A 288,358-nucleotide genomic window follows, 5' to 3' on the forward strand; every position below is an offset into this window, starting at 1 on the left:
AGTAAGCCAAAATCCCCCTTTTATAAAAAATCCACTCCCATGTTGATGGACCTACACCCTCGACAACAACGTTAATCCATTCACTCTGCCCTCATGGCCTAATCGCCTCTTGTTAGGCCCCACCTCACAATACTGTTGTGCTGGGGATCAAGTTTCTAATACATGCTTTTTGGGAGACACATTCAAATCATAGCAGGTGGGTTCTCACTATCTGCACCTGAAAGAAGAGGGCACTAGGATTAGGTCTGCATTTCCTCCCTCCTTTCCTCAACCAGCCTTTTGAACCTGGCTCTTGAGCTTGGCTCACAAACAGCCGCAGAAAGAGAGCAAGGGGAGGGCGTGCTGCAGAGCCCGGTCAGGCCCTGAGCTCAGGGTGTACATCACTTTCACTAGGCTACTGCTGCTCTGGCTGCAGCAGGCGCCCCCAACACTGCCACCAAAGGGCCAGAGCAGCAAACCAGCAGGAAATAGAATGGGAGGCAGAAGGGCTAAAAAAGAAACCTATCCCTTCTCAGCCAGGAGCTTTATTTCCACCCTGGTCCACAGCTTCACAGGGCAACAGCCTCACAGAGAGAGCGTCTGACCAAATCCGGTTTGCATGTTTGAAATAAGAAGCATATTTCTTGCTTTCTGCAACTGAGTGCTAGAAGGCACCATTCTCAACAGACTTCATATCTCCCTGTCCCCTCCTGCTCTGACAGTCCAGGTTATTCCTGCTGCCTTGACTGACCCTCCAGGAAGGGAGGTATATCCAAGAAACCCCAAGCCCATCCTCTATTCGGACAATTTTGCAAAGCTTTACATAAGAACAGATTGCACAAGGCGGCATGCGTGAGGTTGAGGGAAGAAAAAGGGAAGAGGTTTTCTGCTTATGACTGGGACCCTGTTATTCATTGGCTGGGGTGTTTCAGCTGAGTTTTGTGGATTAGAGGGCCAAGTCATGTCAGCACTAGCAACCTCCCTGATCTCAGTCACACGTGCTAACCCACCTCTTCCCCGCGACCCTCCCTGTTTCGCGCTCTGGCAGAGTGAGGTTGTTCTGAGTGGTACCTCAGGCCACACCCAGTCACACTGCCCAGCAGAATCTGACGAGGTCTGGGCAGTGCTCTGTGGCCTCCATCTTCTGCCTGCCCTTGCTCCCTGAGGTGGGCAGGAAGCAGCACTCGCCATGAGAGCTGGGCTCTGGCATCTGTCCTGCCCCAGTGGTTCAGGGAAGGAATGTTGGTAGCATGAAATCCAGGGGTGGCTGTGAAATGTGGGAGACGGCAAGTACCAAGTTCCCACACTGTAAGTCATGATGACACTGTTAAAATGACTGGTGGGTGGGGGAAAGTGAAAGAAAAAGAATAAGGGGGAACAGAAACCAAAGTGAGACCTACAGAAGGATCAAGCAAGAGAAATGGCCAAGGCATGAAGAGAGGCCGGGGAAGGGGTGGCCTGGAAGGGAACCAGGGAAAGGCAGACAAATGAGGCTGTGGGTAGGAGGAAAGAAATTAGACCAAGGAAAACACGAGATGTGAAGAAGAGGTGATCATTTGTTTGAGAAACTATCTGCCAACCCATTCACCAACAGAGGGTGGTGGAGGCCAGGTCCAAGAATGCCCCAGGGTGCATCACCTTCAGAGCCCCAAATACAGGACAGAGCAGCCACTGACCATGAAATCTGTGCCTCTGCTTGCTGAAGGCCTAACTAAATTCAGGCAGAAAGGGCCTGTGAGACTCTTCGGAGAAAAGAAAAGGGATCTAAGCAGAAGGAAAAGACCAGAGGGACCCACTATGCAGTCACAGCCCTTTCATGAGTTGAGCCCCAAGCAGGCTCTGCCCATGGCCCTGAGGATGACAGAGATATAGAAGCTATGGTTTTTGGCCTCAAGAAATTCACAACCTAGGAGAGGGGATAAGATGTACATACACAAAGCACTAGATAGCAGCAATATTATTAGGACTGCTCAGATGAACAGAGAGAGTGTTTGACCAAAAGAATATTGGTTGAAAGAAAGAATAAATTAATGAAAATCAAAGAAATGGAATGAAGAAAGGTTTTCTTGATGATGTCATTTATGGAAATAAAAGAATACAGGAATTAAGTTAAACAATGTTGATCAAATTGGATGAAAAATTTAAAACTGGACCAAGAAGGTTCAGTATCTGGGCTTGACAACAGCACAGCTCAGGCTCTGAATCAAGCACAGAAGAGGAGGCAGAACTGTCAAATCTAGTCTTCCGGGTGAGGTGGATCCACCTAGACATGATATTCAACACTTTATTTTAATTTGTTCCCCTAGGAGTCATATTTAGGCCAGGTGGGAGAGGAGATTGGGGGTGTCTGTGTGTGTGTGTGTGTGTGTGTGTGTGTGTGTGTGTGTGTGTGTGTGTGTGTGTGTGTGTGTGTGTGTGTGTGTGCAAGGACATTCAGCATGCAACTGAGAAAAATTGGTACTGCAGATGACGATAATTACAGCAACTAACATTTACTGAGTGCAAACTGTGGGCCAGGTGCTGCTCTAAGCGCTTTACATACATTAGTTTATACAGTCTTCACTACTATCCCATGAGGTATTTATTACTATTATTATTTGCATTTTATACACAAGGAAACCCAGACACAGAGAGATCAAGCAGTGACACAGAAGTTAGCCCAGGACTCTAATTAAATTCTACAACATGCTCTCTTTGAAGCCATGGAAAATTCGTCTGTTTTTTCATTTGTAAATATTCGTTATTTAAGCTGCTTATGGAGACACTGTACATGATAAAGGCCTTTGTAAAGAGACCGCCCGTGTTGTCATTATGAGAGTATCAGCAGTATTATTAAGGCAATGCTTTTTCCAGGAAAACTAAATATATGCTCACATTCTCATGCGATACCACAGGCCCTTTAAGAAGTTTAGAGGCTCATCAAATAAAGAACCCTCCTCTGTGTTCACAATAAACAATAATGACAAGGGAAACTTCTCAAGAGAAGAAAAGTCTCTCTCTGACACCCCCTTGCAATTCTCACAAGGTTTGGGAGGTTGCATTCTCCTTTCTTATAAAAAATTTCCCCACTGAGAAGAATAGCCAGGTTTTTGTCCTCGTGTGAGCCTCACTCACAAGGACCAAACCAGAGGGCCAAGCCATATCAGAAATAGGGTTTTGAATCCTATTTCAGATAGAGAAATAGATAGCAAATACATCTGTTTTTACAAAAGCCTGTTGTTCTCTGTACTAACTGCTATAAAAATGACATGAAACTAGCCACACATTAGTTTTGGTTCTCATGACTAAATCAAGGAATGGCATGATGGTGCTGTGTCATTAGAAATGAAACCAGTTCTTAAACAAGAGAATAGGCCTGACATTTTAATAACCTGAACGATTTCATAGAAAAATCAAAGCTGAAACTTGAACACCCCGGCCCTGAACACCTGCTTCTTAAGGTTGGTTCTGAACCAGTGAAACTTCTTTCTTGTGATGAAGACATGGGATAAGCCCTGACTTGCCCGACACTCACAGTGGCCAGGGAAGTCTTCCTTCCACCTGTTGTCCTGCTGGGTGGAAAAGTGGGCTCAGTCTTGGCTTCCACAGGACTGACTACATTTGGCACTTTAAGAAAATACATCAAATAGTACCTCATATTTTATTTTTATTTTTTTTGAATATACAACCTTATATTTTTGGCATTTATGACCTATATTTTAATATATGAATTTGACTTTCCCTGAGGTATCAGATAAAGAAATTGAGACTTGAAGAGGTAAGTGACTTAGCTAGAAGCAGGAAGAGCTAGAGCTCTGCACAAAAGTTTTCTTATCTATATTTGCATTGCCTCCAGTTTGGCCTTTATTACAATAATACTGATGTTGATGTAGGAAATATTCATGGGCTGCCTCCCCAGCCCGTTTTCCCCTTCTCTTGCCACAGCACCCAGATTTTGCTTTAAGGGAACTACATCCTCCCACTTCTTTCCCTTTTTCTAGCAGGTGGATGTAGCCAGCTCCTAGGGATGCACCTTAATGTGCTTACGCCAATCAGAGCACTCATCATCTGGCCAGGTGATTGGCTCAGGATTAGGCATATGGCCCTATTCAGACCAATGAGGTTTGATGAAACATTTGCTAGAGCTTCTGGGGAAAAGCTTCCCCAGTCCTTTGTTGTAACATCAGAGAGGACAATCCCTTTTTTCCTAGATGGTGTATTAGAAAATACAAAGTTCAAAATTCCCTCAGCCATTTGTGCCACCAAGAGAAGTGCCAGCCTGAGGATGAAGCCAGCACACAGAAAAGGCAGTACTTAAGAACAAAATAGACATGGAGCTGGTATCATCAAGAGGGTATAAATTCCAGGTCAAGCTCCAGAGTTTTCAGGAGACAATGCAATCCCTCGGTTTGCTTAAGCCAGTTGGAGTTTGATTTTCTGTCACATCAAAATTCTTAACCAATTAAAACACTGCTGATGCCACTTCCAGCAACATTTGCTTGTTGCTTTGGCTTCTCAATAACATAAACCCATTTGACCAAAATGACTAATCCTTCAAAATCCATCAGTATTTCTGGAGCACACCCATCCCTGGTGCCCATCTGAATTTCCAGAAAGGACTCACATTTTTCTACTCCTGAGGTCTGGCTTCTTCAGTTTTCTGCTCCATCTTGGCTCACTCTAAGATGCTCCTCTCCCACATCCAACCACAGTGACAAGAGATAGTTGCACCCTGCTTGAGGAAACCAGCAGGGGAGCAAGCAGCCAGCTGCAGATCTCAGGCACCAGCAGTGTACAAGAAAAGAAGCATCAACAAAGGATTTTACCACTATTTATTCTTAATATAATGTAAAACCAGGAAGGAGTAGGTTCTCGGGAACCCAGTTAGCCACATACATGATTACCTCACCAGCTCCCTGTCAGAATGTTGAATCCCAAGGAGTTTAGGGACCACTGAGGATCTATATTAGCTGGTGGTTGACTCTCACAGAAGTTCAGAGATTTGGCATCAAAGATTATAAAGTCATATGGGTTTGAAAATCTGTGATAAAAACTGGCTTTTGCAATTCAATTCAATCTCAGTTTCTCTTAAAAAATTCTGTTATTTCCACTTCTGGCCAATATGACTAAGCACAGAGGTAGAAACACAGTCTAAACAGTTAAAAGAACCCTATAACTACCCTCTGTAGTCCAACAGTGTGAAAGAAAGCATGAACGAGTACAGCGGATTAGACGTGTAAGGGAGGGGTCCCTCTTTCCCTCTCCATTTCCCCCACACCCAATCTATCAGTAAGACTTGTTGTTTTCCAAATATGTCTTAACTCATTCATTTCTCTCCATTCTTACTGCAATTGTGTAAGTTATTCATTCAACAAATGTATGTTGAAGGTCTGCAGTGTTCCAGGCATTGTTCCAGCAGCTGGGAGAATCAGACAATGGAATGTGAACCGCTCATTCTAGGGACTCTTCTTGCTTGGGCCACCACGAGAGCTCCCCTGCTTTCTCTTTTGCTCTCTCCTTCTATTCTTCACATAGTAACCTAAAAGATCTTTTCCAAACCTCAATCCTTCACTGTTTAACACCTTCCAATGGCTTCCTATCACTCCTTAATTTAAGTCCCTCGGGGCCTCCTAGGGCCTGCAGGGTAGCTGCGTGCCTCCTCCCATCTTTTGGCTGCTTCTCATATCCCGTGTTCGTCCCTCACAAGTGCACTTGCCTCTTTTCAGATCCTCAAGCATGTTAAAGCCTTTTCTCTTTTTAGATATTTTAATCTGCTCTTATTTCTGCTTTAAACAGTGGCTTTCAAATTTTTTTGACCATAATCCCAGTTAATAAATAAATGTTATATCAGGAACCAGTAAATATATCAACACATGCCTACCCATATAGGGAACAAATGTTTTATGAGATAATACTTCTGGTATTTTCTACTCCTTTTTTAAGAAAGCTAGTCATGATACACTAACCTGCAGTTTGAAAATACTCTTTCCTCTGCTCTTTAAAAGTCTGGCTCTTTCTCATCTTTCAGCTTTCTATCTGAATGTCAGCCACTCATAGGGGCTTTCTCCAACCACCTGATCTAAACCAGGCCCCTGACTTGGGTGATTTTTAATTGAAGCCCCTTGTCCCTTCCCTTCAGAGAAGATAACAGAGTTGTAATTATATATTCCTTTGTTAAGACTAGCTCATTGTCTATCTCGCAAGCCACACTGTTAGCTTTTGAAGGCAGGGACTTTGCTTTGTTCCCCACTGTACATCCAGCATCTGGTTTAGTGATTAGCATCAGAGTAGAATTAAATAAATATTCACTGAGTGAGTGTGTAAGCAGGTGAGTATGTGATGCTGGGGCCAGGATTTAGAAATAAGCCTCCTCAATAAAAGCAATCAGGGTTCCTTGGAGAAAAGGCTGATTCTACGGCCAGGGTGAGGAATATGAGGGTATTTCAGAAAGTTCATGGAAAGATTCATATTATCTTTTAATTCTATTTTTCTGCAAACTTTTTGAAGGACCCTCATACAAGTAGTGCCAGAAATTAAAATGTACTCAAAAAACAAAAGGATGGGGGCATGTCAAAGGGACACAGGAGCCAACCTGAAAACTCCCAATGGCCAAGGCAGGAACAATTCGAACAATGAAAAAACAACCTACTATCAGATTATAACCCAAAGCATTAAATATCTGTAAGACTCCATACTGATATAAATAAGTGGCTTTCTAAATAAATAAATGGGGAAGAGGAAATAAATCTTCCTTACAGAAGAATTTCAAATAATTTATATAAATACTATCCTCAAGGAGGTGGAGTTTAATTCTCCCTATCCCACCCCAGACCCTTCGAGAGGAGGAAGTGGTGCATTTCGTGATTGCTTCCAAACAATAGAGCAGGAAAATGAGAAAAAAGTAACTTCACCGTTGGGAAACTTGGCAAACAGTACCCTGGCCAGGTGTTCAAAGTTGACCTTGCCAGTGATGCCATGTGGATAGCATGTACCCCCTGCTATGATGTAATAAGAAGGGTGCTTCACCTCTATGATCTTCCTCCTAACAACTCATAATCCCAGTGTAACACGAAACAAGCATCAAACTCGAATAAAGGGATATTCTACAAACACCTGCCTAGTGCTCCTCAAATCTGTCAAAATGTCATGAAAAAACAACTAGAAATTGTCACAGAACACTGAAGATTAAGGAGACTCATGCAACATGGCGGAACAGAAGGAAACTAGTAGAAAAACTAAAGATATCAGAATAAAATATGGACTTTAGTTAATAATAATTTGTCAATATTGGCTCACTAATTGTGACAAATGGACCATAGTAATATAAAATGCTAGCAATAGGGGGAACTGGATAAGAAGTGTATAGGAACTCTCTGTACTATCTTTGCAACTTTTCTGTGAATATAAAACTGCTCTAAAAAAGTTTACTTTAAAAAAGTTTAGTCTTATTGCCAAGAGCAGGGCCTTAATTCAATTGGTTTTATGGATCACCCACAAAGCACTTCAAATCCTACTGGGCACAAAGACACTTAAGAACATTTGGAAAATGAACAGGTGAATATAGACAAGGGCAGGCATTCAGCATGGTAAAAACCCTGAGCAAAGCATGGAGATTTACAGGTTGATAAGAGAAAGAGAGAGAGAATGAGAAAGGGAGAAAGGGGAGGGGTATGACAGAAAGTGACGACAAGCATGAAAAAGACAAGGACTGGTTGGTTTTGTCTCTAGAACTTAGAACTGTGCCTGGAACATTAGTAAATGTTTAAAAACGTGTTGAATAGATGAGTGGCTGGATAAATGGAAAAGAGGTGCCTGCTTGAACCCCTACTTTGAACCCTAGAACCATTTTGGTTATGTTGGATTTCCCAGATGCCCACTGGATTTGCATTTTTATACATGGTGATTATCTTTGCATCATTAGAAATCTTCTGGAAAGTATGCAGATATCAGCATTGGTTTTGAATGGCCCTAATGTACATCCACAGGCAAGGAAGTGTTAGAATATAAATTTAGTTCCTTGAAGCATTTCTTGATGATGTTAATGGGTAGATCTGCTGACAATGAGTAGTGAATGGTATCTTCTCCTAGCTCTGTTATACTGTCCTGTGAAACCCAGCAGGGGCTCATAGGACTGTGGGACTGGACAAAGTTAGCAGGGTCTTCAAAGCTTTCCATATGATCTCTGGAAGTGTAAGAAGACAGTTGAGAGGACTGTTGAATTGCACCGTAGGCATCCACAGATACTCCTCCTCCTTAATGGTCCTAAATGCTAAACATATTTATTTGCATGTAACTTTGTGAAAAAAATTTAAATTTTGGAAAAATTATGGAAAACCATAGCCAATTATGCAGCTATCAACAAGAACAGAGTATGTGTATTAATATGAAATAATCTCCAAAATATATAAAGTGAAAAAAGGAATTACAGAACAGTGAGTATATCACTATCTGAGTGGTGTTTGTGTGTGCACTTGTACACACGCACACACACACGTGTTATAAATACCTAGAAGCTCTCTGAAATATACACAAGAAAATGGTTAACAGAGGGGAGTTCCGTAAAGGAGGCACAGGAGGGAGGAGAAGGAGAGAGAGAGCAAGAGAGAGAGAGAGAGCGAGAGAGAGCAAGAGAGAGCGAGAGAGAGAGAGAGAGAGAGAGAGAGAGAGAGGGAGGGAGAGAGAGAGGGAGGGAGGGAGAGAGAGAGGGAGAGAGAGAGGGAGAGAGAGGGAGAGAGAGGAAGAGAGAGGGAGAGAGAGGGAGAGAGAGAGAGGGAGAGAAGGAGAGAGGGAGAGAGGGAGAGAGAGAGAGAGAGACTTTCACTGTTCACTCTTGGAAACTTTAGAATTTGGTACATGTACTACCTATTTGAAACTAAAAAGCAAATTAAAAAGAATAATTCCAAAGGAAGAAAATTTTTACCTTTGGCTACAGGTTACAATAAACTTTTTCAAAATTTTTGCTTTGGACTCTCTTTGAGCCTTTTGCTTTCTGTAGGATCTACCACATGGTCAAATGATAGACAGGCAGGCCATTCAGCCTGTGAATTCTCACTTTAACAGCGTCTTCAAATGTGATTTTACATGAATTGAAAAATAAACTGATGAGATTGAAAAAGGAAGACATTCATCATGGTTTATATATTTTAAATTAGGAATTAATTTTAAAAACATCCTACAGTTATTTTGTAAATAGCACACTTGTATTAAATTGTGGTTTTCTGTTAAAAAGTGTAAGTGTAAACATTTTATTTTATTTGAGCAATAATGAGTTTTACTCAGGGGTTCTTTTTAAAAAAATTGTTTTTACATTCTAAGATGTTGCAGAGGAGGGGGAGGGGAGGGAGAGAGAGGTGGGGGGGCTGAGGCTGGTGGAGCCCCCCCAACTCTGGCTCAGGAGCCTGGGGTGTTTCTGGCAATGGCTTGGTTGTCTGGGGGTGTGGCTGAGGCCCTCAGCCATGTCCCTCCTTGGCATGAGGGCCTGGGGGATTCCAGAGGCAGGTCAGTCATTACCAGGCTAGATGTGGACATTGGGGTTGGGGGGCATGGCTGAGGCTCTTGGACCCCACTCATCCCAGCTCAAGAGCCCAGGGGCTTCTGCCAGCAGCTCAGTCATCGCTGGCCTGGATGCAGATGTTGTGGGGGCATGGCTGAGGCCCTCAGGCTCCCCTCCCCCAGCTCAGGAGCCTAGGGGGCTTCTGGCTCTTTTAGGTTTTATAGGTGTTCTTTGGTGGTGGTAGACCTTTACTGGTTAATACCAGAACTTTGTCTCTTATCTGTGGGGTTTTTGTGCTTTAAGTTCTGTGTTGGACTATTACCTACCCCCACCACTTGAACTCTGCACTGGAACTAATTTGTTGTCCTTTGCTTACTTCTAAAATGGGGAAACTTCTTGTGAGGACCAGCACCTGAGCCCTGCAGTTGAGCTAAATTGCTGCTTTGCTTCTGGGAAAGGCTTTTTGTGCAGCTCAGGTTTTAATTGTTTACCTCATAAGCACTTCCCGGTCTTGTGAGGTCCAATACCCCTCAGTTGTGTAGAAACTCTGGTCTGGGCCTGAGTCTTTTCCGCAAACTGCTCCCTCTGCAGTTCTATATTTCTGACTAGTCTCCACTGAGTTGTCCTGTGCTGATTGGAGGGCAGATCAGCTGTCCATGCTGTGCCCCAATGTTCACCCAGTGGCCCATTTCCCCCAGCCCCTACACTCCAAACACTTCCCATGGGATGGGCCATGTGTTGGTCCTCTGTGATGACTCACTAACCTTTGGAGGCTCCTTTTTTCAGTTGTCTGTGGCCTCTCATTCCTATGTGGGTCCACGTGAACGCTGTTAGTGGTCTTGCTGTCCCAGGGGCCACCAAGGCCCTCCTCTCCCCTGCAGTCTCCAAGTAACTTCACACAAAGGGCACAGATGTGGCTTTTGCCAGCTCTTGTTCCATGTGCTCACCAGGGCCAGCCTTGAAGTGGTTGGGGCTTGAAATGGTCAGAATGGTCCCTTCTTTCTCTCATCGTAGCTTCTCCTGCCTTCATGCACTCCATAGTCTCTCCTCCTCTTCCCCTGAGCTCTAGCAGCCCCAGCTTTGCAGTCTTTGCTTTTTAATAGTTGTAAATTGGTTGATTGTGGGAGAGAACGATGCTGGGGACCATCTATTCTGCCCTCTTGATTCTCCAAGTATAAACATTTTTAAAGCATCCTAAACCATTAATAATGAATCATAATAATACCCACAAAATATTTTAAGATTTTTCAGGTCCCTTTGAATCAACAATGGATCCCTCAAATAAATAACTGATCAATTTACCACAGAAGTATTTCATCAAAATCACATTCTGCTTGTAAGCAGTTTTCTATTTTCTCACATTCCAAAGCAACAGAGTTTCAAATTCAAAAGATAATTCCAAAAGATAACTCATTGCTTATTACTGAGATACACATAAGCATTTTGAGTTACCGCAAACTAGAATGCATATGTGAGATGTATTTCAATCACATTTTTGCTAACTTCAGGAGAAAGAATGTTCAATTTTTCTTACATAGATTTCACTACAATGTTAAGCCAAATGTAAAACATTTACACTCAGCTACCATTTAAAAAAGAAGGGGGCAATAAAGCTTCATGTAAGCAAGAAGGGAAGATCTAAGACCAGCAGTAACAGTATCACCTGGGTGTGTGTGTCAGAAATGCAGAATTTCAGGTTCTTCCCTACCTAATTCATCAAAATCTGCAAGAGCGACATGGTCATTCCTGTACCTGTTAAAATTTGAGAAGTTCTGAGCTAAGAAACCTTAACAATGTTCCAATTCAAGTTATACTCTTGTGTGAACACTGTATATAATGTTTAGTAATAAGAACGATGTGACTTTTTTTTTGAGACCATCCAGAGAGTCACTCTTATCAGAAGTGACTGTAATAATCATTGTTCACATCCTCCTCCTTACTCATGAAACCTTCTTCTGCTTTTCTTAATCCAGCCCCACAACTTCTTCCCAAACTATTACCCTTTCCCCTGGGACAATCACTCTTTTTCCACTGGTCCTTTCCCTTTCACCAGTGAACACATTGAGGCAGGTCTCCCTGACACATAAATGTGTACATACACATTTTCTCTCCACCATGCTAAAGGCTTGGCTATAATCTTACCTTTTTTTTTTTTTTTTTCCCATCACTAAATTTCTCAAGAGTCATCAGCAACCTGACAGTTATCAGACACAAAACAGTTCTCTTGAAGGCCCGAAGTATTTCATTACCAAATCCAAAAGGCCTGGTCTGTGTTATTTCTCTAGATTTCTGAGTACTTTGAATTCTTTCTTTAGCACTATTGTCTCCAGCATCTGCTCTTCCTCTTTTTGCCACCCAAGCATGCACAGTCCCCTCAGGCAGGTTAGTCCAAGATTTTCTTTTCTTTTTTTTTTTTTTTTTTGTCGTTTTTTCGTGACCGGCACTCAGCCAGTGAGTGCACTGGTCAGTCCTATATAGGATCCGAACCCGCGGCGGGAGCGTCGCCGCGCTCCCAGCGCAGCACTCTACCAAGTGAGCCACGGGCTCGGCCCTAGTCCAAGATTTTCTCTTTTCACTCTATACCTTTGCTATGTGCCCATCTCCCACCCCCTTCAAAAGTCACCTCCATGCAGAAAACTTCCCAGAAAATATCTTCAGCCCTGGTCTCTCCCTGGAATTCCAACAGTCTCGTATTGTTTTCACCCATTTAATAAATATTTATTGAGGGCTTATGCATTGAGTTAGGCATCGGTGAACAAAGCAGACTGAGTCCCTGCTCTCGCAGAACTTAAACCTCACCAGGAAACATAGATATGGAGCAATTAACACAAATGGGAATGAGCTAGGGGAGGGTATAACCAAATCTAGTTAAGTATTTAGTTTTCCAGATAAAATATAGAACATCCAGTTAAAGTTGAATTTCAGACAAATGACAAATTCTTTTTAGTTGAGTATACCCCAAATATATGGGATATACTTATACTAAAAAATTATTTCTTGTTTATCTGACAATCAACTTCAACTGGGTGTCCTGTATTTTTATCCATTACATCTGGCAACCCCACCAGGAAGGGGATGCCCAGTTGGAAATTCCTGAGCTGAGAGAAAAGATGAGTAGGAATTAGCAAACAAAAGCAAGTGATAGGAGAGAGGAGATATTCCAGGGACAAGAAATAGTAGAGGCAAGAGTATGTAATAAAAGAAAGCTTCATGCTTTTGAGAAGCTGAAAGTGGTAATAGTATGCTGGATCATGAAGAAGAGGAAGAGAACTGGAGAAAAAATACAGAGGAGAGAAGCCAGTGAGGATGGAGGGAGGTGGACAGATGTGAAAACTATTGGCACAACGACTGATTTGATTCCACGCCAGACTCTTGGTTCCAACTCATGCCTTCAGGTGGATGACTACCACACTATTTCCAGCCCTGAAATCTCTCAGGAGCTGCAGCCTCACATTTTCAACACTCACTGATGGTTCTATACCAAAGACCTTTTGGTAGTGAATCAACTGGGGATGCAAATCAGAATCACTTGTGGAATGTTAAACAAATTTCCATACCTGGTACCTGCCCAAACTGATAGAACCAACTGCAGAGGGTGGAGTGGGGTACAGGAATATGAAAACAACTCCACTGGTGATCAGGATGTGCAGGCACCATTGAGAACCAGTGCCTGTCTTAATGCCTCAAGTCTGAGTACTTAATCTTGGATGAAAACTAAACACATCATCTGTTTTCCCCAACTAAATTATTTGGGTAACTATTTTCCCAATTTCATAGATTTTTCATCACCTTTGACTTCTTCCTTCCAAGTCTCCCATATTGTTCAGTTGATTCTTCCTTTATTTTCTCTTCAATGTCCCTTTCCACTCTCAACACTATCTTGCTATTGGTTTGAAATTCATCAAACTTTATTACCAACAGGTCCAGGCTGGAGGTGTTTTGTTAGCTGAGGAACACAGAGCTCCAGAGCAGGGTCCTGAAGGGCTGGTGTAGCAGACAGGGGGAGACAATGGCATGTCAGCTTTTGAGCCAGCCACCCTGCTTCAACCAAAGAAGCTCTGCTTTGACCTGTTTTACTGGATGTTTGAATAAGTTTTTATTAAAGAAAGCATTCTGCTGCTAAAAAAGGTTGGAAAACCACTGGCTCAGCCAATTATGGTAGCTTTCTTATTGGTATCCCAGACAAAGTCTGTTCTATAACTTCTCTACACACTGTTGCCAGAGTCAGCATCTTACAAGTTTGATCTGAACATATGATCTAACTACTAAAAATATTTAGTGGCTCTTATTGCATATCAAATAAAATCTCATATCCTTAGCCTAGTACTCAAGGCTTTCTACAATCTTGTCAGAATATACCTTTCCTGTCTTTTCTTTCCTTCTCTCCTACAGGTGACTTAGGTACCAAGCCAATTGGACAACCTTCCCTCTGAGCTTTTGTTCATGTGGCTCTGACTAGGTTACTGTTGCTCACTTTTCTTCTCTTTCCCCAATTTTACCCTTTCTTCAAGCTCCAGCTCAAGAGCCACTTCTTCAGCGAAGCTTTTCCTAACCTACTCAGAAGTTATGAAAACTTATTCATTCAACAAATATTTAAAATGTCCCTGTGATGTACCAGGCATGATTTGAGGTATGAGGATAAAGAAAAGAATGTTCTTGCCCTCACGGAACTTATAGTCTATTGTTAAACCAAAAATAAGCCAAGGTAGCTGCAGGAAGTGGGTAAGAGTATAGATTCCGGACACATTCTGCCTGGGTTTAAGTCCTGGCTCTTATCACTTACCTCATGATGCTGGAATAGTTACTTAATTGTCCTCTGCCTCAGTTTCTTCATGGGGGTAATACTAGTAACTATTAACTTAAAAAATTAATATTTGAAAAGCATTTAGAACAGTGCCTGAGACACTGTAAACATTCAATAACTGTTAGTCATACAGCCATAAACAAATACATACTTTCAAGGAGTGAGATGTACTGTGAACAGGAGGTAGAATGCGATGAAGGGACTAGAAGAGTGATAGAGTCAGATGGGGCTGGGGGTAGGATTGGAGTATGATTTTAGATCTGGTGGTCAGGAAATGCCTCTATGAAAGGGTGACATATAAGCAGATTACTGGATAAAGGAAATGAGCCAGGCAAACAAAGTTCCAGGGAAAGATGGTATTGAGTGCAGGCCCCCTGGAGGGAGGACGATCTCAACCTATTCAAGGGATAAGATGGGCAAGGCCAGTGTAGGTATAATAAAGTAGCTGAGGTAGAGAGTGATAGATGTCAGACACAGGGACCAGATGAAACAGAACATGGTAAGGAGTTTACACCATTTTAAGTGGGATGGAAAGACACTCCGGAATGTTTTGATCAAGGAACTGCCGTGATGTCATTTATGCTTTAGGAAACACACTGTACTTTGAAGACTGAAGGGGAACAAGAATAGAAGCAGAGACCAGATAAGAGGCTACTGTAGTAGTCCAGGCAAAAGACAATTGTTTGTTTAGACTTTAGTGGTAACAGTGAAGGCAGTAAGTAGTAGCTATATTTGGGATATTTTTTAAGGTAGATTCATCAGGGCTTGCTGATGGATATGGTATAGGTGAGAAGGGAAGACAGGAATTAAAGATGACTCCTAGGTTTTGGGACTGTGTAACATTTATTAAGATGGGACAGAAAGGGAGAGGTACAGGTCTGGGGGGAAGTCGAGTTCTGCTTCGATCAAAAAAAACCTTGAATGATTACACTCTGAGAGGGATGTCAAGTAGGTGGCTGGGTATAGTTTAGGGTCCATGGGAGAAGTTAATATTGGAGATAACACATAAATGGTATTAAAAACCATGGAATGAGCTCATGTACTAAGCATAGCTAGAGAAAGAGGACCAAAGCCTGAGCCCTGGGACATTTCAACATTTAAAAGTCAAGAAGAGAATAATCAAAGGAAACTGAGAAAGGGACTGAGGTAGGAGGGTGTGGTGTCCAGGGAAGAAAGTGCTTCAAAAATGAAACAAGGTGTGATCAACTGTCAAATGCTGCTAGGAGGTCCAGTAAGATATCATCTAAGTTAGCTCAAAGTAAATCATTCTCTCATTTCTATTTTCTCAGTGCTTTATTTGTACCTTTCTCATTGCAAGTTCCAGTATTACAATGTAGAGTTATTTTTGTGTCTTCTCTCCTCTTATAGAGGTTCCTTAAGGTCAGAGACCATGTTTTGTTCTTCCCAGAACATCCATTACCTTATTTGCTCAATATATGATTAATCAGATAAATGAATCACATGGAATTCTACAAAATCTAGGAGAATATGCCTAACACAGAATTAGCAATTAGAGGTGGTTTTACTGAGATGTTCTAAATGTTCTCCTTTAAGACTAATGTTTGGGTTTTGTTCTGCCTAGAATGAAAGATTTCCACCATATATGAGTTGGACTATTGCTAATCACAACCTATCTGGCATTTCTATTTTTTTTACTCCAATGTCTTGTACACTGTCCAGTCCAAAAAGTACTTAGCTTTTACCCGACTTGCTCCGTCACCTTTTAAAGTTGGCTCTGTGACCCAATGATAACCTTCAGAGGTCATCGATAACTTCCTCTGTCACACTGAATATCAGTGTCATTACAGTACATCAGGGGCATCAGGATAAGCTGACATTTCATATTGCATGATAATGAATTTCAAAACAATGACAAAAGGAGCTACAGAAATATAAGCACTGGGAATGACTGAATTCTCAAGGGAGATGTGGTTGAGTTGGCATACTCAGAACAAGGCTGGCAGCCAGTGGATGAAATTTTTCCCTAAACCTGCACAAAATTGTAGGGATCAGATACAGTTTGTGGGACAATGACTTATCATCTCTGTAAAAGAAAGCTAAAAGCCAACAGTTTTGAGTAATAATATCAAAACCCAACTTATGGATTATAAGCTTTTAGTCACATAACTTATTGAAAAATATGCACAAAAAGAATCATATCCCAAACAATGACAGTATCCAGCTAGAGATCTGAAATATTTGCTGCATGTGCCAGTGCCACAGAAAACCATCAATCCGTGAAGTCAGCCCCTTTGCTTGACCCTGACCCCCCATTTGGGGTTCTTGGTGATTATTTTTGTAGAATGCCACATTTTAGCTCTGTGGCTCTCCTGGCTAGTTTTATACTGTCACCTTGAGAGCAAATATTCAACTTTGAGTCCTACTTCCTCTCATACATAAAGATGGAGGAGGTTTTCTCCAATCCATTGGCCATTTGCCTTAGTTTTCATACTGGGATGGATGTTTTGTAAAGAGAACTGTGGTTAACTCCCAGCCCGTTCATGAAATTTTACTCTGGATGTGCTCCATCAGATATACAGCATTTCTGAACAGCCAGTCGGACTGTGCATCCAGTACTGGCATTATCAAAGTCTAAGCTACTGCATCCCCTGCACATAGCACATTACTTGGCATGTTTCAGATACTCACTATACACTTGGTGAATGAATTTCAAGAGTGACACTGACAAAATAGGACATATCTGGAGGATGGAATGAACAACTAAAGATATTTTGTTTGGAGATGAGTCAGAAGTTTAAGAGTTTCTTTCAAACAGCCAGAGTTGTCAGAAAGGGAGAAATAAGATTTACGCTATAAACTTTAGGCTGTTAGGATCTAATGATTTAATGTAGCATTTCCTAAGCTAGAGTTCAATAGGATGTTGTGATAATACAGGAAAAAAAAAAAATTCTACAGTCAAGGAAGGTTGGGAAATGCTGGATTACATAGCTCTCATTTTCAGAAGTCAAGTCTTAAAGGAAAAGCAAGACACAAACCACTCATTTACGAAAAGGTCAGAATTAATAAATACCTCCAGATGCTTGGCGAGAATAGCTCCAACTTTAGGGGCTTCTTAAATTAGAGTGATGGTGAAACAGAAGATATGTGCTGCGGTCTACACTACAACTAAAATGAATGTGGACTGACGCAAGGATCTAGTCTACAGTGGTTCCTACTGAAAGTAGCTGAATTGAGTAAGCAAGTCTTCATCAGTAATGCCAATCTGAACCAACTGCACTTTGTATATTGATTTCTAAATGACGAGGTTCTTCCTATTTTTATAGCTGGTATTTTTAACAGAAAAATGGAACTGATGAATGTCCTTAACTAATCCTTAATTTTTTAAAAAATATGTATTTGCTAAGCATCAATTATGTGTTAAGACACTCTGCTAAGAACTGGGGAAAACAAAGGGAAAAGCCTGATTGTACTTCGTCCTTGTGATGCAGAGATGGGGAAGCTACAGAGGGAAAGCCAAACTAATCAATTTCAGAGAAGTCAAGTGATAATGTCAAATCACACTGACATCCCTAAATTTTCAGATTTATCTTTATCTCATTGTTTATCATTCTAACACATCCTCAGCTAACAGAAATGGTTAAATATTTAAAAACCTAAATACTTTACGAATTACTAAAATTATCTATAATTGAGTCTTTAATTCTAGGGCTACTTACTATATTGTGCCTATGAGGTTCCCTAGTAGTACTACATTTGCTAATAAGTGTGGAGAATCAAATTTATAATTCACATTTGAGAGAATTTAAAGGATACTTTTGTCAAATGAAGCTAGACAGTAAATGAATTTTTATAATTACACAGTACCATTTAATCTCAAATGATTGAAAAGAGGCCTGCCTATTCCTCTCTCTTCCCTACCACTCCTGTAATTTTTAATACTTTCAGATCAGGAGGTGAATATATTTAGGAAACACTTGAGATGACTGAATTCAAAAGAGACAAGTAGGTGCTATGACTGACTCCATCCCAGTTATTGACTAAGAATAGGTCCAAACATTCCTAAACATGGCCACACTTGATTTTTTCCTATCATACCCCAATATTCTATTTGTATTTCAACTATGTTAGCACATGTAACAGGAAACCCAACTTACCTCAGACCTGAATATCAATAGTATGACAAATAAAAAGTGAGACTGTCATTCTCTGGCACGACCCACATAAACCAAATTTCTGAAAATTGAAAGGAAGAAATGGTTACCTCAAGTACTCTATAAAAAAAAAATAACATACCCTAGAAAGTTAACCATTAAAAGTTACTGCCACTCAATGTCAAATCTTATGTTTTCTTAGAAAATGATAATTTCCTATCTAGTTTCCAGTAAATAGGATAAACATAAGACTAGTCCACTAAATGGATTCACCTTACACTCAGACTGGAATATAGTCTATACATCATCATCCTATGGAGGTTGATAGGTCAGGTCAACTTTCTTAAGTTATCAACAGGTTACTCTGGATCTCTAGATACATGAGGAAATCACGGTGCTTACCAATTCCACTTTATCCACAGTCAGAACTTGGATCATCCAGTTGAAAATCAACATTATGAAGGACAAGCAATGATTTACTTCATTTAGTCTGAATTTATTCCTTCTTAGTTGACATGCCAATAATTTTAAAACATATTTTTATTTTCCTAGAGGGTCATTATTTACTAAGGATGAGTTAAGTATATTGAGATTTCTGGTCCTCCAATTTTTTTCACATACTCTCCTTTATCCCTCACCCTTTTCATTTCTCAGAAAACTTTAATGACAGATTTAAAACAAAGGAAATTTTAATGATTTTCCCAATAGGTAACTTGTTTTATATAAATTTCATTTCCAACTTATAGCAATAAAGACAGACAACATTTATTTAATTTTTTAATAAACCATAAAATTTAAATATTCAAATAAAAAGAAACAAAAATAGATGTTTAAGCCAGCATTAATTTCTGATTTTATTCTTCCTCTGCGGCATGGACTTCCCTGGGATTATAGCAGAGCAATAAAATTATGATCCTGGTGTAATAAAGAACAAAGAAGTAAAAGTGGGAAATGGCTTGATAAAACTTACTTTCAAATCTGGAAGTAATGATCTACTAGCTTGCTCAAGCTCACTGCGAAGATGTTACACAGTTTCATCTGTGGAAAACTACCATGGCTTACCATTCTTAACACACTTGCTACATCACAGCTTACATGGCTTACCATTCTTAACACACTTGCTACATCACAGCTTAGCACTCCCTGGCATTTTGATCCTTTTGCTTACTGAAGCTCACTTCAGTCTGTCAAAACATCAAGGGGGAAAATCCCCAAACCGAATAGACGAATAAACACTTTTAATGTGAACAATCATAATCAGACCAACTTCGTTTGCAAAACTACAAGTCAGTGGATTTTTTATCCTTACATAACTCAAATATTGCTATTTTTTCCTGCCTTTACTAAAATGGCACTTTTCATTTTGTTTACATCAGCCAACTTTTTTCTACTTGCTTCTATTTTTCTGTGATTGCTACCCTATTATTCTTTTTGAGGCTTACAATTTCCATTCCAGAATATTTGATCTTTGACCAACTTTACCTCATTCTGTGAATAAGTTTGCTATTAATCAGTAAAAATCACAAGAGGAAAAAGAAAAACAATGAGCACTAGCAGGATCTCGCTTCAATATTTGTGTATTTTTTTATATGAAAAACATTCATTTTTTATTATGTAATCTAAAACCATTATTGTGTGATACGGTATGTCTTTTAGCATACTCAAATGGGTCGACATTCAATGTGAACAGCAAGCTAGCTCACAAGAAACCAACTGCAATGCACAAATGTGTTCAACTGGTATGATCCCAGCAGCTTGGTAATAAACTGCAGCAAGCTTTCCTTAAATTGAATAAGAACTCCAGTAACCTCTGGATATTTTTGGTAAAGTTAAGGAAAGTTACTGCAGTCAAGAGATAGGTAATCTTTAGATTTCAAAGACTGGCTGCCAGGGAACCACAGTGAAATATTAACCTGGAGCCAACGAAAAACACTAGCTTGGAAAGAAATGGGTTTTTCCAAAAATGCAAAATTATCTTATACAGATGCATAGCATACTATGATTCGACAGGATTACAGTGATAAACAAAACAGCAAAGATAAACAGTCACACTATTTATATCTTTAGTGTGTAAAGAACATAGATTTTAAAACTGGCAGCAAGAAACTCTATGACAGTTCCTGAGACAAGTTACCTATGCCCTGTATCCACCCCATGACAATAATGACAAGTCAAAGTGGTAACAGTAAAAATCATCTATCGTATATGAGTCAGAAAGTACTTGAAAAGTGACAAAATTGTATGCTATTAAATGACAAAACATATTTAGAGGCTTTATTTAAAAATCTCTCACTGTTCATTATCAAAGTTACAAGATTGTTTGCATACCAATAGACAGACTGTAAACATAGGAAATTTTCATTAAGGAAGGATGGGTTTACTGTAATTTGATCTTTTACAAAAAATTACTGCAAGTTATTGATAACAGAATTTCTCTTTTACTTTCTTAAGTCTAATTCTCTTGAAAATTAAACCAATGTTTCCACTCTCTTGAGCTAAAGTTCAACCACGGTCACCTTAGGAAATACCCCTGTTTATTTGTTAATCAGAAATACAAATCAAGTGGCACATATTTCCATTTTCTTCTTAGGCCAAAGGTTTCGGCTTCATTATATTTTACAAGAAAACAAAAGACTTGCAGTGGTCCTGTAAAGTCTTTCATATCGCAGCTGAGGTTTAATGACAGCAGTAGAGGAAAGCAGTGGTGATACAAAGTAAGACCAGCCAATTGCCTTATCTGACAAGGAATCTTTTTCCTGTTTGGCTTGCAGCAGCGAAGTGTTTCTGGTCAGGTTGTCTCCACCAAACCTGACTGAAGCAGAAGGGTGACATGCTCTGATAAATCCTGTTAAAGGGTGATTCTGTTCAGGCTAACAGTTGATCCTTCAATCGGTTGGTTGTGGGATGATACTAATATGAAGAAAATTATCTGGGTAGCTCAGATGTTCACTCAGCCACTGCAGAGGTGTTTCTAACATTGGCTCAATTCCATGAATCATCACTTGATTCTTTTTCTCCCCATCTACTCCAAGAAAGAAATCCAACAATAAATAAAGAGCCAAAACAATTAAACAACAACAAAATAATAATAATTTGTTGCCTTTCAAGAATCCTTAGTGAATTAAATGGATTTTAAACCTGTTTTGTCCCCTGAACAGGAAATGTGGACATGGAGAAAGTTCAAATGCTGCAATATGTATCACCCAAAACAGAAACCTGAGGGTTACAATGAATTCTGATAAAAATTCTGTTGCTATATGTGAAAGTATTCATTCTTTCTTAATTACTGTGCTTACCTAAGATTGACGTTAATGAAACTCTAGTGGAGAAAACAGCCCATTGTACCCACTGACCAAAATTTACTTTATACATGAAAAACTGTGTGGCTATTAAACCTATATGGCTATTAAAAATAACAAGTGTTTAAAGTAGGTCCACACATATTAAAGAAATCTAAAACAGAAATGTGACTAGAAACCATCAAGAATGAGATAAGCATTTGAGAAGATGTTTAATAAAACAGATGAGAGCTTTGGATGATATTCAGTAAAGTGTTCAAGTATATATTTAAAAGGTTTTGAGACACTATTAGAATAACAGTTAAAGTTTCAATCAGAGAGAACTAAGTCTGACTCAGGGATTACTGATTTAGAGTTATGAAACCTGATTGATTTTTGTCAACACCCATTCAAGAATTAAAAGGGTGCCACAATTCACATTTTTCTTTTAAATTCAAGTTTTATTCCAAATTAATTTTAAGATTAATTTTGTGTTTTTCATAATTTTGGTATGATGTATTGACAACTTTTAAAGTAAACAGAAACACTTTTGATTGCTATAGAAAAAACAAAGAAAGCAAAACTCCTCTAATGAAAAAGGAAAAAGAAAAAAAAAAACAATAAAAAAGAACCATCAGGAATCTTTGTGTTACTCCTTACACACAATTCTTGGTTTGTCTCCTTTATAGTCTCTTCAAAATACAATGTCTAAACCTCTCAGCTTCCTGGAGATAGAAGGCAACAAGGAAACAGGGAATTCATGGAAATCTTTGAGGTGGAAATACACTACTTTCTCCTTTCTGCTCTGTCCAAAATGACTTTAAAATCCCTAGTGCTCTATGTCTGGGCAAAATGGGCCGATGATGCACGGTGATAAGGGCTTGGTTGGCACCTGAAACAAGAGATATTTAGACTTCCTGTTCAAGAGTCAGCACAGTCCTAGGAAGTGACAGTCAACAGAGGACACAAAAACACTACAGAGTAGATAAAAGAATGTCAAAAATAAAAACCTGACAAACATAGTACCAATTCTAAAGACAACCAAATAAGATGTCCCAAACAAGCCCACAAGTCACTGTGTCACAGTTTAAAACAATTTTGGAAAAAGATATCACCTCATAACACTAACATAAAAAATGCTCTCATTGTTTTGATTTTTCTGACAATCTTTTTGCATCTAGACATACTTTTTTTACATAGTTGTAATCACAATGTTAACACAATGGTTGGTTTTCATAATAATGGTATTAATCATCTATAAATAAAAGATTAAGCTATATATAGAATACTCTGGAAAGCATAGTATTAGTACTTTGGGAAGATTTTTTTAATGTTGGTATTCAAGGGGATAAACCCTTAGCTACCTGGAATGATTCATGCTTTGTAAGCTCTAGGTTGCCAAGGTCTTAACTGTATTAAATCTTTCTTAGAATATCTGAAAACATTTCCAGTGTAGTTCTCTTCATACTCTTATTATATATTTATATTTCTTTGAAATAATTTAATATTTTCAGAATCTTCTTCCTACTTAGCACTGAGTCAACAAATGAAAGAATAGTGGTGTAAGAGTAAATGTTCTTTATCTGCAAAGTTTTTCCTTTAGCCAGAGTCATGTTTGGATACTCTGAAACAGTGGAAGAAACAAGTCACAACTCAATATCCAAAATACTGTGGCTAAAGCAATATTTAAATGTGGGAGAGAATACAATACGGCATACAATCCATGGATGCATAGTGTATCTGAAAGGCAAAAAACCAACCCTGTTAACAATAAAAGGATAGTTGCAGTTTATGAGTTGTGCTACAGAAATTTGAGAACATAGTACTATTTAAACACTTTGTGAAACAAATCTAATAAATCATGGTATCAGAGCCCTGAAGAGGTAGCACTGATTCTCTGGTTTAGAAGCTAGAGTCACTTTTAAGCTATAACATAAAAGTATCACTAACTAAATTTAGACTACAAAAAAAGGAAGATCTAGGACTGTCACATCCCTCAACTGAAAACTTTAAGGCTTTTAAATATATTATTCTGTAACTGCCTACATTTGTCCAAATATTTCACCTATATTTATTTATCCTTTTTGTTTTCTGACTTCCTCCAACAACACAATTGTAACCAGATGGATTCTATAATTCCCTGAGAATTATAACTAAAAGTTTCTCTCTTCAGAGCCTAGCATGGTATCTGACATATAATTAGTCAATGAATGTTTTCATAGCTTGGATAATTTTGTTGCTCACAGAATATACTGCTAAAATTAATGTTTTCAGAATAGTTTCTGATGGCTGGCCCTACTATACACAAGAGCTCTACCTATATAGAGTGCTTTGGTTATTAAAACAACAAAATGTCAAAAATGTTTCCAGATGAGCCAAGAAGTACATATGCTATCACCTTAACTCATGCTACCACAAATAACAATAAATCATGACTGAACATTTGGGTAATATCAGGACAAACAAAAGAGAACAGTGGGGCCGGCCCCGTGGCGCACTCGGGAGAGTGCAGCGCTTGGGAGCACAGTGGCGCTCCCACCGCGGGTTCGGATCCTATATAGGGATGGCCGGTGCGCTCACTGGCTGAGCGTGGTGCGCGCGACACCAAGCCAAGGGTTGCAATCCCCTTACCGGTTACATAAAGGACAAAAAAAAAAAAAAAAAGAGAACAGTGAAAAACCAGTAGATGTTTCTTTTTTTCTAACAGTAGAAAAGAAACACTTGATAATGCTAAAGTAAACAATGTTTTCAGTAAATGCATCTTTGTGTTTCAAAATGGGAATCTAGAACTTAATACTTGGAGTGAGAAATATGTCACTACAAAGCAAATGACTCAGGAGAAAAATGTTATTGCTTTATCTCTCCCACTCACATTTTTTTAAAAGTTAGTTTGAAGCTTTAAATTAGGTAAATATGTGGGACAGTAATTAAGTGAGCTAGTTCTATATGAACTTCTTTCATACAGGGCATTTTGGGGGGATAACTTAATTTTGATATAATTTCAAACTTATAGTGTACATTTTCTAATAAAGACATTCTTTTATATAACTACAGTATAGTTATCACAATAAAATTTTTAACATTCATATAACACTATTAAATAGTCTATATTCAAATTTATCAACTATCCCAATAATATTTTTTTCTCCAGTCTAGGATCCAGTCCAGAATTGCCTTAGTCCGTTTATGCTGCTATAACAGAATACCTTAGACTAGGTAATTTATAAAGAATAGAAATTTATTTCTCACAGTTCTGGAGGCTGAGGAGTCTAAGATCAAAGATGTTGGCAACTGGGGCAGGCATTCTACCTGCATCTTCATACGGTGGAGGGACAAGACAGAGCAAATCCACTCCCGCAAGCCTTTTTACATAGCATTAATCCATTTATAAGGACAGAGCACTCATGACATAAACACCTCTCAAAAGGCTCCATTTCCCCAACACTGTTGCACTGGGGATTAAGTTTCCAACATATGAATTTGGGGGAACACATTCAGACCATAGCAAGGATTTGTGCATTGCATCTGATTTTCACTATCTCTCTACTCTCCTTTAATTTGCAACAGTTTTTAGCCTTTCTTTGCATTTAACATTGGAAATTTTAAAGAGTACATGTTATTATTTTGTAGTCTGTCCATAATAGCCCCTTTAAAAAGCAGTGTCTACTTTAAAGTGAATGTTTTCAGAATTGTGTTATATTTTAAGAAAAATATATTCAGACAGATTTTGATTGCATGGGAATGGTAGAAACTGGATATAGAAAGGAAAACCAGAAAAAGAAAAATCACATAAGCTGCACAAGTCAGTAACGAAAATTACAAACTTAAAGGAATGATAACTTCCTACGTGTATATATACACCTATATATATGCATTTACCTATATAGGTATAATACACATATAGGTATACACACCTCTACATGTGTATATATAGGTAAATATACAATGAATGTAACTATATACAATAATATAAATGACACATAAAGGAGATAGGGCCAACCATGCACTGATAGTTAACAAGGTGTTATTGAAAGACAAGTTGAGAATTAGGCAACTTGAATTCCAATTCTGGTAATGAAGATCTTTGGACAGGTGTCAAATCTCTTTGAGGCTGTCTTCTTAAATATAAAATGAAGGTGTCTGTATAGATTCATGGCTTGCAAATCTGACTGTTAGAATCACATGGGATATTTAAAAAGAAATACATAAGCTGGGCTCCTCTCTAGACCTTCTGAATCAATTTCTGAGGTAAAACCTTTTTAAAAATATTCCCTGTAGTAAATCACATAATCATATAGGTGTAGAATTTTTTTTCAAACAAAATTTTACACAAAAACCTTATATATAACATAGGTGAAGGTAAGGTAGCTTTGGGTGATGTGGGATTGAGACTATCTCCCAAGTCCTTCTTGCTTCTGATACCATGGGTGCACCACAATAGTTTCTGATATATAACTCTGTGGGTCACACTTTTTAAACCTCTGGACTGTAGCAGAGGATCCCTAACATATCTTTCAGTTCTAGAATCTGAGTCTTTCATGCCTAACCAGCAAAACATGACTTTGAGAGTTCAAATCACCATCACTCACTAGTTTTGAATTCTTAGGCAAATCACATTTCTGAGTTTTCATTTCCTCATCTTATAGTGTGGATAAAGAATTCTGAGCTCCAGGGTTGCATGCCAAATTAAATGGGATATTCAAGCAAAGCACTCAGCAGAGCCTAGAATGGAGCTTGGACACAGTAAGTACTCAATAAAGTGAGTGACTCTCTTCTCCACTCCTCCCTTCAGCTCATTCTCTAAAATAAATAAAGGTGTCAAAAATATTACCTAGAAAGTAGATGAAGGCAGAAGACTAGTTTTAAAAAAGTCACGGTTTAGGGCCGAGCCCGTGGCGCACTCGGGAGAGTGCAGCGCTGGGAGCGCAGCGACACTCCCGCTGCGGGTTCGGATCCTATATAGGAATGGCCGGTGCACTCACTGGCTGAGAACTGGTCACGAAAAAGACAAAAAAAAAAAAAAAAAAAAAAGTCATGGTTTAGAAACAAAAAGTACAGAGTCACTGTAATTCTCTTCATACATACAGTTACAGGAATAAGTTAATTATTTTATTTTATTATTATTATTTTTTTGTCTTTTTTGTGACCGGACGCACCGCGCTCAGCCAGTGAGCGCACCAGCCATCCCTATATAGGATCCGAACCCGCGGCGGGAGCGCTGCTGCGCTCCCAGCGCTGCACTCTCCCGAGTGTGCCACGGGGTCGGCACAAGTTAATTCTTTTAGCACTAGATATAAAGACACATAAAAACCATGGATCCCATTATGTGATTGGCTTGCAAAGAGCTATAAAAATTTAACCTTATGTTAATATATACTCTAAATTATTCAGTTCCATTTTTACACAGAGTGGCATGTAACTTTTATGAATGTATCCCCCCCCCCCAAAAAAGACAAAAATAAAAACCCAGGCCCAATAATTATACAAATTAGATGACATTTTAAAAAATTCGTAAGCATTGTAAACCCTCTGGATTAATAGTGCTCAACATATATATTCAGTACAGCACATCATCTATAAGTCAAATGAATCCTACTGTATTATGATTACATTGTTTAACAGACTTTAGGTAAGATTCTTTACTAAAAAAAAAAAAAGATGACAACCTTCAGGTAGAAGAAAAAACTTTCAGAATCTTTATGTTATGTCTTTTATCATCATTTGAGAACTCACACTATGAAATGAATCTGCCTTTTAAAGATTTCTATTACTAATGACTCATAACATTCCCAATCCCAACCTTATTTTAGTCCTTATTTCTAAGCCAATTTCAACAGGGAATATGACCTAAATGTCTTTAAAAACAGGTTACTTGAGATTTTAGTGAGATGCCTGAGTTTCCTTGTTACTATTAATAAACATACTAAATATGTGAAATCTCTTAATTTAAAGGAGGTTAAAGAAATGGATGGTATATCTTCAAAGGAAATTCATACATGCTTATGAGAAAATGTCAGTTTAATTAATTTTTTAAAGCTCAAACTTGTAAATATGGAATAATAGAAATATAATGTCAAGTGGTGTAACCATTGTGTTTAGCTTCGTGGCTTCATATTACATTTTATAATTCAGCAGGAAACTACTTGATTTTCTATCATGGAACGTGAGATACTGAAGGTAAAACTTCTGAAAAATACTTGATACTTCTGAAAAACTTTTAAATAGATAAAGAGATGAGCTTTTAGATTACCATTAGAAAATCTGAACAATTTTCTTCTGTCTGACAAATTCTTTAACCTCTGAAATGTTCATTAGTAAAATGTCAACTAATTGAATCCATCGACATGAAAAACTACAGGCTGAAATCTGAAGTGCATACATCATGTTGAAGGATTTTGACTCAGCCACAGCGGTAATAGTCAGTAAGGTCAGGTCAAAGAGGGTTAAACCAAGCCAGGATATAGCCAAAGGAATACATCAAACGCTGATTTTAAAAGGGCAATTAATCTTAGACAGAAATGCTTCCTGGGGAAAGAGATCTCAATCTTAAGAGCACACTACATGATGTAGCAGTAAAAATGAACATATACAAGCTCACAGAGCTTTTATCCTATGATCACAAACAGAAGGAGAGTGCTGTTTATCATAGAAATACAAACCCATTTAAAAATACTTATATTAACTTCTTCCGAATCTACACTCACTTAGCAGTACAGGTCTTAATGAACATATAAATATCCCTTGTTAATATATACCATGTATCTCTTTCCAGGTATAAATTTTATATTTTATATATTTTTCATTATTTCTACCCCAAATATTTCCAGAGCCTTGACTCAACATTTTAAGCAACAATTTCAAAACATGCCTATGTTAATTCCTTCATCAACTTTTGTTCATAATCTTTATATTTCTTAGTAAGGAGGACATAAACCAAAATTTAAATGTAAAAAACCCCAAATAATTAGCTATAATTATTAAAAAATTACATTAAATGAAGTGATTGTAAGATCACTTAAATAAACAAATTAAAACCCTCCTGACAATAAGATTTTAAAAAGTGGTAAAAAAGTTCTACACCTGAAGAACTTTTTGAATTCCATTGTGAATGACGTTATATCATTCTTTCCATTAAATACATATCCAATAAGGAATAGAAAACAATGAAGAACAGACAGTGCTAGGATAAGAGAGAAAAGCAAGGATTACACTATAGCCAAGTGATCCAGTCCTACATGTTGGGCTCACAGTATCGAAAAAAGTTATAAATGGACCTTCCAGGGTTACATATGAATAGCTGCAACACCAAATTAATGTATGATCTGCTATTTACAGTCTTCCTCAATGAAAAACTTTCATCAGCAGCAACAACCTGTTGCAGTTTACTTTTGGAATTCTTGCCTTAAAGAGTATTAACATATTTTAACAAGTTTATGACAGTAATCAAACTGGCTGATGGAGATGTAGTGACTATGGAGATGCCTTGGTAAAATAAGCTTATATCTTCTTTACCAGAACCACACTTCTGGTATTTCTAATCATATCCAGAAGTTAATTTCTAAAAAAGTAAAAATTGATGGCATGGAACTCTTGCCATAATTTGTGCCATTTTATCTTTATAAGCAGTTACAATATCAGTTTATACTTAGAGTTCATCATACATTTAAACCTTCTGTGTATAGGCCAAACATCAACAAGTACATGTCTTTGTATAGTGGAATTATCAACAAACTATAAAAACAAAAACAAAACTGCTTCTTAATAACTTTACTTTGTAAATTTCTTATGAGTACAGTTCTTTTGCTTTCCAAAAAATATTAACAAAACTGCAAGAAACAAAACCTTGGAAAAATACAAAAGACTATGAAGGCTCACTTTTAAGAAACCTTTGGTTCATTTAAACTTTAAAATCATCCTATGAGGTGGGAGCAGGAAACATCCTTATTTTATAAAATAAGAAACCTGGATTCATTAAAAAAAACTAAACTATTGCCTAAATCAAAAAGCGTGAAGGTATACAGGAATACTAGTTCAAATTCTAATTCAAATTCTAAATGAGTGCATAAAGAATTCTTGAAATTGTAAAACCATTATTATCTTACTCCTAACTGTCAGTCTAATGAGGTTTGGGAGACTGTGGCATAAGCTTGCAACCTGAATTGCTGATTCTTCGGGAGCAGTATCATCATGCTGACAAATGTGCCGGTTCACACCTCAAATCACAAGGTAACAATGAACCAACTTAAATTCTGTCCAAATACCTGAAGACCTGCCTAGTATGGACAGCATGAGATTTAGATGTTTCTTTTTCCTAATTCCTTTATGTCTGGAAAAAAAATGTATCACATCAAACAGATAATTCACTATATTAACACAATCTAATCATATATAGCAAAGGAGAAAAAAATGTGAACACACCATCTTTTCTTACTTGTGACAACTAGACTGTGGTTTCTCTTAAAAGCATATTAAAAGTAAAGCAATATGATTTTTAGATTACGAAATGCCTTATTTGGATTTCCCAGCCTCAACTTGTTAACAGTATCTTTCAGTGTACTAATCATGCAAATAATAAATCAATCTTTGTCACTTGGTTCTTCAGCGCCTTTCCAGAACTTCTGACCTTAATGAAAACTTCAGGCACATACATGGGACACAGGTGCAAAAACAAGACTACTCCCTCAGCAAACAGAGTAGGGACATTTTAGGCCACACACTACCCTTAGCAACAAGCCCCTGGGCAGCTGGTGAGAGATTCTACAGTGGGCAAGTGGCAGATTTGATCTGATCCCTCCTTTTCATTTGTCTAATTTCTGCTCATCTAGCTTATGCCTTCATTCTCTCCTCCAGAATGTATATGATAGCAATTCTAGGTGCTTCCTAATATTTTTTGCTTATCTTCATTCTTGCATATACCACAACTGTACATTTTCTGTCCACTCCAACCGGATCAGAAGTTTCTTAAAAGCAGGAACTATGTCTTACACATCTTAGTACCCCCAGTGCCAGAAGACAGTATAAATGCAAAGAGAACAACTGATGAATAATGAAATCTACAACATCATATGGAAACCAGAAGTTAAGTGGTAAATGGGAAATTCTCAGGAAGCAGGGTGGAAATGGAAATGGGAAAAGGCAAGTGGCTACAGGATTCTACTTGCTGGTGGGAAATGCAGGAAACCTTTACTAATTTGCCATGGGATGTAAGCCTTTCCCTACCCTACCCATGTGCTTCATTTACAGTATCAAACAGGAATTCAGGATAAAAACAAACCAACTCTTAGAGGATTGACTCACAGGATCTTGAAATTTTATAAAAGTGAAATAAATTTATAAAAGCCTAGCTTACCAGGTTGTTATACATTACACTAGAAGATTGGGAAATGAAATATGATTGGGCAAAGCTTAAAGGTGTTTTGTAGTCTCTAAAGTAAAAAAGTTATGTTATGGTTTTTAATTTTTTTGTGGATATTTTTGTGCATGTTGTTTTTAATGAACAAAGAAAGAAATACTTCACTTCAGGACCAGTACAGAAGCTTAGACCTCTGAGTCATTTTAACTACAGCTGAAACCACAAGAACAATTTACCTGAGCTCACCTTTGGTTATTTCCTGTTACCTCTAACTTGGCTAACTCCTCTAACCACTTACAAAACAAAAAAGAAACACACAAAGTAGCTCATCATTAGTTACTTCACTAGAACAATGACCTAAAGCACGTCTTTATAAATATTAGTACATTCTACTTTCATATGATGAAATTAAAAATTCCTTCATGCCTGAGTCACCTGTTGTAGGGAGTAATAGACAATGGTGCCACATAACTTATATGAGGTACTTTCTCTTTTTATCATGTGATGACAGCTGGTTCTTATCCATACACACCCAAAGTCTTTCGCTTTCAACTTAAGTTGAGTGCAGATATGTTAAAATGCTTTACCTGACAATACTACAGGTGTACTAAATCAGACACTAAACAGTTCTTTACTTAAACAGTGACTTGATATCTTCAATACCCTCCACAGATTTTTAAATGACAGTTATTTTCCAATACAAGGTGACAAAAGAAAAGATATTAGTGTTAGAGGCCTCCTCCTGTTATGAAAGGTATCACCAAAAGTACCTCAACTGAGAATTTTCCCCAGTCAAGATCTCTGTAACCTGAATTAAAAAATAAAAAATTTACTTAACTCTTTCTGCAGATATACTGGAAAATGGCAACATTGGTTGTCTCTAGAAAGGGCAACTGGGTTAGAGTTTGGTGGACTGGAGTTGGGAGACAGACTTTTCATTGAATTTCTTTATATATGTTTTGATTTTGGAATTCTGTAAGTCTATCATCTACTAGAAATAAAATTTTTTTAATTACTTAACTGAACATAATCCATTTAAAAAACTTGATAAAGAGGACTTTACCAAAATTAAATATTTTTGCTCCTGAAAAGAAAATGAAAAGACAAGTCAGGCTAGGAGAAAATATCTGCAAATCATATAACTGATAAAGAACTTGTCTCCAGGGCTGGCCCCGTGGCTTACTCAGGAGAGTGCGGTGCTGATAGCGCAGACACCCGTGGGTTCGGATCCTATATAGGGATGGCCGGTGCACTCACTGGCTGAGCGCGGTGCATACCACACCGGGCTGAGGGTTGAGATCCGCTTACCAGTCAAAAAAAAAAAAAGAACTTGTCTCCAAAATATATTAAAAACTCTCAAAACTCAGTAATAAGAAAAATAATTCATGAAAAAATGAGCAAAGGATATGAATAGATATTTCATCAAAGATATTCACAAATTATAATAAGCACCTGAAAACTAGCTCAACACAATTAATCATTAGGGAAATACAAATTAAAACCACCATGAGATACTACTACATAACCATTAGGATGGCTATAATAAAAAAGACAAGCAATATGTGTTCTTGAGGATGTGAAGACACTGGAACCGCCATTCATTGCTCATGGGACTGTAAAATGGCACAGCCACTTCAGAAAAGTTTAGCAATTTCTTTAAAAATTAAACAAACATTCTATATGACTCAGTCATTCCACTCCCAGGAATCTACCCAGGAAAAATGAAAATACATGTCTACACAAAGATCTCCATGTGAATGCTCACAGCAGTATTGTTCATAAAAACAAAAAGCTGGAAACAATCCAAATGCTTGTTAACTGGTAAATGAATATGCAAAATGGGATATATCCATGTAATGGAATATTATTCACCAATAAAAAGGAAAAAAAATACTGATGCTACAACATGGATGAAACTCAAAAACATTACACTAAGTGAAAAAAATCAGTTGTAAAAGACTACATATTGTATGTTTCCACTTATGTGAAATATCCAAAAAAGGCAAATTATAGAGTCAGAAAGCAGACCAGTGATTGTTTATGGCTGGCAGTGGGAGTAGAGATTAGCTGCAAGTAAGTACAAGTGAGCACTCTGAGGTGAAGTGTTCTGCAAACAGATTGTGGTGATCATTACACAACTCCATAGACTGACTAAAAACCACTGAATTGTCAAAAAAATTATTTAACTAAAACTCTTAATGAAAATAAAAATTAAACAGCAGTCAAGGTGGATTAGGATTCTAAGACAGTATTATAACTAAAATGTTAATAACTCCATGATTTAATGATCATAAAAATGTTTCAGGGTAATAATGATAACAAAGAAAGAATTCAGTAATTGGAATGCTCAGCAAACTAGAGATAGGAGGATGGATGTGTGTGAGTCACCATCAGAAACCTTGACTGTACAGTCTGGTAAAGTTCAGTGAAGATAAATGATATATTAAGACTTTATAAAAATATATTTATAACCTCTTAAAATGAATGAATCCAGTATGATTTCAGTAATTTTGGGTAGTGATCAATGGTCAATGTCTGTTCTTTCAATCCCTTCTGGTACTAGTTCTGATAGCATTTTAGATGTCTCTCTTATCCCTTCCTATTGAGCCTTTACTCATTTTAGAAGGGCTAGATACACACAGGAATGTCAGTATAGGCAAGCATAACTTGACTAAAGAAAATTGTTACAGCCACAAATTGAATGACACATATTTTGAACTCCATGTTCTTTGTTTAATCAATTAGGCTGGCATATCAACATTCCTCCCCAATCTCACTGTTTCCAATTCTGATTCCTGGGCACACCATTTCATTAGATTCTACATACTTCTTGAACTGTGAGGTATAGTTACAAATTATGTAAGTAATCCTGCAATCCCCCAATTTAGAATATGTTCAAACAAACTAGCATTATTTATTAAAGTATTACCTTCATATTTACTAATGCCTTACCTCTTTCCTTCATGGATAAAGTAGAAAGTTTCAAAATTTTTTCTATACATAATAAATACAAGTCTATGCAATGTATCAATGAACACAGTAATATGCACTGAAAATTTTCTCTATAGATTAGTAACCCAGAATATAGAAACATAAACAAAATATATAAATATAAGGCTGGGATTACAAGTTATTCAATAATACAGCAATGATTAGGTGAAAGAAAGCAGCAGGATATTATATCTCCCTCAAGAATTCAAATATGTGTATGTGTGTGTGTGTGTGTGTGTGTGTGTGTGAACAGTGGTATTTGTGAACTAAGGGATTATAAGCACTTTTTTCTTTCATTGTTTTCTGCATTTTCTTAGGGTTCCTTATGTTACAATGAAGAACAATAGAATTCAGCAATTTTTGTATTTTTTCCTTTGTCTACAAGAAAACAACTTTAACCTAAGTTACAAAATGAGGACCATAAAACAGGACAAGTTCTTGATTGGACTTATGAAATATCAAGGTCTAAGAGACCAATGTTGAGTTAAAAATAGTAGAAAATTCAGATAAAATACTTATCCATTATTCAGTATTTTGAAATTTCAAATGTCAAAAATAAGATCTTTTTTTAAAAACATCTCTCACTTCATTATAATTAAGAAACAAAATGGGAGATTAAAAATAATATTTACCAGAACTGAATTCACAAATTAAAGACCCAGAGCAGCAGAGATGTGGTAAGTTTATTTTGCTAAAGAGAGTCAATTATTTATTTTGTTAGTATCACTAATTTATAAAATATTAAATATTAAGTACTTCTGTTTCAAAAGACTTTTCCCCATAGGATAATAAAAATATCTTCCTGAAATAACCAGTAATTATTATTTATAAATGCAGAATGCTTATTTTACCACAGTAAGAAAGGGTTTAGAACAGGAAACGAAAGAAATGTCTTAATGTTACTGATTATATTACCTTCAGGTGCAATTGCAGAAGGACAAATTTCTTTGAGGAGATCTCCTAGAGTATGCAACTGTCCTTCTGCAGCCACAGGACGAAACAGCTTCTGAATGAAAGGTCGTTCAGTAGTCGTCTATTTGAAAAATTAAAAAATAATTCAAGTAATTAAGTCTTTGTTCCTGCTAATTACAAATTAATAGATCATAAATTTTATGTTGGCATTAGGTGCCTTCTGATAAATTGTAATCAGAAGTACATAACATCAGAGATGTGGCATCATTGAGAAAAATGTTTAAAATGATAAATTCAGGTAAATCTAATCCTCAGGAAACAGACAACTACAGAATGTGGGACATTCTAAAGACAACTAGCCAGGACACTTCAAAAAAGCTAAAGGTATTAAAAAAAATGAAATAAAACAATACAAAATAAAAAGATACTGACAAAAGTATTTTGTCATTATCTCTAAAAGAGACTGACAAGACATAACCAAATACAAAAAATAAACCCTGACTAAATAGTGAACTGAAGAAGGAAAATTAAAAGAGAGTTTTGGGATAACTGGAAAAATATGAAATGGATATTTGATAATATTATTGAATTAATGTCAAATTTCTTAGATATGATAATGGTTCTAAGGACAATCCTTATTTTTAAGAAATTCATGCTCAAGTACTTAGGGATAAAGTGCCATGATGTCTAAAACTTACCTTCAAATGATTTTTTAAAAGTGTGTGAGTATGCGGAAAGAGAGTGCAAATATGGAAAAATATTAACTACTGGTGAATCTAAGTAGAGAGTATGGTCTTAGCAGTTTTATTATTTTAACTTTCCCGAAGGTTTGATAATTTCCAAAATACTAGTTGTAGCAATTTCCTCTGACAAAAATTGTTACTAGCATGTGTCAGTACGTGAGCTATTTTCCCAGCTCTATATTCTGTATTCAGTGGATGCATAATAAATGTTTAAAATGGTATTCCAATAATATCGTTGAGTGCCTTTGGCAAGTATGAAAATAAACTGTAGAAAAATATCTAAAATCTTGATCATTAATATGCAATGAATAGAATTCAATTCACTTTACTAATTGAACTCTTTAGGGATTTTTTTTTTCAATGATTGATATCTTTCAATTTAAGGTGCTCACATTTTTTCACACAAATTGAAACCAAGAACAATAATATGCACAATTAAGTGATTAACCATGCTATGCAAAGATAAAAAGGGTTAGGGGAGCTCAGAGAAGAAAGAAGTGAAAGGGGACCATAATAATAAATTAAAATACCTACCACCCGCTTAGTGCTTTCTATCTCCCAGACCTTCCAGAGGCTTTTAAGACTTTTTAGCAAAGGAAGTGACGTGATGAAAGAGGCTTTTTCTGAAGGCTAATGGAAAGCTGTGCTGTGTGTATGATGACTTGGTTAAGAGGTAAAATCACGATGACTGGTGAGAGGCAGACTGAATAAAGCAAGCCTATGTGATGACAACTGGGACTGAGGAAGTGCAAAAGGAGGGGCCGGACTGTACCCCCAACTTAAAGAAAAAAGTCAAAATGTACCTTCTGTGTCTGCCCTGAAATCAGCAAAGTCAAAGAAATCTTTTCAAGAAGTTGGAGATCTCATTCATACCCTAATTAGTGACAGAATTGTGAGGTAGCTTAGTTCTAAAAAAACTACCTGAAAACAACATGTCTAACAGAAAAGATCAAGTAGTATTAGTTACATATTAAAAAAGAGAAAATATCCTCTAACCTAACTATTGGGAAAACATCCTGTTATTTCTCTGTATCTCTCTTTTTTCCACTCTGCCTAAGCCTGAGAAATTATATTATAAATGTATAACCTTCAACAACCTTTTATAATGAAGTATTTGCTTAGTGGTGAGAAAGCCCCAGTACTATAAACATATTATAACTAAATTCTATAGAATGGTAAACGAGAAAACTCTCAGCAAAATGCTGTTTTTCATATAGTGAAAACCTTATTTTAAAAGACAAAGACCCAAAATACCCTGACCAAAAATCTGTTGAACATTTTCTGCTCAAAAATATGATCTTCTTGTTCTTAAAAATTTAGTATGCTAGCAAATAGCAATTTAAGTACCTGAGTAAGTCAACAAGGATTATAGAAAATACTCAATTTGGGGAGTTAGTTACTGCTATGGTCTGAATGTTTGTGTCCCTCCAAAATTCATGTTGAAACCTAATCCCCATCATGGTGGTATTAAGTGGGACCTTTGGGAGGCCATTAGGTCATGACTGCAGAGTCCTCACAAATGGGATTCAGGCCCTTACAAAAGAGGCCTGAGGGAGTTTATAAGCCCTTTTCCCATCCTCCCATGTTGAGGGTGCAGTGTTCGCCTTTTTGCCTTTTCTACCATGTGAGGACAAAGCAACAAGGTGCCAACTTTGAAGCAGAAAGCAAGGTCTCAACAGACACCGACTCTGGCAGTGCCTTGATCTTGGACTTCCCAGCTTCCAGAACTGTGAGAAATAAATTTCTGTTGCTCATAAATTACTCAGTCTAAAGTATTTTGTTATAGCATCTGGAAGGACTAAGACAATTACCCTTAAAGCAAAACCCCTCCACAGACAGAACATGCATTCAGGTACTCTACAGAGGTTCTAAACGGCAATGGGAATGCAGGGTAGATTCATGCAAATTTCTCAAAAGACCTCATTCTATGTTAGAGCTCAGCAGAAGACTGAATTATACTAAGTACATAAAAGCTATTTTCCTTTTGAACATACATAGCAAGAACTTAAAAAATATACAAAAAGCTCCAAAAATACGAATTCTGTAAACTTGATTTACTATATGTGAAACCAGACAACACTAATAATATCCAGGGCAATCTGAATCTTAGGTTGACAGGAAAGCCTACAACAGGAATATAGCACAATTCTTGATCTAGCTACATATTTGTAAACAAGCAAACTATTTCAGTAATTTCCAAGAAACAATATTACTCTCTCATGAGAAATAACATGACTTAGTAAAGTCATCTTTGAAACTGTCCTTGTTACATTTACAAATATATGTTACTCATTTCTTAAACACACCAAATGGCATATAAAATTGAGGTGCTACTGGCTGGCTGCTTCCCATCCCTCCTCTACTCATGCACCTTCACCAATACAACAATATCTTTTTACTATATGGAAAGGATATATTGTTGATTTACTTTGGCAATATAGTAAACAAAAGCAGAAGGACCAAATTTGTAAAAATTTAAGCTATATTATATTTGTAAAATTTTAATATGTCTTACATATTTTCTTAAACAGTTCAACAGCAAAACTTAAATTCTTATAAATGATGTGCGTTACAGGTATAGCGTAAATTGCTGGCTAAATATGATATTTCAAATTTACATTCAAGTAATAAAATGCGAAGAAAAAGTCTATTTCAAGTATAGCCATATAGGTTAACCAATATTAACAGTAATGTTGATAAAACAAGAAATGATACTATAAGTTGAAAAATCAGACAATGTACGGACTGACTTTATGAGTAATAGGACAACCATACCACAAACTAAGATCAAGTCTTATGAGTTATGTAAGATACATTCTGCAACAAAAAATGAAGGCAGTTATTACAGAATACAGGCTTTGAAGCCAGAAAGAACTCACTTCAAGTCCCGGTTCCATCATTTATTATGGGCACAATTACCTACCTTCCCTAAATCTCAGTTTCTTCAACTGTCAAATAGGAATAATTACATATATAGGTTCACACACACATGCATGTGTATAAATGAATATCTACACTGTAGTTTTTGAAATAAAACGCACAGCACAATCCTGATATATAGTAATCTGTAATTTAAAACACATACCACCACAGTTCTAAAACACTGTAATGTATACTTTAACTTAATACTATACAAATTTAGTAGACTCAAGGTTTTATTTCCTTTTAGTTTCAATCTATTTTCTCTAAGTTCACTTGTCTGGATGCCAAAAAGAAGCTTATGTTTTAATGGTTTTTATATGGCAAGGTGTGAAAAAGGCAAAATCATTTTAGGATATAACACCAAAGGCATGGCCCATAAAAGGAATACTGATAAACAGAACTTCATCAAAGTAAAAAACTTGCTCTGCCAAAGATCCTGTAAAGAGTATGAAAAGAAAAGCCACAGACTGGGAGAAAATATTTGCAAACATTTCTAATAAAGGTCTTATATGTCTAGTATGTATATAAAGAACTCTCAAAATTCAACAGAAAAAAAAAAACAAAAAAAACCCCCAACAACAACGACCAAAAAACCAAGAATCTAATTAGAAAACGGGCAAAAGACATGGACATTTTACCAAAGAAGACACACAGATGGCAAATAAGTACATGAAAAGATGTTCAACACATCATTAGCCATTAAGAAAATTCAAACTAAAACCACAATGTGATATCACTATACACCTACCAGAATGTCTAAAATAAAAGTTAGTGGTAACACCAAATGCTGATGAGCATGTGGAGAATTGCTGGTGCAAATATAAAATGGCATGGGGCTCTCAGGAAAAGAGCATGGCAGTTTCTTACAAAACTAAACATGTGTTTACCATATGACCCTGCAAATGTACTCTTCAGCAATCCCAGAGAAATTAAAACTTATGCTCTCACAGAAACCTGTACATTAATGTTCCATAGCTGCTTTATTGGTAATATCCCAAAAGTGGAAGCAATCTGATGTCACCTGTTGAAATGGGTGAATGGTTAAACTAACTGTGGAACATCCATACTATTGAATAATATTCAGCAATAAAAATGAACCAACTATTGGCACATGCAACAATTTGGACAGATCTCAAGGAAATTATCTTGAGTGAAAAAAGTCAATCTCAAAAGGTTACATACTGTATGATTCCACTTGTATAATATTAGTGAAATGACAAATTTTAGAAATAGAGAACAAATTAGCAGTTGTTAGAGGTTAGGGAGGAGAGGTGAGGTAGGTGGCTGTGGCTATAAAAGGGGAGCATGAGGGATCCTTGCATTGGAACTGGTCTACATCTTGACTGTGGTGATGGCCACATGAATCAACAAATGTGATAAAGACTGCACACAAACACAAAGTGTATGTAAAACTAATGTAATCTGAGTAATGTTTGCAACTTGTATTAATGTTGATTTCCAGCTTGTAATACTGTACAACGGCCATGCAAGATGGTAGCATTGGGGAAAACTGGGTGATGGGTATTAGGTCATATGAGAACCCTTTTGGCCGTGCCCCACCATGGCGCTGGCTACCCTTCTCTTCCGCCTTCTCCTTCCCGCCGGTGCCACAATACCTCCCCACCAGCGCGAATCGCACACCAATCAGCACAGGCTCCCTGCTCCTGGCCCCTTAGCAACGCAATCCATCCAATCCCCGAATGCCCCGTGTCCTCAGCAAGCCTATCAGCTCTCTTCTAACCCTATAAAAGCAGATGTGCCCGCTGAATAAAATAACCTTCTCCTGTGAGCTACCTTGCGTTTGTGTCTCATCCTTTAACTGGTGCTGAATTTTATTCCTTTCATTGGTGCCGAAACCTGGGATGGGATTGTCCGCTGTGGACCCCGTCTCCATCTCAACCAAGGGGCTCACCCTCGTCCACCTTTTCGGGCGCTGGCTCTTCGCACTCAACACCGCTTCCACCCTTAGGTAAGTCTCCCTTATAAGGCTGCCACCCTCCTCTGGGCTACAGCAGAGCAGTTATCAACCAACTAGACTCCGATGCCCTTAAGAGGTGTAAAGTTACACCCCATTAAGACCTTTACGGTTGTGAAGGACCCTCCGGCTATCCACTCCCTTCTCTCCAGGAGCCTTTGAGCGTGAGAGTTCAGGGTGGAGGCTCCTTTCTGCTTCTCTCTCTCTCTCTCTCTCTCTCTCTCCACGCTAAAACGGGTTCCAAAAATCCTAGTACTAGGTTCCTCGTGGCCTCTGGCACTGTGCCTCCTGGGAGCTTGAAGTGTGGGTGACGACCCTCACTCTCCTCCTAATCTGGTTCCTATAGAACCTCCGTGGCTCACAAACTCCTCGGGGGACGCCTCCTGTATTTTGCTGACCCACTTCCGGCCTGGGGATTCATTTCCTCATTTTCTCTTTTTCTCTTCCTCTTGATTTCCTTATCTCTGTCCATTTCACAATGGGAGCCTCCTCATCCCTTCCGGAGACCTCGCCCCTCAAATGCTTACTCAGAAACCTTACTGTACTCTCCCTTACACCAGATATTAAGCCAAAGCTCTTGATCAGATTTTGCACTCAAGATTGGCCCCAGTACCCCCTGGACAACAAAAACCATTGGCCTGTTAAGGGATCCCTAGACCCAGACCTCCTTCGTGACCTTTTTAACTACTGCCAGCGCCTCAAAAAGTGGAAGGAGATCCCCTATGTAGAGGCCTTTTGCCTCCTCAGACAAAATCCCCATCTTTGTTCTTCATGCTCTCCCTCCCAAGTCCCCTGGCCTGTAAGTCTCCACCCCTTCTTGACCCTCCTACTTTCGATCCTGTGGATGAACCACCCGCATATCGCCCACCTCCCTCCGCTCCCACTTCCCCCTCTGCCTCAGTTTTCTCTCTGCCATCTTCCATTTCAGCTTCTCCTTCCACTCCAATTCCACAGCTGCCCCCCGTTTCCCCTCCTCCCGCAACCTTTTAGTCCTCCATGGACTAGATCACAGGGGCTCCCTCCGGTCCCTCCCACTGTTGCACCGCTTTGAGAGGTGGCTGGCCCAGAAGGGGTAATCAGAGTTCATGTACCTTTTTCCATCTCTGATCTCAGACGATTAGAGGAGAAACTGGGCTCCTTTACCACTGACCCCACCACCTATGTTAGGGAGTTTCAGTGGATCCTGCAGGCTTACAGTCTCACACACCATGACATATACTGTTGATAGCTAACACTCTCCTTCCTGAGGAGCGAAGGCGTGTATGGGAATTGGCCTGAGCCCATGCAGACGAAACACACGGGACTAATCCTAACCACCCTACAGGTCCCAATGCAGTTCCAGAACAGGATCCCCAATGGGATTATAACACCCCTATTGGCATAAATTCCCGTGATGTTTTTGCTTCCTGCCTTGTAGCCGGCCTCAAATGAGCTGCTTGAAAAGTTGTAAATTTCCAAAAGGTGCAGGAAGTAATACAAAAAAAGGAAGAAACCCCTTCCGAATTTTTAGACAGGTTAACCAAGGCCCTTCAACAATATACCAATCTAGACCCAGAAATCCCAGATGGTTGTCATGTTTTAATGACCTATTTCCTAGCCCAGAGCTACCCCGACATTAGGGCTAAATTAAAAAAGCTAGAGCAGGGGCCCGCTACTCCTCAGACTGAAATTCTTACGGTGGCTTTTAAGGTTTTTCATAATAGAGAGGAGGAAAAGGAACGCCGCAAGCAGAGAGCTGATCAGGCAAATTTTCAGATGCTTGCACAAATAATCCAAGGACAGCCGCAACCCAGGCGCCCACAAACCCATAAGCCGCCCCCTGGAACCTGCTTTAAATGCGGAAAAGAGGGACATTGGGCAAAAGCCTGCCCCTCTCCTCGGCCTCCAACCACTCCCTGTCCCAAATGCCACAAAAGGGGCCATTGAGGATCTGATTGCCCTGCCACCCAAAGGGGAGAGGGGCCAATCACCCCACAATCTAAGCCCGACCTGTTGGGACTAGCAGGAGAAGATTGACGGGGCCCTGGGTCTCTGTTCCCGACCATGGCCATCACGACACAGGAACCCAGGGTGCAGCTTGTGGTAGATGGGTGCCCCGTTTCCTTCCTCTTAGACACCGGGGCCACTTTTTCGGTCCTGAGGGAGTTCTGGGGCTCAACTACACCTTCCACCTCTCCTATTGTCGGGGTAGGAGGTAAACAGATTTTCCCTCGTAAAACCCCCCTATTAACATGCACAATGCAAGATGTTTCCACACCCTTCTCATACTCCTTCCTTGTCATGCCCCAGTGTCCCATCCCTCTACTGGGAAGAGATATTCTCTCCCTTCTCAGGGTTACGATCAGCATCACCTCCCATGCCTCGCCTACCACACAGTTTTTTATAGCACTCCTGGCCGACGACTTGGACTCACAGCCTCCTTTTCCAACATTAACTGGGCCTGTCAACACAGTTGTCTGGGACACGTCAAGCCCCTCCACTGCAAAGTGTTCTCCAATACACATTAGGCTTAAGGACCCCACTAAGTTTATATGCCAGGTCCAGTATCCCCTGACTACCACAGCCCTTCTTGGCCTTTGCCCCATCATCCAGGATTTACAAAAAAAGGGCCATCTCCAGCCCACTCACTCGCCTTTCAACACCCCTATACTAGCTGTAAAAAAACCTAACGGGACCTATCGCTTGGTGCAGGATTTGTGCCTCATTAAGTCCTCATTCATCCCTATCCATTCCTTAGTGCCCAATGTCTATACCCTCCTTTCTAACATCCCAGCCACCACAACCCATTTTTTGGTTTTGGATTTAAAAGGATGCTTTCTTCTCTATACCTCTAGCGCCAAGCTCTCAAGATATTTTTGCTTTCACTTGGACTGATCCTCACACCCGACACTCCCGATAATTTACCTGGACTGTTCTCCCACAGGGATTTTGGGACAGTCCTCACATCTTTGGCCAGGTCTTAACCCAGGATCTCACTGATTTTTAAGCCAACCACCCCAATTCCATGCTTCTTCAGTATGTAGATGGCCTTCTCTGGTGCAGCCCCTCGTGGGAGCAATCTCAAACAGATACCGCTCACCTATTAAACCACTTAGCTAATAAAGGATATTGGGTCTCCCCACATAAAGCCCAAATTTCCCAGTCAACAGTAACCTACCTCGGCTTTCTCCTTTCCCCAGGGAAAAAGTCAATTACGCTTAACAGAAAACAACTTCTCATGGACCTTCCCATTCTCCAAACAAAGGCTGAAATATTGTCATTTTTGGGATTAGCTGGATACTTCAGAGCCTGGGTCCCAAATTATTCCCTCCTGGCCAGACTTCTGTATAACCTAACTAAGGGTCCCACTGATGAACCCCTACTCTCCTCCCCCCGCCATGCCTTTTTAAAATTGTGACAGACCCTTGTACAGGCACCGGCACTTCATCTCCCTGATCTCTCTAAACCTTTCTTCTTGTATGTCCATGAGAAGGGTGGACAGGCACTCGGGGTGTTGGGACAAAATTATGGACCCACCTTTGCTCCCGTAGCATACCTTTCTAAGCAGTTAGATCCCACCGTCCGTGGATGGGCACCCTGCATAAAGGCCCTAGCAGCCGGACAGCTCTTACAAAAGGAGGCATACAAATTAACTTTCGGGGCACCATTAACTATCCTTTCCCCCCACAACTTAAAGGATCTCCTGACATACAAGGGGCTTCAATCCCTCCCTCCATCCAGGGTTTTGTCCCTTCTCACCTCCTTCCTCGAAAACCCTGACATCACCTTTCTTCCATGCCCCCCCTTAAATCCTGCCACTTTACTTCCCATATCTTGTCCTTCAGGTATAGGCACCCCTTCCCATGATTGCCTGGAGGCCCTAGAAAACTTCCTGCCCTGTCACTCCTCTATTTAAGAAGGACCTCTCTCTCATCCCGATTACATTTGGTCTACGGACGGTAGTTCTTTCAGACAGGACTCTGCCCATTATGCAGGATATGCCGTAACCTCTCTCACTAAAATCATAGAAGCCAAACCCCTACCCCCAGGCACTACCAACCAACAGGCTGAGCTTATAGCAGTTACAAGAGCCTGTATTTTAGCCCACGGTAAATCCCTCACACTTTACACTGACTCCAAATATGTTTCCACATCCTGTTGTCCCATGCTGCTGTGTGGAGGGAACGGGGCCTACTCACCACAAAAGGAAACTCAATCACTAATTTATCCCTTATCACCAAACTTATACAGTCCTCTCGTCTGCCCGTCCGGCTAGGGGTAGTTCACTGCAAGTCTCATCAGAAAGACAACTCCCCTATCACACAGGGCAATTCCAGGGCCGACACGGCTGCACGAACAGCGGCCATGAATCCCGAACATAAACCTGCTCACCTTTTAGCCGCCCTCACTGACATACCCCCCCCGCGGACAATACGGCCCTGTTCCAGCTTCTACATGCTCTCTTCCACACTGGCCCCCAAACTTTAACAATCTTTTTACAAACTTTCTTTACGCTCACCCCTTTAGATAAAGCCCTCCTACAGGAAATTTCCCTTACTTGTAAAGTCTCCCAGCACACTAACCCAATACTCCTTTAAAACCTAAACTTTTCCCCTCCCACCAGGCCAGAGGTCACACACCTGCAGCTGGTTGGCAGGTGGATTTCACTAACATGCCGCCTGTACGACGCACCAGATATCTCCTAGTGTTCGTAGATACCTTCTCTGGATGGGTAGAGGCCTTCCCCACATCTAATAAAAGGGCTATTACAGTGGCGTCCATCCTTCTCTCTCAGATTACCCCTAGATTTGGAATGCCCACTTCATTACAGTCAGACAATGGTCCTGAGTTTATCTCTCAGATTACCCAGAAAGTTTCCCAAGCTCTCTCTTTTCAGTGGCACTTACACTGTCCCTATCGTCCCAGGCTTCCGGAAAGGTAGAGAGATCCAACAGAACTCTTAAAAATATTTTAACAAAATTATCCTTAGAACTACACCTGGACTGGGTTCAGCTACTCCCGTTGGCCTTACTCAGGATAAGGGCTCTTCCAAAAAAACCCTCTCTGTTGTCTCCTTTTGAAACAATGTATGGGCGTCCCCTCTTACCTCCAGGGCTCAGTCCCTTCACAGGGTCCAATACCGCCAGACCTCAATTTACCTCTCCTTTTCCATCTCCGCTCTGAACTTTGGAAATTTCAAGATTGGCTTCTTCCTGACCCTGCTTCCTCTCAAAACTTCTTGCCTCTCCACCCTGGACAACTAGTATATTACAACTCCCCGGAAGAAAAAGGACCTCTCATGCCCAAGTGGGAGGGCCCCTACCCAGTTATTCTTTACACCCCTACAGCCGCCAAACTCCCTTTACCTGGTAACCATTTTACTCCCTGGATTCACATTTCTAGATTCCCCACCGGCGTCCAGGATATCTCAGAAGAGTCCCAAGGCTCCCCTCCATCTACTCCTTCTCCCTCTTATTCTTGTACTCCGGACCCATCTAATCCCCTGAAATTGCAATTTTCCCGCATTCCTGCCCTTCCTCTCCTCAACCACAAGGATGCTCCCTTTTATTATTCTTAACACTTTTTATATCTTCCTCCTCTTTCTCTTTATACTTCCTCAAAGTTCCTCTCCTTCTCCATCTTACGTATGGAGATTTAAGGTGAGAGAGTCATACACACACAAAAAAAACACGGAAGTCACCCATTTGGTCGCTTCTGTGGGCTGCTCCATCAAAGATTGCTCTGAGGCTGTTACTATCACTCTTTCCAATTCCAAGTTAGTTAAACAAGCCAACCGCCCTTACCTTTGCCTCCTCTTTGATCAGACCCACGATTACTGCCGCTGGTGGCCTGACACCTATGGTGGCTGTCTGTATTGGTCATGTAAGATCCACTGAGGGTTAGGGTATATGGGACAGCCTACTGGTAGGAGACTTTTTCAGTGTGATGGCAAACGACACTGTTCTTTAACCATCCAGGACCCATGGGAGAGCCGATGGGCTACCAGGGTCCTTGCTTCTGTTTACTGTAATGGCTATGCTTCACACCCCTGTGGAACTTTTGAAATATCCCGTGAGTATGTTCCTCTTCACGACCCTATATCTCTTGTCTCTACAGACATAAAACATCATGAACAGAACATCATATCCTCTTTAGAAAATGCCCCTTCCCTTCATGCCCCAGGTTCCCCTACATATACTTGGTTACAGATCATCTCTGATACCCTGTCCTTTTAAAACCAGACTGTTCCATCCATTTTCCCCGGAAATTGCCTTTTGTGCACCTCCTTGGCTCGCCCCCTGCTTGCCGTTGTCCCAGTCAACAACACTGACTCACTCTTTCGTCCAAACCCTTCCCAGGCCCCACTGCCCTCTTCACCCCTACCCAATGTTCCTTTGTGGGAGCCTGAGGATGGCAACCACACCCTCCTCCCTAGAACATGCCTTTGTGGCCCCATTATTTCCAAATCTTTCAATGACCCCTTTTGCCAATACAGTCTTAACTTCACAAATACCACTCATGCATTGCTTGGAACCTTTTTTTGGTGCAATGGAACCCTTATCACCACTTTCCTCCCCAACATAACTTCTCCTTGCCTTCTTGTAACTATTGTTCACCAGCTCAGAAATGTTTCACCTTCTTAATCCCCCAGACCAACAGAAAAGAGCGGCTTTCCTCCCTATCTTGGTTGGTATGTCTTTAACCATTTCCGTCGCCAGTGCCGGCCTCTCAGGAGGAGCCCTGTGCCACTCTCTGTGGGCTGTCGAAGATATTAAATCCAGGTTAGAAAGGGCCCTCACATCCATGGCAGAATCTCTAACCTCCCTACAAAAACAAATAACTTCTTTGGCCCAAGTGACCCTCCAGAACAGGAGAGCCCTTGATCTGCTCACAGCAGAAAAAGGTGGCACCTGCCTCTTCCTAAGAGAAGAATGTTGTTATTATATTAATAAATCGGGTGTGGTAGAAAATAACATCATTAAACTCACTGAATTAGCTAGCAGCCTGCGTGCCCCACCCGACTCCAGCCCATTCTCCTCTCTAATGTCCAACCCTCTCCTAACCTGGGTTTGGCCCATCCTCCGCCTCTCTGTAATCCTTCTGGTATGCCTTTTTTTACCTTGTATACTCAAGTTTTTACAAACCCAAGTGGGCAAAATTTCTAACCAGACTTTTAACCAGCTTTTACTTAGAGGCTACCAGCTGCTAGCTACTGATGAACCATCCGCCTCTTCTCGGAAACTCCTCACCACATGCTGATGAAACATACAGGACGTGATGGATTGCCTTCCTAGATGCCCTTTCCTCCGACGCCTGGCTACTACACCCGGTTTTTACACATCAGGAATGGACTCAACAGATTATCGACTTATGGCTACAGGGAACTTTCATCCATTTCACCTCCCCAGGAGGTTCTTTTATATTCCACCATATTATGGGGTCTCCTAACCATATTCCTCCCTGACACTCCAACCCCTTCCCAAAGGACGCTCCCTACCAGCAGGAAGTAGCCAGAAAGAGAAACGTCACCCTTTTCCTAACAAAACAAAAAGGGAGAAATATTAGGTCGTATGAGAACTCTTTTGGCCGTGCCCCATCAAGGCACTGGCTACCCTTCTCTTCCGCCTTCTCCTTCCCGCCGGTGCCACAATACCTCCCCGCCGGCACGAATCGCACACCAATCAGCACAGGCTCCCTGCTCCTGGCCCCTTAGCAACGCAATCCATCCAATCCCCGAACGCCCTGTGTCCTCAGCAAACCTATCAGCTCTCTTTTAACCCTATAAAAGCAGATGTGCCCACTGAATAAAAAAACCTTCTCCGGTGACTTGCCTTGCATTTATGTCTCATCCTTTAACTGATGTTGAATTTTATTCCTTTCAAGGGGTATACAAATCTTTCTATATTATTTCTTACAACCTCATGTGAATCTATAATGATCTCAAAATAAAAAAGTTTAAAAAGCAACAACTAGTTTAGAACCTTGCTAATCAAAATGTGCTCGGAATACCTGCAGCATGTTGGATATTACCTGGATATTAATAAAGATGCAGATTCTCAGGCCACACCCCAGAATTGCTGAATCAGAATTGCATTTTAGTAAGATCCCCAAGTGATTCATATTCACACATTAAAATTTGAGAGGCACTCATTTTTAACCATTTTTCTACTCCAACACATATGAAGGCCATAAAAAATTCCCATCAAAGTCAGTTGGGCAGTGATTCTTAATTAAGAATAGTGGAGAAAAGTGGGGACCAAAGACTCAGGTAGAAAGAAAAGCCCTGTTAGGTGATTCTGATGAAGTGCCTTTCACCCAGCACACAGTCAAGGCTTGAAACAAAAGAAATGTTTATAATATCTGAGATCTTTAAAATTCAGACAACATATACTATAACAGAGCAAAACTAATTACTATTTTTAAATCTAATAAAAAATGCATCAGAATTAAAATCACTAAGTAAATAACTCAAATCCTTTAAAAGATCTAAAAGTAAGTACAGTCTATATAGTTACTAAAAATAGTATTGTGAGAAATCACTCTAGAGTCTTCTACCCTTGATATCAGATAGTCACAAACTTGGATTTCCAAAACTGACCTTTCATGTTTCAAATAATTTATAGCACGGCCCAGTGATAAGAGTATGAAATTTAAAGTTGGACCGAAGACATAGGCCCTAGGATTGGCACTTGATTAGTTAGATTCAGTTCAGGTTTCAAATCCCAGCTCTTTAGATTAGCACCTGTGTGACCCTAGGCAAGTACTTAAACCTCCTTGGGCCTTAGTTGTTTCATCTGTAAAAGGAGGACATTAACAGTATACCTCAAAGGTTTCTTGTGAAGATTATACATGTTAATTCACGTAAAGAATTTAGAACAATGCCTACTTAGCACAGAGTAAATGCTCACAGGTGCTGTTATTGTTCTTATAAATTTTCTGAAATGAGTGATTAAATATTCACTTAACAGAACTTTATTGAATACTAATATGTATTTTGTATTGAGTTGTAAAACAAAACAAAGATGGTTATAATAACATATACTAATTTAGTAGTCAACCTGTTACTATGTTAGCATTAATGCTAATTTTGTTGTTTTGGTAAAAATGACAATTTATAGCTAGAAGGATACATATCTGGCTCACTCACCATGGAGTTGATGACCATAAAGAGGAGGAAGAATCCGATTTAGAAACTAAAAGATTTTATTCACTAAAACAAAATGATAAAAAGTTATGAAAGAGAAAAACGTAAAAAATCAGAAATGGTGAAACTTAACAGATGCCCAGTAGATGGATGATACACTAGGTTGTAAAACTTACAAATGGCCTTAAATAAAAGGGGAGAGGGGATGAGGGTGTTGGGGGGCGGAGGTTTCCCACTGACACAGCAGGCAGAACCTAACGATTTTTTATTAAAACAAAGCTTGGACAGAATTGTCCTAGTAATAGTACCCAGGTTCAGGGTCTCCCAATGACCTGAATCACTGTAAACTGAATCCATAGTATCACTTGCTCCAGTGAGCCTTAGATGGACATTCTAGTCTCCTTATTTGCACTGAAGAAACAAATATTATATTGATAGTTTCCATAGGTTGTATTTTTCCAGGTGTAGCAAGTTTCGATATCATCAGGTACTTTTTGTGTGTATGCCTTAAGTTCTTTGAAATAGGATGACTGATTTACTACATGTATAAGTAAAATTTATTTCATTTACAAGTGTCATTTAAGTATATCAGAGAATTTCACTTGTTAGATTTGCAGGTGTGTGAAAAAAATCAGCTACAATAAATAACTGGAATTAGCAATGTCTATTTATTGATTAACCAAGAATGTAATTAGATTTGTCTAAATAACTGTATAAGTAGTACTACGTGTTAAGAATGAAGAATTAGATGCAGAAAAGGAATGGATTATGGAAGTACAAGTAAAAAAGAATGACCTTATTTTTATACTAAAATTATTATATTTACAAGCAGCATAAATTGAACTGGAAGGCACTAGAAAAACTGGGTTTTACAACTTACAACCCTAATAAAATACAAATAACTATGGCCATCCATGCACAAAAACTACCTTCCAAAATCGAAGCCCTCATCAACAATTACTAGGGCCATCGAATCGGTGTATTTTCACTGGACACACAATTTTAAAATAATGACCTAAATTTATTATTTTTGTGGGTTTTTTTGGTGCTGGCTGGTACAGGGATTGAACCCTGAACTTTGGCATTATCAGCATCATGCTCTAACCAACTGAGTAATGAGCCAGCTCCCAAATTTATTATTTTTGAGAAGCTTTACAGAATAGTGAAAGCCTCATTACTGAAATGGTGACAATGATGAATACCAATAAAACTTTTCTTATTGATCTTAAGTAAAGAAACCCCACAACTGAATACATAACTTTAATACTTGAGAGAATCATGTAGTTGCTTATATTCCATTAATAGTGGTAACAGGGACTACAATGATACAAAAGTAAATTGCAATGAAGAATACTGTATGTATTTCCTGCTTATCTTAAAAAAAAAAAAAAAAAAAAAAAGCTTTGAGATTGCTTTTAACAAAAGCATAGATATAACAACAACAAAAACTACTAACACACATAGCTTGGACAGAATTATCCTAACAGTAGGACCCAGGTCTAGGATCTCTGACTAATGACTGGAGGGCAGGGATAAACTATATTAGAAATTTTCATTAAGGGCCGAGCCCGTGGCGCACTCGGTAGCGTGCTGCGCTAGCAGCGCGGCGACGCGCCTGCCGCGGGTTCGGATCCTATATAGGAATGGCCGGTGCACTCACTGGCTGAGTGCCGGTCACGAAAAAGACAAAAAAAAAAAAAAAAAAAAAAGAAATTTTCATTAAGTACTATGCACTTACTACGGTATTACTATGCTAGTGGATACAAAGATGAGTAAATACACATGAACAAATAATTTTTTAAAATTTTATTTAATTTTAATTTATCAATTTACAATGTAGTCAATTTTTGTGTCCCTTACCAATTCCTCTTTCCCCTCTTCTTCTCCCTTCTCCCCCCATCAACATCATATCTGTTCACTTGTCTTATCAAGTTCAAGGATTCACATATGAACAAATAATTCCAATACAGAGTTAAGTAATAACAGAAGTATGTGCTAAGAAAGAAAATTCTGAAGTCTGAGCTCAAAATCCAACTCTGGACTTCTTTGCAGCTACAGCAAAAACAAAACAAAACAAAACAAATCATAACTGGTTTCATAATTTCATTTTCTAAGAGAGAAAGATATACCAGTAGGTATAAGTCGGATATGCTAATTATGGTAGAATGTAAAATATTAAAACAGTAGGGAGTTTCAAGAGGATGAAAACAAAGGAGAAAATATAGAAAGCCTTCATGCTTCCAACTTGAAATAGATAATATTTTTAAAAATAGACAAAGAGATAAGGTCATTTCAGTATTTAGATAGCAGCTAGAATATAATGGTACTTGTGAGAAATAATTGGGTAAGAAGAGAAAAGTGGACTAAGGGCCATAGCATACAGAACTTGGAAAGTCAAATGCAGAGGAATTAACAAAAAAGACTTGGTTAGAATCCCAACTCCCCACACAACTTACTGTGTTGTACCTAGGGCAAATTATATAACCTTTGGATGTCTGCTTCGAATCTGAAAAACGGAGAAATTTTATATCTTTGAACAATTGCTGTGATAACTACATGAGATGAGATATATAAAATATCTAATGCAACAGGTGCTTAACAATGACATTCTTTTCATTCCTCCCTTTTAAACCGTCGCCAAATGTGGAACCAAAGAGTAATAGTATTTAGTTGTTATAGAACCAATTACAGAGAGAATGAAAAATAATTGGTATTCAACCTTCATATTCCCTTGAAGTCTTGTTAATTAGAATATTATGTGGCACAAACAAAAAGAAAACAGGGGTTTACACAGGATATGCTGCTAGACTTTACCAACAATGACACATGATATACGCTTCAAACTGTCACATGCATATTTGGCTTAAGATATATTCATGCATGTCAAATTTTCCATCACATGCTTTTCAAAAGAAGACTCATACTAAAATTAGCTTAAGAATATACACAATTACAATACCTCATTAAATAAAAAGACCATTTTCAAATGAGTGCTTTTTGGTCTTTACAGTAAACAGTCTTTTGATGGTGGTAAGTGGGGAAACATGAGGGGAGTGGGTGGGAGACTGTGCCACTTAATCAAACTACTTTTATCCTTTATGTAGGGAAATAGGAGACTTGAAAATAAGCATGTTCTGTAGTTATGCTACAAGAGTCTGAAGCCCACTTTTAATATTCTTGACAACACTAAAAAATAATAATTAACATTTGGAAAGCTGTCATTATTATAGTCGGAGACACTTAATCCTCACAGCAGCAGCATCTTAATTGAGACTATGATTAAATGAAAGCACCCATCAGAATTATATCCACACATCTGGTTTGAAGTTTATGCTTTGTCTTATTTAAATTGTTATATTTATTATAATTCTGTCTAGACAATGCCAAATATATTTTGCCACACAAATAGTTAAGGCAAATTTTCATGAAATACAGGTAACAATTTGTGTCCACATATCCTTTCACTGAATAATACGTTACAGGAAAGCACTATTTCCCTATTTTTAAATTGGGATTAATTTGATGCTGTTTATGAGTCCATTTACACAACAAGTTCTATTGCTTTTAAATTTTTTATATGAAATTATCAGTAGAATGGCCAAAGGAGAAGTTTGATATAAAAGTGCCAAGATTGATGTTTTTAGTAAAAATTATGTTAATTCTTCTAAGATTTCTCCCAAAAGATTTCAAAATCATACTAAAGGAATCATAGTTTAAATTTCATTATATACTCATAAAATAGTTTTAAAATCTTTGCTAATTTTATCCAAAGTCACAGAAGAAAAATTAGACTAGTACAAGAATAATGTAATCAATAAACTATTTTTTTCTGGAGAATCAAAGGGTACTTTCATATGTGAACATTTTCTATCTTTATGGTATGCTTACATAAAATAATTAAGAAGCACTTTTAATTTGCACAAATAAAGAAATCAAAGTAGCAAGAATAAACATCTGAGTAAAAGCAGCTGTGCTGACCTCAGAAGTGAAATTCTGTTCTTTGGATGCTCAGTCAAGTGTCTTACCCAGGAGAAAAGTGATTCTGCACCTGGGCTAGGGACTAGTGAAGCTCTACAAAGAAACTCACGTACTCTCACCCCTCCGAGCACAGTCTATGGGTTTTACAGTAGATGCTAAAATTTATAACATGGGAAGGTTTATTACTTTGTTTCTGACACAAATAAGTTTTAAAAATGTATCCCACTGAAGTATCAATTATCAAAAGCAGATTTCATAAAAATTCTTGTAAAGTTTTTAGAACTAGCAAATAAAAGCAAGTAATAAATATTTTACAGATTTCACTACTGACAAAATCTGAGGATAAAGAAATTTTAAAAAATAGCACTTGACTACTATGAAAAATATATGAAAAATAGCAATGTAATAAAACTATGAAACTCTTAGAAGAAAACACAGAAAGCAATTTTTGTGATCTTGTATTAGGAAATGGTCTCTTAGATATGATAACCCCAAAGCACAAGCAACCAAAGAAAAAATAGATACACTGAACCTCATCAAAATAAAAAACTTCTGTTCTTCAGAGGACACCATCAAGATAGTGAGAAGAAAACCCATTGAATGAAAGAAAATATCTACAAATCACTTGTCTGACAAGGGACCACTGACCTAGAATATATGAAGAATTCTTAAATCTCAACAATAAAGAGACAACCCAATTTAAAATGCACAAAGAATTTGAAGACATTTCTCCTAAGAAGATATACAAATGGCTGTTTTAAGTACATGAAAAGATGCTTAGCATCATTAGTCATTAGGGAAATGTAAATCAAAACCAAAATGATATACCCCTTCATACTCACTAAGATCACTATAATTAAAATGATAAAAAATAAGTGTTGAAAAGGATGTGAACAAACTGGAACACTCATATGTTGATGGTAGGAATATAAAATGATATGGATGTTTTGTAAAACAATCTAACAATACCCCAAAAGGTTAAGCACAGAATAACCACAGAACCCAGCAATTCTCCTCCTAAGTATCTTCCCAAGAGGGTGGAAAATATATGTCCACCAAAAAACTTGTACATGAATGTTCACTGCAGCATTTACTCGTAATAGCCAAAAAGTGGAAACAATCCAAATGTCTATCAATGAGTGAATGAATAAACAAAACGTGATACTGTCACACAATGAAATATTATTGGGCCATAAAAAGGAATGTTATACCAATACATGCTACAACATGGACGAACCTTGAAAATATTATGCAAGTGAAAGAAGCCAGACACAAAAGGCCATATATTATATGATTCTAATTACAAAAAATATCTAGAATAGGCAAAAACATAGAAGAGAAAATAAATTAGTGGTTGTCAGGGCCTCGAGGAAGGGGGGAATGAGGAATGATTGCTAATGGGCATGGGGTTTCTTGGAGTGATAAAAATGTTCTGGAATTTTATAGTGGTGATGGTTGCACAACTCTGTGAATATTCTAAAAATCACCGAATAGTATGCCGTAAAAGGTGACCTTTATGGTATCAAAATTATGCTTCCATAAAGCTGTTATTTATCTATTTTTTTTTTTAAGTCATCATATGGGTAGTAGGAGGAGTCCTTCTGGGATGATGGTTCAGCTTCACCAGTGTTAGATTTATAGCTATTCATCATACTATGTTTGTTTTATGTGTGAACATTTACAAAAACAATAATTATATTACCCCCCAAAATTTTTTTTAATGTAAAGGAGGTCAAGAGTCCCCAAATAGCAAGGATCAGATAAATATTCCCATCCTCATCAACTCAGAAAAATTACAGGTTTTTTCTAAGAAAGTTGTATAGCATCATAGCAATTTTAAGTTATCTGTGGGAATTTAAGTAACTTTTCCTTAATTGTTTATCAAAACTCATTTAATACTCATGTTCTGATACTTAAATGAAGCTAAAAAGTTTTGAAATTACAAAACGCTAGTTAAGAAAGGAAGGTTTACTAAAATATATACATAATTTCATTATAAGAGGTAATATGAAAAAGAAGTACCAAATACAGTGTCTGGATCATGTCCTTACTGATAAACTGCTGCCCACACTATGTATTCGTTATATCTGTTTCTGAGCTTTCCCAGAATCCTCTCCATCAGCTACAGTAGCTAAGGAAATCCTCATCTTCTTCCTTCCTTCCTTACTAGCTTAGAACCTCTGGATTCCCATCTGTACTGCTGTGACCTCAACAAGTAGGAGAAACACAACAGTAAGAGCTAATCTTTCTCTTGCATATTTTTTAGAGTCTGGCATGAAAAAAGAACAATGCTATAAATGCAAGTTATAGTGTACAGAACTGACACTGTAGCTCAATTTCATTATTATTTAATGGCCTACACTAGGAACTTTATTGTTTACGATGTAAGCACCTTTCTCCACGAAAAAAATTCAAATTTTTGGAATACAAGTAAATTAAGAGGAGGATGATTTTATTTCGAGATAACAATCCAATACCACCAACTCAGGAAATCAAATTATAAGTTTCTTTTCTAAAATGGAAGTTTTAAAACAGTATACACATTTTGTTATGTAGTACACTGAAGTGGTGATTTTTAAATAGAGTTCTAAGAGAATCATATACATCAAAGATTAATATAATTCTTGCGTAATTTAAGTGACAATTTATCCATCTCAGTAATGGAAAAGAGACTGGTGAGGGGTGGAATAAGAGGCAATCTGCTTCAAAGAATTCACTAGCAAAAGAGGATACATTGTGGCTAAAAGCTATAATCACTACACTTATTTTAAAGCCCTCTTAGGAACCAAGTCTTAAAAGATAATAAACCTGGCCTCATGAATAATTATAAACCAAACTCTAGAATGAGTGGAAGAGTGTAGTATTCCAACTTAAAATATGGTGGTTTGTTCAAATAATTTTATTTAAGGCTCCAAAAATGACACCATCATTCCCCAGAATTAATCACAGTTAAAGAAAATCCTGTTACACAAAACTATGCTGTTACCCTAAGTGAATCATTGTGCAGAATATGCATATATGGAAACAACATACTGTACCCCACAAACACGTACAAATAAATGCTAGAATATTTTTAATTAAAAAAAAAAAAGAATTACCATAATACTCAATGTGAACATTGTTAAAACATTCCAAAGTAATAAAACTATTCAATTATATGTGATATGGCTGAAAGAGGCATAAATTCAAAAGTATTAAAACTTTAAAATGATAATGTGTTAGGGGGAAAAGCAAATTTGTCAGTTCTACTCCATTAAGCATTCCTCAAGCAATGTAAAAACCAGAGTTCAAGTTACACTTTGATGTGCAGATCCTTTTGAAAGCTACTCTACTCTGTTTTATATGAAGCATCTGTAGCTAAAATGAACACCTAGTGAAGAGTATGGATGCTGCATTACATAAGCAGACGTCAGAACTGTTCCAAGCTGATTCTAAGTTACTTTAAACATGTACACAGAGTCAGAAATTAGCTATGGCTTACTATTTAGAAGTAACAGATAATTACCCTTATTGTGATGAAAAGGATTTTAAATGTAAGCTAATAGAGGTATTTTTTCTTTAGCAAAGCTCTGCTTTTAAAAGTAAACTTCAAAACTTTAATTAAAATAGGAAATGCTCTACTACGTATTAAAAACACTTTTCAGAATAGTGAGGCAGAGAAAAGGAAGGATTCCCTGAGGGACGAAAGGTGAAGAAAAAGAAAAGAGAGAAAAGAAGGAAAGACCAAAAAGACAGAAAGCCCTATTGAAATGTATTATTTCTTTCAAATTTTAAACTAGCAGTATACATCTTTTCTTTTTATATATATGAAATAACCTATATTCTTATCTATGCTTTGAAAATTGTAGAAAAAAGGTTAAGTGCTACATGAGTGCTTCGAAAAGTTGGTGGAACAACAGAATTAAAAGATAATACAAATCTTTCCATGAACTTTTCGAAGTATCCTGATACTTTGGGTTTCTGAGTCTTTAGCTTTGAAAACATGCTATTTCTTAATATATGTTAATTTTCTACATTACAAATGTCATTTCTTTTTACAGTGATGTTAAGACAAGTATAATATGGTATAAAACATGGTTAAATAAAGTTCAATAATAAGTAACATTAGTTTGGTTTCTCAAAGTTTCACACATTAACTCAGCCACATATCTGATACACAAATCACTCATAAGTGAATTCAAAAATCATTTGAAACCTTCAGTTTACTAACTCATTTAATTCCGCAACTAGTACAATTTTAATTTGTTGTGCACATAATTGGCCACAACATACGTATGCAGGCAAGTGACTTTCATGAAAAGATCACACCCAAGGTAAACATATATGATTTCCAAATGTGTATCCAATCCTGAATGTTATTATAATCAGACTCATCATTTCATTGCAGACCCTTCTCCCCACCCCACTACTCCCTCTATGCTATACTCAAAACAGTGGCTCGTGAACCAGCATTAACCCTCCTTTAAATGGATAGCCTTTTTTAAGAAGACCATTAAGAAATGCATCCTGTTCCAGACAAAGTGTTCGGTAAAATGCTCCCAAGGCATGAAAGTCAGATGATACAACTGAATGTTTATACTAGACTATATTTCTTAAATGAGAATTAACATTTTAAAACACTGTATCAATCTGCAAAAGAAGCAATTTGCCTAAAGATTTGAGAGGTTTCACATATATATATGTCAATATCTGTATCTATATGTACTATCGATATAATCAATGCACACACATCAATATATCTGTACATGCATCTATACTTATATCATCTGCTTATATTATTATAAACAATCTACATGGATCACAAAGCAAAATCATCATACATAAGCCCATAAAAACTTGAAAAGTAAAAACAAAATAAAACAAAAAAACAGGTATCACCAAACAAATGAGGTATATACTTCATCAGAGGGTATGATAACCTTATGTGAAAGGTCAAAGAAAACTGTCCAGGTTCAGGTTAGAAATAAAGAACAGGATATTAGTCTTTATATTTTTAAATTGATTTTTCCTTCTAATATTCCTTAATGACCACCCTACATATTACGTACTTGAAATTATTAGCAAGTAGATATTTTACAGGTATGACTAATTAGACCAAAAGCAACTCTCACATTTACCCAGAAGAAGGAACCACTATTAAGAATCAAAGCCTAGTAATTCTGTTCTTAAAAGACAGGTGTTGTGTGTTCTGGCATGTTATATGAAAATCATTTATGAGAAGAACAAAAAAAAATTTGAAGCCAGTTTTCACTATTGGAATAGATAAGTGATTAGGCATATTTTCTTACACCATGAAATTGTCAATAGATTGAATGATCACCCCAAGGAACACCATACTGGATGTTGGCATTCTCTGTGATGGAAAGAAAAGGAACTAAAAGAAAAATGTAATAGTGACACAAACCAATTTGGGCCTTAGAGATATTTCTGAATAGTAGGGTTAAAGGAATGAACATCACAGAGTAAACTTAATTTTAAGATATTTTTCTTACAAGGGTATATGTCAAGATCTTATTTTGTCATATAAATATTACTGAATAATTGGCTATGGAACAGCTCTATTTTCAAGTTATAACAATTTAAGCAATCTTACATTTAACTTAAGCTTTTATCAAACTTCAAAACTGACCAATTGGAGTCTAACTTATTTTTATTATATCTACTCATATTCTCAAAGAGGTATTAAGAAGAGGTGAAATTATAAAAAGTTGTAAATGAGAAAGAAAATACATACCAAAAACTGAAAGGTTAATTTTTACATATGTTAGAATAGCACAATGAAAATATTAAGTATCTTGGTATAATCAAGAGTTTCTTTGTGGAGAGGGCTAATTTAAAAAAACAAAAACAAAACAACAAAAAACATTTTTAGTGAAATAATTAAAACCATCTCATTCACATTCTCTCTTCTAAAATGAGGTATTAACTATTTTGGCTTCTAAAATTACCCTACATACTACATATATAAGCATGGGGAATAAAGTTCATTCTATTCCTAAATTTGAGAGTTCATGTTTTAATGTGATCACTAAAAATCGCCTAATTGATAATTAGAAAAAGAGCTTTCTGTAAATATAAGAGAAAGAAGCCCCACAATATTAGCTATCTGTTTCAGTCTCTTCATCCTAAAGGGAAGATGCTATATTTTTACTTTCTGTCCATGCATTTTCTCTATTAAAAGAAAATGGACTGAAGGCAGGAAGCTACAAGAAGGGAGGAGTAATAAGAAGCCCAATGTGTGAAAACTGAAAAACAGTTTCAAATAGAAAGTTATGATAGAAAGATGGTAAGAAAATAAAAGTAATGAACTTAACAATATACGAGAGGAATGATTAAGAGAGTATGAGCTCTGGAGCCAGACTAGACTGCTGAGTTCAAATCCTGGCTGCTCTAATTACTAGGTGGATGACCCTGGGCAAGTTTCAATGATCAATCTTTATCTCATTTACCTCATCTATATAAAGGGGGCATAACAGCACATAACTCAGAGGACAATAGTAAGGATTAAATGAGTAAATACATGTAAAATACTTAAAACAGTATCTATCACTCAATAAAGTACTCAATAAATGGTAGCTATTATTACTGTTATTCATCTATAGTTTGTTTTAATTACCAGTAATATTTTTAATCTTGAAAATACAGAATGAGAACATGACCTGGTTTAGTGCAACAAATGAGTAATGAGAAAATGCTGACTTCCCTTAATAACAAGTTTAGAAATTTGGGATAACAAAAATTTACTTTGCATATTTTAATTTCTCCAGATATAAATTAGGGACATTTGCCATCAGATTACCTGTATTATTTCAAAATTAATAAATAAAACAAATTTTTTAAAAGCTCTAATAAATAACATTTGCTCTTATCTAATGCTTTGAAAACAAAATGGCAAATCATCTGCATCAAATAGTTCCCATTCCTATACATGATAATTGTTTTTAAATATACCTGCCAAATAAGCTGTTAATTAATAGCTGCTTTCAGTTTTCAAAAACCCACATAGGAAACAATTTAAGTCTAAAAAGATCTCAGAAAGTAGACAGTTTATTTAGCAAGGTCAATCAAAACTTGCTGTGTTGGGCTGCCCCCTACAGGCTTCAATTTACCTATTTCTTTTAAAAGGTGGATAAGTAGGCAATATGATTCAAGTTTTACATTAAGAATATTAATAATAAAGCAAATTATAATTATTTATTCATTATAAATAATAGGAAGGCAGGAAATAGTCTCTGAGAACCATCTGTAAAGATAAAGAAATGAAACAATCCTGGTCCTTGAAGAATTCATAGTTTATAGCTCACAGAGAAACTATATACACTTCAAAAGAACCATGATGAAATAATGAAAAATGGCTTCTGATACGTCTGTATTACAATACTTGGTATAGAAAAACAACTAGCCTGAAGATCCAAGACCCAAGTTCTACTCCTGGTTTTGCCATAAATATCCAGTTGACCATCAGACAGGTCAGTTTTGTGCAAACTGTCTTATTTCCAAAATTAGGGGGTTAACTTAGATGATTTTTCCAGTTTCTATTGCTCTAATGTTCCATAGTTACATCTGCCATGGCAGAAAGTAGAAGGAAATGTTTTAAAATAGAATTGAGAAAAATAACTTCTATATGGTATGAAGGGCTGGGGAACATGTGCAGAAATCAAGAAAGACTTCTTAAGAGAGGTGACATTTGAGGTGAGTGTAGAAGCACTCTGGGAATGCGGACTATTCCTAGAATTTAAGAGAGTAAGAAAATCAGAGATCAAAGAGGTTTTGGGGAACAGCATTTGGTGTTATCTGGTTGCAGATTAGCTATATTTTAGAAATATCAAAAAGTGTAAAACTCAACAGACTGGAGGGAGAGAAAGGAGGTAGAAAAATCTACTAAGATTAAGAACCACTATAATAGTTCAGTTAGCAGATAGGGAACATGAACTAAGTTAAAGTCAGCGCAAATAGCAAGAAGGGGATAAATGCAAATGGTTCTGGTACATAGAGTGCGCAATTCAAAAAAAGTGATCAAGCCATCATCATTGCTATTAAAATAATTCACAGTAAAACTGTAATAATCTAAGTCAATAACATCTAATAATCCCAGCTGTAATTTGCAAATTATTTACTATGTACCTACCATGCACAATAGTATATTAAAAGCACTACATTTAATTTCACAACAACCTTCTAAAATATTAACCTGTATTTTACAGATGATACTATGGAGGCACAGAGATGTGAGGTGAATGCTCCAAATTACACAGCTAGTTGGAATATTAATTCCACCTGCAATATTAATGCATATTAGAGGTTCAATTCTTTCAGATTTTTCAAGGTTCTTCATCAGGGAATCCATGTAAACAAAAATTTCCAAAATAATCAAGAATATGCAATTTTTTCTTTTCCCCAAATTTCTACAAAATCCAGTTATCTAAACGTGAAGGTTATGAATCAAGAGGTGATAACATCATCAGTAATGGCAGAGTGAGGACCTCAAACATACTCTCCTCCTTCATAAAAGCAACAAGAACACCAGCAAAAATGTTCAAAATAAATGTTTTCTAAACTCTAAAAATTAACCAAAAGCTTACAACAACCTGAGGGGCATTTACTCAAGGAAAATGGTTGAATACTGGAAATAAAGCAGACTTTGATATATTTTTAACCTGCCCTAATCCCATCTCCTTTTGCCAGATTCACATTGACCTTGAAAACCAAGAGCCTGCAATCCTGGCAGCCACTGGAGGGGTAAGAGTGGGGCCAGAGCTCTTTCAAATCACCATTCTGAGAAAACTGTCATTATATGACTGTCTGTTGGTTCCCCTAGAAAATCCTACTAGTAAGACTTTATTTGACCTGACTCAGAGCTCACTCAGTACTAAAACCTTATCCCCCAGGAGGTTGGTTGAAAAAAATCAGTGGCAATTGTCAAACATCACAGCCATCCCAAGACAGCAATAACAACTGGAGCAAACAACAAGCTAACCAAAAAATTAAAAGGAAAATCTGAGAAATGAGAAGTCCAAGGGGGCTCTGAAAAGTTCCAACATATTCATGGTAATCTAGAAGTCCACACATGTATACAGCTGTGCACATACTCAGAAATGACGTGTGAAAGTCCTAAACTCTCAGCTACAGCTAACCTTGAGGCTATGTGTGAGCTGAAATTAAAACCTAGTTATAAATTGTTAGCCTGAGCACTGAAGGCATGCCCCAACATGTACACATGGCCTCTAGTCAAACACTGGGAGACTACTGGTTCCAGGCATTTAAGGAAATCTCTTCTAATCATTCAATGATCACTAAGCTAACCAGGAAGAGACTTCAGGGGCCATGCATAACAAAGAATAAAAACCTGACATAATTAATTCAGGAAAGTAACTAAACAAACAACAGTAGCAAGAATAACAAAAACCAAACTTGGAAAGCATCTGATTTCCAGAGGTGTCATATTATATTATATAAAATGTCCAGTTTTCAACAAAAAAATTATAAGACCCGCAAAGAAACAAAAAAGCATGGCCATAGAGGAAAAAAGCAACAGAAACTGTCCCTAAGGAAGATGAGACTGGACTTACTAGACAAAGACTGTAACAGAGCTATTTTAAACATATACAAAGAACTAAAGAAAACTTTGTCTAAAGAACTAAAAGAAAGTATGAGAACAATGTTTCACCAAATAGAGATAACCAATATATACATAATGGGAAGCCCAGAAGAAGAGTGAAAGGGTGAGATAGAATCTTTGAAAGAATAATGGTTCAAAGCTTTCCAAATTTGATGAAAAACAATCCACACATCCAAGAAGCTAAACGAACTCCAAATAGGATAAACTCAAAGAGACCCACACCTAGACACATCATAATCAAACTGCTGAAATCCAAAGACAAAGAGAGACTCCTGAAAGAAGCAAGTGAGAAAGGGACTCGTCAGGTACAAAAGGTCTTCAGGTTATGAGTAGACTTCTCATTAGAAACAATGTAAGTCAACAGGCAGTGAGACAACAAAAACAAAGCACTCAAAGAAAAAAAAATCAATCAAAAACTATATTCAGAAAAAGTACACTTCAAGTTGGAACCAACTTAAATGTCCATTGTCACATGACTGGATAAGGAAAACAATGAGCTAACCAAAAAATTAAAAGAAAAATCTGAGAAATGAGAAGTCCAAGGTGGCTTTGAAAAGCTCCAACATATTCATGGTAATCTAGAAGGCTACACTTGTATACAGCTGTGCATGTGCATGTTTTCCTTATCCAGTCATGTAACATATTATACACAATGGAACACCACTCTGCAATAAAAAATATTTACACAATGGGACACTACTCTGCAATAAAAAAGAATGAAATCTTGCCATTTGCAGCAACATGGATGAATTCAGAGAAAATTACGTTAAGTGAAATAAGCCAGGTGCAGAAAGAGAAATACCACATGTCCTCACTCATAAGTGGGAGCTAAAAAAATAAATAAGTAAAAAAGGAGAGGAAAAAAGATACAACAATCACAATACATTGAACTTACAAAAGGAGAGAACAAAACTGAGATTACCAGAGGTGGGGAAGCGGGAGTGGGAGGAGGGGTAAAAGAGAAATTGATAAAGGGCCATGAAAAAATGATAACATTGTATAATACTGAATATACTAATTATCCTGATTTGAACATCACATATTGCACATAGGTATTGATATGCAAATCTGTACCCCAGAGACATGTACAATCAATTATATTTCAATAAAAAATAAAATATAAATTTGAAATATCCAAAAAAGAAAGAGAGAAAAACTACCCTTCAAAAATAAAGAAGAACCCCTCACCCCGCCGCCTTGGACCCAGGAAAGGGGGAAGCTCCAGGACCTGCACCCTGAACTGGCACTGCGCAGGTGAGCCTGCTAATGCCAGCCAGTGGAACCGTGGCTCCCTTGCCTGGCCGCCTTGGACCCAGGCGGGGGTGGGGGGGGTGGGGGTGGCTCCAGGCCCTGCCCCCACGCCCTGAAATGGCACCGCACAGGGGAGCCCACCAGAAGCAGCTGACAGCAGCACCAGACAGCAGAACCAGGCGGCTACATGCAGCCCCTCACCCTGCCACCTTGGACCCAGGTGTGGGGGAGCTCCAGGCCCCAACCCTGCACCCTGAACCAGCACCACTCAGGTGAGCCCACCAGGGGTGGCTGGCAGCAACACCAGCCAGCAGAACCATGAGGCTCCACGCAGCCCCTCATCCTGCCTCAGACCCAGGAGGGAGCACCAGCCTACGGTTCCGACCCTCTGAGTTGGGCCAGCAGAACTCCACGCGCTAGGGATTCCTTCTATGACCACAGAGTCTAGAACGGTAACCAAGGTGGTTTAACATAACCACCACCACACCTACTGTCGAGCAAAGACAATTCAGCCCCCACAGTAGCAACCAAGGCCACTTCACAGCCAACCTCAGTGTAATAGAAGAAGCAAATCCCTGACCAAATGACCAGGCATCAGCGAACAAAGACTAGAAGCACAAACAATCAAGAAGAAATGACACACCGAAAAGATGCAGTAATGCCCCAAAGTCAGACTCCATGGAACAGGGAATCCTTGAAATGTCTGAAAAAGAATTTCAAGCAATGATCTTAAGAAAACTTGAAGAAATAAAGGAAGACTCAATTAGAGAACACAATGAAACAAGAAAAAACATCCAGAATATGAAGGAGGAAATCTACAAAGAGATTAATACCATAAAAAAGAGTGTAGCAGAACTTCTAGAAATGACTCACTCCGTGAAATAAAAAACATGACTGAGTGCTTGAGCAGCAGGGTAGAGCAAGCAGAAGAAAGAATTTCAGAGCTTGAAGATGGTCTTTTTGAAATAAGTCAGGCAGACAAAACAAGGAAAAAAGAATTTAAAATAATGAGGAAAACCTATGAGAGATAGCAGAAAACCTCAAGCACTCTAACATCTGAATTGTGGGTATTCCTGAAGGGCAGGAGAAAGGAAAAGGTATCAAAAACCTACTCAAGGAAATAGTAACAGAAAACTTACCAGGTATAGGGCAAGATACAGACCTTAAGATCCAGGAAGCGCAAAGGTCCCCAAACAGATTCAACCCAAAAAGATCCTCACTGAGACATATTATAGTTAAATTTGCAAAGCTCAAAGACGAAGAGAGAATTCTACAAGCAGCAAGAGAAAAGCGTCAGGTCACTTATAGGGGAACCCCCATCAAACTAACAACAGACTTCTTAACCAAAACCCTACAGGCCAGCAGAAAGTGGAATGATATATTCAAAATAGTAAAAGAAAAAAACTGCCAGCCAAGAATTCTTTACCCAGCAAGGCTCTCCTTCAGAAATGAGGGAGAAATAGTGTATTTCCCAGATAAAAAAAAGTTGTGGGAGTTCACCACCACACAACCAGCCCTGCAAGAAATTCTCAAGGAAGTCATACATCTGGAATCTGAATAATGGTGACCATCATCACGAATACACAAGAAAGAGCAAAATCCACAGTTAAAACGAAAATGCCAGCAAGAAAGAGAAAGAGGATAAATCATTCTGCCTTAAATTCCCAGCTCACATTGAAGAAGAGAAATAAAAGGGGAAATAATGATCAAAGATATTTAAACCACCTAAACAAGTAGCAATTAAATGACAGGAATTAAACAACACTTCTCAATAACTACTCTGAATGTGAATGGACTAAACTCCTCATTCAAAAGACACAGACTAACTGAGTGGATTAAAAAGCTAGATCCAAGTATATGCTGTCTTCAAGAGACTCACCTCACCTGTAAAAACACTCACAGACTAAAATTGAAGGGATGGAGAAAGATATACCATGCAAATGGAAACCAAAAACAAGCAGGAGTAGCTTTCTTATATCGGACAAAATAGACTTTAAACCAAAAAGCATTAAAAAAGACAAAGAAAGCCATTATATAATGATAAAGGGAACTATCCAGCTAGAAGACATAACAATCATAAACACATAGGCACCCAATACCGGAGCACCCAAATATATTAAGCAAACACTCTTAGACCTAAAGGAGATAGGACCTAATACATTAACAGTGGGTGATCTGAACACCCCTCTCTCAGTATGGGACAGGACTTCCAGGAGACAAGTCAACAAAGAGACATAGGATTTAATCTACACCCTAGACCAACTGCACTCAGCAGATATATACAGAACATTTCACTCAACAGCTAAAGAATAAACTTTCTTCTCATCAGCCCACAGTACATTCTCCAGGATAGACCACATATTAGGTTACAAATCTAGTCTTGGCAAATTTTAAAAAATTGAAATCATTCCAACAATCTTTTCAGACCACAATGGACTAAAACTGGTGATAAACAATAAGCAAATTGCTGGAAGCAATACAAATACATGGAAAATAAGTAACAAGCTCCTGAATGACCTATGGGTCCAAGAAGAAATTAAAAAGAAAATCAAAAAATTTCTAGAAACTAATGAAAATAAAGATACATCATACCAAAACTTGTGGGATACTGCAAAAGCAGTACTAATAGGCAAATTTATTGCAGTAAATGCTTATATCAAAAAAAATGGAAAGACTCCAAATAAACGACCTAATGTTATGCCTCAAAGAACTTGAAAAACAACAATACAAACCTAAAGGCAGTAGAAAGAAAGAAATAATTAAGATCAGAGTAGAACTAAATGAAATAGAGACCCAAAACACAATAGAAAAGATCAACAAAACTAAAAGTTGGTTCTTCGAGAAGATAAAAAAGATACACCATTAGCTAGATTAACAAAAAAAAAAAAAAAAGGAGAGAGAAGACCTGAATAACAAAAATCAGAAATGAAAAGGGAGACATTACAACTGACACCACAGAAATACAAAGAATCATTAGTCATAAATAACTGTATGACAACAAATTTGAAAATCTGGAAGATATGGATAAGTTTTTAGACACATATAAATTGCCAAGACTGAACTAAGAAGAGACAGAAAACCTGAGAGACTAATAACAAGCAAGGAGATTGAAGTGGTAATTAGCAATCTTCCAACAAAAAAAAGTCCAGGTCTGGATGGATGGCTTTACAGCTGAATTCTATCAAACTTTTAAAGAGGAGTTAATACCAATTCTCATGAAACTGTTCCAAACAATTGAAACAGATGCTGTTCTCCCAAACTCATCCTATGAGGCCAACATGACTCTGATACCAAAACCAGAGAAAGACACAACAAAAAAAGAAAATAACAGGCCAATATCCTTGATGAACCTAGATGCTAAAATCCTCAACAAAACATTAGCAATTAGAATACAGCAACATATTAAAAAAATTATACACTATGATCAAGTGGGATTCATCCCAGGGATGCAAGGATGGTTCAACATACGAAAGTCATAAATGTGATACATCACATCCAACAACCTCAAGGACAAAGACCATATGATCATTTCAATAGATGCTGAAAAAGTGTTTGACAAAATTCAACATTCCTTTATGATAAAAACTCGCAACAAATTAGGTTTAGAAGGAAAATATCTTAACACAATAAATAAAAGCCATTTATGACAAGCCCACCACCAGTATTATTCTGAATGGGGAAAAACTGAAGGCCTTTCCCTTAAGGACAGGAACAAGACAAGGATGTCCACTCTCACCACTTCTATCCAACATAGTACTAGAGGTACTAGCTAGAGCAATCAGGCAAGAGAAAGAAGTAAAGGGAATCCAGATTGGAAAAGATGAAGTCAAACTTTCCCTATTTGCAGATGACATGATATTATATATAGAAAAACCTAAAGACTCTATCAAAAAACTCAGAGAGCTGGTTAATAACTTCAGTAATATTGCAGGATACAAAATAAATGCCCAGAAATCAACAGCATTTATATACTCAAATAATGAATTAACAGAAAGAGAAATAAAGAAAGTAAGCCCATTTACAACTGTCACCAAAAAAATACAATACCTAGGGATCAATTTAACCAAGGAGGTGAAAGACCTCTACAATGAGAATTACAAACCACCTCTGAAAGAAATTAAAGAAAACACAAAAAGATGGAAAGATATTCCATGCTCTTAGATTGGAAGAATTAACATTGTGAAAATGTCTATACTACCCAAAGCGATCTACAGATTCAATGCAATCCCCATTAAAATACCAATGACATTCTTCACAGAAATGGAAAAAACAATCTTACCTTTCATATGGAAAAACAAGAGACCCCAAACAGCCAAAGCAATCCTGAGCAAAAAAACAAAGCCAGAGGCATAACTCTGCCTGACTTCAAATTATATTACAAAGTTGTTGTAACCAAAACAGCATGGCACTGTTATAAAAATAGACATTCAGACCAGTGGAGTAGAATAGAGAACCCAGAAATCACTCCTCAGGCTTACAGCCATCTGATATTAGACAAAGGCAACAAAAATCTACATTGGGGAAAAAAATTGCCTCTTCAACAAGTGGTGCTGGGAAAACTGTATATCCATATGCAGAAGAATGAAATAAGATATGCATCTCTCACCATACACTACAATGAACTCAAAATGGATTAAAGACCTAGGTATAAGACCCAAAACTGTAAAATTACTAAGGGAAAATACAGGTGAAACACTTCAGCAGTTAGGTCTGGGCACAGGCTTTATGAACATAAGCCCAAAAGCACAAGCAGCAAAAGAAAAAATAAACAAATGGGACTATATCAAACTAAAAAGTTTCTGCACAGCAAAAGAAACAAGCAACAGAGTGAAAAGACAACCTACAGAGTGGGAGAAAATTTCTGCCAACTATGCATCCAACAAGGGACTAATATCCAGAATACACATAGAACTCCAGCAATTATATAGTAAAAAAATAAATGACCCAAATAAAAAATGGGCAAAGGAGCTGAAAGACATTTTTCAAAGGAAGACATAAAAATGGCCAACAGATACATGAAAAAAATGCTGCTCAACATCACTAGCCATCATGGAAATGCAAATTAAAACCACATCGAGATACCACCTCACTCCAGTTAGACTGGCTATAATCAAAAAGATGGTGAATAACAAATGCTGGCAAGGGTGTGGAGAGAAGGGAACACTACTGCACTGTTGGTGGGACTGTAAATTAGTACAACCACTTTAGAAAACAATTCGGAGGTTTCTCAAACAACTACAGATAGATCTTCCATATGATCCAGCAATCCCTCTTCTGGGGGAGAAGGAATCCAGAGGAAAGGAAATCATCATGTTGAAGAGATACCTGCACTCCCATGTTTATCGCAGCTCTGTGTACAATAGCCAAGATATGGAACCAACCTAAATATCCATCAATAGATGACTGGATAAGGAAACTGTGGTATATATACACTACGGAATACTACTCTGCCATAGAAAAGAATGAAATACTCCCATTTGTAACAACATGGATGAACCTGGAGAAACTTATGTTGAGTGAAACAAGCAAAACACAGAGGGATAAATACCTCATGTGCTCACTCATATGTGGGAGCTAAGAGAGAAAGGAAGGCAGGAAAGAAAGACCACAGTAGTCCCATGATCCAACACAGGGAAGGAACATTCCTAGGGCTACAAATTGGAGTTGAGGGGAGGGGGTGGGGGGAAGGGGTAGAAGGTTGGGGGATAATTGGGAGGGACAAAGGGTACTTACAGAATAGTACAAGAATATTTAAAGTGTTTTATATAGTTATTAGGCAAGCCTGTCTTAATTTTCTTGTATTCCTAGATACTAATTGTTTTCCACAGTGTTGATCGGTAATCTTAAGCACCTTCAGAGCCACAAAGTACTGGTCAGGAATTGAAGAGAAGTTATCATAGACAGCAAAAAATAACTAGAATGGCATAATGTAAGGTATGTGCTTAGAAATTTCTGAGGAAAAATATAAGATACTTGACAATAGAACAGAAAGAAGTGCTATATAATCTATGAAATTTACTCAGATATTCTAATAATTTTTTGAGGTATAAATCACATACCATAAAATTTACCCCTTTAAAGTATACGATTTTAGTACTCAGAAAGTTGTGCAACCACTCTAGATCATCACTATTAAAAACTTGTGCACAATCATATCACCACTCTCTAATTTCAGAACATTTTCGTAACCCCAAAAAGAAAGCCCATACCCATTAGCAGGCACCCTTATTCCCCCTCCCCCTGACCCCAGGCAACTACTAATCCACTTTCTGTCTCTGCGGATATGCTATTGTGTACTATTCTGATTATTGTCAAGATATGACCACAAATTGATGACTAAAATACAGAATAAGATATATTACCCTACCGAGTAATGTTAGGCAAGAAAGCAATTATTCGTAATTTACATTGAGGGGGAGGGGATAAGCAATCAACTCAAACCAGGAAGCAAAAGGTTGTAAAAAAGGTTAAGGTAAGAACAAAGAAATAAAAACAACAACAACAACAAAAAACTCAGAACCTAAGCATATCACACAAACCTAACTTAACAAGAAGAGAGGGCTTAAGATGATTAATTTACAATTTGGGTATAATTATCCCACAAGAAACTCCCAGGACATTCCCCAGGCCATAATCTAATTGACTATCTAATTTTAAAAAAAACAACCTTATTCAGGTATGAATTACACACAATAAAACAATAATAAATGAATACGTTTTAAGTATACAGTTCAAATTGTAAGAAAGTGTTACAGTTTCACAATCACTGCTCCAACAAGAAATTTCCATCATCCCCCAAAGTTCCTTCTTGCCTCTTACTGGTCACTGGTCACTGTTACTCTGCAGCGTCTCCTCTCTAGGTGGACATGAGTCTAAGGATCAGCAAGCATAAAGATCACCAAAAGCTGAAGAAAAGCTGAATAAGAGGCTGAATCCTTTCTACTTTTAAGGCAGAGAAAGAAAGAGAAGACAAGGGAACAGAGACGCTTCTTCCAAGATCCAGGTCAGGAAATGACACTTTGGATATCGACATACCATATGGCAGATGAAATATAAATGCTAAATAAGTATCCTTGAAACAGGAGATACAATCTGCAAAGGAAAATCTAGAATTAGCCTAGATTTGAAAATACAAAACTATTTTAGCCAAAACTAGGCCTTCGGGAGCCAAGAAGTTAAAGTGTTATAAAGATCTCTGCAAAGTGGAAGACTTGGAGGACCGTAGAAAAGGGAAAGTATTTTAAAGGTCTCATCTTATGGGGAGGAAATGATGTGAAAGAATAGAGTGTCTTGGTAAATAAAATGGGTAGTATCATATAACAACATAATTCTGAGGGTCAACATTAATGGAACGAAAACACTGAAGTACCAAATTTAAAAAGACAAAAAAACAAAAATAGTAATGTCATGAAACTACCAAAGAATTTAGCACCCATTTCTAATTAAAAACTCTAGAAGGAAACTGCTTAAATTCAGTAAAGACTATGCTATCATTCTAAATAACAAAACATTAAAACCATGCCAATTAATACCAGAAACCAAACAGAAATGTTTGCTAGGACCATCTTTATTCAATACAGTCTTGACAATAAAGAAAGAAAATGAAATGGTTGGTAAAACAGTGGAAAGAGGTTTTTTATTTGTTTGTTTTTATTTGCCATAAATAAATAACTAGAAATGGAAATAAAATAAAGAAAAAACCCCCAAATCTACAAAACACCTAGAAATAAATTTAAAAGAAAAAGCACAGGGCCTACTTGAAGAAAACCTTAAAATCTACCCAGAACATAAAACAAAATCTGAACAATAAAGACATATCATATTCTTTTCTCAGAAGATTTAATATGTTATACCAAAATTAAAATGAAAATTTAATATATTTCCACTTATAATCAAACAGGACACTATGGGGAATTTAATAACATAATTTTAAAAGTCATATGGAAAAATTAATAACCCCAGAAACTGTGAAAAAAAGGAAAAAAATGTATTGCTCTAGCAGATATCAGAACACTAAATTTAAATAAAAAATAATACTAGCATAAGAATAAACAAATATACTGATGGAATGAAATAGATAATCCAGGAATAAATCCCAGAAGTCAAACCACTTTAATGTGAAGCAGAGGTGGCATATTTATCTAGGCAGAATAGGATAGTTTACACAAGGAATCAACAAACTATGGATTATAAGTCAAATTGTGCTCCCCCTGTTTTTGTAAATAAAGTTTTACCAGGACACAGCCATGCCTATCATTTGCAAATTGTCTATGAATGCTTTCACGCTACAGAGACACACAGTTGCAACAGAGACCACCTGGTCTGCAAAGATGAAAATATTTTCTATCTGGCCCTTTAAAGAAAAAAATTGCTAACCCTTAGTTTATATAAGTAATCAGCTATCATCTAAAAGAAAATAAAGCTGGACCAGTATCTCACACAACAACGGGAAGAGGCCTTCTTAACAACGAAAAAAATCCGTAGACTACTAAGAAAAAGGGCATATTTGGTATATAATGATTTAAAAACTTTTCTTATATAAGGATACCATAAAAATTAAAACAAATTGTATAGGTGTGATTTTTTGCAATGTATTTGACAGAAAAAAAGTAAATATCTATAAAAAATAAATCTTTTATTAAATAACAAGATAAATGACAAAAGAAAAAGGGGCAAAACAAAATACAAGGCAATTTACAGAAAAACAAATCCAACTGGCCAAAGGAAAATAAACTTGTAAACTCACTAAGTGTAAGAGAAATATTAACTGATATAAAAATGATACATCTCTATACCTGTGATACTGCTAAAAGTCAGAGTTACAGTGTCCTATTGCTGGTGGAGATGTAAGTGGAAAAACATACTCTTATGTTATTGGTGGGAATTTAAATTGACACTTTTTAAAAAGTAACCTGGCAAATTTATTTTTAAAACACTCTACCTTTTGACCCCAAAACCCATTCCAGGGTATCTATTCCATACCTAAAAGAATACCTACATAATGCTATGTAATGCTGCACTATTTGTAGTGGCAAAAACTGGAAATGAAAAGAAAACTCATCAATAGAGAACACTGAACAGATTACAGCATACCCACAGATTGAATATAATGCAGCCATTAAAACTAATAAATTAGGTCCTATAACTCAACAACAACAACGACCCAATTAAAAATGGGCAAAGGACTAGAACAGACATTTCTCCAAAGAAGATATACAACAAGCAGATGAAAAGATGCTCAACACCATTAATTATTAGTGATTACACCCCACACTCATTACGATGGCTAATTAAAAACAAACAAAAACAAAACAGAAAATAACAAGTGTTGATTAAGACACGGAAACCCTGGTATATTGTTGGTAGGAATGTAAAGTAGTGCAGCTACTATGACAAAAAGTATGTCCATTAGTCAAAAAAAACAAAATTATCATATGATCCAGAAATTCTACTTCTGGGTAAATACTCAAAAGAATTGAAAGCAGGGTCTCAAAAGATTTGTATACCCACTGAGATGGTTAATTTTATGTGTCAACTTGGCTAGGCCACAGTTCCCAGATATTTGGTCACTTTTCTGGGTGTTTCTGTGTAACTGTTTTTTATATGAGATTAACATTTAAATTGGTGGACTCTGAGAAAAGCAGATTACTCTCCAAAATGTAAGTGAGCCTCATCTAATCAGCTGAAGGACTTAACACAACAAACATTGACCTCCCCTGAGCACAAGGGAATTCAGACAGTGACTGCCTTTGGACTCACTTGCACCTCTTCCTTGAGTCTCAAACCTGCCAGCCTACCCCATCGGATTTTGGACTCACCAAATCTCCACAGTCTTATGAGCCAATTCCTTCAAACAAATTACCTCTTTCTCTCTCTCTCTCTATACACACACATATGCAAAAAGTTCATGAAAAGCTTGCTATTATTCTTTAATTCTATTTCTACACGAACTTTTTGAAGTACCATCATACATAATCATGGACTGCACAATGACATTTCAGTCAACAATGACTGCGTATACTATGGTGGTCCCACAAGATTATAATAGAGGTGAAAAATTCCTATTGCCTAATGATGTCTTGGTTGTCGTAATGCAATGCTTTATTCACATAGAAGCAATAGGCTATACCACATAGCTTAGGTGTGTAGTAGCCTATACCATCTAGGTTTGGTTAAGCACACTTTACAATATTTATCCAATGACAAAATGGCCTAACGATGCACTTCTCTGAATATCCCCATTCTTAAGCAATGTTTAGCTGTATATACATATCCTCTTGGTTCTGTTTCTCTGTAGAATGCTGACTAATATACCCATATTCATAGCAGCATTATTCACAATAACCAAAATGTGGAAGCAACCCAAGTGGATAAATAGAAAAGCAAACTGGTATATACATATAATAGAATATTATTAAGCTTTAAAAAAGAAGGAAATTCTGACACATGATACGACATGGATGAATCTTGAGGTCATTATGTTAAGTGAAATAATCCAGTCACAAAAAGACAAATTGTGTATGATTCATCTTATATGAGGTACCCAGAGTAGTCGAATTCATAGAGACAAAGTAGAATGAGGGAACAGGGAGTAGCTATTTAATGGGTATAGTTTCGGTTTTGCAAGATGAAAAGAGTTTTGGAGAACAGATGTACAACAATGTGAATGTACTTAACACTATTGAATGGTACACTTAAAAATGGTTATGACGGCAAATTTGATGTTATGTGTATTCACATTTACAATTTAAAAAAATTTTTTTTAAAAAGGAAAGGTACTATAAATTTTAAAAGTAACGTACATTCACCTGTATAACAGGATATTTACATTCTATTTTGCTAAAGCTATAAAATCTCTGCACAGTTCAAAATGTATTACAAATTAGTTTATCTTTCTGAATGATCAAAAACCTACATTAAAAGCAATAACATTCAATTTACCAACCATTAAGTCCCTCCTCTTGGTCTCTGGCTTTACTACTAGATGTTACTGCAAGATATTGACTAAAATACAAAACAATGGAATACAATTATAAATTCTCACCACCATTGCCACAACCCCAGAGGAGGAATACTAACAAATAGGGCCATAATTTGCCACACATTTCTACTGTCCTCACTTTTCAAATTTCATAAATCAACCCTCCTGGAACCAAAACAGCCTAAAATTTGGCTCCTTCTTCAGTTTAGGAAGTGTCAAGTGAATCCCTGACATTCTATTTTCCATTTAAAAAATATACTCTTTCTCTCCCAAACTCCTAAGGAGCTAGATTCTTAAATATTTTTAGCAATTATTCTATTTATAATTGAAGTTAATAGATTTGCTTAAGTAAAATGGCTAACAAACATCACAATAAAATTAAAATATTAATATAGTTTTAATGTCACAAATGAACAATTTTACATTGAAATAATAAGCAGGAGAGGAGCAGAGTTCTGAGAATTATGAAAGGGAACAAAATTTAGTTCAAATTCTACTTTAAAATTTTACTGTTATATAACTGACAAACAACTTCTTCCAAAGACAAAAAAGAACCATTTTAACTTTATTAAAAAAGTGTTTATCAACTTCATGTTTTTGTTTAAAACTAAAAATAACGCTGTTAGGTTGTTCCTAAGATTCTCTAAATTTATTTATAACATCAAGAATAACACGTAGAACAAAGTAGGTGACTAAACGATCTTTGCTGAATAAATATGAATGGGCTGGCTGGTTAGAGTAGGGTGTTATAACATTAAGGTCAAGAATTTGGATCCCCATACTGGCCAGCTACCACCCCACCCCCCCAATTTTTTTTAATCAATCAACCAATAAATAAGAACAAATATTCAGATTATTAAAAATCCCTTAGGATTTCCTATTCTCTACAGAATGAAGAGTAAACTCCTTAATATGGTCTGACCCTTATCTCTGCAGCCTTATTTCTCCCTACTTTCTCTGCACAAGGCAAACAGGTTGTACTCAGGTTCATAATGTCCTTTTTGCCTACACAGTTCTTCTAATGACTCTTTCCCTACCTTAAGTCCACTCATCTCTAAGATCTCTGGGCGTGAAACAATTCCTCAAGGCATCCACTTCTGACCTCTCAAATTAGATCATATGTCCCTACTTCCTAGGGACATTAGGCTTTTACTGATTTCACAGCAATCACAGTTACAATTTCATGTTTGTATACCTAGTTGAATAGTTTGTTTTCACTTTCACAGTATAAGCTTGCAAAGGGGTGATGTATATTAATCACCACTTGTATCCCCTGTGCATAGCACAGAGCATGGCACACAAATATTTGTGAGGAAATGAATTTGTTGAATGGATGAATGAATAAATGAATGAACGAGAAACCTGTCTAACGCAAAGTATAATGGCTGGATAACATTTATGAATCTGTTGCTTCTTGAAAAACAGAAATGATAAGGCTAATTTTCATTCTACAACATAAATACCAATGCCTAAGGACTTCATAATCATTTCACAAATCTTTTTTGCAAATATCCTATTAATCACCATCTGTTTACATGTGCTATTCTAAATTACATTTCTGCCACTAATCTCATCTTTAGAATACTGGCTAATAAGAAGCACCTGGGCTTCAGGAACACAAACCTGAAACTCACACACCAACTAAACTGTTATGTAAATGACAGATATGACACATTTTGATCTGTAACACCTCTTGACAGCTTTTGGACCAATTTAACTTTTACCACTAAAATTCTGTCACTTGATTACAGTCATTTTGAGCCGATGATAAACGTATCACAAATGAAAAAGAAATAGTTTTCCAACAATCTTCACAAAAGTTGGTCTTTAAAGAACACCAAAAGTAACAGGTTTTGTACAGTCCTATCAACTTATATGACCAAGTGAACTTCATGTTTTGTGATAATTATGTTCTAAAATTTCTGTAACCTTAACTTTTATAAACAAAAATCAAATGCTATTCAGAAATTAGATCTAAGTCTGGATTCCAGTTCTTTCATTTTTCATTTATTTGACCCTGAGCAAGTGACTTAAAATCCCTGAAATTCAATTCCCTCAAATGTAAAATCAGATAACAATTCTTATATCCTAAGATGGTTTTAAGGTTTCTACAGATAAAATAAGCCTCACTTAAGCAGGCATAGTGCCCTTTCCTCTCCCCCCTTGCTATACAGGAATTTTATTAGGATTCTGCAGAGTAAAATAAATATTTTAATAAAAACTATGACCTTCATTTATCTATTAATAAACCTGGATTTTCAGGTTTTCTTTAAATTTACTTGCTAATTTAAGGTCTCAAATAGTACAGAGATTTACACCTACTGTGGTAAAGAAATGAAAAAAGGTGCTAATTAATCAAAATGCTGCATAAATAAAAGCTATACTTAATAAACAGACTATCACAGCCATGCAAACTAATCAGATGTAAAGAAGTCAGTAACAAAAATCTGATGTCACCCTTTGATCACATACTGTAATGAGGAAAATGGAAAGCAGAGCCCCATCCTCCTTTGGATGCAGCATCAATGAAGATTCAAAAATATAAAATAGGGAAACGGGGAAAGCCAGGAAATGACAAATTAGCAAAAACTAGAACTCCAATAATTTTAAATTCACTTACATATCTCATTTCTAAAATTTTAATCAAATTCAAATAAGAACCAAAATTGAAAGGGGGTAAAATAAAAAGAAATGTAGGTTAACTGAGAACCAATAAAGTCCTTGGGCTCTTTGTCGCTTTCTGTTTTAAGGAAAATCTGCTCAACTAAATTCCACAAATACAATACTTTGTTAGGCTGTGGGAATACCTTATGGTATGTTACACGGAGCTCATGGTACAGTAAAATGAATATAAATAATAAAAATAATATTAATGCATGATACATGATTTCATGGATTAACAAAAATTCACATGCCAGGCACTTTCAGATCATGCACATACTTTATGAACATAACAATAACCCTGCCTTCATAAAAAATATGAACCACTTGAAAATTATACCTGTGACACTAAATGAGAAATACTCCTCATTCTTCCAGTATATTAAGATTTTCATTTGCTTATTTTCAATTAGACAATTTGTTTTCTTCTTTGAACACTCAGTTATGTGATGGCTCTATAAAAGATCTAAAAATAACTATAGAAGTAACTATTAGTAAAAACTAATAGATAGTCACTTTGAGATACTAAAAGTGACTACAAAGGGAAGTTATGACAAAACCTCTTGGAGTTTTAAACAGAAGCCCTGCTAGATTTAGAGTCTATGCCTCTGAAAATAATGTTTCTAATTCCTGTTCTTAAATGCTTTTTCATAGCAGTGGGTAATTTGCTTACTGGAATCCATTCATTCAAAAAATATTTAATATTTGCTATACACCAAGCACACAGGATTTTTAACATACTCTACAGAAAAATGGAGTTTAACTTCATGCAAGTGAGCCTACTATCTATTTTGTTGTACAACACTAAAGATTCACCACCTAAAACAAATAGACACAGTCTAATTCATTATTTGCAGTAGTTATGTCCTATAAAGTCACTGCAAACACTGAATTAGCAAATACTGAACCATTGCTCCAAGGGGAAATAGAGGATTATGTTTCTGAGAGCCTTGGTCATAACATATTCATCAATACATAACCTTGTTTTATGTGTATTTCTGTTTAAAAAATAGCACTTCAGGGCCGAGCCCGTGGCGCACTCAGTAGAGTGCTGCGCTGGGAGCGCGGCGACGCTCCCGCCGCGGGTTCGGATCCTATATAGGAATGATCAGTGCACTCACTGGCTGAGTGCCGGTCACGAAAAAACGACAAAAAAAATAAAATAATAAAATAAAATAAAAAATAGCACTTCAGCAGTATGCTTGGGGTCTATTTAAAACAGCAAAATCACCAACAAAAAGCACAAAAATGTGAAAAACATGGCACAAAATAGACAGAAAAGGATGCTATTTATACTACTGAAATAAGAAGGCAGAGCATTGTGTTGTTAACCTCAGCTGGGAACATGCATGTCAGGCAAATGAAATTGTTCACCACTCTGCACATGTCTGTGAATGACGGCAAAAGTGCTCCAAGTATTGACTTTGGATTTACAAATAAATTTCAGCAAGTAGGTGAATCAGAATCTATGAATAAGGAGAATTAATTATATATGATCCAAATATTTCAGTGCAGTATCTTGTTTGATGGCCACCAAAAGATACAGATCTGAAAAACCCTAATAAATACTGTTCAGTTACTACACAAACTTAAGAGTTCTGGACTAGAATGCTTTAAGAAGCAAGATGTCTGAGGAAGAATGTTGCTTCCTACCTGATATATTCTAAACGGAATATAACGAAATCCATTTTCTTCTGCTGGATATTCCATGAGTTTCCGATTGATGGCCCAAAACTGGTCAAATCTGTCTGCAATAATATAAATTATTTGTTATTAAAAATGAACATTATAACAGATTACCTCACATACAGAGATGAAAATTTTAAACATCCTCCTAGAAGGATGAAAGTGTATCATTTATATTACTTTTTTCTTAAGTTATCTTTCCATAACTAAACATAAAGCAAGACATAAAACTAATATTTTCTACATTAGTGCTTCCTCTTCCTAGATATTGGCATAGACATTTTTTCTCAGAAACCCAAAACAGTTATGGGTACTACAAAAAGTTCATAGAAAAATAGATAATACGAATCTTTCCGTAAACTTTTTGAAGACCCTCTCATGTGACTACTTGTGTTATCAAAGCAAAAAACACTAGGTAGGGAATAGATGTCTTGACTCTCCTGGTCCTGTTCCTACTGCTAAACTATAAAGGCACAGCTTCAAGTAAACTAAATGTTAACCAGAACTGTGTAAAGAAATAGAGTAAAAATACTGAACACAGTAAATATTAAACATTAAAGAAAATAAAATTATAGGAAAGGTTTTGAAAGGAATGTGGAACTGACGTTTATGAACTGTCAATTGAAGCTTAATCTCAGATTCATTAAACTCCTTTAATTTTTCAGGTTCAATTTTTTTTTAAAAAAAACTACTGATATATAATTTGCAAATCATAAATTTCACCCTTTTAAGTTACATAATTCAGTGCTTTTAGTATATTCAGGGTTCAGAACATTTTTATCATCCCCCAAAATAAAACCTGTAGCTATTAATAGTCACTCCCATTCACCCCTTCCCTCAGCCCCTGGAAATCTCTAATCTACTTTCTATCTCTATAGTTTGCCTATTGCAGACATTTCACATAAGTGGAATTATACAAACATGAGGTCTTTTGCATCTGTTTTTTTTTTTTTTTCCACTTAGCATTATGTTTTCAAATTTCATTCACATTGTAGCATGTATCAGAATTTCATTTATATTTATGGCCAAATAACATTCCACTGGATGAACTTATCAGATTTTGTTTATCTATCAGTTGACACACATTTGAGTTGTTCACACTTTTTGGCTATAATGCTACTATGAGAACATTCGTGTACAAGTTTTTATATGGATATATGTTTTCAATACTCTTGGGTATGTACCTAGGAGTGAAAATGCTGGGTCATATGTTAACTCTGTTTAAGTGCTGTATGGTAACTATGTTTTGAGAAACTGCCATAACTATTTTCCAAAGTGACTGTACTTTACCTTTCTACCAGCAATGTATGAGGATTCTAATTTGTCCACATCCTTGCCAACAGTTATTATGGTTGGTTTTTTGATTATAGTCATTCTAGTGGATGTGAACTGATATCTCATTTTAGTTTGGGTGAAATGTCTATTAAATCCTTTGCCCCTTTTAAAATTGGGCTGTTTGTCTTTTTATTGCTGAGTTGTAAGAGTTCTTTATGAATTCTGGATACAAGCCCCTTACCTCATATGTCATTTACAAGTATTTTCTCCCATTCTGTACATTGCTTTTTTAAGCAAGTCCTTTTAAACTCACCCAGAATCCCATGATAAAATATTTTTTATACTCAGAATTTTTATCAAAATCAAATCTCTGTAAAGCAGATAAATAGTTCCACAATTTCAGTTCAGCTTGGTGTTAAAAACACATTCTGTTACTAGACTTGTCTCGATCCAATCTAGTAGCAAATTATTGATATGCTTATGCAATCATTAACTACACAAAAAAATAAAATTTATAGTTGTTCCTTCTCATACCCCTGTCATGGAAGACTGTAACAGGCTTTAGATATTCTCTACTCTCATCTTCAATTCCAATCTGGGGGAAGACGAATACTACATTAGAACTGGTTAGGATAGGAATTTTGAATCCAGTTAGTCCAGTATAATTTCACAGATGATAACTAAGGTGCAGGTTGTTACATGTTTAATTAAGAACTAAGACCAGAATCTCGGTCTTCTGATTCAAAGTCCACAACTGTTTCAACCACTGCAGCCACAGAACTGTATCTTACTGCTACAAAATTGTATCTTAATGCTTATTAGCAAAGCCAATGCAAAATCGTACCTTAATGCTAAGATACAAAATCATATTTTAATGCTTAATACTCTTAGCATAATCTGCCTTTGACACAGTCCTTTCATATATGAAGCAATTATTCTTCCAATGCTTTTAAAAAGTGTCTTTCTATCATCAAGTACCAAGAAAGAATGTGACCGCTAAATAATATAACTCTTCATGCATACCTGAAATTTTATTCACTGCCTCACCATTAAATTTCTAGCACCTAGCATGGTGCATGCATAACATATGCTCTTGAATCAGAGAATGAATATAATAGAACACTACAAACATATCATTTTAAAAAATTGGATCTAATTTTAGCTCTTCATCCAAATAGCAAGGTGCCTAGAAACAAAATCTATTGAAAATTCCAAATTCACATACAGACACAATAAAGAGTTTGATTAGCTTCTCATTCCTCTTCTGAAAATAAAATTTTATAATTCTTTAAAACTCCCTCTTTATCAAAATAGAACCTGTTAAAAAACACAAGCAACCCCTGATTAAAAGAGAGATTTATATAGGTTCTAACAGAAAAAAACACAGGCTAAAGGAATGGTTCTCAACCAGGGAAGATTTTGCTCCCTAGGGAACATTTAGTAATGTCTGACATTTTTGGTTGTCACAACTGTGTGTGTGTGTGTGTTACTAGCATCTAGTGGACACAGGCCAGGGATGCCGCTAAACATACTACAATGCATAGGACAGCTCCACAAAACAATTACCTGACTCAAAATTTCAACAGGGCTAAAGAAATGAAAACACAAATAAATAAAAAGTAAAGAAAGGTAATTAGTAAAAAGTAATTTTTACACACATATATGGAAAAAAAAAAAAAAAAAGCTGGAAAAAGGAACATTATTGTGTCAGTTATCAAATTATTGGCTCTCAGCCCCAAATTTACCCTTCGATATAAGCCATATGGACACAAATCCTTTAAGCATCTCTACTGTGAACAACCACTTTAAGATTTCTCAGCAGAGAGTGCGGAAAGGAGACTGCAGGAGAAAGGGCTCTTCTGCAGTTCCCAACTGCTGCATGGTGGCCAGTGGCATGGGGGTGAGGACATCAGGTGAAATGCCACCCCAGCCACAAGCCCAGAGGCACAGTGTCTCTGCAACCTTCAGTCTTGGCCTGGCCTAGGGATAACCTGCCCTCTCAACACAGAATATAGCCACTTTGAAGGCTTCTTGCCTTGACAGGCACACTGAAGGCCCCTTGGCCTAATCAGCACCCCAGTTTACCCTGGTGGCCCACATGGGCTGCTTGTCTGTGGTTTCACACTCAGCCACCACACCCTTTGCATACCCATGCCACCTGTTGCTGATCACCTGCACTTCAGACTGCTCTGATGGCCCTCAAACTACAGATCAGCTCCAGGCTGGGCAAAAGAAAAGACTTCTGTACTAATTCAGTGGACTGAACTATACCTTCTCCAAGGAGGTCTGGCCTCTTACAAGTTTGGTCTTCCTCCCTTAGCCCTAGGGTACCATACAGAGTTTTCTTATATATTAGTCACTCTTATCAGAGTTCAATAATTCTTTATATAAAACTTACCCTGTTTAACAAATTCTGTGGTTTCTAGCTCCTGACTGGACCCAGACAGATACAACTATGTTTAAAAGGAAGAAAGACACAATAAAGTATCTGTATTAATTAATATTAGTTTTTAGTCTTCTTATAAAAATGTCATATTCTTATATGAAATAGGCATTTTCTCAGCAATACTAAAAACAATCTAACCAAGAATAAACTAACTTTTATAGGTCAAAGTTATTAACAAGAAAGATACAAATACAAGAAAATAAAAGAAAATCAGTGCTGAGATTAAATGGATAACCAAGTGTCTTTCACACGGGATTTTGTAATATTAGAGCCTCTTCTATACTCCAGGAAGCTTTATTATCTTCCTAAATATTAATGAATCAAGAACATATTGACCTGTTTCCAAGCAATAGTTTAAATATTGGAGCTATGCTATTAGTTATTATAATTAAGTATAAAATTAGTTATCAGCCATCAAGAACAGTATTTACAAGTAGCAGAAGCATAATAATGACCTTTGGCTGTTCATTTTTTAAACTATAATTGTAAATAAATGTACATCAATTTCAACAACTTTCAAAGTTACTTAGTTCTGATTCTAAAACAAAACAAAACAAAAACTAAGTAGAAGGAAATTAAAACTAGCAGTCACTTAGCTTATTCATACAATGGGAGAAAGGAAAGTAGCATATATACTTCTTGCTGGAGCTATTAGCAATATAATTGATAAGTCAGTTTCTTTTTTTTTAAAAAAACTTAACATTTGTTTAAGAAGGCGACCAAATCAAGGACCACAAAATTGAAGGACTCTTCTATAGAAACATTCGATCTATTTTTTAAAAAAAGATTAAAAATAGAATTCCTCAAAATCCTGGTGGCCACCAATTTTTCCTCAGTCTCTACTGAATTAAGCTTTCATATTGGTCTTGGAAATTCAACAAAATCTGGAAAAAAATTTTAAAATTTCAGATCTAAGATGCATAAATATACAGTTGCTTAAATCTGTATTCTTGTTCCTCACATGGAAAAACAACAGGAAAAAAGTGGCAACTTTAAAGGATTCATTTATTCTTCCACTTAAGCTTTACGGGAGGTAAGAGCTCCAGGCCAGATAATTTTTAACATTCTTATGCCACAAATAATGTGTCTAAAATTCCCCACAGGAGACATGGAGAACATGTAGGGGGACTGCAGGGATTGCTATTCAGCTCAATTCAGCTGGCTGGGACCTGCAAATAGGAAAAGGGCGAAACGGCCTCCACGTGTATACTATCCATTTCCTGGTCTTTAACATCTACAGAATTACAGCACCGCAAATAAATGTCAAATTGTAACAGCACAATCTAGGCTTTTCTTTGAAGAGAAAAGCAAATGGCTGAAAATCACTACTGAAGGGAACCCATTCTTCACAAAATTTTGCATCTATCAACAGTATTATTCAAATCAGTATAAGTGGCCATTTAACCAGAGTGTTTTAACCAGAGGCTTTCAAGATATGTAACAGAAAACATATCCAGGTACAGACCTATTTGAATTAATTTCTTCATTACATAAATTTCTTCATTAAACATCTTCGTTATACAAAATAGGGGGAAAAAAGGAACAAACAGCAATTACTGGTAGGCTGCCAAAAGCAGGTGTTAAATAAGTGACCTATATCTTCAAACTCATTTGTCTTCTGAGTCAAGTCAAATTAAAAGAAACATGTTAATAGGGCAGTTGGGCTGAACTAAGGGCAGGGAGGATTCTCTTTTTCTCAGCATGTCCATTGGTGCTTGGATGCTGCTCAACAGAACTACACCCACACATTTATATAAGAGCCAGAAACTTACTGAGATGCAGTATATCTGATAGGAAGGTTCTAACCAAAGAAAAGTAGACTTGGAAAGGTTTCAAGGTCCCTGAAAATTCATCATGACAACAGAAACAGGCAGGACCAGTGGGCTGGCCTTTGCATCAAGGCTGAGGAGTGCCATTCATGGAGAAGGCTAATCCTTAATCCTGTATATAAACACACATCTTGACAGCAGGATTGTACCCCAGGGGAATTTGTGGTTTAAGTGAATCAAAACAGCAATAAAACCTGGATCCCAGGACAGTTCTGACCTGGACTCTTACTGTCTGAGAATAAACTGAGAAAAGACTCCTTTGCCCTGCAAAATAAGTGCTACAGTCTGGGAAAATTGGCTTCAAGGACAGTAATCAATATATATTTAGAGTGCACTTACTTCTGTTTGTTCACTGCTATTACTTTCATCTAAATCACTATCACCTGTCATTTGAAACACTGCAACAACCTCCTAAGTGGTCGTGATCCTTCCATGTTTATCCCCCCCCCACAGCATCCAGAATACTCTTTTTAAACGTAAATCAAATCATGTTATTAATGAATCACTTTTCAAACATTTCTCTAACAAACCATAAAGAATAATGCTTTATGATACACTTTAACAATATGGTTATTTTAAGTACTAGAATCATTATTTTTTTTAAAAAGCCCACTGTACCCACTTATCGCCTGCAACTGGGCAGACTATTCACTGCCCAAACTCTGCACACAGGCAATGATAAATAACGTCAGTAAAATAAAATACCTCTTCACCCAGAAGCAAACTCCTACCAGCCCTCCTCCTACCCCCTTGGAATGCTGTTGTTCTTGCATTCCCCTGAGACCTCACTGCTTACCTTACTACCTTGCTTAGTTACTAAGCTCCAAGTCACACTATTTTTCTTTTTTTTCAATTGAAAATACCAAACTTGTCCTCATCTCAGTTTTAGCAGCCTGGAATACCCACTTTTCTAATCTTCACATAGCCGCTACATTGTCAAAGTTCAACTCTCAACACAAGTGTCACCTCCTTAGAGAAGAGTTCCCTCATAATCTTAGCTAAAAAAGCTCCACTCTCCAATCATTCCCTATACAATTACTCTATTTTCTTCTAAGCACTTGTCAGTATCTGAAATTATCCTATTTACATATTTAATTATTTACTGACTCTCCCTCAACTAAAATATAAGTTCTATGAGGTCAAGGACTTTGCCTTCTATATCTTCAGTCCTACAAAACTCAAAGTACACAGTACATATTCAATGTATGTTTGTTAATGGCTAAATAATTACTAATTCAGGCAAATAGGAACAACAAAAAGAAAAAAATAGCAATGAAGCATGACGTAGTGGAAAAAGCAGGCACTGGAGCTATACCACCTGGGTTTGTTTACCAGGTTTGCCATTTAATAGCTGCCCAAATTTCAGCTAGACACTCTTAAAACTCCATGCTTCAATTTCTTCACTTATAAAGTGAAGATATTAATAGTACATATTCACAAAGTCACTGAAAGGAAGAAATGAGTTAATAGATGCAAAATGCTTACAACCATGCCCAACACAAAGTGCTACCTAAGTGTTTGCTATTATCTTTTAGGCTGCTTCAGATTCAACAAGAGAAGACACTGAGCTTCTAGATTTCATAACAGGGTAAATAAAGTATCAGGACCAGTATGGAAAAGTGGCCCTTCCAAAACCCCATCATCACAGGATTGATAGAGTGTTCAGTCTGGCTAAGGGCCAGGGAGTTTGCACTGCTCACATCAAATACTATGTGAAAGTTGCCTGCTGGAAGTATGCAATTGAGTGGCTTTTGCTAGCCATGGTGGGAAGAATAAGAGACTACAACATTTTACCACACCAAATGCCCATCCACTTTTGCTTCCTCCAACCCTTTCAATTGCCATATAAGGTCTCATTCCATGGGCACAATATCAACTCCATTAATCTCCAGCCATACCATGGAACAGTGTTGGGAACAGGAATGGTGATCCAAGAACATCTAGGCCAACATCTGAGGAGTCCTCCTTTCTTGTCAGGCTAGCCTGAGTTCCACCTACACCACCCTTAAGACTTAAATAACCATTCTTTCCCAATCCCTCCTGCTCCTAAATGTCTCCAAATATTAGGGGAGAGGAAACAAGCATGATGGGGAAAAAGAGGTTTCTTGTTAATCTGGGAAGATGAGAGGCTCACAGTTATTATATCTCATTTCAGCATAGGTCTATAAATGGAGCCAGTAAAAACTAGTTACCTATGAAAACTTTGTAAATGGTTAAAGACTAATGCTGGAAATTAAACAAAATCTAATTAATACTGAAAAAAGCAGACTGTAAACTTTAATTTCAACGTCACCAGTCAATGAACCATAATTGCAAGTTACATCTTTAAATGTATCCCAAGAGTCAATCCCAGTAACTGCCTTTATTTTTAAGTAGACAGGATTCAATTACTGTATTCTACCCAATGAAGATGAGTTCATTTCAAATTTATTTTTAAACTGGGCAACAATCTAAAAAATTTAAAATTCAAAAATTTCATGATGTAGAAAAACAACTTATTCTGATGTTCTATGTGCTTATGTTAAAAATTTTAAAAAGAAGAATGATCTTCAATTATACTCACATCTTCCTGTAATCCAAAAGACAACCTTTAAATAAAGTAGTTTATTTGCCAAAAAAGAGATTTACAGAGCTGTAGAACAATGGCAGGCCAGGACTAATTATCTAAATGTATTCCTGTTAAAATAATCTATAGATTTATAACCAATAATCTGTTTTATTACTTTTCAAAACTACTGTAAATTGAGAAAACGCATTTCCTCTTACACTATATTTATTTCTTTCCTAGATTCAGAGGGCAATAAACAAATTTAACAAGTAATCAAATTCACTTTCACTTCACGCTAGCACTCCAAAGTCATAAGAAAAAACCGAAAATCTATTTTAATTTTTGAAACAACTACCCAAAAAAAGATAACCCATTATGCTCACTGGTATCTTTGCAATATTTATTATACAAGATATTTTCTTTATTCTAATACAAATCCATCATGCTTCTGGTGAGAAAACGTAAATTGGAAAACACTAGTAATGATACCCACTGACAACAAAAGCTTCCAAACAAAGCGGTCACCAGTTGTCACTAGAAATGGAATATGTAATGCAACATTTCTTAACTTTAGCTCCTCCCTAGGATCACCCAACGAGCCTTTAAAAAATACTAATGTGCAGGAACCACCTCTGACCAATTACTTTATTCCCTGGCATCTGTACTTTTTGAAAGCTCTCAGATGATTATAAAATGTATCCAGAGTTAATAACCTCCAGATGTAATGAAAAATACATCACTTTAGAATCAGAGATCTAGGTTCAAATCCTGATCCCATTTCTCTCTCTCAACACCGCACTCTCCCGAGTGAGCCACTGGCTGGCCTCTGATCCCATTTCTAACTAGTTATATGAACCCATTTTCTCATTTGCAAACTTGATAATATTTATTTAATTCTTGTGATTCCTAACAGAGATAACGAAAGTAAAAGGTTTGAGATATTACAGGAATTTAGTAAATGTAATAAGCTCCAGGTAAATTCTATTCTATTTTAAATCTATCTAATCTGTCCATGGTGGCTACATGAAAGATTTCCCTTTAAAAGAAGTTCTCAATTTGCAAACAGTTGATTTTATGAAATCTGCAGTTTCATTCTAGGCAAAAAAGACTAAAGAAAGAATAAAAGAGTAGATAGAAGAAACAGCATGCTCGAACAAGTTTTTATTTTGTAGGATCTGTGTAGAGTGAAATCTATCAAACCATTTGCTCCTATCAGGCAACTAATTGAGTACTAGAAAATGTACAGAATTTAAACGCAAAACAAAAAATAAAACAAGTACACAACAAACTCTTTTCTTCACTTAATACGTAGCTGTGAAGCCAAACTGACACATAAAATTATCACAATTTCTAATAGTTCTGATAAGTCCTTTATCTTGCACCAGCAGTGCTTACTGGCTCAAGTCCTTCCCCTCAGCAACCCCATCTCCTCAAATGGCAGAGATGACTAAGCAATAGATACTTAAGAGTGAAGAGTAGATCAGAAGTTTAGGCTGGTCAAAGTGGTATTAAACAAAACACCAGTAAAGTGATGCTACAGTGAGAAATAGGAAAAACCTGTGGGTTTTCACAATAGTAAAACCAGAGTGATTGTTTTTAAGACCCAAGGGTTTTATATCATTTACTTTTCACAGAACTTACTGATGCAGCCCTAAAACCATGGCTCAAAGTGGTAAATGATTTGCCCCAGATCAGGCCAGTAGCTGCTCCCGGGTGCAATCACACCACAGAAAATTTTCAGTTACGTTTCTATAAATAAAACTGCTTGTTTGCTAAAACTCAATGCTCAGCCAATTCAATGACAACTTATCAGGAATCTGGGAATTATTAATGAATGGTATATTCATATTATCAGAAATTCCGTGGTTCTATGCTTCAAGATTCATTAGTGTCATGTACAGTAATTTAACAAATCTCATCTCCCCTAGTAGAGATGAAAAAATGAAACAGCTAGCAGTAGCTCTGCTGCAGAAGGAAATATTGCTTGTTTGAACATGTTCATTAAAGCATTATTCTTAAATGAATGCATAGAGAAGTGCACTGTGATAATCAATTAAAGATATTACTCAATTAGGAACTAGTCCTTAGAAGACAAGGACAATAATGAGTGAAACTGGAAATATCAATCATAGTTCAACTTTTAGCTAAGAGAATTGTTCACGTGGCATTTTCTACAAAATTAGATTTGTTATAACAACTCATTCATTAAAACTACATACGTATCTCAAAAAATAATAAAGCCCATTCAGAATTTTACAAATCCTACTTTATCACTTTCTATAATGAGCTTATTTTGGACTAAACAGTATTGTTTTAAACATATTCAGTAACTCTTAGTGATATGTGATATACATAATATATTCAATAAGGCACAAAAATTCAATCAGGATTTCCAAGGATCCTAACAGTAAAAATGAGAATAAAGTTACTAATTAGCCTACTGATGTTTCTCAAATCATTCATTTACAACTCAGATATCTGAATCTCATACTATATTCTTTTGAGGATAACACCTGAAAATAAATGATGATAAAAACATTGGGGAGAATAACCTCTGTCATAAATGTGAAGCCTTTCCCCTTTAATTCAACAAGCCTAGGAATTGTCTCCCTTCTCTTCCCACTTCCTATATTTCCACTCATCATCTTCTCTCTTCTGCTCCTTCCTTATATTCTAAATCAAATATTAATATTTCATCTTTCAAAAAATATGTAAAAGATATGTTTATAGGGTTTTAAAATCCTACATAAAAATAACAACTTTAAGATAAATGAAAAGTAAATACAGGTTAATATACTTGTAGAACAAAATCTAAGAACTAACAAAAATAAAAAGCTATTTTAAGAAAAATAGCCACAAAATCTTGATATTTTTAGTGAGGCTTATGGTGATTTAGAATTTAACAACAATTAGAATTATGGAAATTAACTCCAATAGAAACATTGTTTGAGATATTTTGATATTCTTCTGACAATGGGAAAGACAGAAAGAAACTAAATGTAAAAGAGCTCCAGGAACTCAAGGATAGTCTAGATCCTAAATGCTTCTTAAGTGGAAACCCACTTTGAAAATAATCAGGACTTGACTGAACACTTTGAATCTTAGATGAACAAACTTGTTTATTTTGTACTCTTTTTTTATTGGCTGTTTATCTTTATCCTTTCCAGTTTTCAAAGTGTTTGGGTAAAAATCTTGCCTATCTTGAATGCTAACTAAAATATTGGCATAGATACAGTCATGCACCACATAAGGATGGTTTTGATCAACAACGGACTGCATATATGATGGTGGTCCCATAAGATTATAATAGAGCTGAAAAATTCCTGTTGCCTAGTGATGTGATAGCTGTCACAATGTTGTAGCACAACTACTTTTTTTTTTTTTTAATAAATTTAATGTAGCCTACATGTATGGCATTTACAAAGTCTACAGAAGTGTACAGTCATGTCCTAGGGCTTCACATTCACTTATCACTCACTCACTGACTCAGAACAATTTTCAGTCCAGCAATCTCCATTCACGATAAGTGCGATATACAGGTGTACCACTTATTAAAATCTTTTATGCTATATTTTTACTGTACCTTTTCTATGTTTAGATGTATTTAGCTACACTAATACTTACTATCGTATTACAATTGCGTACAATATTCAGTACAGTAGGCATGCTGTACAGGTTTATATCCTAGGAGCAATAGGCTACACCATATAGTCAAGGTGTGTATTAGTTATACCATCTTGGTTTGTTTAAGTACATTCTGTGATGTTCGTGCAATGATGAAAACAACTAACAACACATTTCTAAGAAGATATTCCTATCATTAAGGGACATGTGATTTTAGTTTTACAATATTTAAATATGATTTTCACATAAAAGGATCTCTGAACCTTCTAGAGTTTCTAAAGTAGTAAAAGAGAAAAGGCATGCAATGAGTAACAAGAAACTAGCACAGCTATGGAACTGCAATGACTTCTCTGGTTCGGGAAACGACACCATAAATATACAATTCTGATAGCCAGAATTAATTATTACCACAGCCACTAATCAGGACTGGTCTACATAGGCAGAGATGGAGTAAACAGAATGTCACAGGGGTTGTGGGTGGAGACCTGAAATTCTCCATACAAGCAATTTCTAGGCCTTTGTTTAAAAGCATATGATGCCTGGGAAATTGGTAACACATTAAACCAGTATTAATTACTGGTTATCCAGACCCTAGAAAGATAACGAAGGAATGGGAGAGAGACGAGGTAAGTTTAAATGAAAGGTAAAAGAGTAGGAAAGAACTGCTGTTAAGACAAGCAAAACTAGATCAAGTGAGCTAGAGGAGGAGATGAAAGGGAGCAAAAGAAAATATGCTTGTATAGAAGACACGTTACTTCAAAAGTGTAAGTAGAATTAGTCTTACTGCAATGACAGCATACTGTTGCTTCATTTATCTTTAACAGTCACCTCAGAAAAAACAAAATAATTGCCATTATCCAGAAACAATTATGGTTAAGTTTACAATAAAAAGTTTACATGACTAAGTTTACACATCAGAGATAAATGGTTAAAATAACTGTTTAATTTGTTTATATGCCAAATTCCTTTTGTTTAAAAGAGAATACGGTGCCAAATACAGCCAAATACGTCATTACAACAACTAGACATACTAGTTCTCAAGTGCTAAGCTGGAATAGATGAGAAACTTCATAAACGGAATGGCCCAGGCTTTGGACTCTGAAACACATCTTGTATGGCTGTTGTGATGGCAGTGATAATTCATGTAAACTATAAAATACCCAGCACGGAACTTGGAATGAATTAAGCGTATTCAGTGAGTGGCCATTGATACTATAAATGAGAAGCAGTTTTATCTACGAACTCCACATCACCTCTCTCTAAAGTAGTGGTTCTTAACTGGGTGATTTTACCACTGAGGGGAATATTTGGCAATGCTTGGAGATATTTTTGATTGTCATCACTGGATGTGGTGTGTGGGGAAGAAGGTATCTAGTGGGTAGAGTCCAGGAGTGCTGCTAAACATTTTCCAATGCATACATAGCCCCCCACCCTCAAAGCCAAATCAAAGAATTATCAGGTCTAAAATGTCAATATGTAGTGCCAAGGTTGAGAAACCCTGCTCCAGGGCAGTGATTCTCAAACTTGTGTGTCACAGAGGGTTTGCTGAAACACAGACTTCTAGGACCTACCCCAGAGTTTCTGATTCAATTGATCTAAGGTACATTTCTAATCAGTTCCCAGTTAATGCTGATGCTTCTGGCCCATGATGTATACCTTGAGAAACACTACTCTAGAGAAAGGTGATGAAGAGCTAATGAACAAAACAAAAAAGGACTAGGAAAATAAGTACATCTAGGGTTTTTTGTTCTCTTAAAGAAAATCATAAAATTCAGTTTTACAGCAAAAAATTCATTAAAAAAATAAGTTAAGCTATATATACCTGTGTGTATGTATATGTGTATATGTGTGGGTGTGCATGCTGTAATTTTTTTAAGAGGAAAGAAGAATCATGCCATAAATTCAAATAGTAATTAGATAGGTCATGACTCCAAGAGTGAGAATCACTGGTCAGATGAATGTTTGCCTGCATTTCCTTTATACAGCATATCAACACTCATAAGGAAAAGTTTCTTGGACCTTCCCAAACTTAACGTATTTTTTTAAAAAAGACAGTATCTTAGACGGCATAAATTTTTAAAAATTCTTTAAACTAGACCAAATATAAAATAAAAGACATTATAAAGTAGTCTTTTACCCCAGCTGGTTTGAAAGTTTGTTTTAAAAGGACATTATAAAATTAAATCTTTGTATTCCTATAATACTGTGTTCACTAAAAATATTTCCAATTACTAAGAATGTTGACTGAAGTATCACCTTGCCATATAGATTTATATGTATATCAACTGAATTTCATATGCAAAAATGTATTCTCTCTCAGGGATATATGATCATTCACTGTTATTAATGGACTCCTTCCAACAAACTTATGTTAGTATAATCTGTAGTCTATTGTGATGTAATTGTCAAAATGTTTTAAGCAAGTTTTATAATCCATGATATTCACTGCCAAGTCTACCCAATGCATTGTAAGAGGCTATAATCCAAATTATTACAAAATTTATATCTTCATCTGAATCACATAATGTCATGAGCAATCATTCTCCAGAAGCCCGGCAAATTATGGCTTTACGTTAAAATGCAAAATGCATAAACTTTTTACATTTCCACCATTATTTCTAAGTAGAACACAAAAATGTATTTAAAACATGTAATATATATAGTAAAGCGATTGTTTGCTCCACAGTAAAACTTAACTGGAAGCATGTTACAAATGTGTTTTAAGCAACCTTTTCACCTAGTTGTAGATTCTTGAATGTCATCCAGCTCAGACTGAACTTATTCATATTCCTACAAAAAAATACTGCAGGCAAAAAATATAATGAAAATGACTAATTAGCTCAGCTGTATGTAGAAAGAAAAGCAGACAATGGTTAGTGGAAACAGAATTGCCAAACATCCAGAATAAATGGGATTGTTCCATATTTCATTGCCTTGTATCGCTAGATGGCACTTACTGAGAAAGTAAACAGAGTATGCAACTACAAGCTGCAGCATTAGATTCTAATCTATTAAGTCTTCTCCATCTACTATTACACACTCACAATCTTTAACTTTAGCAACACCTAACCAGTCATCTCAAATTTTCAGCCTCAAAAACAACTTCTCAAATAGGCTCTGTTCCCCATCCCATACCTCTTCTCTATCTAGTATTTTGTATCTCAGTATAAAGCACTAAAATCCAAATTCTGGTTCTTTCCCATCCCTTCAGACTCATCTCAGGCCACCCTTCTTCCTTGGTCACTACATCTAAGAAGTGCTGGTCTTACAATTTCTCATAACATAACTGTTATGGACTAAATATTTATATCCCCCAAATTCATGTTGAAATCCTAACGTCCAATGTGATGATGGCGGGGACTTTGTGAGGTAATTAGTTCGTAAGGGTGGAGTCCTCATGATGGGATTAGTGCCCTTATAAAAAAAAACCCAGAGTGCTCTCACTCCTTTCCACCATTTGAGGACACAGAGACAAGACAGCTATGAACCAGAAAGCAGGTGCTCATCAGACACCAAATCTGTCAGCACCTTGATCTTGGACTCCCTAACCTCCAGAAACTATAAACAATAAATGTTTAGATTTTAAGCCACTCAGTCTAGGGTATTTTTGCTACAGCAGTCCAAACAGACTAAGACTGAAATTGAACTCTTTTTTGCCTCGTGTTCTTAAAATATGCTATTCTCTAACATTGTTGGCTTCCTCTCATCCTTAAGATTTCAAGCTTAAATACCATCTCCTCAAAGAGGTCTTCCCTAACCACCTTAGTGTAAACAGGTATAATCCCTATTGGTCACTATTCTCTGTACCTTATTTACTGCTTTCAAAATAGTGTAAAACCAACTACAAAAAAAATGCTTTGTATTGCACAGATATATGAAAAGAACCAGATATAGACAAGTTCCATTTTTGCTACACAGAATAAAAAAAAAAAAATTGGCCTCGGCAGGTAGAGGAAAAATGACAAGTACTCTAGAAGAGTATCCTAGAAGAAAAACCTATATTATCTACACTTTTAAATGCTACACATAGTATTATGTTCTCTGAAACTGCATATTCCCACCTCAGTGCCTCTGCATAGGAAGCCCTTAACTCCAGATGCATGATACCCTAACAAATTCAGGTCTTCATTTAACATCATCTGATTGGTTAGGACTTTCCTGACCATCCTATTTAAAGTAGCAATGCTCTCTTTTAAAATATATCCTAACAGACAGATGAACATGGGCTCTCTGTGGCTACAAAGAGACATTCTAAAACTAATAGAACCAAACAGCCATAGCAGGATGAGGGGTTAGATACGTATTCCTACACTTACATTACACATGTTATTAATTGCCATGAAATTTCTCTTTCCTGTATTCAAGCAGAAACCAGCTTCTGGAAGATAACGTCAAATCAACTGCAGCTGGAAAAATTCTACATTGACCATCATCAAGTTCACCTGGCAAACCCCTCCCTCTCACTCTGGGGGATCCACCACTGCAGCTCCCACTGGACAGAAGGTTGGCTTCATGGGTGTTTTCTCCTGATAAGCCCTCCAACCCCCAATCCAGTTTTAGCCTGTCTGTTGAGTCTGCACACAGTGACCTTTGTGCCCTATACTGACCTTTTGACACAGGAGCCAAATTCCACCTCATTTTAAATCTCCATCCCAAAATGAACATGGGACATATGCTCTATGTATGTCTGCTCACTGTGCACGTGCATGATTTCCCTCATAAATATTCACAGCATTCCTCCAAGCCTGCTGAATATATATGTAAAACTGATCCCACCAGGCATAAATGCTGGCCTCTTCCCTCTCCTTGGCGAAGCACATACTTCCTGTTTGCCCAGAGGTTGCATTTTCCCAGTCTGCAGATTGTTTCTTTCCTGGAAAATACAGTCTCCCTTTTCTCTCTAGTGGATCCTGTGGTCCTTTTTGTTAACATCTCTCCCAACACAGTCCATTCTCATTCTCTGCTTTTTCTCCCATGGCATTCATTGTCACATGACACATAATGTATTTTACTTTTATATATGCTTCTTTATCTGTCTCCCCCACTGGAATTTAAACTGAATAAGGACAGGAATTTGTGCCTGTTTTGTTCACTGCTGTGTCTCCAGTACCTAAAACACAAATCACAAAGCACACATTTCATAACTACTTGTTCAACTAATTAAAATTAAAGTAACATCCATAAAAGAAGAACCAAGTTACAGCAGGAACATGTGTGAGAAGTGTGGCAAGAATGCCTTCACCAAACATGAGGCTTGTAAAAAACAGTAAAAAAAAAAACAAAATGAGATTTATAAACTATGTTTGGCAAAGAAAGAAGGACCACATAGAGAATATTATTGGGGAAGATAGAAAACTCAACTATTCAACTTCCGTTTAAACTTCTGTTTAGCTTCCATTTTCTCTATTAACAAAATGGTCTTCTAAGAGGAGAGGGTGAAAGTATACAGTTAAAGTGAAAATAATTCTTAAATTATTAAGAATTATATAAATTCTTAAAGTAGGTACTCTGCTTTGGTAGATATGCTGGCTTTAAATTAATTCAAATCTTCAGATAACAGAATTACTTTAGAGGACTCTAAAGATAGGATTACAAATACAATGTCAATAACTTTGTTAAACAATGAGAGAGGTGCCTGAGGTCAGGAGACCAGCAAATGTTTCAGCTTAAAAATATGAATGGATTTTATCAACTGGTAGGACTGACTTCAATCTCTAGCAAAATTTTAGAACACGTTTTTGAGCATTTAGAAAGTAAAACAGTAATTAATAGGAATCAGCATATATTTTAAAATACATGGCATCAAAAACCTATGCTCCTTTTCATTATATTATAAAGTTATTGGGTATCAAAAGTGATCTATCTTAAATGTATCAATGTAACCAAGATTTCTTGACAACACATATCCTGGATGAGAGTACAAAAATACACAATAGCTTCTCAAATATTTGGGAATCAACATCAATAGTTCTCATTGTATTACCCACCATATTCAACAAACACTGTTTTAGCAATTCTACATCTCAAATATTTCTCAAATCTGTCCACTTCTTTCTACCCAAGGCCACCATTTACAGTCTGAACAGTTACCATCTCTCATTTGACCACTGGTATAGACTCCTACCTGGCCTTTTAAGCCATATGTCGTCCATTCTAATTCATTAAACACATCGCAGCCAAAGGGATGACTTAAAAAGGAAAAATCTGATTCTGTTATAGCCCTGCCAAAAATCTTTCATTGGTGCCCTACCATCCTACCCAACTCCCCACAAATTAAGTTCAATATTATTAAAATGGCCTGTAAGGCCCTCAATAGAGTCTCAGCCTAACTTCTGGTGTTACTTTCTTGCCACCCTCATTCTTGATCACCATGCTCCATGCAGAATGGCCTTCTTTCTGCTCCCAGAATTTGGTAAGCTCATTACTTCTGAGTCTAGTCCACATCATTCCCTCAGCCTGTAACACTTTCATCACAGCCACCCTGCTCTCTATTCCTTCCTTGTTCCTCTACAAGTCATTATAAACGTAATAATTATTTAAAGGCTATCTATTTAATGTCTGCCTCTCCCACTAGACTGTAAATTCTGAGGGAAGCGATCATGCCTGTCATATTCACTGCAGTGTTCCTTGTGCCTAGAGCAGTGCCTAGCACCTGGTAGGTTTTTGTGATTGGCTAGCTAATCCACATTACTACGGCCTGGGTATGACTCTCTTATAAAAGATTGGATTCATGGCCATGAAGACTGGAAACAATAAATGTTGTTTCAAAAACATGATTAAACACCAGAGTATAAAATCTGTGAAGACTAAAAATCTGTGAGCAATATTTGTGGAATGAAAGAAAGAATAAAAATTTCTAAACACTCAAAACAGAGGAGGGATGAGAAGTAATAGATGAAACAAGACTGGCCATATATGGAACAGGATCCTAGAGAAAAGAGAAAAAAGAAAAGACCAGCCATATATTGATGACTACTGAGGCTACTATTAATTCTATCATTTTCTCTGGTCTTATTTAGACAATGTAATCCTAGTGTTCCCGTGATGGATAAAAATCTGAAATTTGCTAAAGAGAGACTTTTAAAGAGGAAGCTTATCAAATACTAAATATCAACCTTTCATTGTATAACTGAATGTAATGAGACAAAAGGTTCAAGAAGTGTACTTATGTCTCCCTAGTGACAATTCTACTTAGGAATCTCTTTCTATACCACCTACACCTAGAACAGTAACTGACACTGTAATGAAATCATAGACACTGAAGCTTCCAGATAAACAGGTAGTAGCTACATTAAGTCTAAAAACACTTGTCTCTCTGTATTAGTAGTGTTTCTATGATACCACAGTTATTTCTGCTACCTTCTACCTGAGTCCTGCTTAAAAAGAAGGGGGACAGGGAGAAAAAGAAAAGGAGTGGGGGGAAAAGGAAGAGAGAGAAAAATAAATCAACAATAATTATTCATCCAGGAAATCTATTATCAGAATTAAGGTACATGTGATTACTGCTTTAAAGTCCTTGAATTTGAGTCTCATGAGGTCTTACCACCTTTGTATTTATAAGGAAACTCCAGCTTAGAGAGAAAAGTGATCTGCCACGGTCACACAACTGGTAATAAATACAGAAATGAATAGATCAGGTCTAGTGCTCCATCTCAGAACAATAGATTCTCATGCTAATACTTATTCTACTATACACGACTAATAAAAACCAAGAAATGCAATTACAACCTACCATCTTTATCAAACAAGCCTCCAAAGAGCTGGAACCATGGGATTTTTTTACGCTACCTACCAAACAAAAGTATTTTCAAAACTTATTACTATTTCCTCTTAGAAACCAATTTTGAGTTAAAATGGCACACGATCAAATAATTAATCTCTAAAAAACTAATTAGATGAAAAAGATTAATCACACTTTAGAATTGATATAAATTTTTAACATATTTACCAGTCAAATCTTGCCTTTATTTGAAGGTCTATGAAATTTATTTAATATCATTCCTCTTTTTTACAGAATTTAATACTCAGAAAAGTATGGCTGAAAACTAAGCCACATATTATGTTAAAAATATTTTTAAGGGGGCTGGCCAGTTAGCTCAGTTGGTCAGAGTGTGGTGTTATAACACCAAGGTTAAGGGTTCGGATCCCTGTACTGGCCAGCCACTCCCCCCACCCAAAATTTTTAATATATATTTATATATATAAAAACATATATATATATGTGTGTGCGTGTAGGTGTACATACATTTTTTTTTTAGAGATTTCCTCCAAACTCTAGCTTATGAGAAACAGCTTGACATTAGATAGAAAATAACCTGCACATGTAGTGATAATGGTCTCATAAATGAAAATGCTACTTTCTTTTCTTTTTTTGTGGTCAATTACTTTGTTTCACAGGGAGGTTAAATATTTTTATATCTAAAATGAAAACCTATAAAAAACACTGAAAGGTACAGTATGTTTTAAATGAGTTTTCTTGGTTTCATAAGCTTTTCTTATTTCGCTTTCACAGAGATCCGGGAAATTAAAATTAGCATTTGAGAATATTCAAAAATCGTTTAAATCATTGTTTAGTTGTTATGATTTACAGGTGCAGGTAAATGAAATAAATTTACCATCTGTTATGACTCAATTCTGAGAAATTTACAACACTAACAAAAAAGTTGAAATACCCTTGACTTTGCAAATTAATTGGAACTTCTTTTGGAGGGAAAAAATTCTTAAACATTAAATCTATTTCCATAAATAAATTCAAACAAGGCACTTCCTTATACTAATATTAAACCATTTATGAGGGCCGAGCCCGTGGCGCACTTGGTAGAGTGCTGCGCTGGGAGCGCGGCAACGCTCCCGCCGCGGGTTCGGATCCTATATAAGAATGACTGGTGCACTCACTGGCTGAGTGCCGGTCACGAAAAAATAACAAAAAAAAAAAAAAAAAAAAAAAACCATTTATGAAAAGCTGTTAACATTATTTCCTGGTAGTATAAAAAGAAGTAAAATAAAGGAGTCATTCAGTCAATATTCATGTGCTCTACTCTGCCTAAAACCATATTAGGTCTTAGTAAGATATACTCTATCCAGGAGAACTTACATCCTAGCAGAAGACATAAACCATATAACTATACAACTATACCAGAGTGTGACAAAATACAAGGGCAAAAATGAATATAAATGTACAAGGAGCCATGACAGCATGAAAGCATAAGTAGTTCTGCCTCTAAATGTCTGTAAGCTCTGTGAAGACAGGGACAATATTTATTCCATCAGTGCCAGATGATCACTAGCTCCTAGCATAGTGTCAGATACATGTCAGGTGCTCAATAAATATCTTTTGACTAAAAAAATAAAAGAAGGCAGACTTCATACAAAAGTGACAATAGAGATGAGCACTAAATCTTGAGCAGGAGTTAAATAGACAAAAAGGGAGAGAAAGCTTTCTAGACAGAAAGAACACCTACCTTTCACTGATTTACCTTAACTTCATTAAGTCAGCATTTTTACTCCAAAATGTATTTTCTGCAAGCAATATTTACTCAGCTAAAGATTTCCTAAATGAATATATTAATTTTAAAATATAAAAAATAAAGTTCTAAGGACTCCAGTATCCACAGCATACCTCTCATAGGATTTTGAATAAAGCTAAATCACAACCATCCCAAACAAAACCAAGCATAATAGCTACAAAACAATTTACAGCCAAAAATTATGATGGAATAAAGTATATTTTAACCAAACACCACTTTAAGTTATATTTAATCAAGCTCCATTTTAAAATTAAATTTAACTAATGAAGACAATTTTACAACAGACATACACTCAAGAAAGAATCAAAGATTCAAAACACAGATAAAGGAATTTTATGCCTAAAAAATAGCAATGAAGGCAGTAATTAGACTAAGTCTGATACAGTAAGTTATAGCAAGTCCTGAATGTGTGACATTTTGAATCACAGTGATAAATATAAGCTGAAGGTTTGGTCAACCTTCTGCAGGTTGACAAACATTTTCTTTAAAGCCAGATAATAAATGTTAGACTTGTGGGCCATGTAGTCTCTCACTATTTAACTCTGCTACTGTAGCATGAAAGCAGCCACAGACTACACATAAATGAATGTGTGTGGCTAGCCATGATCACAGTTTGCCAATCCTATTCAAGAGTCTCAAAATGACTTCTAATAATTCTTTTATCAAGACATCTTTACTTTTGTTCAAACACTTTCATATAAACTGTGTTAATGTTTCATTAAAGTCTCTACAGACACCTATAAGGAAATCTGGCAGATATCCTCTTGTTTTATAGATTAAGAAACTGAAACTCAAAGGGATTGAGTGACTTGACCTAAAGATTACTAGCAGAGCTGAGACTAAAACCCAGACCTTTTTCTCTTCATAACTCTTAACCATTATCCTCCATACCCAATTCTCCAATGCCCAGTTGAAACACTTCAATCATTTTTGGAATCTTCCGCTGAATCCCTGAACTCTGTTTAGCAGACTCATCACATTCACAATAGATTTCAAGAATACCTACTTATCTATCCACTTAAATTATTTATTTCAATTCTGAAGTCAAATTATTCTCAAATCCTTTCTGTCTATACATGATCCTCATCTTCTTCCCTTCAGGCTATCCTCTTATTCACTAGTCTCTTAAAATATCACTTAATATTCAAATAGCCAGCAAAAAAAGTGAACTCAATAATATAAATGAGATAAAAGACCTGGTGCCTGCCTTTGCAAAGCTTATAATCTAGTGAAGAAATATCAGATGCATAAATATGAAGCTAAGGAACAACTCCATGTAACCCATGTCAAATCTAAGAAAATTATAACAAAGAAAGAAAAAATGAGAAAGTGTAATTTATAGCATACTTTGTCATTAAATACATGCCTTATGTGCTGCTATGGTCATAATAATACCCTGAATTTTGCATAAGTTTCATAAATATTAACCACAAACACCTCATTAACATGGCCCAAAAGTTAGAACTGGATCACGTTTTTTTAAAATTATGTTTTAGAATACCGGGGGTTTTCTTCTATTTTACTCTAGTCATCACCATAAAAAAAAAAAAAAATTATATTGGACTAATTCCCTGGCCAAAAATAACTATTAAAGATAGACAAAATATAGGATGTCCTATCTGCATGGTAGCATGGGACTGGAAAAGTGACCACAAGCTGAAACTGTGCAAAGTGACCTTAATAATTAATGGGGGAAATTATGATTGTTCCATCATCTTTAAAAAATTTTGTCAGAGCAAAAACTCTCATTGTTGGTTATAAATATACATGGGAAAATAAAAAATAAATAAAACAAATATTTATTTAGTACACTGTAACTTAAAATATGAGAAACATTAAGAATTAGTGTTTTATTTCTTTGTAAAAACTTAAGTATAGTTTGAAGACTGCTTACTTTCTCAACGTACAACTTATGGGCAAGCATCTTTCCTATCCCTTGGTGAAATGAAATATTTCCCTCTATGTTTTAATCAACTTCCAAAATTTTATTATTTTTGTTTTCAGGGTCATGAAATATTTCTGAAAGTTCCTTTAATATGAAGTTTTTTTTACAGCATCACTTCCTCTGGGACATCTTCAGCCTTTTTGTCACAACTACTTTCCTTGTTTATGTCCTTAAGTTTACCTTCACTAATTTCCTCTGGCTGCATATCTAGTCTACTGAAAGGCATGTCAACATTTCCAAAGTCAGCTATTTCTTCTATAACTCCATTATCTTCTATTCAAATTTCCTTCCAACATTATTACTATTTGCTTTTCTGCAGCATTTTCATCTTTTTTGGCAAATTCCCTTTTTTGATTATCCACCTTTATAAAATGTTACATGAGCTTATTGCTGGGGACAAGGAGGCAATACAACTACATGATCTGTGGGTGACATGAGTAACAGATGTATAGTGACCAATCATCGACACACATTATGACACAAGCCATGACACACACCAAAAGAAGTGACATGATTTCTCAATGATAATTAGCATGTCTGTTGTTACGCAATGATTCATGGACTGAAGAGCTAACAAAGTTCACATTTTATGCAATTATTTACAGTTAATATACCATGGTAAGTTCATGGCAAGATTCGTATTATCTTCCATTCTATTCTTCCATGAACTTTTTGAAGTACCCTCATATATAAACAACTGAAGGCATCGTAGGGCAATCAATGCAGGCAAGATTAAGCAGCTACAATCTCCAAAAAATGAGGAATACAGAGATGAGCTCCATGTTCCCCTCAGCCTTTTCCTTGGTGGTATTTTCTAAATCACAGCAAGAATAGAAAGAATCTGAGCACAAAGCAATTCTACTGTCCTGAGAAAGCAAAGGTTGGAGTTAGATTCGTGCCCAAGTGGAGGCACCTTGGTACATACCCAGTTTTCAATAGTAATCCCTGAAGGGTCATTCCTGAAGAATAAGGGCTATACCTTAGGAGTAATGGCACTTTCTTCAGAAGGTAAACATAATGTTTATACTGTTATATGATATGGGCTAAGCGATTAACCTAATGTTAGAGAATCCATGAACAGAGGTACATTGGAAGGGTATAATGTAAAAGATGACTAAAAGTAGCTTTTGTGCAAATTTGGGCATAAAGGCTAGAATTTAAACTTTTACTACCAATTCTAAAATATATCAATTACTCACAGGGTTATGGTTTTATCATATTTTATTAAGTAGTATTTTAAATTAAACACTGCTATAGTTACCATTTTGTAATCCCATCCACAGCTGCTTGTGATCTTTTTTCTGCATTTCATTGATTACTTGACTTTTATGCTTTAAAGCATCAGCTTCTTTTATACAAGACATAAAATGAGCTTCAATTGCATCCTTAGATGGACAATGCAGAAGGTCCTTTTCTGGAAAACTCTATCAAAGGAAAAAAATACACACATAAAACAGGTACACACATTACAAAATTAGCTTTTTAAAGAACTGAATCCACCAGTTTTCCAATATTTTTAGCAAATCATATTTTATCACTACAATAATTCCAAATACTTTTTAAATTAAATTAAAAATCTTTAGCTATCTGGCATGTTTTGTACCCTTCCAAAATAATCCTTATATGTGCATTTACAACATGAAAAAAGACATTAAAGGGTAATCATTTTTAAAATAGCTTTTCAATTGACTATACCAAGTATTAGCAGAGATGTGGAAAAGAACTTTCATACCCTGCTGGTGAAAATGTGAAATGACACAACCACTCTGGAAAACAGTTTGGTAGTTTCTTAAAAAGGAAACCTACCATCTGACCCAGCCATTCCACAACTAGGTATTTACCTTAGAGAAATGAAAGCATACATCCATACAAAAACTTATACGTGAATGTTCACAACACCTTTATTTGTAACAGCCAAAAACAGGAAACAAGCTAAATACCAACAGGTAAACAAATACATGAATTGTGGTATAAACTTATTAGAGGGTATACTTTGAATATGTATAGTTTACTATAAATCAATTAGATCTCAATAATGCTGTTAAAAAGTAACTTTTAAAGTCAGATAGCTAAATTTACATTCTATAACTTCACTGAATCTTTTAGGCACCTGAGGCAATGGTCATTACACAGATAAGGAGTTATATAAATGAGATGACTAATATACTTTTTATTGAAAAAAAAGATAACAATAGCTAACATTTATTGAACATAGTATGTGACACTGTACAAAGACTTTTTATATGGATTATCTAATTTAAACCTCACAACAACCTTTGAGATAAACTAAACATTATTATTATTGCTATTTTATAGATAAAAAAAATTAAAATTCAGGGAGTGGCTAGAGCCCAGAGTCATACAGCTTGCAAGTAATGGAGTTAGGATTTAAGGCTAATCTGACTCGAGTCCTAGCTCTTAACCACTATACAACGTCACTTCTTCCATAAGACCTAAATATTTAAGATAATGATTATATTAAACATTATTTTACAAAGTTATTGTTCTATAGGCCCTTTAATAAAAAGTTTTTTAAAAATGGCAAAAAGCAGCATTTAGTTATAGCCTATTCAGATTACTACATTCATAAACAACATTCAATTATCTATATGTCATAGAGCTTTGATACAGAGAATGAAAAGAAAAAGAAAAACACCTCCTGAATGAGTAGAAAACTTACTGTAGGTGCCCTCCTGCTAAAAGAGAAGGTACCAGACCATCTATGGGTATTCCCTAAAGTAGATTTTTTAGAATGCAAATAATCAGGAAATAACCATAGGTGATAAACTTAATCTGCCTGCCCTGCTCATGCCTCCTCCTGTTCTCAAAAGAGTGTGATCCCACAGTTTGTGCTGTGTAAACTTTTAGCCACTGGCTACAGTGGCTCATAGTAGTAGTAAACACCTAATCCAAGCTGAGCCAATCAAATTCTCTCTAGGTACAGAGGGATTTCAGATTTGTGGTGCTCTTGAACTAAAGGTCCATAAAAACTGAGGTGGATGTTTTCAGGCATAGACACACAAAGGCATAGAATGTGAGAACATATAAAATTTCATAAAATATGAAAAATAGGTAAAAGGAGAATACAAGAGATAGGCAAGATTGAAAGATGGGATGGGATATAGACTGAAGAGAGAGAGAGGGTCACTGCCTTAACTTTCCAATCAGCTATATTTGCTTTGCTTATTCTAGATTAAGATTTGTCCTGGCTTCTTGATCAGGACAAAGAATTACATGTACATCAATTCTATTGTATTCAAATGGATTAGTATTATAACGGATATTTCTATTTAAGTTCAACTATTTTCCATTTCAGGTCTATAAATCAAACTGAACCATGTAAGTAAGGTCATGAAATTAAAATGTGGGACACATTAAAAATGGGACACAATTTTTAATAATTCTAGAAAATTTTAACTTTGGTATACTTAATATAAATTTAAAATGGCTTTTCAATTTCAAAACATCATGTTGTACACAATAAATATATACAACTTTTATTTGTTGACTAAAAAGTAAAGTCTAAAATGGCTTTTCAGATATTGTACAATTCTCTGCTACTGACTTATAGTTTGGTTATCAATGAATGGCTGAAAATATGAACATTCATATTCCAAAGAAAATATTATTTTCGAGTAGTGTGAATTTTTCCCTTATTTAACTGAAATACTATCTGAATTTCTTTATAGCAAAACAGGGGCCTATCAAGAGAGTGCAGATATTTGTATATGCCTATCCTTCAACAGAAAATGTTCTACTATCTAGGAAGGAGGTGACTCTTTAATGATATGAACTCAGGGGAAACATGAGAGAGCAATAACAGAAAAAGGAGAGATCTGCTCAGGTAGCCAAAGCAGCTGAATTAATTGTGGCAATGAAGAAAGTGACAGATGTCTCAGCCAAAGCCCTCTCAGCTCCTCCTCACAAAATGCTCCTCTTTCCATGATTAGCTTGAGGTAGGAGCAGTACATCTTTTTTTTCAAGCTTCATTAAAAAAAAATTTTTTTTTTTTTAAGTGTCACAAGAAAATTACAGACCCCTGATCCATTACATTTCCAATCTCTTTTAACATACATTAGCAGGTGTGTATAAGTTATATCTTTTTGGGCTGAACAAATTTTTGCAAATAAAGGTGGTGATTTTGACAACATGTTTACTTGCTTTCATTAATCTTCCAAGTCAGATGCCTAAAAAACAAAATCTAATTTCACTTTTCAAAAGTAATTTGAAAGGTTCCATTTACTTAAATATTACCTATGTTCTTTAATTAAAATATTAATCCAGACTGTCTGGAATGTGTCCAGACACATTAGAGATAACTGAACAACACTAAATTAAAACTATTTATAAGCTAAGTGGAAAATAAAGAAAAAAAAAGGGGAAAAAAACCCAAAACCCTTTCAATCTACTAGTATTATTATAAGTTCAGGGTACTCTATTAAGATCATGGAGCAAAGCACAAAACATATTTTCCATATGATCCATAAAGAATCTAACATCTGATTAAACACACAGGAGTTGCCAATATGAGGGGTCCTCAAAAAGTGCATGGAAGGATTCATATTACCTTTCGATTCTATTTTTCCACAAACTTTTTGAAGTACCCTTGTACGTAGCAATGTTAGTTTACCAATGTTATTACCAAGTCACACCTAAAAGTAGAGTCAGAATTCTGACAGGGAAAATATGAGCCCATAATTAAAAAGCCTACTTCTGTAAAATCTTAAAATGCTCTTTCCATGGTTACTTTGGTGTGTGTACATGTGAGGGTGAGAAGGGAGGGGATTTTCCAAATATTTCTTCCATGGTATCATTTTCAGGATGAGAGAAGATTATGCTATGAAAAAGCTAACTGAAGTTAGCTAAATCAATGCTAAATTCAATGCACCAAAATTTGTTACCTTTGTCTACTGTTAAATTTTCTAATTCAAACATCAATCATCTCTTTCCATCTTGTCGAAATCTAATGGGTATCTCTTACCCTGTTTCCTAGATCACAACTGTTGAATCTTTGGAACCCAGCACAATTAATTATTCCCCTCCTTTCCTATAACAGCATTTTTATCCATTTTCTCTCTAATCACTGTTTCCCATTAAGTGTTTTTCCATCTTAAAACAAAACAACTACCCCAAAACAAAAAAGCTTCTCTCAACCTCAACTTTTCTTTGGCCATAGCCCTCTGTCTTATCATCCCATGATGGCCAATGTTTAAGCTCACCAAGGCCCTTTAGCTCTTATCAATCCACTGCAATCTGTCTGCTGCCCTCACCACTCTACCGTAACTGCTCTCTTCCAGGTCCACAATTACACTTTTCAATTCTCAACTGTTTTAGCCCTCACCAAATATCTAATACCTTTGATTATCCTCCATGAAGCAGTCATCCACAAGTTTCTGTGTTATCACATGTCTCTCTTTTTTTTTATCACATATCTCTTCTGAGCCTCTCCCTCAGCCTTTCCTTAAATATTAGTATTTTTCAAGTTTCTATTCTACAACCTCATTGTTTTTTCATTCTAAATAATCACTCACCTTGAATAAGATCACCTACTGCAACACCATGTATGGACTAACGAATCTCAATTTTTGTTTCCTGCCAAGATCCTTCTCATGACCTTCAGACCCATACTAATCTACTAATTAACTTAGTAGAATGTCCACAGGCATGTGAAACTCAACAGATCCAAAAATAATGATTTTCCCCCTTGACTCCTCCACCTCCCCATCTACCACATCCAATCTAGTTCTGTTTAGTCTATATCCTAGATAGATCTGGAATTCATTTACTTTTCAACATTCCCAGTGCCACTTTCCTAGTACAAACTAACATCTACTGATGGTTTCTGAAAAACCTCATAACTGGGTCCTATCCTGCAGTCTTGCTTTTAATTCATTTTTTACATTTGGAGCCAGTAACCTTTTAAAATACAAGCCTAATCTTCTAATCCACTGTTTAGTTCTACTTTTAGCATAAAATCAAACTGCTTCTAAAGCCTTCAAGATTCTGAATGACTTAGGTCTCTGCTAACTTATCTAACATAACCTCTCACTACCATTTCTCATACTCTATCCCCTCCACCAACTACCCCTCCACCCACAAACATTCCCTGGCCTAACTATCTTGAATATCTCTCACCTCCATCAACATTCTTTCAGTTCTTTCAGCCATTTTTTCTCATTTTCTGTGTCTTTACACAAACTACTTACCCTCCTAGAACACTCTTTCTCTTTGCCTATCATGCAACAACTTATAGACCTGGCCAAAAAATCCCCCTCAATCTTCAGGTTCACGTCCTACATCACTTCCTCCAGAAAACTTTCCCTCACTCTACCAAGTGTGGGTTAAGTTCACAAAGTCCCTATACTTGACTCAGTAATAACATTTATTTGCCAGTGTGATAATGCCTATTGGCATATCCTTACAGTACTATGAAAGCTCCACAAGACAGAGGTCACGACTCCCAATAACTTTTTCTTTATGTCACATATTTATTGAGATGAAATGCAGAAATGTTAAGAGTACAGTTAGATGAATTTTGACACTGAGTAACTGTCAGGCCCAACAAGGCATGCAACATTACCATCACCCCCCAAAAGTTCTTTTATTCTCTTTGCAGTCAGTCCCCTCATTCCTACCCCAAGCAATCAGTGATATGATTTGTAACACCAGAGATTAGTTTTGCTTGTAATAAAATCTCATATAAATAGAATCATATAATACATAGTATGATCTAGCATCTTTCATTTAACATAATGCTTTTGAGATTCATTCATGTTATTACTTTATATCAACAATTAGTTCCTCTTTGTTGCTGCTGAGTATACTCACTGAATGAGTATACTATAATCCGTTTATAAAAACTGTTAACAGACATTACGTTGTTTCCAGATTTGGGCTATTAAAGTTGCTATGGACATTAATGTACAAGTCTTTTTGTAGACATATGCTTTCATCTTTCTTGTGTATACAGCTGGAAACAGAAATGCTGGGTCATAGAGTAAGCACACATTTAACAAAACTGTCAAACTGTTTTTCAAAGTGACAGTACAATTTAAAACTTCCACCAGCAATGTGTGAGAGTTCTGGTCAGTCGACATCCTCAAACTTGGTGCTGTTAGTCTTTTTCATTTTAGTCATTCTAGTGAATGTAAAGTAATCTCATTGTGGTTTTAATTTACATTTCCCTGATGACTAAAGATGTTGGGCACCTTTTCAAGTGCTTACTGGTAATTCATATATGTTCTTCTGTGAACAGTCTATTCAAGTCTTTGTTCCAAAGCGACTTACATGTTAGGGAACAAGTTGAGCATAGAGTGAACTGTGTGTTTACTTATGTAAATACTGTACACAAGAAATATCAGCTGAACACAGAAAACTGCACCCAGCTAAATCAATAAGCACAGACATACATACAACGCACATGCCTCAGAAATGGACCAGCTACTTTAATTCATATGTTATGAGCTACACTCACCCACATTAGGTGTTACAATTTTCTGTCTGACTTCAGATAAACACTCCTTTCACCACTTTACAACTGACAAGCTGCAACTCTTCCAATGCTCATTTCTTCAAGGAAACTTCTAGCTTTCTGCAACATGAAATGCCATATTTACTGTACTAATGTATTTCTTAATCATTTAACATGTGTAAAACTGTGCTATGGTTTTTATTAGGATCCTGTCTTTTTGTCACTGCAAGTTTTTGGATGTTGTGCCCCTAACCCTTTTCCTCATAAATCTGTGATTTTTATTGCACAATTTTTAATAGCACAGTGATTTTTAAGAACACATATGTTGCATTATAGCAGAACTGCTTATAAAAGTGTTGGGAGCAGTAATCCTTGCCTTTTTCCTGATCCTAGGCTAAAACATTTAATAAACCATCATTTAGAATGATTTTAGCTATAGTCTTTTCATATATACCCTTCATCAAATTAAGAAAATTCTCTTCTATTCCTAAGCTTACTAAGAGTTTTGATGACAAATGGGTATTGAACTCTATCAATGTTTTTTTCTGCATCTACTGATCATATCATATGATTTTTCTACTTTATTTTGTCAATGCAGTGAGTTACACTGATTGACATTTTAGTGTTGAAACAATCTTGTATTCCTGGAATAAACTCAATTCAGTCATGGTGTGTACTGTCTTTTTAATATATTGCTGGATTCAATATGCTAGTATTTTGTTGAAGGCTTTTACATCTGTGTTCATGAGGGATATTGGTCTGCAATTTCTTTTTAATGTCTTTAAACAGATTTTAGTATCAGAGTTATTCTGGCCTCTAAAACAAGTTGGGAAGTGTTCCCTCTCTTTCTCTTTCCTGGAAAAAGTTTGTAAAGATTAACACTACTCATTTCTTAAATATTTATAGTTCACCAATGAAATTATCTGTGCAAGGAGTTTTACTTTTTGAGGTTTTTAAAATTATAAATCCAATTTCTTTACAGACTAATGGGTCAAAAGAAATACTTTTGAGAAAATGGTTAGACTCACTTCTCAGTTTCAAAGCTACAGCAAAGTTAAGACTTGAGTACCTACAGAATGGGAGAAAACATCTGAAAATCATATAGCTAATAAGGGTTTAGTATTCAGAATACAGAAAGAACTCTTAAAACTCAATTGTAAGAAGACAAATAACCCAATTAAAAAATGGTCAAAGGATCTGAATAGATATTTCTCCAAAGAAGATATATAAATGGCCAGTAAGCACATGAAAAGATGCTCAGCATAATTGGTGTCATTAGGAGAATGCAAAAAAACAAAAACCCTTCAAACTCACAATATTGATTTTAATAAAAAATATGGACAATAACACATGTTGGAGAAATTACAGACTAATTAGAACCCTCATACATTACTGATGGGAATGTAAAATAATGTAGCCTCTTTGGAAAACAGTCTGGCATGTCCTCAGATGATTAAACATCAACTTACTGGGTGACCTAGCATCACCACTCTTAGTAATATACCCAAGAGAACTGAAAATAAGTCCACATAAAAATGTGGACATGAATGTTCATAGCCACATTATTCATAATAGGCAAAAAGTGGAAACATTCCAGATACTCATCAATTGATGAATGGATAAACAAAGCATATAACCACACAATGGAATATAATTTGAACATGAAAAGGAATGAATTACTGATACGTGCTGAAGCCCTGAAAACATCATGTTAAGTGAAAGAATGAAGACACAAGAGATCGCATATTGTATAATCCATTTATGAGGAATGTTTAGAATAGGCAAATCCATAGAGACAGTAAGTAGATTAGTGGTTTCCAGGGGATGAAGGGAGGGCAGCATGGGAAGTGGCTGCTAATGGTTATGGGGTTTCTTTCTGGAATGATGAAAATGTTACGGAATGAGATAGTGCTGATGGTTGCACAACCTTCTGAACATAATAAAAACAACTGAAATTGTACTCTTTAAAAGGGTGAATTTTAAAAAATGAATTATTTCTAAATTTTTTAAAAATAAATAATGGTTAAAAAATTTGCAAGATAATTCTCCAATAACGTGTCCAAGAAACTCAACAAACCCCCAAGCAAGATAAATATATAGAGACCCACACTCAGGCACATTATAATCAAACTGCTGAAAACTAACTATAAGTAGAAAATTTTGGAGGCAGCCAGAGAAAAATCACATGACATGAAGGTGATATGACTGATGGCTGGTTTCTCATCAAAAACAGTGTAGTCAAAAGACAATGGAATGACATTTTAAAGCACTATAAAAAGCAGGAATGAAGAGCATTGGAAATGGTAAATAAATGGTAAGTATAAAAGATCAGCTCTTATAATTTCCTTAAAAGAGAAAAACTGTTTAAAGCTCAAATAATATAATTATAAGGAGAGATTCATAAACACAAGTAAATACAACTATATACAAGTAAAATTATATGACTACCATTATCCAAAGGGTGGGGACACAGTTTTCAATTAGCCTTGGGTCAAAGAAGATTTCACAAGGAAAATTTAATAATATTTCAAACTAAATGATTTCTATGGATCTGTCTTCAAGTTCAAGAACCTTTCTTCTGAAATATCAAATTTGCTGTTAAACTCACACAGTGAATTTCTCATTTCAGATATTGTTCTACTCAGTTCTACAATTGTGTGACACCTTTTCTTTTAAGTCACTGAATTTATAGCAGTTGCTTTTAATTCATTTTTTGCTAATATCAAGATGTGGGTTATCTTAGGATCAGTTTCTACTGACAGCAATTTTTACTTGATATAGACCACATTTTCCTGCTTATGTCCAAGTCTACTAATTGTTTATTGTATGGTAGACATAGTAAATATGCTGTAAGAATTCTAGATTATACTATCCTCCTTTAAGGTGTTGAGTTTTATTCTGGCTGACAGTTAGTTTACTGGCAACTCTCCTTAATCCTAAAATGGCTTAGTTTCAGGCTTCATTAAGGCAGGTCCAGAGCAACTCTTACTCTACAATAGGGGTTGACAAACTTTCTGTAAAGCATTAGACAGTAAATATTTTAGACTGTGCAGGCCATACAGTCTCTACTGCAAGTACTCAACTCTGCTGCTGTAGCCCAAAAGCAGCCATAGATAATATGTACATGAACTTCCATGGGTGGCTGCACTTCAGTGCAACTTCACTTACGGTCACCAGAATTTGTATTTCACATAATTTTCTCATGTTACAAAATACAATCGTTCCTCAGTATCCATAGAAAGTTGATTCCACAGCCCCCTGAGGATATCAAAATCCATGTACACTCAAGTACCTTTTGTAAAATGGCCTGTTTGCATATAACCTACTCATATCTTCCTGTATACTTTAAATAATCTCTATATATTTATAACACCTAATACAATTAAATGATATGTAAATAGTTGTTATACTGTATTTTCTTATTTGTATTATTTTTTAATTGCTCTATTGTTATTTTTTATTGTTTTTTTTCCCCCTGAATATTTTCAAACCACTATTGGTTGCATCTACAGATGCAGAACCTACAGATACAGAGGTCCAACTGTACTATTCCTTTTCTGATTTTTTTCAACCACTTAAAAATGTAAAAACTGCCCTACATTACAAGCCATACAAAAACAGTCAATGTGCCAGATTTGGCACACCAGCCATGATTTGCTAACCCCTGCTCTGAAATATGATTCTTACTCCAAAATCACAGCCTTTCTGGAATCTTAAGATAAATGTCCAGTGTGTTAACTAAATGTCTCTCCACTCTGGAATGGGCTAGAATCCAACATTTTCTAGCATCATAAGACTTCCAGTATTTTGTCCCACTCTTAACCCTATAACACCTACTCTCTACTAGGCCTTGTGGAGCATCACCTACGCATGTGCAGCCCAGCCCTTAGTCAAGTACCCTCGTAAAATCCACACACATACTTTGACTCTTTCCTCTCTGATACCCTGCCTGGCAAGTAATAGCTACTTCAGCAGCCCAGAACTCCAATCTCTGTATCCGCAGTTCTGAAGAACTACCTTGCTCAGCTTGAGTTCTACTCCCCTTGCCACAGTCAGGAAATTGTACCAAGGCACAAAGATAGGCTAACCATGGGCTAACCTTGTTTATTCCATTTCCCTCTAATGTTCAGTGCCTAAAAACAGCTCTACTTCATATATTTTGTCTCTTTTTAGCTATTTATGGATTAAGGAAAAATCCTGTACCAGTTACCCTGACGTAACTAAAGGCAGAATTTAACTTCAATAAATACTTGATGAATAAATTAATGACTAAAACCTTTCTTCATAAAGTTCTATGTTTGTATGACCCTCCATGATCTCTACCTACTGGTGTTCATATCTTTCTATAATCCCTCCCCTGTTGAGTGTAGGCAAAACCTGTAACTTGCTTCTAACCAAATGAACATGACAAAGGTGATGGGTTGTTACTCCAATAATTAAATCATGTTATATAAGAGTCTGTCTTGCTACCAGACTACCTCTAGACTTTCACCATGTTGAAAGTCTACATGACAAGAAACTTCAAGTAGTCTTTAGGTGCTGAATGCAGCTGACAGCCAACAGCTAACAAGAAGACAGAGCCCTAAATCCTACAACCACAAGGAAATAAATTCTGCCAATAATCTGAGTGAGCCGAGAAGTGGATTATCCTCAGTCAAGCTTCCAGACAAGAATGCAGCCCAGTCAACACCTTGATTTTAGCCTGATGAGACCCTAAACAGAAGATCCAGGTAAGCCATACCCACTCCTGACCCACAGAAACTGTAAGAAAATAAATTTATGTTGTTTTAAATTGGTACATTTGTAGTAATCTGTCACATAGCAATCGATACCTCATACTACATACTATTGATAGATACTATAAAACAGCCACCAATATTTATAGCTGGGAAGTGCAGGCTGTAGTAGAAACAAGGGAGAGAACATGAAGTACACTCAAGAACAAGGGAAGCTACCTCAGACCTATGTCATCAACACACAATGGAAGCAGGGATATGGTAAATTCTTTCAAAGGGACACAGTGGATCCTGGCCTAGCAAGCAGAAAAGTGGCTTGGTCAGTAATACAAGCATAACCAAAGAACAGTCAGGACAAGTGACAGTGTCTTTTCAAGCACAGTAGGAAAGACAAGGTGTCTTAATCAAAAAACCTAACTTGTCCCTGGCATTCAACAGAGTTTGGCACATAAGCACTCATCTTAATACTGACCCTATTTTGCTTAACAGATGTGAGCTCTTACCCCTAATAACTGCTGTCAAAATTCAAAATCATAATGTCTGCTCTTATCAAAATCAAAATGCACCGAGTTAGCATCATGTTACCAGGAAAGAAAGAGAAACACCAAAGTATTAGTTGATTTGTTTACTCTTATTAAACAAACCTTATTTAGGATATACAACAGAACTGAGCATTTTATTTTTTATTTATTTTTTGGTGGCTGGCTGGTACAGGTAGAACTGGACATTTTAAAGAGCCCATGGTCTTCTACCGATATCACTAAATTTTTGAATCATACTCTCTTTTTAAAAATTTCACACCCAGTAAGTAACCTTCTGATTACAATGCAGCTTTGTAAGCAAAATGTCTATAAGATTAATGAGGGGGGGGAAAAAAAGAGGAAAAAGAAACACAGAGAAACAGAAATAAAGGTGGCAAATCCAGGTGAAAGGTATATGGATGTTCACTGGACCACTCTCAATTCTTTTATTAGAGGTTTTAATCTTTTCAATATAAAAAACTGGGGAGACAGACATGACACAGTTTTCTCAGTAGGCTAACCAAGTTTAAGATTCAGAAACGCCCTTAAAACTAATTAGAAAAGCCTGAAGAGGATACCATTTTCACTCCTGTTTTGGAAAAAGAAAAAGAAAGCAAAGTAAATATCCAAACCTACATATTATAAAGCAGTCAACACTTTACAATTATATAATAATATTTCCCTGCCAGAATCCAAAAAATTCTCATAAAAACATTAATTTTCTGATTCACCTTTAAACCCTTTGGTTCCATAGACAATTATTAACTCTTAAATCTTCACTGTTCTCTAAACTCTCCTTATTTAACATGTGGTCAATGGACCAAAAGCACTACATCACCTGTGACTTGTTAGAAATGCGGAATCTCTAAATCCAATCCAAATCTACAAAATCAGAACTCACACTTTAATAAAATACACAGGTAACCTGAAAGCCCCAATGTTCAAAAGCACTATTGTAAACATTAACAGTACATTTACTATAAACATTATAAACCTATTCAAATCAAAAGCATCAAAGTAAGTTAAATATTAGAGAAAATATGCTGTTTGAAAACTTAACAGGTATTTTTTTCAAGAATTCAGTCTCAACCACAAAGTGATCTGTGTGTGGCAGAGGCAAGAGGGTTTCTTGGAGGCTTTTATGCTGCACAAAATTTAATCAAAATCAATACCTTTGAAAACAACTGTAAAACAAATTCTAAGAAACCTGGTTAAAACACAACATCATTTGGCATAATTAATAAAACATTATAAAAGATAAAATAAATGCTGACACACCAACTGACATAAAATTGTTACTCAATAAATTTAATCTGTTGAATAAATAAACTATTTTTCAAGAAACTTAAACAAAACTGCCTCCTCACTGAAAGCATTGCTTTTCTGCCTGCAAATTAATGCTTACCCAGTTTCATAAGTCAATCAAAAGCCATAAGGCAGTACAATAGATGCAGGCCTACACCAATCAGTACAAGCTATCAATGAAACTCGTGGAGACCACCTTTGAGGTAAGCTAGGTCCCGACAGAACCCTGAATAAAGGGAATTTTGTATACAGGAAAAGATCTAAGCAATAATTTTCATCCAACACAGGCCAGGATTAGAAAGAATAAGAGCAACTGAAAAAAACACATCTGTAGCTTGAACAAACTTTAAATGTCCTTTATAATATCCTTATTAGCTATAAGATTCTTCTTTCTATCTGACTTCTCTAATAAACTTTCCTACTGGGAAGAAAATGTATGACTTACTAAGGATCCTAAAGAGCTTCTTTCTATGTAGATTATGTTGCTGATATTTACCATATTAGAAGTTAGAGCTGAGACATTTAAAAAATATGAAATTAATTTTAAAATACCAAGAATAAATCCATTATATGTTAATATAAAAATCTTATTTTCATGAAAACTATATTTTCCAGAACAACAACAACAAAATAGGAAGAAGACTGGCATTACTTTACATTTTTGTAAATATCTTTAATGTCTTAATAGAAGACAGATGGATTATCTTATTTGCTTCTACGTTCAATATTCTGCAATAATTGTTTTAGCTGAAGTATATAAAGAAAATTCAGGCTCATAAAAATATGTAGTTGTAAAAAGGAAGAGTATTTTTAACAGCCTTTTCAGATTTATGAATATTCTTCTTCAACATACCAGATTTAACAAGTACTGTCTTAGTACTAATGTGGAAGCTGAATCCACACCAATGGACATTTTATACTCAGTTACATTAAAATCCCTTATTCTAATCTTGAATTTTGAATGTATCTTTTACACATGCATGATTTTGTAACATCATGCATTGATCATCTGGACACTGTTCACTTAGTTATGCAGATCTCCAAATGTTGACACATTTCATTATATAAATTTTTTAAAATCTGATGTTAAAATGACCACCAATCTCATCGGAAAATTTTTTAATAATAAAGCTATCAAACTAACAGTGGCAGATATATGTTTTCCAAAATTCTAATTTTCACTTAGAAGTTCAAATTTATCATGGGGGTTGTTTTCCGTGCAGTGAGAGGTTCACTTCATTTCATTTTCAAGAAAATGTCTGATAAATACCCAAGTCTGAACAACCAGTTTGTCTGTCAGTCATTTTTGCAAGTAAAATAATGGTATTCCATGAAAGAGGAAATGGCTCGTTCAGCTGGCCAAGTAACTTCCTCAAAACAACCACTTCTGACATATAACAGGAAGTGCTTTATGTGTACTATCCATCTCATCACACAGGATATTAAAAAGACATGTATTTAAGAAACAAGATTAACAATAATTAATAATTTGTACTGTTTCATCCAGAAGAGTCTTAAGTGAACCACTGCACTATACCAATCAAAACAACCCTTAACTGTTCCTATCATTATTACAAACCACTGACTCATTCAACCAATAATTACAGAGAGTTTATTATGTAGTGCCAGCTAGGTACCATAAAGTATCTGAGTGTCTGAATGTCTTTATGTCATTCAAGCTCCTAGAACAGTGCCTGGCTGGTACACAGCAGGCTCTCAATATTTGTTGAATGAATGAATGGATGAATGAATGAATGAATAGCTATGATATATTTTAAATTAGATTTCAAAGTCTTTTAGAGTATATTTCTTACACACACAAAAATAAACAATCTAATTATTTGAATTATTTTTTCATTTTCCAATAACAAGAAAGACTTGTTCGGCAATATGAAACTTCTACCTTTAATATGTTTTAAGTAGTTTTATCTTCACACCATTCTGAAGTTAAATTGCTGTATATCCAGGCAGTCCTTGCTTTTTGCATGTACTATGGTAACTGAAACTCATGCATATCAGAACCATGTGCTTAATCTATATGGTTCCATGGTAACTTAACATCTATAATAACATAATGACATACACTAGTGCAAATGTACAGGGAAACAAGCTCTGATGACCCACAAACTCAAATTTCAGTAAAATGTGAAGGAAATGCATTGTAGAAGAATGGATGAGCAAACTTTGGGCAGTGACTCTGAATGGGTACCCCTCATAGAAAAGCAAATCAGACACCTAAATTATTTTTTCAGACTCTACATGTCTCCTTCCCACTATCCATTGCCATTTGAGAATCAGCTAGCGAACAACTAACAAAAGTGTTTCCAGTCCGTCAATGGTGTTTGTGAATTGGGTGTTGGTGGATAGAACAGAATTAAGGAGGTTGGAGGGAAAGAGGGACCAGCACTTTATTATACTGTATAATTTTTAAAAATTAGGTCACACTAAATTTAGCCTGGTCTTAAAAACTACAGAAATGAATATTTCTCAAAACAGAGGCAGATCAAATATTTGGACTTCTGTCTCCTAATCCTTCTCTTAATTCAATCAAAATAGACTTAAAATTACTCAACAGTATTAAGCGGTCCCCCCTCACTATTCCCATGCTCACATCTATACCCAGGATTTTTGTTCTTTCTGACTTTTTAAAATTAACATAGATGTTCAAAACTATTATAAAATTTAAACATCGTGCATTCGGCTCTAATAATGAAAGGGTATTTATAGATTAAAAGTTTAAATGGTTCTGCCAAAGGTTAGGAAGTAACTAGAAAGTATTTTACGGACGAATACTAATGGAAGCTTAGCAACTAACGAGTCATAAGAAAAGCAACAAATGACTTCACTTAAAAAAAAAATTCTACTCTAAGTCTATTTATTAAGTTTCACAAGTGGGAAATGCTATTTAAACTATACCTTAAAATGTACTGTGATGTTCCAAGGAAGAGCTGAACTTGATGCAAGAAGATCAAATAGCAAACCAATTGGATAATGCCTAAAAACGAAAGAGTATATTTTAAGAGAGAATAAATATGTAAAGTTATAACTACACCACTAAAATTAATTTCCAGCACATGTTTTAATGCCAAATGTCACAAATCACAGGCAGGTAACACTTTATACAGTTACATGCCTTGGCTAATATGATTCACTTTCCAGGTATGAAGTGGTTTTCTTCTAATCATTTCATCCCTCATAGAGGCCTTATTACACGCAGTGGGATTGTGCTAAGGCATTCTTCATCAGCCATGTGCACTGTTATGTCACAGTACTGCAGTATTTATCATCCTAGTACTCATAATAGGCAACTGATTTTTTAAACTTTATTTAAATGTATTTTTGATTTTTAAAAACAACTTTAAATTTTAGAAAATTGTAAGAACCAAGACAAGCACCTAAAAAGCATACAAATCACCTATTCTGTGGTTATTACTATTAACATTATTATAGCATATAAATTTCTATTCTTTTACTTATGCATATATATCTAAATATAGATTAAGAATATCCTTTACTAACTTCACTATAACCTGCTTTTTTCACACAATAATATAACATCAAAGTTTTCCCACGGAATTGAAACCTAATTCTAAAGTTTTTTTAAAGAATAACTTTTGGAGTTTCTAAATAAGAGAACACGTCCTAATACAGTCATTACTCACCGTGAAGCAAATTACTTAGCATGAACAAACATAAATAATACAAACCTTGCAGATTTCAACGAATAAACCTTATTTTTTTGAAGTCATTCTTTTAAAGAATCTAAAGTGGGGTAGCTTAATTAGTGAATCAGAATTAAATAATACTCCCAACAAAGACAAAAAGAAGAAAAGGACTATTTGTTGTTACATAAAGTCCTGTTTTTACCTGTATAGTCTCTTAGTTAGTACTAGATTTAAGAGCTGCAAAATTTCAAAATTTATCTAATTTCCCTTAAAATGAGTAAACCCGACCAAGATTTAAATAGCTAACATTATTTGCTTACTTCTACATAATACAATTGGGAGAAAAGTCAGTCAACCAGAGATTATGTATTTATTTAGAATGAATTTAGGATAAACACACTTAGGAAAAATAAAACAGCAGGGTAGTATTAGTCATATATGTGTTATATCTCTTAATAATAAAATGTAAACTTCTCAATAGTCAACATCTAACATTAATCCTCATAACTAGAAAAGAATACTAAAGGAAAATTTGGAACCAAGAAAAGAACTGGCCTCAGCTAAAGACTAAAATTAAAATTAAAAAAAACAAAAACATTGCATTAAAGTCATAGATTTTATCCAATTCTGATCCTTCTCTCTGAACAATTAAAACCATAAAACCTCTAAATAATGTCTTGTATTTTTACAAAACAGATCTTTATAAATCTTCAATCTACTTTTTAGAATGTCTCTCTGGGGTATCTGCACTAGATTAAAAATGAATGTGAGTACTAATAAGGTTTGATTTACTTGGCATTCATAATAAAGATTTAAAATTTCAAAAGTGACAGAGCATATTGCTTTCCAAATTCTAAATAGCACTACAAATATAATTGTAGAGAATCTCTTTAGGCAAATCGAGTGGGTAATGTACTAGATAAGATTTACCTGAGATCACCTAAAATGACTAGCAAACCAATGTTTCACATATTCTCTGTCACTCACAAATGAAATTGTAGGCAAATTCTAAAATTAAATCAAATGTATCTTAAAGCAACCTATAGTGTCATTAAAATCAAATAATTTTTTAAGTAAATAAGTATTTAGACCAGAATACAAGTTAAACATAAGACTCAAAATCATCAATTATTTTTCATTCTTGATATTAAAAAAACTGTATTTGCACAGAATGTCAAAGTAGGTAATAAATAGCTGTTGAGTGAATAAATCAATAAAGATCCACAGAATACTTAACTCTCAATACAACATAAAGATCCAATAGACCCAATCATAGGTTCTGAGTTCCTTTTTTGAGCAATTCTATCTTAATGATTAATTCTTCATGACTTTTATTCTTTCTTAAAAGTCTTCCAAAAAAACAGAGAAAACTCACTTAAAAAACAAAAAAAGAAGAAAACTTATTCTATCTCGTAATTGCTATATGAATCCACTTGATGCTTTTATAAACCTAAGATATATTACAGGATCTTAGTGATCTTACTTTTTCCTATATCTTGAAACACTTTGCTATTTCTCCATCCTAGGGATTATTTCATCATTACTCACCAATTGTTCCCAACTATACTAAAAAAGACTAAAATAAGAATTTGAGAGAATAATGGGATGCCTAGAAGGATGATACAATAATGCACCCTTCTTCCATTTTCCTACTATGTTGCCTAAAACATTGCATCATCTTTCAAGAAAGTGTAAAATAAGAATGTAGACCCCATCTTTGGAGTCTGTTTTTAGCTATCATTAACACAATTGAAAATTCAAAATTACTTACTGTCCACCCATATGGCAAAGAGAAGAAAATTGACAGGGGAAGATGTCTCACAATTATTAGACAAATCTGAAGATGAATGCCAAGAGAGAGGGCAGTAGTCTAAGATTTAATGACAGGGTGAAATTGATCACTGAAGTGAAATCTCAGAAATTAGCCTTTAGAGGATATTCTAGATAAATTTTACAGAACTGAAGAACTAATAGATGAACAGCATATTTCTAAAGACAAGGGAATATATGGCATTATCAACTTATTCAACAGATATAACTTCATCACAAAATATTTTATGACCAGAATCTGGACCATTCCATTTAAAAAGATGTGTGACAACATTCTTTCATCTTTTATGTCATTTGCATACCACAATTTACTTGATAGTAGGCAACTATCAAAGGCAGATTTATACACTGGAAAGAATCAGATGATATAGAAATGAAAAAAAAAGCACTGAATTTATCATTCTAATTGGTGTTTACCAATGTAAAAAATAAAATACTTTACAACAAAATCATGAGCTGTCGAAGTTTTACAATTTTCAAGTATTGCTGTTAAGTGCTAGAAGAGCCAGAAGTAACAATAAGCTAGAGTCTCTTAAAGGTCTATTTGAATGTATGACAACTGACGAGTACGTGCATTCAGAGGATACTGCCCATTTTGGGTACCTTTAAAACCAGGAAAATATGAAATGAAAATTTGAATTTGCTGTATTTAAGTGCTTGTTAAAATTTCTAATAAAGTTGTTATACACTATTCCTTTATTCTAGCTTTTCTAAATTATTTACAAAGTAACTTAAAAATACAATTTTTTTTTACTGGTTGTGAATATTCACGAGATACAAAGCTGATTGTCACCCCTCGTGCCCATGATATGAAGGCCAGATTCATACTGGCACCATACCCATTACCACAAATTGCATTTGTGCCCTGTGTCTCCCACCCAATTATCCCCAACCTTCCTCCCCCTCCCCCTTTTCCCCTTACTCCACTTTGTAGCCCAAAGGAATGTTCTCTCCCTCTGCAAGTCCAATGCACTACTGTGGTCTTTCCTTCCTTCTTTCTCTCTTAGCTCCCACTTATGAGTGAGTGCATGCAGTATTTATCCCTCTATGCTTTGCTTATTTCACTCAATGTTAAGTTTCTCCGGGCTCATCCATGTTGTTGCAAATGGGAGTATTTCATTCTTTTTTATGGCAGAGTAGTATTCCATGGTGTCTATATACCACAGTTTCCTTATCCAATCATTCATCGATGGACATTTAGGTTGGTTCCATGCCTTGGCTATTGTAAACAGAGCTGCGATGAACATGGGAGTGCAGGTATCCCTTCAACATGATGATTTCCATTCTTCTGGGTATATACCCAGAAGTGGGATTACTGGATCTTAAAAATACATGTTTTTTAAAAAGTTCATTCATCCTTTATCATCAGATGATAAATGATGATTCTCTTTCCTAGTATACTAAGGATTAGGATAGATATTTAAATATTACGGTTCCTAAAAGTTATAAACACACGTAAGTATTAACATAAAAACATTCTAAATAATTTAATGGTTAATAATTATCCTGTAATAACCTTTAAAAATAAAATTGAACTAGAAAAGCCATTTACTGATTTCTATCGTCAGATTCTACACTTCACATGTGGTTCAATGCAGATGTTTATGTTAGAATGATTTTGATGCAAAGATATTAACTCCAAACAAATATACTATCTGAATTAATTGGTTCCCAGATTGCTTATTTCTGATAAATCTATCAATATTCAAGAAAATCTATAAAAAGAAACAAAACTGGCAAAAATTAAAGATACTGAGTTTATCCTAAACTACAATCTGATTTACATCAGGATTTCAAAAGTATTAATTTGCACAGCTCCTCTAAACAGATATTCTATATACTTTTGTCAGGAGGCTCCTGACCCACAACACAGAAACCACATATGCTGTAATTATACGTAAATCATAATATAGCCATAGTCATTTGGATATATTGCTACTCCTGCCATCTAACCTAAACAGAAAGGAAGTGGTGAGGATTTCAACCTGGAATATATCCCAGAAAAGGCCCCAACTAATTAAAGGCTCAATCTATTACCCTATGAAAAAATGACTACACCAGGTCTCTTTTCACATTTTATTCTTTTTCATTCTCTTCTTTACATTGCTCTTGTCTTTTCCAGATTCAATTCTCAAAATGAATATATTTTAATGTTTCCTTGCTTAAGTTCTTCTTTATCCTTTCATTAATACTAATATATATACACATATTGGCACACAGTGTAGCAATAATGGATGTGCTCGGAAGGGAGCTCATTCTAGTCTATAACATCTGCATTCAGATAGCAAACCGGTATTCTAAGATCAGCATTGAAAGGATCTTTCCTACACTAGAGAACTTACTGCCCCAGTCCATTTTACTGAAACGAATGTATCCTATTCAGACATTTACTACCATAGTGATTCACTGGAAACAGGATTACATTTCACTGAATAAAAAAGGGTATAACTACAAATGCAAACCAAAGTAATTTAATGATTACAATCAATTCTGCCTTTCTCTATATGTTGTACAGACATAAACAACTGTAGAGTAGCAATGTATTTCAGAGCTTTCTAAACCTATCCCTTAATGTATGAAAAAGTACAAAGTAACCAAATGGATAAAATGCATAAAATGCTATGTAAACACATTTCAAAAATCTAGTTCACAGAATAATTTATAAAATTACAGAAATTTACAACCTTAAGAAAAAATGACTGGAAATCTGAGAGACAAATCTGCACAGTATTAATGATTAAAATGTTAAGGTTAGGACATTTTTAAAGAAAAACTACATAAGTTTTCATTAAAACATTTTGCTAAAATTTCCTTTTGAAATCACATATAGTATTAAATTCTGAGTCACTCTATTACATCTTTTTTGGCGGGGGGGGGGGGGGGGGCGCTGACTGGCCAGTATGGGGTTCCAAACACTTATACTACCTCTGTGTTTAAGATCAACATCAACATTTCCTTTTTTAATTCAAAAAGTAGTAGTTTCAATTTCATACTTTAGCAAGCTATCCTGAAAATAAGCCAACTTACACAAAATAAAATTTCCCATTAGAGTACTTGTTTTATAAGTGACAAAAAGAGAAGCTTTTTCTAAATTTTGTGCCTAGAGGTATAAGACCTAAACCAATATTAGGGTTTACTAACAAAGTATTCTTTAGAAGAACTAAGAACTGTTCTCTTAAAACAATTCTAATAAAGTAACAAATATAAATTGTGAACACAAGTTGTGATAACGAAAAACTTCACCCCTTAAAATGTAATGTTAGAGCACCCTCTGCTGACTAATCAAATCAGTCTAGAAAGAGATTTTTATATTTTGAGTTAGTTCAGTACTTTCCATTTCCCACATAATTTTTTAAAGTTAGAGATACAAAGAACTACAAAGAATAAATCTCTAATCAGATATCTCCTTGAAAGCTCTTTACAAATCAACAACAATATATTTATTTAGTATTCACAATATGTATACCACTGTTCTTAAATATTTTTCTATTCTAATTTGTACAAATCAACATAAACAATTAGAGAATTAGAGAAAACAGATAAAATAAGGGGGAAAATTTTCAAAGAGGATGTCAGCGGGAATGGTAGAAAGAGTCCTGAACTGAGATACTCAAAACCTGAGTCCTACTCATTCATCGAACAAACATTTACTTAGCACCTTTCATGTGCTATTGTTCAAGGCACAAAGCCCCTGCTCAAGCATCCCACATAGATGTTAAACAGTTATAATAATAAATATGAAGAGGGGAAGAACTATGACACTGACAACAATTGCTAGAGCCTACTGAGCACTATTTCAAGAATTTTACATGTATTAAAATGTTATGTGCCATGTCTGTGCCAGGCACTATCCCAAGAATTTTACATGTATTAGTTCACTTAATCCTTGAAACAAACTGATTAAAGTACAAGATACTACTATTATCTCCACTTACAGGTAAGAAAACAGATACAGAAAGGTCAAATAATTGGCCCAAAATTATACAGTTAGTAAGTGATGGAGATGGGATTTGAACCCTGGTTCCTGGCTCCAGAATCAGCATTTTTAACCATCATGTTACAATATACAGTGACAATATGACAAGTATTTAGGAAGTAACCACATAGTGTAGAGATGGTACAAAGGTAGAAATAAATGATCACTTTTGGTTAAAGGAATCACAAAAGAGGAGATAGTTAAGCTAGAGGTTATAAAGAGGAGTTAAGGAAAGGGAGGAAGAAATACACAAATACATGAATAATTAACTGGGAGAAAAAAGGATGCTGGAAAGAGCAAAAATGATTCAGCGATGAATATGGGTAGAAGAACAGAAGCACAAAACATCATCCAACATTCATGAAAACAAGTAGTTTACTTTACCTGGAAAGAAGTAGGCTCACTTCTTATGCACACATCATGCTATAGTGTTTGGCTTTACACTGTAGATGACTAGAAGTCAGGAAAGGGTTCTTAAAAAAGAGTAACAATGTTAGATCTGCATTTCAGAAAGATCACTTGTGGTACTGGGGAAGATAAACTGAAAGTATTAGTATCGAAGGCAGAGAGACAAATTAAGAGGCTATCCAAATAATCCATGTGAGAAATTAGATGAGCCTGAACCCAGACAAAGAAAGCAGGGAATTTAAGACATATTTAGAAGGCAGAATTACAACATAGAGGCTGGATGATGAGGAATCGAAAGTGAAGGATGAAAGTCAACAAATATAAAAGATTAAAAGTCACAGTGTGTTCTTTGACCACAAAAGAATAAAACTAGAAATCAATAACAGAAAGACAACAGAAAAACCCGTAAACATGTGGAAATTAAACAACACACTTCTAAACAATCCATGAGTCCAAAAGAAAGTCTCAAAAGAAATTTTTTAAAAGTACGTAGACCTGAGTAAAAACAAAAAAACAACATATCAAAGTTTATGGGATTGCATCAAAGCACTGCTGAAATGGAAGTTTACGACACTAAATGTTTGTATTAAAAACAGGGTAAGTAAAGAGTTCTGGAGATTGGCTGTGCAACATTATGAATGTAATTAACACTTAAAAATTGTTAGGATGGTAAATTTTATGTAACATATATTTTACCACAATTAAAAATCAATAACTTAAGTTCCTACTTCAAGAAACCAGGAAAAACGAGCAAAATAAACCCAGAACAAGAAGGAAGAAAATTATACAGAACAGAAATCAATGAAATTGAAAATTGAAAAAAAAAGAAAAATCAATAAAACAAAAAGCTAAATCTTTAAATAAATAAAATTGATAACCCTCTACTAAAGCTAACATAGAGAAGACACAAATCACCAGTATCAAGAATGAAATACGGTGGTGCCCCCAAGACCAGGGCACCAGTTGTTCTGTCCAGAACCCCTTTTCACTGATCAATGCTGCCGTTCTTGCTTTTCCCTTGGGCCACCATCTCTTCCTCCTTTGTCTGGGAAGGCCCCAGTGAACACTGCCTAACTTGGCTGTGCACTATAGGGTCCCCTGGACCCCTGCTTTCTTTCTGTGTCCTGACCAAACCACAGAGTGCCTTGACCCCTCTGTGACCCAGCCAGCAACAGGTTCCTCCCAGGGGGCTTGAAACAAAACCAGGCCTTGAACATTCATTCCCAGGCACTGATAAAGATCTCTGGGTTGTTGCTCAAAACACTGAAAGAAAATGGCTCCAGTCCTGAGCCAAATTCCTTCAACCCTCATGTAAATTCCATACCCTGCCCCCTCACCATGGCCATACACGTACTGAGGTAGAACATCCCTTTCTCATGCTGTCCTTTGGAAGGATATGCTGCCACACTCTATATGTAAGTTCCCCTAATAACTGCTTTGGACTGATCAAAAAGAATGAAATATGGGCAATGACTACAAAATTTTGTAGTCATTAAAAGATAACAAGAAAACACTATAAACAACTTTATATTCACAAATTCAACAAATTAGAAGAAATAGAGCAATTCATCAAAAGCCACAAACTACCAATACTCAACAAAGATACAGACAAGCTGAATAAACCTACACATACCAGAAAAGTTTAATTTAAAAGCCCCCCCCCCCCGCAAAAAAACCTCCAAGCACAGGTGATTTCACTGGAGATTTTTATCAAATATTTAAAGAACTAACACCATTTTTACACAATCTTTTCCAGAAAATACAGGACAGAACACATCCCAACTCATTTTATAAGGCCGGTATTAATCTAATACCAAACTAGACAAAGACAGTATAAAAATAGAAAACTACAGACAACCTCTCTTATGAACATAAAATATCAGCAAACTGGATTCAACAATCTATAAAATTAATTACATACCATGACCAAATGGGATTTATGAAAGGCATGTAAGGTTCAACATAAAAAAATCCATGAATATAATCTACAAGGGGTCTTCAAAAAGTTCATGGAAGGATTGCTTTAATTCTATTTTCCAGTTTTTGAAATACCCTCCTTTACAGCAACAAGCTAAAAAAAGAAAATCCATACAATATTAATTACACAGAAAAACCATTTGATAAAATCCAACACCTATTTATGATAAAAACTCTCACCAAGTTAGAAAGAAAATGACCTCAACTTAATAAAAAGCATCGACAAAAAACCTACAGCTAAAGCATGCCAAACTGTGAAAGACTAACACATTCCTTCTAAAGCTGAGAACAACACAAGACATTCACCCTCACCACTGTTATTCAACACAGTATTAGAAGTTCTAGCCATTCTAATAACATAAGAAAAAGAAATAAAACGCCTACAGATTGGAAAGGAAGAAATAAAAATGATTTCTATTTGCAGATGATATGATTCTCTACATAGAAAATCCCAAGGGACCTGTAAAAATACTCCTAGAACTAGTAAGTGAGTTCAGCAAGGTTCCAGAACACAAAAATCAATCACATTTCTATATACTAATAACAAACATACAGAAACCAAAATTAAATTTTTCTCTTTTGAAATGCATATGGTTTGACATATATCCACACAAAGAACAGTAGGTGAATGTCTGAGGCAGTGTTTCTCACTATAGCCCCCAAATGGAAACAATCCCATGTCCCTCAATGGATTAACAATTTGTAGTACAACCATATAATGGAATAATATTAAGCAACAAAGAGGAGCTGGGGGTAGGACAATGGGATTGACTATAGGCAGCACAAAGGAATTATGAGGTAATAAAAATATCCCATTATCTTGATTGTCATGGAAGTTACACAACTGTATACAATTGTTAAAAACTCATCAAACTATACTCCAAAAAAAGACGAATTTTACTCTATGTAAATTATATGTTTGGGATCACTTTTCCCTTCTCACAGAGTCTGTTAGCCAAGTAGAAAAACAAAGAATAGTAAAAAATAATTAACAGTAAAGGGGAAAACTGCTTTAAGAATATTCCATTCTGCTATTATTTATTATTGCTAATTTGACTTTACATACTATTTCTAAAAAATCTCTAAAACAAAGAATTTATTTTAAAAACATAGCCCAATACTCTTACTCTATGTCCTACCTACAGGAACATAAAGTCATATTTTTGCCATCTGAGTATGGACAGTTATAATTTGTCTAGGACTTCAGCTTGTTTTTTCTTACAATTGAGAACTATCACCTTACATGAAAAGATAACTTAAAATTTAAATAATTAAATTAGGGGACAGGATCAGGGGCAAGGTTATAATGTGAGAAGGAACACATTATAACCCTTCTCCCTTTTATGAATTGCCTAAGCTGGTGTTTGACTTCCTTTCCGGCTTGAATTTACTTGAAACTCCAATGAATCAAGTAGTACAGGAAAAACATTATCATCCTACTGAAATAAATGCTCCTCTACTCTTAAGACACTTGCATGATTTCAACAGTCCCAGTTTTACAAAACTTCAGTGATACATGCCCTCCCACACTGAAAGAAATGCATAGGATTATCCTATCCTCTGAAGCCCACTGCTTAAATGCCAGGCAGATTCTTATATTGATAGACTATTTCCAAGAAGATATATTTTTTTAACATAGGAGAAAATCACTACTGTTGGAAGCAAAGGGAGAAAAGATCAACACTTAGCCCAGAAGCCCTGGATTACATTTATGCCTCTGGAGTATATATGTAGTACCCAGAAATACTAAAGGAAAAGAAGCATTGAAAGCCATTAAATATAAGGAGCTTACAAGTATGACATAACTATATAAGTGATATCACAGATAAAAAGTTAATACCCCAAAAACTAAAATGAAGATACTTGGCAACTACTTTCACATAGCTCACTAAAAGGGAAAAGAATTTTACTCTTTAATAAAGGACTTACATAAGGGACAAATACTGACAAAGTAGGACCATGGTATAGTCAAGCCAAAATCACTGTTCTGCAGTAACAGGGAGAAATGGGTCCAAACATTATTTACTAGTATCATATCTAGAATACAAACCTATAAAATAAAAACCACATCTAATTCAAAAATCAGCACTATACAGGATAGAATAGAACAGCAACTGAAAGATGATGACATAGCAATCACTTTACAAGCTAAATTGAGGTTTCCTAAATTTTCCAGAGTTTCTCAACTGGGGACAGTTCTGCAGTCCACTGGGGACATTTGGCAACATTTTTGATTATCACCACTGGAGAGAGTGCTACTGGCACTTGTGGATAGAGGTCAGGACTGTAGCTAAACACTCTACAATGTACAGGGTAGCCCCCACAACAAAGAATTATCCAATTAAAAATGTAAATGGTGACACTGTTGAGAAATCCTTCTTTACAATGGTAATATTGAAAAGCCCTGTCGCACAAATTCTTATGATAATCTATAACTGATACATATAAAGCGAAACAATTTGAATATTTAACTATAATATAGATAGGACTGTCAAGTACATAAATATATCTATTACTACTCACCCACAATCTCACCCCTTCCTTCCCTTCCCTCTACTCTCCTGCTCATTGCTCCTTTTACAATTCTTTAAACCACCTTCCCATTCCAAAACCTCCAGTTCTTCTGAGAAATAAACAGAAACAGAAAACATTGCCTTACCTATGCCGCTTGAGGTCTACAACTATGCAAGAGTCATAACAAGTCTGATATATAATCATGAAGCTCAGTACCGTTTTGATTTGAAAAAGAATGCTACAGTAAGACAACTCTGTCATCCCTTCCCAGAACTGCCTGAAAAGATTAGAGGCCTAACCCACAACTCAATACAAAATGCCACCCTTGCATGTTTCCAAACCATTATGAAAAATCTACCCACTCTTGGAATTTCATCAGCACAGGTAAGTTCCAAAATTTCACTCCTTGCTAATAAGTAGTCCATGGATTTACATCAGCCTCACTTATTAAATAACTAACTTGTTTCCTTTTTTTGTTTTTTGGCAGCTGGCCATTAAGGGAACCCTTGACCTTGGTGTTATCAACAACATGCTCTAACCAACTGAGCCAACCAGCCAGCCTAGCTTTCTTTTATTTGTCCTAAGCCTCTTTTAAAAACTCTTCATTTTAATATTTCCAGATTCAGAAAGCAAATCCATTTTTAACCTATTCATATTTTTCATATTTAATTTTAATTCTGTCACAGTCTGTATCTTTTTCATTCAACTGCCTCCAAATGGCAGCATTTCTACACCATTTCCCAGCATACACTGAACTTTTTAAAATATTCTTCTCCTTGTAATTTCTCCAGTTTTATTAAATATTTTGGGGAGTTGAACAAAACTCCCATTAATACAGAAAGAAAAATATTATCTGTACATGGATAAGCCCAGATTTAGGATTTATTTTTAATACCCTTTTTAAAAAATGATATAATATCAAAATTATTTTTCGCATAAAAAGGAAACCAATACATTTTAAGTACTCTAAACCAACCCTAGCTAGTCAAGATGTGCTTATGGCATTATGGTCAACTAAATTTGGCCAGAAGTTTGAATGATGCCACGTTAGGTAATCATGTGTATATAAAGACCTGCTATAAATATTTTGGAGACAGAAACAAAATATATAATTTAAAAAGAAAACAACCCATAACCAATTATATTATTATTGTACCATAAAAAAATCTATTGCTGAAAATATATCATCTGTCCAGTCATTCATGCATCCAAATAGAAGGCAGAAATATTTTCAGTAAAATATTCAAATAATGTTTAAACTTCACTTATTATAGGAGCTAGTCTAGTGATTTCTTTCTTTACAGAACTTTTTTACAATTGTATCAGGGCACTATAACTTCTTAAAGTTAACATATACTTAATGCTTAATAATGCAGAAAAATTCACTCACCATTTCAGTGGTGTGCCTTCATATTCAAACCATATCTCACTAATGTCTTCTTGTCTCATAACCTTCTGAAAGTGCTTTTTCACTTTGTCAGTTACCAACGTCAAATAACTTACTCTTGGCAAAAGCAACTGAAATAAAAATTTGTAAAACCATATTTATTTACTAGTTATTTTTCAAAAAAATATATACTAAATAGGTTTTTGAATTTTAAGGAAAAACAGCCATGTTCTTTGCATTATTTTGAATACGCCACACAAAGTCAATTGCTTTTTATAGAAAATCAAAGGCTAATATTAAGATGTTTTAATATTCTTATGTACTTCAAGTACAGCATAAATGCCTAGAATAATCAACACAAATCTATCTACAATCTTTCTGTAACACTTTAAATAAAAATACGATATAATTAGATATCATAATATTTAGGATACTTATCAGTTCTATATCAAATTAACTTAAAACTTAAAATGATTCACCTGAGTTAATTAAACTGTTCTAAGAAGATAATCAACTCAGTCCTAATGTACACTTGACTGTGAATCGGGACTTCTCAATTGGTCCATCATGTTTTGAAGGCTAGGAGAGAATGTTGGGCTAGGTAAAGCCTTAACTGGAATAGTATGAAGGAAGACAGTGTTCTTCCCCCAGGAATGGTGCCCAGAAAGAAAACATGAGAGTGTTTTGAAAAATTGGTTATGATCTATATAAAGAACCTACAAAGAGATAAAAAGAGAAGACTGGCAAAAATTGACATTTCTCCTCATTTGCTGTAGATACTGCAGCCATTTCTTGCTTTCCTAAGCTTCTACCTTTTTTTGCAGGTAAAATTATTTTGTTACTCTCTTTCAGCTATTTTTATGAATCCAACTCTTGCACCGTCTTTCATGCTGCTTATTCAAGGTGATCTTTTGATCAGTAAATTAAGTAGGACTACTATGCTGGCAAATACATACAAAGAAAAAATATTCTGGCTGAAGGAACTGATATTTAATCATTGAAGTCCAAGATAATAGACCTCAAGTAGGCAGGAGAACATGACAGTGGTCCTGGAGGCTACAGGGTGCATGGGTATGACAGAGAGGTAGTTGGCATGCTCCAGTGTGGAACAGAAGGTACTAAACACTATGAACAAGCTGTTGGATAGTAGTATGGATCTGACAGAGCACAATTTTTTTTTTATAAAGAAATAACTGTGATTAGTAAGGAAAGGAAAAAGGAAACTAGTATTTACTATGTATAAGGAAAAGCACTAGTATTTTTACAAGAAGTATTATCACCTCTGTTTTACATACAGCTTAAATAATGTGCCAAAATTATATTCTATTAAACAGGAGAGAAAAGATTCATTGGAGTCTTTCAGACATGACAGAATCGATTCAAATACAACATGGAAGTCTCTAAAAAATCAAAACAGCATGGCAATTGGTCATTTAAAAAAATAAATAAGTAAAATACCTTAGTCTAAATCCATAACTTTAATTTAAAATTACTATTGGGTATTACACATTAATTTATTCTGCAGAGAATAATATTAACCTTTGAAGATGGTAAGAAGGAAGACACACCACAACTATTGAGCATGAATATCAACTCCTGATTTTAGAGAATGTTGTACCACATGGCTAAGGTTCAATCAAAGTTGCTAATGAAGTCACAAACAATTTTTCTTAAATAAAAACTTCTTTACAATAAGGAATGAGGAAATTAGAATGTAACCTCCATTAAGACAAAAATTTTGCCTTTGTTCAAAGCTACATTCTCAATGCTCAAAATAGTGCCTGCTTTACAGGAGGTGTACGATAAATATTTGCTGAATGAATCATAGACGCCAAAGGTTAAGTGGGGCAAAGAGCCAAAAATGATAATTAAAAAAGAATACCCATTCTCAAGGCAAAATCCACACTGAAATGTAGTTGCAATCTTCTGTTCCAAATTGGCCTGTGGGAGTAATAATCTATAACTAAGATAAATATTCATAGTAACACTAAGAAATAACTCTAAGATTTAAGAATGACTATACTGGAGTTCATATAGATATAATTTATCAAGAAAATATTTAAATAGGTTAAAAACAAAAATAAAATAACAGCAGAAAGACATCATCTTGCCTTTTATCTCCAGGCTATAAATTCATTGTTTTTCTTAAGTATATCTCACTGGTTTACATTCAGGTCTTTTTTTCTTTAATGTAGTAAAATATACCTAGCATAAAATTACCACCTTAGCCATTTTTAAGTGTACAATTCAGTGGAACTAAGTACATTCACACTGTTGTGCAACTATTACCACTGTCCATCTCCAGAACTTTTTCATCATTCCAAACGGAAAAACTCTGCACTCATTAAACAATAACTCCCAACTCCCCACTTAAACAATAACTCCCAACTCCCCACTTCGTCCAGCTCTTGGTAATCACCATTCTACTTTCTGTCTCTATGAATTTGACTACTCTAGGTACCTCATGTAAATGGGACCATACAATATTTGTCCTTCTGTGTCTGGCTTATTTCACTTAACATATCTTCAATGTTCTTTAAGTTCTTTTAATATGAAATGATATTGTCAGCTACCACTGAATCTATCATTCTCTTGTTCTTCATTTAGCACTGGTATAAAGTATTCACGAAGTATAATGACACAAGTGATTCATTTTTTTCTATACAGCTTATAAGGAACATTTTATACAGTTATACGGAATATGAGGGATCTTCAAAAAGTTCATGAAAAATGTATATTATGAAAAAACTGTGCATGGAATTCAAAATTCTTTTGCTCCAAAATAAACTCATACTAACTTGTTATAAAATGTCTCAACAGGATCTAGTTTGAGCCACTAGGCATCAGTTTGAAAAGGGCCCCTATCAGAGTAACATGAATTCTGCTGAAATATTGAAGGAAGAACAAACATCAAACTGATGGTGAAGCTTAGGTGGAAGAATGGTGAAATCATTGATGCTTTACAAAAAGTTTATGCGGATAATACCCCTAAGAAATCAGCAGTTTACAAATGGATAACTTTTTAAAGAAGGGACAAGACAATGTTGAAGATGAAGCCTGCAGTGGCAGACCATCACATCAATTTGTGAGGAAAAAATGAATCTTGTTCATGCCCTACTTGAAGAGGACCAATAGTTAACAGCAGAAACAATAGCAAACACCATAGATATCTCAACTGGTTTAGCTTACACAATTCTAACTGAAAAATTAAAGTTGAGCAAATTTTCTCCTTGATGGGTGCCAAAACTATTACGTCAGATCAGCTGCTGACAAGAGTAGAGCTTTCAACAGAAATTTTATACAAGTGAGACCAAGATCCTAAAGCATTTCTTCAAAGAACTGTAACCAGAGATGAACAAGGCTTTACCAGTATGATCGTGAAGACAAAGAAGAATAAAAGCAGTGGGCACCAAAAGGTGGAAGTACCCCAGTCAAAGCAAAAGTGGACTGGTCATGAGCAAAGGTCATGGCAACAGTTTTTTGGGATGCTCAAGGCATTTTGCTTGTGGACTTTCTGGAGAGCCAAAGAACAATAATATTGGCTTATCATAAGAGTGTTTTGAGAAAGTTAGCCAAAGCTTTAGCAGAAAGATACTCAGGAAAGCTTCACCACAGAGTCCTTCTACATAGTGACAATGCTCCTGCTCTTTTCTCTCATCAAACAAGGGTGATTTTGTGAGAATGTCAATGGGAAATCATTAGGTATCTATCTTATGGCCTGATTAGGCTTCTTATTTTTTTGTTTCCTAATCCTCAAGAATCCTTAAAGGGCACCCATTTTTCTTCAGTTAATGACGTCAAAAAGACTGTACTGACATGGCTAAATTCCCAGGACTCTCAGTTCTTTAGAGATGAACTAAATGGCTGGTATAATCAAGTGTCTTGTACTTGATGGAGCTTATGTTGAAAAATAAAGTTTATATTTTTTATTTTTATCTTTGAACTCCATTTTTCCATAAACTTTTTGAAGTCCCCTCATACTTATGTTTCTGCGAAAGGTACCCAAAATATTATTTCTTTATGCCAAGTCCTATTCTGTCCAACAATTTTCAATTATAAAATTAGAGATTTATCTAGGACAATAGTAGAAGTAAAATATACTAAAATTCTCTTCCATTCCAATGTATAAAGTATCATACTAGGCAATGAGGATATAGCACTGAATGAGACAGAAAGAGCCCTTCCCCTCATACAGCATACAGACTAGAGAGGAAGACAGATACTGAAAACAAAACTACAAATGTGATGAATGTAAGGAGGAAGTAAAGAATGTTCCAAGAGCAAGAAGCAAAGGAATTTAACCTAATCTAGGGGTTCAGAAGAGGTCTTGACAGGAAGTGTATTTTAAGGCAAGAGTGAAAAGACAAACAGGAGTGAACAAAACATGGGCGTGTATAGGGGTGAGAGATACTTCTACCCATTCCAGACAGAGAATACTGCATGACAAAAGGCACAGAGTAAATACATAGAGATGAAAATCCACTAAAGGTTTTAAGCAAGCAGGTAACAAGATCAGATATGTGTTTTGAAAAGATCATTCCAACTGCAAACTAGAAAATGAAGAAGGGAAATTGGTTACTACTATGCGATCCATCAGTTTTTAAATGGTGGCCTGGACTAGGCTGTATCAGTGGGGATGTGAGGAATCAGGTAAGTTTGAGAAATACTGAGATGTAAAATCAGCTGGACTAAGTTACCAAATGTCAGGGATATGAGAGAATGAGGCATCAAAGGATGAGCTGCAGGTTTCTGGTAAGACTAATTAATTAGACGAATGATAGGTCTACTTGCCAAAACAGGAAGGGAATAATGGCAGATGACCAAGTTTTCTGGGGGTAATGATGACGAATCCAGTTTCAAACACACTCAGTTTCAGTTCCTTTAGAACATCTATCTCCATGAAGATCTCCAGCAGACAGAAATACACATCTGGAGCACAGGAGAAAAATACTAGGAGTGTCAGGATATAAATGCTTGACAAAGACATAAAAATGGCTGAGAACTCCAGGGGAAAAAAAGAGAAGAGAAAAAAGAAGGCAAAGCCCTAAAGAACTCTAACATTAATGAACAAGCTAAGAAGAAAGATCTGGCAAAGGAGACCACAAAAAACAGACAGGCAGAAGCAAAACCAGGAATACGGGGCATGCAGAGCAAGAGAGGACAGACAGTGCCACAAGATAAAGAAAACAGTCAACAACATCAGATACTGCTGAGAGATCAAGCAAATGAAAATTCAAAAACAGACTCCAAGTTTGGCAAAAAAGATGTCATTAGTGACTTAGGCAAGAACAGTTTTGTTGGAGTAGCGTGAAAATGTGATGCCAGCAAACTAAGTGGTAGGAGGTGAGAGGGAGACAATGAGTATAAACAACCGTCTCAAGAAGTCTGGCTGTGAAGGGAAAGCAAGGAGTTGAGAAGATGGTGTCAACAGAGGATTGTTGTTTTAGGATAAGAAGGCTTTATGACAATACAGAACTGTGAAGGAGCCAGTAAATAAAGTCAAAATAAATAAACAGAGAAGGTAGAAGTGTAGGTGGGAGAATATTAGATACCGCTAGCTTCCTGACAAGGCAGGAAATGGGATCCATAACACAGATGGAGGGTGGGGCCCTGCCTAGGAAGAAGAACACTTCTTCCATTATAGCAGGAGGGAAGGAGAAGTAAATGTGTGTGAATGCAGACAGGTATTGCAGATTTGGTGGCAGAAACTCAACTAAGGGAGTTCTATACATGGTTTCTACTTTCTTTGTGAAGTAGGAAGTAAAGCCACCTGTTAAGAGTGAAGGATGAGGTCAGGGCTCAGAGAAGTTCTCTAACTGGAAAAGAGCAGAGACAGCTGATTAAGAAAACATCAAAGTATTGCTGGGTAATGTTTAAAGTCCACTGAGATTGATGACCATTGGTCTGATTGTGTGGTTTCCTCTAGTAACAAGTCACAAAATACAAATACAAATTAGTATGCATGTTTTTACACTGGATAACCTAAATAAGAAGCAACAGTTTAAATGAATGTAATAGAAACAACAAAAACTGAAGTTATCTAGTTTCTAATAAATTTCCTTCCTAATATTCCCTGCAAAGTAAGACATAATTCTCAATGATATATATATACATATATAAAATGTAGGCTGAAAGATTTATGCACAGAGGAAACAAATCAGAATGGAGAAATAAACAGAAATACATTTAACACTAATATTAAAAATATTTTCAAGTTTAATTAACTGAGACATATCTGAACTACAACTATATTGGCACTAAAATGCTCACCTATAATTCTAAGACTAGTCATCATTAATGTTTTTGTGTATTTTCTTCCTGTATGTATTTAAAGAGCAAAATTTGGACTATGCTAAATAATTTTAAACCCTAAACTAAGGTTTTTTAAACTAGGGCTTAAAATCATGTAGCATAGCCCAAATTTCATGTTTATTATATGCCTGTCACCCAATATTCTTCAACAATAGAAATCATGACTGTATAAGAGTTTCTTTGGGTAGACAATTAGAAAGACTTCAAAAAAAAAAAACAAAAAAACAATTACCTATAAGATAGAACAATCTTCCTCCTGTCCCAACACCTCCCATTTTCAATTAGAAATATCTAGAAAACAACTTACACTCTAGTTCTCACAAAAGTCTTTTCATATTTAAACAGACATATATAAAGAAGGAAAAATGCTGTATTCTTTACCTGGAATTTTTTTAACTGTAGGAAGTGTGTCAAACATCAGAGTTTGATTTAAAGTGAGCAGATTTAAATTATATATTTCTCAGTGGTTGCCACTTTGACCAACTATACATATATACTCCCTTTTAGATACTATTAGAAAGCCAGCCAAGGTTGAAAGTTTTAATTAAAACAGTAAAAACTTGTTTGAAACTATATCCTAACCCATATTACAGAAAGAGAACAGAAAAAAATACATCTAACAAATGATATTCTTCTAAAAATAAACTATGACCACATTTGTTTTTAACTGTGGAAATTTTTCTGGACAAAAAAGAAAACTGTTGAGATTTCCAAAGTTAAAATTACTCAAATGTATATAAGCCTGAGAGTCCCAGTAACAAAATTGCCCAACTTCTCTAAAATTATCATTTCTGGTTTAAAAATCCAAAGAGATGATTTCAAACAAAATCGCAACATGAGTCTGGGGAGGCTTTCCTGCACTGAGTATCTACCATTTGCACAGCCCATGCCAGATGCTGAGATACACAGAGGAAAACAAAACAGTTCCTATACCCAAAAAATGAATGAATGGGCTCCTTAAGTAGCTTCCTTCAGCAGTCTGACTTCCCATAGTGGGAGCAGACTGATGAACAGTGCTGCCTCTCAGATAGGGGAGAAAGCAACGGGAAAGTTTTATTAAAGTGAAACAGAAGAAAACAGTTCATCATCATAAATACATTTACACTTTTCCACATACTCTCCATGTAAGCAATAGCATGTGTACCTCGGACACAAAAAGAAAAGTCTAGAATAACAACTGAATGCCTTTGCCTATTAGGGGCTATTCAGTAAATAGGCAGGATACTATCATCTCTTACTAACGGATGCATAAACTTGGCTTATACATGCCTTAACGGGGTTGGGGGGAGTCACACTAAAATCAGAAGATACTTGAAACTCATTTTCAGAACAGATAATTCATTAATTCAAAGCCCCCCAGTCTATGTGCAATAATTTATAATATATATTACTAAATATATATTATATATTGCTCATATATATACGAATGTGTGTATGTGCGTGTGTTCATGTTAATTGAGCTATAAAAATACTTTGTTAAATATTTGCTTGGAATCACACAAATACAAAAGATTCCAATCTGAATCTATTATTTTCAAAACAGTTTCCTCTTAAAATATAGCACATAGCTTATGATTTCATTATCACATATTATATATGCAGATATGCATAAGAAAAAGTCAAGAAGGTATCATGACATGTCAACAGTAGTTTTCTCCTCTGTGTGGTAGGATTTGTGGTGATTTTTATTTCCTTTTTGCTTATCGGTGTTTTCTGATTTTTTTTCTCCAAAGTAATAACAGTTTAGTCGTAACACTATATAAAATTTTGGATAACAGCCTCCAGGTTCTTAGAGCTTTATTTACAAAGTTAAAATATCCCATTTGCCACCATCAACACACTTACATAGTATGGTTCTGCTTCCCTTTCAGTTATCTCATCCTGATACAGAGTGAAGCAAGTTGGAATTCGTCCAAACCACACATCTCGAAGCACATCTTTGTCATCTGTCATTCTTCCAGTGGTTCAAGTAGTACATATAGGCTAAGTTCCTTCTTCAACCAAAGCCAAACTGCAAACAAAATAAAGAGCATTAGTCAGATCCTTTCAAGAATGAAAGAATTTGCTACAAAACAAAGGATTACAGGAAAAAATGAATGCCATAAACATTTTTCACTTCAAAAAAACTGATTGGCATTCTTTAGAACAAATGCAAAAAAATCAGTACAACAAATTCTAAACACAGAACCACTATTTATTTAAGGGACCACAGAAGTAACCAATTCAAAATTACATATTTAATTCAGAAGGAGCAGGATTGAAAAAAAAAAACGAAAAAACAAAATTATATATTCAAGTAACGTTCATTACATGTCCAACTAATGAACCAAAGTCAAAATGAAACTATACTTGTACCACCCTTTCAAGCCCAGAAGAATCTATTGCTTATCTAAAGAGAACCCTTCAACTATACTCTCTGATCCCTGATAGTCCAATTCCAAAGTATCATTCTCACATATTCAAACTCACCTATTCCTGATGGTTCTTGCTTTCTTTCTGCAAAAACACTCTCTCATCTTAGAAAAATCTTTGGGTGACCCTATTCCCCATTCTAAATTTCATTCTGTCCACAATTTGATCCCACCAATATTTTCAGTCTTATTTACAATAGTTCTTTATACAAACCCTCTAGCAAAAATGATCCCCTAAACACCGTGCTCTGTGTCCTACCATTCTCCTGTTCTAATATGCTCTTCTGTCACCTAATTAAACCCTGCACAGTCTGCAACCGATCTCACAATCCTTTGCTCCAATGAAACAATATACACTTCTACTCTCAACTCTTATAATATTCCCTATAACACAAATATAGCACTAAATCTGGAAACAGAAATGTTCTGGATATAGTAGAAGGGCATGGCTTTTAATAATATCCAAGTGTTATCCAAGTGTCTTCCAGTGCTAATACCCTACAACTAAATAACATCACAATATACTTCATGAGTAAATGCTGAAACAAATACTGTTGGTAATAAATGCTTAGAGTAACTCCATAGGTGACACCTGGATACTATGATTCAATATACTTATCCAAGTAATATTGCCCATCTTTCATAAGCAACTAATTTATAATTACTATAATGTATCTTTCAAAAACATTCTCTTCTGAATAATCATATAAGTTTAGCCAAATGTCAGTTATTGACACTGAATTGTTCAAGGAGCTGGTTTCTTTTCTTTTCTCTTCCACTGACCAATGGCAAGAACATTAAGGCTGTCATAAATTAATTAGTCAAAGAAAGAAGAAGCTGGAGGTCAACTGGCTGCAATGTCATCTACAGGTAAATAAACTGAAAGAGATGGAAAAAAATCTGTCCAACATAAAAGTACTAGCCAACAGTCAAATCAGGATAAGAACTCTGGTACTTAAACTGAGGCAAGTGCTCTTTACAGCACATCACAGTGTTTTAACTTTTCTTAAAATACACCCATAAAAATAATTATTTTAAGAAAATGATAAACGCATGTAAATTTCATGAGTTCCACATTGACAGGCTTCAAATTCAAACAACATATTGAGTTTTCTGCTCTCAGCAGGAAATTCCCAAGTTTACAAATCACACAAAATTAATTCACTGAAAATGGGAAAGACCTCACTACCTCATTACATTAATCGCTTGTTCTTTTTAAATAAATTTACTAGTGGCATGAATTAATGAAATCTGGGTTATGACAAATAGGTAAATCTAAAATTGAATGTGGGTTATGACAAGTAAATAAATCTGAAATTGTAAACAGTGGTTTCTGTAACCATGATACATCCAATTAATCAACAACTGCAACTGAGATTTCCCTCTTGCTCATGAGATAAAACAATTTGAGACAAAAAGCTCCTTTACTAACAAACCTTAAGAAAGCTTAATTACAATTTTAAAGTTCAGAAGTCACTATCAATATTATCACATTGGATGTTTTTCTTCTCGGAAGATGCAGGTAGAAAATACAATTCAAGACAATTCAAAATTAAAGGGGGTATGGCCACCCAAGGAAAGACTCTTCCCTTCTTTCCAAGCACTGTCCTTATCTCAAGAAGGAGTAAGAATCTAGTTGGTCAGATCCCAAGACACCATTTGAGCTGTGTTTATTAATAGGCAGGGATCACCATAAACCAAAATATTATGCATGTTGAGTATGGCTCCTTTCTCCCCTTCTAGGCTGACAGATGAGAATACCTGACCATCCTGCTCTTTCTTTCCATGACATTCTCTTCTGCTTCTCCCATCCATGTGTCAGGAACAGTAAAAAGAAATGGTCAATGCTGTCTTTCCTCTTTGTTCCTGAGTGTCCCTCCCCAAAAGTGATACAAGTACGGCCTTAGGGGAAGAGAGAACTCCTCAAAACCACAACTACAGGCTTGGGTTTTAAAGTCTTATGTTCCAGCCAAGTTTGCCAAAGTTCTACACTAAGATTTTAGGTACAAAAACCAATGAAAACTAAATTGATACTTTATTTCCCATATACTATTGTTTCTTACATATGGATTTCTTATAGGCTCTCAAGGGAAGAATGAGCCAAGGCAGCTAAAGGTGTAATGTGGTAGAGCTGATACAAATTTTGCAAAACAAACTCTGCAAAACAAACTCTGCAAAACAAATTTCTGAAAACTGCAAACAAGGCTACTTACTGCCTCAATATATGCAGACCCAAATTCATAGGATCTTAAAATAGTAATCTTTCAATACAAATAAATAATCATCTATAATTACATAAGAAAGAAAGTTTCTTGTCTAGTGAATATACTTAACTAAAAAATGTACAAGAAAGGGCCGAGCCCGTGGCACACTTGGTAGAGTGCTGCGCTGGGAGCGCGGCGACGCTCCCGCCGCGGGTTCGGATCCTATATAGGACTGACCGGTACACTCACTGGCTGAGTGCTGGTCACGAAAAAACGACAAAAAAAAAAAAAAAAAAAAGAAAAAGAAAAAAAAAAATGTACAAGAAAAATTGGTGACAAATGGATAAAATTAAAGGATGTGAGGAGCTGGCTTGTTAGCTCACTTGGTTACAGCATGGGACTGATAACACCAAGGTTAAGAGTTTGGATTCCCTAGCAGCCAGCCACAAAAAAAAAAAAAAAAAAAAAAAAATTTGAAGGATGTGAGTTTTCAATAATCCTCTTTTAAACAGAAGCAGAAAAGTAAAATTTAACTCTTGAGAGGCACCACAGTGTAGGGGTTAAAAACGTAAACTGTGGAGCCAGACTGCCTAAATCCAAAACATAGCTCCACCACTTACTGTACGATCTCAAGTAAGTCACTTAATTTCTCTGTGTCTCAGTTTTCTCGTCTGTAAAATGAGAAACCCGCACTTACCACATTAGATGTGAGAATTAAATGAATTAATACATGTAAAGCACTTTAGACAGTGCCTATCATAAAATAAGTACTATAAAGGTTATTTATCATTATAATTTACAGAATCAATAAAAGCATGCCTCCAAAAATGTTTAAAAGTCGACATTTAAAGACTTCAAGAACTAAGAATGAAAAGCATTAAGTGACACAAACAAAAATTATAAGAGTAAAGGAAAACAATAGTTAAAATTATGCATTGGACACTTCTAATAACATCTAACATAGAGTCATTTGATATGCCCAGTTCTATGGCAGGTGCTGCAGGAATTAAAAATAACAACAATAAACTTTTTAAAAACTTCAGTCATTGCCCAGAAGGTATTGTAATCTCCATATCCTCTAAATATACCATGGACTTTAATGTTCTTTCTGTAACTTTGTTCATGCTGGTGGTCCCCTTAACCTAAAGCAGCCTTCCCCACCTTGTCTTCCAACTTACACATCCTTCAGGACCCAGCTCAAAATAGTCTTTTATCTATGCATGACTCAGGCAGAATCCTCCTTGCTTCCTCACTGCACCTTTACATTTCCTCTACTACAGCACTTATAAGCTTATATTAAAGATTCTTAGTTGTATATGCACCTCTTCCAGTAGACTGTAATGCATTCCCTCGGGGAAAAGGATCATATCTTACTCATCTTTTAACCTCTGATACTTGGAACGGTGTCTGGAATATAATAGGTGCTTAAAAAATGTTTACTGAATTTGAATGTGATGGAAATACATGAATGCAAAATTATACAGCCAAGCAGAATCCCCTGAAATGAGATGAGTAGGTCAGATTAGATAATAAAAATTAGATAATAGATTACATACTGCTTTAAATATCAAGTAATTTCAGAAACACTAGGTATTTTACATTAACTCACACTTGATACACAAATGATAAAAAGCCCCTATGTTCCCATTTTACAAATGATAAACTTGAGATGTAAAGATGATTTTTTCTAAAATCTTGTGGCTAACAGCAGAGCCAAAACTAGAAGCCATATCTCTACCCAGATTTCCAATCTTATATTCCTTCCATCATATCATAATGATTGCCAACTCCAAAATGTCCATATGTCCATGGTATAATCATATGTTACTTTGTCAGATCTTTTATGGGGGTGGGGAGATGCACAGTTAAATGTTAACATATCCTATAATGTTCAAAGAAGAATTTTAAAAGATGTGGAACTGGAAGAATGGGCAGAATATAAACAGGCAAAGAGAGGAAGATAAATATTACAAGCAAGGCAAAATACCATTAATAGAGGCAGGAAGTAGGCAGGAGCAACTGTGCCAACTTTTTAGGAAATTTTAGGTTAGGAGGAATAGTAGATAATGAAAGAGCTGACACCATAACATGTTTTAATATTACATGTGACCCTAGGGAAGTCACTGTATTTAATTTAGCCCCATTTCCTTACCTGTGAAATGAAATTAATAATACCCAAGTCACAAGGTTGTCCTGAAAAAAAAAATCTATAAAGTGTTTGGACTTTATATAGCAAGGACATATGGTAAGTGCTAAGAAATGCAAGCGATTAGTATTCCTTTAATGTCAAATCTGTAAATGTAAAATGAGGCTAAATCATGAAGCATACCAAATAGAAGACTGTAGGGGTCTCAATTTCATCCGCCAGGCCTAGGGAGCTTATAAGGTTTTATAATGGTGAAATAAAAATAGTTATCTGATAGGAGTGCACAAAACAAGAGCCTTGAGTCAAAGAGGATAGCCAGGAAGCAATTTTAGCAACCAAGGCACAAAGTAATGAGTTCCTGACATAGAGTGGTACTAGTGGATTGGTGAGAGACAGATATGAGTCTTTCCAAGGAAGAATGAATAGAAGTTGGTGAAAAATGATTGCAGGATAAAGAACAAGGACAGAAAAGATTTAAATGGTGACAACAGGCAATACAGTAAAGTAGTTAAGGGGCTTTGAAATCGGACTAACATGGGTTTAAACCCTGACTTCCACCTATTAGCTGCGTGTCCTTGGACAACAAACCTATTCTCTCTGAACCTCATATCTGTAAATGAAGATAATTCTAACTTTCACAGGGATGTTAGGTGTTCAGTACATGGTAACCACTCCATAAATGGTGTATGTATGTATTTAATACATGGTTTCCTCATGTTTCCATGGCTCCTCTGCTTAAACGCTCTCCCTCTTCTTTTGGCCAACTCTTTAATCCTCTCTTGGCCAACTCCTACTCCTCTTTTAGGAGTCAGCTTAATATCAGTTCCTTGGAAAGCTTCCCCCTAACCAGACTTCACTCTACTTTTTTTTTTTTTTTTTTTTTGGCAGCTAGCCAGTAAAGGGATCCAAACCCTCAACCTTGGTTTTCTAACACCACATGATAACCACCTGAACTAACTGGCCAGCCCTACTTCTTTAACGGCATGTACTACCAAGCAGTATGTACTACCAAGCGTTGCAGTTATCTGTTTATCTTGTCTCTTGGCCCTCCCCACACTGAACTGAGAGTTACCTTGAGAGCAGAAACTGAGTCATATTTACCTTCCTATCCCCAACATTAGCATAACTAGCACATAGCAGTCTTTGGAATTTTTGTTAAGTGATGGGGAAAATATATAAATGTATAAATCTAGCTACTTAAGAAACTTTTCCACCTAAACTCTTTTCCAAATTAGTACAATCATGCTTTAAATTCAGCAAATTTCATTATTTTAGAAAGATTTTTCCCTCTCCTATATACACTACACAGTCATTACCATCCATCCAATTTGAAGACAATGTTTTGGAAACATATCAATCCAACCCATGATGTAACCTACTAGAAATAAGCTTCTTGAGGGCAAGGGCTATGTCTTCTTGACTGCTCTATTTTCTGATCTAGTTCAGGGCCTGGGACAGAGTAAATGCCCAGCCAACCACACTTGCTAACCAATTAGTCACTCAGCAAATAGCACAGTATGATGAAAATATAATGCACAATTAAAAGTCCCTTTCACACTACATACCAAAAAAGGCTAACCTACTAACTAAAGCTATTTTTGCTGACAAAATCTCCAGCTACATAGAAATTACTTTAAAAAATCAAACACTTATTAGATTAAGTTTGCAAACATCTAAAAGTAATAATCTATGCTGGCTGCTGATCTCCTTTTAAATTAAAGAACACTAATCTCAAACGTGGACCCAGAGTACTTCCTAGGTCCTAAATTTCCCTAGTCCACTTACTATCCCACTTTCCTACTCTTGCATACTGTCTCCTCCCTCAAATTTTCACATCTCCTTCCTCAACTTCTCTCTCAGCTAATAACCTTTCTTCCCATCCTATTACTGCAGATCAGTGATTTCTCAACAGGGATTTTACTGGACAGCCCGGTGGGGGGCGGGGGAGAGAACACATAAATCTCACCTACCTCTAAATGTTAAAGTGACCCAGGGCTCAATCCTTGAACCACTCCCTCTTGTGTGGCTTTAAATACCATTTATATCTTCAGCTCAGACTTCTCTTCTGAACTCACTTCATAGTGACATTTCCATTTGGAAAATTTAACATATGCAAAACAAAATAATTTCAGATCTTTCTCCCTCCACTCCCCTATTACTCTGTGGTCTTCCCCATTTTACTAAGTGGTAATTCTGTTCTTTAGTTGCTCAGGCCATAAACCTTGGGGCATCCTTGACCCTTCTTCCATGCTGTTGTAGCTTAGAAACAAGTCTAGAATCTGATCTTTTGCACCACCTCCACTGTTACCACCCTGATCCAAGTCACTTTAACTTTTAACCTAACAAATGCAATGGTCTACTGGCAGCTCTCATTATTTCTGCCCATACTGCATACAGTCAACATAGCAATCACATCCTGTTAAAACACAAGTTAGATCAATCTACTCCTTAAAACCCAGCTCATTCAAGTAAAAACCAAAGTTCTTACAGAAAGTCCTACAAGGCCTTATATGACTTGCCCCATTCCCACCTGAGTATTTACTACTTATCTCTCCCTATCACATTCTTTTCCAGCCAAACTAGCTGGTACGCTCCTGCTTCAGGGCCTTTGTGGTAGCTCTGATGGCTTTCCACATGGCACCCTTTATCACCAATAAGTCTCTGCTCAAATGACATCTTTTCTATGGCCACCACTGGGATTTCCTGCCACACCACCAGCATTCCTCATTCCCCTTCAGTGATTGATTTTTTCTCTCTAGCACTTTTCACCACCTGACATATTACAGTACTTTTAATTTTTCTACCAATGTTTTCGCTCCCATCCCCAAGTGAACTTCATGATGACTTTTTATTGTTTGTTCACTGTTCATTGTTTTTTTACCATTTTGTCCAGTGCCTGTCACACAGCAGGTACTCAGTATTTGTGAAATTAATGAAACGAACCCACACTTGAAGCGTGTACACTATTCTAAAATCCTATATCGACACAGTCACATTCGGCTCATTTTCGCCCAATTTTAACTAGCATATCTTTGAGGATCAAAGCACATGTATAACCTTAGTGTAAAATTCTGAAATTCCTCTCAACTACTACTCTCAGCCCAACGTCCTTATTTTCAGATTCAAAATTCAACTCCTTCAAATAGAAATCACAAATAGTTCAGTTCAGATGCAAGTACCCACAGTCTCAAGGTCTCAGATTTATCAAATGAATTCTGGAAGGCCTTGAGAATTCAGCTGCTGTTTTATAAGTCTCTGAGTTTTGATTACAGAAGTCATGCTGTGCCTCCCCACCTCTCAGAAAAATCTAGAACCAATCCAGTTTCTTAGGTTCCTCAAGTTCAGATATGATTCGAAAATAATCCAAAGTATAACTAAAGTATGTGAAAGTGCTTTGTCAACAGAAATATTATCATTAAAATGAGACTTCAGGAATGCCTCTGAGAAGATAAATTGGAGGAAATACCGAGTAATATAACCGAACTACCCTGTGGAATAATTATGGTTTGAATAACTGTTCCACGAACAACCCAAGTTCTGAACTGAACTCCAGAGCCTGAGATTAGACCCTAGGTTTCCTACCTTTATAAGCAACAGACATATTCCCCAGGGGAGATCACACAAGCCACACCCTCCGGCCGGCCCTAGGGCACCGGGGGCGGCGTCTCTCCAAGCCCACCTCTGCCCGGAGGAACCACCTTCACCCGCCATCGCCGCCCGGGGAGCGCGGCTCTCGCCGGCCACTCACCCCTCCTCCTTACCACACCTGGCCCCTCCCCAGATCCCCTCCTCCGGGCATTTCCTCACACTGGGCGACGCACACACGTACCCTACCCGAAGCGCCGGCTGCTTCCCGCACCAGTGGAGAAGCGCGGGTCCCAGGCTCCAGCCGGGCGGTGGGGCTGGATGCCTGCCTGACACACTGTCCTGCAGAGACGCGGGAGCAGGAGTCCGGAGAGCCCGCGCAGCCGCAGGAAGCACCGGCGCGGAGGTTGGAGCCGAGCCCTGCTGCACTTCCGCCCTCCCGTATCCAGCGAATACAACCCGCAGCGCCGCGGAGCCTTGGAAGCCCACCTCAAGTCCAGTCACCCTCGGCGCCCGGAGATGACGCCACGAGACCCCACGTGGCCCGGACTCCGCCCCCTGCGTTCGGCCCAACCCTGGGAGGAGACCGGAGCCGCTCTTGAGCATGCGTAGATGAACAGAGCGCCTGACTATGTGGCCAAGCCCCTCCAAGTTGACAACTTCTACGTTTATCTGCGCCAAAGTGTAGTCGTTGTTCTTTGGGAAAGTTAATTGTAACAGTTCTATAAGAACATGAAGTTACAAATATACTGAGACACTGCCTCTCCAGAGCTTGATCGCCGCATCCCTCTTCCCGGCATCACATAATGGTACTAATGAAACGTTAGTTTTCAAAGTGCTTGCACATTCGTTTTCTCATATGATCTTCCTAACATTGAACCGTGCCATAGAACCATGACAGGCATTAGTAGACGCATTTGACAGAAGACTACGTGAGTAATGAACTCTCCTACCTACCCAAGAGTGCTTATCTTTATCTTCTAGTTTCTGAAAATAACAAATAATTAGTAAACTTACTTATAAAGAGTGTGTGAATTGGATCCAGAAGTCTTACCAGGCATTTAAGGTTTTTCTCTTAATTACACGTGCAGTAATGCCATGCATGCCAAGTAAATACTGTGCTGAAACTCAAAAACATGTTCCTGATAATTGGGAAGATAAGAGTTTGACTAGTACAGTGATTTTCAAATGGTGAGTTGCAATCCACTGGTGGGTCATCAAATCAAGTTATGTAGCATAACTAGCATTTTTTTTTTTGGATGAAATAAAATAGAAAATATCTGCATGCTTCATGCATGTAAAGGGTAAATATTGCTTATGAAATTTTTACTTCAGTATGTATGTGGTGTGCACTGGGTGGCATTGTAAAGTACATTTCTTAGGGAAGAAATCCCCTCTACATTGTCGCCAACAAACAGCTATTAACCTCTGTAAGGAAGCTCCTGAGATTAAGGTACTTCACCTTCCCAATGGCAGACAAAAGCTTATGAAATTTACTTTGAAATATATCAAAAAAATAAGATAGATTAAGGGAAAAATGGATAAATATGTGATTAACCTAGTACATTAAAATGTAATGGCAGAATCTAGGTTGTGGGTTCCCTGTAAATAGGCATTCACTGTAAAATTCTTTCAACTTTGCTGTATGTTTGAAAACTTTTCTAATAAAATGTTGGGGAGGAAACTATGCATGAAGAACCCTAATAGGTAAAAAATTCTTACTTTGACCTAAAATCTAGCTTCCTGTAACTTCTATGAATTCACCCTGTTTTCTTCTTTTCTCCCCTTGTCTCTCATCTTCCCTCTATAACCTACAACAGAAATATTTAACCCCTCTTCTAAAAGACAGCATTTCGGATATGAAAACATAGCTTTTACACCCCATAACCCACTCAGCGATAAACATCAGTTCTTTTAGCCATTCTTCACATGCCATATCTCTTCTATGGATATGGTCCAGTTATCAGTGTCCCTATTAAATAATACTCTTTCCCATCTGATGGTTATGTTCCTTGAGCAAAAATTTGGAATTCTATGTGTTCTCTGTCATTTCCACTTGTTAACATTATGTCTTCTGTCCAAATCAGTGATGCTGCATCTTTTTTATTTGTTTCTATGAATATAACCTTTAAAGATTCCTTTTTGATTGGCCTTACCATTTTCCCCAAGCCTCAGCTCATTTTGGGTGACTCTCAGGCAGCCATTTGACTTGCGTGAATTTGTTTAAAAGTCCTCTTTTCAACAAAAGTCAAATACACAAGTCCTCCAAAGTTCTGAGCTCAAAGGAGAGGCTCAAGAGAAGTCTTTGTTAGTAATATGCTCTTTTCCTCTCACTCTGAAAGTTTTTATTTTTGCATGCCTCACACCTTAAAATACACAAAGCCATTGTATCATAACATTTTTAACTTTAATTTATTTAAATCTGCTTTCCTAAAATCTAAGGTATCTCTACTACCCCCGTGAACTCTAACATGCCATTACTTCTTCACCCAAGGTCCCATCTGCTCTCTTTTATCTCTCTCCTGCTGATTTCAGTTGATGATTTTCAGATGATGAATTAAGCCAAATCAAATTCTATTTCAGCTCTATTTCCTCTGACTGTGCTCCAACCGATTATCCTGTCTCCCAGATTTCCCTCCTAATTGGTTTCTTCCTTTAGTAGATGAACATGCTCAAGAGTTCTCCTATCCTATTAAAATCCTTCCTTTAACCTTCATCACTCCTTACTTAATCTGCTAGGATAGCTTCCTACTTGGTCTCCCTACATCCAGTCTTGCTCCACTTGTCCCAGGGACCATCTGTTTTTTACTTTGATTTCAACCACTGTGCATTATCTAACATGCACTCCAACTGTGTCACTCTTCTAGTAACACCTTTTAGTGATTCCTTCTGGGCAAATTCCAAGTTTCTTAGCATGATAAACAAGGCTCTTTATGACTGGTTTCTTTCCTCCTCCTAGCATCCTTTCCCTGTACTCCCTGCCTTGCACTTCAAAATCCAACAGTATCAAATGTTTTGTAGTTCTGTGCACAAAGGCTATGCTGTGTGTCTAAGCCGTTGTTCCTGCTGTCCCTGCTGCCAAGAATACTGTCCCCCACCAGCCCCTCCACCACATTCCTTCTTCCTCACTTGGCACACACCTCTTATTCTTAAGACTCAGTTCACATTTTGGAAAGCTTTCTCTGACCTACGCAATTTGAGTTGGTGGTTTTCCTCAGTTACTTTTTGAATCCCCGATGACCAGCACAATGCCTGGCATTCAGTTGATTGTTGAAATAAACTAAGCTGAACATGTGTTCTCTTCTAGAATTCCCAACACTTGTACCTCACAAACTAAATTGTTCCTCATAGCTTAGAGTTTAGGTAGAAAGTAGTCATTTCCTTTATTACTTCATGAATTTCTGAAGGATAAAATCAGCAGGGAAAGTTGAAAGTAATTGAGATGCACTGCCATTCACAACATGGGACTCTAGCAGTCGCCTAGCAGTTAAAGGCGTCCACCACTGCTACATCCTGTCTCGGTGCCAGTTTTATGATCTGCGTGGGGAAAGGCGTTGGTGCCTCGTCCATCTGGCTGCACACTCTGCAGTATGTTCCCAGAACACAATCATACTTCTGTTCCTCTATCTTTTTATCCTTATTCAAATGATGTCTCTCCCCTGCTAGAATGGAAACTCCTAGAAAGTAGGGACAAATTCCTGTATATAGAAGGCTGCAAACTGGAGTTCCACAGGCTGGAACTGGACCCCTTGTATGATTCCTATAATGTACTTTAACCTACTTCAGCATGCACAGTGTGATACTATGTATGTGCTAGTTTAAGCTTCAATTCTGGTTGCCCAAAGCAAGAATTCCATGCTCCAGAGATGGTCAGGTAGCAACGCAATAGAAAGACCACACTCCAGAAGCAGCTATCACAAGGACATCTGTTATCACCATCTTGATCCACACTACACAGTTTGCTAATTAGCATGGAGAATGTCAGACATGGGTTTTTATTTTTGGCTTGCTCAAAAGTATAAGTATTAGAAATGGGATCAGGAAATTAGCAATATTTAAATTATGTGGATTGACTAAAATATTTTAGAGATTCTTGACGCCCTTGCATGAACAGAGTACAGTATAGGAATCTAGGAGGCCTGCAATTTCATCTTTAAGTTTTCTTATGTCTTCTATTAGAGTTCTGTAGGGTTACAGAAGTTAACCTCAGGATGGTGTTACATCTGCCGTAAGTGAACCTTTCCTACAGGAAATAATGAGAACACCTAAAAGGGCGGAGAACTGGGGTTTCATCAAACTTAAAGAGCAGTTTGTATGAACTTCTCTGTTTAATAAATGTCTGCATGTGCATCAGAATTTGGTCTAAGATTGACTTCCATTAAAACCACATATTCAGGGCTGACCAGTTACTCATGTGGGAGAGCATGCCGCTGATAACACCAAGGTCACGGGTTCAGATCCCTATACCAGCCAGCCACCAAAACAAAACAAAATCAAAAAAACCTCACATCTCTGGTTATGATGAGTATCTATGCAAAAGAACCCAAGAGTTATAGTTAGCAAGAGTGGTAGATATAGTCTCGAGTTTTTAAAACTCGATAAAATTGTAGATATAGATATAGTCTCGAGTTTTTAAAACTCGATAAAATTGTTTAATGGTAACATTTCTCACACACAAAAATGAATTTCTGGCTTATCCTGGAATCTGACAACTCTGAGCCCACATTCCCACATGGCAATGATGAGCTGGAGCAGAGTGGCAGCTGCCACCACTTAGGCTGGGCATGCCCTCTCCAGTTTTTCACTGTCTCCATTTATTTGGGTTACCTACCTGAACATGAGAGGCATTAGAGCTTTACACTCTGTATAGCATTTTGTATGTCTAAAGCACTAACTACTTCAGTTCTTTGCATATAGATATAAATGTTGTTGAACAAAAGATGAAAACAATTGGCCGAGATTGTGTTATACTGAAGAATTTAGCACACATTTTCACAATCAAATGTGATTTTGATCATATTGATGCTTCTAAGATTTTACTTATGAGCAATTTTAAGTACATATGCTTGAAAGTTGGGAAAATATCATTCTACAGTATTTTCTCCTATGAGGTGAGAGAACATTTGGAGGATACAAACGTTTTGAGACTGTTAATATTCAAAAATCACAGGAATCCCATTTGTATCTATTTAGTTGGCATTCTAAAATCAATCCAGAAATTAAATAGATAGACCCTTTTAGTTTTCATGGTGAGCCTCTCATTCACTGTATCACAGCTTCCTTCAGTCATTTTGGCATTTCTTGAGTTTCCATTACTATATACTTGGTAAAGTGAACGTAGCTCCTAAGCAACAGCAAAGGAATCTCAACATTTAAATACACACATGAATATATATTTTAAAATCACAATTTGGAATAGTTTTTTTAATGACTATCATGTGGACAATATAATACTATATGTGATTCTATCACTGCTACAGATAAAATGTGTATTTCTATTGAAAATATTGTTATAAGTCTCTACCTGTATATTTCCAGTTATTGAGTACTCTCTACCTACTTGTCTACACAGATTGATTCTGTAAGAGTGAATTAAAGCAATATGCCAAATATTCTTTGGAGACACATATACATTCATAATTATTATGCATGTGTGTTCTAATTTTTATTCCTATAAATTGATATTATTCTTAAAAATTTTTGAATCTGATTGACTGTTCTCATATGAATTTTTTCTATAAAAAGCTCTTATTGAAAACTAGGAAAAATCCAGCACCTCAGGGCCTGCCCAGAGTCCCAGGGTATGGAGTCCCAGGGGGTCCCGGGGCATGGAGAAGGGGACCAGACCCCCCTCTCACAACTAGGCACACCTCACCAGCACCTCGGGTCCTGCCAGGGGACCCAGGGTATGGAGCTGGGGATTGGACACTCCCCACAACCAGGCACACCGCCAGCACCAAGGAGCATGCCAAAATCATCTTCTCTATGTGGGTGGCCCATCAGAGCCACCACAATAACCATGACTGCTGCAAAGATGGCTAGATGCCACAACCACCACGCAGATGGTCCGCCAGCCACTGGAGTGTATTGACATAAGAAGAGTCACCAGTAGATATAAAGAAAGGAGGAGGATGTCTCTCTCCACAAAGCCCATTTCAGAGTGACAGAAGAGGCATCTGCTCTATCATCAGCATTGGACAGATCATTTGGGCAGCCAATCAACAGAGTAACCATTATTCTTTCAGAGGGAGAGAAGAAATCTAGAGTAATTAGAGGGGGAAGCAGGGAGGGAAAAGTGATGGGGAGGGATTGGACAAGGGGCATAAAGAATAATTACGATTTGTAACAATATATATGCTAGTAATATTGATTTGATCAACATATCTCTATGTTGAACCCCCAAAATATGTATAATCAATTTTGATTCAATAAAAATTTAAAACAATAAAAAAATAGGAAAAATCAGTCAGGAAGTTTTTCAATCTGTTTTTCAATGAGTACAGAAAGAAAAATATTCAGGGAAGTGTAAAACCTAAGGGCAAGTCTTAAATTTAAAAAACAAAACAAAACGAAACCAGCCTGATTCCTAAAACAGGAAAATACATCCTTGCAATAACATGTTGCTGTCACCAGGTGTCACAGTCTACTGGATGCAAAGCTCAGAGCTCTCCAGCCTGCTAGGCCAGTCAACAGCACCCTGAATCATGTAAGGGATGGTATTTTCCAATAGGAAACCTCTGGTTATTTTAAGACAACATGTAAAATCCTAAAAAAGTTCTCACAACAAAATTATTTTAATTTGGAAAAAAATCTTTTAAACCTTGTCAGTCCTAACTCTGATATTCTTTTCCAAATTCCATTCCCTCTCCTTCATATTGTCTCACAGGTTTGTTCTTGGATCATGAGTTAGTGCAGAATAGCAGAGTGGTTGAGGACATGGACTCTTAAATTCCTGCTCCAACATGTATTACCTGTGTGTCCACAGGAAAAATTACTTAACCAGGACTGGCTACATAATTTGCGATGCTCAGCCAGTGCAAAATGAAAATGAAGACCCTTTGTTAAAAAATTGAGGATTTCAGGATGTTGACAGCAGAGCATTAAAGCAAGCACCAGGCCTTGGGTGACTGAACAGATCACATGCCCAAGAACCTGGCTCTTATGTAACTTCTCCAAGCTTCCACTTCTACATTTTTCTTGAGGTAAAATGAGGATAATGATAACACCTGCCTCATGGACTTGTTGTAAAGATTAAGTAGGATAGTGCACATAAAACATTTTTCACAGTGCTTGGCACATAGTGAGCTCTCAATAAATTTAGGCTGTTGCTTTTATGTCCTTCATTAGACTTTATGCCTCTCCTCCCCTGCACCAATCCATTATACAACCTGCTGCCAGAGCAATCTTCTTTAGCACAGTACTGATTATGCCCCTGACCTATTTTTACAAAAACCAAATCCTTACTGACTGCAGAACAAAATCAAAATTTCTTGATCTAACTCTAACCCGGTTTTCTGGCTCCATCTCCCATCCCCTGTCCAACTCCCTGATCTCACTCTGAGCTCCGTCTCATATTCTATGCCTTTGCTTACCCTACTCCTGCTGGAAATGCCCTTTCCACAGGACTGTAGGGAATACACATTGAAATCACAATTCTGCCTTAGAGTTCCTTACATTCTAGATTGGGAAACACAACATTATGCAAGAGATTTAGCAACAACACCAGGCAGGAGTGGTCAAGGAAAAAAGTGTCATGAAAGTTCAGAAGAAGCAGAAGTCATGACTGAAATGATACTTTTTTTAAAAAGCATTTGTTTTCATAGTTAATTAATAGTTACTATATTATATACAGACGGTATGCTACATGTATTCAAACTCGTAGATCTATGGATTCTTTTTCAAGAACATAACTCATACTTTAAAGTTATTATATGCTAAACTTGAAAGAGGGAGCAATGTGTTTTTTCGTTTTTTTAATTACTAAACTTTATTTTTTAGACCAGTTTTGGGTTCATAGCAAAATTGAGCAGAAAGTACAAAGAGTTCCCATATGCCTTGTGTACCACCCCCTACACACAACCACCCCCACTATTGACATACTGCACCACAGTGTACATTTACTACAATGGAGGAGCCTGCATTGAAACATCATTGAAAAGATCAGTAGTTGCCAGGAGTTGGGGGGAAGGACAGATGAAGAGGTGGAGTACGAAGGACTTTTAGGGCAGTGAGACTGTTTCGTCTGATATTAGAAAGGTGGACACTTTTCATTATAAATTTGTCCAAACCCACAGACTGTACAACACCACGAGTAAACTCTAATGTAAACTATGGACAATGGGTGATGATGTGTCAATGCAGGTTCATCAGTTGTAACAAATAGGCCACCGTGGTGGGGCATGTTGTCCGTGGGAGAGGCTGTGCATGTGTAGGGGCAGAGGATTATATGGGAAATCTCTGTAACTTCTGTTCAATTTTCCTGTGAACCTAAAACTGCTTTTAAAAATAAATCTATTAAAAAAGAGGAGGTGGGAGTTTACTTGTGATGAATCCTTGTGGAAATTTATGGCAACATCTAAAAAGATTCAGAATTTGAGAGAGAAGTCTAGACTGATGGCATTTTCATAAGGAGTCCTTTATCATTTATGTAAGTCTGGGTCCTCCCAGAAGCAGATGCCAAGATGGAATTAAACTTGCAAAGATATTATTTGATATCTTTATCAAATAATAAAGATTATGTGATAGAAAATAAGAGGGAGACAGGAGGGGCTGGACAAGCTAACAGTCAGCCGAACGGAGGAAGAGGCAAAGGACGCGTGGGTGAAAGCCAGTGCAGCCTAAAGAAGGTGTAGCAAGAAATTTTGAGGAGTCCTTGAGCCAAAGTTGTCGATCTGAGGAGTCCCATGTCCTCCCAGGAACAGGACTGCCTTAGAGGCTCCACTGTGTTCAGTCACTGGCTGGGTGCTGCCCAGGGGAAGCAAGGATTTCAGAGCTCAGCCGCGGGGCCCTGGTCAATTCCATTCACTCACAGCAGGGAGTCTGGGGCCATATTCTCCTGGCCACCACCACACTTTAATGAACAAATACTCCTTGTCTTTTAATACACATATATCAGCATAAATCAAAGTTCAATACTATAAATTGTTCTCTGTGATCAAGAGGTTCTGAGGGCAGTCCATAACTTTGGGTCTCCTGACCACAGTTTCAGACCTCTTCCCTTCTAGGTGTCTTTTTGGTTCCTGACACTCATGTACTAGCTATTTAGGAATTAACAGAGAAACCTATTTATCATGAATTGCTCCTGCATTGCTTTTTTGCCTATGTATCTTAATTCCATACTTCATTTAAAAAGCAGGGTTGTGTTTTATGAGAACTTTCTCCTTTTACTCCTCTTTGGGCAATTCTATTTTGCCACTACCCTTTGCCCATTTATTTCTAGACTAAGTCAAATTCCTATTTTGTCCTTTTAACATTGGTCATGATTTTCTCAACTAGGTATGGAGTGGCGGTGGCAGGAATAAAAGATTAAGGAGAAGCACAGCATAATGCTGAGAAGCCTCGCCCTACCACCAATTAGCTGGGTAACCTTGGGAAAATTATTGAACCTTTCTAAGCTTCATTCTTGTCAGCTGAGAAATAGAGATAACAATAGTTGCTACCCCATAGGATTACATGTATATAACAAATTATGTATATGTTGTATGTTACATATATAAACACTTCATACATTTATGTGTGTGCTGTATGTATAAGTGTATAAGTATATATCATACATACAACATATAGCATAATACCTCATTATGGTAAGCACTAAAGAAATTAACTGTAGTAATAATTATTACTGATATTGTTTGTTCCCTGCTATTAGACTCTCTCACCTGTTTTCATGTTAATTTATTAATTAAAGCTTTTCTAAAGTATTTCCTATTTACATATAGGAAAATATATATTTCCTCACATATAACAGCTACCAATTTTTGGCATCCACTTTGGGCACTTTCATAATCTACATAACTTGACTGCAGATGGCAGAAAACACAAACAAAATAGAGGTTTTTTTTCTTTTTTTTCACATTGCAAGAAGTCTAGGGCTTGGGTGGTGGTTCCGATGACTGCATCATTGGTCCAGGATATGTTTATCTTCCTGCCTCACCATCCTCTAGGCCATAAGATAGGTTTGGCTTCTTTGGCATAACATCCATGTCTTGGGAGAGAAGAAAAGAAGACAGAAGGATGGAGGTGAAATACTTTTTTCTCTCAAAGATCTACTATTTTATTTAAGAAGACAAATTCTCCCCAGGAACAGCCACCCATCTCACTGGTGAAAATTGTGTCAAATGGCTACCAGTATTTGGAAAAGAGACTTGGAAATCAAGTGTTTTTAGTTAGATACATTACTCACCTCAAATATAATCAGGGTAATGTTTGGAAGAAGGGGAAATGGACATTGGGTGGACAACTAGCCATGTCTGCTACATGATCTCATTAAAGCTTTTCTTTTCTTTTATATATTTTTCTTTTCTTTTAAAAAAATGTTATTACTATTCCAAAAGATTGAAACGGACGCAAATCTCCCAAACTCATTCTATGAAGCAAACATCATCCTGATACCAAAACCAGGTAAAGATATAACCAAAAAGAAAACTACAGGCCGATATCCTTGATGAATATAGATGCAAAAATCCTCACTAAAATGCTAGCAAACAGAATACAGCAACACATACGTAAAATTATTCATCACGATCAAGTGGGATTCATCCCAGGGATGCAAGGTTGGTTCAACATACGCAAATCAATAAATGTGATACACCATATTAATAAACTCAAACACAAGGACCATATGATCATCTCTATAGATGCTGAAAAAGCATTTGATAAAGTTCAGCACTCATTCATGACAAAGACCCTCTATAAGTTAGGTATAGAGGGAAAGTATCTCAACATAATTAAAGCCATATATGCCAAACCCACTGCCAATATCATCCTGAATGGGGAAAAGCTGGAAGCTTTTCCTTTAAGAACAGGAACTAGACAAGGATGCCCACTCTCACCACTCCTATTCAACATAGTGTTGGAAGTACTAGCCAGAGCAATCAGAGAAGAGAAGGAAATAAAGGGCATCCAGATTGGAAAAGATGAAGTCAAACTGTCCCTGTTTGCAGATGACATGATCCTATATATCGAACAGCCTAAAACCTCTACAAAAAAACTCTTGGAATTGATAAATGATTTCAGCACAGTAGCAGGATACAAAATCAGCACACAAAAATCAGTAGCATTTCTTTTCTCCAATAGTGAACATGCAGAACGAGAAATCAAGAAAGCCTGCCCATTTACAATAGCCACCAAAAAATAAAATACTTAGGAATTGAGTTAACCAAGGAGGTGAAAAATCTCTATAATGAGAACTACAAACCACTGCTGAGAGAAATTAGAGAGGATACAAGAAGATGGAAAGATATTCCATGCTCTTGGATTGGAAGAATCAACATAGTGAAAATGTCCATACTACCCAAAGTGATATACAAATTCAATGCAATCCCCATCAAAATTCCAAAGACATTTTTCTCAGAAATGGAAAAAACTATCCAGACAATTATATGGAACAATAAAAGACCACGCATAGCCAAAGCAATGCTGGCCAAAAAAACTAAAGCTGGAGGCATAACACTACCTGACTTTAAGCTATACTACAAAGCTATAATAACCAAAACAGTATGGTACTGGCATAAAAACAGACACACTGACCAATGGAATAGAATAGAGAATCCAGAAATCAACCCACACACTTACTTCCATCTGATCTTTGACAAAGGCACCAAGCCTATTCACTGGCGAAGGGACTGCCTCTTCAGCAAATGGTGCTGAGAAAACTGGATATCCATATGCAGGAGAATGAAACTAGATCCATACCTCTCACCGTATACTAAAATCAACTCAAAATGGATTAAGGATTTAAATATACACCCTGAAACAATAAAACTTCTTAAAGAAAACATACGAGAAACACTTCAGGAAATAGGACTGGGCACAGACTTCATGAATATGACCCCCAAAGCACGGGCAACCAAAGGAAAAATAAACAAATGGGATTATATCAAACTAAAAAGCTTCTGCACAGCAAAAGAAACAATTAAAAGAGTTAAAAGACAACCAACAGAGTGGGAGAAAATATTGGCAAAATATACATCTGACAAAGGATTAATATCCAGAATATATAAGGAACTCAAACAACTTTACAAGAAGAAAACAAGCAACCCAATTAAAAAATGGGCAAAAGAGCTAAGTAGGCATTTCTCTAAGGAAGATATCCAAATGGCCAACAGACATATGAAAAAATGCTCAACATCACTCAGCATCCGGGAAATGCAAATCAAAACCACATTGAGATACCATCTAACCCCAGTTAGGATGGCTAAAATCCAAAAGACTATGAACGATAAATGCTGGCGAGGCTGCGGAGAAAAAGGAACTCTCATACATTGTTGGTGGGACTGCAAAATGGTGCAGCCTCTATGGAAAATGGTATGGAGGTTCCTCAAACAATTGCAGATAGATCTACCATACGACCCAGCTATCCCACTTTTGGGAATATACCCAGAGGAATGGAAATCATCAAGTCGAAGGTATACCTGTTCTCCAATGTTTATCGCAGCACTCTTTACAATAGCCAAGAGTTGGAACCAGCCCAAATGTCCATCATCAGATGAGTGGATATGGAAAATGTGGTACATCTACACAATGGAATACTACTCAGCTATAAAAACGAATGAAATACTGCCATTTGCAACAACGTGGATCGACCTTGAGAGAATTATATTAAGTGAAACAAGTCAGGCACAGAAAGAGAAATACCACATGTTCTCACTTATTGGTGGGAGCTAAAAATTAATATATAAATTCACACACACACACACACACACACAAAAAAAAACAAAACGGGGGGGGGAAGAAGATATAACAACCACCATTACTTGAAGTTGATACGACAAGCAAACAGAAAGGACATTGTTGGGGGGGAGGGGGGGAGGGAGAAAGGAGGGAGGTATTGGTGATGGGGAGCAATAATCAGCCACAATATATATCGACAAAATAAAATTAAAAAAAAATAATAAAAACAAAAATTTTGGGAAAAAAAAAATGAAATGCTCCAAAAAAATAAATAAATAAATAAAAATAAAAATAAAATATAAAAATGATTAAAAAATTTTTTTAAATTTATTATTGGCTATGAATATTCATGAGATACAAAGCTGATTGTCACCACTGGTGCCCATGATGTGATGGCCAGATCCATACTGGCGGTAATGCTTCTTTTAAAAATGACAGTCTGTCCAAGATCTGGTAATATGGACTTGAATCTAGAATTCCATAATTTAGGTAATGGGTACATCATAGCCAATGTCAATTCAGTAGGGAAAAATCAATTATACTAGCTTCTGGATTACTAATAATTATTATATTTTATATATATATATTTATTAATATATAATATATATTATATTATATTACTACTAATAATAACAATTAGCCCACATTGACATAGATTGCTCAAGATACTAAATAAAGTAACTAATGAGTTAGATTATCCCCTGTATAAATTACCCATAACTAGCAAGTTAAAGTGTCTGAAGCTGACTGCTTAAACACTTAAGTTACCTTTATTATTATTACTGCAGTGTATGAAATTATATTCTATATATTTGAATAGGGAAATCAACCTGCAGAGCTCATTGCTTATATGTTATCTATATTTAACTCACCAGACACAAATCCTTTTTGAGAACAAGGCAAATATGAATAAATAATCCAGTAATATATAATTCATACTACTTAATAAGCATTCCAAATGAGAAAAAAAAGATGGTAATTTTCATTTCTTCATATAATAATTATGTCCTCTCTTGCAAAGCCCTCACTCATCTCAAAGAATTATATAATGTTCACAATTTACCATGGGTACACAATGTTTAATCGGCTTGGTATGTAGATGTATCACATCTTCGTTTCAGGACAGGACCTCATCCAAGCAATTTGAATGTTTCAGAAAATCAGGTACAGGTGTTGTCCTGGTTAGTTATTTAGGCCAAGCTAGGAAAAGAGGAGGAGTAATAGTGAACTAAGGCATGGCCAAGAAACAAGACAAAAATAAAATGTATTATTACTTTTTTTGTATTAGATTAGTAAGCTAATGATTAATGATACAAATTCACATTAAAGCAGTAACTTCTTTATTTTGTCCTCTAATCATCTGGTATTTATTACTCTTATGTGTTTAACTAGATTTTAAACTCCTAAAGGATATTTTAGGTTCCACATAGCTGCCCTGAGCAATGCTTATTGATTGGCTGAAAGATGTATTTATTTATTTAAAATTCAGGGTTAACTCCTAATTTCCAGTAAATTCTCTTTGCAGCTAAAATGAATCCCCTGAATTAAGGCCTTGAATTAACTTTACAGTGATACCCTTACCTTACAGGTATCACTATAAAGTTAGGTGACATATTTAAGCAAACATAATGGAACATAAAATATGTTGTTGTTCTTCAAAGCTAAAACTCCAGAAGACTACACTTTTGTTGAACAGTAATGTAATTACTCAAAGCAGTGAATAAACTCTTTTGCAATCGCCTTTAAAGCCAGTGAAAGAAAGACACAAGAGAATCCATTCACGTTACTTTATAAATACAGCTAATTATTATCCGCACCCCCCCCAAAAAAGCCATATATGTTAGATCATCTGCATTATTCACCATAACTCTTGGCTGTGTTTTAAAAAAATGCCCTCGAAGAATAAATTTGCAACCATTAAATATACAAAAATAAACATCATATAGGATCATTGTAATACATTGTCTCCATATTGAGAAATCCTAAACTATGTACACAGGTCTATTTATGTAGGGAGGACTGCCTATTAACCCATGAATCACTCTCTCTAGGCATTCTTAAGTGTGCTAATGCATTAATATTGATGATACACCAGTAACAAAAAAATTTTTAGCATGTGTCTCCTAGGACTCAAAATTGGTTAATAGCAATTATGTTTGTAATAATAGCAACACCAGGGGCCATAGAGGTTTGATTGAATGTGGATAAGAGAATAACTAAATTACATGACTGTAAGCAAACATCTAGATAAAAAGATGTGTGTTGAATAGGAATATATGATTAGATCAAAGCAACATATTTGGCTTTAGAATGTGCAATGGAAATGTTTTTCCACTCAGTGTTAAAAATTTATTTGATAAAATGTATGTTTTGAGGGTCATTAACATATATTTCTGAAACAGACTAGGTTTTAGGTGTTAACTAGAATACTTGAATTAGCAGAGAGGCTGACTTCATGCAAGGATATGGTAAGGCTGACCCTCAGGTTTGTGCTGCTTCTTCAGTTCTGGAACATTTGGTAGAGAAGCTTTTGGAAATCAGGGAGACCAGACCAGAACCAGGGTCCAGCTAAGACATGGTGATGCCAGAACTCTTAAATAAAACCACACTGCAGATAATTGTTTCACCTGTAAAACTCAATGGTAAGCTGCTTGAGCATGGGATCCACTTGGGTCTGACATGTCAGGTGACCACCAATTCCCAAATTTTATCATAGGACATTTCTAGAGTCAAATGACTAACGGGTTCCTTGGTTGTAAAATAAAGTTAAAATTCATGAGCTGCTGAAATATTTACTACTGTATCAATGAACTAAATATTTACTTTCTTTTAATCTTGTGTATTATAGAGTGTACACCTGATATTTGACATATAATCTATCTTGTAAATTCATTTACCCTACTCTTAGTAATTTTGAAAAGTTCATTTTAATTTTTCCTGTTGTCATAACTCCCCTGCCATTTCATTGTGTAACATAATATACAATACAATGTTGAACAAATAGAATACTACAAAATAATAATGGCATGATAAAGTACTTAAATCATGGGATTTAGAGTTAGGTTGGAGTTGGTTGGGGTCCAGGCTCTGCCGTTTACTATGTAACCATAATAAATTACTCAACTGGTCTTAGCCACAGTTTTTATTCTCCAAAAAAAACAGGCATAATAAATAGGAATACCTGCTAAGGTAGTTAGGAGGATTAAATAATACATGTAAAGGGACATTTTGGGAGAGGTGATGGAAATGTTCTATATCATGATTGTGATGATAGTTACACAACTATGTGCATTTGTCAAAATGCACAGAACTGTACACTGAAAAAGTATAAATTTTACTTAAAGTCAAGAATACCTCAATAAACCTGACTTTAAAAAATAAAATAACAAAATATAAAAATGCATGTAAAGTATTTAGTATAAGTTTGACACTTAGTACATAACAAATGATAGTTCTATGTGGCTCTATCAAAATTATTGAAAATTAATTCTTCCATTGTTACGGTAATAGTTCTCCTTATAGTTAATTAAATTCCTATATTTTGGTGCAGTGAAGTGGAGATCAAATATTCCTCTTCTGCTCTTTAAATGTCCAAGGAGGCCTGGCCAGTTAGCTTAGTTGGTTAGAGTGCAGTGTTATAATACCAAGGTTAAGGATTTAGATCCCTGTACCAGCCAGCCACCAAAAACAAACAAAAATGTCCAAGGAAAGTGCAAAAGGAACAGTCAAAGCATGCTTTTAGCCATGGCGCTGAATATTCCTTTACTTAAGGATCTGTTGAACTCCCATTAAGGGTCCAATTCTAGTAGATGCAGAGAGATAACTCCTATAAAGAAGATATAGACATTCCCCTAATTTAAACACTTTATCCTTTCATTCATTTCACAAATATTTATTGAACACCAATTATGTGTCAAGCACTTGCTAGGTTCTAGGAATACATTTGGGGCTATGGAAAAACGATCTCTGCCCTTATGAAACAGTCTTGTGGGAGAAGTGGACTTTAAACAAAGAATTACACAAATAAATACTAAAAGTAAGAAAAATAAATACAGATGGACACTTGACTTGGAAACACTCACACAGAAGAATGTCAGACCTGAAATTCCACAGAGATGAGAACAAGACAAGAGTATTCTTTTCATCATGTGGATAAGAAGGTGAAAGATGTAATCCCAATGGTAGGAAATTCCTTCTGGAAGAGGTTCTCAATTTTGTGTTCAAAGCATGTGGTCTATGGACAATTGGGGATATTTGAATATGGGGTTTATGTTAGATGATGGTATTATAATCATTTAAAATTTTTATTTATTTATTTGGCAGCTGGCCAGTATGGGGAACTGAACCCATAACCTTGGTGTTACAAGGCTGCACTCTACCCAACTAAGCTAACCAGCCAGCCCCAGCGTTGTTTTTTTAAGTGTGATAATTGTATTGTGGTTATATGCTTAAGAGGATTCAAGTTGAGGTATTTATGGGTGAAGCTGATGTCAGCACATTATTTTCATGTAATTCAGCTATTACTTTCATGTAATTCATGTAATTCCAGGTAGGTAGATAGGTAGGTAGGTAGATAGATATAAAATAAAAGTGGCAAATTTTTAACAACTGGTGAGTGAGAGCGAAGGATGTGTGAGTGTTCATTGTACTATTCTCTCTCTCTTTTTGTATACTTCCATTTTCCACCCCCCCTTCTTTGGGCTATTGTTGTCACATATTTTACTTTTAAATGTTATAAATCCCTCAAAATAGTGTCAATATTTTTACAATAAACAGTCAATTATCATTTAAAAAAATTTTTTAAAGGAGAAAATCTTTTGTATTTACCCATATGTTTATCATTTCTAGCACTTTTCATTTTTTCATGTAGATAAAATTGTCTAATGTCACTTTTTCTTAGCTGAAGTGCTTCCTTTAATATTTCTCTTCCTTTTAGTGCAGGTCTACCGGTGATGAATTCTTTCAGATTTTGTTTGTCTGAATACATCTTTGTTTTTGTCTTCATTTTCAAAGAATATTTTCACTGAATGTAGATTGACTTTTCCTTTCGGCACTTAAAGGATGTTCCATTGTCTTCTAGCTTGCCTATTTTCCGGGAAAAAAACAAAACAAAGCAAAAGTGTATTCACTCTGATCTCTATCTCCCATATACAATGTGTCATTTTCTTTCTTTTTTTATTTTTCTGGCTTATTTAAAATTTTTCTTTTTATCACTGGTTTTCAGAAAAAATATGATGTAGTTTTTTTCACATTTATTCTACTTGGAGTTTATTGTGCTTCTTGTATCTGTGGGTTTATACTATATATTAAATTCAGAAAATTTTTGCAATTGTTTCTTCTAATTTTTTCTCAGTGTCTCTCACTCTCTTCCTATCTCTCTTTCTCTCTGTCTCCCTCTATTTTCTTTCTCTCTCTCTTTCATCCTTCTTTTATTTTCTCTTTCTTTCTTTCTTTCTTATCTTTCATTTTACCCAGAAACTATCTGGAGAGTTTTAATTGCTGTCTCTTCAGGCTCATTGATTATTTCTTCTGCAGTAAATAATCTGCTGTCAATTCCATCCAGTGATTTTTTTTTTTTTTTCATTTCAGATATTATATTTTTCACCTTTAGAGTTTTTATCATGTTTTTTGCATCATGTTTGTATCTTTACTTTATCTCCTCATTCTGTTCATGTTTTCCTTTAAATCCTTGAGCAGATATATAATAACTGTTCTAAGTTTTTGTCTGCTAATTCTATCATCTCTGTCATGTCTGGGTAAGATTGTATTGACTGATTTTTCTACTGCTTATGGGTCACATTTTCCTACTTCTTTGCTTGTCTAGTAATTTCTGAGTAGATGCAGGACATATTAAATTGTACTTTGTTGAGTGCTGAATTTTGTTGTCTTCCTTAAAAGAGTTTTGGATTCTATTTCTGGGATACAGTTAAGTTACTTATGGATCAGTCTTCCTGCAAAGAATGTTGGATTTTGTTGTGTTAAACTACTTGTGGGTCAGTGTGATGCTTTTGAGGCTTATTTTTAAGCTTCTTCTTTTAGAGCAAATTTTCAGTAGACTTTGCTCTGGGTTAGCTTAGCCCTCTTACTAATGTGCGACTTTTCTGCAATCTCTATTGAATTCCCAAGTGTTCAATGAGGACTCATTACTCTGGATGATTAGAATCTGAACATCTCCCAGTCTTGTGTGAACTCCGAGAATTAATCAGCTGATTAATCAATCAGCTATTTGCTCTTTGCCCTCCCTTGTGGAGTTTCACCTTACACATGCATAGACTGGTACTCAGCAACAGACTCAAAGGACCCCCCCCCAAATATGTTTCTTGAATTTTTTCTGTGCAGCTCCTTCTACAATTCTCCTCCTCCCATCGGCCTCCTCAAAATCCAGTCTTTGTCTTATCAATTTTGCAAGACTGTTTTGCTCTTAGGATCATCACCTTTTGACACATTTCAGAAAGTGCTTCCAGGCAGAAAGCAAGGAGAGTTGTAGTGCCTACCTCATTTGTTTTTCTTTTCTTATGGATCATAGTTCTGTGCTGCCAGTTGCCCCCATATAGGAAAGTTTTTTTCTTTCATTTATTTTGTTCTAGTTGCTGGTTGTCTATGGTGGAGCATCAGACATGTTTTAGTCACTCCATTACGACCAGAAGCAAAATTTTCTTCATTGTTCTGTTCTTGCAACTTTTCAATATGTTTGAATTTTTTTCAGAATAAAACTTTTGTGGGTGCAGAGTGTATGGCTCAGGATAGAGAAGAAATAATCAGTGAGCCTGAAGAGACAGCAATTGAAACTCTCCAGATAGTTTCTGGGTAAAATGAAAGATAAGAAAGATAGCTGAAACTCTAAGTCCAGCAGTGATCTTGGGAACTACAGCCCCCCATATCTAAGAGTTCCAAACCATAAGGAGAGACCCTATGGTCAAAGAAAAGGGGACTGAATGTGAATGGGGTCCCAATTTCTCCAGTCACCTCAGTTCTTCTGGTCCTGAGTGATGGGGTGCGGGTGAGGGGAATGAGTTCCTGGCCTTATTGCATTTCTTTCTTACAACATGATATATTGTCTAGTAGAAACAGTTTTACAAATGGTGGTGGCAGGTCCTCAGGCAAGCCCACAAAGTCAGCAGTATTTGTAAGATAATTATGTTCTATGGCTTTTCATTGCAAATAAGGTATTTATATGTTAATTTGTTAAATTAACTCCTGTGGACTAGTCAATGAAATGAGCCACTACATTTGTCTCTTTCTATGAGACAATGTATTCTACATTTCAAATAATTGACACACAAAGTAAAGCTAATTTGTACTTTGGAAACTTCAAGAATACGACTTGACCTTAATAATATAGTAGAAGAGAACAAATTTTAATCCTCTAATATCTGTTATCAGTTTTCTATTGTCTCTTGTTGTATAACAAACCATCTCAAAATTTTATGGCTTAATTAAGCACTATTTTTCTTATACAGCACAAGAGTACCATAAAAACATGTATGGCATTAAGACTAGTTCAAGAATTTCCTGTTCCATCTATTAAAATGAGTTTAAAATAGATTTTTAACAATCTAATCCAGGTAAATAGTATGCAACTAATTTGGGCTAGGATACATTTTCTCATTAACTAGCTTGAACATCAGCTTGAACATAACTGAATCTTTATGTGGTAGTTCAGGATCTTCCACTGCCTCCATTCATTGCACATCTCTGAGGTTAAGATACAACAGGTGTTCAAAATTGTGTTGTTTCTTGACTTTATGCTAGGTCATTGCTTCTTTTTTTTTTATATTTCAGACAAAAAAAAACAAGTGTCTTAAAACATCACCATTTAGTTAGCACATAATTCTGCTGGGCGGTTCTGGTCTGGGACAGCCTCAACAGATCTCTAATGGGCTCTTTCATGTGTCTGGTACCAGTCTGTGGCTTAACTGGAGGCCAGTTTGTCCCAAATCACCTCACTCTCACTTCTGATGTTTGGCTATTTGTTGGCTGGAGATGATTAAAGTAATTTGGCCATGCACCTCTCATCACCTAGTAGGCTACTCTAGGCATGTTCACACAGCAGCAAGATTCTAAGAGAAGCAGAGAGGTAAGCCCCAAAGTGCAAGCACTTTTCAAGGTCTGCTTACATTACATTTGCTAATATTTCATTTGTCAAAATAAGTTTCATGGCCAGCCCATATTTAAGGATTGAGAAAATAAACTCTGCTTCTTCATGGGAAGGATGGTTACAGAATTATGGGCATTATCACAATCTACCACAATGTCAACAAATTCAGACAGAAACTGTAACAGAAGTTTTGAGAAAGAAAAAAAATCAGTGTAAGTTGGAGGGAGATGGCCTCTTAAAGGATGAGGGAAGATCTGAAATGGACTTCAGATTACTGGATAGAGGGAAAGGAGTGTAAAAGGCATTATAAGATAGAGGACCCAGCCTGAGCAAAAGTTCGAAGATAGAAATCACATGACCTTGGCCAAAGGGTTATACTCTGCCCCAGGTACCTTCCTACCTCTTCAGCTGCTGTCTGGCCTCTGTTGTATGTAGACTCTACCTTACCTACGGGACACTTAAATGTCAGTGTTATCCAGGGTTTTATCTTTGCTCCTCTTTTATACTTCTTCTACACATTTGCCCTGGCATCAACACCCATCTAATGAGTGATGTCCAAATCTACATATGTAGCCCTGACCTGGGACCTCCAAAACCATATGTTTCAATGAGTTCTTAGACACCTCTGCCCATATAACCTCAATATGTTCAAAACAAAATTTATTTTCATACCCAGAGACCCTGATCATTCTCACATATTCCTGTTTTCAATTGATGGTTTCACTTCCATCGATTTACCTAAGCTGGAAACCTAACCTCATAGTCATCCTTGATTGCTTCTCCTTCACTCATACAAGTCCTGGTGATGCCATCTCCTACATGCATTTTGTATCCATCCCCTCCTCTCCATTCCCACCCCACTGCCTTGGTATGGTTTCCCATCACTTCTCACCTGACGTCTTGCAGCAACCACTTAACCAGTCTCCCTCAGATAGTTTCAACTTACTAGTTTCTCCCTACTCAGCTTCATCCATGGTTCTCTTTATAAAACCCAAGTTTGTTCATGTCATTCCTCTGCTTAATATAAGCTGGCTTCCTGTTGTCTAACGAAGCTAAGTCCAAACTCCTTAAAACCATGACTTACCAACTGCTTAGCAATCTGGCCCCACCTGATTTTACCAACGTCATCTCCTGCCACTCTGCCCCACCCCATCCCCCTTTTCTCCAGCCTCAATGAGCTACTGATTATTCCCCACCAACAATGCATGCTCTTTCACAATCCTGGGCCTTGGCCCATGTTGTTTACTCTTCCCGGACTGTCCGCCCTCTCTTCTCCACGTGGTAAACTCTTATTCATAGCCACAACTCATAAAACTGTCATCTCCTTGCTGATGATTTCCCTGAGCCATCAAGACAGAGTTAGTCACTTCTGTGTTCTGATAGCCCTTTGCCCTTTCCTTCAGCAGTGGCCATCGTTCATACTTGGGCCATCTAGCCTCTTTTGAATACCTATGCTATGTTTGGCAAATTTTTAGGCACATATTTCTTAGGTAGAACACAGAAAACTCTAATTTCCCTTGCAGCTAGGAAGCAGTTAAATGACCCAGTCTCTTCCAATCAGATGTAACTGCGTAGAACTCTTTTTTTTTTTTTTCCAGAAGTGAGCAATATGTGTGCCAGGGGATAAGACAGGAGACTAATGTGGCAAGATTGGTTTGAACAGGACTTTGATTCTTGGGGTGGCGAGGGGCAGAGCTTCTGGTGTATAGCCCCTAGTGCTGAGAGATGCTGAGAGTGCTGTTTGCCAGACCACCTTTCTGCGGTGGCTGGGAATGTTTCAGCTTCAGAGAGAGCTCTTCCACTCTCTCAGATATTCTATGAACCACCTAATATCCCTTGATAAATTAATTTATTGCTTAAACAAGTTTGAGTAGATATGTTTTTGCAGTGACTGAAAAACAACGACTGAAACACCTTGATTAAAACGCTTATCAAGTTTATTACATGTATTTGCTTATGTGTCTGCCTCCCTTACTAGATTACTCTTCAGTACTCTGTCTTATCCTTCTATAAATAGTTCTAATTTCTTGAATAATTCATACAACAAATATATGTTGAGTGTCTACTCTGTGCCATATACTGTGCTAGTCAGTGTAGATATAATTGTAAAAGAGACATGTGACCGTTTGCTCTCATGAAGTGTACAGTTTAAAGATCTGCACCTCAAACATTCTAGGTGTCCAACTGAGTTAGTACACCAATTCATTTGACTAATTATTCCAATTAATGGATATCTATTTCTTTAAATATGAAGATAAATGTGAAATGTCCTTAAGTTTCTCTTGGGCTAATAGGAGACACAGAAATATAACCAAGTAATTTCAATGCAATGTGAAAAGTTTGATAACAGAAATACATTCCAGATTCACTGGTGGTACAAAGGAGGAGTGGAGTGAGGAATTCTACCTGGAAGAGACAGGAATGAAAGACAATTACTGAACATGTAAATTTTTGAGCGAGTGTGCTTAAAATTTCTTCTCTTCCCTTTTCCCCCTTTTCTTCTCTTTTCTTCCTTTTCCTTTCTCTTCCCTCTTTCTTACTATTCCCTTTGCCCTTTAAGGTTCAACTCAAGGACCACCTTCATAATAAATCTTTACTGACCACTCCCCTTTCTCCCTCCCAAAATGTCAGGCTGGGTTAGTACCTTTCCCAAATTCCTGTAATGCCTTGTACATACCTCTACTGATTCTCTCACCCTTTGATGCATATCATCTATCAATCTGTCAGTAACACCACCCTGCCACCGGCCCCCCGCCAATGCCCTGCCAAGTCAGGGCCTGGCAGGTAATTAGTACTCAATAAATTCAGTAAATGTTTCTTGAGGAAATATAAATTAAAACTGCAGTGAGATACCACTACACCCCCATCAGACTGGCCGAAATGAAAAGGATTGTTAATATCATGTTGATGAAGATGTTAAAAAACTGGAAATTTCAAATATTTCTGGAAGGAGTATAAATTGGTACAAACATTTTGGAAAACTGTTCAGTAAAATTCACTAAAGCTGAACATATGCATACTCTATAACTCAAAGATTGAACTCCTGGGTAGATACATGTCCAACAGGAATGAATGCTTATGTCTAAGAAGGTTCATATCAGCTTCATTCATAATAGCCCCAAATTGGAAAAAACCTAAATATTCATCCACATTAGATTGAGTAAATGAATTGAGATATATTCATATTATGTAATAATGTACAATAACTTTTTTTAAAAAATGAAAAACTGCAATAAACAACTATGTGGATTATTTTCACAGACTAATATTGAACAAAAGAAATCAGAAACTAAAGAGTACATATTATGATCCACTTAAGCGGAGCTGCAGAACAGGCAAAATTAATCTCTGGTAAAAGAGGTTCGAATAATGGTTAACTTTTAAAGGAGAGAGAAGTAACGCACTGGAAAGGAATAGGAGAGAGGTTTTTGAAGTTTTGAAAATACTCTATATTTTTGTAATGGTATATTTAAAAAACACAGAGGATTTTCATTAAAAACATTTTACACCCAAACCACATAAATATGTAAAATTTTGAGTTATATACTTATGATTTCTGTATTTTTTTTTTTTTTGACCCGTAAGGGGATCGTAACCCTCAGCATGGTGTTGTCCGCACCATGATCAGCCAGTTGAGTGCACCGGCCATCCCTATATAGGATCCGAACCTTGGCCTCGTTGCTCCCAGCGCCGCACTCTCCCGAGTGAGCCACGCCGTGCAACTTTTTTTTTTGACTTTATGCATGTTATACCTTGATAAGATGTAAATAAAAATAATTAAATAAAAATGAATTTTTTTTTTTTGGTGAATGAATGAGTGAGCTGGATCTTCAAAGAGGAAAAGAAAGAAAGAAGAAAGTGTTACAGTATAAGAAGATCTTGTACTGCACTGAATTTTAAGCAATGCTTGGTTCTTGAGCTCTTTATACTGATGTTGCCCAAAATAATTGCTCATGTACTTCCTTTGCTTAAATATTAGTTGCCTTTGCTATTTAACGACGATTGTTCAGGTTAAGAAAAGACAGTCATTAACAGTAAAGCAGATGACGAGTACTGGCATTTTAATTCACTGTGAGGAATCTATTACGTCCTTTGGGAACTGGGGAATATAGCTAATTCCCTTCTGTTTTTTTATCCTTTTGTGCTTTATGACCTGTGAGTACAAATTAATTATTCACTCTTGATGAGAGAGAAGAGGAGTTGGCACCCATATTTACGAATGGGAACAGAAGCCACCCAGCACATGACATTGCCCAAGCCATCCAAAGGCCAGAGTGGAAGAGTTCTAATTACCCGGGGCCTGGCCACGGGATGTGCCTCTCCCCATCCTTCTCCAGGCAGGGCTCATGGCTAAGCAGCCACTCACCCTGCTAGCCTGGCACAGGCCGAGAGTGGCCAACGACTCCGCAGGCGACCGATGACAACTACACCTGAGGCGCGGTCGGAACCCCACCTGGTTCTGGCTCCCAACCCCGCGCAGGGGATGCAGCGTTAGGAGATGCAGTTCCCAAGGCGTCCAGTAGGTGTCGCTGCACCGCGGCCGCCGCGCGCCCCCAGGCCGGGGACCAGGGGCGTGTCTGCCCTACCTGGGGCTCCCGGAGCGCGCGCCTCACCTGGGCTCGCGCCACTTGCAGCCCTTGCAGCGCGAGGAAGCGGTGCCGCCTCCCGGCCGTCGCCTCCTCCTGGAGAGCTCGGGCTGCTGTGCTGCTGCTCGCGCTCCGCTCTGTCCCGGTCCTCTGACCCTCTGCGTTGCCCAGCACAGGCGACGAGGGGGCGGGGTCCGACGGCGCGCTGGGAAAGGCGGGCGAGCCGCAGCCCAGGTATGTTCTTCCACAAGGGCCGGGCTGCGGAGAGGCCAGCGTCCGAGCAGTCGGAGGACGAGGCGGACAAGAAGATGCCGCTGTCGCCGCAAGCTCAGGGAGACCGTGGGGAGTCCAGCCCGTCCAGGGCCCCCAAGAAGCACACCACCTTCCACATCTGGCGCTCCAAAAAGAAGCCGCAGCCTCCGCCGTCTGACTGTGGGGTGTTCATTCCGCACCCGCCCCCGGCGCCCGTCGGCGAGGCCAGGTAAGCTCCTCGCCCCAGCCCTCCTATCTCACCCCTTCCTTCCCCTATCTGCTGCGGCTACGCTGCCCCTTGAGTACCTGGACACCACCCCAAGGGGGGGAAAGCCCCGGGGTCCGTTTCACCCAGCTGGAGTGTAGCGGAGTCCGGGGGGCCAGTCGTGGCCGCTGCAGTTGACCATGTTCCTCAGAAGAAGCAGCAGAGAGACGAATTTGTGCCCACCAGGTGGCCTTTATTTTGATTGGCAAAGACTTTATGCAAGAGTCTACACTATCAACTTGCTAATGAGAGCAGGAGGGTAGTGAAGGGTTGTTACCATAATGGATGTTGATAGGAATTCTAGCTTGGGAGATGTAATACTTTTTGATAATAGTACCTTTGTTGTGAGGCTCTGCACTCTTACAGATATTATATGTCCATCATCTTCACAAGAGCTTAAAAAGTGGAGGAGGAAGTAGCAAAGATGGTCACTCCCATTTAATGGGTGAAGAAACTGAGACCGAGGAGTAAATGGCTTGTCTCTATTGGAGACAGTGGTGGGGCTAGGGAGCACCTAGTTATTCAAAGTGTAATTGCCATTGTGCTTTTTAATTTTTATCATGATTTTGTGGTGGTTTCATTCTATGTCTATAATTATTCAGTTATACTACCAGAATTGATGCATTAGTTGAACAATAATCAATTTGAAGTAACAGCATATTTATGTGGTTCGGAGGCGTAAAATATTTTTTGTGATGGATAACTGACAATGTCCAGTAAATCCTTCTGAATGGGTTTTAAAAATAAACTCATATGGACAATGAGGGCTCTAGAAAAAAATTGTGGAAGATTTGCATTTTAGATATACAGACAGTATTTTTCCTTTTATTTCTCAAAAAGTCAATTTTGCAATCTGGTCTCATTCATATAATAAAAATTTTGTTGAGCATGTTAGCTAAGTGCTAAGTGCTGGCATATAACAAACAATGAGAGACAATAAGGATTCTCAGTCATCAAAGAATTCTTAGTTTCTTGTGAAGACCAGAACAGAGCAGAGGAAGGGATCCAGAGAGGCTTCCTGGAGGTGGGTAGCTTAAATGGCTTAGTTCACAGAAAGGGGGCGGAGCAACGAGTTGCAGGCAGAGATTGCACTATGAACATCGCAAAGACTCCAGAAGAGCATGCATAGTACTCTCTGAGAAGCGCAAGTGGTTCACACTGGTCTGACTATGTGTGAGGAGGTAGGGGAAGGAGTGCTAAGAGAGAAGGTACTTTATTTTTCTCATATTTTATCATCCACAATGGTTGTAATGTAATAGAATATTTATATCTATATATCTATATCTATCTCTCTGTGTGTGTATGTGTGTATTTTTTGGGCAGCTGGCTGGTATGGGGATCTAAACCCATGATCTTTGTTGTGCTCTAACCACCAACTGAGCTAACCAGCCAGCCCTTGTTTTTTTTTTTTTTTTTTTTTTTGGTGATGGCTTGTACAGGGAACTGAACCCTTATGTAATAGAATATATTTTTATGTGTTCACTTGCTATATGTACCTAATAATGGATTGAACCTTCTTATAAAATATGTTACTTAATAATGATGTACCTAACACTGAAGTACTTTTTCTATTACCACAGTAAGTATTTTAAACACTTCCATAGTGGTTTTCTTACCTGACCTAGTCCCAACATATCCTGTCTATCAAAATGTAGCAATACACAGCTATAGATAATTTATTCAAATGCAAATACACACAAACTAAAAACAGGAGCTTATGCTTCTCTCCTTGAGCTTCAGTCTAGAAGCCCTTCATACTTTCCTTCAGAACCATACTTCTGAGAGAGTGTACCTGTTTCTGGTCTCAAGAGAGTGGTGAAAGCACACTTAGGTCTCTGGTCAGTCTTTGGTCAAGGTGACTCTCTTGAGCCATCTGTCCATTCCCATTCATTCCTGTGCAAGAGTTGAAGGTGATGGAACTTGGCTGGAATGTACAGCACTCACTTTGGCCTTTGTCTCTAAATAAGAAGGGGACAGCCAGGTGGCCACACTTATTTGCTGGGTGTATATATGATCAACATTAATATTTAGATCAGATAAATATGAATTTATGTCCTGGCTGTGTGACCTTGGGCAAGTTACTTTACCTGTCTGAGACTCAGTTTCCTCATTTGTAAAATGGAGACAATAGCAATATTGACTCTGTAGGGCTGTTGTGAATATTAAATGAAAGTTTTATTATTAAATGTAAAACCCTTATCACACCTCTGGGCATAAAGTAGTGTAAAGCTATGGCTAGGGCTCACAAGCGCCTCGAGCCCATTGTACAGACTGCGTCACAAACCCTCCACATGCAGGTCTGTGAGCTAGGTAATAGGAAAAGGTCCTGGGAGCCATGGGTAAAAAAGTTATTAGGCTTTATTCAGAGCTAGGAGCAGCTGCCCTAGTGGCCTCCTGGAACATCCGGAGAAGCACTGTGTATCAGAGCCGTTAGTCCTTTACACTTAGGTCCATAACCCAGGACACCTGGGTGCACATGCGCAATTACATTAGATAGTAACCAAGGAAGGCCTGGGTGCACGTGCATATTTACATTTATCTTACTCGGCAAGATTCTGAATATCTGAGGGTCCTTGACCACTTTCCTATATTTTCCCAAGTAGGAACTCAGTAATTGTAAAATGATAATTCCCTTTCTCCTCCTCAATTATCGTTTAAAAAGCAAAGATCTAATGGAAGAAATGGAAAAAAAGTAGAGTTGGATGGGGGAAAACTGCTTTCTTCCTAGAAAAGCTTACTATTTCAAAGATGGTTTAAAGTTTACTGATGTCAAATCTTAGTATTCTGCAAATATGCTTTTAGTTTAGATGTTCTGAAAATCAGCTGTTTCTTTACATAAAATAATTTGAACATGGCTACCTCTCTTTCCAAAATTTACCCTTAAAGTTTTTTTCAGCTCGGTTTTGGTAAACATATTAGTATGATGTTATTTTCATAGAAATAGAGTCTCTGCCCTCCTGGGTCAGCCCGTCTCCTGGTTTTATGTTCTTGCCATCAGAGGGCCCAGAGGTGTGCGTGCAGAGGGCATTTTAAGCTGTGGCCAGGCGTCCCTCTAGCAGCCATCGGGTCACTGCCATCGATCAGGTTTTAAATTATACTCCATTTTGTAAACAATTTACTAAGAGTGCTGATTCTCTACCTAGATTTAAATTCCTATTCTTCTACTTATTGTGACCCTTAGCTCTGTCATCCTGGGCAGGTTATTAAACTTTTTGTGCCACAATTGCCTCATCCACAAAATGGGAATAAGCATTGTTATAAAAATCAACAAGTTAGTGCATGTCAGGTGCTCAGAACAGTGACTGGTGCATAGTGGGTGCTCAAAAAATAGGAGTTTCTTTGTATTACTAACATCTTGCCTATACCTCCTTATGGGTGGCAATTTTGTGTTTATTTTCTGCTATATGATGGAAATGGTACTTCCTTTTTATTTTCCCTATTCAACGCACCCTGTGTTGTTTTGATTAGAAATGGGCTGGCTCTTAGCTAAAGGTCAGATGGAGTAAATTAAAAATGATTACCCTCGAACTGAATTGAATCCCAAACCTAGAAACAAGCATTGATGTTTTCTGCAGGAGAGCCAAATTCAAATGGTGGGTGGGGCTCATAATCACCTGAAAATCAGCAAGCCTTGTTTCAGCTGGAGGAAAAGTGCAGCCATGCCTGAGAGCAGAGCATCCTCTTTGGGCAGGCAGATCTACCTCCGAGTCAGGGTAAGCAGGCTCAAATTTCAGGACTGTAGACAATCTCTCAGTTTTTTTGTACTCAATGGACCTGTCCCTTCTATAAAGGGAAAACTTCTTCCCTGCTGATAACATTAGTATGTTGTGAGGATAAACCATTGCTATTTGAAAGCCTATCTCCTGCCTACCTTCGGAAAAAGAACTAACATTTAAAATGTTATTTGAAAGCATTCTGGAACTATAGAGTGTTAGTCTTTATAACTTAAAATTGATACTATTTTTCAGTTTTTTGTGGCTGAAAAATGGTTTAGCATTTAGAACTCTTAACAGGTTAAATTATTGAATTTAATTTTTTTTTTTTTTTTTTGTCTTTTGTGACCGGCTGCACCGCGGGCACACCGGCCATCCTTATATAGGATCCGAACCCGCAGGGGTGGGAGCACTGCTGCGCTCCCAGCGCCGCACTCTCCCAAGTGCGCCACGGGGTCGGCCCCGAATTTAATTATTTTTAACATAAAGGACATGGCCAGATAAGTCTGTTTGTGTTTTTCCAATGTTAGATTTAAACTGGTGAATACTGGATTATTTTCCTTATGCCAAAGGCAAGAGTTTAAATTTTCAGATTCATTTCACCACTGATAAACCAAGCATTTAAATTTAGCTCTGTTACTTCCTAGCCAGGAGTTCCTTGGGAAGTTATTGCTCTAACTTCAGTTTTGTGATCTGTGACCTACCTCCTTGACATTATTTTTGAGTTATTAATGTATATTTTAAATAACTAGCTTAGCACCTGGCAAGTAACAAATGCTCAGTAAATACTAGCTCTAACAGCAGGTCACAGTGAAAAGATCACACTGGTGTTGGGCAGACCCAGTTTCAAATCTGCATTTGACATTTGGATATGTTTTTAACCTCTTTAAGCCTCAATTTCTTCACCTGTAAAATGGAAGTAATTACAGTTCTATTACGGGGCTTATGAAAATTGGATATTATACTGTATATGTAAAGCACCCAGCACAGGGCATGGCCCTAAGCAGTTGCTCAATAAAGGAAAGGTGTTGGCTGGTCGCAGGAATGATGGTGGCATTGATAGTTGTCATTGTGTTAGTAGTCGTGGTGGTAGCATTGGTAAGTACATGGCTTCTTTGTAAGTGGAGTCAAACAACTTTGGAAGCCCGAATAAGTTGTAACCAGGTCTGTCAAGCTTTGAGTGTCTGTAAGTTCCTGTTAGTCTATAAAAAGGAGATCCTTTATACATTTAGTGTCTTTAAAGTCTTAGTACATATCCCTTAGGAAGCCAAAGATAAACTTTATACTTGAAATTATAGGAGTTTCTCCTGAAGTGATTTTGGAGTCTAAGTTTTTGCCACTTATTTCTTCATTGTATCACTTTATCCACCCTCTATTTCTACACTTTCGGTCATAATCTACTCAGTCCCTATACAAGTGATAGTAAGTGACACAAACTCTTTTGGTGACTTCTGTAAGCCCTTAGGGACTTGAGTTCACTTCTTTAGCTTTTGATTATAAATCTTATTTGTAAGATGAGGCAGTGAATTTCTGCTTTACTCTTTGTTGATGATTAAATCAATATAGTATCTAATATAGTAGGGACTATATTAGATATTTAAATAGTTTTCTAACTCCTAATATTCATTCAAAATGCCCATCTTACTATGAGTATTAAAAACACATATTTGTCTTAAAGTTTGAGATCACCTAAGGGGTCAGTTGAGTTTCAGAAAAGTTCGTTTGGAAGAAAAGTGATTTATTTATTAAAAAAGCTGTGCCTGGTTGAAATGAGAAAAATCACTTAAAGCTTGAAGTGTATGCTTTTCTGTCTACCTTGAAAAACCTGTCCCAAAGCGAATTTTCAAGGTAAAGTTTTTATGACTGTTTGACACTTGTGGGGAGTTTGGCAAGAAAGCCTATTGAATTGTTTATGAGTCTCATTAGCTCATTTATAGCTCCCTTAAAACTGAGCTGTGTTGGGCTAACCCAAACACCTCATCAAAATGCTTCTATCAGACTTATGAGAAGTCTTCACTCTAGAGAGTGAGTACTTGCTTAGTGCTTTCTTCACTACACTGTGGCTTCTGGTTTGTCATGTTCAGTGGAAGTGAAGTAATGACAGAGACCCTTCTTAACAGGGGATCATTTTGATAAAGTACCTGGAGAACCAAGGACATACAAATGAGGCAGAGAATCTAAAGTCCATTTGTGGCATCCCCAACTTCTCTCACCAACAAGTTATAGACAAGTCCATACAGGTTGTACCTGTAGCTAACGTGGAAAAATGAAACACAGAATTGACAAGTGCCTTTTGTTTTTTCTCCTTGCCATAAATGGCAATTAAATGAGTAAAAGTAAGTTGGTGGTAAGCTTGGCAAATATTCTGTGGTGAGGAAAGTTGTATTTATTATTGTTGTGTGCCATTTCAAGATGGAGACCTTAACTTAGTCTCATTTATTAGAAGTTAGGGTTGTGGTATCCGGAAGGTGATATCCATAGTTATAAGAGATTTGGGCAATGGCTACATAAAGACACCATGCATAATATACCTCTTGTTTTCAAATTAGTTAAAAAGCAGAAGCTCTTGATAATTGTTTGGATTCTCTAGTTGGATAGTTCTTTATTTTGTAATTGAGGTCAAGGGTCAAAATAACATGTACTACATACAAAATAAGAAAATAGAGGAAGCATTTGGTTTATAATAACTTCAGATCAGGTCTGTGAAAACGTTTTCCATCAACATTTGATTGAAAGGTGCAGTTTATTTAATATACACTGTGTGTGCCAGACACTGTTCTAAGTGCCTTACAACTATTAGCTCACTACAGTTAATTCATAACATCCCTTAGAGGTAAGTACTGGCATTATGCCCATGTTGAGGAAAAATGAGGCACAGAGGGGTATGATAATTTGACCAAAGTCACAGAGTTCACCAGGGTGGGGCTGGGATTCCTCAGCTGGTGGTCTTTTTTTTTTTTTTTTTTTTTTTTTTTGTGACCGATAAGGGTATCGAAACCCTTGGCTTGGTGTTGCTTGCACTGCGCTCAGCCAGTGAGCCCACCAGCCATTCCTATATGGGATCCGAACCCGCGGCGCGAGCACCGCTGCACTCCCAAGTGCCACACTCTCCCGAGTGCGCCACGGGGCCGGCCCAGCTGGTGGTCTTGAGTCCTTGCAGTTAATCATGGCAAGTTAATCACTGCGGTTAATGCTGCCTTTTTTATATTTCCACAATGAGTGTGTTTAGGCTCTAGATCCCACAAGCTGAAATTAAAATAAGTATAGGAAATCTAGTTAATTTTTGATGGTAGACAATTTTTATGTTAAGTAGTGGAGAGAAAAATGTATGTTTATATAAATATAAGTACATTAAAATCTTGGAAGAAAAAATTTTAAAACAGAAATTCAAAAGTGTATGTTATAAATGAAAGTATTGTGTCTAGAGCCTGAATTTGGGATTTCTGCCCAAGCGTTGTCAAGAAACAGCGTAACTAAGAGACGAACTATTTTGTACCCCCTACATCCTCCCCGGGCAGAAGAATGCACAGGCAGAGATAAGTGGCCCTTTAAATCTACAATTGCTGCTTTGGCTAGGTAGGGATGTCAGAATTTTTCAAGTAGTTGCTTTAACAGTTGATGCAGAAACCTGCTCCTGGCTGCTCTAACTTTAGTCTCTGGAAGTTCTGCTGCTTGAATTCTTTGTTTTTGCTTCCTGATTTATCCTTGAGGATTTCCTGGCAATGCATACAGGTTGCACGTTATATTGACCTTACACTTCAAGGATTAAAACCCATTGCTGATATTTTATCCCACTTGAAGCTCATAATGTCTCTGTGGAGTAAGCCCATACACTTGTTTTGTGGATGGGGAAATTGAAGTTCATAGCAGGTAATGCAGATGGAGAAAGCAGGACCAAAACTCAGGTTTTCTGATTTCTGCTCAGTCATTCTTTTGGGTTCTCTTGGATTGCAGACTATACCTCCACTTCTGGACTGTATCCACCTTTGACAAGAGCCCAACTGACTTATCTTACTTCCTGATGACTCTTCCCCTGGAAATCTTCCTCTAGTTTCATAAACCAACTATGAGGCTGTCTGATCCCTAGACTGAGCTACTAGTTGTTAGGCTGGTTTATGCACTGTAGTCTAGTTACTGACATACCAAATACTTTCAGTTTCTGCTGTAATTAGTACCTCACCTATTACCTAGAAAAAAAATTATTTTAATTCAAAAATTTTAAAGCTTGCACAAGCCATATTTTATAACAATAAAATTCCACTTAAAGTTATAGAGTCTACCAATATTATACCCATGCAGGAACTCCCTTTACAGGACTTGAAGTAATGCTGGTGCTGTGACATGTAATATATTTTCTTTATGATTTGTCATTTAAATGTTTTCATACAGCTGGATTTATAAATATTTCATAGAAACACAGATTAATTATTTTTGCATCTGCTATTAGAAAAAGATACAATAGTTGAAGCAACTGTTGACATTTACATTGAAATACAGTATCTCCTTTATCGTATGTGTCATGCACAAACCTAAGAACTGGTCCTTTTCAAGCCTGTGCAGTGGAGCTCCCCTCGGCCTTGCCAGCAATTCTTGGCTCTACTGCTTTGCAAATGTTGGCTTGCTTCCCCACTGTTTAGCTCTCATGAACTAAGTGGCTGTTGTTATGTGCAAAACAGGAAAATGTAGTTACCACAAGGGTGGGATTATAAAGCTATTTTATTTTAGTATTGATTATCCAAAACAATTTTGTCTGGAGTGGACTCAGTTATCGTCAAAAGCCCTTCATTGGAACATACTTTGTATTGAAATAAGAATATTGTATTCCTGTGAGTCAGTAAACATGTTTAAACAAGGTAGTCTAAAACTGGGTTTTGGATTTTTTTCAAGATAAGAGCGAAGTACAACTGAATGTCTGGCATTTACTCAAAGTTTTGAGTTTTACCAATTTGCATTTTGTGATTGTCCTAATCTCACTCTGTAAGAAGTTTCAAGTACTTTGACCTAGAAGTCTTAGTAGCTAGTGAATTGTTAGTGCTTAATTGTACCCTTTCCTGTTATTTCACTTTTATTAAAAAGCTTTTTTTAATGCCCGTAAGGGCACAACCAGTCCTGGGTCTAGGTGCTAACTATTGAAAATGCAGAGTATGTATTTTCTTCTTGTTCATGTAGTTTCTTCCTACAGAGAAGCTCCTGGAGAATTTATGTATCAACTTCTTTGTTTACTACAGGATTCCTGGTTGCCTTTGTGTGTGTATAAGCATAACTTGGCTACAATTCCACTAATTTACAAAGCCAGTAGAAGTTAAACAAAGAGCAGCACCAATTTATATTATAATGCTACTTAATATCTGATTAACAAAGAGCAAAGTGACAGCTAGTTGGGTTTGGGCAAGTTTACTGAGGAAAATGGATGTGATATGGGGGAATGGAAGAAGATAATCTTTTCAGCCAGATAACACCTGATCTCTCCTATAAGTTAAATAAATGTAAGAAACTTTCATCAAGAAAAACAGGTCAAGGGGCATAAACGATTCCTGAGTAGAGTTGCTTTCATATTCAGTGTATCTCATTTAATCATCATAGTAGCTCGGCAAAGTAGGTAATTTTACCTCTGTATTTACAATTGAGAAAACAACCTGAAAGAGGTGACATAGCTAGTAAATGACAGAGCAATGTTTGAACACAGTTCTTATGACTTGAAAACTTATAATATCTTCACTACACCATGAGAACTAAAGCTCACTGCATGAATAGTTGGTAGAGGGTGTGTGTGTGTGTGTGTGTGTGTGTGTGTGTGTGTGTGTGTGTGTGTGTGTGTGTGTGTGTGTGTGTGTGTGTGTGTAGCTAACTGAAGAATAGTAGCATCCAGTACAAATGTAGGTATCCATTTATTCATGAGAACTAAAGCTCACTGCATGAATAGTTGGTAGGTGTGTGTGTGTGTGTGTGTGTGTGTAGCTAGCTGAAGAATAGTAGCATCCAGTACAAATGTAGGTATCCATTTATTCATGAGAACTAAAGCTCACTGCATGAATAGTTGGTAGGTGTGTGTGTGTGTGTGTGTGTGTGTGTGTGTGTGTGTGTGTGTGTGTGTGTGTGTGTGTGTGTGTGTGTGTGTGTGTGTGTGTGTGTGTGTGTGTGTGTGTGTGTGTGTGTGTGTGTGTGTGTGTGTGTGTGTGTGTGTGTGTGTGTGTGTGTGTGTGTGTGTGTGTGTGGCTAGCTGAAGAATAGTAGCATCCAGTACAAATGTAGGTATCCATTTACTCCCAGAGCTATCGTTCTTTAGAAAACCAGGAAGGAACATTTCCCCCTTTTGATTATTTGCACCATATCCGGTCCCATTGTAGAGAGGGGGAAACAAAAGATACAGAAACAAAGAAATACGTGTCCTTGTTAAGTCAGTGGAGCACCCTTATTTTCCTGGGAACCCGAAACTTGAGATGATTCTACGGAGAATCAGTGACTCAGTTCCTGAAGTGTTAACTAAACTTGTTGCACCTGATTTCCACTAGCCTAAAAACCACAAAGTCTTACTACCTGCTGCTGGAATGATTCACAGAGTATGTAAAGGAATCTAAGTAAAATATGTTGAGGATCTTTTGCTCTGCATAAAGGTTAATCACAGGTCCCAAAGAGGTGGTGATCAAAATCTAAATTAATAGGAGGTACTGTTGGCTTGAAAAATGTAGATTGAGAGGGTCTGATGTAAAAGGATTATGAAAACCTTTTAAGTAACCTTTGTCTTATAAGAGCCAGTAGGTTTGTGTTTACTGCCCATTTCTCTAAAAACTCAATTTTCTTTTGACTTTTATGTATTTGAGGGACTTTTAAAATTGCATTTGCAAATCCTCATTAATTTCTATGAATATTATTATTTATACAGGACTAAGTCACAGTAGTCATAGAAGAGAGTAAGTTTCTTTTTCCATTACAGTAGACTGAAAATTTATACGCTCTGACATTTAGATTTAATATAGTCATCTTAAAGTATAAATGATTATATTCAATAATGTTCAATTTCCACAGTACAACTGAAAGTTTGCTACTTTATCTTAAACCACACTCTCTTAGGGTAGACTTTCTCTAATTTTAAAAACAATTATCTTTTGATAATGATAACCGAAGCATCAGGTTTGCTTCTTTCATTTGTGACCTAAGTAACTGAGTGGATGTTACCTCCCTCCAAAGTGGCCTTGATGTATGGTCTTCAGTAGCAGTGTCTGTCATACTCAGGAAGGTAAGTAAATATGAGAGTGAAACTGCAGTTCTGTAATTCATGTGTTACACAAATATTTATGGATATATGCTGTGTGTGAGGCCGTGGGGTATGGGCTGGCAAACCTGTTAATGCTCCGTTGTTGAGAAACTGAGTCTCACTCTTCTGTCTTCTGGGGAAGCTGCAATATTCACCATTCAAATAATAAAAGATTGCTATACTTATTATAATAAAGAAGAAGAGAAAATATTCAAACATGTATAGGACAGAGGTTGAGAGATAAAGGAACATAAACATCACAGGGTGAAGGATTTATAATTCTTGAGAGCTTGCAAAACTTACTGCTAAAGGAATTCCAAAGAACACTTGATGATGTCAGTGTATGTACAAGATCATGTATACACACACACACACACACACACACACACACACACGCTAAATTGATGGTACTATTTATGTCTATATCTAAAGATATAGATTAGATATGTGTATGTGTGTGTATATATCCATATACAAACACACATATATATACTTACATTCTCACACTAAGTACTTTTTAGTTACGCATGTACTTAGTGCTAGATTAGTTACTTGGTAAATAAAGCATGTGCTTACAACATCAGCAAAGCAGGGCCGAGAGAGAGAAAAAAATCCAAAATATGCCTGGAAGTTCTGTGTTATTTCAAGATATTAGATTTTGTTGTATGGTTTAGAATTGTTTTTATTTTGAATTACATATTGGGGTAGGGGAGGCATAATCTTTTGGGGGGTTAAAGTTTCTGAGGGCAATAATTCAGACCTCTGTATATACCTTGTTTGAAGAGCTTCTTAGGGAGGGGGGAGGTGAACAAGTATGATGTGAACTGTGGAAATTAATAGAGAAATGCAATCAGTTTATCTTATGTTCCTCTGATGAGTTAGATTCCAGGCCCAAAAGTATCACTTTATCTTCCTTGAAGTGGCTTAATTGGTTGGTGTCACTTTTAAATGTACTGTTGAGTTCTATGGAAGTGGTCAGCCCAGTGAACATCCTAAGGGACTGTTCTTTTATGATTAAGACCCTAATTTTATTTTTTAATGTAGTCTGCATTTGCCTTGACTGTTTTGGCAGCTTTGCCATATAGATATAATAATCCATAATCTCATTGTATGTGGATAACACACTAACATTCTGTTCCTTTTCTACATATTTTTAAATAAATTAGCACTAAAGATGGAATTACAAAGGCAGCAGTTTAGATGCCTTTTATATCTTGTTTTGTTTTTTGCTTAACATCATATCATAAGCATCTTCCCACTTCATTAAAACATGTAAAATAATTTCCTGCTCATTCCCCTGTTGCTGGACATTGAGGCTACTTCTAGTTTTTCATTATTATAGTTAATGCAAGAGTGAACATTTTGATATAAAACCTTTATCCACGTCTTAAACTTCAGTCTCTGGATATTCTGTTTGCCCTCCCAGATTCACTCTCCATCTTCCTCTCTGCTCCAGAGAGCTGTATTTATGGACAGCATGGGCTAAGCTCTTTGCTCTCTGGCCTCTAGTTAGGTTCAGCCAATGCGAGGCTTTGGAGGAGAAGACAGGAGTGGGAGGGCAGGCAGTGGTTTTGTTACTCTGCAGAAGACCACAACTTCTGATGGGTTGAGCTCTTCTATAGCTCCAATCTTGCCAATTCCAGAACTCACTGCCTCCCCTTGTCTCTATGTAGAAGGGTAGTAATAGCTCCATGCTGATGGGAGCCCTGGGCTGCTCTACGATTTGTTTTTGGTTTTCCCTTACCTGCCTACATCTTAAAAATAGTTCTTTAAACATTTTTCCATCATATCTTTTGCGTGCACCATTTGTTCCCTACTGAGATCTTGGCTGACATAATCTGAATCTAAGTGGTATGTTCTTTTCACTATATTTTAGGTTTGGAGTTTTGTACTGCAGAAGGATAAAAGACAGTTCAGAATTGGGTAGGGGAGTTAAATTCATTCAGGTCTGAGTAGTGTTAGTTTAAAAAGTCACACAGATTGAATTAAAGCACTCTCTTAGAAATAAGCAAATTGCTATTGGAACAGAGAGAAACGAATAATAAATTTTTTCATGCACTGTCGAACACCTGCACTTAAAAGACAGGAGGATACCTTCCCTGCCAAATATTTCTAGTTCTCTTTCATTTGGATATTATTGACTCAATTGTTTCATTTCCCTTTTAATTCTGGGCTTTTCTGGCTAATCCCTTTATGCTTTTCCTCTTGTTCTGAGGCAGTTTGCGTATTCATCTATATAGTCTCTGTATACATATATTCCCTCTTCATCTACATGTTTGCTCATGACCTCTCCCTTATAGAAAGCACTCTCAGGATTTTGCTAGCTGAATGGATACCATGTTTTTGGCATTCTCCCATATATGAGCAATAACCTTCTTAGTCCTTAAATGAGACACAAAGCACATAGCAAGCAGTCAGAGTCTATAATTTTCCAGAACAAATACCAAAGTAGTCATCAAACCTACTAGGGGCTTTTAATACTTCACAGATTTTTAAAATCAAATATAATGTCTTCTGTGGTTAACAGGTCGTCACTGACAGGATCCCAGACTGACACAGAATATTGCAGCTTACTCCAGGACTCACTGGATTACTCGAAATTCCTACTACCCTCCCCCTACTTTTTATTTTATTTATTTTTTATTTATTTATTTTTTTTATTTTTTATTTTTATTTTTTTTAATTAGTAGATGAGGTAATGTGTTTTGTTTTTTGGGTTTTTTAAAGCTGAAAATCTCCCCCTACTTTTTAAAAATAAATTTAATCGATCTTAGGAAATGTCTTTGATCTCATATTCACATTATACTTCATGCTCTTAGAAATGGGAATTATTCTGTGAATATTCTACCACAGATATAAGTAAGGATAATTCACTTAAAACTCAATACACAAAATTCCCACAATTTACTAATGACCAGTGATGGTGGAAAAGACAGACAAAAACAAAAACTCACTCGTATAGAAATGAGAGGGCTGAGTTTTAATCCTAGATTTTTCAGTTATGAATTAGGTGACCTTGGGCTCTCACCTCTTCTTGTCTGGAAGTTTTGAACATTCTTTTCTCTTTTCCTATAGTCTTTTCAGGAGTGAGTAGATAGACTGGCAGGATTCACTTTTCCCTAACTTTTCTCCATCCTGATCTGTCTGGTCATCCCTCCCCAACTTCTCAACCTTCTCAACATCTCTGAAACACTGGAAGAGAATAAAAAATTGTTTTGTAGCTTTACTGGTTTATTGCAATGTCTTTTCCTGTCCTTTTTTATGTAACATGAGTAAAGTTAATGGAGTAAAATGATATTAGAGTAGAAGAAGAAATTGAAAAATAGTTACTTGATTAGCAAAGTAAGATATTGATCTTTATATTCCAATTAAAGATCACACTATTTTGAATATTAATTTTTTAATGTAATACTTTAAAGAAAATTCTATATGTAGAAAATAATGAATTGTTATTGGTAACAAGTGGTTTACCATTGAATCCTCAGTTTGTAACCTACTGGACCTCCGTTCAAGATGGCTGAATAGACAGACAGTCCCCAGTGTAACCCTCTCCCATGATCAACCAATTTACAACTATTAAAAAGCAACGACTGCCAAGCTGGGGCTGGTAGATCTCAGAGGGAGAGAGGAGGTGAGACCTATGGAGTTCATGAAGGCAGGACAAGCCACAATAAGGGAATGACTGTAACCACCTTTATGCTCTTTTGAAAGACATTTGTCTCCAGGGCATTTCCATGCTTGGAGTTTGATAACCAAAGACACCGCCTGGACTTGTGTGACTTCAATGGAGCAAAAACCCACCAGACACCTTTCTGATCAGAGCTGTTCATGTTCAGGTCCTAACATGCATCTTCAGTGGTTTTAAGTGGAAATTCAAGTAGCATTGAATACAGTATATTCAGGAAATTCAAATATTAAACAATTTCAACTATCTGTGAGTAATTTCCTTTGGAAACTTATGATTCGAAAAGGTCGCTATTTTAATTCCCAAGAGATTCTGAAGCTCAAAAGCCCGGGTTTGGGTATGAGTAAAAGACCAGAGTAGCTGAAATCCAAGTTGACTGTGGCATCAGAGCTTGGTGGTGGATCAGAGGGCTGATGGACTAGCTACTTAAACAAGTCCGCTGGTTATTAACGCAGAGAAGAGAGTGCGATCAGGTGATTGTAGCTGTTTCTATCACAATTTTTGGGATTTCATTTGTGTATGAATAATGTAGATGAATTCAGAAAAGAAAATAATAATAACAATTTGAGGAAAGCACTAGCCTGGAAATCCAAAGACTTGAGTCTCTACTTACTAGCTGTGTTAGTTCGGGAAAATCGATTGACTTTTTGAGGTTTAGATTCCTCATTTACAATAGGATGGGAAAATCCAGTCTTTCATCATAAGGTTTGTTCTAACCTTAAAGTCCTCTGAATTACCTATTTGAGTTTATAATTTTTACAGGAAAATTTATCATGTTGTAAATACAGTAAATAGCGATGTCTTATGTGTATGGAAATTGAATTGGCTCTAATGATAAATAGTTTCTTCCACTCTTTTCAGTGGGGATAACCCTTGGTGGGAAGTAGGTATCACCAACTTAAAAAAAAAAAGTCATGAGGTAAGATGGAAAAGTGAGAGTTTCTAAACCTCTTCTGAATAGAAACCTTTTACAGTATGGATGATTGCAAAGGGGAAAAGAAGAAAACTGCAAAAGTTATGCATTTAGACATGTAACATGAAGGGGTAGGTCATTTAAATTCTGTTTAGAGAAATCTCTTAAGATATATACATTTGTGTCTTTCGTTTGATCATCACTTTACTAATTCAGCATAGGATCATAAAATATAAATTGAGGTATGTTTAGATACTTCTATTTGCAGCCTAGAAGACCTTACCAGTGACAAAAACTCAGGGAAAAAAAAGATTTAGAAAATTAAATTTCTATGTCTGGCTACTATGTAGTCACAATGTGTCATTTGACTTAAGAAAATAGCATACTCCTTTTTTTTTTTTTTTTTACAGATTTCAGGCATAGCATCTTCAGCCCTGAGCTTGTGGCCAAAATATCTAAATTCTGCTCCTGGTTCAGCCATTTCCTGGCTGTGTCACTTTAGGTAAATCATTTCACCTCTTTGGAGCTCAGTTCCCTCAACTACAAAAAATAAATCAGTGGAGGGGTGAAGAGTTCTTATTGATCTCTTTCTAGATTTTAAAAAATATTTTATTTGTCTAGAGAATCCAACTTGCTGTTGGGTAGATTGAAGGATATTAACAAATGAAGACAAATGTTATTCCAACATTTATTTGCCAGCCAATTTTAAGCACTAAAATCCATGTCCAGTGAAAGGCAGTTTTACTGAGGGAAGGTTCCCAAGGAGATTGGTGTTTTAGGTGGTTTTCCCAGAAGCAGACCCTCTGACAAGGATTCAAGTACAAGAATAAGCCAGGAGATACCTGTAGGGAGTGGGGAAGTGAGGCAGGAAAGGAAAGCCAGCCAATAAAGGGGGAATTATCATGCCATTTTCCACTGCTGGTAAATGGAAGTTAATCTCCTTGGGAATTTCTGGATATCATTGTAGAACTTAGAGCTGTGCCATCACTGGAGGAGAGGAACTAGGGTATTAAAACACCAAGTTCAGCCAGTCATCAGATGGTGGCTGCTCCTGCAGGCATTGTTTCTCTGGCACTTCCTGCCTTGGGCAGTTTGGGCTCCTGCTAGCTAGAAAATCCCCAGGTGTTTGGATCTCCAGCTGTCTCAGGCTACAATATCCTGAAGGGATATGGGCAGGGTACAGACAGCATCTGCTATAATCTGGTTACAGCAGTACAGCCAGAGCAGTACATCCAAACTACAGCACTGTGGTGCACCAAGGGAAGGTAGATAGGCATTCACTTCTGTAAGGAAACATCACTAAGGAACACTGAAGCAGTGTACCGGGAAGCAATGGGCAGTCCCCTCAGCTGCGGTGATTTCCTATCTACCTCTAAACACAATGGCATGAAGCAGCCAGGGAGGGGCAAACTCCTGAGCACCTATTAGCCTCAGACAGGGACGCTGGCCATGGACATTGCAAGAAAGGCATGTTGACAGTACACGTGCAGTCAGTAGTCAAAACTGCAGGGCCTAATTGCTGGCCACACCTAGCACATAGGACTTAAAAGGGAGTAGCAGACATGAGGACTCTGTCTTAATGATGCAAAGGGTGAAACTACATGGGAATATGATTTAATTTGTAGAAACTCTTCTTTTGATAGAGAAAGCAAAATCTCTGATGTGTTGTAACAGCACGTTAGGAGATATAGAATTTTCTATTAGTTTCTATGGAGAGTCACACCAGCTGTCAGTAGTGTCCCTGACAGATTTTGAAACATCTGGGCTTTGAAATAGAATGTTTGGCATGAGCATTTAGTTTTCGTTCCTTCAGCATCACTAAAGTTTTGTGAAAACTATCTTTTGCTTTCTGGGTGAAATCCACTTTTAAAAAAATCAATCTTTCTACCAATTGCTCTTTATACAGTAGAAAAATATGTCATCTCTGTTAGAACTATAACTTCTATTTCATATTTTTATAATAAGTTAGATTTTATTATTTATGCCAAAATTAAAAGCTAAGTGTTTGGAGATGGTTTCTGTGCTACTGTTATGCAAAAGCTAGTAGAAGACCTTTGATAATCCATGTACTTGTGATGATCATTAAAAAGTGTTATTAATACAATATGACCTGGTGAATCATTGTCCTTGAGTTAGCCTCATTGCAAAAGAAAATTATAATTAAGGCATCATGACTTTATTACTATGAAGTAAACTGCTTACTACAAAATTGTTTATATCCAAGTAAGGCTAATGGGAAATCCTGCAATCATTTGTTTATGTTTCTATGTCACTGAAAGGCAGATAAGTAATCAAGTGGGCAGACAGACTCTTAAAGTTTTTTGGGAAGGATATTATGAATTCAACTTGACCTATTCATGGAACCAGAATTTCTTGGGTTTTTTAAAAGTATGTGCAGAGGTCATCTAGTCTGGTATTACTCAAAATGTGTTGCTTAAATATCCAAATCAAAATTACCTCTGGAAGAACGCAGATTCCTGTCCCACATCCAGAAATGAAAATCTGGTAAGTCTGGGGCAGGGGCCCAGGAGTCTGCATTTTAATCAACCCTAATGGGTAGTCATTAAAGTTTGAGAACCGCAGATCTAATCCAATTGGGATTAGGAAACTGAAATCCTTAGAGGGACTTCAAAGGGCACCCAGCTTCTGGGTGGCAGAGCTGGGGCCAGAACCCAGCTCCTTCGAGTTTAATGCTTATTTCTCTATGTTGCACTCATGCTTTTTAGATATATTTGAACCCATATCCCAATGATAAGTAATGATAAGTAATCATTTACTGCAGAACCAAATACAGCAGATGTGTAAAGTCTTGGTCTTTTTATATATGGAAATAAAATTTATACAAACTAAAATAATAAGAACAGTTTTAGAAGGCTGGGCTTTGTTTTCATAAAAGACTGTAAAATGAAACAGACAGAAAGTGCTGGTATGAACGGATTTCTAACAATGCTCTGATATGAATGTGTCATATGGTTTGTCACACATGTTTTTCCTTTGATCACTTCTTTATTTCCACATCTATTGTTCATATTTGGAAAGTTTGTCATAGATAACTTCCTCCTGCAGTGTTTCATTTTAAATATGCTACGTGTCCCAACCAATAAATACCCTACTTACAGGCACATAGTTGATGATTATCTGTATGTTATTAGTACATGGGGCTGGGAAGCCGTACTGTGGTTCTCATTCCTGTGTGTGGCCAGTCACCTTTGCACAAAGAAAAAAAAATGCTTGTTCATAAACTGAATATCATTTTTAAAAAAAATTTTATTTTATTTTGTCAATATACAATGTGGTTGATTATTGTGGCCCATTACCGAACTTCCCTCCCTCCTTCCTCTCCCCCCTCCCTCCCAACAACCTCATATCTGTTCGCTTGTTGTATCAACTTCAAGGAATTGTAATTGTTGTGTCTTCTTACCCCCACCCAGGTTGTTATTTTTAGTTCCCACAAATAAGTGAGAACATGTGATATTTTTCTTAATGTGCCTGACTCGTTTCACTTAATATAATTCTGTCTAGGTCCATCCATGTTGCTTCAACTGGCAGTATTTCATTCTTTTTTATAGCAGAGTAGTATTCCATTGTGTAGATATACCACATTTTCCGTATCCACTCATCTGATGATGGACATTTGGGCTGGTTCCAACTCTTGGCTATGGTAAAGAGTGCTGCGATGAACATTGGGGAACAGGTATACCTTCGACTTGATGATTTCCATTCCGCTGGATATATTCCCAGCAGTGGTATAGCTGGGTCATATGGTAGATCTATCTGCAATTGTTTGAGGAACCTCCATACGATTTTCCATAGAGGCTGCACTATTTTGCAGTCCCACCAGCAATGTATGAGAGTTCCTTTTTCTCCGCAACTTTGCCAGCATTTATCATTCACAGTATTTTGGATATTAGCCATCCTAACAGGGGTGAGATGGTATCTCACTGTGGTTTTGATTTGCATTTCCCGAATGCTGAGTGATGTTGAACATTTTTTCATGTGTCTGTTGGCCATTCGTGTATCTTCCTTTGAGAAATGCCTATTTAGCTTTTTTGCCCATTTTTAAATTGGGTTACTTGTTTTTTTGTTGTAAAGTTGTTTCAGTTCCTTGTATATTCTGGATACTAATCCTTTGTCAAATGTATATTTTGCAAATATTTTCTCCCACTCTGTTAGTTGTCTTTTAACTCTGTTAATTGCTTTTTTTTTTTTTTTTTTTTTTTTTTTTTTGCTGTGCAGAGGCTTTTTAGTTTGATTGATCCCACTTGTTTATTTTTCCTTTGGTTTCCCATGCTTTTGGGGTTGTATTCATGAAGTCTGTGTCCAGTCCTACTTCCTGAAGTGTTTCTCCTATGTTTTCTTTAAGAAGTTTTATTGTTTCAGGATGTATATTTAATTCTTTAATCCATTTTGAGTTGATTTTAGTATATGGTGAGAGGTATGGGTCTAGTTTCATTCTCTTGCATATGGATATCCAGTTGTCCCAGTACCATTTGCTGAAGAGGCAGTCTCTTCTCCAGTGTATAGACTTGGTGTCTTTGTCAAAGATCAGATAGCTGCAGGTTTGTGGGTTGATTTCTGGATTCTCTATTCTATTCCATTGATCAGTGTGTCTCTTTTTATGTCAGTACCATGCAGTTCTGGATATTATACCTTTGTAGTATAGTTTAAAGTCAGGTAGTGTTATGCTTCTAGCTTTATTTTTTTTTGCTCAGAATTGCTTTGGCTATGCATGGTCTTTTGTTATTCCTTATAAATGTCTGGATAATTTTTTCCATTTCTGAGAAAAATGTCATTGGAATTTTGATAGGGATTGCATTGAATTTGTATATCACTTTGGGTAGTATGGACATTTTCACTATGTTGAGTCTTCCAATCCAAGAGCATGGGATATCTCTCCATCTTCTTGTGTCCTCTTTAATTTCTCTCAGCAGTGGTTTGTAGTTCTCATTATAGAGATTTTTCGCATCCTTGGTAAGCTCAATTCCTAATTATTTTTTTGGTGGCTATTGTAAATGGGCAAGCTTTCTTGATTTCTCTTTCTGCATGTTCACTATTGGAGAATAGAAATGCTACTGATTTTTGTGTGTTGATTTTGTATCCTGCAACTTTGCTGAAATCATTTATCAACTCCAAGAGTTTTTTTGTACAGGCTTTAGGCTATTCGATATATGGGATCATGTCATCTGCAAACAGGGATAGTTTGGCTTCATCTTTCCAATCTGGATGCCCTTTATTTCCTTCTCTTCTCTGATTGCTCTGGCTAGTACTTCCAACACTATGTTGAATAGGAGTGGTGAGAGTGGGCATCCTTGTCTAGTTCCTGTTCTTAAAGGAAAAGCTTTCAGCTTTTCCCCATTCAGGATGATATTGGCAGTGAGTTTATCATATATGGCTTTAATTATGTTGAGATAATTTCCATCTATACCTAACTTGTAGAGAGTCTTTATCATGAATGAGTGTTGAATTTTATCAAATGCTTTCTCAGCATCTATAGAGATGATCATTTGGTCCTTTGTTTGATTTTTTTGATATGGTGTATCACATTTATTGATTTGCATATGTTGAACCAACCTTGCATCCCTGGGATGAATCCCACTTGATCATAGTGTATAATTTTGCATATGTGTTGCTGTATTCTGTTAGCTAGTATTTTGTTGAGGATTTTTGCATCTATATTCATCAGGGATATTGGCCTGTAGTTTTCTTTTTCAGTTGTATCTTTGCCTGTTTTGGTATCAGGATGATGTTTTCTTCATAGAATGAGTTTGGGAGAATTGTCTCTGTTTCAGTCTTTTGGAATAGTTTGTAGAGAATTGGTGTCAATTCCTCTTTGAATGTTTGGTAAAATTCTGCTGTGAATCCATCTGGTCCTGGGCTTTTCTTTGTTGGGAGCCTTCTGATAACAGCCTCAACCTATTTTATAGTTATTGGTCTGTTCAGATTTTCTATATCTTCTTGGCTCAGTTTTGGTAGTTTGTTTGTGTCCAGAAATTTATCCATTTGCTCCAGATTTTCAAATTGATTGGCATATAGTTGTGTATAGTATTCTCTAATGATTCCTTGTATTTCAGAGGTATCAGTTGTAATATCACCTTTTTCGTTTCTAATTTTTGCTATTTGGATCTTCTCTCTTCTTTTTTTAGTTAGCCATGCTAGTAGTTTGTCAATTTTATTTATCTTTTCAAAAAACGAACTTTTTGATTCATTAATCTTTTGTATCGTTTTTGGGGTTGCAATTTCATTAAGTTCTGCTCTGATCTTAATGATTTCTTTCCATTTGCTAACTTTGGGTTTGGATTGCTCTTGTTTTTCTAGTTCTTTAAGGTGAAGTATTATGTTGTTCACTTGCCATCTTTCCATTCTTCTGAAGTAAACATTTAATGTGATAAATTTCCCCTTTAGTACCACTTTTGCAGTATCTCACAGGTTTTGGTAAGATATATCATTGTTTTCATTAGTTTCAATAAATTTTTTGATTCCCTGTTTGATTTCTTCTTGGACCCATATGTCATTAAGTAGAGTACTGTTTAATTTCTGTGTGTTTGTATATTTTCCAGAATTTTGTTTGTTATTTCTAATTTTATCCATTGTGGTCTGAAAAAATACATAGGATAATTCCAATTTTTTTGAATTTTTTGAGACTTGATTTGTGACCTAACATGTGATCTATCCTGGACAATGATCCATGTGCTGATGAGAAGAATGAATATTCTGAGGTTGTTGGATGGAATGTTCTGTAGATATCTGCCAATTCCAATTGGTCTAGAGTATTGTTTAGATCTTGTGTTTCTCTGCTGATTCTTTGCCTAGATAATCTGTACAATATTGATAGTGGGGTGTTCAGGTCCCCTGCTATTATGGTATTAGTGTCTGTTTCCTTCTTTAGGTCTAATAGAGTTTGCTGTATAAATCTGGCTGCTCCAACGTTGGGTGTGTATATATTTATGATTGTTATGTCTTCTTGATGGATCAGACCTTTTATCATTAAGTAGTGTCCCTCATTGTCTCTTTTTATGGTTTTTAGTTTAAAGTCTATTTTGTCAGATATAAGAATAGCTACTCCAGCTCGTTTTTCATTTCTGTTTGCATGGTAAATCTCTTTCTGCCCTTTCACTCTTAGTCTATGTGAGTCTTTATAAGTGAGGTGGGTCTCTTGTAGGCAGCATATAGTTGGGTCCTCCTTTTTAATCCAGTCAGCCAGTCTGCGTCTTTTGATTGGGGAATTTAATCCTTTTACATTAAGAGGTGTAATTGAAAAGTGTTGATTTACTCCTAGCATTTTATTGATTGTTGTTTGGTTGTCTTAGGTGTCTTTTGTTCCTTGCTTTCTGATTTACTGTTTGGTTTCTGTGTTTGTTGGTTCCTTAGGTTGTAGATAGCCTTTTTGTTTGTTTGTTTTCTCTTCATGAATGCCATTTTTATTATACTAGTGGGTTTAGATTTTTCTTCGGTTTTTATGGTAGTGATAGTTATTTTTCAGGAACCAAACCCAGTACTCCCTTGAGAATTCCTTGTAAGGGTGATCATGTGGTGGTGAACTCCCGTAGTTTTTGTTTGTCTGAGAAATATACTATTTGCCCTTCATTTCGGAAGGATAGCCTTGCAGGGTAGAGTATTCTTGTCTGACAATCTCTGTCTTTTAGTATTTTGAATATATCATTCCATTCCTTTCTGGCTTTTAGGGTTTGTGATGAAAAGTCTGATGTTAGCCTGATTGGGGCTCCCTTATAGGTGATTTGACACTTCTCTCTTGCAGCTTTTAAGATTCTCTCTTTGTCTTTGAGTTTTGCCAATTTGACTATAACATGTCTTGGAGAAGACCTTTTTGGGTTGAATATGTTTGGAGATCATTGAGCTTCCTGGATCTGAAGATCTGTGTCTTTTCCTATACCTGGGAAGTTTTCTGCCACTAATTTTTGAAAATGTTTTCAATGCAATCTCCATTTTCCTCCCCTTCTGGAATACCCATGACTCAGATATTTGAGCGCTTAAGGTTGTCTGATATCTCTCTCAGATTTTCTTCAATGCCTTTGATTCTTTTTTCTTTTTTCTTTTTTTTTTTTTTGGTCTGCTTGTGTTATTTCAAACAGCCCATCTTCAAGTTCAGAGGTTCTCTCTTCAACTTCCACAAGCCTGCTGGTTAAACTCTCCATTGTGTTTTTTATTTCGCTGAATAACTTCTTCAGTTCAACAAGTTCTGCTACATTTTTTTTCAGGGCATTGATTTCCTTCTACATTTCCTCTTTCAGGTCCTGTATACTTTTCCTGATTTCATCATGATGTCTAGCTGAGTTTTCTTGTATCTCATTCAGTTTTATTTATTTATTTATTTATTTATTTATTTATTTTGTCGTTTTTTCGTGACCGGCACTCAGCCAGTGAGTGCACCGGTCAGTCCTATATAGGATCCGAACCCGCGGCGGGAGCGTCGCCGCGCTGCCAGCGCAGCACTCTACCAAGTGCGCCACGGGCTCGGCCCATCATTCAGTTTTTTTTTAGAATTATCACTTGAAATTACTTGTCAGACATTTCAAGGGCTTCTTGTTCTATGGGATCTAGAGCTTGAGAGTTATTACCCTTTGGTGGTGTACTTTCTTGATTTTTCATATTTCTGGTATCTTTCCTTTGATGTTTAGAGGCATTCTGGCAAGGGATTCCATAGTCCACTGGTTTGACACTATTGTCTGGCTAGGATGCTGCCGGGGCTGCCAATATGGCACGGCTGCCTCAGTGTCTGTTCACTTGCCCACTGGTGCCTCAGCTATGTGGTCATCTCAGGTCTTGGGCCTCTACAGGGAGGCGCCTCTCTGGTTGGCGTGCACTCGGCCGGGCTGGGGATGGAGTCCAGTGGCAGCGAGGCCTACCTGCTCAGTCACGCGCTGGCACCATGTGGCACGTGGTCTCTGCGGATCTCGGGCCTCTCCCCATAAACTGCATTTCTAACAAGGCAAGTCTTCCTGCAGATGTGCAGAGTTGGCCGTGCTGGCACCAGGTGAGAGCAAGTGTGAGCTCGGCATAGCACATCAGCTGTACTGAGGAGTGACTTGCCGAGCACTTGCTGATGGCGGGTGGGCAGTGTCACCTTTGTTTAGGATGGGAGGCGGCATGAGTTTAAACTCTGACCCTATGCAAAGCTGCAGAGACTCTTCCATGATGCACTGGCCTCCCTGGGACCTCCCACAGGGCACTTGGGGCCCTGTTTTTAAAAGGAGACAGAGTTGGGACTGGCTTGATTTTGAAATAAGGTTGATTTTGACATTGATTAAAGTAAAATTGGATTTTAGAGATAATAGCTCTACTTTTGTCTCCTATCTTTTCTTTCCTTCTTATTCCTATAACTATATCTTAACGTAGTAAGGAATTCAAGGAGTTTATCAGGGGACATAAAATATTACAAATATCATGTCTGATAAATGTAGGAAAACAAGAAAGAAAAGACAAAGGTGGAACCCAAGTTAATAAAGAGTAAGGCTAAACCAACTGATCATAATGGCCTACCCACCAGAATGACTTGGTCTCAAATTTCACTCTTTTTGAACACTCTCAGTAAAATGGGAAATGATCTAAGCTACACAGTTCAGTCCTTAAGATGAACACACAAACCCATTCGGAGAATTACAACATTTCTTTGTACTACTGGGGTATCCTCATTAAGAGAATTTTATGATGTAAGAAACAGTGTTACTAACAATTTCTTATGATAGACTAAACAACAAATTTCTTGGGGATGTTTCTTATAGTTACTAATATTGACTTGGAATATAATTTAGTTAAGGTGGTTCTGCAGGAGGCTTATTAAATGCAATCTAGGAACTTATATGAAAATTAATAAAATGGTGATATGAAATTGTAGGGATTTACGGAACATATTGAATTATCAGAATTTCCACAATGAGATGAATTGTCATTTGAATTGCAAACTGCTTTGAATTCTGTGTGTTAAGAAACACTGTGATACAGATACAGGGGAAGAAGGAAAGACGGTAAAAGAGGCTGAGGAAGATAAATCTTCTCTGCTTTTCATGCCCAGGAAAGATGGAAAAGGTTCGACTTCCCTCATGGGGCCTTAAGCATAGGGCAACTATATGGCCCTCTCTCTATACCCCTCCAGGGACCCTCCCTCCTCTCTCCTGCCTGTCACTCCCATATTCTCACTCTCTCTCTTTTTTTTGTTCAACAAGTGTTGGTTACTTTTACTCTTGTCATACCACCACCCCAGTAAGGGTTTTATGTATCCCATAGAATATTTGATACCCACACAGTTGTTGGGTTTTTGTTGTTGTTGTTTTTATTGCTGTATAAAATCCTCCTCAATCTCGGGTGGGTTGGGTTAACCCAATTGAGTTGAGTTAGGAGAGGAAATTTGGGGGTAGTGGTAAGGGGGTGGGGGACAGGCCTCCAGACCCTATGCTTGGTATAGTCAAAAAAGGAGCTTTTTAGATTCTCATGGTAATAAAATGATGGGGTTATCACTATAAAGGCCCATAAAAGTAGCTCAAGATACCTTTGCCCCACTTCTCACCATTCGTTAACATTACTGATGAATTCTCAGGTGTTCTAAAGATCATCGATGATCTTTTATCCTTTTGCTGGACCAATTATTTCAGGGACTTGCCTGCCACTCTTAAAAAATTTATTGAGCCATCAGTGTGCCAGGCACTGGACTGTGCATTGGGAGAATGGCCATGTGTCCTGGTTTATGCCTGCTGTCTCAGCATAATTATTATTAGCACTCCTTTTTACTCTGAAAAATATCCTTGTCTGGGTGATGAGTTATGTCATCCTCCATGAACCTGACTGGGCACTATGTTTTTCTAAATTCAAACTTAAGTTCCTGTCACCACATTGGTAGAGGGATAACTTATGTACACTTCTTTTCTGTATACTGACAAACTTCTCCAGAAGTTTGAAAATCACTTTATGGGTATGCTCACTGTCTTCATCTTTGCACCTCCAAAATTTTCTGGGTCTTGAACTATCCTGGGGCTACTGCAAAAGCATCGAGTGTTTTGGCTCTGCACTTAAATGTGAGGAAGGAAGGGGAGATTTGATCCCCTTCTCTACCCTGTCCCTTCCCTCTATCCCCAACTGAGAACCTAAGTATCCTCCATGAATTTTTGTCCAGTGTTTCATTGAATTGCCTTCTTCTAACTTGATTATTAGTAATTTAAGAGCAAAAGCTCTTATGATTTAAAAATATTTTCACTTTTGTGTGTTTAAAAATTTCATTTTAAGCAGAAGCCTGTTAAAAGGGGAACATATTTTAATTCTGGAGTAGAATAGTAATTTCTGGCATCAGCTATCAAAGTGAAGAGAAAAATACCATCTGACATATGGCCTTATGACTTACGCTTTTCACTTTATAGGTTCAGGTTGGCAAGTTTATTTCTCAAGTTGTTGGTTTTTTTTTTTTTTTTTTTTTTTTTTTGTCGTTTTTTCGTGACCAGCACTCAGCCAGTGAGTGCACCGGTCAGTCCTATATAGGATCCGAACCCGCGGCGGGAGCGTCGCCGCGCTCCCAGCGCAGCACTCTACCAAGTGCGCCACGGGCTCGGCCCAAGTTGTTGGTTTTTTATTGTTTTTTACTTTACTGACAATTAGAGTTAAGATGTTTCCATATAAGAAACAATTTTTTGGTTATAGCCATCTTGTAAGCACTCTAGATTTATGTCAGAGGGGTGGCTGGCTAAGGGAACGATCAGTATTTTTTACAGTATTATCCATTTTAAGAGAAAGACAACAATCTTTATTATGATAGCAAGGAAGATTTAGTGCATCTAAACTTTTAAAAAAGACAGTACCTAAGTAGAGAAATAAACACTGATATAAAGTTAGTACCATTTTCACCAAATTTTTAATTGCCAGAGGCTAGTTTGGGCTTCTTCTCGCCTATTTGTCCTCAGCTCAGTACTGAAGCTATGCTTGAAATTACATTCTGTTCTGAAATCTTTTTTCATGGTGTCATCTATCATTTTTATAATTTTTAATATCTTTTCCATTTTGGGGGGCTTGCTTTTTGTTGCATTGGATTACTGGGGAATTAGAAATTGACTCATATGCTTATTGGCTATTTACTTGTATTTCTTCTTTTGTGAAGTGTTCTTAGCCCATTTAATATTGGTGTGTTTGTGTTTTCTTATTGATTTGCGAGAACTCAGAGTTAAAAGTAAAGTGAGCAGCCATGATTCAGCCTGAGCTGGGCATTTATTATTATATGCTTTTTTTTGAGATGGTGAGTGAAATGACTTTTCTTTCACAAAATTCAATTCTGTATTTCAATTTAAGATGTTTTATTAACCATAGTAGTGTCCCAAATTTTGTCATAATTAATTTGTTCTTTCAAAAATATACTATGAAATATACAGATTAGTTGCTTCAAAATTCAAGGTGTTCTGGTAAAACAAAGATCTCACACTTTTTAGTTTGTCTTCACAAGTCATATTTTAGAAAAATTATTTACCTTTGTCTGAGACATGAAGTGTGAGTTTTCTTTCTTGAGCAGGCCAGAATTTGAAGTAATTTATGCAATATATGTTAGCTGGATATTTTTGTGTGTAAAAGATATGGTTGTCTCTTTTGTAGTTGTTTTCATGAATATATTTATATATTGCTATGTTTGTCCCTTCCAAACTTCATGCGGAAGCTTAATCCTCAGTGTGGCAGCATTGAGAGGTAGGGCCTTTGGGAGATGATTGGATTATGAAGGTTATGCCCTTGTGAATAGATTAATCCATTTACGGATTAATGGGTTAATGGAGAAGTGGGTTATCATAGGAATGGCACTGGCGGCTTTATAAGGAGAGCAAGCAAGCATGTTAACAAGCTCTTACCCCTCACCATGTGATGCCCTGTACTGCTTTGGGACACTGCGGAGAATCCCTGCCAAGATGAAGGCACTTACCAGATGTGCCCCCTCAACCCTGGGACTTCCCAGCCTCCAAAATTACAAGAAATAAATTCCGCTTTTTTATAAATTACCCAGTTTCAGGTATTCTGTTATAAGTGACCCAAAATGAACTGATACATATATAATATAAAAGCACATTTTTATCACTTTTTATATTTTGCATTTATTTTAGTCTAGTTGACTCCTATAATGAGAGGTATGTCTCTGTATTATGATGTTTTGGCTTTTTTTTTTTTTTAATTAATTTATTTAATTAATTAATTTATTTTTTAAATTTTATTTTCTCGATATACATTGTGGCTGATTATTGCTCCCTATCACCAAAACCTCCCTCCCTTCTCCCTCCCCCCCTCAACAATGTCCTTTCTGTTTGCTTGTCGTATCAACTTCAAGTAATTGTGGTTGTTATATCCTCTCCCCCCCCCGTTTTGTGTGTGTGTGCATGTGTGTGTGTGTGAATTTATATATTAATTTTTAGCTCCCACCAATAAGTGAGAACATGTGGTATTTCTCTTTCTGTGCCTGACTTGTTTCACTTAATATAATTCTCTCGAGGTCCATCCATGTTGTTGCAAATGGCAGTATTTCATTCGTTTTTATGGCTGAGTAGTATTCCATTGTGTAGATGTACCACATTTTCCGTATCCACTCATCTGATGATGGACATTTGGGCTGGTTCCAACTCTTGGCTATTGTAAAGAGTGCTGCAATGAACATTGGGGAACAGGTATACCTTCGACTTGATGATTTCCATTCCTCTGGGTATATTCCCAACAGTGGGATAGCTGGGTCGTATGGTAGATCTATCTGCAGTTGTTTGAGGAACCTCCATACGATTTTCTATAAAGGCTGCACCATTTTGCAGTCCCACCAACAATGTATGAGAGTTCCTTTTTCTCCGCAACCTCGCCAGCATTTATCATTCAGAGTCTTTTGGATTTTAGCCATCCTAACTGGGGTTAGGTGGTATCTCAGTGTGGTTTTGATTTGCATTTCCCGGATGCTGAGTGATGTTGAGCATTTTTGATGTTTTGGCTTTTTTTCAGCTGCTGTAACTTAAGTTCTTAATATTAAATATTGACTTTATTTCATAGTAGCTATGAAAATAATGTGTTCACCCTTTTGGCAGAGGATGCGTATTTGTGTAAACCCTCTGAGAAATTATTTTCTTATGCCTATACTGATTTTAATTGGAAATAATCTCTAGGTCTAGGTAAACAGCTTTATTAATTTTATCCATGAAGCCTGTTATTGTTCAAGGACAAATAGCATTAAGATGAGTCATTTCTAGGGCAGACCTATAAAGAAAATTATGTTCTGATCAAACATACCGAAGAACAAATGTTGTACTGTTTGGAAATACTGGATTTTAGGAACTTGGTAACAAAGCAAAAGATATTATTATAGAAGTTATCATAGGTTCTTTGGTGCTTCCTTATTAAATCACATTGTCTAAAGCAGCGGCGTGATATAATAGATCTGATCTCTTTCCCCTCCCTTCCCCTTTTCTTCTCTCTCTTTCTCTCTCTCCCTTTTCTTTTATTTCCTCTCCCCTCCTTTTCTTTCTAATTGTGGTACAACTTACACAGAGCAAAATACAAAAACATTAAGTGTACACCTCAGTTAATTTTTACATATGTATACACACATGTAACCACAACTCATAAAAATATAGAACATTGCCATGCCCCAGAAGGCTCTATTGTGCACCCCACTCCCCAGGAATGAAAATAATTGCTATTCTGACCTTTATTCACTGTAGATTAATTTTGCTCTTTTTGTTTTCACACAACTGGAATCATATAGTATGTGTCTGGCTTCTTTCAATCAGTATTATATCTGTGAGAGTCACTCATATTTTGTATAGCAATAATTATTGCTATATAATATTCCATTGCACCATTGCATGACTGTGTTATAATTTATTTTACACATTTCATTATCACTGGATGTTTGGGTTGTTTCGGGTTTTTCATTATTATGAATAAAGGTCCTATGAACATTATCGTATGTGTTTTTTGGTGAACATAAGTTTGTACTCATTTCTGTTGGGTATATACCCAGAATTTGAATTGCTGGGACATAGGGCAAATGTGTGTTTAGATTAGTAGATATTTTCAAATTGTTTTCCAAAGTGATTGTACCAATTTACACTCCTGCCAGCATTGTTTGAAGAGTTCCAGTTGTTTGTCAGTTCTTTTAATTTTAGCCTTTCTGTTTGTTTCTTTTTGGTGGCTGGCTGGTAAGGGGATCCCAACCCTTTGAACTTGGTGTCATAACACCATGTTCTTACCAATTGCACCAACTGGCCAGCCATCTAATTTTAGCCATTCTGGTATGCAGTGATGGTTGACAGCGTATCTCATTGTGGTTTTAACTTATATTTCCCTAATGACTAATGATGTTGGACACCTTTTCCTTTAACATATTGGCCATTTGATACCCTTTTCTTGTTAAGTGCCTATAAAAATATTTTTCCCATTTTAGAAAATGGACCATCTGTCTTCTTTTTAAATTACTGTTTTATAAGCATTATATGTGTGTATGTATATTACGCACTTATACACAATTTATATAAATATTCCATTTTTGAATTGCATGTCATGATCATCTTAAAGTGACTGCCATTTATATAGTGCTTTTGGGACACATGAAGTGAGGGGAGAGTAAGGGTGGCCTGGCTGGCCCTGCACTCAGGAGAAATAAATACATAAGGGCTTTGTTGGCTGAAGCCAAAGGGCAGAGCTCCTCTCAGCTATGCTAGGACACCTCACTTGCTTCATCCTTGCACTGCAAATTCCCAGCATCAGAGGCACTTCTACTGGCTTTACTGTAAAGGTCGGGGGGCTGTTTCAAGAAGTCAGTTGTTAAAATGTGAGCGTGAACGTGTAACACACGAGTGTGCAGGTGTGTGTCTCCTGGAAGAGGAGGAAAGCAAGGGAGCTAACTTTCTTTCAGGAAAGCAGGAGCAACTGTGGGCATTCCAATGTTTTCATTGTCATATTAGCTGATTACCACCTTGGAAAATGCAAAGAAGGCTTCTGATGGGATGAGATTGAGGTCAGACAAATCCATTTGGCTGTGAGGGTTGTGATGGCGAATGGGAAAGGCTGTGGAACTGGAATAAGCTTTACCCCCAGCTCTCTCTTCGGGTGCTTTGGTGTATGGCATTTCTCATTGCTCCTCCAGCCTGAGCCTCCCCAGTCACGTACACACAATAGTAAAAGAAAAAAGCTACCACATTGTTGGGAAAACAGAATAGTTTGGAAAGGGCCCTCGTCTAGTGTCCAGTTGGGTGTGGTTCAGCATCCTTTGTAAACAAATTGTGCGTGTGTGTGTGTGTGTGTGTGGAATTAGTGTGCATGTGCACCAATGTATCTTTTTAGTTTTGTTGCTATTCTTGAGGGAGAGAGAGAGTGAGTGTGTATTTTAGTGAAGCAGGCAGGCGGGCATCGGCCCGGTGCAGCCATGCTTTCTGATCTGTGGCTTCCCAGGACCTTTTGGCCGGTTACCTAGCTCATAGACCTGCATAAAAGGGTCTGATGACCCAGCCTGGTGTATGAAGGGTTTGTGACCCAGTCTGTGAATGGACTTGAGGGGTCTGGGAGCTCCAGACCCAGCCCTAGCTCTACAATCGGCCCAGTTGGTTCAGGATTACCAGCAGGTAAAAGAGCCCAACAACTGGTGTGGTCGCCTAGCTTTACAACTGGCGTCATGAACAGGATTAAGAGCTAGACAATTGGCACTGTGAGGATTCCAGGCCTTAGCCTAGCCAGGCACCCATCCTCTTGAAAAAAATCAATGCCATGAAAATGGGAATCTACCACTTCCTTGATCTCATATCTTTTTATTGTCTAATTTCTCATCATCTCTCTTGTCAGGACAGAAAAACCGCAAGGCAAATAATGAGAGCAAAGAGGTAGGAGAATAGAGGCAGGACTTAGGGAGGCCCAGAGGTGGCAAGTGAGAATCAGGAGGGGAGAAGGACAGCAGTAAAGGTGGTACATAGGAGTGAAATGTTTAGGGAGACCAGATGGGAGCAGTGGTAACTTGAAATTTTGGAAACTAAATGAAACATAATGTATTCATACAAAATTAATTTTTTCTCCATAAAATGAAATAGGAAGATGAGCATAAAAGGATCATGGCAATGAGATCTTCCACAAAGAAATTTCACCATTGTGCAAAAGACAGCCCATTAGAGTTTTCGGTTATTTGAAAGAGAAAGAAATTGAGTAAAGTTTGTTTTTGTTTGGTTTGGTTTAGTTTGTGTTCCCCAGAAATGCCTCTTTGCCTTTTAACATAAGGGCATTATTTGAATGAAATCTTAATGTCTCTTCAGCTGTGCTAAATGAGTACAGCACACATATTTATATTGTACATTTAGTGATTGGAATAATTGTGTAACAATCTGCTTTATCACTCTTGGGATTCTTACATCAGTTCTTAGGTACCTCAGCAGTGGTAATTTATATGAGAGAAAGAAAAAGTTCTTGTTACCGTTGTTATATATTAATCATGTTAGTATTATTATATATGATCTTGGGAATGTTCAAACTTTATTTGTAGCATGTTTTTATTTCTCCAGTTTCATCTTTGTTATATTGACTGAAGAGAATTCTGTGTGTCACATTTATAATGATTATCCTGAATTATTTAGAAAAAGTTAAATTACCCCTTTTGAGAAGACAAGAACATTTTATAAAACACTTGGGAAAGATTTTCTTTTAAAATATTTGTAGTATAAAATATCTTATACTTAATAAGTGTTAATATCTTAACACTTATAGAGCTCAAAAAAAAAAAAAAAAAACCCAAAAAAAACCAAAAAACAGCAACCCAAAAACCTGTTTTTAAAAAACCTGCTTTTAAAAAAACAGCCATGCAGAATAATCCTAGCCCTCAGACCTCTGACTAGCTAAGGATGTGTTGAAAAAGGATACATAAAAGCAAAATGTAAAACATTTTTTTCATTGTTTTAGAGGCCAAATTCTAGGAAAACTGGACATCAGGGCATCTTGATTTTCATTCCTAGCATTGTTAAGCACCCTATCTAACAATAAAGGAAGTGATTTTAAAAGTTGCTTCCAAAATATAAACTTGTTTTGAAAGTAAAGTGTTTCTAAACAAGTGAGTTAAGTTTGTTTCATAATAGTGCATTAGAGTTAAATGAATCATGTAATTTCTGCTTATGTATGTTAAGTTAAAAAACAAACATTGTTTTAAAAAAACTTGAAAGGCTTAATCTCCCAAAGAAGAAAAAGAATATCTCTTAGTTGTTGGTGTAGTGCCTTAGGGAGTTTATAACAATAGCATGTTAACTACATACCAAGAGTTGATACTAATCACATTTAAAAATGTTCTTTCTGAAATATTTAGACTTCCAAGGAAAAGTGCAGAAGCACTTGAGATCTTGCTAGAACCTTAGATGTATCTCAGTATATACCTGATGATTTGTAAAGGACAATTCAAAAAAAAAGGAATTACCTATGTCAACATCTGAAAGTGTGAAACTAAAAACTTTTTTTTCTTGAGTTGTATTTGCTACAGCTATTAAAAATTATTACCTGTTATATCATAGTTTTAAGAGAGCTTTAAATATGAGGCCACCTTTGAAATTATGATATATGGTGGAGTTCCAAAGAGTGCTGACACATACTTATGTCTTTTTTTCTTAATTTTTAAAATATTATTCAATATGCATTTATGCACAAAAATAAATTTTTAACAGATTTTACAGTTGTTAGCAATTTGCTATTTATCTCCTTTAAAAAAAAAAAAGTATTGCAGATATATTTTAAGGTTGTCCCTGTTCATTTCCCTCCCTCTTTCTCTAGCTGTTACAGTTAAACTGAAATTGGTATCCTCCCAGCTCATGTTTTAATACTTATATTGCTTTTGTATGTGCCCATAGTGATATATACTATTATTTTGAATGTTTTAAATTTACATAAATAGTATCATACTGCTTTTATCTATCCTTTTTCAACCTGGTTTTTAAAATACTCAGTATTATGTCTTTTGAGATTTATCAGTGATGATATAAGTAGATCTAGTTTATTTAATGGCTGTAGAGATGTAAATTTTAGGAAAATCACAATTGCCTATTGATGGGCATTTGATAGGGATTTAGTTTCTGATTTTTCTTGTTTTTGTCATGTGCAGACACCACTGTGTTTCAGTGTGAATGCTAAATGAACTCTTCAATTCAGTGGAAAGCAAAGAATACATCATTATTCTTTCATATTTAAACATCAAGTAATTATAGTATTTTCATTTGCGTGTATGACTTCACTAGCCTCTACAAAAGAGAATTCTACAGCTTTTGCTGAGGTATGGTAATTTTATTTCTGGCCTTTCAAGAAAGACCCATTTATTCTCTTTTACAACTTAAGCACCAGAGACAGAGAAACCAGCACCTAGAATCTCTGGCATGCTGCTCTTAGCATGCATGAATGGAAAGGTCAAGTTCAATGGTGATGCCTCTTGACCAAATGTGCAGACAATATGTAATGATCACCCTTGTCTGTCTGTCTCTATGGCCGATGTATAAAAGCTTTTCTAGGGTTTTTTTTTTTTTTTTTACCTAGAAGTAGACTTACTGGGTAATAGGATGTGTACATTTTTAACCTTACTAGAAAATATGAAATTCTTCTCCAATATGGATTTATAAAAATGCATACATTCCTACTTTCACACATCATTACCAACATTTGGCATTATACAACTCTAATTTTTGCCAATCTGATGGGTATAAAATGGTATCTGAGTGTAGTTGTTTTTTAAATATTTGCTTGGGAATGTTTTCAAACATAAAATACAGAAAAAATGGAAAAATAGTACAAAGAATTCTGATATACCCTTCACCCAGACTCACCAATTGTTAATATTTTGACTCATTTTCTTTACCATTCTCTATGTGCATATTTTTCTGAATCACTTCAGGTTAAGTATATTATGCCTCCTTGCTCCTAAATATTTAAATGTGTATTTCCTAAGAATAAAAATATCTCATATTATTCCAGTACAATGATCAACTTCAGGAAAATTAACAGTAACATAAAATACTTTTATCTAATCTACCACCTGTAATTCTGTCCGTTGACCAATAATGTCCTGTATAGCATTTTTCCAGTACAGGATCCAGTCCAGGATTGTGAATAGCATTTGACTGTCACAAATTTCCTTTATTTGTTTTTCCAAATGATTATTTATTTTTAAAATTTTTATTTTTGAGTATATGTACTTATGGAGTACAGAGTTGACTATCAGTATTTATGTACAGTATGTGATGGTCAAATCAATATTATTAGCATGCTCATCATTACAAATCATAATTACTGTCTATATCCCTTACCCAGTTACTCCCTAAGCCCCCACCCCATCCCCCTTTTCCACCTCTAGTAACTATAGTTCTGTTCTCTCCTTCTGAAAGTTCAAAGTTTTATTGTGGTCTTTCTTTTCTCTCCTTTCTTTTTCTTTCTTTCATTCTTTCTTCTTTCTTTTCTTTCTTTCTCTCTCTCTGTCTCTTTCTCTTTCTCTCTCTCTTTCTCTTTTTCTTTCTTTCCTCCTACTTATGAGTGAGGACATGCAGTATTTCTCTTTCTGGGCCTGGCTTTTTTCACTTATAATTTTCTCCAAGCTCATCCATGTTGCTGCAAATAGCAAAATGTCATTCTTTTTATGGCAGAGTAGTATTCCATTGTGTATATATACCACATTTTCCTTATCCAGTCATCCATCGGTGGACATTTAGGTTGATTCCTTATCTTGGCTATTGTAAATAGAACTGCAGTGGACACAGGAATGCAGATATCCCTTCCACATGATGATTTCCATTTCTTTGGGTATTTACCCAGAAGTGGAATTGCTGTATTGTATGTTAGTTCTACATGTAATTGTTTGAGAAACCTGCATATATTGTTTTCCATAATGGCTGTACTATTTTACATTCCCACCAACAGTGTAGAAGAGTTCACTTTTCTCCACATCCTTGCCAGCATTTGTTATTCTCAGTCTTTTTTTTTTTTTATTCCTTTTTCCCAAAAAGATGACCACTAAGGGGATCTTAACCCCTGACTTGGTGTTGTCAGCACCACGCTCTCCCAAGTGAACTAACTGGCCATCTCCTAAATAGGGATCTGAATCCCTGGCCTTGGTGTCATCAGCACCACACTCTCCCAAGTGAGCCACGAGCTGGCTCTTTATTCTCAATCGTTTTGATAATAGCTAGTCTAACTGGGATGAGATGATATCTCAGTGTGGCTTTGATTTGCATTTTCCTGATGATTACTGATGTTGAGCATTTTTTCATGTACTTGTTGGCCATTTGTATGTCCTCCTTTAAAAAATGTCTATTCATCTCCTTTGCCCATTTTTTAATTGGATTATTTGTTTTTCTTACAGTGAAGGTGTTTGAGTTCCTTGTATATTCTGAATATTAATCCCCTGTTGAATGTGTAGATTGAAAATATTTTCTCCCATTCTGTAGGTTGTCTTTTCACTCTATTGATTGTTTCCTTTGCTGTGCAGAAGCCTTTTAGTTTGATATAATCCCATTTTATTTTTTCTTCTGTTGCTTGTGCTTTGGGGGTCTTATTCATTAAGTCTTTGCCCGGTCCTACGTCGTGAAGTGTTTCCCCTGTTTGTTTCTAGGAGTTTTATAGTTTCAGGACTTTATACTTAAGTCTTTAATTCATTTTGTGTTGATTTGGATATATGGTGAGAGGTATGGGTCTAGTTTCATTCTTCTACACATGGATATCCAGTTTTCCTGTCACCATTTACTGAAGAGGCTGTCCTTTCCCCAGTGTCTGTTCTTGGTGCCTTTGTCAGAGATCAGTTGGCTGTAAGTACCTGGGTTGATTTCTAGGTTCTCTATTCTGTTCTATTGAAAGAACTTTTATGTTTTCAAACTCATCGAAAGATAACCTTTAATTCTAGTCCTGTTTCATTTAACCACTTGACTCCATGTTTGATATCATCTCCACACTGGTGCGGGAATTGGGTCCCCAAGTTCTTGGGCAGCTCTGCTCCTATGGCTTTCCTGGTCTCAAGCCACATTTCTGCTCTCGTAGGTTAACATTCCACTCTGGTAGCTCCACAAGTCTGAGGTCTCCATGGCTGTCCTGCTTTCACAGGTCCACTAGGCAAGGCACTGATGGGGTTTCTGACCCCACATTTCCACTAGGCAATGCTGTAGCAAAGGGTCTATGCAGTGAGTCTGCCCCTGTGACAGATCTCTTCCTGGGACCCCAGACTTTTCCATACAACCATTGAAATCAGAGTGGAGTCTCCCAAGGCTTCACAGCTCTAGCGCATTCTGTGAGCCTGCAAAGCTAACACCACATGGATGCTGCCTCAGCTTTCCAGCATGTATCTTCCAAAGCTGTGGGTCTAGCCATACATGGGGCCTGTTTAGCCACAGCTGGAGTAGTTGAAGTAACTGGGGTGCTGGTACAGGGACCAGCATCCTGAGGTGGCCCTGGGCAGTGAGCCTGTGGAGGGTGTCTTGGGCCTCTTCCCAAGACCATTCTGTTTCCCTAGGCCTTTGGTCCTGTAATGGAAGGGTTGGCCCCAGAGGCTTCTGCAATGCCTTCAGGGCCCTTTCCCCCTTCTCTTGATAGTTCCTTTCTTTTGTACTAATCTTCTCAGCACCACTATATTTTTCATGTGAAAATGCTCTCTGCTTCTCTACCATATGGCAAGGCTGCAAATTTTCCAAATTTTTACGCTCTGCCTCCCTTTTAAATTCTGGCTTTACATCATGCCTTTGCTTCCATAACTCAGCATAGGCTGTTACAAGTAGCCATGCAGCTTCCTTAATGCTTTGTTGCTTAGAAATTTCTTTCACCACATACTCTGGTTCACAGCTCTTAAGTTCCAACTTTCACTAAGTCCTAGGGCATGGACACAGTGCAGCCAGGTTTCCTGCCAGTTCACAGCAAGAGTGATCTTTGCCCCAGTTTCCAGTAAGTCCCTTCTCATTTACATCTGAGACCTCCTTAGAATGTATGGTCTTTACAGTCCATATTTCTATCAGTATTCTAGTCACCACCACATAACCAGTCTCTAAAACATTCCAAACTTTCCTTGGTTTTCTTGTCCTCTAAACTTTCACCAGCATCTAGGCTTTTTTCTAGCCTGTTCCTCCAAGTTTTTACAGCCTCTCCTCAATACCCACTTCCAAAGCTCCTTCCACATTTTCAAGTATTTGTTATAAGCAACACCCCACTTCTCTGGTACCAATTTTCTGTATTAGTCCATTTCTGTTGCTTATAACACAATACACAGAACTGGGTATTTTATAAGGAAAATGAAGTTTATTGCTTACAGTTTCAGAGGCTGGGAAGTACAAAGTCCAGTGAACACTTACAGTGAAGGCCTTCTTTGGTGGTGGCTTTACAGCAATGCAGGGGTCTCACAGGGTAGAAAATGGCAGAGCAGAGAGCACAAATCTCCTTTAATCTGAATCAGTTCCTCAAACTTTCTTTGTTCTAAAGAATGTAGTCCCATGTTTGAATAGAATATTCTTCATTTTGAGTTTTAATGTAGTCTAATCTACATTTTCCTGATTAGTGGTAATGATGAAATCTTTTAATATGTGTATTGGTTATTTGAATTTTCCCTTCTATAAATTAATTGTGCATATTCTTTGCCCATTTTTTTTACCAAGTTGTCCTTATTGAGTTCTTTATGTATTCTGAATATTGATCCTTTGCTTGTTACATGTATTGCAAATAGTTCTCAGCCTGTGGTATTTTTGTTGTTGTTATTTAACTTTTTAATGATTCCTTTTGTAATACAGAAGTTTAAATCTTTTAATGTAATAACGTTTATGAATGTCTTTCTGTAAGATTTCTTCTCTGTTTTCCTCAAAATTGCCTTGCTACTTTTGGACTTCTCTTCCATATAAATTTTAGAATTAGCTTGATATATTTGTTGAAAAGCTCTAATGGCATTTCTATTAGAAAAAAAGTGGATTTATAACATAATGGGTGGGGGTTGACATCTGTATGATGTGACTTATTCTCACCCACAATTATATCTCTCCATTTATTTAGGCCTTTATTTGTGTCCTTTAGGAAAGATAATTTTATCCTTGAAGGCTTTGACTAGTCCGTTTTTTGGATGCCTAAGTATCTTTTGTTCTTCTTGTTGTGAATAAAATGTAAACATTTCATTCTCTGTAATTTCTGGTGTGTAGAAACACTGCTAATTTTTATACATTGATCTTAAAAGTAACAACATTAATAAACTCTCTTTACATTTTTGATAGTTTGTAGATTGCCTTGGATTTTCTTAGGTTAGTTATTTAATCTATGAATAACGACAATTTTATTTCTTTCATTCTAATCTTTATACTATATTTGTTTTTCTTATCTTTTGCATTGGCTAGAAACTCCAGTTGACTGATGAATAGATAAGGTAATAGAAGGCACCATTGTCTTATTCTTGGCTTTAAAGTATGATGCTTGTTGTATGCTTTTAGTAGATACCCTTTCTCAGGGAAGAACTCCAGCCTCATTGAGAATTCCAAAAGCAACAAGACTCCAAAATTCACACAAGCAAGCAAGTTGTCTCACCATAACTCCATAGATGCCAAAAGGAGATAATGAGACTCAGTGGATTAGAGCAAGACAGTGTATTTTTAACAACACAGCAAACAGCATGAGTATCAGCATGGCAATGCCAGTTCTCCTGACTCCAAGTCCCATGGTGTGATGTTATGGGCCTAGTGTGCCGCAGCTGGGGAACCAGGGCTGAGAGCTTGGCACTTTTTTTTTTTTTTTACTGTTAAATTAGCCAATCCCCCTCCCCTGCAGAGTGCACAGTTGTACTGTTGTCATGCTATGGTTGCCTTGACTTATTGCCTACATGAATAGCTATGGAAGTGGCTCAAGGACAGGCTGGTTAAGGTCTTGAGGTTTGGCATGCTCAGAAGGGACTTGGAAAGATGTTTGGAACCCATGGCAGACTGCCTCTCCCAACAAGAATTTCTTAATTTTATTTTGTTTGCTAGGGGATTTTGACATGAATGGCTATTAAATTTTACTAAGAGGTTTTTCTCTATATGAGGGGTCTTCAAAAAGTTCATGAAAAAATTTGTATTTTTTTAACTCCATTTTTCAACAAGCTTTTTGAAGTACCCTCATGTATTGAGAAAACCATTTCTCTTTTAATATGTTAATCTGGTATGTTATATTAAAAGTAACATTAATTGTCTGGTATTAAACCAGGCTGGAATTTCTGGGATAAATTCTTCTTGGTGAAGGTATATTGTATTTTTATACATTGATCAACTTGTTTTGCTGATGTTTTTAAAAGCATTTTTATGATTATGTCTATAATAATTGAGACAGGCCCACAGTTTTCCCTTTACTTTATAACCCATGTTTGTTTTGGATGTCAAAGATAAATGAGTCTCGTAAAATTAATTGGTAAGCTTTTCTTCTTTCTCTATTCTCTGGAATAGTTTATATGAGAGGGTTATATGATAAAGATTAAAAACTTTACCTGAAGTTTTAGTAAAGGTTACTATAATAATATCAGGACCTCATGGTTTTTCAGTAGTTTTTAGAATAGTGTTTCAGTTTCCTTAGCTTAGTAGGACTTAAATCACTGTCTTTTTCATCTGCAGTCAATTTTGGTAATTTATATATATATATATTTTTTAAGTTTCAATTCTCTTTAAATTTTTAGATGTATTGGCATAATATTTTTATGATTTAAAAAATATTTCTGCTTTTGTAGTTAGGTTTCTATCTTAATGTTTCTAGTTTTCTTTCTACTATTTCTCTCTACTATTTCTCTGTTTTCTATTTCATTAATTTTTGGTCTTTATATTCACTTCCTTCTCATTTGTTTGAGGTTATGCTTTTTTCCCCCTGGTTTTTAGAGTGGATGCTTAGTTTATTGATTTTCAGTCTTGCATAGTTTTCATATATATTTATTTATCATATGAATATAAATGTATTTATATATTTAAGGCTATAAATTATCTTCTAAATACTGCTTTAGCTGCATATCCTTAATTTTGTTATATGGTATTTTATTATTGTTCAATTCTGTTTTACAATTTCAATTATGATTTCACTTTGGACCCATGAGCAAGTTGGAAGTGAGATTATAGATTTTCAAAGGTATGAGATTTTTTCGTTTGTTTCCTTTAATAGAGATTTTGCCATCCCTGCAGGAATCTCATCTATTCAAGATCAGTTTTTGCATTAACTCCTCAGTATGTGATTACTGCATTACAAAGCTACTATAAATTCAGACTCCGTATCTCTATGGATCTGGAGGTCTGAAACAGGCTTTGGCATTTTATTTTCCATAGGAGAATTTTTTCCCTACCCCAAGCCCTGGGCAAATGGCAGCTTCATTGTTACTTCTCTGGGCCATTAGGGGGTGATTCTGCTACCTTTTTGATGGAGGTGTCTTAGTCTGGTTAATGTTGCTATAATAGAATACACGAGACTGGGTAATTTATAAAGAAGAGGTTTATTTTGTTCACAATTCTGGTCACTAGAAAGTCCAAGAAGCATGGTGCTGGCATCTGCTTGGCCTTGGTGAGGGCTTTCATGCTGGGTCATAACATGGCAAAAGGTCAAAGGAGAAGTGCACATGGGCAAAGAAGACAAACATGAAAGGGGTCCTCACTTTATAACAACCTGTTCTCACAGGACCTAATCCATTTCTATGAGAACTAATCCAGTCTCTCCAGAGTGAGAACTCACTGCTAGAATGGCACCAAGACGTCCCACAAAGGCAGAGCCCCTAAGACCCAAACACCTCCAATTAGGCTCCACCTCCCAACACAGCCACATTGGGGGCCAAATTCCAACATGAGTTTTGGTGACATGCAAGTCATAGCAAGCAGGTATCCCATCAATTGATCTAGCTTCAGGACAGGGCCTTATTTCTAGCTCTTGCCTTGCATGATCCAAGGCTGTGTCTCTGGTCTTCTCGTAGGCATTAAAGCTCTAGGTTCTAGATATTAGAGCTTATTTCTGATCTGCTATTTCTGCTAGAATGCCTTGGTGCCAGTTTGTGCACTTATGGCTTTGGCTTTGAGTTCTTTCTTTATTTCTGATACCAGGTTATTCTTCCCCCCCCCCCCCCCGCCCTTCGAGCTCAGCCATGAGTTTTAATTCATTAAATTTTATCTCACCTTTCTTGTGTTTATACTGAAAGGGTGTCTTCCATTGATTATCCTCCCAGCGTCCTTTCCAAACAGAATTTTGACCCCATTTTTGGTGTGAACACTGAAACTCATAAATTCGGTGGGAAGCAAAGAGTACATCACAATTCTTTCATATTTAAACATCAAATAATTATAGTATTATCATTTGTATGTATGACTTCCCCATCCTCTAGCAAAGGAAAATTCTACAGCTTTTGCTGGAATATGTAATTTCATTTCTAGCATTTTAAGAAGAACCCATTTATCTTCTTTTACAATGTTAGCACCAGAAACAGAAAAACCAGCACCTAGTATCTCTGGCATGCTACTCTTAGCATGGGTAAGTGGAAAGGTCAAGTTTAATGGCATTACCTTCTGACCAAATGTGCAGACTGTGGACTAATTGACACCCTGTTCTGCCAGAAAAACAAGACCTCATGGCAACACCCACTGTTGGAACATTGACATTTTTGATTGATTACATCATGGTATGCAAAGACATCTAAAGTAAAGTTGCTGTGGTATGACATGGAGTCAGTGTTTAAGAGTTATATTTTTCCAAATGGCTTTTATCCTGATTCTTTTCTCTTTCCCCCAGCTTTATTGAGGAATAATTGACAAATAAAAAATGTGTATGTATTTAAGTTGTATAAAATGGTGTTTTGATACAAGTGTACATTGTGAAATGATTACCATAAATAAGCTAATTAACATATCCATCACTTCACATAATTACCTTTTGTGTGTGTTGAGCACATTTAAGATCTACTCTCTTAGAAAACTTCACATACACATTACAGTATTATTAGTTATATTCACCATGCCATACATTAGATCTCCAGAACTGATTCATCCTGCATAGCTGAAACCATTTTATTTTTAATGTGTGTGACTATAGACTGGAAGAGAACATGGAATCATTGTTTCAGAAACTGCCTCAAATAAGATAAATATCAGGTAAGAGTTTAGGAGCTATCAGGGGTGGGTACTTTTAATAAGCTTGATTCGGTTCAGTGCATCTACATAATCTTGGTATAATCCTCAGCTTTAGGCCCCTCATCTCTGATAAAAGAGAGGGCGTGATCAAGGAACACAGAGTTCAGGAGTCAGGGCATTATGCCCAGACTAAGATGGTTTTGGGTCAGTGAAAGGCTACTGCCGTATAAGTCAGCAGGGTGTATCATCACTAAGTCCATGACCACTGAGTGATAATCTTTGCATTTGGAACATTTCTAACAAAGGATTAACTAGAGATAAAATGTAATAGTCACCTACTCCCTGTATGACTCCAGGAAATTCTATGTTTTTGCCCTTTGCTGGTATAAATGTGGGAATTTGAGCAGCTGTTTCTCTGCGTCAGTGGAACCTTTGGATATTGACTATCTCTATATCAACTTTATGTGGGCCTACGTTCTCTCGCATTTGGTGTCATCATGAGAGATAGTCATCTTGTAGTTTATCAATAAGTACCCAACTACTGAGTCTCATTGAGCTATTGCACACAATTGTTCATTTTTCTCTCCAGGAAGCTTTGAAGTACAATATATAGATTGAACCCTTGCTCATCTTCCTTACTTTAAAGGTTTTCAGGCCTAATAGATATGGGCATACTAAACTGTGAAAATGTAATAACAGCAATAAAAAAATTCAGCAAATCAACAACCAGTAAATTCAGAAGCCATTCAGCAATTGACAGCAAAAACCTGTTTCCTATAAAATATACAGGAAGTACATTCTTTTGAACTAAAATATCCCCAAATATTCAAAGACTTCTGTTGGGTGAACTTTTTTCTGACTTCTCAGCCATCTTGAACTCTTATTCATTCATTTTTTTCTCCCACTTCTCAGCTGCTGGAAAGTGTGTCATCTTTTCTGTGAAGTCTTGGTTTGCTCCAAGAACAGTTGATCCCCCTTTCTTTATTTTGTCACATCTTCTGAATTCTTCTGTCACAACTCCTAGAATGCTTTCTTGTATTTGTTTTTTACGTGCCCGTTTCTCTCTTCCAGGACATAAGCTCCTTAAAGGTAGGTGTGATCTTTTTATCCATAGTGTCTAGCATGGTATTTGGCACATACTGTAGTACATTTCCCATAAAGATTGGTTGAGCAAATAAGCGAAGGCTAGGAGTCCGTCCTCTGGTGGAACATGCCATAAGTGATTTTACCTAGGGGCTGTTAAGAGCTATAGTTTACCTTTCTATTAAACCTTGTCCATGAGGAACTTTGCCCAGAGAGCCGGTTACTTTTTATAGTAGAAGTATCCAATAAATATAAATGAATACTTGGAAATACTCAATTTAATTCTATCTGGAATCTGGGCATTTAAAAAATAACTGAAACTTCACAGATATGTACAATCAATTATGTTCCAATAAAAAAATAAAATTAAAAAGTAAAAAAATAATAAATAAAAAACAAATGAAGAAGCCTAATGAATCACTTTACTATTTCCTGTCAAATCCTCTTCACCTCGGAAAAACCTTTTGGCTGGCACCTTGATAATTTTGTATGTAGAAAATCCTGACAGGAGTCAATAGATCAAATGTAGTCAGTTTTTGCAATCTGCATAAAAGGAATTTTTGCTTTTTGCCCTTTAATTGTATGTTATCATTTGTCTCATGCTTTAGTTTGCCCTTCTACCTTTCTAGACCAAAAAATAACTCACTACTACTTTACAGCTTATTTGGTGCCTTTGTTGCATCTCAATCATTAAATATTAAGAATTTTAAAAGTTCAAGTTTCTGTTAGACTGTGCTGAACTTGCCGAGTGCATCCATTTGAATAACTTTTTGGATGTATGATATACACTGGGTAAAAATTTTAAAGACCTTCTGGACCCAGGGAAGTAAACTTTCAGTATTCTCTTATGGTTTGGAAAGAATTTTGTGTGATAACTTCAGTCTGGGTTTTCCAGATCTGTCCTTTAAGATGCAATATTAATTAAATATGTTCACCTGCACATATAACAATAGACATTGTCAAATTTTACTTGAGGCAATGTCCTTTTTACATCATTTTTTATATTAGTGTAACTGCGCTTGTGTTTTCTCCATCTCTTATTTTACTTTATTCCATCCTAGCAATGAATGGAAAAAGTGTCCCAGAAGGATGGGAATAGAAGCAGATGTAACAGGGGAAGCTCAGCCACAAGAGTGGGCAGAATATTTGTAGATGTTATGGAAAGATTTGCTTTGGTGCTGGAAAAAACTGAATGGCTTAGCAGAGCCCTTTGAGAGTAGACTGTATAAATATTCACTAAATGTTTATAGAACACAGAATAAATCCTTGTAAGTACCAGACACTGTACAAAGAACCAGATGTAGAAATAGAAAAACTGAATATGATACAAGTCCTGCCTACAAGGACCTCATAATCCAGTGAGACAGACAAATACTGACCATTTACAATGCCCTGTAAAAATTACAGTACCCGCAGTGCTTATGAGGACATACAAGAGGGTGATCAGTTCTTTAAGGGAAAGTCAAAGATTTCACAAAGGAGACAAGTGAGCTAAGTCACAAAGTAGATGCAGGATTTTGCCAGGTAGAGGAGGATAAGAGGAAGAGTATTTTAAGCAAAAAAAAAAAAAAAAAAAAGCAGTGTGACCAGAGGTATGAAAGTGCACAGGGTTTGGGAAGCCATCTTTCCTGTTGCCAGTTGACATACTGGTCGGGGCTAGTGCTGTGCTGTAATGAGGCCGTGCCCAGCAGACACCACCTTTCCCCCTCCAAGCTTCTGGATCATCTAATGACCTCTGGTTGTAACTGAGTTCTCAGTTAAAAAGGGGTGCAAAGAGAAGGATTGGTTTTTTTCTTGATATTCAACCTAAAACTGTGAAGATCCTCTTACCTCTTTTCTTTCTTTGGTGGCTGGCTGGTACAGGGATCTGAACCTTTGACTTTGGTGTTATCAGCACCATGCTCTAACCAACTGAGCTAACCAACCAGCCCTTCTTACCTCTTTTTGACTGGTGGAGCAAATAATAGAGTTTGATTTACTTGTAACAAGTGACTTTTAAGTAAGAACTGGTGCATGTTTTGGACTTTGTCTACTACAGAGAGAGTTTAACCTCCATTTAGATTCTGAGAATTTTTCAGTCACATTTTCTGTCACTAGTGGTATCATTATTCTCTTGTCTTCTAAACAATTCTTTGAGACTTACTCAGGACGATTCAATGAATGGTGGAGACATGTCAGTGTAGGTGACTCCAAGGAAATGACAGCTGAGTCCTGATCTGTGCCCTGAAGGAGTGGTCATTAGCTGGACAGTGTGTGGGGTGGACGAGGGGAAAGGGGAGTGTTGGAAGAAGAGTATGGGCAGTGCGACAAGCTGCCCACCAGGGACAAGGAGCATGCTGTACTCAAGGACTGGAATGTAAGCTGCATGAGGGCAGGAAACAGGTCTGTCTTATTCACAGGGATGTCTCACGTACCAACGACATTGTCTGACACAGGGTGGGTTCTGAACCAAAAAATATTTGTTGGAGGAGGAATTAAGAAGATCGCATTGTGACTGGGACACAGAGAGCAAAGGGTCGCATGGACTTAAATGATTCTGAGAGAAAGACAGGCCCTTGCATTTCCCTGCAGCCCACATTAGAGATGCTTCATCCTTAGCAGTGGTACACCATTAAAGGATTCTAAGGAAGGGGATGACATGATGGGATGTACACTACAGTCTAGAGTACTGCTTCCCAACTTTTTGATTGTGACCAACAGTAAGAAACACATATTACATTGCAACCTGGTAAGACACATATACACACACACCTGAAATAATTTTTTTATTAACAATGAGTAGCCTTGTATGTTGTGCTTCATTTTTTTCTGTTCTATTTGATATTTTTTAAAAGAAGTGATCAAAACCAATATGACTCATGAGTCGTAAGTACAGTTTGAAAACACTCCTGTGGGGGAATGGATACTCTAATGGTGGAGGTTATGTACATAAAATTATAGAAAACAGCAACTTTAGGCGATCTAAGAAAGATCAAAACATGCTGGCTTAAAAACAATATGCAAAGCAGAAATCTGGAGAAATGCTAGGAATTTGAGGGGAACACATCATAGGATGTTAAGTGTGGGAAGAATTTCAGGCATTATAGAAAAGTATCAACGTTAAGTAAACTTTCTTAAGGACACAAGGGAGTCCTATTAGAAGGGGATTCGTGTCGAGATTTCCCACACATCTGCAATCTTTCCATGATTCCCTTCAGCCTCCCCTGTCAGTACTTTTCACAACAAGCTATGAAGCATGAGAGGCTTGGTAATGTTGTTATAGCACCATTTTATAAATCTGGAAATAAGTCAGGAGGTGACTTGCTGCAAGGTTAGATGCCTAGGAGTAGGACAGACCAAGGCTGGTCTTATCACTCGTCTGGTGATCTCCCCATTGTACTACAGTCTTTCATACATATGCATGAAAAAAGAATTAGGATTATAAAATGACAACGCAGCATATCAGCAGGTATACATTTCTGTGCTAGAACTTTAAGAGTTCTGCTGCTAATAACGTTTAATTGGTTTGGTATTAAAAACTAAAATTGAAGTGTGAAATCAGAAATCTAAGAACATAATAAAATCTAGGAACATAATATTTAATCTGTTTCATAAAAAGAACAATTATATCTGAACATCCAAACCTCAGTCACATGATATTTCAGTGATCTCTTGGTGGAAACAGTGGGAGGGTTAATTAGGAAATGTATTCATTATAAAAATGCTAAAGGTAGAAAACCCCTGGGAGATTGATTTTAATCTTAAAAACTGGGTAAAAAAGATGATAGATAAAATGTGGTTAATAAGTAAGGTATACTCATATAAACCAGAAAGCATCTGTGTATATTGATGTGAGGTAGTAAAATGCATTTGAAATATGCTCCCTACAAAAAGCTGCTGGGTTTCTAGAGGAAGTTGGCTTTTGGGGCCATAACAAAATGTTCAACTAATATTGACCTACATTTAATTGGAGAAACTTGTGTATAATGAGCTTATCTTTAGCAAAGGTTGATTTCCACGAGAGTCCTCCATGTGCCCTGGTCTGTGAGGGTATTCCTAGAAGAAAGCTTAGCATTTACCTACTGGTTTCATCAGGACTTTTGGCAATTTTCACGTTAGTTTGGTTTCTTAGCTCAGAGCCACATATTTGTATCTACATAGACTTTGGGTCTTGGGGTTTAAATTATTTTTAAGTGATTTCTTTCACCATTGTTCTCTTTGCACCTTGTCACCAGGCCAGCAGGTGAAATTCTTCTAGTCCTTGTTCACAGATATGACTGCTTTTTTGACACATGTATCTGTGTGGGAAGCCCAGTTTCACTTTCCTCGCTGTGGGGCCAGGAGCCTCCACACCCACCCTGGCACTGGCAGGAAAATCTCCATTCTGCTGAGTGTATTTGGCCCCAGTACTGTGCCAGGAAGCACCACACTGCTTATGCTGAGGGTCTGAGTTTTCTCTTCTTTTGTTGGCACCTTAAAATTCTTTCTTGCTTTTGAGTGTAATTATGTACGGGCTGAGCATCCCTGATCTGAAAATCCAAAATCTGAAATGCTCCAAAATCTGAAAATTTCTGAGCACTAAGATGATGCCACAAGTGGAAAATTCTACACCTGACACGTTATTTTTTCACCGTATTAATGATATGTCATATTTTTTATTGTTACATACTTATGTGGGAATCAATGTTAGAAAATGATTGCTCTTTAGTAATATATAAATTCAGAGTCAGGGATGATGGCGATGCCAAAAAACCACAGATTGTCCACATAGAGGGCTGAGATAGTGACATCTTTGCTTTCCGATGGTTCAATGTACACAAACTTCATTTCATGCACAAAATTATTAAAAATAGTGTATAAAATTATCTTTAGGCTATGTGTAAGGTGTGTATGAAACATAAATGAATTTCACGTTTAGACTTGGGTTCCATTCTCAAAATATCTCATTATGTATATGCCAATAATCCAAAATCCAAAAAAATCTGAAATCCAAAATACTTCTAGTCCCAACCATTTCAGATAAGGTATACTCAGCCTGTAAAGTATTTTATTATAATTTATCCAGATTTTATATGTATTTGGAACAGGAGAGGAGCTTCTTGAATTTCTTCATTTTGTCATCTCAACCAAAGTTTGTTCTTTTACTTTAAAATTTGATTTTGTTAGTAAAAACATATGTTATTATGTTATTGTTTTACCCCACACATGTGTAGGGAGGCATGGATTGTTAGTGAAAAGGTGTGATGGTCACTGCTGCCAGTTTATGGTGTCTATAGGAGCTACCGATAGATATTAAAAAAACATGTGCCCTGCCATTGTGCTTAGGGACATCTATCTGTCTTTGTTCACACTGGCCTAACATAAGTTGAGAAATGTTAAAGCAAAGAAAATAAGACAAAGATTAATAATAATTAATTCACTTTCAACTCTGAACCTCATGAGGCTCCAAATTTCAATGCTTCTTGTGTGGCAAGTTTCTTACCAGCGAACAGATGAAACAAAGCTGAAGGAGTTTCTTCTACCCGTCTATCTGAAAGTAAATTGGACATTTATGCAACTCAGATTCTGAAAAAAAGAAACCTTTTAGAACTTTATTAGCTCATATGCCTGAAAAGTCCATGGTGGTCCTGGCTGCAGGAATGGCTGGTCCAGAGCTTCAGGTCATTTCATCATCTCCTGGCTCTCTTTTCCTCTGTAAGGGCCATGTTCTCAGGTAAGTGTGCTCTCACCCTTTGATGTGAAGTGGCCCCCATCAGGTCTAGGCTTATGTCACCTCCATAGCTAACAATTCCTGCAGAAAAAGAACTTCTCTTTCCCAGTTGCTCCAATAAAAGATTTGGGGTTTGTCTCATTGGCCTGGTTTAGGTTACATGCCCATGCTTGTGGAATTGTATGAGTATTTTCCATCCTCCTGGCCACAGTGATTGTGCCCACCTCTGGGACTGGGCATTTGTTCAGTCCCAGCAGAACCACACAGAGTGGAGTAGGAGCAATTCCCCACAGAGAAATGAATGTGCCATTAACTGGAAGAAAAGCGGATGAAATTTTGGGTCCGCAAAAGTAAACAGATGTCCACTGCACAAAGAGCAGAACTTTTTAATGAGAAGAGGGTAGATTTTAAAAGGATTTAACTTTTCCAAAATTTCAATTCTCTCCATCACAAAAGCTCTGTCTTTAAGCATTCTGTAAGTTCATACTGCCCTGCTGGGTAGAAGAAGCCACACACAACCAGAGAGACTGCAGTGAAGTTGTGTGATTAGAGGAAGAAAATTGTACCAGACTCCCTGTGATATTTTATCACCTCCAGAATTGCTGATATTTCTTCTAATTTTTAAAGCAGATTTTGGAGAAACTGGCAATTATTTTATTTCCTTTAGCATCCAAATGATTGAAAGAAATTACTAACACCTCTCAGTACAAGCTCCTGGTTTTCCTCCATCCTGTGTGTGCTGTTTCACCTAATAGAAATTTCTGTTTTGTGAGCCCCTTTTGGATACTTCAAAGATTTCCATTGTCTTTGAAATATTGAAAAATAACCTTTCCAACAACACTTCAAATGGAAGTGAATCTCGACCTCTGGTGCACCAGTGCCACTCCTTCGATGCTTAGCAACGTATTTGGTTTGCTCCTTTGGTGAGGAGGAAACTCCACAAGCCAAGATGGCATGCTGATTTCTGCCTTGGCGTGGACTGCCACCACAGGCCTGCAAAGGAAGGCTTGTCTCCTCCTGTTTCCTCCTCCAGCCCCGGAGCCTGGAATTACCTCCTTTTTTTGGAAAAGTTTTTCTTAGGATCAGGAGCGGAATATCAAGTCCTTCTCCACTGCACAGGAGGTCACTAGTTCTGGAAGACAAGCGTGGAATACTGTCACTGGGCCAGAGAGAAACATGGTTAGAGCAGCTATCAGTTCCAAACTGTCCCTCTGGGAAGAAATTAAAATAATTATTGAAAAATATTAAAAGTAGGGCTACAACCTGGCCTCTGATTTGTTGAAGATGTGAACTTTTCAGGAGTGGAGATATCAAAGCAGGCTTTTATCACATATCACTTGGAAACACTATAGAATGCTTTTGAAAGCAACTTTTCAACCCATGTGACTTTAAAATTGAAAGTGGATAGTCATCCTTTCCTTTCGGATAGAAGCAACATCAAGGACACAAACCTTGCCAAAGATGACCCCGTTAACTTGAAAACAAAAGAAATAATGCAGATGCATTCAACTGGCAAAATCTTGAAGAAATTCTGTTTTGGGGTTTTTGTTTGTTTGTTTTTTACATAAATCTGCCTTTAATCTGGCAAAGTGAGACATGGGAGCTCTGATTCCACCTGCTCCTACAATTTATGAATCTAGGTTTTCAGTCATGGTTGCCATTAATATACAAAATCAACATTGATAGAATGTCAGACTATCCCATGAATTCAACTTCTTACTAAGTTAAATAACATCAAATTTCTCACTAAGATATTTGTTTACACATTTTAGATGTATTTAATTGTTTTCCAGAATAGGCCATTATTTTTTTGCATAAAAAAATAGTGGGTGCCATAATTCTGTTTTTATAAATGCTTTTACAAAGTCTGTTGATATTAAAGTAATCTCCAGGGCTCTTTTTTGGCCTCTGCCCTCAAGGCTGGGCTGGGGGAAGAGGGGTTGGAGGAAGAGGGACAAATGTCTTTGTATTTAGCTGGTGCAGTTGAACTGTCTTCTCTTGGGCTCTCTGTATGACAGGCATTCAAATGTCGGCTGTCTCTCTCTTGGGGTGTTTTTGTGGATTCCTTGCCTCCAAGGCCCCAACGGTGCCTCCCCTCTGCAGCATTCCCCAATGAGGACAACGTTGCTCCTGTTAGGACCCTTTCCCTGAGCTCTGCCCGGGCAGTGCACCCCACAGTGTCACAGTTTTGAGTTGCCCTTGCCTGAGCAGGTAGGCCTGTTGGAGTCCCCAATCAAGACAACACAAGCCTGGCAGTTTTGCAGTGACCATCTGGAAAACTCCTGCAGAGGTGACTTAGTCTGTTCCCTCTGCTGCCCCTACTCTTGGTCCCTCCGCTTCCAGAGTTCTCCTGGCAGGAAGCCAGCACTGCCTTCTGTGTCTATGTGTGTCCCCAAACTCCAGGACATACTGGCCAAACTCTCCCAGTAATGCTCCTTCCTACCACGGACCCATGGCAGCTCCTGGGCCCAGATTCCATAGCTCAGTAAGCATGTGTTAGGGGAGTAAGGGCTGCCTTTCCTTTTTGCAGGCATTCCTAATTTCTGTGTTTGGTTTCCTTGGGCTTCCCTCACTTGGTTTGCTGCAGGGGGAGAGAAGCACTCACTCTTCCCCCATGGAGGAGGGGAAGGACACCCAAGCATAAGCTTTACTTTCACTCTCTCTAGTCTCCTTTCAGATTTTTGGTTTATTTTATATAAGCCTGAGGTAAAAGACGGGGGCTGATAGTTGCTAGACTGGTTCTGCTGTATTTTAGCACATCTGGCACAGAGTTTTCTGAAGACTTTCTTTGGAATGTGTGTCCTATTGTTCTCACTTGTGGGGTTTTGTCTGAAATTTTGAGAAAAGGAGGAAAGTTATAGATACTTGAATAAATTAATGTTTATCTTAGAATGATGTATAAAAGCCAAAAAACTGGAAACCATCCTAAAAGTCCTCCAATCAAGGATTTACTAAACAAATTATGGTATTCATTAAATACCTTATGTGTTTATTGACACATAAGACACTTGTGATATATTGTTAATAAATTTCAGAAACAACAGTTTATAGTCTACTCTCATTTTGTTAAAAAATGTGTGTGTGTGGCACTGAAAAATAATGGTTATCTCTAGGTGTGGCATCATGGGGACTTTAATTTTAATTTCCAACTTATTTCTGTGTTTCTTGAATTGTTTTACACTGGGTATGTTTTACTTTAAGAGAAAAATAAAAGCAATGATGGAATTTACTTTTTTGAAAAACTGATTTTTTTTTATTTTTTAAGTTTTTTATTGAAACATAATTGATTACACATATCTGTAAGGTACACAGTTGAATATCAATACCTGTGTACAATGTGTGATGATCAAATCAGGATAATTAGCATAATCATCGTTACAAAACATAAACATTTCATTGTGTTGAAGGCAATCAATCTCCTCTCTTATAGCCAGAAAATTGATTTTTTAAATTTTTAAAATTTTTTTATTTAAAATTTTTATTTATTATTAGCATATTCATTCTTACAAATCATATTTCTTTACACCCTTTGCCTGACTTTTCACTTCCCAAACCCCCTCCCTCCTTCCCCCCATCTCTAGTGTCCTTAGGTTTGTTCTCTTCTTCTGAAAGTTCAAGATATTGTTGTGGTCTTTTCAATTTCTTTCCTTCATTCCTTCCTTCTTCCTTCCTTCCCTCCCTCCTTCCCTCCCTTCCTTCCTAGCAGGCAGTTATGAGTGAGAACATGCAATATTTCTGTTTCTTTGCCTGGCTTATTTCACTTAACATAATTTTCTTTAGACTCATCCATGTTCCTGCAAATGGCAGAGTTTCATTCTTTTTTTATAGCTGAGTAGTAGTCCATCATGAATATATGCCACATTTTCTTTATCTAGTCATCCGTCGACAGACACTTAAGTTGGTTCCATATTTTGGCTGTTGTAAACAGAACTGCAGTGAACATGGGAGTGAAGGCATCCCTTCAACATGGTGATTTCCATTCCTTTAGATATATACCCAGTAGTGGGTTTGCTGGGTCATATGGCAGTTCTATCTATAGTTGTCTGAGAAACCTTCATACTGTTTTCCATAATGGCTGTGCTAATTTGCAGTCCCACCAACAGTGTAGAAGAGTCCCGCTTTCTCTGCATCCTCGTCAGTATTTGTTATTCTCGGTCTTTTTAATAATGGCCAGTCTAACTGGGGTGAGATGATATCTCAGTGTGGTTTTGATTTGCAGTTCTCTGATAACTAGTAATGCTGAGCATTTTTTCATGTACCTGTTGGCCATTTGTATGTCTTCCTTTGAAAAATGTCTATTCATCGCCTTTGCCCATTTTTTAATTGGATTATTTGGGTTTTTTTACTGTATAGTTGTTTGAGTTCTTTGTATATTCTAGATATTAATCCCTTGTCGGATGTATAGTTTGCAAGTATTTTCTCCTATTCTGTAGGTTGTCTTTCCCTTCTGTTGATTGTTTCCTTTGCTGTACAGAAGATTTTTAGTTTGATATAATCCCATTTGTTTGTTTTTTCTTTTGTTGCTTGTGCTTTTGGGGTCTTGTTCATAAAGTCTTTGTCCAGTCCTATTACGTGGAGTGTTTCCCCTCTATTTTCCTTTAGTAATTTTATGGTTTCAGGTCTTATATTTAAGTCTTTAACCCATTTTGAGTTGATTTTGGTATATGGTGAGAGGGATAGGTCCAGCTTCATTTTTCTGCATATGAATGTCCAATTTTTCCAGCACCATTTATTGAAGAGGCAGTCTTGTCCTCAATGTATGTTCTTTGTCAAAGATCAATTGGCTGTAAATATGTAAATTGATTCCCTGGTTTTCTATTCTGTTCCATTGATCTGAGTGTCTATTTTTATTGCCAGTACCATGTGGTTTTTGGTTGTGGTAGCTTTGTACTATAATTTGAAGTCAGGTAGTGTTATACCTCCGGCTTTGTTTTTTTTGCTTAGGATTGCTCTGGCTAATCAGGATCCTTTATTATTCTATATGAATGTTTGAATTGCTTTTTCTATTTTTGTGAAGAATGTCTTTAAAAATATTTTCAAAGTAGGGCTACGACCTGGCAGCTGAGATATTGAAAAGGGAGGAACAAAATGTGGCAGCCGAGCAGGGATTAGGGTGAGGCAAGAGAGCATCTAGGGTGTGAAATGTAAGGAGGTTCTTGCTGTTTGTGTTGAGCAAATGGCCTAAGGCAAGTGGCCCAAGAGTGAGGGCCTCCTTTATATGTGCGCCCTACATGCCTCTCTTGCCTCACCCTAGTCTTAGCCCTGTTGGAAAGAAATCAAAAAGAGCAAAATGTGGAAGGTAGTGCTCTGCTTGTCCCTGCAGACTACCATTCAGATGCAGGGGCATGTACATATGTCTCCCCAAGTCTGATTTCTGGAAAGGTGATCAGGGCACTTACACTTTCTCTCTGTTTTATCTTCCCTCATGGGTTTGGGGATAAAGTGAACATCTTGTCAGTTTTTTTTTATTAACAACTTTAAAATTTAATTCTGAATTCCATTTGCAAATTCCACTTTTGTTTTAGCCTGAACTATCTCACCATCAACTCACAATTATTTTCCAGCCTGTTAACTGCCGTAATGACAGGAGTCTTGGTAATGATTTGGGTTCATAACTGTTCATTTACAGTAAGCTTTGTACCATGAGAAAGACAACAAAATATAAGAATTAAATTTAACCCTTCCAAGTTTTAAAGTGACAAGATCATAATACTGGAAAAGTTAAGTACAGAAATGTCTTGTTACACCACTAACTCAAAAGACATCTTCTAGCAAGCTCAACTCTGACTTACAATCAAAATCTTAAGGCAGAAAAAAATAAACTTCTGAGCAGCAAATGTAGCTGTCTTGAAGTTTCTGTTCTGTACAGGAAGCCGAAGCCATTCCTAGGCCAAACCATATTGATTTAGAATTGTGTGTCTGTCAAGTCGCTAATCTGATAAACTTGGCTCTCTGATTTGCTCTGCAGTGCTTCCTAAGTTAAGCAGATGAGAAACCTTTAACATCAATGTACAACAAGGGATAATCCCATACAGGAGTCCTCCCAGCTGGCTCCGACTGTACAGTGTAGTAATTTTATACATTTCTATATCATTTGAGGGCAAAGGAACACATAATTCATTTGGCAAAAATTTCTATCAAAAGTGATTGTATTTTTTCGGGGAAAGTTACACTTTTGATAAGCTTCTATTTTCTATTCCATGCACTTATGGGTAAAGCCTCATTTGCTGATATGTAATGCCACCTACCAGAGGGGTCAGGGTGAGCATAAAAATCTACCAACAGAACAGCAAGGAGAGTAAGAACCGTGGACATGAGCCAAAAGGAAAGATCTCTGAGGAAGCTTCCTGACATTGTGGGGAGGCTTCCTGAGGGTGGGTCTGGGCAGGAATGGAGACAGGAAACCATCCTACTTGGGGAAACTGAGGCAGTCAACACACCTACGTGAGAAGGAGTGCTGTGCACTGGAGGCCAGGGAAGGTAAGCAGAAGAGGAGATTGTCACTCTTCAGGCCTCAGGGTATAAGGGCCTGGATTAGGAGGCAACAGTGGCAATGGAAATAAGAGTCATATATGAGTGTAATAATGGAGGGAGAATCAGCACAAGATAGCAGACGACCTGATATGAGTTATGGGGGAGTAGAAGGGTAGAAAACTATTCCAAGGTTCCAAGTCTGGGTGACAAATTACCTTTGCCATGCCCTTGACAGAACTTGATGTAAAATCATTTTTGGCATTGGGGGAGATGGTTGAGGCCCGTACCTGTGGATGTGTTCTTCAGGAGTTGGGTCCAAAGTGCTTTTAGGTCCACCGTAGCTGAGCCTGAGAGAGTAGGGCCTCTTACGAAGGAAAGCAGAGGGCTACGCATAGAATGTTGTTTGGTCGCTACCTCAGATGTGACTCAGTGTCGTTCCCTTTGAATTGATGGGCTAGGATCTCAATATTCCCTTGATTTCAGGTTCCTGCTCTCACCTTGTCCACATTTAGCATCCACCCCAGATTCAACCTTCTGTCAGTGTTCTGGGCCTTGATGTCAGCTTGCGGTTTTTTTCTGACTTTGTTAGAAATGGCGATTCCCTCCTGTACTCTGCTGCAACCTAGACATGCATACCTCCTTTACGTCTCCACAACCCTGTTAAAACTTAGTCTTTACGCGACTAAGCAGTTGGTAAATTCTTGAGTGCAGGACCCATGGTTTTGAATCCCTTGTGCCTAGTATATTTCCTGACACCAAAGGACCCCAATAAATGTTTGTTGAATGACAGAACGGTGGAATGGTGTCTGACTTAAGTACATGACTTAATTCCATGTTCACTATTCATGTCTCCACACCCTCTTCTCAGAGGGGATAACTGCCCAGTGAGACAGGACAGAGGCAGAACTAAATACATCAGTGAGTCCAGGACGGAGAGAAAGCCAGAGAGTCTTGAGAAACCGAGTTTGGAGGTGGGAAGTGGAAGTAGGGGAGAGCCTGAAAATCAGAGCACATCAGCAAAAGGGGCTGGAGAACCGGGGTCCACAGCATCTTGGGGGCCATGGGAGGAAAGAATTTTGAAAAAGAAGTATTCAGAGAGTCAACAACTGCAGTGAATTTAAAAACAATGAAGACTGAGCAAAATCATTGACTGTAGTGATGAAGAGGTCATTGAAAACACTTGCGAGATGGGTTTCTGTAGCGCAATAGGGCCAGAAGCTGGCTAGTAAGAGGTTAAGGTGTGAATAGATGCTGCAGAAATGCAAGCAGTTAAGTATGGATGATGCATTTTACAAGTGTGGTAATGAAAGCAAGACAAGGGGGAATCTGCAGAGTAATAGTCGGACTCTCCTTTTTCTGGGAGGGGCATGTAGGAAACTTTGGTGACATTTTTATATCTATCTTTTTAATTATATTTTTTTCTGTTAAAAATAACATGTACTTTTTTTTGTTGTATAAATGCAGAATTATGAAAAGAAAAAAAATCCTATTCTTCAGAGATAATCTTTTTGCAACATTTTGGTAGGTTTCTTTCCCTAGTTTCTTATTTCCTATGTGTATATGTTTTATATTTTTGAAAAAAATTGCATTATTATGTGTGTATATGTGTGTGTATAAATGTATGTAATATGTATGTATGTCATATATATATATATATATATATAGTCCTCTTCATTTTTTGCTGAAAATATGTTAAGAAATTTCTATGTAATTATTTCTCAAAAAGTAATGGCTGCATAATATATCATTATGTGCAGAACTGATATTGAGAGTTTAACTGGTTGTTAAATACTCTGAATATGATCCCTGATTGTCTGAGTAGATTATGTCTACTTCTAGACTATGAATATAATAACTAAATCCAAAACAAAGAAACAAAAACTATAGGACTTTTGTTATTTCACATATAGTACCCCTTTCTCCTATTTCCAAGTGTAGTATCACTGTTTGTATGACTGATGAAAATCGATATCTCATATTTAATCTTTTTAAAGAAAAATTTAGGCAAATTTTATATAAATGCCTTCATTGACTCTTAATTAGCTGTCCTGTCAGCATTATTTTTATTTGTGTTTCAAACTGTATTTTTGTGCATTCAAAATTGTAGTAACCTTTTAAAAATACTTCTTTTTCCCAACAATCATGCTCCTTTTTTCTTGCTATGCTGACTTATTCTATTTCTTCCTCATCCTACTCTTTTATTTTTAATAATGTAGAAGTTTGAAATTCTCTTAGAAGCACCAATTCCTTGTTAAAAGAGTATGTTAAATATTATTGGGGAAACACTGGCAAATAAGAGTCTTCAGGAGGCAACATTGTGAAGAATCTAGTAGATTGAGTTTTATTTTGATTTTTTTTTTTCAAGAATAAAAGCACATATTTCACTTATTCTTCTGCCACTCTGACTTGGGACAGTTCGTGGCTGCCTTCATTTACTCATTCATTCCATGGTGTTTCTTATGGGGATGATGAAAGGGGTTCTTTTCAAGTAAGGGGACTGAATCAATAGCTAGAGAAGGATGTGATACTGCTGTTAAGACACTATGGGACCATGGGTGCCCGAAACCAGTGTGACTCACATCATGACCTTCTTTAGGAGCTTTGTTTTAGAAGCACTGTTGTAATGGTAAAGTAGGTTAAAAGTAGTCACTTTTTTAAGGCCTTCAGAGATGGATGGTGATTAAAATACTCTAGAAGTGAATTGTTTCTGTAGATGAGTTTAACAAAGTGTTGGAGGCTACCAGACCACCATTTGGTAATTTTCTGCCTTGATGTAGTTACTTCTTGGCACCTAGAAAGAATGCTTTTACCTTTTAATGACACTTTGATCTGCAGGAAATAATGAATTGACCTTAGAGAATCATAGCTGGGTTGGAGTAGTAGAGGGACTGGTATCACCCACCACAGACTAGAAGAAACTTAACTCATCAAAGTAAATGCTAGAGTTGATTGTTTTTGTCAATAAGACTTTCTCATAATCAGTACATTTTGCTAAGTTACCTCCCAATTCAGTCATTCAAATTCTTCCTTTACCTTTCCTGAATTCACGCTGTAGGGAAAAAATAGTTGATCTCTAGAGCAATTTCCATGTAAAACTCTCTGTAGCAGAACAATTTTTACTTGTGTTATAAATATAGGTATAAGCATAAAATTTATGCTATTTATATCAATACAGGAAATGCATTGAAGCTCTAAAATGATGTAAATTTGGCTCCAGGGAACATTCCCAGTTGAACTATGGGGGTACTGTTTTTAAAATACTAAAGGATTTAATTCACTTTTACTTTCTTGTCTCTTCTTCTCCCTCTCTTTCCTACTTTCCTTCCTCCCTAATCTGTCTTTCTCTCATGTTATAATTTAAGATAGCCTAATATATACAAAAGGCAAAATTTTAGAAAAAAAGGCAAAGGGTCATTTGCATCACAAAAGGTCCTCCGCTTTGCAAAGTAATTTAACTTCCTTTAACTGGCAGGCAAATATTTGGTTTATGAAATTCCATGTCCAAACAAGTTTTCTAGAAACTCACAGTACAAACACAATAAAATGTATTTTTCCTCCCTATTTGGCATCTTCTTTGAAGGATAATTAACCAGTCCATTGGCTTTTCCTAAACTTCCAAATAAAAATGCAAAAGTTATTAACAATGTATATTTCAATATACACCTAATGATGACAGGACTCACATGACCATTTTACTCCTGCCCCCTCCCGACTGCACACGGCCTAGATGACCAGCCCCTAGAATGAGCTACAGTGAGAACTGATTACTGCGCTCCCTGAAGAGACCATCGGGACTAATGCTGTCAGGCCCGACATGCCTGTCTGCCCATCACCCCCAGAAGCCCAGCCTCTCTGCTCACTCCTTGTCATTGGAGTCTTCATACTCTCTGGACACTCCCCCACCTCTGCCCCATCCCCAGTCCTTCCACGGTGTTCTCTGGAACTGGGTGTGCATCAGCAGGAAAATCCCCCAAACTCTCTGAGGTGCCTACCTTCTGGGCGAAACCTGGACCTCACCTGGGGACGTTATCTTTCTCACCTCCCTTGCCAGCACCAGCACCAGCATCAGCGTCAGCGTCTTCCCTCCCACAGGGCTACCTCTCCCCCAGCAGGGTGCCTGCTCTGCCTGCCTCCTCAGCCCCCTGGAGGCACTGCGTTCCTGCTGCACCCATCCTCCTGCTCTCTTCTTTACCCTTCAATGAATGGTTAACACCTGGATCACCTTCTTTCTTTCCGACGCCCTTGCTAGCATCGCTGTTCGTGATTTCCACATCCACAAAAGTGACCCAGCCTTCCACCCTTGCCTCTCAGTTTGCTGCCCCCTCACCTCTGCCTCGCTTCTGTTTCACCCTGGATCTTGTCACTACCAGCAGTTCCACCATCTCCAAAACCCTCGGGTTACCCTACCGCTTGACCTTTACTTTCTATAGTTCCAGGTAACTCTCTTCAGTGTAGGTTTTTGGGTCTGTTATCTCTTCTTTGCACCCAGCATCACCTCTCTTGCACTCTATCTTATTCTATTCACCTGGGAAACCCCAATACTGACAAATACAGTTCTCTAACTAAATACACTTTCTAACCGAATGTGACTGGAGAAAAGTTCACAACTGGGCTGACTGGCTTCACTTTAAATTCATGACCACATGCATCACATGGGCCCTAGCTGCTGACCAGCAATCCCACGGTGTTTCCTGACATCCTTCATTCTCCCATACCTTTGCCTCTCCTCAAATCTTGAAAACCCACCCCCCATCAAGGTCATCACCTTGCTGCTTATTCCAAGAAAACAGAACTAGTCATATAGAAATCCCACACCCTTGCACTACCAATTTATCTTCATCTGTGGCCATATCCTCAGCTCTTCTCCTATTACTGTGGGTGTCCATGCTCCTGTCTAAAGCCAAGTCTTCCACTAAAGCTCTTGATCCCACCCCCTCTCCCCTGCTCAAAGATATTTGCTCCTAGTGTAACCTCTTTCCCTTCCATTTCATGATTCCTCCTCTCTCTGTTGGGTCATTCCTATCAACATATAGATATGCTATAATATCACTTGTCTTAAAAACACACACAGTCCTTGACCCCACATCCCCTCATTTTTCTGATCCCCTTTACAGAAAAACCCCACAAAAGAGTTGTGTGTACTGCTATTTCAACTTCTGCTCAGCCCACTTTCTTCTCCTTAAAGCCCACTCCAATCAGGATCCTCTGAAACACCCTCTCTGAGGCACTCAGGGTCTCCTTGGGGGGCCTAATTAATAATGCTATTTTCTTGCCTGGGTTCTGTACAGCTTAGGAAAGCTCAGGCATCCCCACGTGGGCAGAGTCTACCCCTGGAGAAGCTGAGAACAATGCCTACTCCCTGCAAGCACCTGGCTCCCAAGAGCAGGAGGGATGCACCAAGCATGCCCTGTTAATCTCCCCAAATTACCAGAGAAAAAGTCACTGTCATCACAGAGGCAGAGTAAGGAGAGTGGCCAAAGAATCACCTAACTGAATTCCTTCCATGTGGAAGGAAACCTCAGGTTTAGGCGCTGTTGTTTACTTCTGTGCTGCCAAATTCAACACTTAATTCTTAGACCTCATCTTCCTCAAATTATCAGCACCATTCTGCATACCTCCAGGCTTCCTTTCATCGGTGTCCTATGGCACTACACTCTCCTCATTTTTCTCCTATCTTCATGACATCTCTGTTTGCCTTTTTTGGTAGTTATTGCTCCTTTTCCCAGCTTCTAAATTGGAGCTCAGGGCTCAGCCCCTGGAGCCCTTTCCTCTCTCTGCATTTACTTTCTAGATGAGCTATCTAGTCTAGCAGCTTTAAGTCAGCTGTATGATGATGTCTCCTATATTTCCATCTCTAATATCAGTCTCTCTGCTGCATCCCAGACTCACATATCCAACAGTCTTCTCAACATCTCTACTTGAATATCTAATATGCCTTTCTAACAGAACAGGTCCCAAACCCAACTTTGGTTGACTCCCCAGCAAAATTTCCTTCCCCAATTGTTCCCCGTCTTAGTAAATCTGAATAATCTAGTAATTCAGACCAAAAAATCTTGGAATCATCCTGGACACCTTTCTTTCTCTCACACCTCATCTTCATTCTGTAAATACAACCAGCTAGCCATATCTTTCAAGCACGTCTAGAATCTGACCACTTCTTAGCATGTTCACTGCTACTAGCATCCTAGTCCACACTCTGTCACCTCTAGCTTGGAGTACTCCAGTGGCCACCTTTCTGATCTTCCTCTTTTCACTCTTGCTCCCCCTACAGTCTATTCTCTACATATCAGCCAGAGGGATTCTCGAAAAACCTGTCTTATGGTATTATTTCCCTGCTCAGAACCCTCCAGTGCTTCCCCATTACACTTAGACTAAAATCCAAAGCAGCATGGCCTATGACCTAGTCCCTAACTGCATCATCTCCTACCACCGTCTTCCTCACTCAGCCTTTCCAGACACACTGGCCTTTTTGGACTTTCCTGGACCACATCAAGCTCAAACCTGTGTGCGTGCCATTCTCTCTGCATGGTGATGCTCTTCCCCCAGATGTGTAGTTGGATCACGACCCCCGTATTATTTGTCTCTGTTGAAACGTTATGCTTCTGTGATACCTGCCTTGACTCCCCTTAAAACAGCACGTTCCATCACTTTATCCTTAAAACAGCACCTTCCATCACTTTATCCTTAAAGCAGTGCCTTTCATCACGTTAGCCTCTTAACCCACTTCATTTTTCTTTGTAGAATTTATCAACACCTGGCATTATAATTAATATCACCTCCTTTTTGTATTTATTCTGTGTCTCTTATTCAAAAAGTAAGCTCCTTGGGCATTTTATTCACTGCAGTAAGTCACTCAAACATTTTTGTTGCTGTCGTTGAATGAATTAATAAATATTTTTATTGAATGGCACACAGTATATTATAAATTGATCAGGCACTGAAAATTAAATATCTCCAATCTTCTGGTTTTTGATAGGTCTGATGTAAACAACCAATGTAATGTATAATAATATATGGTATGTTTTCTTTGGAAAGTTGAAAGTAGTACACTAAGGTAAGAAATAGTAAAATATTTCTATAATAAGTAAAATGTGTAATGAGGTTTGCAATTTACAAAGTGCTTTCACAAGTACTATCTCATTTAAATATTAGAACAACCCTGTGGCATGTTGTATCATCATCCTATTTTACAGGTGAAGAATCTTAAAATCAGATTAAGTGTCTTGCCCAAGGTGATACAGTTAGGCAAGGCAGAGACAGCATTTATGTAAGGTCTTCTGCTTCCAAATCAGATTCTCCCTTCATTCTCAAGACACAGAGGAAATGCTTGACATAAGGCAAGTGTATCAGTCCTTCAGCTCATTGTCCTGCATCAAAGCATCACCTAAATTTTAGTACGATTTGCCAAAGCTAAGAGGCTGTGAAGCATCACTGTGCAAGTAACAGACCAGATGTTCTGTGGTGTGGTGGCTTTTTCAACTTTTTATCAGATAAATGAAGGTATCCTCTCCTTTGATCTTTTCTGAATGTAAGTTGCTCACGGAAGTTTCTAGAAACAACCAAAACTAGTTATTCACTTGGTATTAGAACAACTTCTCTTTATAGAGATTTTTATAGTATTTTAGACTTTTTGGAATAGAAAAAAATAATAATTTGTAGGGCTGGCAGAGTGGTGACCTGGAAATTTTACCCTTTGGCAAAATTATGTTCCTTTCATTTCCTTCCAATTTCCATTTCTGAGTGGAATATATTGCCATTTAAAGTCTTGCTAATCAGGGTTATGCCCTCTCTAAATAATGAAAGATGGCATGTGTTTGTGTAGGGGACAGTGTGAATTTTAGAAAGAAGGGAAAAATAGGCAGGACAGGCAGGGCCAGCAAAGGTAGAGGGAAGATCAAATGCCAGAGTCCCCACGAGGGCTGACCTGGATGAATCATTGGAATAAGATAGTCATGCCTTGGTTTTCCCTTTTATTTAAAAAACACACTTTTAGGAAAGATAAGAAAAACTAACAAGAAGACAGGTGTCTATACGTGGGTTTGTTGTGAGGATTAAATGAGATAGTAGATGTGAAGTACTTAGTTCAGTGCTTGAGATACAGCAATCACCCAATGAAAGGTAGTTATTACTATTAAACCAAAATTATCATGGTGCTTAGTACTACTGAGTTGATTCTCTGTTTGCCCTCTCCTACTGCCCCGTTCATTTAAAATAGTAACATATCAATTAGGAAGTATACTACATATTATTTTTTAAAATCATTCCTGGACCTATCTATCCTTTCTAAAGTATATCTATTCAGATTTCAGTTTCCACCTAATACATTCTTAGAAGAACTGGGTTTTCTGTGGATGATTTCTGTAAGAAATGACCAAGCATGATATTTTTATAAAAAGTAGATTTTAGCACAAGGCTATATGACTTTAGCCTGCTTTGGTTATCTATTGCTGTATAACATCTACCCCCAAATCTGGTGACCTACAATAACAATCATGTATTGCTTCTAATGATTCTGTGCATCTGGAACTTGAACAGGACATGTGGGATCAGCTTGTCTCTGCTCCACATGATGTCTGCTGAGGGTGGGACATCTGATGTGGCTCTTTCAGTCACATGCCTGATGACTCACGTAGGCTGGCTTGAACAGCTGGGAGTGGCTGGAACAACTCTGCTGGGGTCATATGTCTGGGGCCTTGATTCTTGCTATGGTTGGTGTCTTAGTCCATTTTGTGATGCTATAACAGAATTCATGAGACTGGTAATTTATAAGAAACAGAGACGTATTTCTTGTGTTTCTGGAGGACTGGGAAGTCCAAGATTGAGGGGGTGCATTCTGGTGAGGACCTTCTTGCTGCTTCATCCCATGGTGGAAGGCGGAAGGGCAAGAGAGCACATGGGAAAGGGAGGAAGAGAGGGGGTCAAACTTGTGCTTATAATAAATCCATTCTCGTGATAACAAACCCACTCCCATAACAACATTAATCCATTCTTATGGACCTCTCAACACTGCTGCATTGGGGATTAAATTTCTAACACATGAACTTTGGTGGACACATTCAAAACACAGCAGTTGGGTTCTAAGTTTCTCCCACATAGTCACGTGGGCTTTCCCTCTCCACGTGGCCTTTCCAGCAGGGTAGCAACACCTCTTACAAGGCAGTTCCAGAGAGGAAAATAATCCACTCCTCAATGTAAGGAGCAGCATGCAGTACAGGGAGAGGGGGAATTGTCAGGGGCCATCTTTGGAGACTAGTTATCACAGCCTTCTAAAACTGTATTCATCTAGTCCTCTGCCATGTAGTCTCCTAAACCCCACTTTGGAATAAACCTCTGTCAAAATACTTAGGTATTATATAAATACATTCGTAGGTAGATACTTTAATCTTTCATTCAATTCAGATACTTTCTTCACCTAGCTTTTCTAAAATAAAACATTCAGATTTCAAACCATCTTGGGAATGATATCTGAGGTAGACTCCTAGATAAGGAGATTGTAGACCCAGTTGGGCAAACGAATTGCTTGTTGCAGTTAAACAAATACACCAACCTGAAAAACAATGTTGGGTTCTATTTTATGGACTTAGCCAGTCTACCTGTAGTTGGGCAGATTACACCATGAGGTGGGAAGATAACATGCCACACTGTTTTACAGGGTGTTGTATATTTGTTGTTAAACGCTTTAAATATTTTGTCAGGGGACTTGTCCTGTGAAAGTGTGAAAGGGGCTCTTTGGAAATGTTTCTTACACTGCAGCTCCCACTGTCCAGAGGGCTGGCTGGCACCCTGGGAATTCTGTCAAGGCCAAGAGCTGGTATGGGTCTACTCTGGCTTCATAGAACGAGGTGCATCTGTGGGAGCAAATGACATGATGAATTTGCTACCCACAGGTTGTATTGATGTGGAGGGGTTTCTTTACGTTGTTTGGTTAGGCGTCAATTAGGTTATAAATGCTTGTAGGCAGGGCCCTATTTTATAGGAAAATTGCTCTAAATACTGATTGTGTTCTTAATGGAATAGAATACTAATTCTAGCATGGCAAAATCATTGCTGTCAACTAAATACCTCTTGTCTCTTGAAGCCCTTTGAGAGTGAAATATTCAAATAACCATAGTCTCTTAATTGTACCTTGTAACCTAGATTCCTTGGAAGATGAATCACTGTTAATTCAAAGAGAAGTTTTTCCACCCTGCTTTGTACTTTCATTAATGTTTTCTGCATGATTTTTTACACTTCACAAATTTAAGTGGAAGGAGGTACATCAAGAGAAATTATGCAACTTCGTTTAAAATACTTTGTAATATAATAGGCTTTGCAGTTTGAAGAAAACAATAAAACCATATTGTACTTCAAATGGCTTCTTTATTCCCTTCCTCTTTTCCTCCCTCCTTTCCCTTCTCAGACATTTATTGAGTGCCTTTTATGTGAATTCATTGTACTACAAGCTGTTGGGTTTGCAGAGATGAAGGATAGCCAGTACTTACCCTCCAGGGAGTTAAGTATGTTCTAAGGGAAATCAATCGATATTGGAGGTCTTGAACCAGTGAGAGTTAAGGATGCAATACTCTAATCTAAACATAGAAGTTATTCTGGTGAGTGTTCCCTGGGCTATGCTGAACAGGTGAAAAAAATGGAGTTCTCTGGTAGAATCCTGGTAATGAGCCCACCAGGTGCACCTCAGCCTGTCTCTGCTTGACCCCTGATTCAACCTCTGTGGCCCCCCTCCGTTGATCTCCTGGGCTTTACACGTTCTCTGCAAAACATCCTAATACTTCACAGGAATAATTAGATGCTATTTTCTATTCTTATGCTACTACTCTCCTCCACCCCTTCTCTTCTATTTTTACAAAAAGTAAGATGACTCTTAATTTAAACCTATAAGTCAGTTGCTGTGAGGATAAAGAGATAATATACCTGAAAGTACTACTTTTCAAATTTTAAAGTGCTACACAGATTTAAGACATTGCTGATATCGCTCACCTCTTCTGGTGAGGGTGGAAGAGAGAGGAGACAGAAAGCTGTTTGGAAGACTAAAGGGTCTGAGAAGTTTGAGCTCTGGTTCCCCTGCTACTTTGGGAGTTTGGTTGTTGATGTCTTCTGGTGAGTTTGCAGCCCTCCTGGGGTGAGCATCGTGTTGTTTCCAGTGCCTACATATTATCTCAGTTATTTAAATCTTTGACTTGTGTCATTATAGTAATACAGTGGAATAATTGAGACCTGCTTCAATGGCTGATATAAACCTGGAGTTTTCATAGTATAGAGGAAGGTCTTCAGTTTGTTTGAAGTCCATGATATTTACACTGTGACCTGAGCTAGATCTAATTTCCAGTCCATTTCAAGGGAAGGCTTGTATCTAACAGTCCTTGTGAAGATAGCTTTTATTTTTTTGTTTGTTTGGGTTTTTTTGTTTTTTTGGTGGCTGGCTAGTATGGGGATCTGAATCCTTGACTTTGATGTTACAAGGCTCTAACATACAGATCTAACTGGCCAGTCCAGATTGCTTTTAGAAGCTAGAAAACTAGGATATATAAGTGGTAGCAGAAGTAAGGATATTAGTTTTCTATCACTGTGTAAAAAATTATTCCAAAATTTAGTGGCTTAAAATGAGAGATATTTATCACCTCACAGTTTGAGCAGGTCAGAAATTCAGGAGCAGTTTAGATGGCTGGTTGCAGCTCAGGTTCTCTCTTAGGTTGCCAGCAAGCTGTCAAACAGGGCTGCAGTCATCTGAAGGCTTGAGTGGGGCTGGAAGATCCACGTCCATATTGACTCAGGTAGTTATTATCAGGAAGCCTCAGTCCCTTATACACTATTGGCTCAGTTACTTGACATATGGGCTGCTCTACAGGATGACATGGAAGCTGGCTTTCCCCAGAGAAAGAATATGTTACTACCTAGTCTTGGAAGTGAGATATCATCACTTCTGTGTGAGAAGGGACTATACACAGGTGTAAATATCAGGAGGTGAGGATTATGTGGACATCTGGAAGGATTGCTGTAACAGTAGTAACAAAAACTAGGTAAATTTAAGAATTATTTGGATTTTGACCTGCATCCCCATGAACTAATTTTTCCTGTCTTCACATTTATTCAGACATGGGTAAACTTGAGCTTATGCTATATTATAATTATCTGATAATATTTATTATAGTTTCAGGAGTGCTTATTTCTCTTCACTGAAGGTTACAAAAGTGCAAAAATGAAGACACCGTGTGAAACAAGCTTGTAGGGTTTTATGATCTAAAATAGGGGTCAGCAAACTTTTTCTTTAAAGGGTCAGGTAGTAAATATTTTAGGCACTGTCAACCATACAGTCTCTGTAACTGCTCAACTCTGCCATGAGAGCACTAAAGCAGCCATCGACACTTCTGTATTATAATTACTGTGTGGTTGTTCCAATGAAACTTTATTTACAAAAACAGGTGTGCCAGAGTTGGCCTGCAGGCCATAGTGTGCCCACCCTTGATCTAAAAGAAAACCATAGAGTAGTATATCAGAAGATTTTATCCAGGATCATTGTGAAAGAGAAAAGATTTACTTGCAAATCTCTACCAGTTTCATTTCAAGGATTTATTGATTTGTTCTATGAAATGTAGAAAACAAAAAGGAGCTATAGAAGGAATGAGAAGATATGGAGCACTGATGAAACAAGGAATGGAATCATGATACCCTTTCATTATTTGCTCTCTGTCCCCTGTTTAAGTAAAATAAATGATTTTGAAATCATACACTATAGGAAATGAAATAAAGTCATTCTGTTCTCTCCCATCCCCTACCTCAATCTAGCTGCCACCACTACAAAATTACTTTCAATGTTTACTTTTTAATTCTCTGACAAACATCAAAACATGTTGATTGCCTTAAACAGGGTGACGTCCCATGCAAATATTGTTTTTCTTGCAAATTTTAAAAACAAATGGTGTCTTGGAAACCATACAAAAACTTCTTTGACTTTCATGAGATAATTGACAATAACCTATAGTATTCCAAGATGTACGTTGGGAATTATTGGTCTAAGGAATTGGGAGAAAGAAATCAAGACTGGTAGGCAAATCTGTGCATTAATATTAGATTATGTTATAAGAAAGGGCTGTCTCATCATCAGGGTTTTACCTTCTGTTACTGGTACTCAAAATCTTTATTTAAACTTCCCTGAGGAACCTATTAGGAGTTTAGAAACTTCTTTACTAAACATTTTTCTTATAAGAGAATGCACTGCATATCAATTTTGGAAAATACAGAAGAGAATATAAATCACTCATGATCCAAATAGCCAGAGATGGCCACTGTTAAGATTTCAGTGTATTTCCTTTCAGTATGTTCTTGGATATGTAACATAGTTGACATACAATTTCTTATTCTACTTACCATTATATCACAAGCTTCACCTTTGTGATTTAAAGGATAAATGATATTCCATAGTATGGATGTGCAATAATTTACTTAATCATTACCTGAATGTGTTGAGATGTTTGCACATTTTGCTGTCATAAATAACATTGCCATAAGCATGGTTGTAAATCAATCTTTGAATGCTCCTTTAATTATTTCCTTAGAATCATTTCCTAGAAGTAGAATTATAGAGTATAGGTATATTAGTATTTTTAAGTCTCTTGATAAGTACTAATAAATTGTTTCCTAAAGGGCTATAGCAATTAATATACCCCAGTAGTATGTAAAAGCATTGAATATTATCAATTTTTAAATTGTATCCTATTGTTACTTTAGTTTGCATATTTTGATTAGTGAGGTTGGGAAAATTCCTTTATTTCTTCCTTTGAAAATTATTCATTTCCCTTGCCTATTTTATGGGTTTTACTAGTATTTTTCTTTATATAGTTGTATGGTCTCCTTATCTAGTATAGTTCTTTAATTGTTATGTACACGAGGGTACTTCAAAAAGTTCATGGAAAGATTCATATTATCTTTCAATTCTATTTTTCTATAAACATTTTGAAGTACCCTCATATTTGTTGAAAATATTTTCTTCTTGCATTTTTGTTTAAATGAATGGACTTTTTAATTTTTTGCATAGTAAAATTATCAATATTTTTCTTTTTGATTTCTTCCATGGCTTTTAATCTTAGGAAGTTATTTCTTATCCTGTATGATCTTCTAATATGCTGTAATATACCTTCTAATATTCCTTATGATTTGATGTTTCTACATTTAATTCTTTTGGCCACCAGGCATTAACTTTGTTGTTTCTTTATTTATATATTTATTTATTTATTTTAACTTCTCAATATACATCATAGTTGATTTTCACGACCCTTTACCCGTTCTTCTCACCAGGCATTCACTTGGATATGAGGTGTAACTTGGCAAGGATTTAAAGGAATGGATGGTATACAGTTATGCACTTCTCTTTAACTCAGATTCAGTGCTTCCATTTTAGATTTTATTTCAAGGTTTCTTATTTCTTGAGACATCACCTTTTATCTGGGGACTTTTGGTGTCCTTGGAGGGCCCAGGATGGCAAAGTAAATGCACATCTTTTCATTTCTCTTTCTTCCCTCTGTAGAGCTTAGTACGGTGCTTCACTCGGATGCAGCCAGGCCCACACCTCCACAGAGGAGGCTGGCACATGCCAAGCTTCACTTAAAAGGTACCCAGAAGGCCCACTTCCCTAAAAATATCTCCTCCTCTGAGTTATTATTGATGCCAGAAATAACTGTTATTTCGTTTCTTTGTGTGAAACATTGCTCTCTCCTGAAGTCTTCTTTTAAAATGCACATTCACCTCAGTGGAGTAGCACAGTATACTGGTTGCCTAGGGCCGCCATAACAAATTACCACAAACTAGGTGGCTTGAAACAACAAATTTTTTTCTTTCACAGCTCGGGAAGCTTTAAGTCCAAAATCAAGATTTTGGCAGGACCGTGCTCCTTCTGAAGGCTCCATGGAAGGGTGCTTCCTTGACTCTTTCTAGCTTCTGGTGGTTGCCAGCAATGCCTGGTATTCTCCTTGGCTTGCAGCTGTGTCCCTCCAATCTCTGCCTCCATCATCAATGGCTGTCTTCCCTCCGTGTCTGTGTGTGGCTGGTCCTATAACCAGATAAATAGGAAATCTGTATGTATTTTGCTTCTCAGTAACTTGCTTACGTTTTAAGTGAGGTCTAATTTTTCACATGGTGTTTAGTTTGGTTGATTGGTATCTTCCTTTTCCATTAGTAAAGCCGATCAACTATTTGATAGGGAAGTGAAAGGATAAAATGAGTAATCCATCGGAATGATTCATGGAATGATCTGATGTCAAATCTTTTGTTTTCAAAATACATACATTAATAGTAATTGAAATTATATGATTTTCTCATATTTGAAGTCTAGTGACATGAGTTGTAACTGTTAATTTTGGTAACAAGAAAAAAAATACTTCATTTTGAATATTTAATAAATGGGGCAACCCATTCTTTTAAAGGGATGAAAGGATAGCATATTGAGAAATTAATTTTTCTAGTGAAATTATTTTGATTCTTTTCAGTAAAAAGCAATTGCCAAAGCTAGGAAAATGCCAATACCCTTTTTCTTTCATTTTAAACAATATGTGAAGTGAATTTTTTAAATTTTATTTATCCTTTTGATTTTAGGAATTGCTCACTTTTTAGAAGCATTTCCGTATGCCCTATCTTTATCCAGTTTATAAAAACCAAGTTTATTTCCTTATTGAATTATTGGTAATAGTTAAATTTTTTTTTGTTACAAAAGCAATATGGAGATATTTTTAAGTGAGGGAAATGAGTACTGTGTTCTTTCTGTTAGGCTGTGCCTGATTCTTACAAACATTGTGAAAGTTCCTACCTTCATCTTGAATGCATAAATACATAAAAATCTCCTGTGTACACAGAGATTGTTGACTCACAAGTCCTCATTCTACCTGATGAGATAACACTCCCTAATTTAAAATCCTGTTAAACAAAATAAACACTTTCTTGTGACAGAATGCTTTGTGTTTTAGTGACTCAACACTCGGTGATGGAAGCCTTGACTCTCAATCAGCCAGTGGCACAAGAAAAAACTTGTTTTATATAATCCCCAACTTAAAAAAAAAAAACACAACAAAACAAACAAACAAACATGATATGGTTCTTAGCTCCCCAAAAGCCTATAATTGAATCAAGAAACTGATAATATGTTCACAGAAAACCTAATATGAATCCTTACCAAATAATGTTAGGTTGAACCAGAGGAAGTTGCCATATTTGCCTGGTTTTGACCTACAAAAATGGTATTTCATAATGTTCAAGCTTGAGTTGAAAACCTACTACCATCCCTCACCTGCGTATTGCACGTTCTTCGGTCCTCTGTATATACAGAGCTGTGTGTACATAGGCATGGTGACCGCGGTGCTCAGCCTGGGGACATGTGGGGCCCATGCCTTTTCCCACATGTGCTGCCTGTGTTCCTCTGCCCTCTCCTATCCTTCCTCAGCTACATTATTTCCACGTGTAGGATCTTCCTTCCTTCTAAACACATCCTCACTTTATTTGGAATACTTTCCTCCCTTCCTCTTTCTTTCTAGTTTTGGCTAAGGAAAATCTCTCCTTTTCCCTCACTTACCTTCTTCCTTTTTTTCTCTCTGTTCTGTGTTTCTCCTTTCATTCCACTATGATGCACCATCACTCAGTTGATGGCTGTAAAGCCTAGGAGTAAAGCTAATGATGCCTTTGTATGAAGGAAAGGAAAAACCATAAGTTTTGATGTGAAGTTAGAATAATAATCGAATAATAATCAACATCTGGTAACAACAGAAGCCCTGTAAAGTCACATTATAATCTCTGAAAAATTCTCCAACCATCATTTCTTCTGATTATTTTTTTAATAATCTCTATTCTAAAAAAGAATAATCTGCACTTGAGAAAAATAAACACTGTTTCTTGGACTATTTTTTTGCTTTCTTGTTCTTTTTTTAAACCAATATTGAAACAGTTCCATGGTTCATGACATTCTTTTCCTTGTCTTTTCTCTTTTTTTCATGATGGTGTAATATTTTAGATACATGAAATTGGCTTTTTGGGGAATCAAACCACCATTTACAAAATTGCACTTATAGGATAATAAATCAGTTAGCTTCAAAAAAAGTTTAGGAACACTCCTTTTAGAAGTTGGGATTTCCTCTGGTACAAACTGGATGGCTAAGGGGTAAGGAAACACGAGACTCATTACAATCAGGGGAATCTTGAGGAAGTGAATTTTGAAATTAGACTTGATGGAATTTGATACAAAAGATTGCAAAGAGAAGAGGGGAAAGCATTAATATGATACCCAAGCAAAGACAAGGACTTGTGTGAAGCAAGTTGTATATAAGTGAGGGGCAAACAGATCTGTCTAACCACAGCTGAAAGTCTGGGTTAGGAGGGAAGGGATAATGAGCTTAGAGTGGTATTGAGTAGTGTGAGGAATACCTCTTAAGGTAGGAAATTTGAAGCTGACATTTGGAACTTATTAACAGAATCTCTGTAAGGACAACTTTATTCAGTTAGATGGAGAAGAGGGACACTGTGTATAATCTCTTCTTGCCACTGCATCTTAGAGAATTTCTATTTATGAGAGCTGAGATGATAAATATCAGTCTATCTTGGATTCAGCTTCATAGCCTTTCCATTGTCTTCAGTCAGAAAATCTATATCCCTGATGTGTCCCTAATGCACGATAATTTTTAATTAGAAATGATTTTTAATTAGAAATTATTAGAAATGATTTTTAATTAGTTTTCTTTTGTAACACTAGCACCAATTAAAGACAATAATAGAACTCATTCATTAGGTATATGATGACAATCCTAGTCACTACAAAAGGATGTATCTAGAAGGCCCTTAAGCAACTCTGGTCCCTCATGGAGTTTACCCACCTGCATGCAGGTGGATGGGAGAAGGCAAGGATGTGATTCAGGCAATTATAAATTATGTACTAATTACTGATGATTTTACATTAATCATTGAACAATTAGCAGGTATTTGGAAACTGAGTAATAGAATATGATGAAAATGACAGTTATGAAAATTAATGTAAAAAAGTAACCCCCATAAAAATTATCTTGAAAAACTAAAGATAAAGAAACCCACTCTCCTATTTTGAAATAATTTCTTTATTTTCACATTATCATCAAAGGCATTAACTATACATACAATTATGTGTAGGAATGTTTTAGAGGTCTTACAGGTAGCACTTAAAGACTCACTTATCACTTTTGGTTTATAAGATTTACAGACCACCATATGGAAAAATATGTTGAGTAGAACATTTAAACCTCTGAATTATTCCTGTGAGAAAGCTGAGAATATCTATCTGACCTGTAAGAAAAGCAGGTATTCGTGAGTCCTAGAGATACAGTAAATGCTAAAAAAATTTTGATATAAGGAATTTACACAATTTCTCTTAAAACTTTATTGCTTCTAGAAATGCCACAAAGTAATAATGTTTGCAGCAATGCGAGTGTCATCAAGGTGTGGGATTGATGAAGATAATTCTATAAGTGCCCAGATGGACTAAGGCAGACAAGCTCGTTGCCAGGTTTCTTAGGGACCCTGGAGTTTCAGAGACTCTTACTGATTGTTGCTGGCATGAGTCGTTTTGGACTAGTGAGGTAGGGTGGGGTAAAGGTAAACAAAATAGGCAGACGATGCTTATTAAAGATGCTATAAAGTCAACTTCAAAGTGTGTGACATCACCACAGACTTCTGGATAATAATGACAGACAGACTAGCCTAGCATGTAACTACCTTGGTTAGGAGGACGTGCTTTTGAACCAAAGCTTTCTATTGACGTTATTGGAAACAGTCGTAAACAGTAACAACTCTGTAAGCAGCTGCTGTAGTCATGAATCAAACTGTCTTTATAGAGGTGCTTTGTATTCACTCACCCAGGATCTCTTACTGAGCATCTGTGATGTGACAGATGTTGTTATACGCCATGGCAGAAACAAAGAGAATTATACATGGGAGCCCCTTAAGGAGCCTATTCTCCAAGATGAGAGAAAAGAGCCATCAGTGATTATAATGAAGCTAAAATATAGCAAAATTGCCTGGGATATAGGGTGTGTAAGGGAGCTATATTTGAAAAAGTAGACTGGATCCAGAAGATGTAAACATTTGAATAACAGACTATGAAGTTAGGACTTTATTCTGTAGACAGTGCTGAACCTTCTCATGGTTTTCAAACAAGAGAGTACCCCAGGAACATCAATCTATTTGTGGAGTTAGAATGGGCTAGAGGCTGTAGGAGAGACTAAATAGCTGGAAGCTGACTAAATTGAAGACATATGAAGTTGGGAACTAGGATAGTGGTGGTTGGAATGCACAAAGGCAGGTAGATGTCATACTGGTGAGGTGGAAGCAACAGGTTTCCTGTGTTTATAACTGCCACCCTATCACTTTCTCCTTTAAAGGATTAGTTTATATCCAATTAACAATGCAGATAGGTAAAGATCAGAAAACTAAAGGAATGACAGAGTGATAAGGCCAGAGAAACAATTACTTTATAGAAACATGCATTCATAAAGTTCTATATAATTACTAAAATTGATTCACTATCAGGTACATGGTACACATTGTCTGAAAGACAAGTGAGGAAAAGAAAAGCTTTTTCAGGCACTTAAGAATAAGAGAAATTTCTCCCTTCAGTCCTTGTAGAGAGGATATGAAGTAAGATAGTAGCTTACACCCTTCTCAGATTCCCTGCAGTATGTCCAACAAGGTGTTCTTAGGGGGCTACATCTTGTAGTGTCTCACAGGTGTGATGACAGAGGGCCCCTTAACAGTGATCAGATGTGGGGTGATTGGAGCAGGAGGGCTCAGGGATTACTCCTCACTGTTGTCCCTGATGATTTAGGAGTGATCTCTCTGCCCTTGTACCTATAACCATGTCCTGCCAGGCTTCCTCCTACTTGCTTGCTGCATGGTAATATAATCATCAGTAGCTTGTTTCATGTTGCAAAGGATAGCCATTTACAGTACTCTTTTGCATTATTAATTTGTCATTTATGTGCTTAGTAAGGTCATTAGTCGTTGGGGAGTATATATGCTATCAAAAGAAAAGCTGCATTTTCTCTTCTCTGACATTAGATTATAGGAATTTGAGTTGCCTTAAAAGGAAAATTCTGCTATCAAAAAAGGCTTTTTTGTGTGTTTTGATAACTGAAAACTAAAGTTGTCCAACTGGAGTGTTACAGGGAAGCTGAAGAAAACGCCATGTTCTTCAGCTCCTCTAAATGAGAGCATGTGCAATCACGCATGAAACACAAGACTCTTGCTAAAACTTCCTTGAGGCACAGACCTCAGTTCCTCAGTTCTCCTGGGGCTTTGGGCAGTGATTCTCTGGGTTGTTTGGTCCTCAGCCTCTGCTTCTCTTTGCTCTTGCCCAGAGTGAGATCATGCCTTTCTCTAGGACCAATGCTAATAAAGCCGAACAGTCTGTTAATCATGTGGCATGATTCCAAATGACCAGAACTTACCTGCTATTGGTCCTGAGATAGTATAGTTAACTTTCACATACTCTGTAGCACCCGAAGCCTAGATTTCACAGAATGGAAGTATCAGCGCAAAGATTTCCAGCCTTTGTTGGAGAAATGATCTGTATTCCACTGGTCAGATATAAAGGGAATTTGGACATTTCTGCCCCACACAACGCTTTGGGAGATGGTTGCCAGCCTTCAAGCAGCCATTTAAAACATGATAATGCCCAGGAAGATGGAGGCGATCATGAGTAGAGGATGACTGGACCACAGAGTGTTACTTTTTACAAAACACCAGTAAAATGCTACTAAAAAGTATGAGTAGACTGTTTTATGTAACCACTAGATGGCAGAGTTTCAGCATTCTATTATCATTTTCTGACACTAAATACTGTGGTATTCTTTATATCGCTAAAACTTTGAGGATGTTTTGTATTTTTTTTTTTTAAAGATGACCGGTAAGGGGATCTTATCCCTTAACTTGGTGTTGTCAGCACCACACTCTCCCAAGTGAGCCCCAGGCCGGCCTTTTATGTTTTGGATTTTTAAAATTTGAATGAGCATAGAAAACTGTTTTCCTTTCCTCATCCATCTGGGGGTTTTATGACCATGAAACTCATCTGCTGAGAATTTGAAATTAGTCTATGCACTAGGAGTGGGGTGGGTTCTCTACTTAACTCTGCCAGTAATTAGCCATGTGACCTTGAACAATGATTTTCTCTGGGCCTCAGTGAACTCATCTGCAAAATGAGATGCAAAATGGTTGGCTCACTAGACCTAAGGTATCTTCCAACTCAGACGTTCTCATTTCTATATCATTTCATATTTGAGCTTGATAAATACGCTACCTTAAAATACTATCCGTATGAAACCTTGTAAGTTATTATTCAGAAAATGTCAACTGACATTCATATGCCTAATTAAAATAGCTGATACTTACTGAGCACCTACTATGTGCCAGTAGTAGACTAAGCATTTTATGAGTGTTACCTGATTTAACTCTCATGGCAATCTGATTATTGTTGCATTCCCTATTTTGCAGCTGAGGAAGCTGAGGCTTAGAGAAGTTAAATAATTAGCTCAAGATCACACAGCTAATGGCCAAGCTGGTGTGACTCTGATATCTGTGTGTACACATTGCTATGTTTCATTCTTTATTCAGCTGAGAAAAATATAGATTTGAAGACAACATTGCTTCTGAAAGAAAAGCCCATTTTGTAAATCTAAAACCCGTGGTCTTCCAAGGGATAGATATTTTGGGTTTTTTTTCCTGAAGATGGGACAGATTTACATGGCTCTATCCTCACACTGTCGTTAGATGACTCTTTGTGAGCCTGGGCATGGAAGCCTGGCTTCCAGTTCCACGCACATGGGTAACCAGCAGACTTAATGCTCAGTCAGTCATGGTTTCTCAGGGACAATGTCTTTTGATGTGTGCAGTGAGGTGACTGCACCAGGTAATCACGAGGGGCCTTTTCCGATCTAGAATTATCTGATAGTATGTGTCCGTAATCGAATAAGAGTCTAATATTAGCAAGGTAGAGGTTGCTGGGCAAAGATCACACTACCATTTAGTAGGTGCAGTAAAGAAACACGTGCTACCTATACTATTAGTGTTACTTGTTAGTGAATTAAATTTTCTCTTTCCTTTGTGGCCAGGAAACTTAGGTAGCCTTACAACCAATGCCTTAATTTGGAAGAGTGATTCTAATATCTGGTGTTTTAAGCTCTCTCAAGGAAATAATTCAGTGCAAATGGAGGCACCTTTTGGTAACTTTCAAACCATAAAACTCTGAGGCTCAGTAATAATTCTTTGGGTAGACAATAGATGGCAGTACATCACCAATTTACACCCTGCAGTTAAAACTAAACCTTTACTTTTATGCCACATTTTATTATTTTACATGTACATTATCTCTGAAGCAAGAACTATTGAATAAAGAAACTCATTTACCTTGCTTTATAGGCTACGCATATTAAAATGCTTGAGGGAGCCTGGCCAGTTAGCCCACTCGGTAGAGCATGGTGCTGATAAAATACTTGCAGAACAACATGGTGGGACAGGCCCACATTAGGAACATCTGAGGCAGATTTATAGGAAGCAAATGAAGCTTCAGCTTCAGGGCCACTTCCGAGGCTTTAGGAGAGGCCCCAGCACTGTAAATTTTGAAAAAGTAAGATATTTTGTTTTCTTTTTCTGAAAGAGGGCCACCCATATTACGTAAGTTTCAGGCCTCACAAAACTTGGATTTGTTTGAGAATAGCTATGTGGCTCTTTTAATTTAGAAAAGGGTAAACAATCTTGCCATTATTAACTTTGCTGCCAACTTAATCTCTAGGGAGAAGGTCAATCTGGTTTTTAAAAGTAAGCCAAATAAAAAGGAAACAAAGAATAATTGAATGAGATGGTGAATGTTTCACTCATAAGTCAGGAAAATCGAGTACTTAACACTGAAACTCACTCTGGCAGCAAAATATCTGTGCTAAAAAAGGGAAGGAAAAAGGACTATAATTAGCAGATTAATTATTTATCCTCTGCTAAGACTCCAGACCAATATGGTAGCATTTATGGATTTTATTTTATTTTCCCAAGAGGTTATTGTCCTTAGTAAGTGACCAGTAGTAACTATTCACGAAGGAAACTGCTTTCATTTACAAGTCTTAAATTTCTCACTCGGGAGCCAATCTTAGCCTTTCTTATGACCACCTATAACCTGCTCATCAGAAGTAAAACTAAAATTTACCCCTTGGAAAGAAAAAATTAACAAGCTTTCCAATTGGCCTTTCCTGTTGCAAACATTTATTAGGGTTGGCTTTTTAGGCTAAGGAGTCTTACCTATCTCTAGTTCCAAATGTGCCATTATTCAAAATTGAAAATATTTTTGCCCATCCAATGAGCCCTTATGTCTACTAGACCTTAATATCCTTGAGGATGGGGAGTGGATCTGTTCCTCTTTGTGTACTTTGATGTATGACATATAATGGGAGACCCCCCAAAATGCTGAAAGAATGAACACAAATACTGTTAAAAAGTTAACAGAGCCTAGAGACCCTCCAGTTTGATGCCAAGCCTTTTCTTTCTGTGTAAGACATTGTGAAGTTTGTATTTCAGAAGACATACTTGACCAGTAAGTTTGCTATGAGTAGAAAGTCTGTGACTGACACTCTGGAGATGAAGTAGAAAATGCTCGTGGGATGGCCTGAGCTTCTGAAGTTGGGTGAGAAGCCACTCTGAAGCTGAGCTCTGCTTGGGAAGCCCTGTCAGCCCACACTTCCAGTGGCCTTGCCTCACTCCCAACCAAGTCCTGGGCGATAATGGTATCTGTGGCCAGGTGCACAGCAGCACTGCTTGGATCTGGGTCACGAGGAAAAGGCGGTCAGCCAATACCTCATCCTCCTCCTCCCCTCAAAGTGAGGCAAAGGTTATTGGGTGTACAGACATGCAGGATTTCCTGTTTCAGAATTATGGTGAAGCAAGACCTTCCCTGGAGCTATCTTGATAGTCTTCCCCTTCCACTGGCCATTGATAGATGAAATCTACCCCAAGTGCCATGTGTTTCCTCCCGTCTGGAGGATCACGATGCTGAACATACAGAATACCCTTTGATGGCATGCTAAGTCATGGTAGTTTATCCCCAAATCAGGAGAGCAAGCAGGCTCCCTGGGTTCATGTTATGAGGCCAAAATCATGAAAGTTTCTTCTTTCATAGTTCAAATTTGATCATAAACATATACTGATTCTGCCTCTACCAACAGTGTAGTAATTGTGAGGAACATGTGTCAAGACAAAGGGAGGTGACAGAACACACACCAGCATCCATTTCCACCCCATCCCCTACGCCTGTTTTCCTAATCAAACCCTGGTTTTTTCAGGTGTCTACTCTCTGCACAGTGATGTCCTTCAGGTCCCAGCCTCAGAGGGGTAGGTCTAGTCATCATTGGTCTGATATAGGCATGAGACATGTAGAGAAATCTGATAGGTGCTTCTAGAGAAGATCTCCTTACTTCTAAATGAGATATACTGGAAGAGTCTTTTCATCCTCTGGAATTATCACACCTTTATATGACAACTAGAACTGTAGCAGCCACTGAATTCAGTAGCAACCGAACAAACCGATTAAACCAACTCACTCCACCCCTCTTGTTTTACGAATGATAATAAATTTTGTTTTTTATCAGTTTTCTATGAACTGAGCCAAAAGGATCCTATATTATAAGCAGGAATTGGATCACCTGCAAAATATATAGAAAGAGTACCCTTGCCAGCTTTAAATCACATCAGAAGCTAGCAGGAAGAGATAGCTCCTTTTGGGGGTGCCCACCTCCACCAATATAAAGTTTAGGAAGCACATAAAGATGGCTTTATCTCTGCAGTCCCTTGAGTTATTCAAGGGACACATTTTTGTCTAAAAAGAAAAAATATTAAGGGTGGCAGACTACCTATACGTTTCTGGTTTACTTTTACAATTTATAGGTCTGCGGTGGTTGGAATAAACTTTCAAGACTAAGGGATCTTCCCTTGCTGGCTGCTCCTCTTGGTGTATTTGTGAGGAGAAAGACAAGGTGAATGCTGCAGTTGGGGTTAGAGGAGTAATTCGTAAAAATACGTCTTGATGCAAAGACACACCCATGGTGAGACTATATAACAACTTCTCAACTTTAAGATACTTTTCAGTCGTTACCTAAATTCTCCTGAGCAAGCCATGTTTGTCTGTCCTTTTGCATTTACCATCTCTAAATTCTTGAGGAGAGATTTGCTTCAAAGGTAAACATCAACATTCCTTCAGAAGGTAGAAATATTTTTTATAAGTGCTTATCTATGGCATGTTGCAAGAAGGAAACTGTTCAGAGTGGTTATTTATACAGAATGAAATTGTGGTGTGGCTAGAGAGATTCTTTTTTATTTCAATTCCCTTGTATACTGATGGAATTATTTTTACTCTGTACAAGTATTACTTTTATAGAACAAAACTGGGAGGGAGACAAAAAGAAATATATTGCTGCTAACGTAACATTTTATATAATGCAAAGAATAATGTTTTTAAAATAAAGATGTACATGATAGAGTTCCCCAAATTATGCTCATACATATCTCCTTTGCTGATGTTTCTGTATTGATTTATGTCTCCCTTTCCCTCTAAACTGTTAGTACTTTGCCCTGTTTATCTTTTTATCCTTTGCACATCATAGAAATTCTACAAAAGCTTCTATTTCTTCTGTGAAGCATTGAGTCCTTAAGTTTTTACTTCTCTTTCTGCTTCATTGACATTCTTCATTCAAAGCTTCTATCCTGCTCCAGGGTCTATTTCCAGCCTTAATTTTATGCTTAAGAAATCTATCAACCCTTGTATAAAGTATGGTGTTCAACTGAAGGTAAGAAAGAAGCAAAAGTAACTCTCATACATTGTTGGTGGGACTGCAAAATGGTGCAGCTTCTATGGAAAATGGTATAGAGGTTCCTCAAACAATTGCAGATAGATCTACCATATGACTCAGCTATCCCACTGCTGGGAATATACCCAGAGGAATGGAAATCATCAAGTCGAAGGTATACTTGTTCCCCAATGTTCATTGCAGCACTCTTTACGATAGCCAAGAGTTGGAACCAGCCCAAATGTCCATCATCAGATGAGTGGATACAGAAAATGTGGTATATCTGCACAATGGAATACCACTCTGCTATAAAAAAAAGAATGAAATAGTACCATTTGCAACAACATGGATGGACCTTGAGAGAATTATATGAAGTGAAACAAGTCAGGCACAGAAAGAGAAATATCACCTGTTCTCACTTATTTGTGGGAGCTAAAAATAAATAAATACACAAAAAAACCAGGGTGGGGGGAGGGAAGAAGACACAACAATTACAATTCCTTGAAGTTGATATGACAAGCGAACAGAAAGGACATTGTTGGGAGGGAGGGGGGAGAGGGGGGTTTCGGTAATGGGCCACAATAATCAACCACATTGTATATTGACAAAATTAAATTTTTTTTTTTTTTTTGAATTGAAACTTTATTCATCACAGGTAAAAAGTTGTTTAAAGGGAAAATTGTGCAAATATGTATAAAGTCATATTCTTCTTGAACTTTAGCCAGCTTAGTTCATTCTAGTAACCATTCACAAAAAACTATGGCATGCCCAATGTTATAAATTTGTAAGTGACACAGTTTACAAGTTAAATTCAAGGAATCTGGTTCCAGAGTACATGGTCCTAACCACTACTTTACTCCTATAAGCTAAAAGTGAAGATAAATGTCATGGACCTGCTGTATTTTTTTTTTTTTTTTTTTTAAATTTTATTTTGTCGATATACATTGTAGCTGATTATTGCTTCCCATCACCAAAACCTCCCTCCCTTCTCCCTCCCCCCCTCCCCCCCGACAATGTCCTTTCTGTTTGCTTGTTGTATCAACTTCAAATAATTGTGGTTGTTATATCTTCTTCCCCACCCCTGGTTTGTGTGTGTGTGTGTATGTGTGTGTGTGAATTTATATATTAATTTTTAGCTCCCTCCAATAAGTGAGAACATGTGGTATTTCTCTTTCTGTGCCTGACTCGTTTCACTTAATATAATTCTCTCAAGGTCCATCCATGTTGTTGCAAATGGCAGTATTTCATTCGTTTTTATAGCTGAGTAGTATTCCATTGTGTAGATGTACCACATTTTCCGTATCCACTCATCTGATGATGGGCATTTGGGCTGGTTCCAACTCTTGGCTATTGTAAAGAGTGCTGCGATGAACATTGGGGAACAGGTATACCTTCGACTTGATGATTTCCATTCCTCTGGGTATATTCCCAACAGTGGGATGGCTGGGTCGTATGGTAGATCTATTTGCAATTGTTTAAGGAACCTCCATACCATTTTCCATAGAGGCTGCACCATTTTGCAGTCCCACCAACAATGTATGAGAGTTCCTTTTTCTCCGCAGCCTCGCCAGCATTTATCGTTCAGAGTCTTATGGATTTTAGCCATCCTAACTGGGGTTAGATGGTATCTCAATGTGGTTTTGATTTGCATTTCCCGGATGCTGAGTGATGTTGAGCATTTTTTCATATGTCTGTTGGCCATTTGTATATCTTCCTTAGAGAAATGCCTACTTAGCTCTTTTGCCCATTTTTTAATTGGGTTGCTTGTTTTCTTCTTGTAAAGTTGTTTGAGTTCCTTATATATTCTGGATATTAATCCTTTGTCAGATGTATATTTTGCAAATATTTTCTCCCACTCTGTTGGTTGTCTTTTAACTCTTTTCATTGTTTCTTTTGCTGTGCAGAAGCTTTTTAGTTTGATATAATCCCATTTGTTTATTTTTCCTTTGGTTGCCCGTGCTTTTGGGGTCGTATTCATGAAGTCTGTGCCCAGTCCTATTTCCTGAAGTGTTTCTCCTATGTTTTCTTTAAGAAGTTTTATTGTCTCAGGGTGTATATTTAAATCCTTAATCCATTTTGAGTTGATTTTAGTATACGGTGAGAGGTATGGATCTAGTTTCATTCTCCTGCATATGGATATCCAGTTATCCCAGCACCACTTGCTGAAGAGGCAGTCCCTTCGCCACTGAATAGGCTTGGTGCCTTTGTCAAAGATCAGATGGCAGTAAGTGTGTGGGTTGATTTCTGGATTCTCTATTCTATTCCATTGGTCAGTGTGTCTGTTTTTATGCCAGTACCATACTGTTTTGGTTATTATAGCTTTGTAGTATAGCTTAAAGTCAGGTAGTGTTATGCCTCCAGCTTTATTTTTTTTGCTGAGCATTGCTTTGGCTATTCGTGGTCTTTTATTGTTCCATATAAATGTCTGAATAGTTTTTTCCATTTCTGAGAAAAATGTCTTTGGAATTTTGATGGGGATTGCATTGAATTTGTATATCACTTTGGGTAGTATGGACATTTTCACTATGTTGATTCTTCCAATCCAAGAGCATGGAATATCTTTCCATCTTCTTGTATCCTCTCTAATTTCTCTCAGCAGTGGTTTGTAGTTCTCATTATAGAGATTTTTCACATCCTTGGTTAACTCAATTCCTAAGTATTTTATTTTTTTGGTGGCTATTGTAAATGGGCAGGCTTTCTTGATTTCTCCTTCTGCATGTTCACTATTGGAGAAAAGAAATGCTACTGATTTTTGTGTGTTGATTTTGTATCCTGCTACTGTGCTGAAATCATTTATCAATTCCAACAGTTTTTTTGTAGAGGTTTTAGGCTGTTTGATATATAGGATCATGTCATCTGCAAACAGGGACAGTTTGACTTCATCTTTTCCAATCTGGATGCCCTTTATTTCCTTCTCTTCTCTGATTGCTCTGGCTAGTACTTCCAACACTATGTTGAATAGAAGTGGTGAGAGTGGGCATCCTTGTCTAGTGCCTGTTCTTAAAGGAAAAGCTTTCAGCTTTTCCCCATTCAGGATGATATTGGCAGTGGGTTTGGCATATATGGCTTTAATTATGTTGAGATACTTTCCCTCTATACCTAACTTATAGAGGGTCTTTGTCATGAATGAGTGCTGAACTTTATCAAATGCTTTTTCAGCATCTATAGAGATGATCATATGGTCCTTGTGTTTGAGTTTATTAATATGGTGTATCACATTTATTGATTTGCGTATGTTGAACCAACCTTGCATCCCTGGGATGAATCCCACTTGGTCGTGATGAATAATTTTTCGTATGTGTTGCTGTATTCTGTTTGCTAGTATTTTAGTGAGGATTTTTGCATCTATATTCATCAAGGATATCGGCCTGTAGTTTTCTTTTTTGGTTATATCTTTACCTGGTTTTGGTATCAGGATGATGTTTGCTTCATAGAATGAGTTTGGGAGATTTGCGTCCGTTTCAATCTTTTGGAATAGTTTGTAAAGAATCGGTGTCAATTCCTCTTTGAATGTTTGGTAAAATTCTGCTGTGAATCCATCTGGTCCTGGGATTTTCTTTGTTGGGAGCCTTCTGATAACAGCTTCAATCTCCTTTATTGTTATTGGTCTGTTCAAATTTTCTACGTCTTCACGGTTCAGTTTTGGGAGCTTGTGTGTGTCCAGAAATTTATCCATTTCCTCCAGATTTTCAAATTTGTTGGCGTATAGTTGTTTATAGTAGTCTCGAATGATTCCTTGTATTTCAGATGAATCAGTTGTAATATCGCCTTTTTCATTTCTAATTTTTGTTATTTGAGTCTTCTCTCTTCTTTTTTTTGTTAGCCATGCTAATGGTTTGTCAATTTTATTTATCTTTTCAAAAAACCAACTTTTTGATTCGTTGATCTTTTGAATTGTTTTTTGGTTTTCAATTTCATTCAGTTCTGCTCTGATCTTAATGATTTCTTTCCGTCTGCTAACTTTAGGATTGGATTGTTCTTGTTTTTCTAGTTCTTTAAGGTGAAGTGTTAGGTTGTTCACTTGCCATCTTTCCATTCTTCTGAAGTGAGCATTTAATGCAATAAATTTTCCCCTCAATACTGCTTTTGCAGTATCCCACAGGTTTTGGTATGATGTATCATTGTTTTCATTAGTTTCAATAAACTTTTTGATTTCCTGCTTGATTTCTTCTTGGACCCATATGTCATTAAGTAGAATGCTGTTTAATTTCCATGTGTTTGTATAGTTTCCAGAGTTTTGTTTGTTATTAATTTCTAGTTTTAATCCATTGTGGTCTGAGAAGATACATGGGATAATTCCAATTTTTTTGAATTTACTGAGACTTGATTTGTGACCTAATATGTGATCTATCCTGGAGAATGATCCATGTGCTGATGAGAAGAATGAATATTCTGAGGTTGTTGGGTGGAATGTTCTGTAGATATCTGCCAATTCCAATTGGTCTAGAGTCTTGTTTAGATCTTGTGTTTCTCTACTGATTCTTTGCCTAGATGATCTGTCTAATATTGACAGTGGAGTGTTCAGGTCCCCTGCTATTATGGTATTAGTGTCTATTTCCTTCTTTAGGTCTAATAGAGTTTGTTTTATAAATCTGGCTGCTCCAACATTGGGTGCGTACATATTTATGATTGTTATGTCTTCTTGATGGATCAGTCCTTTTATCATTAAGTAGTGTCCCTCATTGTCTCTTTTTATGGTTTTTAGTTTAAAGTCTATTTTGTCAGATATAAGAATAGCCACTCCAGCTCGTTTTTCTTTTCTGTTTGCATGGTAAATCTTTTTCCATCCTTTCACTCTTAGTCTGTGTGAATCTTTATGGGTGAGGTGGGTTTCTTGTAGGCAGCATATAGTTGGGTCCTGCTTTTTGATCCAGTCAGTCAGTCTGTGTCTTTTAATTGGGGAATTTAAGCCTTTAACATTAAGAGTTGTTATTGAAAGGTGTTGATTTATTCCTAGCATTTTATTGGTTGTTTGGTTGTCTTAGGTGTCTTTTGTTCCTTGCTTTCTGATTTACTGTTTGGTTTCTTTGTTTGTTGGTTCCTTAGGTTGTAGATAGTGTTTTTGTTAGCTTGTTTTCTCTTCATGAATGCCATTTTTATTGTACTAGCGGGTTTAGATTTTTCTTAGGTTTTTATGGCAGTGGTAGTTATTTTTCAGGAACCAAACCCAGTACTCCCTTGAGGATTTCTTGTAAGGGTGGTCTTGTGGTAGTGAACTCCCGCAGTTTTTGTTTGTCTGAGAAATATACTATTTGCCCCTCATTTCGGAAGGATAGCCTTGCAGGGTAGAGTATTCTTGGCTGGCAATCTTTGTCTTTTAGTATTTTGAAAATATCATCCCATTCCTTTCTAGCTTTTAGGGTTTGTGATGAAAAGTCTGATGTTAACCTGATTGGGGCTCCCTTATAGGTGATTTGACGCTTCTCTCTTGCAGCTTTTAAGATTCTCTCTTTGTCTCTGAGTTTTGCCAATTTGACTATGACATGTCTTGGTGAAGGCCTTTTTGGGTTGAATACGTTTGGAGATCGTTGAGCTTCCTGGATCTGAAGATCTGTGATTTTTCCTATACCTGGGAAGTTTTCTGCCACTATTTTGTTGAATATGTTTTCAATGGAATCTCCATTTTCCTCCCCTTCTGGAATACCCATGACTCGGATATTTGAGCGCTTGAGGTTGTCTGATATCTCTCTCAGATTTTCTTCCATGTTCTTGATTCTTTTTTCTTTCTTTTTGTCTGCTTGTGTTATTTCAAACAGCCCATCTTCAAGTTCAGAGGTTCTCTCTTCAACTTCGACAAGCCTGCTGGTTAAACTCTCCGTTGTGTTTTTTATTTCGCTGAATAACTTCTTCAGTTCAGCAAGTTCTGCTACATTTTTTTTCAGGACATTGATTTCCTTGTATATTTCCTCTTTCAGATCCTGTATACTTTTCCTCATTTCATCATGATGTCTAGCTGAGTTTTCTTGTATCTCATTCAGTTTCCTTAGAATTATCACTCGAAATTCCTTGTCAGTTATTTCAAGGGCTTCTTGTTCTATAGGATCTAGAGTATGAGATTTATTAACTTTTGGTGGTGTACTTTCTTGATTTTTTGTATTTCTGGTGTCTTTTTTTTGGTGTTTATTCATTGTGGCAGGGGGTTTCACAGTCCACCGGTTTGAGACTAATGACTAACTAGGATGTTGCTGTGGTTGCCAATTTGGTATGGCTCCCGCCGTGACTGCTCAGTTGGCCTCTAGCGTCTTGTGTGTGTGGTTGCCTCGGGTCTTGGGCTTCTCCGGGGATCCACCTTTCTGGTCAGCTTGTACTCTGCTGGGCTGGTGGATCACGTACCACAGGGTGTGTGATCTCTGTTGAGCTTTCACTTTCTGTACAGGACTTCTCCCCGTTCCGTGTGCTCTGGCCCAGGCTGTTAGATTGTGCAGTGGCGACCCCACCGGGTGTGTGGTTTCTGTCGAGTCTCCGCCTCCCTGGCCGCACGTCTCCCCCCTCTGTGCACACTGTGCTGGGCTGGGGTGTGTCTTCTGCACCCCTCGTCTATCAGCTGGGCCTTCAAGACCCTGCTCAGCACCGCCTCGCCCAGGAAGTCTACCAGGTTTCTGCTAGGCACAGACGACCGGTCTCTCTGGGTGCCTTTGTAGCACTGTGTAGATCTTTCTCGGGTCTTGTTCACCTTTGTATCCCCCCGGTATAAACCGAGTCTAGTGCCCGCCTGCAGCCTGCTCTCCGGCAGGTTCTAGCGGATCTGGGAACTCTCCTACCACACTATTCCCAACCAGAAATTCGTTAGGCTTTTTTCCAAACTGGTGGTCGCAGAGATGGTATCTGCCTCCCAGTAACAGGAAGTTTACCGGGCTGGAGTCCAGGGTGTGGTGGAGTGACAGTCGGCCCGCCCGTATTTCCTAGCCCTCCCAACACTGGTCGGGACGCCCCACACCCCCAGCCCCGCCAGAGAACCGCGGAGGGAGTGGGAGAGGAGGCCGGCCCGCAGGGTCCGGAAAGCCCCGCGCCAGGCCAAGCAAATGGGCTCAGTGATGGCCGATCAGGGCGGAGCTGCCCACACCTGGGAAAATGGAGGCAGCACCGGGGCAGTGAGTGGCCTGGTGGTGCAGGCGGGAGCCGGGTGGGCAACCAGCCCCCGAACAGAGCTGTGCCAGGGATCACTCACAGTGCTGTGCCAGGTCGGGCGCTCGCTCTGTCTCTGGTTTGTTGCCTTCCGTGTTCTGGCGCTGCCGCCTCGGGCTGTTCAGTTGCGGCGCCGCTCGGGCGCTCCCAGGAATCTTCTTTAATGCCGGCCTGAAACCTCGAATCCTGAATAGGGCAGCTGGCCGCCTTCAGTGCGGCCCCAGCCTCCGGGATCCTGGCTGCATCCACAGCAGCCCTGGCGCCGTGTTCCCTGTTTCAAGACTCGCTTTTGCAGCTAAGAATCAGTTCTTTTCCTGCTCCACACTTCAAAGCTGTTGCCGGTAAATGAGGCAGCCTCTCCTGCCGGGGGCAAAGTGGCGTTGAGCCCCCACGACCGGCCAGCAGCAGCAGTCCTCCCTTAAGAGATGGCCAGAGGAAGGTCCACAAGTTTCCCGGCTGCCTGAGGCCCAGTGGCCACCTTTTCCACCTCAGCTACTCCGCGCCAGCCGCCGCAGCCGCCGCCATCTTGAAACTCTGACAAAATTAAATTTTAAAAAAAGAAAAGAACACCTAACTCAGAATGGTTTTAAAAATAGGGCATTTGTTATCAAACACAACAAGAACTCCAGAGATAGGCCAGGTGTAGGATTGAAGATTTAAGTTGCTCTTATGTTTCTGCCCTGCTTTCTCCTTGATCTATTCTCCTTAGGCTAATGCCACTCATGGTCCCAAGATGTGCCAATCATATTCATCACAGGCAGGTGAGACACTGGCCAGCAGGGAAGAGGAATTATTTCTTCCAGTAAACCTTCTTTTAAAGGACAGACCTTTCCCTGATTCCTTCAGTAGACTTCCCTCACATCTCATTGGTCAGAATTGCACCAGATTAGTAGAGCTAAGTACGAACACTTTAGAGGGCCAGGGAGATACGTGTGTGATAATACGAGCAGGAGAGACATGAATAGGCATATGCTTAAATCAATTACTGGTGAGAGGAATGGGACACTAGGATTAGACCAGTCATGATTGATTACCAGCGCTGGAAGCAGCTTCCTCTGAGGCACATGGAGGATGCATATCCGAAAAAAGTCAGGATTATTAGCAAAGAAAATGTGTGGGTGAGGGTGTGGGGGATAGATAAAGGAAACAGTTTTGGAGTAGACAACTGTCAGCATCTGTTAGAAAACTCTATGACAATCAACTGCATTGTATATTGACAAATTAAAAAAAAACAAAACTCTGCCTTCATTAGTTTCCATTCCTTTTAAGTCTGATAATTATAATCCTGAGAATATTTCCTTTTCTGGCATAGCCTAGATTCTTCCGCTAACTGGGTGGGATTCAGTTCCCACTTTATTTCCAGTGTTCAGAAATCTTACAAATTATCTGTCTCCCTATCTATCTCTAATTTGTTTTCTGCATAGGGTTTAAAAGAATTCAGTTAGCCACATGGCAAAGTCATCAAGGTTTATTTATAAGTGTGTTACGAAGTATCAAATTATCTACAATGCTGTGTAGATTTTGAAGAATGATCTATTACTTTGGCTGACTGGAAGAACACATGGAGAAACATGCCTTTGGGTTTCTTGAGTTTTTGGCATTCTTGATAGCTTTTGCGGTGACTATGTTTCCACTCTTTACAGAGCTTCGGAGGCACTGGATGGAAGCCAGGCATTTACATTACGCTGTGGGGAATCCCAGTTCTTTCACACCACCAGTGAGGTGCCTGGTCCTTCACCTGCACAGTCTGGAATGTTTAAAAAGGTAATGATTCATTTCCGGTATTTGGCTCCCAGGAATAAACACTTTGCAGAATTAAAGCACTGTACGATAACCCCTGTTTGACTGAAAAATACATACTTAAAATTGTATTTTCTAATATAATATACAAGATGTTTTATTATATATAATTTTTATATAATTATTAGATAATATTAATACATATCATAGGTAATATATCATATATAATGTAACATTATACATCAAAGCACCATGATAATAAATAATGAGTCTCAATGGAAGAGCTGAATCTTTGCTCTTTGGGACCTTCCTCATTGCTGTGGGTTTCTTTTGCCTGCCTTTTTGCTTTCATCCTAGCTGTGAATTAACTTGAAGGTGTACAAAATAATATGACATCAATATTTGGAATTAGTGGCTCTTTCCCATTAAAAGCATTTATACTTTTTCCTACTGTAAGGCATTTTGTGTTGTTATTATTTTATCATTAGGTACTTCTTAATATCTAGATGTTTGCACAGGAAGTGCTGACTTAATTATATTGCAGTAAAAGAAAAGTTTTCCCCCTGTGTGGAAGATCTCTAAGTGTATACAAGTTAGCTGTGTTCATTCACACATGAAAAGACATTCCTCATGTGCCTACTTGTCTGCAGGAAGTGCAAGTGGAATGATGTCTTAAGACACGGTGTGAGTGAGAGCTGGTTTAGCTGCCAGCCCTTGAAGGTTGTATAATACATTTCTCGTTACAACTTATAAGATCAGTGACGGTTAGTAGTGAAAGGTATTTCATCATGAAAGAAATCCTCCTGCCCCCCAAAAAGACATTTGCTTTAGTAATTCGATATATTAAACATAAAAAATTACTAAGTGCAAAATGAAAACAGTTCTGGAGATTGGTTGCATAATATAAATGTACTTAACACTATTAATGTTTATAATTAATAATGGTTAACATGGTAAATTTGGTAATGTATATATTACCACAGTTAAAGACAAAAATTTTTAAATTAGTGATGGAAAGCAATGAGAAAAAGGCCATGATAAGATTGTTAGCTCATATTTTCTATTTCATTAGAACATGACAAAAGTAGTAGAGAAATCCAATACAGAACGCTTTCTAACTCAGAATAGCCTAATATCAATAAGAGTAGCAGAAATACATAATTAAATTTTATAAATTAAATAAAAAATCAAATTTAAATTAAAAAAATGAAATAACCCAGCTTGGTACTTTATACTTAGTTTCAATTTGGTTTCACATTTTGTTCATCTCTATAAGAAACAGTTTATCACTGGAAAGAAATCCCTGATAAACCTGGTTACTAGCCCTAGCTAGAGTTTCAAGTTATTTCCTATATTTGTCCTTTACTAACTATGCCTTTTATAATTTAAAATAAAAATAATTCTGTAAGGTAATGCAATGAAATATTCTGTGATGTTTGCTGAAATCCAAGAAACAATTTGTGGCAGTATTCAAAATTGGGGCAAAAATCAGATTCCCTGAGGGTGTGGGAACAGAGGGTCTGCGGTGCCCCCTCCCTTGCTTTGCAGTACGGTTAGCTGTCCAGCCCTAGCTGTCTTTCACAGATGTCCCATCTAGACATGGTGTCTCGGCCCTTTCTCGCTCTCCCAGGCTGCAGCCAGGGAGCCTTGGGCACTGCGCAGCCCACAGGAGAGGCCCAAAGGCCAAGCCAGAGAGGTCAGGGAAGGGAAGAGGCCAGGCTGTGCACCTGGAAAGGGCAGAAGCTTGGGGCCCGGACAGGTGAACTAGTATCCTGGTGCAGGAATTGAACCATAGCAGGTGGAAGGGCAGGAACTCAAAGAAGGGAGCAGGCAGAGGCAGAGCATGATTCAGGCTACACTGTCTTCAAGTGTCACCTGGAATGGGGTCAGCCAGGCCCCGCCTCTGCTCTCTACACTGTACCACGTACCACGCCCTCCCCCTCAGAGAGGGCCGAAATACCTTCAACAGGAAGAACTGGCTCCGGGTCCACTTCTGGATCTGCCTGTTGTCTCTCTTCCTCCACCTGTCTCCCTCAATCTCCCCGGCTTCACTATGCCCCCTCCTCTCCCTCACTCTGGGTATCATACTAGGGCTGGGAGAAGGGAAGAGGTAGTGCAAGGGCCTTTCTCTTCCCAACTGATGTGTTTTAAGCTTTGTCTCTTGAGATCGTGGCTGAGGGGGGCCATTAGCTCAGAAGTGCGACGCCCACTGCCACCACCCTGGCCAGTATTAGATTCTGAGTAGTTCATACTTAACAGTGAGTGCCCGGGTGCCAGGCCACTTCCCCTACCTTGGAAATTACTCTCCTCTTAGCCCAGTCTCCCCAGGGAGCCTGGTCATTTCCTGCTAGATTCAGATTTCCTGAGGCAATTGTATCAGGACCACCCTTTTCCTTCTTTCCCAGGCAGAAGGTCATAAATTCTTCTTAAGATCCTTAAGTTTGGGCCGAGCCTGTGGCGCACTTGGTAGAGTGCTGCGCTGGCAGCGCGGCGACGCTCCCACCGCGGGTTCGGATCCTATATAGGACTGACCGGTGCACTCACTGGCTGAGTGCCGGTCACAAAAAAAAAAAAAAAAAAAAAGATCCTTAAGTTGATCTAGCGCTCTGTGTTATGTCTATTTATTCGAACTGATGTTCAGATTTTTTATTTGCATTAAAGTTAAGCGGTTTCCACTTCCCAGAACAACCAGAATTTACCCTCTCTCTGTGTCTTTTCTATACATTCTGTTATTGTATTGTTTTTTGTTGCTAACTTTAACATGCTGTAACAACATTCTCTAATGCTGACGATGATATATTGAATCCTTCAATTAAAGTAAGAAGGCATTTACTATTCCTGCTTGTGTAAATGGAAATATGGATTTATAATTACAAAGATAATATTGCCGCTCTCAAACATATACAGATATATAACAACTAGGAAAAAGTGAAACTACAAGTCAGAATATTACAAGAATTTAAATCCAAGGTGGGAAAAATCACCAGGGATTGCATATTTATTTATACAAGACAATTTTTTCTTTAATTGGTTACATTAAATATTTAGTCATTTTGAGAATAGAAGATATGTGTATGTAAAATATTTACGTTTCTGAGACCACTTTTTCACATGAGAGAAAAGCATAAGAAAGTGGTTTTATTAAATGAAAACATATTTATTATGTATTGTATGTGACAAACATGTATTGAATAACTTTCTTTGCATATGAGAGAATTAACGTTGTAGGTTATTATGTATTTTGTACTTATTTTCATATATGTATTTATATTTATTATGTTATATTTACTGCTTAATTTATTTTGGAATGAAAATGTCTTAATTTCACTATCTGGAGTTATTTCCAAGACATAAGAAACACCCTTTATGAATTAAAGCATTTCTTTCAAAAAATAGAACAAGAATACTGAGAAATGTAGTAGTAATTAAAATATAGTATCTTCAAAGAGGGAAATTACCTTAATCAGAATTTTAATGATTCCTAGTATAAAAATCTTTTAATACCCTCTTCACTTCTAATTACTTATTTTGATCTAGAAAATTCTGTGTGATTATAGTGATTATAAATGGAATAGTGCTATTTTCAATCATCCCAGAGCCACGTTCATTTAAAAAAAATTTTTTATTGAAATATAATTGATTATACTTATCTGTGAGGTATAGCATTGAATATCAATACCTGTGTGCTATATGTGATGCTCAAATCAAGACAATTAATATGTTCAACATTAAAAAAGTAAGCATTTTTGGTGGCCCTTTACCAATTTCTTGCTAACCCCCTCCCCCTCCCCCCTTCTGGTGGCCTCAGTTCTGTTCTCTCCTTTTGAAAGTTTAACAAATTATTGTGATTATTCCTTCCTTCTTTCTTTCTCTTTTTTCTTCCTTCCTTCCTTCCTTTCTTTTCTTTCTTTCTTTTCTTCTCTCTCTCTCTCCCACTTATTATGAGGGAAGACATGGTATTTCTCTTTCTGTGCCTGGCTTGTTTCACTTAACATAATTTTCTCTAACTTCATCCATGTTGCTGTGAATGGCAGAATTTCCTTCTTTATGGCAGAGTAGTATTCCACTGTGTAGATATAACACATTTTCTTTATCCAGTCATCTGTGGATAGACATTTAGGTTGATTCCAACTCTTGGCTACTGTAAATAGAGTTGTGATAAACACGGGAGTGCGAGTATCTCTTCACCATGGTGATTTCCATTCTTTTGATTATATACTCAGCAGTGGGATTGCTGGATTGTGTGGCAATTCTATCTGTAGCTGTTTGAGAAACCTCCATACTGTTTTCTATAATGGCTGCACTAATTTACATTCCCACCAAAAGTGTGGGAGTGTTCCCCTTTCTCTGCATCCTTGCCAGCATTTGTTATTCTCTATTAATTTTGATAGTGACCAGTCTAACTGGGGTGAGATGACATTTCAGTGTGGTTTTGATTTGTATTTCTCTGATGCTTAGTGATGGTGATCGTTTTTTCATGTGTCTGTTGGCCATTTGTATATCTTCCTTTGAGAAATGCCTGTTCAGCTCTGTTGCCCAGTTTTTAATCAGGTTTACCTATTTTTTTACTGTTCTGTTTGAGTTCCTTGCATATTCTGCATATTAATCCTTTGTTGGATGCATAGTTTCAAATATTTTCTCCCACTCTGTAGCTTGTCTTTTCACTCTGTTAATTGTTTCTTTTGCTGGGCAGAAGCTTTTTAGTTTGATATAATCCCATTTATTTATTTTTTCTTTTGTTGCCTATGCTTTTGGGGTCTTATTCATAAAGTCTTTGCACAGTCCTTCTTCCTGAAGTGTTTAGCCTATGTTTTCTTTTAGTAGTTTTATAGTTTCAGGTCTTATGTTTGAGTCTTTAATCCACTTTTAGTTGATTTTGGTATATGGCTAGAGGTATGGGTCTAATTTCATTCTTCTACATATGGATGTCTGGTTTTCCCAGCATCATTTATTGAAGAGGCAGTCTTTTCCCCAGTGTATGTTTTTGGTGCCTTTGTAAAAGATCAGTTGACTGTAAGTATGTGGGTGAATTTCTGGGTTCTTTATTCTGTTCCATTGGTCTGAGTGTCTGTTTTTATGCCAGTATCATGCTGTTTTGGTTATATAGCTTTGTAGTATAATTTGAAGTCAGGTAGTGTAATGCCTCTGGCTTTATTTTATTATTATTACTTTTTTGTTCAGGATTGCTTTGGCTATTCAGGTCTTTTGTTGTTCCATGTGAATATTAGAATTGTGTTTTTCTGTTTCTGTGAAGAATGTCATTGGCATTTTGATGAGGACTGCATTGAATCTGTAGATGACTTTGTGGTATGGACATTTTCACAATGTTAATTCTTCTAGTCTAAGAGCATGGAATGTCTTTCCACCTTTTTGTGTCCTCTTTAATTTCTTTCAGCAGTGATTTGTAGTTCTCCTTGTGGAGATCTTTCACCTTGTTAAATTTTTTCCTAGGTATTTTATTTTTGGGGTGACTGTTGTAAATGGGCTTGTTTTCTTGATTTCTTTTTATGCTAGTTTGTTATTGGAGTATAAAATTGCTACTGATCTTTACTTGTTGATTTTGTATCCTACAACTTTACTGAAATCATTTATTAGAACTAAGAGGGGGTTTTTTTGTAGAGTTTTAAAGTTTTTTCTCTATATAGGATCATGTCATCTGCAAACAGAGACAGTTTGATTTCATCTTTTCTAATCTGGATGTCCTTTATTTCCTTCTCTTGCCTGATTGCTCTAGCTAGTTCTTTCAATACTGTGTTAAATAGGAGTGGTGAGAGTGGACATTCTTGTTTTGTTCCTGTTCATTCAGGATAATATTGGTGGTAGGTTTGTCATATTTGGCTTTTATTGTGTTGAGATACTTTTCTTCTATACCTAATTTGCTGAGAGTCTTTATCATGAAGGGATAATGAATTTTGTCAAATGCTTTTTCTGCATCTATTGAGATAATCATATGGTTTTTGTCTTTGATTCCGTTGATGTGGTGTATCACATTTATTGACTTGCATATGTTGAATCATCCTTACATCCCTGGGATGAATTCCACTTGATCATAGTGTATAATTTTTTGATGTGTTGCTCTATTCTGTTTGTTAATACTTTATTGAGGATTTTTGCATCTATGTTTATCAAAGATATTGGCCTGTAGTTTTCTTTTTTTTGTTGCCTCTTTGTCTGGTTTTTGTATCAGGGTAATTCTGGCCTCATGGAAAGAGTTTGGGAAAATTGCCTCTATTTCAATTTTTTGGAATAGTTTGAAAAGAATTAGTATTAATTCCTCTTTACTGGGGCCATATGCAAACAATTAAAATGGAATAACCAGAAATTATTAACTCAAGCAAAAATTAATTCAAGTCACTATTTTCCATTTTCTACAAGTGTGTGTGTGTATGTGCATGTGTATAATTGTGTGTATGTGTGTGTACTTTTTAAAAAGAAAAATAAGCTCTCAAAAAAAAAAGTAACTATAATCTATAAAGGAGAAGAAATCTTGCTAAGGCAGTACTACTACTTTCAGAAGTCACTTTTGCTAATCTTGGTTCTTGGCAATGCTTCTCTGCCCCATCATGCAGGAGACATCAGTGAATCTCTAATCTCACATTTCAGATTAGAGGTTCCAAAACAAACCAAAACAAACAGGTATCTGCTTTATTCTCAACTGTCTCAGAGATGGTTCCTCCACAATTGCTTTTGACAGCTTTTTCATTGCCCAATAAATCTTATAATTGTCAAGGTGGTGTGTTTCCCAATTTCTAACCTGTTTATTCTAGTTTAATCAATAAATATAGCAATTCAATAAGCATTTGTTGAGGTAGAGAGGAAAAAACATTTTCTGATACTTTTATTTTCCATGTTTCCCAGTTAGTCGAACATTGAGAGGTGAGATCTCCCTCTGTCTCATCTCCCTTCTCATTCCCATTATTTCTCTTTTTTCTCTCTCTTTGTAGCTGCTCCACAGGGGCCCATTGGTTTTTCTCTGAATGCCCAATCTCCAACCTCATTCATTTCCTAGACCAGACCAAGTTCAAAATATAAAGTATTTAAGAGGCCTCAGACTCATTCATCCCAGCCCAACCCCTCCGCATCTGTGGGCTGTAGTGCTGTGTCTCCTCCACTGTTGGGCTGGCCTAGAACACAGTACAGGAATACTGATCACTGGGCTCCCACATTGTGTCTTAAGTCACCCAGGCTGCTAATCTCACCAAAGGCAGTTCTAAAATCATTCTGCAGGAATTAGGACCTCCCAGAATGCTGACGCCCAACCCCCAACCCTAACCCTGAGAGTGGGCGTTTTCTAATTAAGGTTAGACCTTCCCTGTAGTGACTTACTTAAGGGACTTATGAGTATCATCCATCTGGACACCCCAACAGTACATTCCACCTCCCTATTGGGACTTCATTATAAATTACCTGAGCTATCTGTTGTTATGATTAGAGACTGCTGAGCCCTTAGACCTAATATATATACCAGTCCTGGTCCCAAATCTCTACTTTCATTGTCAGTAAGATCTTGCTGTCATTTTACCCCACCCCACCCTGGCACATGTCCTATCCACATAGGTAGGTCTAGTACCTAGCTTCAATCCCTCAGCCCTTTCCATAGTGTCCCTGTGGCAGGAGTATCTCTGTGCTTTGTCAGTACTGACCTAAAAGGCTAACTACACTGCTAAAAAAAAAAAAAGCAAGATAGAGAGCAATGTGTATAGTATGTTATATTTTGTGTAAAAAATCAGGGGAATATAATATATATGTTTATTTGTAGGTGCATTAAGCAACTATGGAAGTATACATTAAAAACTAAAAATAATTACTTATAATATTGGTAAGGGAAAATGTACAGATAGAGGACTCAAGCTTTTTAATGTGTACATTTTTATATTTTTATTTTTGAGCCATGTAAAAGTATTGCCAATTCAAAAATTGTTTGAAGATGGAGGAGTAATTTAAGTTATACTGTGATTAAAGTTAAATTGAATGGTTTAGGTATATTTGTGTAATTTTTAAGAATTCCCTGATTTGCTGTAAACTATACCAATCCTGATTACTTCATTTGAGAGGCCTACTATTGTTCCCAAGTTTTAGAATGGGCCATTCTACTATCTTTGCATGTACTCTTTCCCATGCCTCAAAGGTCTTTCCACTTCTTTTGTACCTGCAGACTTCTACTTGTCCTTTAAGATCCTTCTCAAACAGCTCTTTCTTTGTGATCTCTGCCCCAGAAAAGGTGTTCATTTTCCTCTTTGTGCTCTCACTTCCCTTGGATATATCTTGAACTTAACACTTACCATACTGATTTACAAGTCTGCTTCCTTACTAGACTAGGAGGCCCTAAGGGTCAGACTGCTTTTGTATGACTGGAATTATTTATAAATATTGCATGAATGAAATGCATATATTCACAGTAAAAAATAGTAGAAAACAATGCTGTTGCAAATGCACAGCATTTCAGCTCTAATATGATGATGGAGTTTGGATGTGTTGTCCCCTCTAAAACTCATGTGGAAATTTGATCTCCAATGTGGCAGTGTTGGAAACTGATTGAATCATGGGGGCGGATCCCTCATGAATGGATTAATAACCTCCCTGAGTGAGGTCTTGATCTATTAGTTTCCACAAGAGCTTGTTGTTTATAGGACCCTGGTACCTCCTCTCTCTCTCTCTTCTTCCTCTCACCATGTGATCTGCTTGTATCTGCCAGCTGCCTGCCACTTTTCCACCATGAATAGAAGCAGCCTGAGGCCCATGCCAGACGCAGCTGTCCCAGAATCATAAGCCAAATAAACCTCTATTCTTTATAAATTACCCAGTCTCAGGTATTTCTGTTATTGCAACACAAAACGGACTAAAACACATGAATTCAATTTTTGTTTAGGCTTTTGAAGGTAGAGCAGGTAATCTCAACAAATACATACATATATAAATAAGCCATGTGTGGACAGCAGAGAGTATGGCAGTTTCCAGAGAATGACCTATCCTCCTTCTCCAGCACTTGTTCTATTGAGTTGCCAAGACTGAGGTGAAAATAGAGCATGGTGGCATAGGGAGCACTTCCTAGTCTTTAAAAACATATGAGGTTTCACAAGTTGTACATTCTATATAGGATGTTGTTTTGGTGTCCTAAGTATGATGTTACAGACAGCAGGATATGGTATACCAGTTGTTTTTCTCATAAAAGCTAAATATTAGTCTTGCAAGAAAAAGAGTGAATGCTTATGTATAGCCAGCTTTTGAGAAATCCAGGTTATCTATATCTATTTGTGATACTTTCCATTTGAAGATATCATGGTCACCAGGATATAACAGGAAAGCTCAACGTATGAACGATCAATCTTTTTCATTTTGTCAGTATGTTGGTGTCTCATTATTTAAATTTGCAGTTCTTCAATGAAGAATGAGGTTAAGCTCTTTTTTATGTTTATTGGCCATTTGTATTTCTTTGGTGAATTATGTTTTCATGTTCTTTACTCATTTTTGTATTGGGTCATCTTGCTGAAGATATTGTGATAAAGTGATAATCATTCGTATTCAGAATTGATAAAAGTTGTGTTTTTATTGGGACATTTTTATCTTCTTTGTATGCTTTTTCTTTTTTCATCTGAAGAATACCTTAGTGTTCTGTTATCCAACCAGGATTTAAATTTGTAGTGTGTTTGTGGCAGTGGGAGGTTGTGTGTGTGGGAGGAGCTGTTAAGCAATTAAAAAAAACCCATTAATTCTTCTTTGCCCTCACTCTTGAGGGGATATCAGAGGAGATGGGCAGCAGGAGTGGGACTTCTGAAATAATATTTCTTGGTCACTTATGTGCAATGGAATTATCTCAGAAGAGTAACTTACATGCTCTTCCCTCTCACTCACCCTAGTTCTGCCCAAGTATCTTTCAATCTCTTTGTTCAAATTAATTTCTTGTACGTAACATTAAAACTATTTACAATAGTCTTAGAGTGAAAGCATCAGGGACTGAAAACATTTAAATTAAGTCCTCTGGGATGTTAATTCCAGCTCCCATCAAGTCAGGACCCTTTCCTCCGGGAATAGCTATGTGAGTGGTGACCATCCTGACCGACACGTCCGTCTCGCTGTAAGGAATCATGAATGATTCTAAACCATGGAGCAAATACAGAGCTCTGTATCAGTGGTAATTACTGTTATTGTTCTCCCACATCCTTAAAATCCAAGCAGAATTCCTACCAGCAAATGCAGTGTAGAAGAAATTAAAGCTCTGGTGACATCATCCCTATAATAAAAAGGAGTCCCTGGCCACAGATGCTCATTTGCTTTCCTGAGGCCATCAAGAGAGGATCATTTCATCATTTGGGATAGAGAGATGAAAAATTGGGGGGGTGGGGAGGGTGTCTTCTTTTGAATCTATGAAGGGTCTTTCCTAATTGCAGTAGAATTATTTGTTTTGATCAGAAATTCCTAATTAGGGATCCCTTCTTTTGTCAAGAACAAAGGCCACTGGCTGTACTCTGACTACCCTTGAGACTATTGAAACAATATCTGGCTGTGTATGTAGCTCTGGACTCTCCAGTTCTTCTACAATACTTGTTATTCTCTCTTGGGGAAAATCTGAAAGCTGATCCAATCCAGAAATTCAATGGGGGGTCCAACCTGCTGTGGCTGTGGCTGTGGCAGGTATAATGGCTGTGCCAACAATCACAGCAGGAGTGTTGACTCTCGGAGTAGGTGTCCTGACTCCCGGAATAGATATGAAAATTCCAGAAACAGGTACTGTGACCAGAATCTTGAGGTAAGTCCTTTCTGAATAAATTCTTCTGAGTCATTGATTTGTCCAATGTCTCTTTAATAATATTTGAATATGAGGTACGTGATTGTAAATCAGTATCTCTTACTGTTATGCAGGGCTAACCAAATATTTCAGTCTCATGTGTTGAGAGTATCCTGGCTACTATCTGTTAACATACTCATTTAGCTATTTTTTTTTTCTCTCGGAGTGTTAAACTTTTCTTTTTTTCTTCTTGCAATTGGTTAGAGTTTAACTAGTAAAGTAAATGCCAATGAAAGTAGTTCCTATTGAATAGTGTCCTCTGAGACTTAGGCCTCTCTACACTAGGCTTTTCAGATCCTCTACTGCTGGAAAAAGAGCCCAACTACTTTATATTCGCTTAAAAGCCACTTTCCTTTTGTCAGGGCCCATTTGCAGTATACCAAGTTCTTATTTGAATCAAATAATAATAAATCACATAAAGATGCTTTGAGAAGTAGATTGATTAGAGTCAACAGCTCAGAATTGCTTTTTGTGTACTAGATTTGACAGGTTATGTTGTCTTAGATTGAGAGGTGAATCAAGTTCTTAACACCAATGGTTACTCATTATCCACAATCCCTGTTTATAAAAGCCACTGTGTTGTTTTAGTATGAAGTCTTCTGTGCTACTCTGTAAAATGTGAGGTGGCCATCACCACCAGCCTGAACTCACCTTTGATGCTTATACTTTTCTCTCTTCTCCACCTGTTTTGTTTTGCACAGGATAATTTTGAAGCTATCGAATGGAATGTATAGAATGTATGCCAGCCTGGTTTTGTAATGTGCTGTAGGAAAAAGCACACCATGTAATCTTCTGATCTATTCTTTTTTTCCCTCTCTGGGTACTGATTAGCGTATAACCCATAATTTAATAAGATAGGTATTTGTTTTTAAAATATATATGTTTGTTGTGTATATATATGTGTGTGTATATACACATACACACACACACTTTTGAAAAACATCTAAGTGCTGAAGTGATAGTCGAAGATAGAATAAAACATTTGATGTTTGCTGACCACATCAGTCAGTTGGACTCTTTCAGTTGTTTTTTGCATTCAAGACTGGAGGGAAGGGATTTAGTATTCGAATAATTCTGTTTATTCCCATGACTGTTGACTTTACTGTCATTTCTTTTTAGAGGAGCTTAGGTTTCTCTATGCCATTGTGCCTGATGACTCTTTTGGAATCTTTAGTCAAACACCATCTATAGAGAAGCCAAAAAGTCATTATGCATAGATTCGTGTCTTTTGCTAATTGTTGGTTAATTATCAGCTACCAAGGGATATTTTTAGTGATTTCCAACCAGCAACACGGAAGAAAATGTCCAGAAGAACATGGGGGAAAACTAAAATTTGGGCCAGAGGACACACAGTTAACTCTGACTTATATACTTAGGGCCTTTGTGACAACTTGTGATGATAAGACATCTTTGTGACTATGTCAAGTGCCACCAAAAATGAGTAACTTCAAGGCAACATGGATTATCTCAGTAAACATTGGACTCATCTAACCTAATGCCCTGCTTGACTTTGAATGAAGATGCTAGAAACCTGAAAGTTAACATGCTGTTCACCAAGATGACTCAAATAAGAACCCTAAATAATGAGGAACATTTTTTTCTATTTGATTTTGTTTTATTAGAATCTCAAAATGAAGATGTCCAACTTAGAGAGTAAAGGAAGTAGGAACTGTTTTTGGCATTGAAGCTAAAACTCCAAATTTAAAGCATCTCTCTGTTGATGACAGTGTCATTCAAACCAGTGCAGAGAAGTCTTTGCCCTTGGATTCTCTCTTATCCTTTGCCTAAAATAACTAAAAAGAGTATCAAAATACTTCTTCCAAGATTTAATTTCTGAGAGTTTAGGGAATTAAGTGATCTTTCATTATAATGTGTGTGTTTATTCAAAATATTGATTTTTTTCAGATATTTTACAAAATGACAATATACATTATAGAAATTTAAAATACCCTTAAAAAACACATTCTTTGGTTTTCTATTTTATTTTTAAACTGCACTAATTCAAACTTGCTATATTAATCTAGTAAGTATCTGTAAATGCAAAAATTATTCCTGATCAATAATTCCTATTCATGTTTAAAACTCTGATTAAATATTATCTTATTTGTGAAGTTTTCCTGAGTTCTCAGTTGGTATTATCTGACATTTATTATTTTCTCATGGAATTTTATAATATCCCAAGTAATTTCTCTATATTATTACTCAGAAATTATATCTCTTTTCCACTAGACAATTAGCTTCTCTAGAGCAGGAAACCCACATCTTATTCATACCTAATGTAGTGCCTGGCATATGGGTAATTTCAATGACTGGAAAGATGAATTATAAAGCATTGAATGTAGCTGAGAGACCAGAGCTCTGATTTCAGCTTTTCTCTAGATCAGCTGTGTTGTCTTGGGTTAAGTCATGTATCCTTCCTGGCATCAGCTTTTGAATCCATAAATTAGGGATTGGGAGTTGGATTAAATAGGGCTCTGTGGAGCCCTGGGCATCCCTCTGAGGTACCTCAGAGGCTGTACAGGAAGAAAGAGGAAGCTGGAAGGAAGAGGAACTCAGGCTTGCAAACTCCATGCCGCGTCTTCACTCAGAGCAGCTCACTTGGATCTGTTTTTGACATGTGGCTGAATCTGTGCAGATTTCTTTTGAATATAATGCTGTACTGAAAAAAATATTGAAAACAACTGGACTAGATTATGTATAACATTCTTCCACCTCTAGTATCTGTGATTTAATATAACAGTTTTATTAATTTATTTCATTATTCATATTGCCTTCTAAAATAAACTTTATCACACTGCTGACTGTCATTAACTTGTTATTTATATCCTCCCCACCCCCAAATACAAGTCTTTTTTGCTCTGTTTTTACCTAGCCAACTTGTCTATTACATCTTGTAATTACCCCTTTAAACCTAAGTAAGCTGCTTGTCCCTGTTGGATTTTCTTTGGTTTGTAGAATCACTCTTAAATTTAATGAATTGTTTTGAATTTTATTCTTATCTGTCTGTGCATAAGCAACCTTTAATTTCTGAATTCATCACCTCCCACCAATCATTTGTAAAGTCACTGAATAGGATGATATTCAAGTTGGAGTTACTGGGGGAGTGGGTAGCAATAAGTTGATATTCTGACCTTCCTATGGTGCTAGCTGGTCTTGCAATGAATTGTCTTCCCTATCTTCATCTCTTTTAAAAATGATATTTGAAATAGCAAATATTTTCAGGATTATGAGTAAATATTCAATATCTATCAACCAAAGTACTAAAGGGAGCATCACATATTTTCACAGCATAAATAGTAATGGAGGAATTAGTAGTGGGTTACAGGAGAGAAGGAAAGAAGCACTAGAAGGTCAAAGTACACAAAATAGGGGAAGGGATTGAAATGCCCATGTGTTCAGCAAAGCTCACTAGAAGTCCCTGGCACTTCTGCAGTTTTAATGCTCACATTCTGCGGTAGCTTACCCTTTCTTCCTATGTTTGGTACATGTGCTCTTTATTTATTCTTTTCATGCTTGTTAATGAGGTACCATGGTAATTTCTTTTTTCATCAGAAATGGAAGGGAATGAAAGGGAATTGTTGCAAGTATACTGACTAACTCAGTTACACAAATACCAGCAACTTAGCCTAAACCAAACCTGAAAGAAATGACAAACTAATCTTATTTAAGACTAAAACATAAGATAGAGTGTATTAGTTGTGTTTAAAATGGCATCGTTCTATCTAACAATTAGGAAAGGCATCAGACTCAAGAGGCCAGCTGAACACATGAGAAGATAAGTTAACCATAGCAGAATGTGTTTGGCTAGAGAGAATGGTAGAGAAAGGAACCTTAGGAGGTAAACTTTTTTTAGGAATAAGTGTGGGGTGGGGTCCAATCTCTAAATTCAGACAGAAATTGTTGTAAGGTCTTGAGCAAAGAAGCATTCATGATAAATGAAACATTTCAGAGACAGTCGAATTGGTATTCCTGTTGTGATGGAACCTGCCCAAGAGGCTGCTAAAACAGTATGAGCTTGTATTAAGGCAGAGGCTGTTGAACAGGGTGAAGTTAACAAATTGAACGATAGATTACATGTAATAGCAAAAGTGGATGGAACAAAAAGATCTTAAGATTTTAGTTTAGGAGGCTGGAAAAGTGGTGTTCCTGGTAACAAATGGAATTCTTCAGAAAGGGAAACTTCTTGCAAGGAAAAAAATCTATTTTTGCTTTTTAGAAAATGTTGACCTTGGAGTAATAACTTGAAAATCAAGTAGAAAGTTTTAGAATAACAGAGAGAGCATAGTATAGAGAAATAGATTTGGAATATCATCAGAGCAAATTAGAAGCTGAAGACTTTCAAAGTTTGTTTTCTTTTACCTTTTTTTTTGGAAATTAATATCAAAATTCATTTGGCAGCAAAATCTAACCTGAACTACTGAATAGCCATACATTTTTTGCTGCAGAAATATTAATGTACTATGACATATGTATATATTACCTTTCCAAAATCTGAAGATTCTTATTTTTAAAATACTTCTGGCCCCAGTGAGCTTTTTTTTTTTTTTTTTGTCTTTTTCGTGACCGGTGCTCAGTGAGCACACCGGCCATTCCTATATGGGATCCGAACCTGTGGTGGGAGCGTCGCCGCGCTCCCAGCGCTGCACTCTCCCGAGTGTGCCACAGGCTCGGCCCCCCAGTGAGCTTTTCATAAGATATTATGGACCTGTAGTAAGTTCAGAGAAAGAATGGCAGTGAGAGGTCTTACAGAATCACACACCTCTGGGAGTTATATGTTAAGTGCTGAGTAAATGATGAGAGACATAATGAATGATCAAAATGAAAAGGAGAAACATAACAGTACACAGAAGAAGAAAATAAAAAGCAAAAAAGGAAATACTAGAAATAGGTAAGATGGAGAAGTTAATGGATTTGGCAAGAACAAGGATATTGTTGAATTTGTGCAGTTCTTGAAAAGATTTTATATAGGAGCAGAGGAAGATTGTCAATATGAACCGGAGAGATTTACTTGCAGGTTGGAGGAGAGGCAAAGCCTGGGAGAGGGAAGGTTAATGGCTGTCACAGGGCTGGCTCAGTTAAGGAAAGGGCTGCTTGTTAACTTGGGACAAACTAGGCAGTTTTAGAAGCAGGGAAGAGCAAAAGGGAGAAGGGAAAATGCTAAAAATACTTGGGAATGAGAGAATTATTTGGGAGGTGCAAACAGGTTGACAGGCAAGTCTTGAGCACGGGTGGACAATAGTTTTGGAAACGAGGGGAGGCACATCTTCTCACATTAAGAGGAAGCATCAGAACGTAAAGTTGGCCTAAGAAGGAATTCATGCTGAAGAGTCACTTTTCTCTGTAGAGAATAAAGTGTACTACCCCAAAGTGGGTCTGGGGGAGAACTGAGGATCAAGAAGAGAGTAGTTTTGGAGTGATTACTGACGTAGTATGGCAGGAAGTCAGCAGGAAATTGAGGGCTGTTGAAAGGGCCAGGATGAGTTAAACACCATAAATCTATAATGTTAACGTGTGCTAAGTACTGTTTGGCTATCACTATCTCATTATCAACACAATCTAAAATTTTCCAGTTCACAAAAATGTGATATCTTTTTACTCTCACAGCAGACATGTAGATATGACACATGAAATGATGCACACAAATGACCATTTGTCATTCGTTTTCTCAGTAACAAGCAAGTAGTTATCCCAGAACTGTCTAAGAACATAACTACTACATTGCAGGAGTCTCCTAATCAGTCTCCCTGCCCCCTCCTTTTGTACTCTCACTCCCTACAATTTCTGCACAGAGCAGCCAGAATCATCTTATTATAGCATATCTCAGATCCTAATACTCCTCTGCTTGTAACTGTCCAAGGACTTCCCATCACACTTTGAAGAGGAATCTCTAGTCTTTATGTGGCTTTACAGGCCCTTCATGAACTGGCCCCTGCCCCTGACTAACTCACTGACCCCATCTCCCACCACCTACCCCTTCACTCTGACCTGGCCACGCTGGAGCAGTTCCTTGAACATGCTTTTTTGCTTTGAGAATGTGGCATTACCTGTTTGCCTGGCCCAGAATGAACTTTCCCTAGTCCTCACAGAACTGATTCCTTCTTATCCTTCACATTTTAGCTTAAATGTCACCTCCATAGAAAGACCACACAGGCACTGTCACTTCACCCTACATGAATGATCTGCACAGTACATACTACTACATGATATTTTCCTGCTTGTTTATTGTCTGTCTTCCTTCCCTGCAATATAAACCCCATGAAGCAGAGATGTTGTCTCTTCTGTACACTGCCATATCCCCATTCCTAGCATAATGTCTGGCACATACTAGGTGCTTGGTAAATATTTCTTGAATGAATGAATGAAGGGAAGAGCAATGAATGAATAAATGTTTTCTCTGTACCTTTTACTCTCAACTTAATTTTCTTAATTATTTTATATCTCAGGACTACTTAATATTTAGTAGGTATTCAGGAGTGTGTTTATTTTTTAAATTTGGTTTGATTTATTTCAGTTTGACACAGTAAGTAGAGGACATTGCTTCTATTTTCTACCATTGTGTAACTGTTGGGATTAACCATCCCTACAAGGTTTCATAGGCAGCCAAGTCCAAAACCTGTTTTGCTCCCTTGTGCCACAATCTTCCCATCCACTGCCCCAATTAATAGCATTAGAAGAAAAAATTTTCCTTCTAGCTATCTTACATAACAGAAAGTCCACATTTTTTGTTAGGAAGCCGTTTTTGTAACCAACAGCTTTGGCAACTCTGCCCCAAGGCTGACAAAGACTAAGTGTGATGGGAGGCCCTTGAGAGTTACAAGCATAGTAGTAGGATCTGATTTTTGCTATAAAGCTGTCACCTGTGCTGGTGGGGAAGGTGCAGCACCTTTGCTGAGCATTCAGGCTGCAAGGCCAAGTCCTGACTTTTCCCTAGGGACAGGGAGCTTCTCTCTTCCCTTTAGTTCCTGAGGTGTGGGAACAGACACTCCTCTCCACTCTGTCCAGCAAGAGCCTGGGAAACACAAGTCTCTGAGACACACCCAGAAGAACTCAGCATCACTCTCAGCATGCCATGGCTTCACTGAACTGACTGAAGGCCAGCCATACATAAGCAGTTAAAGAAAAAAAAAAAGAAAGAAAGAAAGAAAATACTTCTGCACTATTAAAAAAATGAGCCTAGAGCAGGAACCCAAACCAAGTATATAATTATTAAAATGAAATAAGGTAGATCTGCTTAGATCACCTTCCTTGAAGTGATTGACACAGCTGTGCTGGGCTCTAACACTGTGTAATTATTATGTATCACTTCTAAAAGGCCATGTTATCTGCCTGCACCAGGAACCATATTTATATTTAGCCCTGTGCAATCATTAATTAGCCCCTGAGTTAGGTTTTATTATCCCTGTTTTGCAAACAAGGAAAAGCAAGGCTGTTGGTGCCTAGACTTATAAAGAATCCTGGAATTCCTGACTCTTGGCCTGAGGGTAAGTTTCCTGCCCTGTGAGGTCAATATATTAGATCGCTGAAGACAACCAAGTGGAAATAACCCAAATACATGTTGTTCTTGCGGTATCTCAGCCCTTCCCTTGTGGTTTTCTACATGGAAGGAGACTGCTTTCTGCTTGGCATGGCTGGGGCTGGAGGAGAACTGTGGAGGAGGATGGCTGGTGAAATGGAGAGGAAATGCATCACATCGCTTCTCATCTTCAGGGACAAGTGACCTGAGCTAAGCTTCTGGAGGATGTCCTAGTCTGAAAGATGTGTTAGTCTTCAGGGAGCAGGGCTGAAAAACAACTTGTACTTCCCTTCAAGAATGTTCCTGGTAAATCCTGTAAGCAAAGAACAGATGAGTCTTACCGTTAAAGGAAGTACCCCACAGATGGCAGAACAAAGATCTATGAAAACAGAGAGAACACGTGTATACCAATGTGTAGGTCTTCTTTGCAGGCATTTCATAGGCTGCTGCCTGATCTGTTGATAGGTAACGCTGGCTGGGTTCTGCTATTCACATTTCCACAAGGTCATATCTATTTTAATCTTCTATATAAATTATTCAGATGACCCCAGAAGCCTTTCTGTGCCAGATGGGTAAAGAAGTACCTAGGGGTTAATTTCTGGAACAACACACTCCAAGAAGAGTACTTTTAGAAGAGTGCTTGGTACAATCTTTTGAATGCAAGTTGCTGCTTAATAAGCAGGTGACAGGTGGGGTGTGGGTCAGTCTGAAAGTTTCCAAGTTTCCCCTCTCCTCTATCCACCTGAAGGGTATTTTAGCCCTCTTATGCACTCTTCATGCCAGGCACTCAAAAAAGAGAGTCTCATTTATTTGCATATCATAGGCAAAAAGAAAAAGAATCTTTCACCCTCCATCTCTTATCCTTGATCTGACTTAGGGGGAGAAGTTTAATACTAACCATTGAAACATTTCTTTCAACCGATTGAGCCAACCATTAAAAAGTACCTACTCTCTGAACACTAGACATATCAATATGGCTTTAGCCTTTTTCTTTTGCAGAGAGAGAAAAACACATACTACTCCAAAAATTTTTACAAACGTAGGCTATTTGTTTTACATTTTTAATCAGAAGTAGAATTTGGGGGGGAAAAAGCTTTCATATAGTATTTTTCCTTCACAGAGCTATGAGTAGGAATGATTTTGTTGAATTATTTTTTTCTTTTTAAGTTACATCTGAAACTTTCATGAAGACTAAATGTATGTTTTCATGGAAATATAAATTACTGAAATATTTTGGAGAATTGGATGTCTATAGCAATACTTCGCTGTCTAGAACCCTGGAAAGTGAGTTGTACTAAATAGTTGAGTTTTATAGATGGCTTAGTTGTTTTTCTTTGTAGGTTAAAAACGTTAAAACTTTTACTGCTTTGAAAAAAAACTATCTAAACATGTGTTTACTTATTTTTCTGTTTTTTAAAAATGGAACATGCTAAACATTTATTTAGCTTTTTCTTGATGGTACATGATTATTATGGATAAGAGCTTTTTTATGGAAATACGGTCACATTCTCAGAGCCTAATATTGAGTGCATATTGTATCTGCTATTGCAATAAATGATGACTTCTCTATTATGTTAAATAGTTTTTTCCTGGAACTTTCCTTATCGTTACCTGTCATTTCTTATTTTTGTTCATGTGTACCTTTTCTTTGTTGTTGTATCCATGGCATTGTGTACCTTTTCAAATCTTGATGTTTTGATCACTTACGTGTTTGGAAATTAGCTGACAATGCACATTGGAATGTTCTATAAAGGAAGAGTAAAACAGGCTTGGAGTGAGGCCAAAGGTGCCCTCTCCAATCCTAACTATTCTTATTTTTAAAAAAAAAGAAAGAAAGAAAGAAAGAAAGAAATTACATGGGAACTTTGAAACATACAAAAAAGTAGAGAAAATAGAATAATAAAGCACCACACCACCCCACTTCCATTTACACATGATCAGTTTCAGCAATTACCAACTTCTGGGCAATCTCGTTTCCTCTCTCCCTTCCTACCTCTCCCATCCCACTGTCACCCATAGCTAGATTAAAAGCCAATCCCAGCATCAGTATGAACTATGTTCAGCTTAATATAGATAGAGATGGTTGCATATAGAAATATTTAGATATGTTTGGATATACAGTGATTAGTATACACACATGTATTTCCTTGCTCTGTCAGTTGCAAAGGCCTAGAAGCAGTGACATTGTTAAAGAGAGAACCGTGTGATGGACACAGCACAGAGAATTAACAAAAAAAGAGAGGACAACAGGAAAAAAAAAAAAAGACAAAAATACATGCATACTGTGTAGAGAATGCCACTAACAATATTTTGTGCCAAGAAATGTTCATTGCTGACCTAGCAATCTCTTTTTGATATTCCTTTCTTGTATTTCTTATCTACTCTAAATGCTAGCTATAAACTATCAGGATAAGAGTGAGTCCTCTTTCTCAACTTTTTTCTTTTGCTTCTGTGGTACCTAAGATAATTTTCTGGACATGTAATTTCAAAACACATGTTGGTTTGTTGTCATCTCCTGCACTAACCGTGAAATAGACTTGCTTATGTATAATGAGGTTAACATGTATTTACTTATTCACTGAGGAATTCAATGCATAAAGAGTTTACATATGATTATATCTTTATGAGAAGTGCACTGCTTGCTTGGAAAAGATCGAGAATATGATTACATTTGCTAAACTGCAGTATGACTCAGCAGCTAACTTGGAACAGGATTGAAAGGAAAAAACTGCTATTCACTGCAATATCTGTGGTCATTTTAAAAAATATTATATGTTCAGATATTGTCAACTGTGACTGTCACATCTTTGCCAATGTGTTTTTAATACAAACCATCTTGCTATTAAAATATCAGTATTTCACTAGGAATTGTTATAGTGTATAATTTGTGAATTTTTATAATTATACTATGTTTCTCTTTTTATGTGTTTTTTTAACTAATAAGATGAAACTTCTTTTAAAGG

At 37.0% G+C, this 288,358-nt stretch overlaps 1 protein-coding gene across 2 annotated transcripts; it reads right to left on the minus strand.

Moving 5' to 3' along the window:
- Window positions 1-18,842: 18,842 nt before the first annotated feature.
- On the minus strand, window positions 18,843-150,006 carry ATG5 (autophagy related 5). 2 transcript variants are annotated; one of them, XM_063096913.1, is made up of 8 exons: window positions 149,732-150,006; window positions 140,982-141,147; window positions 132,828-132,955; window positions 119,984-120,062; window positions 104,296-104,458; window positions 79,808-79,902; window positions 34,904-35,021; window positions 18,843-21,389 (listed from the first exon to the last, which is right to left on the minus strand). In XM_063096913.1, exons 2-8 carry the CDS (start codon window positions 141,087-141,089, stop codon window positions 21,253-21,255), a joined length of 828 nt encoding a protein of 275 aa, XP_062952983.1. In that variant the 5' UTR covers window positions 141,090-141,147; window positions 149,732-150,006; the 3' UTR covers window positions 18,843-21,252. The 2 variants fall into 2 exon arrangements, with proteins under 2 accessions (XP_062952983.1, XP_062952982.1); XM_063096912.1 differs by having other exon boundaries at window positions 149,727-150,006.
- Between the last annotated feature and the right edge of the window lie 138,352 nt (window positions 150,007-288,358).

This window comes from Cynocephalus volans, chromosome 5 (genome assembly GCF_027409185.1).
Source record: "Cynocephalus volans isolate mCynVol1 chromosome 5, mCynVol1.pri, whole genome shotgun sequence".
In the NCBI taxonomy this organism is placed as follows: domain Eukaryota; kingdom Metazoa; phylum Chordata; class Mammalia; order Dermoptera; family Cynocephalidae; genus Cynocephalus; species Cynocephalus volans.

Coding starts and splice junctions, on each gene's coding strand:
- ATG5 (XM_063096913.1), bottom strand. CDS start 141,089: ATGACAGATGACAAAGATGTGCTTCGAGATGTGTGGTTTGGACGAATT. Junction 132,956..140,981: donor GGGAAGCAGAACCATACTAT/GTAAGTGTGTTG, acceptor TTTTTATTTCAG/TTGCTTTTGCCAAGAGTAAG. Junction 104,459..119,983: donor ACATCACAGTACATTTTAAG/GTATAGTTTAAA, acceptor TTCCTTTGATAG/AGTTTTCCAGAAAAGGACCT.